The 264311-nt window shown below is 46.3% G+C and overlaps 1 protein-coding gene across 1 annotated transcript; it reads left to right on the forward strand.

The window, feature by feature from the left end:
• The first annotated feature begins 32559 nt into the window (after positions 1–32559).
• Positions 32560–191497, forward strand: SORL1 (sortilin related receptor 1). Its single transcript, XM_055305675.1, has 48 exons — positions 32560–32837; positions 48401–48517; positions 55885–56010; positions 61664–61825; positions 63206–63273; positions 68625–68805; positions 80098–80199; positions 81359–81528; positions 86707–86899; positions 89205–89322; positions 89537–89610; positions 102054–102142; positions 111740–111918; positions 113340–113526; positions 117313–117441; positions 117937–118022; positions 121832–122004; positions 123073–123204; positions 125171–125262; positions 126464–126710; positions 127332–127470; positions 132910–133083; positions 134601–134714; positions 138647–138769; positions 141304–141423; positions 147350–147475; positions 150585–150692; positions 152560–152691; positions 153576–153707; positions 154312–154446; positions 155314–155469; positions 159755–159904; positions 162209–162340; positions 163314–163440; positions 163612–163781; positions 166033–166145; positions 166384–166488; positions 167266–167338; positions 170199–170281; positions 171444–171540; positions 174165–174349; positions 177560–177679; positions 178506–178670; positions 179911–180085; positions 181347–181453; positions 183968–184160; positions 185679–185891; positions 187257–191497. Exons 1-48 carry the CDS (start codon positions 32583–32585, stop codon positions 187322–187324), a joined length of 6615 nt encoding a protein of 2204 aa, XP_055161650.1. The 5' UTR covers positions 32560–32582; the 3' UTR covers positions 187325–191497.
• Positions 191498–264311: the final 72814 nt, after the last annotated feature.

Genomic DNA, 264311 nt, shown 5'->3' on the forward strand with positions numbered 1-264311 from the left:
TCACCCAGGTGCCCTGTTGTTACTTCTTCTAAATACTTGTTAAAATATTACATAATAATAGCTACCACATATTAGTGCCAGGTGTGACTAACAAATTCCTAAAGGGGCAGCTCTTACCACTTCTCTAGCGGAAGACTCCTTCTGGCTCATAGGATCAATGACAAATTCCTTTGGTATCACAGGCCTTCTACTATTGGAGCTACAGGAAGCTCCAAGCTTCCTTTCTATATTCCTCCCTCCTATACTCCAGCCACACTGGATTCTCCAGCCAACTTAAGATTGTTTTTCATCTTCAGGTGATTTTATTCATGCCATGAAGGCAACAGTACCTATACAAGTGTACAGCAATGGTCTACGTTTCCACCTGACATAGCTTGCTTAAATTTATAGCCAGGCTGATGGTCTACCTGACGTGCAAAGTAAAACTGGTTATTACTCACCATCAGCTTCTCAGGATTCTAAGCTTTCAATGCTTTAATTTTTTTTACCAGCACTCTTGATTTTATAAACAATGAAGCCCATCAACTCCAGTTTTCTCCAAATCTCCCTGTAACTTGGGTTTAGTAGGGATTCACGGGGATCCAGACATTTTAAAATAAAGCTTTGAGGCATCTCCGCACAGGATCAACAGCTCTGGCCACTTCAAAGCCCCACCAACAACAACTTGCAAAGGTCACTGAGTGACCAGTTTAAGATTTTGGTTTTTTTAAATTTTTTTTTCTTTATTTATGATAGTCACAGAGAGAGAGAGAGAGAGAGAGAGAGAGAGAGAGGCAGAGGGAGAAGCAGGGTCCATGCACCGGGAGCCTGATGTGGGATTCGATCCCGGGTCTCCAGGATCACACCCTGGGCCAAAGGCAGGCGCCAAACCTCTGCGCCACCCAGGGATCCCAGTTTAAGATTTTGACCTTCAGGCATCTGGGTGGCTCAGTGCTTGAACATCTGCCTTTGGCTCAGGTGGGTCCTGGGATGGCGTCCGGCGTATGGCTCCCATAAGGAGCCTGCTTCTCCCTCTGCCACTGCCTATGTCTCTGCCTCTCTCTCTCTCTCTGTGTCTCATGAATAAATAAAATCTTTTAAAAAAATAATTAAAAAAGGATTTTGACCTTCATGTCTCGGCTCATGATATTCCCTTCCTTTATGTGACTGTTCACCCCACCTCACCAGCCATCCCTAGCTGTGGACTGGGTCCCAGTACTTAAAATACTTAGTACAATGTAGGGCCGTTTAAGTACTTAAGGTGTGATAAGTAGTTGCTGACTGAAGAATAAAAGACAAATAATTCATTGACACCAATCCCAGAAGAGAGGATAAATGGATGCATTTGATTCTGAATAAAGACAAATGGAGATAAAATATGTGTTTAAACAATGCAGGAAAATCGCCTTAGTTGGCAGGCCTCTTTGGAAGCAGATTTTCGTTATAAACCAAACCCACAATCATTCCAATTTTAGGGAATTCAGAGAAATTTGTTGGGCATTTATTTGTTTCTTCTATTGTTTACTTAGAGAATTATAGTTTTTTTAGTCTATAGATGATCAGTAGAGCTTCAAATTGATTTTTTGATAGAAGTATCCTCTATTATAGCCAAATGAGAGTTTTGAAATTAACTACACAAAAACCCTCAAATCTATTGTTTTGTATGTGTCCACGTGATACAGGGCGTTATATATTCAGGGCTGGCTTCATGGGCATAGGATCTATACAGTTACATAGGGTCCTACGCTTAAAAGGACTTGCACTTGGGGCCACTGGGTGGCTCAGCGGTTGAGCGTCTGCCTTCAGCTCAGGTCATGATACCAAGCTCCTGGGATCGAGTACCACATCGGGCTCCCTGCGTGGAGCCTGCTTCTCCCTATGCCTGTGTCTCTGCCTCTCTCTGTGTGTCTCTCATGAATAAAAAATTAAAAAAAAAAAAAAGAAAAGAAAAGAAAAAGGAAAAGGGCCTGCGCTTGATTTCATGCTCTACCTCTGCTGTCTTGAAATTCTTGTGAGTTTGAATAAGGAGCCCTGCATTTTCATTTTGCACAGGTCCACTCAAATCATGTTACCAGTCCTGCACATATCCCCCCATTCTCCACCATTCTTTTCCCTCTGTGCGTTTCTCCAGCTGTAAGGCAATCCCAATGGTTAGAGAAAACTAGAAAGCATGTGGAATACTGAGACGGTGAGGGTCTATGGGAACAAAAACCCAAGAGAAAAAAAACAGTGCACCTGGGGCACTTTCTGTTGGCTACTATTTTTAAACTGCTTCCCTTAACAGCAGAACCAAGACAGGTCTGCTCTACAACCAGATTTAAAACAGAAAACCCGGCTCCAAAGAGCCCGAATGAGTTGCTTGAGTTGCCAATATCAACCAATCAGGACAAGGCCCTACCAACCAACAACCAACCAGGATGAAACTTTTTTTTTTCTTTCCCTTATTAGCAAATTGGACCCGAGTGGGGACCAGAACAGGAACTTTATACAAGCAGGGCCCTCCCCATTGTTGAGGAGGCCAGCCTAAGTACTATGTGTTGTTGCTGTGTCTTCTTTCAGCTTCACCTGTAACCTCTGTGCCTTTGATTTTGAGGTCTGGCCTCATTTCAGGTTCAAGAACCTGACTCCCCTAACAATACTGGAGGTCGTACTTCCTCAGCTCTCCATCTTTTGGGATTTCCTCTCGGTCCTCCCCCTATGATCTCTAGTAGGAAGGTCTGGAGACTTCTAAGCTAGTCCAAGTTCCCCATTTTGTCCATTAGAAGACTAAGAGGGAAAGGATTCCCCAGCCACCACTTAGATAATTTTAACTAACGAAGTTAGGGAAGTTGACAACCGGTCACTCAGGTTGGCAGGATAGGCATAAGGATCGGTTCCTATCTCAGATGGAGACTGTATCTCATGACAGGCAGATGTGATGTCAACAGCCCCAAGCTTCTGACCTCTCCCTCCTACTATTCCATCTCCACTTCAACACCACAGACTCTGAAAAATGAAAGAGAATCTGAGGTAATCCCCATCACCCAGGAGTCCTTAAATGTTAACCTCTCAGCATCTGAGAATGTTATTCTTTAAGGGAGGCTTGCTTGTTTGAGGTACACTTTGGTTATTAGAATGTATTTTCTCTTTACAAAGAACAGAAATGGGACTCTGCTAATTCCACCCCTGGAAATTAATTCCTCTGCAAAATGACAGACAGCTTGACTTCTTTCTTCATATATCAGCTTTTCAAATAATTGCAAATAGCTTTACTTCCACCACGCCTTCCCCAGAGGCTGTTTGGATTTCTTTTCTAGTTGAACACTCAGTTGTCTGTGATGTTCCATAGTGATGTAGTTTCTAAGCACCTTCCTATCTTTTTCTCTTTCCTCTTGTTAACCTTAGAGCCATTTAAAAATCCTTAGTTTGGGACGCCTGGGTGGCTCAATGGTTGAGCGCCTGCCTTCGGCCCAGGGTGTGATCCTGGGGTCCTGGGATCCAGTCCCATATCGGGCTCCCTGCATGGAGCCTGCTTTTCCCTCTGCATATGTCTCTGCCTCTCTCTGTGTGTCTCTCATGAATAAATACATAAAATTTAAAAAAAATCCTTAGGTTATAAAAGGGAAATAGGACAAAGCAAAAGTATCATGGCACGTGTTTTGTTTTGTTTTAATTTGCTAATTAAACGTCAGTAATAAAGTTCTAGGACCGTGAGACCGGCCAAGATTGTAGGAAGAGTATGTATGTAAGTCAAGGGTTTTGGTTGTAAGTGACAATATCCAACTGGGAGTTGCTTAAGCAAATGTAAGATTGTGTTGATCAAAGAGCAACTTAGTCCTCTTCCCCTTCAGTTTCAGTTGGGAAAGTTTCAGGAAAGGGCTCTGATTGGCCAAAGTGGGTCATTGTCCATCCCTGGGTGAGAGTCAGACCAGGAAAGCTCCACTTGGATGACACGGCTGCAGGAGTGGGACAGAGCATAATTGGGAGGAAGGTGAAATATCCCTCCCAGAAGGAAAAGGCTCTGGGCCTAGTTGTGATCTGCAGTGGGTGAGCCAAAAATTCAAATAAATGAAAAGGAGAGACAATTACAGTATAAGAATAGAGTTGATAAGATCCATTTTTTTCCTTTTTATTTTTTAAAGGGAGATAAACAAGTATTGAGACAAAATGTTGAGTATATTGAATTTTTAATTGCTATCTACTAAAATGAAACTTAATATTTTGTTGTGGGAAAGAATTACAACTATTTAAATACATTTTCTGTTAAGTTCTAAAACCTGTGCTGAGTACCTAGGCGTATGAAGGTGCTTTGGAAATTAAAACAGAAACAATTGATGATCACATGAAAGGGGGAAAGAGCTGCCTGCTTAGGCGGGAGAACCTGTCCAAAAGACCCTGTCATTGTCTGGCCCTTGGCGGTGCTCCCGGGGGAGAGGCACACAGAACCCAAGCTGTGGGCAGACACTCAGACTGCATTTCTAATGTACTGTTTGCTTCAGCACTGGGAAAGCCCAGAGGGGGACCCTTCATTTGTCCAATTAAAGATGGGCTTTCACTAAGTGCCACCCCAGAGCCCGCAGACCGAAGACATATATGTATTAGTGGCTGCCCAGAGCCAGTAAGACAGCTAAAATGTCAGCAAGCAGGACCACGAAGTGGTTCTAGTTTCCTTGTGGTTGGAATCTGTTGAGTTTACAGCCCAAATCTGACCACACAGGCCTGGAACAGTGTGCAAGAGAGCCAGTGAGAGGAAGTTAGCCAATGTTGGATCCAGGCCAGTCAACCTTCTAAGAAAATGTGCCAGCAAGGGGCAGGGGAGACCCTTGCCAAGAGAAAGCTTGCCTCCTGTGACTGTTTCTCATGGAGACATAATGCATTGGCTACCAAATGCTCCCACTGGCCCCACAAAAATGCTTCCTGCTTCTCCAAGCCTACAGAGCAATTGCTCTTGCCCCTTGAGCTGAAGGAAGATCAATATGGCTGCCCAATAGATAATCGTGACCTGGTGCTCTCCAGATAGCTTGTCTTGTTCTCTCAGAGGGCCCTGGTTGTTTACACAAAATGGAAAACATTTTGTGTAAAATGGAAAAACACTGTTAAAAATAAAAGCTTTCGATATTTTACTTTCCAAGGGGAACTACGGAGGGCATTTTTAAATCAATCAGCAAATATTTATTAGGCAGCTACTATCTGCAAACTACTGTGCTAAACTGTTGTCAATTCACGGGAGTGGTATAATTAAGCCATTCACATAGATTATAAAATAGGTGAACTATTTAATAACCAATACACCTGAGTTTATATATCAAATGAATATGATCTCCTTCAGAACAATTACTCTTAGTCCAATTGTATTATCTATAAAAAGAATTTTAAAAAAATTATTTTCTTTGGACATCACCTTTGGATCTTGTGGTACAGTTTTTTGAATATTTTCATTGTTGCAAAGCTATGGAGAATAGAGGCAAGATAAAATTGAGAAACCTATTTTCTGATAAAAAGGAAATGAAGTCCTCACAAAGACTTAACATGCAGATGTTCAGATGGCTTTATTCATAGTGGCTAAAAACAGGAAACAATCTAAATATCCATCACTGATGAATGGATACACAGATGTGGAATATCCATACAGTGAAAAATTATTCCGCCTTAAGTGTGAACTACTGATACATGCCACAAGGAGGTTGGACCTCAAAAATATTCTAGAGGTGCCTGGGTGGCTCAGTTGGTTAAGCATCCAACTCTTGGTTTCGCCTCGGGTCATGATCTCAGGGTCATGAGATTGAGCCTTGCATCCAGCTCTGTGTGCTGGGTGCCTGCCTGGGTTTTCTCCCCTCTCCTTCCACCCCTTGCAAAGTTCCAAAATCAGTTGAGCAATTGCAGCACCTTGAGAATGAAGGAGTGCTCATCTCCTCCCGGAGGAAGGGCGGTGATGCCAATTCTTATTTGCATACAGTCTCATGGGCACTGTTCCCCTAGCTCTATAGAGCTGCTGCCTTTCCCTGAGCTTACACTTTACTATGGAGATAAGACACATATAAGCGTTCTGTAATCTATCAGTAAATAAAGTACAATAAGTGTGCTAATGTCAAACTAGTAAAAGCCCTTTTACTCTTTTTAAAGTGTGAGTTGATGGCTGAGTAAGAAATAAGCTTTTTTTTTTTTTAACATGGCTAACGCGCAAAATCCCTACATACAGAAATAAGAAAAATCAGATATAAGGGGGAGAAAAAGTCTCCAAATATGGGAACATATTGTTCTTCCTTCCAGCCTCCCTCCCTGAAATGTTACTGCAGTAACTGGCAATCTTCCACTCAAGTTCTTTTGCCCCAAGTCCAAGGGAAATAGCACCATGACTGATACTGCATTTTCAAAGTCACAAATACATAGAAATAAATTCAAGCTATAGCTCAAATGAATGACTACATGTTAGATTTCAGCTGACATGGGGTTGAAATCTGTCGTTGGCATTAGTCTCCATTTCCCTATAGAGCTGAAGTTGGCAGCTTGAAGTTTTTTCTTTAGTGGTTGCACCAATGACCTCTCTCTGCATACCTCTGTTTCTTGTCTTAAGATTTCCTTCTTGAAGTCCAGAGTGATTTTCCTATTGTGCTCTGAAGGATAAGCCTGCACAAAGTGGCTATGACACCAAGCTCTGTGCCAGAGTGTAGAAGTGGGATTAAGGATTTACAGGTCCAGTTTTGTATGATTTTGAGAGGTTTAGCACAGTGGGGAACTGGGCTTGTTAATTACTCAGATAAATGCTAATTGACCTATAAAAATGCAGGATTAAGTTGTTAAGATCTGCTCCAACTGGCATTATGGAAAGACGGAGGGGCTCAGACTATGGTTACAGCTCTCTAGAGGCAGGGAGAGATGCATGCAGCTATGTGCCACAAAACCAGATGGCCTTTCCATGTCATTGAGGGGGCTTTTACGGGATATCTGAAGAATAAGAAGCGGTTCAATTAAAGTACATTGTGGAGAAGGAAGTTACTTAACACATGCTAGCCAGTTGAAACCTCACATTGAAACAAAACACCAAGCTACCAGTCACTAAGGAGGGAAGTCCAGGGTAAAAACATTTGGAAGACCAAGCATAAGACTTGGGAAACTGGTGCTGAACTTGGGAAAGTCTCACCGTTATTGGCTGAGAATCAGGCAATTCTAGTGTATTTCAGCAGGTCTAGTAGGAGGTGGGGAGCTCAGAGCTTAGTTGCTAAGACTTTAGTGAGAAAGCAACTATGAATAAATTATAACACGTGAGCATATTCTCTGGTGTTATGATAAACTGTTTTATGTTTGTGTCAGCTTTGCAATCTAAATAGTCAAAGGACACCAACTGTATCTACTTGAACTCAATTGCTAGTATTTAGCATAGATTTTACAAGGATGCTTGAACGATATTATTGGATTTTGCTGACTTTATACAGGTCAGCAAGCTCAACTGAAGAGTTAGAAAAACACAACCTCTCATCCCAGTAAAATAAATTATGCTAGCCAAGAGTGCCTCCCAGATTTGTCATATAAATTAGCAGTAAAAAAAAATATATATCTCCCAGACAAACTAAGCCACGTCTCTAATCCCCATGTCGGTCACCTCTTTCCTAATTATCACTAAAGCATGACTTAGCTGGATGAACCATAGCTCAGGAGGGAGCATTAAAGTGCAGACATTAACCATGATGACTTCTCCGAGGCACTAAATAGAGTGGAAATGTATCTCTAAGACTGAGCAGCGGCCTGAGGATATTCTAGATTTTTGTTGAGGACTATCAAGAGGAAGGAGAATGGAAGCAGTGCCTAACAGCAAATAAAAGGAAGCCTGCAGTCTACAAGGGGTGGTGTCGAGACACGACCAAGAAAGGCAAATAGTTCTACCAAGAACCAATCCACATCCATTTCTGGGGGGGCTCAGAAGGCCTGAAAAACATGGATCAGCCTATAAGCAAATCTGAATTATGACGAAGAGAAGATTTGGTAAGGAACAAAGAGAAGGAGATTTTTGAGTCAGAGAAAGGAGAGGGATAGGGGAGGAAGTTGTTTTGGGTAGATGATTTGCAAATGGGTCTTAATTTATCAAGGTGACTGAATGGCAATATGGAGAGGTTTAATGCCACCAAAAGGTGTTTTATTACCTACAACTCCTGTGGGAAGGAGGTCATGCCAACCCACACAGGGCCATGTGGAGAAGCACCAGTTTTGGTCAGGAGACAGAAGCAGAAGTGGGGGGGGGGGGAGTATAGGCCATGGTGTTTATCAGGGCTTCTGGGGTAAAGATATAATAGGACGGGGTAAACAGCTGACTGATTAGTTTGAATAATTCCAGTCAGCTTTGGGGGCATAGAGACTGTCCTTGGTTGTCTGGCACCTGGCCTTGTGTTGATTAAAGGCAAAGGAAATATTGGCTTGATGTGTGAGTTAGATAAGGAGGTGGTTGGGAGTATGGCCTTAGGATTGGTTGGAGGGCTTGTAACATGGTTTTTATGTGTCTACTTAAGACAGATCACAGGGGAGATGTGAAAATTTGGGCCATTTGTTTAACTCTATAATTAATGGAGGCCAAACAGACAAATACAGAATTAAGAAAACACAGAACAGGGGAATCTTATCCATCTATGTATATTTGTATGGCTTGGTCCTGTGCTGTACATGTGGAAGGTCAATAAATACTGATTGGTTGGTTGGTTGGTTGGTTGGATAAGAATTTTGCAGTTGTGAAACCTTGAGAGAGAAAAATGGCTCTTTCCTTTTTCCCCTAAATCACGCCTTCCTGTAGCAGAATTTGCCAGCTACAGGATTATATCCCAAGTTGCTCAGTGATGAAATGGCTTGAGTAAGACATATGTTGTATCTTTTTGGTTTAGGCAATTTTTGCTAGTAGGCACATACACACTAATGTCTATATTCTTGATCTATTTTTTATCTTTTACCATAAACTCGCCAGGGATAAAATTTTTCCTCATTTATTATAAAAATAGGGTAATGGTAACATTTTAGAAACTACATCAGGCCCGAGAACTTGCACCTCTATCTCCCCTGGTACCCTTTCTTACCTCTACACCGAGCAATGAGTGTTCCTTTATTCTCTTCCTCAAATCAAATTCTGCTGTCCTGAAAGTAACCAGTGTCAATGACATATGTGTTAGCATGAGTGGACACGCCAATCAATTGCTAGTGTCTGTCTAGAGTCCTGTGTTGGGGACTCCGAGGTGTACCCCAGGCTCTGTGGGACATTCTGCTTTGACCAGTTCACGGTGTCAATCCCAGGTAAGGGAAGGAGCAGAGATAGGATGTGTAGCCATGTGTTTATCACATATTTAAGTTTATTGTTACTTGCTCCAAGATCATTTGCAATTTTATTTTTATTTCTAAATTGGCACAAGGAATTTTGTCTTCTGGAAAAGAATTTCAAAAATCAACAACAAACGAGAAAGTCATTTCACAGACTCAGTAGCTTTTTCAATCACATCACTAAGGAAACAAATACTTTTTAAAGGATCCACGAGCATCCTTAAATGTTTTCGAATACATAACTTATTTAATTATCACACAAACACTCAACACTTTATTATCACTTTTTCATGTAAAAAAAATTAAGCTTTTATATATATTGATCTTTTTCCCTGTACAGCTGGTAAATAAGAGAGGTGGAAAAAGAGAGAGAGAGAGAGAGAGAGAGAGAGAGAGAGAGAGATGGAACTTCACCTTGGCTCTGGCATTTTGCAGGGCCCAGGATTTTTCGCTATACCAGTAAATAAGTTCCTCCATTGTCTTTGCTTCAAGCAATCTTGTGGATGTAGGGATGGTTAGAGGAACACAGAAGAGAAGAGCCCCACCCATAAGTTGTCTATCTATACTCACAACCTAAGACTCTTGAAACTTCAAATTCATATATGAATAAGAGAAGGTGAACCTAATAGGAACTGTATCTCCAATTAATGTTTATACGATGAAAAAATATGTAATTAGATCTGGAAGTGATTGGTTAATCAAGGAAGACTTCCTAGAGGGAATAACTTTATGTGAGGTATTGAAAGAATATTGATACAAGGAGGGCAGGGATTCTGGGAAGAGGAAAATGAGAATCTCATGTATAAAATCATTAGTTGTAGCTTTTCAGGTGGACCATGTACGCGAATGTGTTTGAATGTAAGACGTTGTATAAAGAAATCACCATTTATTTCTTTGGAAAATTCTTTTTTGTTTCCCCTTTGGAAAATTCTATTACGTTCTGTTTAAAGGGCTGAAATGTCAGGGGGCCTAGAAAAGTTATTTTTAAAAATTGATCGTTAAATTGAAACTGCCTAGTGAATGAATTATAAAAGCCAGATGTCAGGAAAACCCCCCTCACTGAAAAATAAGGAGACATCATGGAGTTGTCACAGAGAAATGAAAAATGTATGTTGGGGGTATCTTTTCATTCTGTCTTTTTGGCTCTACCTCAATGGAAAGAAAAAGCAGATTGGGGAACTGAGAGTATGAAAGAATAAATGTGGCTGTTGTTCATGACCTAATCTGTGCTAAGACACTTTCTTTTTTTGTCTCACAGGTGTGTCTCTAGTGACTATCTGGGGAGATAGGAGGGTAAATTGGGGATGTGGTGCAACGGAGTGACCCTTCCACTTTTTTTCACATTGAGATCATAATGGCCAGGTAGATTATCATCATCAACCAGTGGTCTACAAAGAGTTCTGAGAATGACCGGGGAGAGAGGGTGACTTCTGACCCATCCTCGATGTCATCAAACCCACAGCGCTCCTTTTCCAAAACTGAATGTACATCTAACTCTATAGGTATTAAAACAGTTTTGCATCGGAGAGTTTAGAGAAATGTTCCCGCCAAATGGAGTCAGGGCTTATGCTGCTCCTCAAGCCTTCCTTCTGAGAAAGGCCCTTTCCCCACACCATGTGACGATTGTGGGCACATGCCTCCAGCTGACAATCAGAACACCCACTGTCCTGGATATAGACAGATGGATGTGTAACCTCACCAGGGTCCTCTTCAGGAACTGATATGGACTGAATGATATGCTAGGGAGAGAAGGTTCTCTCTTTTCTCTTTACCCCGAAGGATGATATATATAATCCAGGAATAACCAGTGATCATCTTCCCCGTCACCTGGAGAAAATCTGTCTGAAGCCAACAGAACCAGCCACCTGCAGAGCTAAGAGGTGGTGAAAACCATAGTCCTTGTGTTATCATTTGAAACCCCTGGATCCAGCTAGGTTTGAACTGAGGTTACCTCTTGGCCTTCTTGGTTATAGAAATGTACTACTGTGATATATAATAAAAAACATATATTTGATCTTCGTCCTCATTTCAGGCATACAGAGCTCCCAAGAGAGGCCAAGGCATATTTTGTTATTCCTAACAAGCTCTTTTAAATCATACCTGAGTTTATGTTAATGAGGTGATTTTGGAAAGGCCCTAAGGATTTGGGCTGGTTGCCAGGAGAAGCAACCATGGTGATTAGAAGGTTGGTACTTTCAGCCTCAACCCCTGACCTCTGGGGAGGGGAGAAGAGTGGGAGACTGAATCCCCAATGGCTGATGATTTAATCCATCTTGCCTACGTAAGGAAGCTTCTATAAAAACCCTGAAGGATGGGTTTTGGAGAGCTTCTGGGTCGGTGCCCAAGAACTCATCAATGTTCTGGATAGCCGTGCATCCCAAACTCCACAGGGACAAGAAGCTCCTGCGCTCAGAACCCTTCCAGACCTTGCCCTATGTATCTCTTCATGTGGCCGTTCACTTGTATCCTTTAATATCCTTTGTAAGAAACCAATAATCTATAAGTAAACTGTTTTTCTGAGTTCTGTGAGCCACTGCAGCAAATTAAACAAACTCCAGTAAGGAGTCCTAGAAAATCTAACCGCCCCCTCCCCCCTGCCACGCCTCCAAGGTGAAAAGATAGCTAAGATCTCATTCAGGAGTGTGAGGAATTCAATATTCAAAAAAGCTTGCTTGAAATTATTTTTCACCCTAAGCTGACCCGAGGTTTAAAATTCAGAACTTCAAACAAGTATGTATGGGCTGGGGAAGGTTTTTGACTCCAAGAGACATTTCAGGATAAAGTAGAAGTTTCTTTTCAATTTAAGCCTGGAGGGAAATCCAAAAGTGGTTTGAGAGGAGACAGAGAATTATTAAAAGGCAGAGAGAAAGGAATCAAATTATACCTAGGTGTTTACACTTAAATATTATTTAAGTATTAATTAACATTCATATAGCTTTTAGATATGTGCCAGGAACTGTTCTAAGCACTTTAAAGATACTTGCTCATTTAACCTTCATAGAAACCTGATGAGATAACTTACTTTCAAGTACATCATTTTAAAAAAATATATTTTTTTATTTATTTGTTCTTGAGACACAGAGAGAGGCAGAGACACAGGCAGAGGGAGAAGCAGGATCCCTGTGGGGAGCGTGATGTGGAACTCCATCCCAGGACCCTGGGATCACGACCTGAGCTGAAGGCAGATGCTCAACCACGGAGCAACCCAGGTGCCCCTCAAGTACATCATCGTTTTAACACATTTTACTAATGGTAATAATACCTGCCATTTTAAGTGCTCACTATAGCTGTACTTTGTGTATATTATTTCACAACCATAAGGAGTAGATACAGTTATTATGACTATTTCATGAATGAAAGCAAACAAACAAGACTAAGAGAAATTAGGTAGCTTTTCAAAGGACACACAGCCAATAGGTGGTAGATTTGAATCTCTGTCTGCCTGCCTTTAAAATCTATACTCTGAATCACTGCACTACCTATTAATAGTCACTCCTAATATCTTACTATTTTTAAAAAAAGATTTTATTTATTTATTTGAGAAAGAGAGAGAAAGAGGAGAGCTGGAGCATGAGTGGTGGGAGGGTCAAAGAGAGAGGGAGAGGCAGGGTCCCCACTGAGTAAGAGTGGGGCTCCATCCCAGGACCCCAGGATCATGACGTTAGTGGAAGGCAGATGCTTAAATATCTTACTGTTTTAACACAGTTAGTTTTATATTTTCATATAGTCGAGTAAAAAAAGCCAGCATAACTAACACCTATACATATTTAACAAGATTATTACCCAGTACTACCATCCATCTGAAGGCAGCTTGTTCAAATTTGAAGCACCACACACAGGACAAAATTAAGAGCTTTTGAAAGTTGTCTTTGCAACAATCCAAACTGATAAAGTTAGAGGATAAAATCATAGGGAGCATACACTCTTACCTTAGGGACAGTTATTCTCATCTTAATTTCCATACTATGAGCTGATGGATGTTGATTGAATGTCAGATTGATTGAATATCACAAGTGTTCTGAGTCGGCACATGAGATGAGATGTTTTAAGGAGAGTTTGATAAAGCTGCAATTTACGAAGTGTGGAAAATCTGCCAGGAATAGGGCAGTGTTCTGCATTAATAATAGGGGGAAACTCTTAGGCCTCCTCTTGTCCTCCTAAAGGCACAAGAGGAAGCAGTTCCTAGAACACAGGTAGGGGGGCTGTATGGACTAGGGCACCCCATGCAAGCTGGGCCCTCAACAGAGCAATGTGGCTGACCCACAGCCACCCGGAAGATGGAAAGCAGGGGGAGGCACCTCCCTGACTGCCTTTCTTTGCTACAATGTGATCTCCTGCGAATGCCTTCAAACGGTCAACACCAACCGAAAGCCAGAGGGTCAAGGATTCTGTTGATGTGGTTCACACCGCCAGCCTGTGGGAGTGCAGCACAGGGTGAGATAGAGTGGAGACTGCCTGAAGAGCAAATAGCCAACATCCAGAAGATTGATAACGGCCCAACCCAGCACGTGTTCTTTGATAAAACTGAATTTCCAAGCCTGCCCAAGTCTACATCCCTGACCCAGCCTAAGTAATTGGTCAGTCTCACTATTATAATCCTCTCTATCCCTCTTCCAGTCCTTTAAATCCAAAAAGGTCTCTGACCAAGGTTGGACCAGCCTACAGCTTTGGCCTCCTTTGTGCTCTTCCTTAACCAGCTGGCACAGAGAGAAATGCAGAGTGCTAGGTCCTCCAGCCTACCCCCCTAGCAGCTCCATGCTAGCATGGCATTTATACCTTGAACCAACCTCTGGGGAGTTTGTTGTTCTAGCCAAAGGCTTCCTTGGGAAATTTCGCCATCCCATCTGCTCAGTAGATATCTGCCCTGGGGTAAGCTTGGAAAGGTGACAAGTTTAAGCAACGGCCAGAAACTCTGGCTTCTGTGCAAAGTACATGTGGTTGTTGCATGGACGACAAGAAGAGAGGCTGGAATGGGCGTATTTATTTAAGCTGTCAGGTGAGATAAAATGTCAACATGTGGGCCTGGTTCAGTTTCCTTTCTTTATCCTTCCTTAGAAACCACTTGGGGTGGGTGTTGCACACAAATGGCTCATCCTTTTCTCATTCACTTCTATGTGTTCTTATCTAGCTCACCTTGACTGCAGGATGTACCACTATATTTTGCTTAGTCTTGCACTCTTGGGTAACACTCTGTGCATTGGTTGTTTCTCTCTGCTCTCATCTCTATAAAAATGTACTTGCTCTGAGTCTCATTTCTTACCCCTAGTTGAAGAAAATGGGGGAGATTAAAAGAAAAAAACTGACAAACTGTGCTAAGTTAGCGGCGTAGTTTTCAACATGCGCTCTGCCTGTGACTAGTTCTTGGAGCGTAGCTTGAAAACCTCCCACTCACCCACTCAGTAGTCTGACTCATTTGGGGTTGCAACCCTCAGGATTGAGGTCATGCTCTTGAGCAAGGAGGACCTGCATTCTGGGCTCTCACAGCACTGCTTTTGAAAGCAAGGATTTCCCTGTAATACAGTCACATGTACTACAGAAAAGGAAGAGAAGATGGAGAAACGAGTTCCCAGCAGGTGCTGAATGTATTTGGCATGGTCTTAGTTTATTTAGACACAGTGACCAAGGGAAGAAGACTATTGCAAAACTTTAGCATAACATTGTTACAGTTCCCACGTCCAGTAGGTTAGTTCCTTGCATTTTCCTTGGAGACACCAGAGTTTCACGTAACAATCTACCCTGTGGTCTACTGCATTTATACCTTAATGGAAATGAACCCATTTCCCAAATCTTCTTAATGCACGTTTTCTTTTTTGACCCATCCTGTCCCTTCATCAGCCTCTTTTGTATGGTTCTAGACCACACTGCTATGGAAACTTGACAAAATTCAGATGCTCCAGTATATTTAAAGATTTTATTTATTTATTTTGAGAGAGAGAGCACATGTGTGTGAGCGCAGGAGAGGGGTGGAGGGGCAGAGCAGGAAAGAGAAGGAGAAGGAGCGGGGGAAGAATCTCAAGTGGACTCTGCACGATCCCAGGACCCTGAGATCATGACCTGAGCTGAAACCAAGAGTCAGACACTTAACCGACCAAGCCACCCAGGCGCCCTTAGATACCCCAGAATATTTAAACTGTAGCAGTTTCTGCATTCTCCTCCTTCCATTGAAATTATAAGTATGAATGGAACCTTAAGCTCATCTACTAATGATAAAACAAGAGAAGGGAGGACTCAAGAATAAATACAGAGAAGAAGAAAAAAAAATACAGAGAAGAGTGCCCTGGCTAAAGACATTAGAGACACTGGACCAGGTTGCCTAGTCCAATGCTATCAACGCTTCTTCTCAGATGATCTAAAAAATTATAGAAATGGTGGTTATCAGATTGGGCTGGTTGAGGTTCCTGGAACCAAGAGACAGGGTAAAATGATTTGAGCAATTCCTTTCTGGGCACAGAACAGTGGTCAAGAGTATGGATTCCAGGGTAAAATAGATCCGGGAAGGAGACCTGGTTCTATCACATAGTAGCAGCAAAATCTTGGGCACACCACTTAACATCTCCTCAGAGAGTTCAAATGAGGATTAAGTAAGATTACTGGATACAAGGTGTTTAGTACAGAATCTGGCACCAGAGAAAGTACTCCATAAATATTAGCTTCTGTATTTAGCTTAGAGGTTTTGTTTTTTTTTAATTAATTCTTTCCTTCCAAACCCCCATGCCCAGCGCACGCACACAGATCCATTCTCACACAGCCACGGAGCTTAGGCCCTTCCCATGCAGCCCCAAAGCTGCCAGTCTCCAGCTCAACCCAAGTCTCACTGTCTCAGCTCCCTCTTATTAATCAGCTGACTTTGTAGCTTCTGACCTAATTTGAAACAATGTACATTTGACTCTTGAACAACATGGGTTTGAATAGCCCATGTCCTCTTACAGGTGGGTTTCTCTTCCCGTAACACAATACAGTACTGTACATGCATTTTCCTTATGACTATCTTAATAACATTTTCTTTCCTCTATCTTGCTTTCCTGTGAGGATATCGTATAAAACGCAAATAAGCTACGTGCTAATTGACTATTCATGTTGTTATTGGTAACGCTTCCAGTCAACAATAGGGATTTATTTATTTATTTATTTATTTATTTATTTATTTATTTATTTTTAACAATAGGGCTTTAGTAGGTAAGTTTTGGGGGAGTTAAAAGTAATACATGGGTTTTTGAGTGCATGGGGTGTCGGCACTCCAACCCTCCATGTTGTTCGAGGATCAACTGTAGTTCCCCTAGGTCTCATTCCTTCATTCAATCCCCTTCATGTAGAATCTGATGAAGACCCTATGCTGATAGCTTGACTATTTCTCTTCATCCTTCAAGTCTGGAATCACATGTTCCAGGAGCTAGAATCTCTGAGCTGGAAGGAACCTTGGCATCATCTAGCCTAGGGTAAATGCTACGCTGCAGGCAAGCCTAAGACACCCATCGAACTCAAACGGCAGGTAGTAGTGTTTGTAGAGAAGTCTTAATGGTGCAGTTGACTTCTGTGTAGACTCTTCAAAGACGGAGCAGAAGTTGATGAGGTGGAGGAGGGGAGGTTGTTTAACAAAGGAAATGTGCAAGCACTGCATGTTCTAAGATACAGGAACATAGAATGGCTAAGGGCTTGGGTGTCAGAAGGGAAGTAGAGATAAGGGCAGATATGGGAAGAATTTCAGAAAAAAAAATCACACAAACATTTAAAGATGTTTTCAAGTTTTTAGGAGCATGACTTTCCTTACCCTTAATCTAAAGTGGAAGATGAAGACAGATACTGCTGTCTTTTCTGAAATATCCGATTAGTTCAATGACATGTACATCAAGGTCTTAAAAATCTGAGTGTATGTTTTTATAATGACTTAATCTTAACTCTCAAATCCAAACCCTCCACAATATTTCCAACAAGCTCTTAATGTAGCTTGAATACTTCCAATGCCAAGGAGCACCGTACTGGGAGAGGCCATTAATTTGATCTTCTTATTTAAATTTATCTTTTAACGGAGGTATAACTATGTATAATAAAATACACAGACCTTAAGTGTACAGTTTGATGCGTTTTGAAAAATACACCTGTGTATCCAATGGCTTAATCAAAATGCAGAAAATTGCCATCACACAGAAAATATTCCCATAATCCTTTTCAGTTAACCATCCTGCTTCCCTCTTCCACAGGAAGACACAATTCTTATTTCTAGTCCCATAGATTCATTTTGCCTGTCCCTGGACTTCACATAAGTAGAATTTTTCAGTGGGTGTACTCTGGGGTGGCTTTTTCACATAACATAGTATTTTTTAGATTCATCTATGTTGCTGTATGCATTAATAGTCTGTTCCTTTTCATTGCTGGGCAATATCCCACTGTATGAATTCACCTGTTTGTGTATCCATTCTCCTATGGAGGAACATTGGCATCATTTCCAAATACTGGCTGTTAGAAATAAAGTTACAGTGAACATTCCTCTACTATTTTTTGTTGACATAAGATTTCATTTCTTTTGGAATTTCTGGATCACAGAATAGGTGAATCTTTATAAGGAAATGCCAGTTTTTCAAAGTGGCTGTACCATTTTACACTTTTCCTCACAATGTAGAAGAAATCCAGTTGCTCCATAAGCTCTCCAGCATTTGGTATTGTTAGAACTGAAAAACCTTAACGTTACTAATGGGTATGTAATGATATCCCATTGTGGTTTTAATTTGCATTTCCCTGTTGACCAGCAAGGCTGAGCATCCTTTTTATGTGCTTATTGGCCATACATACATTCTCTCTTATGAAGTTTCTCCAAGTCCTTTGCCCATTTAAAAATATTGTTTGTACAAGACAAAACCAGAGAGGGAGACAAACCATAAGACTCTTAATTTTAGGAAACAAACCAAGGGTTGCTGGGGGGGAGTACCTGGGGGGTGGGCATGAAAGAGGGCATGTGATGTAATGAGCACTGGGCGTTGTATGCAACTGATGAGTCACTGACCTCTACCTCTGAAACTACCTCTGAAACTAATAGTATGCTATATGTTAATTAAGTGAATTTATTTATTTATTTATTTATTTATTTATTTATTTATTTATTCATGAGAGACAGAGAGAGAGAGAAAGAGAGAGAGAGAGAGGCAGACACAGGGAGAAGGAGAAGCAGGCTCCATGCAGGGAGCCTGACTTGGGACTCGATCCTGGGTCTCCAGGATCAGGCGCTGGGCTGAAGGCAGCCCTAAACCGCTGAGCTACCCGGGCTGCCCAATTAATTGAATCTAAATAAAAAATATATTATTCATAAAAAATTTTAAAAATTAGAAAACTGTCTTTTTGTTATGGATTTGTAGTTCTTCATTCTTTCCTTAGTCCTTTGTCAGAGATGTATATTTCTCCCAGTTGATGGCTTGCCTACTCATTTTTACTAACAATGTATTTTGACAATCAGAAAATTTAATTTTCACAAAGTACATTAAATCATTTTTTCTTTTATTGTTACATATTTTTTGTATCTTACCTAAGAAACCTTTGTCCACACCAATTTTGCAGGTATATTCTCCTATGTTTTCTTCTAGAAAGTTTATAGTTCGGCCTTTACATTTAGGTTTATGATCCATTTCAAAATAATTGATTTATTTATTTTTCAATTTTTTAAAAGATTTTATTTATTTATTCATGAGAGACACACAGAGAGAGGCAGAGACATAGGCAGAGGGAGAAACAGGCTCCATGTAGAGAGCCTGACGCGGGACTTGATCCCAGGTCCCCAGGATCACACCCTGGGCTGAAGACGGCACTAAATCGCTGAACCACCCGAGCTGCCCTCAAATTTATTTTTGAATATATTGCGAAATAGGGGGCTGAGGTTCATTGATGCCATACAAATATCAACTATACAAGCACTTAAAAGATGACTTAATTTTCTTCACTGAACTTCAGTGGTGCCTTTGTCAAAAATCATTTGACTTTTTATGCATGATTCTATTTTGTGATTCTGTTTTTTTCTCACCTATTTACTTATGCCAATACCACACTGGCTTAATGACCATAGCTGTACCGTGAGTGTTGAAACCATGTGGTATAAGTCCTTCAAATTTGTTCTTTTTCAAGTTTGCTTTGACTGTTCTAAGTCATTTACATTTCTTTATAAAATTTACTATCAGCTCAACAGTACATTTTTTAAATAGCTCAATGGTTAGAAGTCCTTTTAAAATTTGAACTAACTTTCCCGGCTCTCTAGTAATTTCTTAGTTTTGCTCTATAAAGGCATGTGAATATGTCTACTTCCTGTTTCACAGAGTAGGCATTATGGCACTGAAGACAAAGCTTCCCACTTTGGAGCCAGACATCCAGGGGTTTGAATGTAGATTTTGGTTTTATGTCTACAAGTAACTCAGTGTCTCTGATCTTCAGTGCCTTTGTCAGTGAATTGAAAATAATTTCCACCAAACAGTATTACTTTGAAAATCTGAGAATTTATGCATAAAGCAATGGAGCCCAGTTCAGGTCTTGGCACATAATTGACAATTTAAAGACCATTTAAAGGTAGTGATTACTATTATAATAAATGTTTAAAGATGATAGTTGTTACTCCTGCCAAATCTCCATTTTAGGTTAAATATCCCTAATTCTTTAACTTTTTCATAAAAATATGATTTCTAGACATTGTTCCCACTAGTTATTTCCAAAATATTTAAAAATCAGTAAGACAAGGGCAGTGACCTATGAGAAGGGACGCAGGCCACTGGGCAGGATCAGGGTATGGAGAGCCCCTGGTAGACCAGGCATTAATTAATTTTTTATTTACTGGATCCTAGAGGAAGTCCATGGTGTCTTGGGGAAGAGGCAGGGTGACTGGGACAGTAGAGGTTGAGAATGGTGCTTGGGGCTAGAGTAGTGACTCTTCACCAATGCATATGCAAGTGTATCTGTGTTTTTAGAACCAGAGCACCAGTACTGGAGATCAGCTGTGGATTCTCAGCCCTGTTCTCTCCATTACTACTCGAGTATCCCTAATTTTGTAAGGGACTCTTGGTTGTTTCCCAGTATGGTTTTCCCAATAAGAAGAGAACCTCTGATTTGTAGCTGGGCACATGAATGCTCAGAATTAATGCCTACCTCCTGGCACCCCTTGCAGATAGGTGTGGCCATATGACTAAGTTCTGACCAAGGGGATATGAGCAGAAGTGATATGTGCGTGTTTTGGCTTTGCGTCCTTTCTCCTTCCCACTGTCTGGAATGAGCATGGGCCCATGAACCATCATGAACTGTGCAAAGGAGGCACCCTAGGACAGCAGAGCAACCAGATAGAATGAACTTGATCTTCTGATAGCTTTGCAGAGCAAACCTGACACACCATCTAATGTGAGAAATCAACTGTCTGTATAAGGCAATCATGTTGGGTCTCTGTGGCATGCAGCTGAAATTTTATCAGGACTCACGCACGGATCCTGAGAACCTCGTGTAACCTGCTGCTCCCAACCTCAGCCTAGTTTTCTTTCTTTTCTTTCTTTTCTTTCTTTCTTTCTTTCTTTCTTTCTTTCTTTCTTTCTTTCTTTCTTTCTTTCTTTCTTTCTTTCTTTCTTTCTTCCAAAAATTTTATTTATTTATGAGAGACACAGAAAGAGAGACAGAGACACAAGCAGAGGGAGGAGAAGCAGGCTCCATACCAGGAGCCTGATGCGGGACTCAATCCTGGGAATCTGGGATCAGACCCTGAGCCAAAGACACGCTCAATCACTGAGCCACCCAGGCGTCCCTCACCCTGGTTTTCTGACCACTCTACAACCGCATGTTAAAATTGACCTCAATCAATCTGGTTATGCCTCATCATCAGTTTCTTTGAATAGATAAGGGTGGCCGCCCAGTTAGAGCAAGTATACAGGTTAGTTATTCCTGGTTATGGGCTGAATTGTGCCCATCTGCATATTTATATATTAAAGTCCCAACCTCCAGTACCTTGGGAATGTAACCATGTTTGGAGATAAGGTCTTTAAAGAGATAATTAAATGAAAATGAGGCCGTTAGGGTGAGCCCTAATCCAATATGAGTGGGATCCTTATAAGAGGAAGAAACTCACAGGATGGCCACACGCAGAAGGATGACCCTACGGGGACCGGGACACAGTATGAAAACAGCCACCTGCAAGGCCAGGAAAGAGGCCTCAGAAGAACCTGACCCTGCTGACGATCTTGGACCTCAGTCTTCAGGTCTGTGAGAAAACAAATTTCTGTTGTTTCAGCCCCAAAGTCTGTGGTATTTGGTTAAGGTGGCCCAAGCAACCTTAAAACACTGCCAGTCACGTGCATTGCTAGATTTTAGTTTAATGACAGCCCATCTCACGGCAGATTCTGTTACAACCGCAAGCTTTCGTTAGTCATTTATTAGGAACAGGGCAGGTTAAGTCTTACCTCTTTTTTAGGAGATCTCATCAAACCTTTCTTGAATGTGCTTTACCAGGGTGCAGAGACAACCACTCAGGGGCGGCATGAAGCTCAAGGCATGGTTGGTAACAGGCAACAAGAATCCTCAGACCCAAGCACACAGAATAACGTGGAGAACAAGATTCCGTGGCCATCTCTGCAGCTGGAGGGTTTGGTACATTCCTACACCTAGTCACCTGTTCATGTGTGTGTGTGTGTGGGGGGGGGGATGGGTGTGTCTATAAAATATTTGTGACAAGCCATATGTCTTGAATACTTCTGAATTCACTAATGAGAGCCTATTTTTAATACTCATTAAGCTAATTAACAAGGCACTAATGAAAATCCATTTTTTAAAAAACATTTGTTATGCTAATTAGTAGAAAAATCATTTGTATTGATTGAGCTTAGAATAGCCAAAACATTTGTAATAGCTACCTCCTGAGGGTGGGCTGATTAGCAAGCTAGCTAACCCTCCCCCTTAGGCATGAATTCCTGATTAGGGCAAATGACCACCCTAGGGTGCTAGGTAGTATTTCCCTGTCTAGGCTGAAGCATCTTTTAATAAGTTACGGGCATGAGCAAATCCAACTGAAGAAGGATCTATAGTTCTGAAGGAGAAACATACTCCTGAGGTGTTTTACTTCACGCCACGTGCTCCACTACGACACTACTTCTGACATCAGGTATGTGGGTTTTCCACACATGGAGCAATTCTGTAATGCCAGCTGATTAAATAGTTAGGTTCTGACACTCTCTACCTAGAGATAGCATCTGATCCCACAGGTTAAGAGTTCAGACTGCCCCCCCACCCGCCCCCACAACTTCAGATGCAAACTGCAGGTCTAGTGTCACCACCTATGCTTCTGACCAACTGGCTATAGGTGGGAGGTTCCTACAACCCCCTCCTCAGGTTTGATTAATTGGCTGTGCAAATTAATCAAACTGATTAATGGGCTCACAGAATTCAGGGTTTTACTTACTAGGTTTCTGGTTTATTACAAAAGGATATGATTCAGGAAGAGCCAGATGGAAGAGATGCAGAGGGTAAAGTATGGGAAATGGAGCTTCCAGGTCTTTTCCAGGGGCTTCCACATCCCTACATGTTCACCAGCTTGGAAGCTGCTTCAACCTCATCCTCTTGGGTTTTTATGGAGGCTTCATTACATAGACACGATTGATGAAATCATTAGCCATTGGTGATTGATTTAACCTCCAGCCTCACACACTGGTGGGACTGAAGTTCCAACCCTCTGACTTTGGTTGGTTCCCCTGGCAACCAGCCCCGTCCTTAGGTTACTTAGGGGCTTTCCAAAAGTCATCTCATTAACATAAACTCTGGGGTGTTTGAATAGGGTTTGTTATGAATAATAAAAGACTCCTTTACCTCTCCTATCACTTAGGAAATTCCAAGGGTTTTAGGAGCTCTCTGCCAGACATGGGATGAAGACCAAATAGGTAAAAAAAAAAAAAAAAAAAAAGACCAAATAGGTATTTCTTATTATAAAATCACAACTGTTGGGACGCCTGGGTGGGTCAGTGGTTGAGCGTCTGTCTGCTTTTGGCTCAGGCTGTGATCCTGGAGTCCCAGGGAGCTTGCTTCTCCCTCTGCCTATGTCTCTGTCTCTCTGTTGTGTCTCCCCTGAATAAATGAATAAAATCTTTAAAAAAATCATAATTGTTTACATTAGGTCTCCTGTTCCCTTGATGCTGGAAGCTTTTCCTTATTCATAGCTGCTATATTGTCTGTAATTGACTTTTAAAGACTTTCGTATAAACGGTGCAATGTACACGTGTGTACATTCACTTTAATCCACGGTGAGAGCATATAGTTTACATTGGAAAGGTCTCCATCAGGAATCCATGCTCTACGTGTGATCAGCAATTTGAAGCACCTGGTCAGGAATCCACGGCTGCAGAGGTGGCCCTGGCCCCTACCAACCGGCAACATCTGCATTTAAATCTGAATCACATGATGCGCGAATTAGCATAAGGGCTATTAGAAATAGTTTTCCACTGCTGAAATCAGTGGTTTTGGAAAGGTGGTTGGCTGGAATGGGCTTGCATGGACAAGCTGTAAGAACCCAGCATAAAACGGCATGCTAACTCCACCCCCAGAGTTCTGCTCAAGGGGTTGTGTTCATCTGGTCTTTTGTCCGTCTCCTGAATGGGAAACTCTGTTGCCTGATGTGCCCAAGAGTTGAGTAGACTTCACCAGCCTCAACACTCTGCTGCATGTTCCTGGGGTCCTGGTTTTTCTGCAAGGGCCTTGGGGGCTGAGAGAGAGGCCAGAGAGCAGAGCCTGTCCTCACTGTCTCTGTGTATGTTTGCTAAGAAACATGTGTGCATGTGACAGAGCCAGATCTGAGACTTGCTTTTATAGCAACATGTCACCTGGGAGTGAGGTCGAAGGGACACATAAACCTGAATAATAAAAAAACTGACAATTGCCAAGTGGCCCAAATTCATCTGGCAACAACATCTGCCCTGAACTCCTCACCATAACAATAGGTCTCATTTAGTGATCAAGTCTGGAGGGTATAATGCTGAGCGAAGGGAGTCAATCAGAGGACACTCATTATATGGTTTCACTCATACAGGGAATATAAAAGGGATTATAGGGGAAAGGAGAGAAAATGAGTGGGAAAAATTAGAGAGGGTGACAAAACATGAGAGACTCCTAACTCTGGGAAACAAACAAGGGGTTGTGGAAGGGGAGTGGGTGGGGGGATGGGGTGACTGGGTGGCAGGCACTGAGGGGGGCACTTGACGGGATGAGCACTGACTGTTATACTATATGTTGGCAAATCGAACTTCAATAAAAAATATATATATAATAAAAAAGAGTCTTAGGTTTAGGGTTGATTGATGCCCAACGCTCGACGTGTATAGTCTCCTTCAATCCTTAGAACTAAAAAAACAAACAAACAAACAAACAAAAACCTAAAACAATCCTTTGAACTTGCAGAGGTCGGCAATTCATTTACAAGCCAAGAAAAGTAGGTGCTGGTGATGATCCAGCTGGGGTACAAGCCCAGGTGAGCTGGCTCCTGAATGTCGAAACTAATGCCTGAGGTCCTCCCCCAGGGTTCCCCTAACGCAGGTTAAGCACACATCAACCTCTTATCCCTTTTATGTGATGAAATGATCCCGGCAAGATTAAATCACGAGGTGGAATGGACGTGGAGGGTCAGCTCTGACTTTAGTGGGCAGGCCAAAGGGGACACAGTGGGTGCCCCCCTGCAGGCAGGCAACTAAAGCAGGTGGGGTGGGGGGGTGCAGAAACCACACACCGTGCTTGGCAGACTGCGAAGTATTCCATGGCGTCATGATCACAGAATAGCAGGCCTTTTAGAATTAAGAATAGTCTTAATTTGCACTTCGTTGGGTTTTTCATTTACATAATGTTAGAATGCAAAGAAAATTCATATGAAAAATCCACTGCTAATTTAGCACTGAAGTTCTTGTTTAAATAATCACGGAAAGAGAAAGGATTTTTTCACTTAGTTCTCAGCTTAGGTGGTTGGGCCATTTTCTAGCGCTGGCATTGTGTCAAACCCCAAATGAGAACGCGTTTGCCCCTGAGTAGATCTGTTGGTACGATCCAAACGCTAATCACCATTTCAATAATTTATTTGGTGTGGAGGATTTAATATAAGTTGTTTAAGGGTTCTGAGAAAATGTATTCCTTTAGACAGGGCCTCATTGGAAGCACTTGCAGTTCTGAGTCTGGTGGGAATGATCGTTGTAATAGGTGTTAATTCAGCTGATGACACCACGTAGAATTTCCAGTGGGATGGATGTAAGGACAGCTGGCAGTGAGGAGGAGGATCCGTAGTCCCCTGGGAAAGATCCCATGGGTGGTAAACAGGTGTCTCATGAGGTAGGTGGATGAAGTGACAGTTTGGAGCTTGTGCTGTGGTCCTGGTGAGATGGGTGATCGAAGGGCCCTCTCCAGGCCTCCCGGGCTGCAGGGCATCCGCAAATCACCCTGCACGGTGGTCCTGACAGGAGTCAGATGAGGCGCTCCATTCAAGTCCTGCTCTCCCCACACCTTGCTTCCTGCCTTCCCAGCCTCCTCTTCTGGTACCACCCTACTTGCTGCCACCTTCTTCCCTTGAAGACTTTCCTCATCTTCCTGAGATGTGTAAAACAACTTCCTGCCCCTCCTGGACACAGCAATTTCAGCCTCCTCCCTCCTCCATGTCCTCACTCTGCACCACACTTGATACCACTGCTTAAAAGGGCTTGTTCTCCAGAAAGTCTTCTCCACTTCACCTCCCCTAAACCCACTGATCAGCTTTTGTCCGCCCCCCCCACCCCAAGCACAGCTTTTTCTGTTAAGATAAACTGGAACACATGACAAATTTTAAGGTTATCTGAGCAAAAATTAATTCAAATGGGGCAGTACCAACCCATAAGTCATTAGGAGTGCTCCTCTGACAGGAGCTGGGGAAAATACTTACGCAGAGAAGGTGCAGAAGCAAAAAAAAAAAAAAAAAAAAAAAAAAAAAGCAATTATTTGATTGGCTACAGCCTAAAGGCTAGTTGGCTATTGGTGTTTGGGTTTTGAGTTCTTAAACTTGAAGCATCTATGGGCTTAGGTTTTAGTTTGCTCACATAGGCCACTAAAGCTTTAGAGCCACTTTAGTCTAATAGCTTTCTTGCTTGATTAAATTTAATACCGTATTCACGTATTTCTGCTATTTTTGTTTATCTGTCTTCACTTTCTTCAATTTCCTTCCAGGTTGTGGCTGGATCCTTTCCAGACACTTGCATCCTATTATCCCTATCATCGGGTGGTTGGCAATGGCTGGGTCATACATAAAAGTATGTTACAACGGAAGGACTCACTTTTCTTGGCTAGGCTCACTCACCTGGTGCTGACAGGACCCTCAGTTATCTTTCCAGCATCCTTTGTTGTGGCCACTAGGATGGGAAATTCAGTATCCCTAGATCAGGAATTCAAAATCATTTCATCCCCTACCCCCAGTCGTTCATTTCAACTCAACTCAGTAGCCTATAATTTATTATAGATTATAATTATATTATAGACAGGGGCAGAGGACCAAAGGCCTAGTTACAATTTAGAAAAGGAGGTAAGTACTGTTAAAAACAGACAACAGGCCCTAAATGAAGTCATTTGTGCTAAGCCCCATGCTACCAAACTTAGACTTAATATTAATTATAATTTCAGTCTCTCCCCGGAATGGACTCTTAAACCGGTCAATTTGGAATTACCTGGTCAGCACTAGTAAGGTAACCTGCCTGAGCAAGCCCTGCTGTCCCCTAAAGAAAGATGACCTTGCCGCAAGTGCTCCATTCTTTGCTTTTATAAATAACTTCCTTCTCCTGCCCCTTTCTGCCTGTATGTTCTTTATTTTGTACAGCTCTTTAGAGCTTCTTTCTGCTAGATGGGATGCTGCTTAATTCGTGAATCATTGAATAAAGCCCAAAAGATCTTTAAAATTTATTCAGTTGAACTTTGTTTTTTAACTGTGCCAAGACTGTTGTTCTAATGGAAGGAAGAAAAGGATCAGCATCTTGAGAGAGGCGTATAGCAAGCTTACAGGGCTTTGGGGTGGTTGGGGGTTATCTGGGCAAAATCAAGAAATGGCCTTCCTTTGAAAAGGAAGCAATGTCAGGTGTGTGTGTGTGTGTGTGTGTGTGTGTGTGTGTGTGTGCGCGTGCTTGTTGGAGGGGAAGAGGGGCATTTTTATCTGTTTCTGATTGGTGCAGGAAAATGGAAGGAGGGTTTTTGGGGATTCTAGGTCTATGGAATGTATTAGAGAGAAGGGGGGCTAAAGAGCCAGCATGGGCATCTACTTTTCTTGTCTTGACGGCCCCTAGAGCACTTCAGGTCATCTACTGAACTAAAGCATCCACACATTTAAACTGAGTTGTGTCCAAGGGGCTTTTGGTGCCTCCCCACACTTGAGTGCCTAGAGCTCTGACCTCACGGTTTTTGGATTGTAAAGGCTCTGAGGGAAGGATATAGAAGCCATTGATGTGTCATTTTCCAGGGTTTTTCAAAGAATCTCTAGCCTTAGCTCCTCCTGTTCAGTCCAGACCCTGCAAGGGGAGTCTGGTTCTATATTCATAGGGAAGGAGATCACCTCCTAGGGACCCTCAGCAAACTGTCTCATCAGGAGATTTTTAAAAGGTTTTATTTTTTCATTCATGAGAGACACAGAGAGAGAGGCAGAGACACGGGCAGAGGGAGAAGCAGGCTGGCTCCATGCAGGGAGCCCAATGTGGGACTCGATCCCAGGACCCCAGGATCACGACCTGAGCCAAAGGCAGATGCTTAACCACTGAGCCAACCAGGCACCCCAAGGCAAACCTGTGCTCTTTCAGAGATTTTGAAGCAAAATCCCCCATTTGAAAATCTGAAACCAAATCCCTCATTAGGTTTTTCTACAAAAGGATAGGAAACAGGATTCGATTTGTGAACTCTGTCTTCTGTCTGCACTGGTTCTCACTGCCTCACCCAGGCCTTGAAACTGGACTAGAAATACGTGGACTTGAAACACCAGCTCTTCTCTCGGCCTTAGGGAAATCAGATGTGGCCCAAACAGTCAAGAGCCTGGGTCTAACTCTTACAAACTGTCTGACTTTGGGCTGGTGACATAATCTTCCTTTCTGAGACTTTATTGTCAAAATCTGTGAAATGGGGGTGTCCATAATGCATGCTTTGGCCCACTTCAACTGGTTGCTGAGAGATGACATTTGATAATGTTGTTATAATACTATGCAAATAAATGTAAAGTGCTGCTATGTAAAAGTAACTTATTCCTATTTCCAGAACCTCCTCTTTGAATTTAATTTATTCTAGAATGAGAATCTAAGTTCCTTGGTCTATGTTCTCGATGCATCGGATTTTCAACCCTATCAATTATACCAGACTTTGCCTTAACTAAGGGAATTTTTGGCAACAATAGGAGAAAGTGTTATTTCTTTGGGGCAAGAAGGCATTTCTATCTTACCCTGGTTGGGGAGGGGAATGATAGTTATCTGGCTAGAGTGACACATAGGGGAATAAAGTTCACCACTCCTAAGTGTTGGGGGGGGGTCCCTTTTCTGTTTCAGTGACTCTGAGGTCTGGTTGTGACTCAGAGAAGCCAACTCTGGGAGAAAGAAGTGGTGGGGGGAGAGATGGTGGTAAGAAAAGGTCTAAAGGTTCACCGACATTGGCGCCTTAAGTGCCCCAAACCCTCACCACAAGGCAAAGGGGAGTCATCCCTCCCCTTCATTCATATACATACATTCTATAAGTGTTCCTGAGCACTAACCACGTGCCAGGATTATGCTAGGCACTGGGAAAACAGACAAGAGCAAGACAAGAGCAAGACAAGACCAAGACAAGACCATTGTTGGCCTCCTGCTGTTTCTAGTTTGAGAGGAAAATGAGGTTAAATTAGTAATATGACCAGAGAGGAAGTATCAAAGACTGCAGGGAACTTAGAACCTTAATGTGAGTGGCTGTGACTTAGGTTGGGCGCAGAGGGAGGCCTTGGGAGCTGGAGGAGGAATAGGATTTGGGTAGGCCAAGTGGGGAGGCTAAGCAGATAGATCCTGACATTTGGGGAGGAAATGAGGGCGGAAAGAGAACAGAAAGAAGTTGGGTTAGGCTTTGGGGATTTTTCCCCTCCTTTCTCTTCATGGTTGTTGTCCTTGTTACTACTTTAAAGGTGACTCCATCTGGTTAAAAATGTGGGACGCCGAGACCTCTGGGTGGTTTTTGCCTAGCTCTATCTTCAGTCCAAGCTCAGGATGGCCTAGGATGAATAGAAGGACAGAGGAGGGCGGTTTAAAGTCCAACCCAGAGGCTCGAGTCTTTTTTATACAGCTGTGAGTCTAGTGTTAAATTCCCGTGCATGTTGATTTTCCTCGTGATATTGCACAGCATGGAGAGCAAGGCCATACATGTTGGGGCAGAAGAGGATGAGGGTACTACCTCTGTCTACATTCCCACCCCAATGTTGATACTATTTTGGAGGCACAGAGGAAGTGGTGGCTTGTTTACAGCCCAGATCTGGTTTTGAAGCTAGAAGGAAATCCTGCTGAATTGCGCAATTCAGCTCCGACCCCTATCCTGGGTGGCCTCACCTGTGGCTGCTTCTATCTCATGCTCAGGTGGGTGTCCTGAAGGGGGCAGGGAATGATCAAGGCTGCAAGATCTACTTTCACATATGGAGACACCCAATGCCCAGGGAGGCGAGGTGGCCAGGGCAAAAATCACATGACCACTTGGCTGCAAAGCCAGGACTAGAATGCACATCTTCAATGCACCTGCCCGTGATACTTCTATCTGGGGCCTTGACAACTGTACTTATGTTTTTCTATCTATAGAATTCTATCTGACACTCTGAACAGTCCTGTGTGATAGACAGGGATGAAGATCCTTTCTTTGTAGATAAGAAAATCGAAGCTTGGAGTCCTCAAAGTTAGAAAGTCAGTTCTCCTAACTCGACATTCAGTGGGCTTTCCATTGTGCCCTGTAGTTAGGAGGCACACATGGTCTCAGGCTTTGCCGATCATCCACCTGAGAATGGCCTGGAATGTAGATAATGACTACAGAGGAGGGCTTTCAGGGAGTAAATTAACCATGTTTGAGCATTCCTGCCAGGCGTCCAGCTTCTAAGCTGCATATCAAAAATCAAAATGAGGAAGGAGCCGGCCCTGCAAATTGCCATCTGAACCTCAAACCAGCAGTTTGCGCGGAGAAAATGGGCTGCTTCTCTTCAAATCCACACGTAGGGGACATGTTGTCTCTGTTTTCTGCTGGGGTTCTGACACTTGCTCTTGTAGAGAAAGTTCTCATTAAATATACGTTGACAGAAACAATAATTGAATCATCTGCAGGCTGTTGTGACTCTAGCCACATTTTCCCTTGGGGGTTAAATGGGGGTGTGTGGCGCAGTGTCTATGCTCTTGGTCCCGGGAGGCCGCAGGGTGGTCCACTCCTGGTAAGGTGGTCCCAGAGGGGGCAATGCTGGTCTAGATGGAGAGTGGGAGCTGGCAGTGAGGCTTTCCCAGGGGATGAGTGATTTGCTTGGTGGGAGAGCTGGGTGGTTCTATGATTACATTGAGGTGGACAGAAAGTGGGGGGCAGGGGAACCTGACTGGGGAGAAAACTGGAGCTGGGAAGAGATGGGGAACTGCAGAATCTGAGGCCAGACCTCAGCAATTCTGGGGTGAGGGAGGGTGGCAAAGCTTGGGGCTGGAGGAGGTGAGGAGGGGCTGTCTCTCCTTTGGCAGGATGGTGCTGGGCAGGGGAAGGGGCTCTGCTAAGCTAACCAGAGAGGACTCCAGAGCAGGGGGGCGATATCAAACGACTGGTTTGTGAGAATGAGGAGCATTTTGGGGGAGCTGAACGGATCACCCCTTCCTCCCTTGAAACCGAGCTCTCCTGTACAACCACAGAAGCAGTCTCGCCTTAATCCCTGCTCCTTCTTCTGTCTTCAGTCTTAACAAAACCCAGGATCTGAGTGCAAAGCACAGTGAAATATAAAATGGAATAGACGGGATCCCTGGGTGGCTCAGTGGTTTAGCGCCAAAGGCAGGCCCAGGGTGTGATCCTGGAGTCCCAGGATCGAGTCCCACATCGGGCTCCCTGCATGGAGCCTGCTTCTCCCTCTGCCTCCTCTCTCTCTCTCCTCTCTCTCTCTCTCTCTGTGTGTGTCTCTCATGAATAAATAAAATCTTAAAAAAAAAGAAAAATAAATAAAATGGAATAGACGACGGGCCACAGTGGATAGGCCTTGGCTGTTCCTACAAACCTGCAGAAACATCCTTAAGCTCGGGTGTGCCTCAGCAGTTCCATCTGTAGGAAGAGAGGGTCTGGATCTTCAAGCTGAGGTTAGGGATAAACGTGGGTCCTGCTCACTCTTTTGAGCATCGCCCCCCCCCCGCCCCCACTCCCCTTAGCGGCAAGGCTTACAGGCTTGCAGAGGACTTGCAGAAGGTATGGACTGTTGGCTGACCCGACTGGAATATATCTGTTTTGCAGCCGAGGTAGCGTGGCTCAGGCTTGGTCACCCTGGAGGGTCACAGACCGGCCACTGCGCTGGGTCGCTAGGCGCAGGGATTCAGGCGCGCAAGGATGTAGAAGTGTGTGTGCACTTGTCCAGGCACGCGAAGCCCCTGGTCAGGGAGCCCTTGCGGCCGCTTGCTGCCTCCGTGCGGGGCGCACGTCGACCGTGCTCGCGGCCGGGCAGCTCGGCCCGATGGAGGATAGTTTTCGGCCGCGGCCGCTGCAAATAGGTTTCGATGCCCGGGGAGAGTAGTGGGGACCCTGCGAGCCTCACAATGGGGGCGGGCTCGTCTGGACTCTAGTTTGCCCGCTGCCGTGTTCCGCGTGCTCGGAGCTAATTTTCTTTGGCTCCGGGCTCTCGGTCGGAGGTGGGGGTGCGGCGGGGGCCGCGGGGTGGTGGGGTGGGGTGGGGTGGGGGTGCGGCCGCGCTCCGGGGCCGCTGCAGTCGGGGAAGGAGCCCCGCCGCGGTGGAGGACGCCCCCCGCGCCCCGGCGGAGGAGGCAACCGCCGCAGCACCCCGGCCGGCGCCTGCCCGCGCGCGCCCCGCGCCCCTGCACCCCTGCACCCCTGCACCCCTGCACCCGCGCGGGCGCGCGCTGCCTTGACTTCCCCAGCCCCGCGCGGGGGAGGGGCCCGGGCGCGCCGAGGCCGCCGAGCGCGGAAAGTGCGCGCAGGGGCCGCGGCTGCGGGCCGCACACGTGACGGCGCCGAGCGGAGCGGGCCGCGGCGGGGCGGGGGCGGGGCGGGGCGGGGGCTCGGGGAGCCCCGGGAGCCCCGGGAGCGGCGCGCGCGGCCCCGGCCCAGCCGCCCGCCCGGCCTCGCGCTGCACATTCTCTCCTGGCGGCGGCGCCACCCGCGGCCGCGTCCGCCCGAACATGGCGACGCGGAGCAGCAGGAGGGAGTCGCGACTCCCCTTCCTCCTCGCCCTGGTCGCGCTGCTGCCGCCCGGGGCCGTGTGCGCGGCGGGGGCGCAGACGCTGCTCGGCGGCCGCGCGCCCCTGCCCCAGGAGCGGGGCGTCCGCGTGCTGCGGGGCGAGGCGCGCGGGGGGCCGCGGGGGGCGGCCGAGGCGCCGCCGCGGAGGAGACGGAGCGCAGCCCTGCAGCCCGAGCCCCTCCAGGTGTACGGACAGGTGAGCGCCCGCCCCCGCCCTTCCCTCGCCGCGCCGCCCCGGGCCCGCATCCGTCCTCCGCGGCCGCCTCCCAGGCGCAGCCTCCGCTGGGGACTTCGGCGCGCGTTTGTGTTGTTGCTGTTGTTTGTTTGTTTGTTTGTTTGTTTGTTTCGCTCCCCCCCGCCCCCATCCCAGGAGCACGACCGTCCGCACTTGCATCGGCTGCATCGATCTTTCCTCCTCCCTGTGGCCTTCAGCCCGCGTCTTGCGGGGACCTCGCGGGGTGCGAGTGCCGGCTCCCCCAGGGTGTGTGCACGCCCGGGTAGCTTCCAGCAGGTAGAGGAGGAGTGCGGCTTCCTCTTCACATGTGGATGAGAAACCGGGTTGCTTTGGTGTAGCGTCGGTTGGCGGTGGAGGCGAGCACCCTGCAGTCGCAGGACTTGCACAGAGCAGTAAGGGGCGGGGGTGCCCCTGCTTATTACCATTTTGAAGCTCAGTGAAGGTGGGCAGACCTGAAGGCAGGGCTGTCTTGGTCTGGCCAGAGCAAGGGGCGTGTGTGTGTGTGTGTGTGTGTGTGTGTGTGTGTGTGTGTTGGGGGGGGGAGAGGATGTCTCTCCATTTCACCATCCCCCTTTGAGCTACTGACTTTATTCTCGGACAAGAATATTAACTCTTGGCACTTAGGGATTTGAAAGACTGCAAGAATTTGGTGGGCATTGTTATTCAGAAAGTGATTTATTTCCGGCCAGGCAGCGGGTCTAATAGATCATCAGTAACACGAATTTCACTTTTACGGCCAGGCTTAACTGCTGCGGAGGGCACACCGGGTCTGTGGGCTGGTATCAGCGTTGGCAAAATTAATTTGACCGTGTTCCTGCCTCGTGAGACTCCTAGCCCTGTGGTTAAGATGGACCTCAGCAAAACTAGGAGGTCAGGTGAGGTAGGAAAAGCGGGACCAGAGGAGATGATGGTAAATCGAACGATTTCTAGAGTCGGAATGTTCCGATTTGAAGCAGAAGTTAAAAAGCTTAGTCTGAATTCTGCTCTCTTCACTGATTTTCTTTAGCCATTTCTTCAGGAAACACACAGTTAAATATTCAGCCCTTGGAGCCAGGAAGGACCTCATAAAGCATCTCACCGGTTGTGCCGTTTTGCTGATGAAAAAAAAAAAAAAACGCAGGCTGGGAAAGGTGAAGTGACTAGCCCAAGGTCACGTGGGGCAAGCTTGTGCGCTGTTTAGTTTTGTTGGCATTGTCTCAGTGACCTTTGGGTGATCACATAGTTGCCCTCCCTTTATACAATGTTCCCTAAATAACTCCTTTCTAGAATAAAACGTATATGGCTGTAAAAGGGGGTAGGGATGACGGCAAGTGGGTGGGAGCATTTGACTTGCATCTACTGTCAGGCCCCGGGATAAGAGCGTGTGCCAAAGGGGCATGCAACTGCTGTGGGCAAGGGCTGCTGGAGCCTGTCTGCTCCGTGTGTTTGTGGGTCCCGACCTTCTTCCCCCTCCACCCTCTTCTGAGACTTCTTTTTTTATGTGGAAAAGAAGACAGTAAGGTCCTTGCTCTCAACCGGCACAGCACCATCCCGACGTTGGCTAGGGGAGGGAAGAAGAGAGACTGCCTTCTTCATGGAGTCTTTCCTGCCACCCAGCTCTGCTGTGGGCTTGAATCAGCTCTTGGGGGGCAGAGGGGGGGACTGGGAGTAGGGAGGGCTGGGAGTCCCTTCTCCCTGGAGCTCAGGTCCCCAGCAGCTATAGTTTTGGCTGAGGGAAGAACATCCTAGTCTGAAAAAGATGAATTCAGGTACCATTTCTTCCGTGGGTTTGGTTTGGGAGGGCTCCTGGGGCCTTGGGGCAAGAAAAAGACGAACTGTGTTCTCATTGAGAAGGACTCCCAAGCCCTTGGCTTTTCTATTTCTGAGGCAGCCGGATTGAGTTTGGTTCAGCTGAAGGATGGATAGCTATAGCAGTCGAACTCATAAAGAGGAATTGCTACCAAGGGTGAAGGCCCAGGGCAGTGTTTTCTCTGAGGCCCTGAGATGAATAAAAGTGGGATTAACTTGGATCTTTAAGGATCTCAGCTAGATAGAAGGAAGAACTTCCTGGTACTGGGCTCCCTGCCACAAGCATCTCTGACACAGCCCCTTTAGGCTGCGAGCGCAGGAATTGGAGGCTGAAGGTGTTTGGCGCGCCCTTCTTGGAGCTCTGGAGTAACTCATCTATCTGGAATGACCTTTCTAGCCAGGGTGACCATTTGCCTCTGTTTTCCCCCGGGACAGACCTAGTTTGTAAGTTGTCCCTGCTGGTTATGAAAGTGCTTGCCTTGCTCTCAAGGGTCAGGATGCGGACTATGAATTATATGGCCATTCTGCTTCTAGCTCTAAGCCAAGTTCCATTTCATCCCCCGCACCCCCCCCCCCTATAACTTTTCAACCTAAGGAATTGCGTGTTCTCCCATAGTATCACTGGAATCGAGTGTGGTTCTAAGTACAGACGGGCATGCAAATGAGGGAGAGTGGGGAATACTTCATCCCTGCTTTCGGAAAGTTTAACAAGTTAAGGAGTAGATAAAGTCGATGCAGATACAGATACGTACGTGACCTGGACAGGAGCAAATACACATGGACACAGTAAAGCAGCTGCAGCGCTACAGTCGGGCGTTAGTGGGTTGTGGGATATGGGAAGGGACGGGAGATGGAGGCAGAAGATCATTGGGCTCAGACGCTCTGCAGCTTCTTGCCCTCTGACCTTTGAGTGAGGTTAAGAGGATGCCTGGCAACACAGATTAGGGCTGGAAGCCAAAGCGTCTGCCTGACCTGAGAAGCTGCAGGGGCGACATTAAGGCCACTAACTTCGGGAAAAGGAGCCAGGAGGGCTTTTGCAGGGAGATACCTACCTGCAGCTGAGAAGGAGCCCCGTGGTGGCATATTGGTTCTTTTTCTTTGGCTCCACTAACCTACAGAGTAAACTAGGCCTGCTTCTTGTGATCCTATTCATCCTCATGTTCTCTCTCTCTCTCTTTTTTTTTTTTTTAAAGATTTTATTTATTTATTCATGAAAGACACAGAGAGAGAGGCAGAGACACAGACAGAGGGAGATGCAGGCTCCATGCAGGGAGCCTGACACGGGACTCGATCCCAAGATCCTTGGATCATGACCTGAGCCAAAGGCAGATGCTCACCCACTGAGCCACCCAGGAGTCCCCAGCCTCATGTTCTCTAACGTGGGAGACTGGTTTCTGCCACGATTCCTTCCGGGCATGTTTGTAATGATAAAGTCTGGTGATAGCCCGGAAAACAAGCTGCTCTCAGATACTAGGACTTTTCCATCCAAGGTCAGAGTTTAGAAGTTGAGCCCCTTCTCAAAGACGCCAGGCCACAAAGGGGGATTCCCTAATTCTTGCCACACTTGAGTTTCTTCCTGACTTGCTGTCTGCTCCGTGCGTCTGTATCATCACACTTGCTTTTCCTCTGCCTGAGATGGTCTTCCCCCACTCCCGTCTTTGCTTGCAGAACCCCAGTTCCCGTCTTCAGCATCCAGAGAACACCTCGTGGTATTCCCAGGCTCCAGGGGGAAGAGTTCTGTTGAGCTTGGTTACAGCACTAACAGCCTTGTGTTATAATTGCTTGTTTGTCTCATCTCCCTGTTTGCTCCTTGAGGGCATGGATCAAGCTTTCTCTTCTCTGTGACTGGCACTTGGGAGGCCCTTAATGAATATTTGTGGACCGACTGCCCACGTGGAAGAAGAGAAGCCTGGAGGGTGGGAAGCACATCCAAGTTACAGAAAAAGTATTTATAAGGAGGACCATGGCGAGCCCACAGACCGAGAGTGAAAATGAGTTGGCTCTCTCGGTGGTGAAGGGGAGTTGAATCCTGATGTTGCTGTGCTGTCTTGGGGGTTATTTTGAAGGGATTCTTTTTTTTTTTATTTTTTTTTTAATTCATTTATGATAGTCACAGAGAGAGAGAGAGAGAGAGGCAGAGACACAGGCAGAGGGAGAAGCAGGCTCCATGCACCGGGAGCCCGACGTGGGATTCGATCCCGGGTCTCCAGGATCGCGCCCTGGGCCAAAGGCAGGCGCCAAACCGCTGCGCCACCCAGGGAACCCTTGGGGGTTATTTTGAATAAAGAACCGGGATTCTCTGGTACAGAATCCTCCCTTTAAGGGCTATCATGGTATTGCTAATGGTATTGTTTTGGGGAGAAATCCTTTGGAATGAAGCGCAGAGCCTAACAGGATTTACAGGTTTATTTTCCTTCCAATGAGCTCTCTCTTCATAATTCCTGCTTTTTAGAGGCCAGGGCGTATTCAGTGTCCTGATTTGAGACAGAAAATAAAGTGTCTGTTACAGCACAAGGGCCTGGGACAAAGAGCCTCCTTTGGGGGTGGAATACTGTGTAGCTTTAGATCTCTTTCGAGTAGATTCTTGCATGATACACTTGCTTGGGAAAGAATTGGCTGGTTGATTCTGAAGTTGGGATGCTTGACCTGTCTGCTTCCAGAAGATGAGAAGGCAAAGCATTTGCTGTTTCACATCGGCTCCTGTGTTGGTGAAGAGTTGCCTGGTGTGTTGGGTTGGCCGGTGAAGGACGTGACCTTGAAAAACTTCCTGGTTCCACTTGGCATTTCTTCTTACCCTGTGCTGCTCCTTGCTCAGTCTCTGGCTACCGTTTAGTTCATTGAGAGCTTGTTGAGAGCTTGTATGTCTTGGGACAGGGTGGCCAGAGGCTACCAGAGGTGGAAGGAATGGGAGGGGAAGGGGACGGAGGAGGGGTGAGGAGATGGGAGACGTAAACAGACGAAATGAAGAGCCGTCCCATGTGTTTATTTAGCCTTCAGTGGGCAATACATGTTTATAAGATAAAATTTGTACAAGAGTATCAGGAGAAGCAAATTTCCCTCCCCCTCTACTCCCCTGTTTATGTGCTCTTTTTGGTTGGCAACCACTCTCCTCCGTGTTTCTGTATGTTTTTCCAGAACGTTCTCTGCATTTACGGCGTAGATGTATAGAAAATTTGGGATTTGTGATATCAGGGGCTTTCTGTTATCTCCATAGCCCATATACCATGAATAATGACCTTAACAAAATGTATTTATGGCATATGACTGTCAAAAGGTAGGGAGTTACCTGAAGCATGTCTGAACGTAAGATAGACTGTTACGTTTCCTCTAGGCCACGTGAAAAGAAGACTCACTCCTTTGCACTCTGAGGTCACCTGCAGGCCAGGAGAGTGACACTGAAGCCCTGGTTTCTAGGCAGGCTGCTGGAGAGAGCGCAGCTCCCTAGAGATGGAGAGCCCAGGTTTGTGAGAATGGTAGAACATAGAGACCACGGATCTTGGTTTTAATTCATGTTCTTTTCGAGAATGTTTTCTTTATGCTCTGTAAGATGAAGTTAATGGTATGTTTAATAAATTGCTTTGAGACCTGGGATCCAGGAGACAGATCCAGATGGCAGCTAACATCCCAAAGCAAAAGACGGATGTCATCGGGGCATTGCATTGTCATATTTTGGTCTGTTCCTCCTTAGAGAGGACAACTTTCTTTGTGTTGTCATTGTTTAATCCCAGAGCCGGAGATAGATGGAGCCTGCCGTGTCCTGTCCACTGTAATGGACAGACTGGAACATTCCACTAATCTGGAGAAGAGGTTAATCCCAAAAGTAATAACCTATTTACCTTTGCTGTGTATTTATTTAGGCTTTTTATTAATGTGCCCATTTACCTGTTTACCTTCCTGATTAAATCTTGCTTAGGTGAATATTAAAAATGAGTTTGCGTTCTTCGAGGAGCTGATCTGTGAAATGGCTGGCATAAATGTGTTCGGGGAAAGCCAGTTTGGCGTTTAGAATTTTCGACGGTGATTCAAATGCGGATAACCGAGAGTTCACTGCACAGAGGTAGATTCAAGTTGAGGTACTATGCCAACTTTTCCCTCCACTTTTAAAGATTTTGTTGTGATGGAAGGTGTAAGGGGAGCTCGCTTCATTTTTGTTTAAATATTTGAGGATTAGTATTTCTTCAGAAGTGGTCTGGGCTGCTAAGGGTAAGGCATTCTCCTTGTTGAGCACAGAACCTTCCATGTATTCTCTAGCTACACCCAAATCCATTGGCACAGGGCATAATCAGTCTATCCACGTAGATGCAAAAATCAATTTCCCTCAGTTTAAAATGAGCCACAGTTAATTTCGACCTAATTTATTGGTTTATCGACCTGTGGACCTAGGGCCTTCGAAGAAGTGGCATGGGCAGCCTTCTAGCATTGAAGTGGCTGATAATGCTATAAATCAGAGAAGGCAGGGTCGGTGGTTGCTCAGCATCAAGATTTGGGTCGTCTCCTACCTTATTGTGAGACCTTCACCTTTTTATTATCACATGCGGAATGCTTTGTGCATTTTGGGATGGGTCTCATAAAAATAGGGCTTCATAATCATCAGGATCGCAGTGGGGAGTTAAAAATAAGCACAATGTTCTGTTAACTACTGAGTCATTGTCAATAAGAACAGTGACATCCACGACCATATCACATTTGCCAGTCTAGAGCCAGAAGACCCTGTCTTCCTGGGCTCGTGGTAGATCTTCTGACACAGCTCCTTGATAGCTCTTTCTACGATGCCAGAGATGTTCTGTATCTGTGTGGTCCCATGTGCGTGTTGACCAACATATACAGTGATGGAAGACTTGAAATGTGGCTGGTATGATCAAAGAATTGAATTTATTTTCTTTCACTTAATTTTAATCAACTTAAATTTAAGTTGAGATGGCCACATGTGGCCCTTGGCTATGGTGTGGAAGGCCTAACTTCAACGGGTGGCGGGAAGCCTGCTTTTCCCCATGCTGGGCAACCTCCCCGTCACCCAGGAGAGATGCTGTATTTACAGCAAAGGCCTGCGTTTGATCCCACTACAGACGGCCAGGGGCAAAGCAGGAGTTGAGGACTGTAGTCTAAAGCCAGGTGTCGGTGGCTGTGGACTGTCAGGTTGGGTGTTGGGAGACAGTGGCCCCTCCTTCCTAGGTTGGAAGGCATCAGTGACCCTGGAGGGTACAGTAGGTGCTGTGGTTGGGGGGGCAGTGGGCTTCACGGTTGCCTCCTTCCATCAATCACTTGGGTGATGAAGGCTGACCTCCGTGCCTTCACTTTTTTTTTTTTTTTTTTTAAGATTTTATTTATTTAGCAGAGAGAGAAAGAGTGAGAGAGCCCAAGCAGGGGGGATGGTAGGGAGTCTAATGCAGGGCTCGATCCCAGGACCCTGAAATCATGACCTGAGTGTTAGGCAGATGCCTAACCTGCTGAGCCACCCAGGTGCCCGGGTGCCTTCTCTTTGCAGATGGCCTTGCACGCACAGCTCCCTTGCCCCAACCAGGCTTTGCTGGGGTGCTGAGCAGATCCCTCCACATCTGTTGAGCAGTGAAAGATGTAAACGATGTCTCAGCAGTGGAGCCATCTCCTCCCTGGCCCTGCCCTCCGCTTCCTGTGCGCTTACTGACTTACCTCGACGGAGCTGGGTCTGTCTTTCATCCTTTCGACCCTGCAGGCTGGCATGAAGACAGACAGCACGGGGCGTGTGGTCTTCATCACTGCACGGAGCCCCCTTTCCCGGCCGGCCCCCTAACTTAGCATGCCGCTGCTGTTGCTGCTGCTGCAAGCTCTTGGCTCGGAAAATCGGGACCCTTCATGATGATTTATCTCCAGTCCCCTGAATTAGATTAAAAACACAGCTACGAATTCTCAGAAAGGCAGGCTGATGTGATTATGTCCCAAATCGGAGTGGCAGACAAGGGCAGTAAGAAGATGTACTTATATCGTAGGCGTTTTGTGTTTTGTGCCGCGTGGGGGCCAACATGCTGTGTGTTATTCAACCCACCCGCTTTGTTGGGGCTCCAAATGAAGAAAGTGAGTAATGTTGCTTCTGTTACTTCGAAAAGAGGCCAGCCTGCTCAGTAGGAACATTCGTTCCCAAATGACTATGGATCTAAGAGGGGAAGAGGGCTAGGGTCATTCTTAAGTAACATAGATGTGGGTTTGAGCCAGTGAGTGGGTCCTGAGTTGGGAGTTTAGTTGGTACTGGGCTGGGATCCCTTTTACTCCAGTGGGCTGGGGAGCTGAGTGGTGTCATGATGCACTTGAACTCCTAGAAGACCTCTGTCCGGAAGAAATTGGGAAAAGCTAGGATGGTCTCACCTGGACAATGACCTTGGAGGGCTGGGGTTCAAAGTGGCCTTGGGTAAAAGGCTCTTTAGAGGACATCATTGTGGATGCTCGAATGCGTGCCTATGAGATGGGCTGCGGATGGGGTCCAGGTCCAGATAGTAGAGGATCCTGTTGCTTGTTAGCCCGGGGGATGCAGGCATAGATGACAGTTCCCTGTGGGTCTGCCTGTGGGACCTGGGAAAGAAGGCCAGTGCTGACCTGCCCAGGGATCCCTGCAGAGGAACCCAGTGAAGACAGGGAGTGGGGACAGAGTAGTGGTGGGCGAGAGGCCTGGGGACTGCGGGAGTGTTTGGAGAGCCTCAGAGTGTTTGAAACCTGTGCTCTGTTGTTTGTGTCACAGGAGACCAGGCCCCTATGCCTTACCTCTTCTGTCATACTTAGGCCTCTAAAGTTCTCTCACTGAGAGAAGTTTTAGAAAAAAATCTTGCAGTTAACTGTGCACATGGCTGGCTGGTCGGGCATAGTGTAGGGCTGCTGCTAGTGATGGGAGGGCTGTCGCAGAAACAAGGCCTTGAATCTTCAGAGACAGATGGAGGCCTGTGGACTCGGACAGGGTGAAAGGCCTGTCTGCTCTGAGCTGGGGGCGTTGAGCTAGCAGGGAGGTACCTGGTGGTGGTGGGGGGGACGTGCTTCCAGCGGGCACCTTCCCTCCTGCAGCTCAGAAGGCATCTCACATCACTGGGGAGTCAGCGTGCTGTTGGGTGGGGTGTGTTCTGCTCTCCATAGCTTCTCTCAGTGTGGTACAGAAGCCACTGGTAAGGTGAGGGCTTGATGCAGGATTTAAATGTGTTTCTTTGGTACAAGGAAAGTGCTAGAAATCAGTGCCACCTGTGCACGGGAGCCTCGGGGACCCCAGGTTTCTGAGCTCGGCTCTGCAGTGGGAAGACTGCCTGGATGCCACTCTTGGCCGTGGGTTCTGAGCTAGACTCAGGCGGGCCGTGTTTTTGTCATTTTAAGTATTCGGGGTCCAGATAGTAGAGACCAAGACTCCAACCCAGGCCTCTGACTTATCTCTGTTCTCCTTTGATATATTTGCCTCTTGTAAGTATTGCCGTGAAAGTTTCGCTGTCAGCCAGGGATCCATAGCCTGTTTGCTGTGAACTCTCTTTTCTCCCTTTAAAACCTAGAGATCTCCTGTAGTTCTACCCTCCGCTTGGCTCTCCTGGCTACACTGATTTTCTTATAGCTTTTCATATATGACAGTCCCAGTGTCTCCCCTTTCCCTGGCTTTTGCTCTGCTCTGCCCTGGGTCCAGACCTTTCCCCCTAACTCCTCCCCCTTTATCCTGTGTGGTACCTGCTGTAGGTCATGTCTTCAGTTTTTGGGGCAGTCACACCCTCTCCCCCACATGAGGTTATGCCCCTGCCCCCAGAAATCCTGTTTCCTAACACCTAGCGTGATGTCTGCTATAGAGTAAGTGCTCAATAAAGATTTATGAATGAACGAGGCGGGGGTGGGGGTGCGGGTGCTATTTATGGCGATGCTGCAGACCCAAAGAAGAAGAGCAAGGAAAGTGCATATTGTGGAGTTATCCTAAAAAGCTCTTGGAAATGGCTTGGGTTTATAGGTGGGTCTTCATTTGAGGCTTAGCCTAGCTCAGGTGCTCAGCAGCCAGGTAACAAAAGCCCAGTTTGAGGCTTGCCATAGCCTCCGCCTGTATGCCCAGCTCTGGGGTCCCGTGGAATAGCACCTCTGACTCGTTCTGTGCCCTTACCCTAGTTTGCAAAATGTAGAAGTTGGTTTAGATGTTCTTCTGGCCTGGTATTTTCTTTTTTTAGTTACTTACCAGGTAGTAAATTAGGGGGTGATTATTTTCATGACAGATTGTTCACAGGTTCTTTTTCATAGGGAGCCCTCCCAGAATAACAAAGCGGCTGTTTGCTAAATGACAAAGTGGGGTTCACCAGGAGGCGGTGCCACACCTAGAGGTCAGGGGTGGCTAGATGCTGCTTGCCGAGGATTGATCAGAAATAAAGGTAAATCTCTGAACTGGTACTGTAAGTCAGTGAAAATATGATGATCACCCTTTTGGTGGAGAGAAAGCAAAAGACATCTACCTACCTATCTATCACCTACCTGCCTTCTTTTTTTTAAATTTTTTTATTCATTTATGATAGAGAGAGAGAGAGAGAGAGAGAGGCGCAGAGACACAGGCAGAGGGAGAAGCAGGCTCCATGCACCGGGAGCCCGATGTGGGATTTGATCCCGGGTCTCCAGGATCAGCAAAGGCAGGCGCCAAACCGCTGCGCCACCCAGGGATCCCCCTACCTGCCTTCTAAAGAGAGCTCATGACTACAGTTAAGGCGATGATGGGGAAATGCTGTTTTTTCATCCATGATCATTCTCTCTTTGTTTGCTCATCTGTGAAATGGGCAGCCTGAATTTCTCAGCAGGGTAGTTCCTGAGTTCTGTGGGTGAAGCATCTTGAGCAAACTTGCGTCAAATGCATGAGCGGACACATTCCCTGAGCAGGGGCTGTCTGCAGGGAGTCCGTAAACTAGATTCCAGCTCTCCTTCAGAGGTGGAGCACCCAGGGAGGATAATGAGCTTGCTATATATAGTGAGGACACTGTCCTGAACGGGGACACGGAGGGGGCCGTCTGCATACCTAGCATTTAGGTCATGCAAATGGATGGTCTGAGAAAACCTTGTTATTCTTGGACCTCAGGAGTCTGTCTTTGGTTTCCTGAGGCCAGTCCTGAAGTTCAGGGGATTCAGCAGCCACCTCTGTCCTCGAAATTGAAGGACAGGTTATTTGTTTTATACTTCACTGCAGAATTTTAAAAATGCTGTTTCGCATTTCACTGCTAGCGAGGCAGAGGAAAGAACCAGACTGCCTTGTTTGTCCTCCTCGTCCTGCGTTCTGGGGAGAAGCTGTGCAGGAGTGGTGAGGACCACAGGCTGTGGGTGTCTAGGACATCCTGGTCTTTGGGGTTTGACCGATTTGCAGGGGGTAACAGCAGAAGAAATGAATGGGGATGAGGTGAGCCTGTTCCATTAAGGCCCCCATCCTCCTGCATAAGCCTCAATGGGTATATAGATTTTGACGGTTCTGTTGTATTTATCTTATCACCGGTCAGACTTGCAACACTGATTTCCCCCAGAAGTGCTCTGTGTACCCTTGACGGTGGGGGTGGGTGGAGAGAAATTATTTAAGAGCCTCAGAATGCCTGGCACCTAGTAGTCCTCAGTGCCTTCATCAGTAAGTGAATGCATGAGCAATCAGTACCTCCATACAACAAGCAATTTATTTGTCCTCCCTTCTATTTATAACGACCCAGAGCTTGGGGCTTGGGTGGCAGCAGATTCTTTTTCTCACTCTGAATAATAAGGCAAATCATTTAACCTCTTTGGAACGCCGGGGCGTGCTGAGGGTGGGGGGTGGACCGTGTGGGGGTGGTGACGACTGTCGTGAGCTGGAAGTGGATGCCCGCCCGGAGCCTGTGGCCGTTCCTCCAGCCAGAGGGACCAGGGACCAGCGAGCAGGGACCCGGAGGCCTGTGGGGATGCCGTGGCTCTGCAGATGCCGTTGACAGTGCTTTGAAGGATTGCTTTGGCCGGAGACCTACTCCTCAGCCTGCCTCCTCTATGACTCATTCTGGCTGCATATTTTGGTAGCTGGAAAGATCGAGATGAGATGAACGAAGCATTTCTTAAGAGTGGGAGCTCTTAGGTATTAGATCAGCACTGCAGATGTATGATGTTCTTTACAGGTCACAGATACAGGCTTTTTTTTTTTTTAATTATTGAGATGAAATTCACGTGGCATTAACCCTGTTCGAGTGAACGATGGCGTGGCATGTGGTGCTTTCACAGTGTTCTGCAATCATGACCCCTGCCTAGATCCATCACTCTAAAATAAAACCCCAGACCTGTGAGATGATTACTCCCGATGTCCCTTGCCCCCCAGCCCCTGGCACCCACCAATCTGCTTTCTATCTGTATGGATTTACTTATTCTGGGTCTTCCATGTAAATGGGATCATGCAACACGGTGACCTTTTGTGTCTGGCTTCTCTCAGTAGCAGAGTGGTTTTGAGGTTTGTTCACGTGGTGGCATAGATCAGATTGTAGGGTTTTAACAACTCTCCCAAATACCCGAAGACAGCCCCTCCCCAAACTACCACCAGTCTGATCCCAGGGACTGCCAGTAGGAAAAGGAATGGACTAGATCCATCGCTCCCAGATAAACTGCATTATGGACACCTGGAGCGTTTCTCTTAAAAATATGAGTTCCTGGGCTCCAGGCAGAGAAGGATCTGCGTCAATAGGTCTGGGGTGATTCTGTTATCTGGGTTGGGGAGCCCCAGACTGGGTGACCCCCCCCCCCAGGGCATTAATGACCTGCCTGTAAGCCTAGCTGAGGCCTCAGGTACCTCCCAGACACTATTGGTTGTTTATGGTGCAGTTTCTGTGCACGGGGATTTCTGTGGCATGCGATTTTTCTCTGCCTTCTGAGGGGAGGCCTTGGGCCCCTGCCTGCTTGCTTTTATGGCTCCGATTAACTGGGTTCCATTTATCAAGCCTCTTTTTTTTTTTTTTTTTTTTAAGGTGTTTCACCAAGCCTGCCTTCGGTTTCCTTTGTAAGAAAGCCCTTGGACGTTCTGATGCTTGTCCTTTGCGCTGCCCTCACCCCTTCACCTCTGTTAGGATTGCTTGAGGGGCTTCATAAATCTCACGTCCTTTGAGGAGAAAGACTTCAGCAAGTAGCATTGAGACCTCTTTCCCACTCTCATCACCGGAGGCTTTGTAACCTGTTCAGAGTGTGATTTGATTGTCACCTGTCAGGGGGACCGATCTGAGGTTGCCCTAGTAGAATACTCGGGGGGCTCTTTTATCCTAGGCCCTAAGAACTCGGGCAGTTCTTCAGGTGATGAATCCTTTATCGTATCGATGTTTGCATATGTTCACTATTTATCCCCCTCTGGTCCTAAGGGTGAGAATGTTTTTGGAGGGGAAAGACTTTTAGCCTGACTTCCCGGGGCACTTGTGCTTATGGGGTTTCTGATTTGTAGATGCCTCTAGATTCTTCCCAGAAACGTGAGCTGGAGGGGGAGAGGTGGGAGGACAGGAAGGCTGGAGTAAGGCATCGTCAGCGGCTGGTGGAGATTCCCTTCGCTGCTTCTCCCCGGTAGCATCCTAGCTTACATGATTTCCTTATTTCTATTTTTCGTTTGTACTTCTCTCTTGATGGATGCGCGCCTGGACTCCTCTCTGGGAACAAGAAGGAAATTTTTCTGAAAAACACCGGAGGCCTTTTTCTTTACAGAGGTCTCCTTTCAGATAGTTTTCCAAATGCATTTGGATCCTGATCAAAATAAATGCAGGCACGTAAGAGCCGAAGCAGAGTAGTTAAGGATTAGCTCCTTTGTCGTCTTGTCTGCCAAGTTGGTGGCACAGGTGTTTCCCTTCTCCCTTATGACATCTGAGAGCACCCCAGGGAGGGGGTGGGGAACGTTAGGGCAGTGGGTGGCAGGGTGAGGAACAGAAAGGAGGTGTGGGGAGGGTTTTCTACTGCAAAGCCTCCATAGGCAGGCGGCTCAGAGGGCACGTCAGCTCAGGAGGTGAGGCCGGTAGGAGGATACGCAGGTGGGATTGTGCAGAGGCTCCCTGGAGCCCAGAAGCTTGACGTCCTTCTGCATGTGCCCTGGACAGCTGAGGTTGGAGAGGCTTCTCCCAGACACCACTCAGCAAGAGGGAGAGTGCACACTCCTGGCTTCTGGGGGGACTTTGTCCTGCTGCTGATGGCTAATAGCAGCGCTCAGAATTGTTAGTCTGGTCATCAGTTTGCTCTTCACACAGAGAGGGTGAAATGTTAGCTCAGGGCCTCTGAGATGCCAGCCCTAGAACTGTCCATCGACGTCGGGCGAAAGAGGAAAAAATAAAAGGAATGGAGTCGGCTTTTCATAAAGCAAAACTGTCTAAAAGAACCATCGTCTTTTATTCCGACATAGATCCTCATTCAGCTTTTGGTGTTAAATGATCCTTTCTCACAATAATAATGGTGGTTGTGGTGGTCCTATTGCTTAGGAGGACTAGCTGCGTAACGGACAGGTTCCAGAACTGGGCTCAGTGGTGTAAAGGTCTTCCTCTCAATTGTGAGGAGCTCAAAGCAAGTGTTACTGGTTAGGGGATGGCTTTCTTTCTTTCTTTCTTTCTTTCTTTCTTTCTTTCTTTCTTTCTTTTCTTTCTTTCTTTTGATTTTATTTATTTATTCATTAGAGACACACACACACACAGAGATAGAGGCAGAGAGACACAGGCAGAGGGAAAAGCAAGCTCCATGCAGGGAGCCTGATGTGGGACTCGATCCCGGGTCTCCAGGATTAGGCCCTGGGCCGAAGGCAGCACTAAATTGCTGAGCCACCTGGGCTGCCCAGGGATGGCTTTCTCACTGGGGACGGGGGGACCTTCCTTCTTGTGCGTTCTACTCTCTCCTGGGACCCTGGAGCCCTGAGTAGAGCCTGCATTGGAGAAGAACTGGCAGGGGCTGGGGCTGGTTCCCACCTTCCCTCAGGTTCGTGGACAGAACTCAGTCCCAGGCTGCACTCACCACAAGGCAGCCTGGGCACGAGTCTACTGGGTCCTCAGGGAGCAGAGGAAACCGGTCCAGAGAACAGCAGGTCAGGCTGTGACACAGTGGCTCTTTTGGTTATTGTCTTTACCTGGTGAAATGGACTTGGCCAACCAATCCTCTGTTGGCCTTTCTAATTTATTTTCATCTTGCCAGTTTGCAAAATCCAGAAGTCTGGGAACGACTGTGAGCAATAATCCAAAGGTCATTTTCTGTGGCGTCCTGGAAGGTATTTCCTTACTTGGGGCACTTCAAAACTAATGAAATAAAACTCTGCCCGTGATTTTTTTTTTTTCCTTTTGTTCCTCCTTGTTAGGGGCTCGGGATGAGCCATGTCACCTGTCGGCCAGACAGAGCACCAGTTTGAACGGGGGTTTGAAAGCGTGTGGTCTTTCTGGCCTGTGCGCTTTTTCTGAATGAGGAAGATGTGTCACTGTTTTGGTTTTAAGCCTTGGGAGGTGCGTGTCCCATATACACATTACAGGGATGAAAATAACCAGCGATTGGTGATGCAAAAGACAAGAATAAAGTCATTGGTTATGCAGAGAGAGCCTGAGAAGATTTTTTGCAATCCGTTTATATCCAAAATAGCGGGGAATTCGTGTTTCTTCTTGGGGAAGTTGTGTCTTGTGGAATCTGTGCTGGAGGAAAAATAGACCACCCTGGCCCAATGCTCCAGATCTCAGAATCTTGGCTATTTCTGAGTGATGAGGAGAGAGAGAGTCTTGCTTTGGAATATCATGGTCCTCACCCATCATGGGTCCTAACTCCTGTGTCGGTTTCATCTGTTTCAGGTGAGTCTGAATGACTCCCACAATCAGATGGTGGTACACTGGGCCGGAGAGAAAAGCAACGTGATCGTGGCCTTGGCGCGGGACAGCCTGGCACTGGCAAGACCCAGGAGCAGCGATGTAAGTACCGGGGTTGGTCTAGGCCTCCTGTGTGACGCCAGGATGCCCTCCTGGAATCTGGCAGGGTTATCATGCCAGCAAAAAAATAGCGGCTAATTGGAGAATGAATGGATACATCCAATGGGATACATTCTACAAGGAAGAGGATCTGGAACATAATAAATACAACTTGTTTGCTGAACAGAGGGTGGTGCAGTTTTGTGAGGAGATCCACGTGATGCATGATGACTTTTGTGAAGTGATAGGGTTTGATCTGGATCGTTGTGTTTGCTCTGCAAGATGCCTGAAGCGCGTTCTGGGTAGATCTGCCCGGCTGCCGCAGAGACCCATGGGACCCCTTACAGTTGGGTGGTTTCTTGAATCTGATGCGGTCTTATTCTCACTTTTTTTTCTTTTAAGATTTTATTTATTCACGAGAAACACAAGGAGAGGGAGAAGCAGGCTCCCTCCGGGGAGCCCGATGTGGGACTCAATCCCAGGGCCCTGGGATCACAATCTGAGCCAAAGGCAGACGCTCAGCCACTGAGCCAACCAGGGGCCCCTATCCTCAATTTTCATGGTTGACCTTCTGTAGTGTTTAATAGTTCAGGTACTTTGAAGATGTGAGACCAAGGGTCACAGACTCCAAGACCTGTGGGAAACCAGGTGGGTAGCGGCAGGGGAAGCTGCCTCCACATTCAAAGCAGTCTTTCTTCCACATAGGAAAGTGGTCTCTCCCATTCTTCTTGAGCTCTATGGCCTTCTGGGACAATGTGTCATTTTCCTGCTTTGGTGGAGATACAGGTTCAAGAAGCATTCACCTGTATGTAATTTGAGTGTGGTGATTGAGCCTGGTCTCTGTGTCCAGCAGACACTGGGAAGGAGAAAGGACTTTGATGCTTGCGAGGGGCTGCTGTTCATCCTGACTCTGGTTGCCACATAGGGCCCAGTGGTGTTAGATCTGATTTCCGAGAGAAGCTCAGAGGTCTGGGATTTTAGGTGAAAACTGCTGAGTCTTACCAGTTGGCAGCTAATATGTAGTCTTTACAAATATCTGGTGAGCCAAGTACAATACGTACGAGGGCCAGAGCCGGTCCTTGGGTCCCAAGTGCGCAGCCCCTGCTCCAGACTTCCCCTTATGGGAAGAGGAACAGCCCCGGCCTTGGGTCAGGGACTGCTGTGGTGGCAGGGTGAAGCTGCGAGCAAGGAAACACACTATAGAGCTTTGTTCATTCACTCTGCGCTCTGGCCAGAGGAAACCCCCTGGTGGATTTGCTAGCGTGGTCACATTGGCCTGAAGGACACACTTGCGGCTCTTGGGTATGGATTTGGTCTCTGCGAGGTCCCTCTCTGCGTATCCGCTGTCTGAGTTGCCTGTGCTCTGAGATGTGGGTGTTGGGAGGGAGCATGGGGGGCTGTTGACTAGTGGGTTCAGTGGGGCAGCCACAGGCAGAAGACAGTAGAAGGGCTACTATAGTGCCCAGCTTTGTCCAGTGTGGCCGCGGAGCAGGGGCTGGTGGGAAACCACTGTCACTGACAGCCAGTTTGGATATAGTGCTCGGGAGCAGGGCTGGACTTATTTGAGGCAGTGGCTTTGGCCTGTTTATTTATTTTAAAGATTTTGTTTATTCATGAGAGACACAGAGAGAGAGAGACAGAGAGAGAGGCAGAGACACAGGAAGAGGGAGAAGCAGGCTCCCTGCAAGGAGCCTGATGTGGAACTTGATCCCAGGACCCTGGGGTTACAAACTGAGCCAAAGCAGACACTCAGCCACTGAGCCACCTAGGTGTCCGTTGGCTCATTTATAAATGCGATTAGTGCAAGCACAGGTGGCAGCATATAGATGCTGTTGGTCCCATGAGGTCCATAGGCACCTGTGTCTATACTCATCAGCAGTCACAGCCTGTACACCTGTACATAGCTACCCTTTTTGAGCACAGGAAATTGCTATGTGCCCTACTGTGTTGAGAAATCCACCTTAGGTTTTCTTTTACGCCTAAAAAATTCTTTGTCTAGATAGTTTTTTTTTTTTTTTTTTTATGAGACAGGTAAAAGGCTTTAACCACTGTTTTATGGCTTTGCTGGACAAACAGGAGCCTCGAGACATTCAGTGTCCTGCCTGAGGTCACACAGCGTGGCTCATGAGAGTCGATCACGTGCCCGCTGTGTGAGGGTGTCGTGTTGCTGGCATGACCCATGTGTCTGAGCCCTGCATCCTGGGAGCTTTCTCAGGCCGGGGTGAACCAAGATGGTTGGTCTCCCCAGGTATTGCCAGTCTGCCCAAACCCCTTTCTCACTCTAACTATTTGGATGTACCTAACTGAGGAGTCATTGAACATTTGTTGTGATACAGCATTCTGTAATGAAATACACGATAAGATTACACGGAAAGGAAACGCCATGCTTGGAGATAATAGATGGGAGTGGCAGAGATTTCCCCCGTCCGTACACAAGCTGCATTAAAGACTTGGCAGCTAAAACGGAGATGTTCTGATGTGAAAAAGTTAACGCAAAAATAAATTATGACTCAGAGGCCGGAGTTGGTGGTGCCGGCATAGTAGCAATCCCGCTTTTCTTGAAGGAAGACTCAGAGCATGGTTCGTAAGGCCCCATCAGCAGTCCAGAAGGGAAGGGACCTGTGTAAGTGAGGAACTCTCTGTGAGTTGGAGAATGGCCAAGTCATGCATATTCAGTGTATAAGAAAGGGGATGGATCTGGAAACTGGAATCCCGAAAGGTTTGCTTTTCAAAAGAAAAAAAAATGAATAATGTCCTGATGAACTCGTTGCAAGTCTGATTCCATGAGGAATGGCAACTGCATTCCGAAAAGAATGCCATCTTTTCCTTCTGCTAAGTCTGGTAGATGAAAGGAGACATCTACTGAAAGGAGACAGTAGGTATTGTTTATCTCGATCCTACCCATGTCTTTGTTTCTGCCCTCTCCTGACATAGTTTGCAAGGTACTCAGGTGCAACATAATTGGCCAAGGAGCTCTCCAGAGATGGTGTCCACGGGAAGACCAGACCCAAACCAGGGAAGGCTTCAGGAATGGTAGGACTCGCTGCCTTTGCACCCAGAGTGGCGTGACATTATGATTGATGCCCCCCTGCCTGCCCCCCAGGATCGACTGGGGAGCAGGGCCAGTACTTGCTAGCTTGCTAACAGGGCGGAACTGGGTAGCCCGTGGAGCTGGTGTCTGGCTGAGCTCTGGCTCTGAAATCACAATGCCTGGGGTTGAATCCTGGCTCTGCTGTTCATTAGCAGTCTGACCTTGAGCCAAGTCATTAACCTTCTGTTGGTCTTCTCATCTATCAGTGAGATGGTGCTTATAAAACCTTGCTCCCCAAAGTATGGTCTGTGGATTAGTAGCCAGGGGCGTTTCTGGGAGCTGGTTAGAAAGGCCGAATCTCAGGCTCTTCTCCAGATGCCCTGAGTCAGAGTCTGCATTTTGACCTACGTTGTGCTGGATGACTTGTAGGCATATTACTGATTTTTTTTTTTTTAAGATTTTATTTATTCGTGAGACACACACACAGAGAGAGAGGCAGAGACACAGGCAGAGGGAGAAACAGGCTCCCTGTGGGGAACCTGATGTGGGACTCGATCCCAGGACTCCAGGATCACAACCTGAGCAGAAGGCAGATGCTCAACCACTGAGCCACCCAGGTGCCCTGGGTATTGCTGTTTGAGAACCACTGGTGTGAAGGACTCAGAACGGGGCCAGATAAGGACAGGTTTCCGTACATTTCAACCCTTCTTTCCTTCCTCCCCGTATCTGCTGTCCCTTCTGCCATTTCCCCTCCTTGCTTCTCTTCCTTCTTGTTATTATTACACTGTATTAAAATACAGGATAAAGAATTTAAAACCACTCACCTGGGGGTACCTGGGTGGCTCAGAGGTTGAGCACCTCCTTCAGTCCAGGACATGACCCCAGGGTCCCGGGATCGAGTCCCACTTCAGGCCCCTGCAGGAAGCCTACTTCTCCCTCTGCCTGTGTCTCTGCCCCTCAATCTCTGTGTCTCTCATGAATAAATAAAATCTTTAAAGAAAAACTCACTCACATGGAAGGGCCAACTTTATAGGTGAGTCCGTGATGTAAGTAGCTACTCTAAACTAGCTAGTGACTAGTTAGTGACTCCTCCTATTCTTTAGGGAGTAAGTAGTGTCTTAGAGAAGTCGGAGAGGACTGCTCAGTGCAAAAACCTGTGCCCAGACAAGGAAAAACACTAATGGAATCAGAAAATGAGCAAGTATAGGATGTTTGCCTAGATTCCCCTAGAGATCATAGTGGGCAGTGAGCCAGCAACCTAGTGCTCCCTGGGGACTGAAGCACCACACCTGGGGTGCGGTGTGGAGGCCATGAGGCCGTCAGCCCACCTGGCATTGTCTGAGCAGGGTGGATAGCTCTGCACAGCCCTGAGCTTGGTGTTTGCCGTATGGAGCTTAGGATCTAGGTTAATCCAATAAAAATAAGAATTATGAGGACAGGATAAAAATATGCATTGGGATTGTTTGGCCTGGGAAGAGAAGGGAGGTTGATGGGTCATTTACAAGAGTCTTGAGGCATAGGATGGACCCCTGCATGCTTGCTCTTTAGGACTTTTTACGTGTAAGTCCTAAAGGGATGGGGATCATTTATGGGTGCGTATTAAGGGACAGCTTTTTGAGACTGAGGACTGTTGTATCTCTGAGTGTGAGTGTGGCTGAGAATCTCAGGAAGAATCTGTGTTTTGTTAAAGTTTGTGTTGTGCCCCTTCTTTCCTGCACTCCTTCCACTGCCTGGCCTGGAGACCCAGTATATATGATCTTCCCTTTTACCAGAGCAGCATACGTCTGTACAAGAGAGCGTTCTCCCAGAAGGGTGACTTGGCAAGAGTGGGAAGACAAAGGGGCCAGGGACTTGAACCCATTATCTTTTGTCACTTCCTAGCCGTATGACCTTGGGATGCTCATTAACTTCTCTGAGTCTTGGTTTTACCATCTCTTACCTGGAAATAATTCATTCACTCACTCACTCACTGATTTCATTCATGTCACTCTCTTTTTGTTCGTCTATGGGACACATTCATTTACGTTGCTCTGTGGTTTATAAGTGACGTTTAATTCTGGAAATCTTTACTGAGTAGGTGCGATGTTCTGGGTACCTCGAGGGAGGCAAAGACAAGTCTAGCTCAAAGAATTTTTAAAGATGAAGAGCAATGATATATACTGAAAAATCCTATGGTAATACGATTTATTACCACATTTGTGCTTCTGAGGAGGTAACTCATAGTGGATTATCCATTTGGGGATGTTGGAGCGGGAGGGGGCTGAGTTTCCCTTTTGAGAAGCCATTAGTTCACTACGTGTGATCTCTGAACCTAGCAGGGACTCTCAGTGTCCATCCCGGGCCAGGAGAATGGACGCCAGAAGGTACCACTTTGTCTTTTTACCCACTCAAATCATCTGTAACTTCTTAACTGGCTGCATTTCTGAAGCTGGATGGCAGCCCCTTCCTGCGTGCTTGGCCGTTGGGAACACACGCAGCGTGTAAGCGCGAGCGTTCGTAATGGGGTCCCTTCCACTCTGGCCCCGACATTGGCAGAGGCACTAGTAAAGACTAACGCCCTGCATATGTTCTCCGTTCCCTCTGGACCTGCCCTGTGTGGTTCATTGTTTGCAAGGATTCTTGTTCACAAACATTTGTACATTTACGGCATGTGTGAAGGCCACGTCTTTGTATATCTGGTGTTTAGCCTGGCCCCCGGCTTGTGACAAACCCTTAAAATGTGCTTGCTGTTGGGCAGCCCGGGTGGCTCAGCGGTTTAGTGCCGCCTTCAGCCCAGGGCCTGATCCTGGAGACTTGGGATCGAGTCCCACGTTGGGCTCCCTGCATGGAGCCTGCTTCTCCCTCTGCCTATGTCTCTGCCTCTCTCTGTCTGTGTCTCTCATGAATAAATAAGTAAAATCTTTAAAAAAAAAATGTGCTTGCTGTTGCATCAATGGGCATTGGCAGTGCTACCTTTTCTGGGTTTCGTCCAGCTGTTGCTATTCTTATTGGAATTCACCTGTCCTTTCTTTAGAACCTACCTCCATCCTAAGTATCATTAATATTCTCTTCATCCATCAGGCTTGTTTTTAATCCGCTGATTATGTTAATTGCACGTTGACTTAGGTGGTAAGTCCAGGTGCAGAATACCTGATGGCTTCTATCCCGCCATCTATTACCTGAGGTCTAAGTGATGGCTTTGGGATTTCTGGCTTTGGAGGCAGGCAGCGTGGATCACAGCTCCATGCCGTTCCTCCCCTTCTCTGTTACTCTGGCATGAAATGAATCCCACAAGCCCCCCCCCCCCCCCTGCTGCCTTACCTGTAAAGTGATTTTAATAACTTCATTTGCCGCCATGCAGGGCTGTGGGGAGAGCTACCTGAGATCGCTTCCACGGAGGGAGCGGCACGGTATCTGGCACCTGGGAAGCACTCAGGGAGCGACAGTTACTCGTATGCACCGTGGTTACCAGGTAGCCAGAGGCCCAGAAGCAGGAGAGCAGCAGTGCTTGTCGGCAGGTGCCCGGCTGTGGCTGTCCTCCCGTGTTGTAGTGTCCGTGCTGGGGCAGGGGCTCTTGTACCTATGCATTTAACCTCCGTGCTTTTTTTTTTTTTTTTTAAGATTTTATTTATTCAAGAGAGAGAGAGAGAGAGAGAGGCAGGCAGAGAGGCAGAGACACAGGCAGAGGGAGAAGCAGGCTCCATGCAGGGAGCCCGACACGGGACTCGATCCCGGGTCTTCAGGATCAGGCCTTGGGCCGAAGGCGGTGCTGAACCACTGAGCCACCCGGGCTGCCCAACCTCCGTGCTTATTTGATCTCTCCACGCTTTCTTTCTCATCCCTCGGGCTTCTCCGGGGAGGCCAGGGAGGGTTTTCTTGCTCATCTTCTGCTGTGCTGTAGGAACAGAACGTCCCAGCAGAGGGGTGAAGAATTAGATTACCTTTTGGGGATATTTCAACAGGTGGCAAAACAAGTTCCCGGTCCCTGCCCCGTCCTGTCTGCCCCTGGATGTAGTGTGTTAGGTACTGAACTCAGCCGTGGGGAGGAGGTCATGGTCGCTGCCATCCGTGGGTGCTCCCCCCCTGCCCCTGCCAGCCAGGGGGGCATCTTGGCCTCAGAAGGGAGCCTGTGGATTGCAGGCTCCTTGCCCCCACAAGCTTGGGGCGGGGGCGGCTGGAGAGGTGCCCTGCCTCCCCTTGGCGCATCCTCTCTCCTCACTGGTCGCATCTTGACACCAGGGACTTAGCGGGAGCCACGTGCGGGACCCAGGGCGGGACGGGCACAGGTCGGGGCAGAGCTGCAGCTCTTCAGCCTCATTCCTCACCAGCCCTTCTTCGCCCTCTCCTCCTCCCAATCCAGGTGTACGTGTCTTACGACTACGGAAAATCATTCAAGAGAATTTCCGAGAAGTTGAACTTCGGCGAGGGAAACAGCAGCGAAGCGGTGATCGCCCAGTTCTACCACAGCCCCGCGGACAACAAGCGCGTAAGGAGGCGGGCCCTCCCGCCGTGACGTCATGGGGCTGCACCCCAGGGTGATCGCCCTGCCCAGGCGGCGCCGGGACAGGCAGCGCGCCCCGTAGCGGGGGGGCTGTTTTTCTGCTGTCCTGAGAGTTTGGCAGGACACGGTTCTCAGGGTGGAGCTGGGTACCGGCCGGGCAGGATTTCTGGGCAGACAGTGTCAGGCTGAAGCATAGGAAACCCCCAACTGGTGGACTGCCCGACTCATAGGTGGGAGAAATGGGACCCAGGTCTACTGGGCCCCTCACTGCCGCCATCCAGTGCAGGTCTTCCAGGGTGCCTGCCCAATGCCCGGTTTTGTTGGCATCACCAGGTTTTGTACGTCACGTGTGTATGTACGCGTGTGTGCACCCCTCCCTCCAGCCCCTAACGGTATAGGAAAGAACACCAAGGCCAGGGGGCACGTACTGCTGTGCCTCTTGACTTGTTTTCCCAGCTGGCTGGCCTGGCTTTGTCTCTGCAGTAGAACCCGGGCAGTTTGATTTGGAGGAAGCATTGATTCGAGATTGCCCTGGGCCTCCAGAGAGGTGGAGGGAGAGGTGGAGGGGGAGGCTGACGCAGATGCCGGGAGGGCAGGAACCAGGCAGCCTGCAAGGCTGGGTAGCTTTAGCTTGCAGAGTTGTATTTGATTGCTTTCTTCGCCACTCTGGTGGGCCGTAGCACGCTCAGGAAGCCCTGAGATGAGGGTAGCTGCTGCTTGTGGCTCATCTCATCCGGCAAGGAATAAGATCCACAGGGTCCTCTGGCCAGGTGCCCCCCGCCACCCCCCCAAGCACTGGCTTCTCAGGTTGCCTGTATTCAAAATATTTAGCCACTGGAATGGCACCGACCAATCAGAGCAGACCCCGTCTGGAGGGAGCTGGGTCCTGAAGGCCACCCTGCCTGGCCAGGCATTAACCTTTTAGTTGCTGGATTGTGAACAGGCCTTGGGGAAGGGGCCGGGCCACTTGGTCCTTGGAGAGGCCCCTTCTGGGTTTCAAGGAAACAGCTATTTACTAATGGGTATAGAGGCAATTGTTTTCTGGTATTTGTTTGTTTTTAACTAGAGCAGCAGTTAGGTACAGCTCCCCTCTTACCTAACTCACTCCACGATGAAAAGCAAGAAAGAGGTGTGGGAGGGAATTGACTCTGTAGACAAGACTGCCAGCCCTCTGTACCGCCCCTCGCCCTGTACTTGGTCAGGCAGGCCTGGCACTTGGGGCTCCCAGAGTTGGGTGAGGCCCTGCTGCCTGCTTTGCTCTTGGCTTCTGAGAAGTGAGGATCCCTGCCTCAGGGTCCAGCCTGCTGGCTGGCTTTGCCACCTCTCCCAGGGCTCAGATCTGTACACCCCCTGCCTCCAGGAAGCAAATCACATTCCGATTACTCACCTTGTCAGGATGGTACCTGTTGATTATTATTACCATTGTCTTTACACATTGTCTCAGAGCTAACTCTTACTGCATCTGTGGCTTTGGAACCATCCCATGGTCCGTCTGGAATCTTCCTTTTCAGCTCCATCTGCCCCGTCCTCACCTCCTACCACAAGGGCACAGATGTCTGCAAGCAGGTCCCGACTTCCTTCCTGCTTGTCATGGGTTGTGGTGAGCAGCTGCTAGGCCCACACACATGTCTGAATAGTCAAAGACAGGAAAGATGATGTTCTGGGCTTGCAGAGCAGGTGGGGTGCAGGGGGAGTGGGGCTTTTGGAGTATGAGGTCTGGAGAAGGAGCAGGCCAGGGGCCAGGGTGCTGGGACAAGCAAGACGAGAACGCCAGGGATGGTTGTCGAGGAGTTGGGGGTACTAGAAGGGCCAGGTATGCCTGCAGCCTGGGTCCCCCTACGTGGGAGGTGGTGCATCTTGGGCTTCACATGGGAGAGACGGACATGCTTTGGCATCGGTGGGGAGATGGAAGCGGAGCCGCCTTCTTGGAGAACCTAGTGACAGGTGGAGCGCAGGCCTGGAGCAGGCTGAGCGGGGTTGGAGACACAGCGTTCTCTGCTGAGTTTCTAGTTCCCCAAAGAAGGGCGTTACCCCTCCCTAACTTCTCAGGAAGGAAACCGTGACTCTTACTATGCCAGTTACTTCTGTTACATTTGCCTTTGTCCTTTGGAAGGCACATTGCCTCACCAGACCTACCACTTCCTGAGAAACTTCACACAGGCCGGGTGCCTTGCCATCAACACCGCCAGGGTGCTGGGCTCAGGCACATCCCCCCATGTGAAGATGTTGGGGGTGCTGTCAAGGAGAGTGGTTTGAGATGGTTGAAATGACCGTTAGCAGCTGCTTAGAAAGGTGAGGATGTCACGCAAGGGCCACGTGGAAGTCTGAGGCGATGTGTGCCTGTGGAAGGAGAAGGGAAGTGCTGGTTAGGCAAGCAGCTCTGGTCCAGTGGTTTTCTTTGCAATGGAGATGGAGTGGCTCTGGGGTCATGTGAGTGTTTGGGTCTATTTTCGCACCTGCTGGCAGCCCCACTTCCTTCTTCTCAGCCTTGTGTGCTGCCTCCCTGAAGCAGTACGCGGCCCTGGCCACCTGGCAGTGCTGCCGGCCCCACAGCGCACCCGAGGTCAGCCATGCAGTACGTCTGGGCTCCTTACAAAAGGTCCCAGAGTGTGTGCAGCCAGGCTTCCCAGCCTTGAGAGGTGGTCCCCCCCCCCGCCCCCACCAGCCTTCGTTTTCACCTTCTGGAGGTATATTCCTTCATTGCCTTCTCTGTCCTTCCTCTTGTCTTCGTGCCCACTCAGACCTGGAGAGAATCGCTTAGGCTAACGTGGAGGTGCGTTCTGTAGCTTATTTTAGGTTTCTGGAGGTATCAGTATTTTAAGAGGAAACATTGTGTGAAGCCAAAAGCTGGAATATTCAGTGATTGCAAACAGGGTGGGAGAGATGGGGGTGTCTGAGGACACTTCTGAAATCACACAGTCTAGGAAGTCACCTGAGGGGTCAGCTCTGCTGGCAAATCTGTGGGGCTGGCCTGGAGTAGCCTGGACAGGCAGGCAATCTAGGGACCTAAGGGCAGAGTGGGACCTGCTGGATCTCCTGTTACGTGCACTTCATGTTATGTAACAGCCGGGCCTGACCGAGGACTGGGGAATAAGAGGTTGATCAGAGAAGTAAAGACTTCACGGGGTACTTGGGGTTGGAAATGGAGCTTCGAGGATGGGCATGGTTCCTGTAGCTGAGCAGAGCTGGTGGTGTCCTCGACGGGGAGAAGGCCGTGGGCGAGAGACTTCAGGGTGCCAGCGTGGGGTTTCTGTGCAGGCAGCGCGGAGTCTCCCTTCTTGGGTGGAGGGTTTGCGCTGAGGCGTTCCGAGTTACCAGGCAGGCCCCCAGCTGAAGATGGAGGAGTTTGCTTTCTCAAAACCTCCAGGACTGTAGGGAGCTGTGGAAGGATCTTTGAGTAGGGGACTTGCTGTAAATAGAGTCTCCTAGGGGGAATCCCTGGGTGGCTCAGCAGTTGAGCTTTGCCTTTGGCTCAGGGTGTGATCCTGGAGTCCCAGGATCGAGTCCCGCGTCGGGCTCCCTGCATAGAGTCTGCTTCTCCCTCTGCCTGTGTCTCTGCCTCTCTCTCTGGGTCTCTCCTGAATAAACAAAATCTTAAAAAAAAAAAATAGAGTCTCTTAGGGAAGCATGTGTCCTGGCAAGATGCAGGGTGGATTAGAGAGGGCTCAGCAAGTAATGAGGGGGGTGGGTCATAGAATATAGATAATAAAGTTGCCCAGTGACTCAGCCAGACCTTGTGTCACCCTTTGAATGTTCCACACCCTGCCAAGCCCTGGAAGGCACAAGATGGACTGGAAGCCCAGCGCCTGGCTCCAGTTTGCTCGTGGGCCCCAGCAGGGAGTGGGCCGTACTGGTGGCACTGGGGATAAACAGGAGAGCAGAGATCATGAAAAGGAAAACATAACTGGGTGTGTGGCTGGGGGGAGTGGGGCCGAGGCAAGGCAGTGGCCTGAAAACCCAGCTCGCATTGTGAGAACTCAGGCCGGGAGCAGGTGGGTGGCATGGGGAGAACTAGGGACCTGGTGGGAGGGCCTCGGAGGACTCAGTTCTGGCCATGCTGAAGCTTCTTGGTGCATCAGAGGGGGCATGCCGAGGAGGGCAGAAGTCAGGGTTCGACTGGGCGGCGGGGAGCGGATGAAGGCAGGGAAGGAGCCAGAGGAGAGGTCCAGGGCAGGGTGGTCAGGTGTGGGGCAGGGAGGCCTGGCAGGAGGCGGTGTGGCAGGAGGGCCAGAGGAGGGAGCTGCCACCCAGGCTTGGGGGGGGAGGGTAGAAGAGGCACCTGACTGAGTCCAGGGGCGTGGTGTGATCCCTAAGCATTACATTCAGGAAATCCTGCCTCTTTGTTGGAGGAAGAGAAGAGAGGATTGGTGAAGCATTAAGGGGTGGGCTCTGACCCAGCCAACATCGCCCTAGATGCTGCCTCCTGGGTCACCGTGGGCACTTGACCTCTGGATGCTTCAGTGTCCTCATTAGTAAAGGAGGATAACACTCTACCTAACGCGCTGACTGGCTGCGCGTACCAGAGGGCGAAATGAGCTAAGCCATGCACAGGTCATCCACTCACATGCTACGTGTCCTAAGAAGTGTTCCTGATGCATCTGTTTTCTTTGAATAAACTCTATACCCAACATGGGGCTCGAACTCATGACCCCGAGATCAGGAGTCCCAGGCTCCACCTTCTGAGTCAGCCGGGCTCCCCTGTTCTGGACGCATTTGGCCATGATCACGAACGATGTGACGATACATTTCTATACCTGGCTTACGTGATTTTTAGATCTTCAAATGTGAGACCCTTAGAAGCCATGGAATAGATTTCTGGAGAAATCTTTTCACACTGAGAGCACTCCCTTCCCTAGGCATATTTGTTAAGTTGAATGGCCTTGGCCCTGGTTCCCCTGGAGAACTCCTGAGGTTGGCAGTCACTCTGCAGTCACACTGGTCCAGAGCCTAAGTAAGGTGAAGCCCCTGCTCGCCAGGGCTCTCCCTGCTGGGCCCACAGCGAGTCGGCCGGCCCCGCTGGCAGCTTGGTCCTCAGAGCTGCCCTGTCACCTGGCTGGCTCATCTTCCTAGATGGGAGTGGTTGTAGGGATTTCCCTGGAAAGACATGCCCCGTAGGTGCCCAGGGGATGGAGAGAGAGAAGCAGTCTGGTCTGTGTGCAATTTGTTTTTAATATTTATTCATGAAAGACACAGAGAGAGAGGCAGAGACATAGGCAGAGGGAGAAACGGGCTCCCTGCGGGGACCCTGATGCGGACTCGATCCAGGGTCCCCGGGATCACAACTTGAGCCAAAGGCAGATGCTCAACTACTGAGTCACCCAGGTGTGGGCAGCCAGTCTGAAGAGGGGGACTTCTCTGTCCCAGCTACCAATAGCCAGCCACCCTCTGGTTGTACCTGAATGACTTGCTGGAGCGTGAGAATGGCCAGGTCAGTTGAAAGGAAAAAAATAGAGAGGCTTGTCTCGCTCTGTTACCTGGTTAAAGGGGAGCCTGTCCTGCACCCCCTCTTTCCCTGAGCCTTGCTTGGTGTGCACAAGAAGATGGAGAGGAAGCTGTGTTGAGTCCCCGCGGCGGGGGCCAGAGCGTTGGGCGGCCCTGGCCAGGTCCCGCTCTGAGCTCACCTGTTTTTCTCTTGCAGTACATCTTTGCAGACGCTTATGCCCAGTACCTCTGGATCACCTTTGACTTCTGCAACACCCTCCAAGGCTTTTCCATCCCGTTCCGGGCAGCTGATCTCCTTCTGCATAGCAAGGCCTCCGACCTCCTCCTGGGCTTTGACAGGTCTCACCCCAACAAGCAGGTAAGAGAGCTCCTGGAACACAGGTGCGGCTTCTCGAGTTTTCTGTTCTGGCTCTGTGGATTAGGTGTCCTTTGAGTGACCTCCCCAGCCCCTCCCTCCTCCTCTCCCCAGCTTTGCCTTTGTACTATTTCACTTCCCAGGGCTGGGGACAACTGTATCTCCCTGGCGTGCTCAGTCTGCATCCCGGCCAGGGGTGCCATGCCAAACGCTCGGTAGGCCCTGTTAGTTAAACATCATACTCTTCTCAGCGTAGATGTGCCTTTGTGGGTTTTTGGGTGAGTTGGCGGGGGTGGGGTACACCGAAGCTCTGGAAATTAATCCGAGAGAGCCAGCTAAAGAAATCTGGAGTCTGAGCTCTGCTGGGACCTCTTACTGAATTTCTGTTCTACGTTTCCCGTCTTCCACCTTAAACACGCTGCTTTTGTACCATTTATTTGAACTTGCCATTAACTTTAATTTTTTTCCTCTGTGTGTGTGTGCATATAATATAAATGTGTGTATTTTTCTCCTTAAATTTGAATTTAGAGGAATGCGAGATGGGGAGAGAGCCCAAGTAGGATTTATATCTCAAGGTTGAAACTTGGCAAATGGAGACTGTTGGTCTGATATAATCCCGTGAAACCCGTAGACCCTGTAGGATCGGGTTAACTGAGTTTTGAGCGGCTTGGCTCAGAGGAACCCTGGAACATTTCTTTTTCTTTGCAGGTTGTTTAACCAAAACATGATCTGTTTCCCTTTACATGCCTGAGGGAGGTACCCAAGTATGGAGTGGGTCGGTTTACCAGTGTAGGTGGATTCATGTTGTTTTTGGTCTTCTGGCGCTTAGTACCTGGTCACCAGGGCCAGAGGAACTCTCAGGTGATGTGTCTGGAAGCTCAGGGGCTGTGGCGGAGATCGGCAAGTCAGTCACTCGTGGCCTTATGCTTCGTATTCAGGCAATGCCCCCTGGTGCTCTTTGCCTCTGCGCTTAGCCAGCGTCCTCTCTGTTCACCTTTGATCACCGTGGCCCATTAACGGGTTTTTCAGGACACCGTTTCCCACGCAAGAAAGTAGAGTGTCATCGTTTTGTTTTTACTATCCGTGAGGGCTAATCTTGAGTGAACTGTAATTTCTGATGATCCGTAAATGGAAGACAAGACCCATTTTTCCTTGCCATCATTCCTGAGGCCTTTGTAACCGCGGAGAGGGACATGAGGGTGGGAATCTGGCCTTCCCTCCCTGCCATTGTTGGCATTTGGAGGGACTGAGCCGGCTTTGGCAACCTCCGGGCATGTCTTCACGGATAGTGTGTTATCTACGGCGGGGGTTTGATGGCCAGGCCGTCTGGGCTGTGCCTGCCTCTTGCATCCTCATCCCGTCATGTCCTTTTGGTCTTTGCAGCTGTGGAAGTCTGACGACTTTGGCCAGACCTGGATCCTGATTCAGGAACACGTGAAGTCCTTTTCTTGGTAAGTCATCTACTTCCTGAAGATGTTTGAATTACATCATCACCTTTCTTTGGTTGTGGCTCCTTCGTGGAGGACAGACCTGCCCCCACCTGAAATGTGGAGTGTGTGGTTCAGGAAAGGCATGTTCCAGGGCTTCATGAAGTAGGGCTTCATGAAATGCATTGGGAAGTAGGGCTTCAGGTACGACACACTCACTGTGCAGGGTGGTGAGGGATGAGACAGGAAGGTTATTTGTGAGAGAAGTGACAGAGCTTTTGCATTTTTCAATCCATCAGGGAACCCAGGGGAATCTCGAAGCACTTGCATGGATTTGAATTTCTAAAGACCTTCACTCTTCGAGCATGATAACAAAAGTGGGGATTTTTCTCTGTATAAAATTTATTCACTTGTTCATTCATAACGTTATTTTTTGGGAGGATGTCTGCTGAATATAAAACATGCTAGATGCTTTAGGGTAGAAGTTGAATAATTTATGGATCTAGTTATTAAGGAGACTGCAGCTTAGGTGGTAAGAAATGACATTTTGTGCATGTAACACTCATCATGAAAGCAGCACAGATTGCACGGACATAGCGGGAGAAGCGAGAGGAGGGACATAGTCTTTCCAGATGGGAGGACCGCACACAGCTCCACAGAGGTGGCTGCCGTTGAGCCAGGACGTATCCGAGGGGCGTGGAGGTGTGCAGGGCGGGGATTGCAGACAGGAACAGAATGGCCAAAGGCAGAGACCAGGCACCGTGGCACTTGGGTGGAGAACACACAGTCTTACTTCTGGACAGTGTGTTGGGTGAAGTTTGGGAAGGGATGTCGGGATCTGAATCTGCAGTGCTCAGTAAAGGAATCTGGACCGAATTGTGAAAGCAGTGAGGAGCCACTGAAGGGTTTTGAGAAGGAGAGCTAAATCCACAGGGCTGTACTTGAGGACGCACAGTGGTCTCTAGTCTACTTGCTTCTCATCTTTCGTGGTTACAGGTTGCAGTATGGGATCTGAGAAGGTGCATTCGTACCTGTGTGGACGGATGTGCAGAACAGGTGCCTGGGAGCAGACGTGCTGGGTCGGCAGGTCACTTAGCCCAGTCACACTCAGCCCGGTCACACTTCCAAATTGATTCTTGACCTTCCCTGCCCCCAGTCAGCTGCCCCTGGAATCTTCCCCATTTCCTTTCTAGTTGCTCAGGCCAAGAGCTGGGAGTCATCGCTGATTTCACGTTTGTTTCATGCTTCAGTTTCCACCTGTCAGGAAATCCTGTTGTCTCTATATTCGATTTATATCCAGGATCTGCGACTCAGCTACAGCTTTACTCCAAGCCATCATTGTCACTCATTAGTTCGTGGCGGTCTTTCTGCTACTACTTCTGTCTTTCTACAATTAATTCTCATACGTGGCCAGGTTGATCTTCCTAAAAACAGGTCAGAACATGCTGTTCCTCTCTTTGCCTTGAACACTCTAATATGCGCCATCACTACTCTCAGATTAATGCCGAGCACATTCCTACTACAGGGCCTTTGCACTTGCTTTTCCCCCTACCGAGACTGCTCTTCTTCAAGATATACTTATTGTGTACTCCCTTACCTTATTCAAATAACACTTTCTAACTGAGGCCTATCTTTAGGATCCTATTAAAATTGTAACTACTCCCTGTGCCCTGATCTGTTCTTTTTTTGTATAACACTTACCACATTCTAATATGGGATTATTATGCTTACTGTTTGTCTTTCTCTCCCTCTCTCTTTTGAAAAGATTTTCTTTACTTATTTGACAGAGAGAGAGAGAGCACAAGCAGGGGGAGTGACAGAAGGACAGGGAGAAGCAGGCTCCCCGCTGAGCAGGGAGCCTGATGTGGGGCTTGATTCTAGGACCCTGGGGTCATGACCTGAGCTGAAGGCAGATATTTAACCGAAGGAGCCACCCAGGTGCCTCTGTCTGCCTCTTTTATAGAAAGAAAGCTCCACAAGGGCAGGGGCTTAGGCCAGTTTTGTATTCTGATATAACCCCAGTGAATAAAGCATTAAAATTGTGACTTTGGTAGAGATCATCAAATCTGTACAGAGTGTCAAATTTTGCTCTCACCTCAGTAACACAGGAGGTTAGCCAATGTGTTAGGCAAGACATAGTATCTCAGTGTAGTCTTAGTTTGAATTTTTCTTATTACAAGTGAGTTTGAACATCTTTTTAACTGCTTAAGGGTCATCATTATTATTTTTTTTTAATGACATGTCTGTTCATGCCCTTTGCCCTTTTTCTATTGAATGGTTAGTCTTTTCATTGACTTCTAGTAGCTCTTTGTATATTTGAGGATGGTCCTTTGTGACATGAGGTATCACATGTGTATGTTCACTTATAATTCTCAGCATATCTTTTGTATTTTCAGTTTTCCATGTGGTTTTTAAACCTCATGAAATGCATTGGTACATGTTGTCTGTGCTGCTTCTAGCTCTGTTGGAAGGGGAATGTCTTTGAGTTGGTATTGCTTCCTTGGTGAATGAGGACAGTGAAGATGGAGGGAGCACCGGGAGGGGCCTTACAGCCGAGTGTCTTCAAGCTCCATTGGAGTTCCTTATCAAAGAGGGCGCCTGTTTCTGATCCTTCTGTTTGTTTTTTTCTCTGGGCAGAAGAAATTCACTAGTGTCGTAGTGAAATTGTAACCACACTCTTAGCCAAGTATAACCTCCACCCAAGGAGTACCATTAGAACTTCCTTTTGTTTTATTTGAATTTTAAGGGGACAGATTGTCCTTTTATCTGTTTAGGTAACCATATATTAGGGGGGCACACTGGAAGGATGGCTGAGTAAAGGAACACCACGTTTGGGGATTTGTAGGTTGTACTTGTGCCTCTGTGCATGGATGCAGATATCTTAGGGGAAAGGACTGGCCTATCTTATTTTAGATAATGACATGTCTGGTGTCAGGGAATTTCAGGCCGTTTGGAGGATTTTTCCCCTAGGATTTCCCATAGTGAGTGAGAGTGTAATCTAACTTCTCTGAGAAGAATGGCATACATTTATTCAATAATGCGTGGCAGCCTGGGAGCAGCAGGAGGCCGGAAAACCAGTGATCTGTGTAATCCAGAGCTGGAGATTGGCAAGACAGGACAGTGGAAGGGCGGTCGGGGAGGGACTCCGGGATGCCCCATGGAGCATCGCTCATGGGCTGTGGGTGAGGCCAGGTGAGGACTGGTGCCTGTGCCCAGAGATGGAGCAAGGTTTGGGATTTTCAAACGAGGGCAAAGGCAACAGTAGTGGAAGGCTAGCGATTGCAAAGTAGCAGCATTTGTAGGTGGAGTGGCTCTCAGAAACGGGAGGTCCATGTAGGGATCCTGGAAGAGAATTGGGAGGGAAGCCACAGCTCTTTCTAGCTCTAGATACCGCTTTTGTTTAGGAAAAGAATAACAGAGGTGAGCTCAGTTTCAAAAATTATCTGAGTGAAGGTCCCTTCCTCTCTGCCTTTTTAAAAATACCCAGCAGCTTTGTTTTAATTTGCATATCCTCTAGGGTAGAGGAAGTACTTTAATCAGTACTTCTAATTGTGGAAGAGAGAGAACATGCCACCACCCCCACACAGACGCACACAGAGAATCTGATGATGAGCAGTTGTCTCCTGCACTGGGACGGAGGCCGCTAGCTTCTCCAGTGCCCTGCTGAGACTCCAGATTGTGGGGAGAAAGTCGCATCTTTTGGTTTTCTATTTCCTATCTCCCCTCCTTCCTTCCTTCTCATGCTTTTGACAGTGTATGTTTGAAGGAATGTTATTTCAGAGCCTTCGTCACCCTGAGAGCCATCGTGCATATGGCGCTGTGCCAAGACAGGTACAGAAGTGAGTCCTGCTTTTGCTTGGGTCATCCCTGCGTCCCCCCCTCTGAGGCTCTCTTAATTTGCCCCATGCACTGAATGGTCTGCCTGGCCTGGTATCTTGTTGAGTGCTAGGAAATCTAAGGCAGATTAGTCCTCCTCCCAGCTACCATTGGGGGCCTCATTTGGAGGGGACCTCAATTCTGAGATTGTTCTCGAGAGAGTTCGACTTAGTCACCCTTACAGCATTCAGTTTGGAAATGCACTGAATTTGTGGACCACCTTTGTACTGTGGTGCAGGAATTCAGTGCAGCAAGATTCAGCTCAGCTGGGAGCCCTGTAGGACAAAAAGAAATAGAAGACGTGGCCTTTAAAGGCATCTGTACTCTCTCTAGGAAGCTCAGACACGTTATGATGAACAATAGGACGTGATGAATAAGATGCACCACTGAATTAAGCACCGCTGTATAAAGTCACAGGAGTGATTCCCACATCCACCCACCTAAGGCAGTTTTCTACCTTTGTTTGAAACTCACGTAAAATTAATATGTAAGCTTTGAAATTGAGCACTGCACGGCTACACTGCGGGTATTGGGAGAAGGAAGGAGAGCTTTGGGGGAGGGCTTCCTGTAAGAGGGGGCTTGAACAGGACCTCAGAGGATGAGTAGGGTTTGGACATGCAAATCGGAGTGCCTGCAGGGGTGGGGGTATCCCTACAGAGGGTGCTCTGTTGGCAGAGCACAGGGAGCAGGAGAGCGATGAGCTCTGAGCTTCTGAAGGACACTGGGGAGATAAGTACACGTGAGAAAGAGTTTGTGTAGGGCAGCCCCAATGGCTCAGCGGTTTAGTGCCGCCTTCGGCCCAGGGCGTGATCCTGGGGACCCAGGATCGAGTCCCATGTTGGGCTCCCTGCATGCAGCCTGCTTCTCCTTCTGCCTGTGTCTGCCTCTCTCTTTCTCTGTGTCTCTCATGAATAAATAAATTAAAAAAAAAAAAGTTTGTGAAGGAGCCTCGCAGAGCGTGACTTTTTACTGGCAGGATGAGTCCTGATTGCACGATGGGTGACAGCGCCACAGGATGGACCAACAGCGGGGGCAGGGTCCCTTAGCAAGGCTGGGCTCGCTGGTTCCTCCTGTGGTTTCTTCTAGAGCTGTTGTGAGAGCCTCCCGCCCCGGGAAAACACACTCCTTGGTTCTCTGAGGTTTGTAACTTGAGGCCAGAAACTCAGCTGACAGCCCCAAGCAGTCCCTTGCCTATTGATTCCAAAATATCCCGCCTTGTACTGTTTCCTCTCTTTGCTCTTCTCAAGCTTGGCCAAGGCCAGCCTTGAGGGAGACCCAGGGCGCTTTGAAGCACAGTAGCAACCTAAACCCTGGGCAATGGCAGTCCCTTCCCGTCTTTGAGCCGAGGAGCACACAAAAGGCTCCGTTTGTGGCAGAGTGGATCATTTGTCCCACCGACCATCGTGTCCTTAAATTCCAGTTGGCTGTCTGCATGGCCGAGCCTCCGTGCCTCTTGTGGTGACACACGGAGATGACAGCAACCGTTCTCTCTCCCCCAGGGGTATCGATCCCTATGACAAGCCCAACACCATCTATGTGGAGCGGCACGAACCCTCCGGCTACTCCACGGTTTTCAGAAGTACGGACTTCTTCCAGTCCCTGGAGAACCAGGAGGTGATCCTTGAGGAAGTGAGAGACTTCCAGCTCCGGGACAAATACATGTTTGCTACAAAGGCGGTGGTAAGTGGACGGCGCTCAGGAACACGTACACTCCTTCCAAGTTTCCCTTCTCAGGGTCTGAATCCTGGGACCGAGCAGGTGAGTTTACATCTTGCGGGGAGAGGGTCAGTGCGGCCAGGAGCTTGACTGAGGGACATTGGACGTAGACAGACATTCCTGTGGGGCTTGGGTGGTCTCGGAAGGTCGGAGGAGTGGAGAAGCGTGGACAGCCCTTCTGGATGTCTCTGGGCTCTTGGGATTTGGTGGTTTCCTGGTAGCCAGGCATCCTTGTCAAACACAAGTGTCTTTGAAATCCCAATTGAAAGAACCCTGAGAGGAGAGGTGGGGATCATTGGCAATTTTCTTTAATCTCGCTGCCTGATTTCCTTTCAGATTAGGCGGATTTCGTTGAGAATTTTGGACACATGTTAATTTCCATGGCTAATAGAATGTGTAGTCATTGGCTAGTGGGAGTTAATGCTCTAAGAAAAGCAGTGATTAAGCTTCCAGCTGTCAGTAAGTAGCTTAATTCTCAGCCTTTGGGAAAATCTTCCCCTTGATTTCACGTGTTGGATGGAGCCAGATGCTGGAACGGGTGGGGGCTTGCTCATTTAAAACTAGAGTTGATTATTTAACAGGGCTTGCCTTGCGACTGTATCAAGTTGCAAGTGGCAACTGTCCTGCCCTGTGTGAAGGGAAAAGCCCCCCTGAGGAGAGCAGATTGGGCTCCTCTTCCTGGAGTGCTTATTTTCTCAATGGTGGCCATTCCCTCCTTGACTTCGGGCTCTGAAGACGGTCTCTGGTCACTGGCAGGTGCTTTGCCTTCCATCACAGATAACCTTGTGGAACTAAAATCAGGTGTAATGTTTTCCCCTAGGTTCTTGCTTAAAATACATGAATTGGTAGCAGGCCAGGCAGAGGCAGGCCGCTCCCTTTGGAAGGATTCCAGGGTAGAGACAGGACCTCCCCAGCAAGGAAAGCAGAGAATCAGGTTGAGATGAGAGGAAGAGAAGATGTGGGGGGCTAAGGCAAGAGTGGTTCTCCATTATATACTTTGCAAAAAGTTTTTAGAGTCACTATTAATTATAGTGGTTTGTCTTCTGTTAGGCTGTTTGCATTGGGTCACTTGCCAGATAGTTCCTTTCCTGCCCTGCTTATCACTTTATCTCCTTCTCTTATGTACACACACACACACACACACACACACACAGGCCATGGCCCAGAAGACAGGCATCCTTGGATTGCCTTGGGCCGGGGTGCAGAGAGGAGAGGGGTTGGGGAATGTGGGGTGAGAAGCCAGGCCTGAGCACTGATACCTTGTGACATCCTCTTGGCAGTCCTGAGGTCCTGGAGTGTTCCTGGGTCTTCTCTGTTTTAGTTCTTTGGGCCTGAATTTATTTATATGATTTTAATTTCTTGAATTTAAGATGCAGTAACTGATGCCTAGATTTGCCTACTGACTGATTGGGGCTGAGGCGGAGAGCCCTCATTGCATTGCTCTTGCCCCTATTTTTTCTGGATCTTACACCTAAGAGCTGAGGCGGGAGCTTTCTAAGCCCTCCATTCCTACCTAATAGCTATGTCTGTTCTCATGCCGTAGCTTATTTGCAGGGTGCTGGCAGCAAGTTGATTGTTATTCCTGGCCAGTGGTGAGCTCAGAGGCGGTGTCTGATGTAGTACCCAGATCTTGCACAATGCTTGATGTGTAGCAGATGTACAGTAGTTGAGTGAATGCCATCTTTGCCTGCCTGATTTAGAAAGCAGAGGCCAGTAGATTTTGGGAGGGAAAATTGGTGGTCTTAAATGATTGGTACTTTCAGAGTCAGCTTTCACCTCTCTGTGGTTTATTTACATGATGTTGGTGGCAAAACTGTATTTATGTGTTTGGCTTCATCCTTTAGCACGTGGACGGGCCACCAGATTCCAAGGTCAGTGGTGTTAATTAGAGACTCTAGGTCAGATGAGGTAGGCCACCACATGGAAAGATTTCTCAAATTGTGGTCTTAGGAGCACTCACGGTACCATCATGCAAGAGCACTTGTTCCAAAAGCAGATTTCAAGGCCCAAATGCATTTTGTTCTCAGCATTCCCTAGGCTGCCTAAGAAACTCTAAAATTTGAGAAGTTCTTCCCTGAGGCCTTCTGTAGGCAGAAGCTTGTGATAATAGTCAATTCTGTTATCAAAGGATCATTGTAGATTGGATGGGTTGATGAGGGAAGAGACCCAACTGGCAGTGGATGATAAAATGAGTGTTTTCTCCCTTTAATTTCTTCCTTTTTATTACATTAGACTGCTGAGCCATAAGGATAAACAACATTGGCCTTGGTTGGGTAACCATATCAGTGGGAGTGTTGAGGTCTGCAAGTATAACTTCTTATCTGGGGTGTGCTTAGCACTCAGGCTGCCTGGGTTTGGGGAATTCTGAGTGACCTTAATATTAAATGGATTCAAATCAAATTAGGAAAGTCAAGGAACTAATTGCAAAACCACAGAAAATTGGTTTTGGGTGATTAACTCTTTTGCTTTTTTCCAGTACCGTGAATGATTACAATTCTTTGCAAGTTAGCTTTTTAGAACATGTGGGGACAGCCATCTGGATTCTGGACTGGAAGTGGTATCTGAGTCTTCAGAATCCACCGGTGCCCTTTAGCCTGGCTCTTATTTCATATGTGGTTTGTGTCTGATGCCTTTTGATTTTTTTTTTTTTATAAAGATTTTATTTTTTTTTTTTTTGAGAGAGAGAAGAGGCATGTGCGAGAGCGTGTGGAAGGAGAGGGGCAGTAGTGGGAGAGGGAAAGTATCTCAAGCATAATCCACAAGGAGTGGGGAGCCCAGTGTGGGGCACTCGACCCCACGACCCTGAGATAATGACCCAAGCTGAAATCAGGGGTCAGTCACTCAACTGGCTGAGCCACTCGAGTGCTCCCCCTTGATTTTTTTTAACCCAAGCCTATACCTTTTATACCTTGTTTTTTGACATGAAGTTCACTTACTTGTCTCAATAGTCTACACTAAAATGATAGGCCAGTAAAGCAGCAATGAAGTGTTTCTGCAAACTGGGCCAACATCGAGTCGCTAACTTGGCAATATACAGCTGTTAGGTTCTTTCTGGTAGATAGCAATAGTTGCCAAAATGTTGGAAATAAGCGAGGACTAGCTGCTCCTCAGTAGCTTCGCCACCAGTAAATCATGAAAGCCAGGCATACACCTTTCTTGCACAATTGATGCATCAGTAAGCAAAGACCTAATGTATGGGCTTAATGGCATTTCCTCTCTTCTTCTGGGTGGTATAAACACAATGTTCTAGAGCAGGGATTGGCAAGCTATGGCCCTTCACTTGTTTTTGTCAATAAAGTTTTATTGAAACAGCTATGCTTATTTGCTTACAAGTTGTCTATCACTGCTTTTATGCTACAGTGACAGAATTGAATAGTTGTGTGGAGGCAGGATGGCCCACAACCCTAAAATATCTCTATATGGATCTTCACAGTAAACCAGTCCTGTTGTAGAGGCAAGATTCTGTTACCCTTTGCACTGGCATCAGGCAACCAGAATCCTCTTGTGTAAAAGCTTTTAAGGGACACCTGGGTGGCTCAGCGGTTGAGTGTGTGCCTTCAGCCCAGGGTGTGATCCTGGTTCAGGGATCAAGTCCCATGCCGGGCTCCTTGCAGGGAGCCTGCTTCTCCCTCTGCCTATGTCTCTGCCTCTCTCTGTGTCTCTCATGAATAAATACATAAAATCTTAAAAAAAAAAAAGCTTGATAAGTCATAGCCATTACCCCTAAAAATTCAGGTTACAGGCCTCCTTAAATTGTTATGCCCTGTTCATGCCAGAGTACTATCTTTAGGATATTCAAGCCAGTTCAGATATCTTGCATGCCACCGATCTCCCTTGAGAACTCATTTCTACTTTTGCCATTATGACTGACCAACCACTATTGAAAACCAATTTCTAATCTTCATTATGTTAATTTAAAGCCTCTAATGTTGATGGAGATAAAAAGACAACTTAGTTATTGTCTCAAGATGGTGGACTTTTTTTTTTTTTAAAGATTTTATTTATTTATTCACGAGAGACACAGAGAAAGGTAGAGACATAGACAGAAGGAGGAGAAGCAGGCTCCATGTGGAGAGCCCGATGCGGGACTCAATCCGGGGACTCCAGGATCATATCCTGAGCCAAAGGCAGATGCTCAACCACTGGGTCACCCAGGTGTCCCAAGATGGTGGGCTTCTCTATGAACAGTTAGCTGACCTCACTTGGGGTATGAATTTTAGGGTAACTGACCCAAACCAAGCTATTGACGAATCATTTTAATTATAACATTACTTAAATGTACGTAAACATAAAGCTAGGTATAAGCATGTAATGCATGTAATTTATACGCAACAATAAAACCCAAAAACCTTTACAGATTATAAATAAAACTGTAATACCAGTAAATTTAAAATTAACTTTTATAACACCTGTATTGAGATATAATTCATATGCCATAAAATTTGCCCTTTTAAGGTGTGTAGCTCAGTGGTTGTTAAGTATATTCACAAAGTTGTGTAATACTTATCACTCTCTAATTCCAGCACATTTTCATTGCCCCACACTCCCATTCCCTCCCATTCCCTCCCCTCCTAGCCTCTGGCAACCACGAATCTATTTTCTGCCTCGTAGAATTGCCTGTTCTGGACATTTTATGTAAAGAGAATCCTATACTATGTGACCTTACTTGTAACTGTTTTCTTTCCTAGTGTAATGTTTTCAGATTTCATCTGTGTTTATTGTGGATCATCAGAATTAATGTCTTTAGGTCCACTGCCTCTCTCTTTTGCCAGTTAAAATTTTTTGTTGAACCCCTTTGTGATTTTTTTCTTGTGAGTTCTTGTATTTTCCCACTCAAGAATTTGTATCTTGGGCGCCTGGGTGGCTGTCAGTTAAACAGCTGCCTTCATCTTGGGTTGTGATCCTGAGGTCCTGGGATCGAGGCCTGCATCGGGCTCCCTGTTCGATGGGGAGTCTGTTTCTCCCTCTGCCTCTTTCTCTTTTCCTCAAGAATGAATAAATTTTAAAAATATTTAAAAAGAAAATAATTTGCATCTCTATAATTTCTGTTTCTTTATAGATTCTCTTTGGTGAGACAGTTGTTCTCATACTTTAATTCTTGTGACATGGTTTCCCTTTAATTTTTTGAACCTATTTATGATAGGGAATTTAAATTTTTTGTCTGTAATTCCAGTATTTGGCCTTCCTCAGGAGCAGTTTCTCTTGACTCTGTGTGTGTGTGTGTTGTGTCTGAGTATGGGCCATACTTTGCTGTTTGTCCTGTCATCCTTTTATTAAAATCAGACATTTCAGATGGTATCACGAGGCATCTGCTCATATCCAAGTGGCCCCTTCCCAGAATGTTTTTTGTTGCCTTTTCCTACTGTTGCCTATTTTGATTTTGTTTGTGAGTTTCCTTCATTAATTTGGTAGAGTTTGTAGTCTTCATTGTGTTTGACTGTGAAATATTTAATAATTAGGCTTAGAGGTTGGCCATGATTGAATAGTGATTTTTCTCAAATGCTTTGCACAGATAAATCTGGTGGCCTTCGCTGAAGGCCTCTGAGCGTGGGCTAGGGGTTTGCGGTCTGGCCATACACAACTCTACCTTAGCCTTCGGTTCCTGCTTCTGTAGAGCTTCCAGGTGATTACCCGGCCATGAGAGATGAGGCCCTTGTTGCTTCTCTCCCAAGCAGACTCACAGCTCTTGCGTGGAGACCTAGTAGGTTCCCTGGGATATTTCAGAGCTTATCGAAGCCTCTTCTGGGCATCTACTGCCCCAGCTTTTCCTTTCAGGCTTCTTAGTCTTCTGTGAGCTCCACGTGGTCATGTCTTGCCAGCAGCTGTGATGTTAAACGTCTGCCATTTGTCACTGTTTCCCACAAACGGCGTGGCTGTCGGTCTGTTGGTACAGTGAGCTGAGTCAGGTTATACGGAGAGAAGACCCGAGAATGCAGTTTTCAAGCTAGCTGTGGCAGTCATCTGTCCCCTTCAGTGGCTCCGGGGCTGCTGGTCTTCCCAGTTCTTGGAGCTGCCAGGCTGTGGGTTTCCAAGGCTGCTGCAGAGCTAGGGAGAAGGGGATGGGATTGAGCCATGGAGTTGCCTCTTCTTGCTGAGCTTTGCCACCGATTTCCAATAAGTGCTCCTTGGGTTTTGGCAAGCCTTTATTTAACTTTTAGAATTGTGAAAAAGTTGACTTTGAGAACTTTGGTCGGGGTTCTTGTTGCTTTTCGGAGGAGTGGATTTTGAGTTCCTTCCTCTGCCATTCTGGATGCATTCCCAATTAATACTAACTTTGTAGAACTTTTTCTTTTTTTTTTTTTAAAGATTTTATTTATTTGAGAGAGAGGGAGAGAGAGAGAGCATGAACAGGAGGAGGGGCAGAGGGAGAGGGAGAAGCAGACTCCCTGCTGAGTGCAGAGCTCAATCCAGGGCTCTACCCCAGGATGCCAAGATCATGACCTGAGCTGAAGGCAGATGCTCAACCTGCTGAGCCACCTAGGTGCCCCTCAAACTTTTTATTATGGATGTTTTCAAATCTATGTAAAAGAACAGTATTATATACTTATAGGACCTCCGTAGGTGCCCTCATTCAGCCTCAATACTATTTACATTTGTTATCTCTTTTCAGCTGTGTAACCTACTACTTATTTTTTTCTTGGAATGGTTTATTTTAGTATTAGTATTATTTTTTTAAGTAGGCTCCCCACTCAGCATAGACCCCAATGCAGGGATCTATCTCACAACCCCAAGAGCAAGACCTGAGCTTAGATGAAGAGTCAGACATTTACCTGGCTGAGCCACCCAGGCATCCCTTTTCTTGGGATATATTAAAGCAAGTCATAAATACATATATATTAAATATCTGTAAAACATTATCTATAAATATTTTAGCATAAACGACGTTAACGTGGATGATGATGTTTTGCTGATCCTTGGTCACTGCTTCAGAGGGGAAGGTGGCAGTGGATGCTAGAGCCCCAGTGCTTCTGAACTGGGGTCCTTGTCCCCACGTGCTTTGGAGTCCCTCATTCTCCGGCCACTTTTCTCCGTGAAATGTTTGCTTAAAGAGCTCACTGTGACATCCTGTGGCCTTCACTTGGCAAGAATGTGTCATTTATTTAGTTCTCTCTGCTCTTTTCTCCTTGACCTCTCATTTCCTTTGATATAATCTCAAACGTAAGCATAAATGCACATTCTGAAATTCAGATTATTCAGATTCTTATGTTAATTTATGTTTCCTTATCAGGATGAAAACACCAAATAAAAAAAATCTTATCACAGATTCTCAGACCCTGTAATATTGGCATAACTTGAAACGTTTAAATAACTCTTGGATGCTGGTGAAAGTATTTGTGCTGGGAGCTGTATTAACTGGTATCGCCTTTCAGGAAGGCTGTTTATTCTGTCAAAACTGAAAATTTTGATCTAGTCGTTTTGAGAATGGCATCCTACAGATATTCTTGTGTACTTCTAAAAAAGGTAACATATACAAGCATGTCCACTGAAGAATGTTTCTGGAAAATATGTCAGTGCCCATGAGCTGTTAAACAGAAGATGTCCAAGAGACTCTATGAGTGAAGGAATTGAATGGCACAACAACATTTCTATCACGATCTGCGTTGTATGTGGAAAATAAAATTGCAAATGTTATCAAATTAGCATTGTGTTTGATTACTGGTAACAGACTAGAAATAGAAGTGCCTTAGTGAATACAGAAACTTACTTTTCTCTCCTCAGGGCAGCCTATTGGTAGCCAAACTACGGCTGGTATGTGGGTGCCCTGGTGTTATTGGGGACCTAGGCCTCTCTCTGTTCCACAAACCTAATGATTTCCATTCTCAGGGTTCCTTCTTGGTCCAGAATATCTATACTAGCCTTTGAGTCTTTATGGGAGTTAGAGTAAGGAGAGAGAGGCCGAATAGGACCCCTTCCCACTGATGAAGTCTCTCAGCAGCCTTCTTAGAAACCAGCACACCACTTAGGTTTATAATTATTGCTTAGAACTCAGTCATGTGGCTGCACTTAGGTAGAAAACCCCAGTGGCTTATTGGGGGTGGCGGTCAAGGTGTTGTTGCTAAGGAGGAAGGAATAATGGATGTTGGGTAGGTGTAGCATTGTCTGTCACCATATAAATATGCTCAGGTGTGATGACACAGAACACTTCTGAAAGACCCCATGAAAGCCTGTTACCAGCAGAGTGTTGGTAAGCTGTTACTTTCGGAGCTGAGCTTCTGCATTCTACCTCACCCCTGTCTGTACTGTTGGATGTTTCTTTCTTATGAGCACGTTTTACTTTTATAATTGTGGTCAAGAGAAACTCAACAGCCACAAAACCCCATGGTTTGTTAAGGAAAAATATTAGGGGCTAATGATACATCTATTTGACAGTCCATAGTGTGCCACAGTTTAATTGTTAATTTTTTTTAAGATTTTATTTATTAGAGAGAAAGAGATAGTGAGAGAGAGCAGGAATGGGGAGGAGGAGAGGGAGAAGCAGGCTCTCCATGAGCAGGGAGCCTGACATGGGGCTTGATCCCGGGACCCTGGGATCATGACCTGAGCTGAAGGCAAATGCTTAACTGACTGAGCCACCCAGGTGCTCGTAATTTTTAATGTTTCTTGGTGGCGAGAAAGTATCACTCCTTAGGAGTGAGCCCGAATTGTCCAGGCTTAGGAATGATTGTCCTGGAAGGAAGTGGGATGGATGTGTTTTGAGGTTTCTTTTTCTTTTCTTTTCTTTTCTTTTCTTTTCTTTTCTTTTCTTTTCTTTTCTTTTCTTTTCTTTTCTTTTCTTTTCTTTTCTTTTCTTTTCTTCTTTTCTTTTCTTCTTTCCTTTCCTTCCTTTCCTTTTCTTTCCTTTCCTTTCCTTTCCTTTCCTTTCCTTTCCTTTCCTTTCCTTTCCTTTCCTTCCTTCCTTTCCTCTTTCCCCTTCCTCCCTCCCTCCTCCTCCCTCCCTCCCTCCCTCCCTCCCTCCCTCCCTTCCTTCCTTCCTTCCTTCCTTCCTTCCTTCCTTCCTTCCTTCCTTCCTTCCTTCCTTCCTTTCCTATGTTATTGTTGTTGCTTTTTGGTTTGTTTTGAGATTTCTTATGACCTTTGTACTCTGTGACTTTTGCATTTGTGGAGGAAGACTGGCCTTGGTATGAATTCTCCATTCTCATGCCACCCAAGAGCACTCATTAAGAATGCTTAACTAGGGGCACCTGGGTGGCTCAGTGGTTGAGCATCTGCCTTCGGCTCAGGGCATGATCCCAGGGTCCTGGGATTGAGTCCCACATTGGGCTCCCCGCAGGGAGCCTGCTTCTCCCTCTGCCTATGTCTCTCTCATGAATAAATAAATAAAATATTTAAAAACCCCACAAAACTTAACTAATCATGGCCCCACTGTCACTGAGAAAAGTGACTCCTTTCTAAGGTATAACCACAGTGGGATAGTAGTGAAAAAATATAAAGCATGAAAGTATATGTTTTAACTGACATCTGTGTATTCACATATATTTATAGGGATTTATATAGGGTAACTTAAACGGATCCTCTGACCTTTATAAATAGCTATAAAATTTTATTGACTTGAGGGCTTTTGGAATCTATGCCTAACAGTCTTGCTGGGCAATGTTTTCTCATTTAGGTAATATGTTTTATATTTTTAATAGATCCATCGTTTCCTATGGCCCCATACTTAGTACAGGCTATTAACATGGTTTTCAGTTGTGCCATTTTGGAAAGGCAGTCTTTTGTACCTCTCTACCTGGCCTCTTTCAAACAAACTAATTTTAACCATTTGTTATATATATATATATATATATATATATATATATATATATATGTATGTATACACACACACACACACACACACACAGTACTCAGATGAGTCAAGAGTAACTTCATGTTCCTCCCCTTGCTCTTCACATAGTATTTATTGGGCATATATTAGCACATGGGTTTCATTTGTGTTATAGTTAAGAGAAATTGATATGTTTCTTACTTTATAGGAATTTAAAATGTGTAGTAAACAGTAGCAACATGGTCAAGGATAAATGAAGCAAAATGAACCCATTCTGGCTGGGGATCTCAACATTCTGATAAGCTTAGTAGTCGCGTGTGTGATTATGTACATGTGAAGGCTTGTATCCCTTTCTGTCCAGCTAGTTGTGCAAAATTTGCCTTCAGTTCTCAATCCCATACTTTATTTATTTAAAAGATTTTATTATTTATTTGTGAGAGACTCAGAGAGAGAGAGAGGCAGAGACACATGCAGAGGGGAGAAGCTGGCTCCCTGTGGAAAGCCTGATGTGGCTTTTGATCCCAGGACCCCAGGATCACAACCTGAGCTGAAGATAGATGCTCAGCCACCGAGCCACCCAGGCATCCCAGTCCCATACTTTTAGAGCTGGAAAAACCCACACTGAGCCTTTATGGTGGCTCTTACCCTTTTTTTGAATCATCAACCCTTTTGAGAATCTGGTAAAGATTGTGTGCCCTTCCCGGCAGGATGAATGAGTGCATCTATACACATGGTTTGCATATGTATTTATAGGGTTCCTGGACCATTGAAACCCATATATAGAGAAGCCCTGATCCTAATCAGCTTCTCATTTTTGTAGATGAGTAAATTGAGACCTAGAGACGTTTAGTGATTTCCTGAGGTGGTACAGCCAGCTCTTAATCTAATGCTTTTATACACATTTTCGAGACTCCAGCTGCGCTTTAGTATTTCTAAAATGCAGTGTGATGTGGCCAGCATTGTGTGGCATACCCTATGCCCTAGCAAAGAAAACACACTCTAGGAAAAATGTTCATCAATGAGAAGTATTAGAAGGTTGCAAAAGAGAACCGGTAAAAATTCCCTCAGCTCTTTGTGCAGGTTAAAGCCCTTTAATTCGAGTATCCTCGTCCCCTGAAAACGGGAGGGGAAAGAACATGGGAATGGGTTTTATATGCTCGGTGTGTGGCTGACCTCAGTCTGTGTGGGTGCGGGGGCTGCCGGGTTCAGCCCCCTACCTCCTCCCATGCCCAGTTGGGCCGTGGTACCGTCTGTCCTTCCTCGGGAGTGTCTAATACCTGTTGCAGACTGGATGTCGGGGATCAAACGAGTGCAGCCCAAGCTGTGGAGGGAACACGAACCTTGCAAAAAAATTTGCACTTGCAGTCACCCTGTGTTTTGTGTTTCTGATAGAATCAGGGGGGTCTGACTTTCTGTTTCCATCTTCTCTTACTTTGAGTGGCTGTAGTGTGGCACCATTAACTTTTTTTTTTTTCCCTCCTCTTCCTTGGCAGCATCTTCTGGGCGGTCTACAGCCAGCTTCTGTCCAGCTCTGGGTGTCCTTTGACAGGAAGCCGATGCGAGCAGCCCAGTTTGTTACAAGACATCCTATTAATGTGAGTGGGGTCTGCTTGGGGGTGGACAGAAGAGTTAGTTTCCACATGCAGGGGTCAGGGGAAGGGTGTTGCTGGGATATCCTTCTGGGTAGAGCCTTTTTAAAAAAATTTTTTTATTTGAATCTTCTTTATTTATTTTAATAAAAAAAATTTTTTTTAAAGTTCAATTTGCCAACATGCAGTGTAACACTCAGTGCTCATCATGTTGGGTAGGTCATTGATGGAGGCTCCCTGTGATCACTTTCTAGACAGTTCCATAGAGGGAACCATTAGGCTTTGGGCACCTTGGTCTGTTTTTTCCCTCTTCACTATTTGAAGTGCAGCTGAATGGGAGTCTTAATTTGCTTTATGTGGAGACAGACTGGCAGACAGGTTTGGGGCCAGAGTCAGTGGGCCCTCAGTGTGCTGTCACAAAGAAATGGAGAGCTGGTGACCATGAGTTATTCATGCAATACCTGCTCTGTTGCTTACAGGTGGCTAGATTCCAAAAGGGGATAAAAGCTGGGTCCCATCCTTTTAGAAACACATACGTTGGAGACACAGAGAAACAAGCAGAGGAGAAACCATATATATACATTCATGTCAAATGCTTAGCTACAGTATTGTGTGTTTGAGCGTAGAGATCAATGGGCAAGACAGTGTGGGCTGGGGTCATCAGAGAAGCCACCACAGGCAGGAGGTGGCATTTGAAGGCCTTGCCACTGGCAGTCGGTGTGCTGGAAGGTTGGTAGCTCATGGGGAGAACATTCTTGTCAGTTCTTTGCTTTTTATGGCTTCCACCTTTCTTTAGTACCTTAGAATGAAAGGAAAGGAAATGCACATTAATGGATATTATAATATATACTATTGATGGACCTCATGGGAAAAAGGAGATGTCATGAACCAAAACAAAGTTTTTAGGTCATTTGTGGGGTTTGGTGGTCCCCTCCTTGGGGCCCCATTTGCCAGTAAGCAGCTTGTTCCAGTTACAGGGCAGCCTCACCTCCTCCAAAAAGAAAATTGGCTAGGCTTTACCGAGATTTGGGAAGGTGTCTGCGGGCTCTGGGCCTGTCCCTGTCACTGGGACATTTGGAAGTCATTACTTCAGTGTGCATAGGGAAAAGTCCACTGTGCATGTGTGGTTTTTGACTTGTGTATATTTTGACTTTCGATTCCAAAGGAATATTACATCGCAGATGCCTCCGAGGACCAGGTGTTTGTATGCGTCAGTCATAGTAACAACCGCACCAACTTATACATCTCAGAGGCAGAGGGGCTGAAATTCTCCTTGTCCCTGGAGAACGTGCTCTATTACAGCCCAGGAGGGGCAGGCGGTGACACGTTGGTGAGGTAAGGAAACCATAAGTCCCTCCCTCGCTTTTACATCAGAGCAACCAGCACCCTCAGGATGGGTGTTTTTCAACATTAGCTGCACTTTTGGGTTCAACTGGCGAGTTTCCAGAATGCCCGCGGCTGGCTTGTGGCACAGCTTCAGCAATTGGGGGTGTGGTTGGGCTGTGAAGATTTTAAAAAGCCCTCCAGGTGATTTGGATGGGATGCCAAGGCTGAGCATGGCTGCTCTGGGTGACATTTGGAGTTACAGGCCCTGTGTCAGCCATTCCCTGGGTTCCTTTCCTTCAGTTATCTGGCTTGGGGTCTCTGAGCCGGTGGGAAAAGGCACTTGGACAGGGGTCAGCTCGGGGCAAGCTGGCATGGGGAGAGTGATGGCAGACTTGCCTCTAAGTAAGGCAGGTTAATTGACATTTTTTTTTTTCTTACTGTAATTGCAAATATTGCTCCGTGGGTGACCCTGTGACCCTTGGGAGCTGGAGTCCATTCATTCTCGCTTGTCATGCGACAAGCCAGTCTTCTGTGAGACGTCTGACTGTGATGAGGATCACTCTGCTCTTGCCAAGAGCCGTCTGGTGGAGCTGGCTGGTGCGCAGCGAGGCCTGGCTCTGAGGCCGTGACCACCAGGTCACAGAGCGTGACACTGCCGTCCAAGGTCTTTCGTCATGCTGGTGATTTATTCAGTCCCCATTTCTTTTGACAAGGACGCTGCTGCTCTGTGCCAGCCCTTGTTCCAGGCACAGCAATGAGATAATATGTCCAGCAATGAAAAGTCAAAACAGGGTCCTTATTCCATGGGGCTTTTGTTCTCATTGGGGGAAGACAGGACGGAAACAAATACGTAGTTTGCCTATTGGTGGCAAGGGCTGGGAGGCAGAGTGAACCAAGTTAAGAGGACAGGGGATTAAGAGCATGTCATTTATACAGGCTGGCCATGGAAGACTGTTCTACGACACTTGACATTTCAGTAGGTCCTGAGTCACGTGAGCAGGAAGAGGGAACAGCATGCTCATGCTCGGAGGGCCTGGGGAAGGGCACTGTGGCAGAGGGAACAGCATGCTCAGAGATTCTGAGGTTGGATATATTTTAGGAGTGGTGTAGAAGCCAGGGTGGCTCCAACAGCTGGAAGAGGAGAGAGAGAGAGAGAGAAAACATCCTCTAGGAGATAGGATCCAGGAGAGCAGGGCTCAGATTATATAAGGCCTTCAAGGGCATGGAAGAAATTTCCTTTTTTCCTTCTAAGCAGAATATGGAGGGTTTTGACCAGAAGATGGACATCATCTGATTTAACCTGTTACATTTTTTTTAACCATTTAAAAAAATTGTGACCCCACGTTACGTAAAGAACTTGAAACATAAATGGACAATATTACGAGTAGTTTCAGACGAATACTCAGGTGACCTGTCTTCTAAAGAAGCCAGGCTCAGTGCTGTGTGCAGAGTAGACTGCCGTGGGGCGTGAGAATGGAAGAAGCAGGGCGCCTGGCTGTGACAGTGCTGGAGACCCAGGCTGGCCTTGCTGTCGGCAGGGCCCAGGGCAGCAGCAGCAGAGATGACGGAAATGGGCAAATTCTGATCGTTTGCTGGTAGATTTGCTGCTTGGCTGTGGCGAGTCTGGGGTCCATGGCTGCTTGGGCTGAGCAGTGGGCAGAATGACGGCCGTGGGCTGAGTCTGGGCGTCAGGAGGTCAGGGGGAGCTGCGCGAGGAGCAGGTGTCCGGGGAAAGGGCAGGGCCTCGGGTTCGGACTCGCCAGCTTGGAGATGCCTGTGGGATCCCCAAGGGGAGAACTTTCTGGTCCCTGACAGTGCCTTTGCATGCCCTGTTTCGGCTCTTTCAGAGGTACGTCCTATTTTATGCCTCCCCACACCCCTGCCAGTATAGACTCATGAGTTATTTATTATTCAGTGTGAGTTAATGTGTTGTAAACCATTCCTACCATGATTCAGCCTCAGGTTTTTCTGGTTTGGTCAGTGGCAGCGTCTTTGGGCTGGCTCCTGTGTCTTTGCTTTTTGTTTGTTTGTTATTTTAAGTAATTTATTGGGGTGAAATTCACATGACATTAGCTGAGCCATTTTAAAGTGAACAGCCCGGTGGCATTTAGGGCATTCGTGGCGTTGTGCAAGCAACCACCAGCTTTAATCTATTTCCAAAACATTTTCACTTCCCCAAAAGAGAACCCCTTACCCACTAAGTAGTTTCTGGTCCCAGTCTGTCCTCCCTGCAGCCCCTGGCAGCCACTAATGTCCTTTCTGTCTCTGAGGATTTACCTTCTCCAGGTATACTGTGTAAACAGAATCATAGCATAATAAGTGACCTTTGGGTCGGTCTTGGAGCTTGCATAATGTGTTCAGGGTTCGTCCGTGTGTGTGTGTGTGAGTGCTTCATTCCTTTGTACTGGTGAATAATATTCTGCTTACTTTTTTTATAATTAGAATTATGAGCCATGATTCCTCAAGCCTTTCCCCGCCTCTGATTTTTCCCCCACCTTTGAGAGCCGTGGAGTGGATAAATCACAGCTTGCCAAAGGTTTCTGTATCCTCTGCGTTTGTCGGGTGTTCAGGATGGCTGTCTTGTGACAGGGCAGCCAGAAGTCTTGGAGAGAAGCTCCCCAGGAAGCAGGAAGCTCACTTATGTGACCATATGGCCCTCTCATGTATGCACACGGCCCTTTACGTGGTGATGAAGGTCGCTCGTGCTCGGCCCGAGCGCCCAATCCAGTTAGGAAACTGGAAAGAGATTTATGTCTACATTCACAGACCAGCATGGGCTCAGCCTTCTTCTTGTTTACTTCAGGCTTAATCTCAGGACTAGACATGCTCAGTTGTGCTCATTTGAGTGAACTTTTGTCACCTGCTTCTGCATCTCAGCAAGATGAGATAGGCTAAGGGTGAATTAGATTGCGTGGGCAGGCTGATTAAAAAAAAAAAAAAACCAAAAACCAAAAAAAACCACATAACACTTCTGTGTTATTTGAAATGAGTTGTTCTTTGAACTCAATAGGAAAGTGTGGTGCCAAGGAAGCAGTCCTAATTTACTTAGAGACCTGGAGTAGAATTCTTAACTGGGGGTGCCCCTGGCGTCGGTGAGATGTGCCGAGCAGAAATCTGGAAAGCAGTGTCTGGATGGAGGACCAGATGTGGGGATGAGGTGTTGGGCCCGGCGGGGCCGCTGCAAGGGGCGAGGCGGACGTGGGCTCTGCAGGAGGGTGGCCCAGGGGCCTGGGTGCACGGGCTAGTGGAAATGTAAGAAAATGGATGAAGAGAGGGTACCTAGGGTGAGATGAATCATCGCAGGGCCACCGGGGCACTGACCGGCATAGAAGACAGGTTTCTGCTTGGACCCAAAAGGCAGAAATCCAGGAGAGTGACAGTCAACCTGATGGTGGTGGCTTCATGATGATGGCATCTAACGCAGGGTTGCTGAGGTCAATAGAGAGAGCGGGTGGCTGACAGAGCTGCAACTGATTTCTAAAGAAGCAAAGAAAAATAACTCCAGGAGACCCGAGGAAACCGCATGTCAGAATGTTTGGTCTCATTGCCAGCATCTTATTTAGGATTTTTTTTTTTTTTTTTTTAGATTTTATTTATCTATTCATGAGAGACCCAGAGAGAGAGAGAGAGAGAGAGAGAGAGAGAGAGAGAGAGAGGTGGAGAGACACAGGCAGAGGGAGAAGTAGGCTCCCTTGGGGACCCTGATATGGAACTCGATCCCCAGACCCTGGGATCATGCCCTGAGCTGAAGGCAGGTGCTCAACCACGGAGCCACCCAGGCGTCCCTCAGTGCCAGCATTTGATTTGGGATTTTGCTCAGTCTCTCCATCTGAAGTAGCTTTGTCAGTGCTTTTTAAAAATTTTCTTTTTCTTCCTCAGAGCTTGTAGTGAGTGTGCTTCTGTCTGAACTCATCCAGCTCGAGATTTGTAGAGTAGATAATGGAAAAAAGCAGTTCTATGCTTTAATAAATTTTTTTAACCAAGTCTGGTGGCTCAGAACCCTTCTAAATAAAGGACACACTTCCAGTTTTGAAAACCACGTGGGAACTCTGGTTAGCACTTCTCAGAGAACCTGTTCCATCTGTGACGTGTGTACCATTTCGGGGCAAAGCTGCTTCCCAGTGAAATAGGTACCCTGGCATAGTAGTTAAGGCCCTGGGAAGGCCTCATTCTCTGCTTCATTGGTAACGAGTATAACCTCAAGCTTCTAGAACCTTCCTTGCTCTATGTATGGCTTCCTGGGGTCGGGGTTCTGCTGTGCATTCTGACAGGAACCCTATGGGCTTCTCCCTGAACAGGGTGTTGGATAATTAATTGTCAGCGTGTGGCCAGTGTCTGTGTATCCCTTAGCGCTGGATTTCTGCGGGTTGTAAGCCCTGGCGCTTTGATTGGTGTCTGGCAAGTCTGGCTTACTGTTTCCTGTTTGTCGAGGCTCACTGGAAGATTTGGGGTGAATCAGGGAAGAGATAGACGTGCCTCTCATCACGTCTGTGTGTTGTAGTCAGCATTCTGAACTCCCCATGAAGAGTTATTGATCTGATAAGCATCTTGACCTTCAAAGTTAAAACACAATCATGTTTAAAAATAAAAAGAGGGACGGGATGCCTGGGTGGCTTAGTGGTTGAGCTTCTGCCTTCGGCTCAGGGCGTGATCCTGGAGTCTTGGGATCAAGTCCCACGTCAGGCTCCCTGCATGGAGCCTGCTTCTCCCTCTGCCTGTATCTCTGCCTCTCTCTCTCTGTGTCTCTCATGAATAAATAAAATCTTAAAAAAAAAAAAAGGTTACTTATCTGTAAATAAGAATGAACTATTGATTTGTGCTACAGTATGGGTGAACCTTGGACACATTACGCTGTGCAAAAGTGACCATAAAAAGGCACACTTCCATGTATATGAAATACACAGACTAGGCCAATTCGTAGCCACAGAAAACTGAGTAGTGGTGGCCAGGGCCTGGGGTGGGCAGGGAAGAGGGGGGATGACTGCCAGTGGGTACTGGGTTTCTTCTTGAGATGATGAAAATGTTCTGGAACTAGATCGTGACGCCGGTACAACACAGCATTGTGAATGTACGTAATGCCACTGAATTCTGTACTTTAACACAGTTAAATTTTACGTTATTTATAATAAAAACATACCAAGGAAATATCAGTTCAGGTTCACAGCTGCTTATTTTCTCTTACTGTAGGTATTTTGCAAATGAGCCATTTGCTGACTTCCACCGTGTGGAGGGGTTACAAGGAGTCTATATCGCTACTCTGATTAACGGTTCGATGAATGAGGAGAACATGCGATCAGTCATCACCTTTGACAAAGGGGGTACCTGGGAGTTCCTTCAGGCTCCAGCCTTCACGGGATATGGAGAAAAAATCAACTGTGAGGTACAGATGCTTTCATCTCGTTTGGGCTTTTCATATGAATTTTTAATCCGTGGTGCACCCTTCACGGTTCCCAAACTCAGCACCAGGGCAGCTAGGGGTGCCGTAGTTCACTCCCAGTGAACTCTGGGATGTTTTAAACTTTTGAGAGAAACATAAGATACTTGATATTTGTCAGTCATCATGTGAAGTACCATCTTGAGTTTCGTTCCTAGTTTCCACATTAGTTCGTGCTTTGGAAGGCATCAAACTGTTGGGAAGCTGAATTTTCTAGCAGTTGACGTGATAAAAAGCAAGTGAGAAAATCCCAGTGGGATGGGAAGTGACAGTGGTGGGATCTGAGATGATTCTAAACTTTGAGAAAGTGTGTAGTACTCAGCAGGTGCAGACATCCGGTATTAAGTAACTGTGGTTATTTAAGAGTGAAATAAAAATTTTGTTTTCTCTGTGTGTGTATATGTGTGTATGCGTGTGTATATGCACACATACTGTTATTTTGAACTGACATTAAGTTATTAGGACATGTACACTTATTAAATTGTTTGGTCTTAACTGTAAAAAAAACAAAACAAATGTGGGTACGTCTTCTGGTCTGAGGCTGCTATAAAAAATTTACAGGGACGCTAATTGTGTTGCAAACCAAGACAGCTTGGGAAACTCTGTTGTAGATTTTTAATTTCTGCAGAACTTTCAAAAAAGTGCCTTCCTGAATATAATTTAGGATTCTACAATTTTCCCAATCTGTGGCTCCATCTGAAATGCTAAGAATACAAAAATGTATTATTTGGCCTCAGTAAGTGTTCCTACTCTCCTGAGCAGCCCTGTTCTTGTCCCTCGGAAGAACATCCTGTGGATTGAGTTCCTTGGCTTTATGTGACACCCCACACCTCCGTTTTTGTCTCACCTAAGGGGTCTGGGGTATATAAAGTAGGTAGGCAGAAGGAACTCAGAAAAAAAAATCAAGTAGTAGTAACTTGGGGAAAACTAACATTTAGTTAGTTACCTGGTCTGGGATTTTTGAATTTTGTTTGTCCATGATTAAGTATGTTGACTCTATGCTGTATCTGTGATCACTAAGAAAATTTTTTTGGAAACTCTTGTTCTCCACTGACTTCTTGATTCCTCCTCTCTATTTGGCAGCAGGTCTTGCCTTCGTACATGAAGTCTAACTTTGGAGAGGCAAGATATAAGTAGATAGAGACAGATATATAGGTGTTTCTTTATTCAGGACTGACTTCTAGATTTTGGGAGCTCTACACCAACCTGTGTAGATGGGGGTGGCCTGCTTTTGAGTGTGCTGTAGGGTCTGAGCCTACCACATTAATGGTATTGTTAAAACTCTGCTTATTCCCCTGACTGACCCATTTATCTACGAACCATACAAGTTGGTGGGCTTTTAGTTTCTACCTGTGATTTTAGGTGGTGAAAGAACAGGTTAGTTGGCAAATATTTGAGACCCAACCTAATCTGCTCCAGTTTTCATTTGCTAAGCAGTGTTACTAGCAAGATGGACATTTCCTAGAGAGATCCTTTTGTTATAAAAGTAAGTAGACGTAGCCGACCAGGTTCCCAGGTAAAAACCTGTTAACATAAGCACACAGACCTACCCTGCCTAGAACACCAGACGAGGCTGAGTAACATTTGACAATCACATTCTGGCCAAGAGATGTTGGTGTGACCATACAGCGAATAACTCTGCAGAACTGTTAAAATCGGAACGCCAGTGGCGGAGGCCGGTTCGAATAACTTGTTTTGCAGCGGACACTGTAGAGTTGGTTCTTTGTACAAATGCTGACTACTTAAAAACTGTTGTAATGTGGATCCCTTGGTGTTTATAGCTCATATGTTGTACGTCTGGGAGCTTATCAGTGAGACTTCATGACCTCTGATTCTTGATTTTTCCCTCTGATGGAATTGCTTAAATCACATTTGAAATATATCTCTACGGACTTAAAAAAAAAAAAAAGTCCCATCAAATAATTTCATTTCTCTTTAAACAGAGGGAGGGGTAGCTTTCGATCTACTCGAGTTGACACTGATGCCTAAGTGCTATCCTCTGCGAGCCTTAGGAAGAAGTTTTTTATTCACATTTTTCTCTTTTCTTCAGTGAGAGGCATTTATGTGGTTCAGGTAATCCCATCCACCTGGGGATGCGTGGGAGACCCCTGGGCTGTGAGTCTCGTTTCCTTTGGGCCAGATTTCCTTTCTCGGTGTGTGGCTGCACTGTCTGCACACAGGCCCCAGTGTTTTGAGGGAGCTGGAGGCATCGTGTCACGTGCTGACAGGGTCTGGAACTTGTGTCCTGTAGCTCTCCCAGGGCTGTTCCCTCCACCTGGCCCAGCGGCTCAGTCAGCTGCTCAACCTCCAGCTTCGGAGGATGCCCATCCTGTCCAAGGAGTCCGCTCCTGGTCTCATCATTGCCACTGGTAAGTCTGCTTTGCTCGTCCCCGTTCAGGGGTTAAGCATTTCTGTTATGCGAAAGCCAACTAGGCGGTGACCACTGACATCTGCTGTAGCAGCTGCTCTTTGTGGTTTTGAGACATTTTTGGTGGCTAAATACTACTCAGAATTTCTGGTTGGGCAAGGTGAGCGTCTGACATATTCTTGAAATTAAAAGTAATTATGCCTCTTGCATTTTAGGTTCAGTGGGAAAGAACTTGGCAAGCAAGACGAACGTGTACATCTCTAGCAGTGCCGGAGCCCGGTGGCGAGAGGTCAGCTCCCCACCCCCACCCCTCACCCCCACCCCTAGCTCCCGGGCCTCAGCCCCCAACCCAGGTTCTGCTTTATTGGAGAACACAGTTGTGCCTGCACATTTCAGGAACACGTGTGGCTGGTGGTGGAGGCCAGTGGTGCCAAGTATGACTATAAAATAGAAAGAGGTACCCAGAGCCACACATGAGCATCAGCTGCACTGATTTGTGTTCGCACCTTGTAATGTGGGCTCGTGAGTTTGCCAAAAATATTACTTTGAATCAAAAACAGACCTTTTCTTCCCCCTACGTCTGTAACTTTAACTAAATGTTCCAAGAGGACAAAGCAATGTCTCTTTTGCTTACCTCTTTACCCCTAGGACCTAGCAGTGCCTGGTTATGGAGTGGGTGCCCCTTAAATCAGCAAATGACAGTGTGGCCGTAGTGGTGTCTGGTGTGAAGTTGGCTGTGTATTGTCGTATCGTTTTGAAATAGAAGTCAAGCCCTCTCCTCAGTGGGGCTGTGGTGGGCAGGCACTTTGTTTCCCTCTCCGCTATGGAAAGAAGATGTTTTTGCCTTGAGTCTGTAGAACTACTTTGGATCCTTGGCACTGCTGATACCAGTCCTGAAAGTTGAGCTAGTTTCGTAGTCCCCAAATGCTAAATCAGCCTCAGACATTAGAGGATTGCCAAACTTGTAAAAAAGAAAAAAAAAACGCTTTCACCAGCCTCCCGTGAATTACGAAGGCCAAGGAAAGAAGTACATCTGGTCTCCTTCTGTAGGGGTTGCTTACAGGGGTGCTCTGCTGTGTGTGCGGGGAGCCCACAGGAGCACTCAGTAGATCACGGGACAGGAATTTAATTGAGCGCTTCCTGTAGGCGGAGCATGATGTCAGGAGGGATTTGGAGTTCTCAGAAGAGCCAGCCAACCTCCCATCCTCATGATGCTGCTTACTGGGGACGCGATATGTACACGTTTGTATTTAAATACATACTATGCAAAGCATTAATGACACCCAGTGTTTGTTTGGCTCTGTGCAGTTTATAGAAACCTATCACATATCTCACCTCCTAGGAGGAGGGCTTACCATCATCCCTCAGGTGAGGGATCTGGGCCCCAGACATTATGTGTGCGCATTCATTAAGAACAGTCCAGCATGGTAGAGGACACAGGTATTTGGATGAAAGATGTCAAGGCCCAATTGTCAAAAAGGGTGAACAGTTTGGAGTTTGGGGGGCATCCTTGCTGTGCTCCCCTGGGAAGGATTAAGCAGCTGCTTTCCTCTTCATAGGAGCCAGACATTCCTTTTGAAATTGGGTGTTCTCTCCTAGGCAGATAGGCTTGTGGTTTGTTTGGACCTTCTGATGTTGGTGTAATCTGGGATTTGAGCACTTGCAAGTGATTTCCTTCTGGGTAGAAAGCAGTGTCTTGTTCCTCCACTGGTGAAGTGGTGTGGTCTGGCTAATGCTGGGGCAGCTGTCATTGCCTCCCGCCAGGCACGCTTCACACCTGCCAAGACACAGCCGTCATACAAGGGACCCTATTTTTGGGAAGAGCAGAGAGCTAAGTAGGGGAGGGGAAGGTTGAGACCGTGTCTGTGGGAGTGGGCACCTGAGTCCCTGTGGGTGGCAGTCACATGAGAGGGACAGCCTACGGGATATCAGGACAGCCTGATGTGAGGGGCATTAGGGGTGGCAGGAGATAGGATAGGATACAGTGGACAAGGCTGTCTAGAAAATTGGTGAGTAGAATTCTTGTTCCCTTTCCACGACTGATCAGTGGTGCAAATTCTCTGATCCTGAGTTCCTTTTCTGCACTTTCTTCCTTAACTTTACTGAGGCATGTGGAAGCAGAGTGAACTCTGCATATCTAAAAGGTACAGTTGGATCAGAAGTGGTCACCATTGCTACACTGTTGCCAACACCACAATGAAGATGGCAACCATTTCCATCACTCCCCAAAGTATCTTCCTTCCCCCTTGTAATCCATCCTTCTCTTTACCTGGTCCCTGCCAGATATTAGTTGGCATTTTCTAGCATTTTATATAAATGGACTTCATACACAGTCTTTTTGCCTGGCCTCTGTCCCTCATCATGGTGATTTTGAGGTTCATCCATGCTGGTTTTGTGTATCAGTGGTTCTTTTCCAATTTATTATTGATTGGTATCCCATTGTAGGGATATCTCACAATTTGTTTATCCACTCATCTGTCGATGGACATTACAGTTTTTGCTGATTGTAAGTAGAGCTGTTATAAACACTTAATCACATGATTTTTTTTAGATGGACACATATTTTTACTTCTTTTCGGTGGATACCTTAGAACAGAATGACTGGACAGCTTGGTGGGTCTGTGTTTAACTTTTTAAGGAATTACCGAATTGTTTTCCAAAATGAATGTACCGTTTTACATTTCTACCAGCAGTGTGTGAAAGTTCTAATCGCTTCCGGTCCACACCAACACTTGGTATGGTCAGTCTTCTTTTAATTTTAGACATTTTAATGAGTACACAGTGAGATCTTATTATGGCTTTAATTGGCACTTTCTTGGTGTCTAATGAAGTAGAGCTTCTTTTCATGTGCTCATTGGCCGTTTAAAAATCATTTTTTGAAGTGTTTAAGTCTTGTGCTTATTTTTTGTAAAAAAAAGTTGAGTGTTTGCCTTCTCATTGAGCTGTAAGAGATTTTTTTGAAAAATGTATTCTGAATTCTTTTGTTAACATATGTGTCATGAGTATTTTCCATGGCCTGGCTTGTTTTCTTAATGGTGTCTTTCAAGAGTAAATATTCTAAATTTTGCTGAAATCTGATTATCAGTTTTTTTCTTCTATGTTTTATGCCCTTTATTGTTCTAAAAAATATTTGCCCCTCCCAACGCTGCAAAGATTTACCCCTGAGCTTCACAGTGTCAGGCTGTAGTGTAGGTTTATGATCCATTTTTTTTTTTTTTGGTTTATGATCCATTTTGAGTTGATTTTTATATCTGATGTGATCGAAAGACTGATACTCATTTTTCCATATGGAGATTCAATGATCCAGCCCCACTTACTGAAAAAGACTTCCCCCATTGAGTGCCTATTTGAAAATCAATTGGCCAGATATGTGTGGGTCTAGTTTAGGACTTTCTATTCTGCTCTGTTCATCTATTTGTCTTTTCACCTGTACCAAACTGTCTTGATTATGGGAGACTTAGATTAAGTGCTGGAATCAAGTAGGTAAGTCCTCCAACTTTTTTCGTCTTAAAAATTTCTTTCACTATCCTAGATTCTTTGTATTTCCACAACATTTTTAGAATCAGCTTGTCAGTTTCTACAAAACCTGCTAGGATTTTTTGACTGGGATTACATTGAACTTATAGGTCGATTTTGGGAAAATTGACATTTTAGCACTATGGAGTCTTCTGGTCCATGGATGTAGTGTGTTTCTCCATTTCTTTTTAAGTCTCACTGAGTGATATTTTATAGATTTTGATGTGGAGGTCTGTATATCTTTTGTTAGTTTCATTTCTAAGTATTTTTAAATTTTTTGGTATTCCTGTAAATAGAATTTTCTTTCAAGTTTCCTTTCCAATTTTTGCTATCGTATGTAAGAATACAGTTGATTTTTACATATTAACCTTGGATTCTGCAACCTTGCTAAAATAATAAATAATAAAATGTTAGTAGTTTTGTAGACTCAAAGAGATTCATATCATCTGCAAATAGGGACCGTTGTATTTCTTCCTTTCTGATCTTTATGTCTCCTATTTCCCTTCTTCTCTTCCTTCTCTTCTCTAATAGGTAATAATATGGCAATATGTAATATGGTGTATTATTGTTTTTAAAAAACAGCCCTCTTTTCCTTTATTCTCAGAACATTTTTGATTCCAAATGTTGAGGGAGGTTCCCCTCACAGTGAGCAATTCTCCAATTCTCTGGACACTAATTGGATGTCCTTTATTTTGGTTGTGACTGACTAGCTGACGTTAGCATAGACCTCACAGTTTAGGGGCTGGGTCTCATAAGACTACCCCACCCCTTAGGATACTTCGGTGGCTCAGTGATTGAGCATCTGCCTTCAGCTCAAGATGTGATCCCTGGGTCCTGGGATCGAGTCCCACATCAGGCTCCCCTCTGCCTATGTTTCTGCCTCTCTCTCTGTGTCTCTCATGAATAAATAAATAAAATCTTAAAAAAAAAAAAAGACTGCCCACCCCACCCCACTTCACATGGTCATTGTAAGTCCCAGGTTGTCACCTATACTTCTCACTGACCAGCTTATAAGTAGGGGGTTCACATGACCCCCTTCTTGGGTTCAGCAGTTTGCTAGAATGGCTGATAGAACTCATCGAAATATTTACTTACCTCCGCCAGTTTATTATAGAGAATATTATAAAGGCTGCAGCTGGATGTGGTACATAGGGCAAGGTCTGGAAGGATCCTAAGTACAGGAACTTTTGTCCTCATGGAGTTGAGATGTGCCAACCTCCCAGCATGTGGGTGTGTTCACTAACCTGGGAGCTCTTCTAATCTTAGCTTAGGGATTTTTTTTTTTTCAGTGGAGGCTCCATCACTTAAACACTCCCTCTCCAGCCCCTGTCCTTTCCCCAGACGATGAGGCAAGGCTGGAAGTTTCTAATCATGCTTAGTCTTTTTGGTTACCAGCCTCTGTGCTGGCCAGGAGTCCACCAACATTTGCCTCATTACAACAAAAGACTCTCCTGTCATCCTGGAAGTTCTGAGGGATATAGGAGCTCTGTGTAAGATACACATCACCCCCACCAGTCAGGATATTACAAGGGATTTAGGAGTTCTGACCAGGAGCTGGGAACAAAAACCAAAATACCACTTACTCTCTTATCACACTGTCACGTATATAGTCTGATACATTACATTGATTGATTTTTGACTGTTTTACTAACCTTGAATTCCGGGGTAAACCCTATTTAACATGGATTTATTATCCTTTTTATACCAGATTAGGTTTGAGATGCTAATAGTTTGTTAAAGATTTTTACCTCTTTTTTTTTTTTTTTTTTTTTTTTGGTAATGTCTTTTTCAGGTTTTGGTGCTAGGGTTGGGCTGGTGTCATAGAAGAAGTTGAGCAGTGATTCCTCTTTTGTGTGAAAGTGGTATTACTCTTTTTTTTTTTTGAATACTTCACCAGTGAAGTTATCTGGACCTGGGGTTTTCTTTTTGGCTGTGTTTTGGTTAGAAATTCAGTTTCTTTGGCAGATAGGGAACTGTTGAGATTTTTTTCTACTGCTTATGTCAGTTTTGGTGAGTTTCATCTGGATTATTGAATTTGTTGGCTTAAAATGACTCAAGGTATTTTCTTTTTTTTTTTTTTAAATGTCTGTAGGGTCTGTGGTGATCACATGTTTTCATTCCTGATATTGAGGATTTGTAGTTTATTTTATTTTTTCATAGATTTTATTTATTTATTTGACAGAGAGAGAGTTTGAGCAAGTGCACGAGCAGGGGGAATGGCAAGCAGAGGGAGAGAGGAGGAAGCAGGCTCTCCCCTGAGCAGGGAGCCCAGCATGGGGCTGGATCCCAGGACCCTGGGATCATGACCTGGGCTGAAGGCAGACACTTACCCTGACTGAGCCACCCAGGAACCCCTGTGGTGTTTTTTTTTTTTTTTTCTGTTTTGCTTAATAGTTTAGTTAGTGGTTTGTCAATATTATTGATCTTTTCAAAGAACGTGCTTTTGGCTTTGTCTCTTTGGCTTGTATTTTATTTTGTTGATCTCTGCTCTTTAGTATTATCTTTTCCCTTATTTACTTTGTATTTAATTTGCTTTTCTTTTTGTAGCCTTTTTTGGGTATAACACTAGGTCATTGATTTTAGATGTTTTTTCCTAATAGAAGCATTTAAAGCTCTAAGTTTTTGTCTAAATACTGCTCTAAGTAATGTCACAAATGTAAAGATGCATTTTTGTTGTCATTCAGTTTAGAATATTTCTTAATATCTCTCTTTAAAGTTGAGATGTAATTCACATATCATAAAGTCCATCATTTCAAAGTATATAGTTCAGTGGGTTTTTGCTGTATTCACAAGTGATGTGATATTTAATCTTTACCGCTAATTCCAGAACATTTCTATTACTTCGGCATGTCCCTTTTGCTTTTTGTCTTTGGTAAGTTATTTAGAAAAGGGTTGTTTAGTTTTCAGATATTTGAAATTTCCCTAGATATCTTATCATGATTGATGTCTAATTTAATTTCCTTGTAGTCAGAGAAATAACACTTTATATGATTTTGATCCCTTTAAATTTACTGGGACTTGCTTTGGGATCCAAGATGTGCCCTACTTTGTTGAATACATCGTATGCACTAGGAAGGAGTATGTATTCTGCTGTTGTTGGGTGTAGTATTCCAGAGATGTTATTTATAGGAAGGTGGTTGATACTTTGCTGTTAAGATCTTCTGTGTTGGATGGAGGGGGCAAGATGGCGGAAGAGCAGGGTCCCCAAATCACCTGTCCCCACCAAATTACCTAGATAACCTTCAAACCATCCTGAAAATTTACGAATTCGGCCTGAGATGTAAAGAGAGACCAGCTGGAATGCTACAGTGAGAAGAGTTCACGCTTCTATCAAGGTAGGAAGACGGGGGAAAAAGAAATAAAGGAACAAAAGGCCTCCGAGGGGGAGGGGCCCCGCGAGGAGCCGGGCTGAGGCCGGGGCGAGTGTCCCCAGGACCGGAGAGCCCCGTCCCGGAGGAGCAGGAGCTGCACCAACCTTCCCGGGCGGGCGGCAAGGGGCTCGCAGGGAGTTGGAGCAGGACCCAGGAGAGCGGGGATGCCCTCAGGCTCCCGGGGACACTAACAGACACCTGCGAGCGCAGGAGAGTGCTCCGAGCTCCCTAAGGGCTGCAGCGCGCACGGCGGGGACCGACCGGAGCAGCTCGGAGGGGCTCGGGAGCGGCTCCAGGGAGGGAGCTGCAGGGCGGGAGCGCGAATCCACCAGCGCAGGCCCCGGGGCACAGGGCGCCGGGACACAGCCCAGGATCCGGCCTCCCCCGGGACAGGCAGAGGCCGGGAGGGCCCGAGACAGCGAGGACGCTCCTGCCCCGAGCTGAGCAGATCAGCGGCCCCGCCCCGGAGCCTCCAGGCCCTGCGGACGGAGAGCCGAGCCCCGAGCCCCGTAGTTCCTGCGGAGGCTGAATCCAGGCTTCCAGAGTTGCCATAGCAACTGCTGCTGTTCCTCCCTGGGGTAAACAACCCCCGCTGAGCCCTGCAGCAGGCAGGGGCAGAGCAGCTCCCCCAAGTGCTAACACCTGAAAATCAGCACAGCAGGCCCCTCCCCCAGAAGACCAGCTAGAGGGGCCAGTGATACTCCCCCGTGTTCCAATACAACTTGTTTCTGGCCACTCTGCACTGAGCAAAATGACTAGAAGGAAAACCTCAACTCAAAAGAAAGAATCAGAAACAGCCCTCTTTCCCACAGAGTTACAAAATCTGGATTACACTTCAATGTCAGAAAGCCAATTCAGAAGCACTATTCTACAGCTACTGGTGGCTCTAGAAAAAAGCATTAAGGCCTCACGAGACTTCATGACTGCAGAATTTAGATCCAATCAGGCAGAAATTAAAAATCAATTGAATGAGATGCAATCCAAACTAGAAGTCCTAACGACGAGGGTTAACAAGGTGGAAGAACGAGTGAGTGACATAGAAGACAAGTTAATGGCAAAGAGGGAAACTGAGGAAAAAAGAGATAAACAATTGAAGGACCATGAAGACAGATTAAGGCAAATAAACGACAGCCTGAGGAAGAAAAACCTACGTTTAATTGGGGTTCCCGAGGGCGCCGAAAGGGACAGAGGGCCAGAATATGTATTTGAACAAATCCTAGCTGAAAACTTTCCCAATCTGGGAAGGGAAACAGGCATTCAGATCCAGGAAATAGAGAGATCCCCCCCTAAAATCAATAAAAACCGTTCAACACCTCGACATCTAATAGTGAAGCTTGCAAATTCCAAAGATAAAGAGAAGATCCTTAAAGCAGCAAGAGACAAGAAGTCCCTGACTTTCATGGGGAGGAATATTAGGGTAACAGCAGACCTCTCCACAGAGACGTGGCAGGCCAGAAAGGGCTGGCAGGATATATTCAGGGTCCTAAATGAGAAGAACATGCAACCAAGAATACTTTATCCAGCAAGGCTCTCATTCAAAATGGAAGGAGAGATAAAGAGCTTCCAAGACAGGCAGGAACTGAAAGAATATGTGACCTCCAAACCAGCTCTGCAAGAAATTTTAAGGGGGACTCTTAAAACTCCCCTTTAAGAAGAAGTTCAAGTAACTCTGAACGTGAATGGGCTTAATGACCCCATCAAAAGGCGCAGAGTTTCAGACTGGATAAAAAAACAGGACCCATCTATTTGCTGTCTACAAGAGACTCATTTTAGACAGAAGGACACCTACAACCTGAAAATAAAAGGTTGGAGAACCATTTACCATTCAAATGGTTCTCAAAATATACCCTAAAAACTACAGAACACTTCTGAAAGAAATTGAGGAAGACACAAAGAGATGGAAAAATATTCCATGCTCATGGATTGGCAGAATTAATATTGTGAAAATGTCAATGTTACCCAGGGCAATTTACACGTATAATGCAATCCCTATCAAAATACCATGGACTTTCTTCAGAGACTTAGAACAAATTATTTTAAGATTTGTGTGGAATCAGAAAAGACCCCAAACAGCCAGGGGAATTTTAAAAAAAGAAAACCATATCTGGGGGCATCGCAATGCCAGATTTCAGGTTGTACTACAAAGCTGTGTTCATCAAGGCAGTGTGGTCCTGGCACAAAAACAGACATATAGATCAATGGAACAGAACAGAGAACCCAGAAGTGGACCCTGAACTTTATGCTCAACTAATATGCGATAAAGGAGGAAAGACGATCCACTAGAAGAAAGACAGTCTCTTCAATAAATGGTGCTGGGAAAATTGGACATCCACATGCAGAAGAATGAAACTGGACCACTCTCTTGCACCATACACAAAGATAAACTCAAAATAGATGAAAGATCTAAATGTGAGACAAGATTCCATCAAAATCCCAGAGGAGAACTCAGGCAACACCCTTTTTGAACTTGGCCACAGTAACCGGAGAAGGACAAACGGTGTATGTTCTCATTCATTTGGGGAATATGAATAATAGCGAAAGGGAATATAAGGGAAGGGAGAAGAAATGTGTGAGAAATATCAGAAAGGGAGACAGAACATAAAGACTTCTAACTCTGGGAAATGAACTAGGGGTGGTGGAGGGGGAGGAGGGTGGGGGGTGGGGGTGAATGGGTGACGGGCACTGGGGGGTACACTTGACGGGATGAGCACTGGGTGTTATTCTGTATGTTGGTAAATTGAACACCAATAAAAATTAATTTATAAAAAAAAAAATAAAATAAAATGATTAACTTTAAAAAAAAAAAAAAAAAAAAAGATCTTCTGTGTTCTTACTATTTTTTTTTTGACTAGTTCTAGTAATTTCTAAGAGAGCAGTGGTAAAATCTCCAACTATGATTGTGGGAGATTTTTTCCTTTAAATCCTGTTAATTTTAGCTTTATGTATTTTGAGGCTCTGTTATTAAGTACATGCACATTTATAATTATCTTTTCTGTTTGTGTCCCTTCTACTGTTAGGAAATATCCCTCTTGTCTATGGTGATAACCTTCACCTTGAAGTCTGTTTTACCTTCCAGCCTTTTTTATGTTTACTGTTTCAGTAGTATATCTTCTACCATCCATTTACTTTCTACCTACCGGTGTCTTTGTATTTGAAGGGTTTCTTATAGGCAGCATCTAGTAGGGTCTTGCTTTTTTATTCATTCTGCTAGGCACTGCTTTAACTAAAATGCTTAAACCATTAACAGTTAACATAATTGTTGATATGGTTGGATTTAGGTTCAAGATTTTGTGTGTGTGTGTGTGTGTATCTTTATTTTTTATTACTCTGTTTTTCCTTTACTGACTTTTCTTTATTATTTAGATGGTTTTGGTATTCTGCTTTTATTTAGGTATTACTTTTTTATTATTTTTTTTTCAGTGGTTGCTCTAAGGATTACATCATGCGTACTCTGTCATAGTCTTTTTTGAATTAATATGACTTTTAATATAATGTTAAACTTCACATAAAATTTAGAAACCTTGCAACCATGTAAGTCCCTGACTTTTTTTATTATTGTTGTCCTATGTATCCCATTGAAATATATTAAAAAAACCTACAAGACAATGATTTTACTTTTGCTTTACATCATTATACCAGTTTTAAAGAATTTAAGGGGAAAGAAGCAGTCTTACATTTACGCAGATACTTCTTTTGCTCATCCTTCATTCCTGAGAATCCCTGTATCCCCCTGGTTAAGTTTCCTTACAGCCTGAAGAAATTCTATTAGCATTTTTTTGTCAAGCAGATCTATCTGTTACGCATTTTCTTGGTTTTCCTTCATTTGAGAATCAATTTATTTCATTCACCTTCATTCCTGGAAGACGTGTTTGTTGATATATAATTCTGGTTTGATAGTACTTTAAAGATATGCCATAGTTATCTTTCCTCTCTGATTTCTGATGAGAAATCTACAGTCATTTCATGTCCTGCATGCAGTCCGTCATTTTGTGTAAAGATTTCAAGATCTTTTTTCTTATCTGGTTTTTAGTGGTTATGTTGTGATGTATGTAAGGGTATGGTTTTGTGTTTATCCTGTTTGGGTATGCTGATCTGGAGTCTATAAATGTATGTCTTTCACCAAATTTGGGAAATATTCAGGTGTTATTTCTTCAAATACTTTATTTTTCCTGCTCTGGTCCCTTTTTCCTATTCTAAGACTCAAATCACACATGCTTTTATTATTATCTTCCTGGTCTTTGGGGCTTTTTTCTTTTCAATCTTTTTTTTTTGGTGTTCTTTATAATGGATAATTTCTACTGTTCTGTACTTATAACCAGGTTCACCAATTCGTGTGTCATTTCTATTCTGTTGTTGAGCCCATTAGTGAATTTCTTACTTCACATGTTATATTTTTCTGTTCTAAAATTCTTTTCTTAAGAAATTGACATCAAATATCATGTCTAATTTTTATTTTTTTTATTTTTATTTTTTTTACGATAGTCATACAGAGAGAGAGAGAGAGAGAGAGAGAGAGAGAGAGAGGCAGAGGGAGAAGCAAGCTCCATGCACCAGGAGCCTGACGTGGGATTCGATCCCGGGTCTCCAGGATTGCGCCCTGGGCCAAAGGCATGCGCCAAACCGCTGCGCCACCCAGGGATCCCTCATGTCTAATTTTTAAAAAAATTTCTTATTCCACTTCTCTGGGAAGAATCTTTGTCTTTTGTTCATTTCAAGTGTGTGTTCCTTTACCCTGTGAGACACAATTATGTGATCATAATTACATTATGATAAATAATGTATGAAATATAAAATAATTACATTATTTTAAAATGCTTGGTAATTCCAGCATTTGAACCATCTTGGGGTTGGCACCTGGTGATTGTCTTTTCTCTTGAGAACTGGACAGGTTTTATTGGTATGTGTGTACATTGAATAATTTTGGGTTGTATCCTGGACATGTGAATGACATACATGAAATAGAATCTACTGGAGGATGTGGATATTTTTGTTTTAGCGGAAAGTGTATCTGTTTAGATTTAGACTGTGGGTTCCTTCTCACATACAAATCTCCATTTCATTCACTAAACCTTTGCCATGTTGGTTTAAGTCTGCTCCACATGCGTGTAGTTTAGGGATTAGGGTGAGGCTTGTGTGAGTTCATACACAGAATTAGAGGACTTACTTGATTGATACTCTCTCCTCTGGGATTTCATCCACATTCTCCCTGGCCTGCCAGGGCTTCGTTTCCTGAATCAATAGGGAGAAGTCATTTCTGTTGATGGTGTAGCCATCCATCTGAGATGTTCCAGGCCTGGGATTTTCTCTTGGGGCAAAGCCATTTCCTTCTAAACAGGAAATCCCAGCTTGTGATTGCTGCTCAGGTTTTAAGTCCCCTGCACAAGCCATCTGATTTTGTTTACTCTTCAATATCCTTGGGTAGCTCTTTTTTTTTTTTTTAATATTTTGTTCAAAGTTTTTGCTTGTAATCACCAGGAAGGATGATGGGCTGTTGTGGATAGAACTCAAACTCCAATTGATTGAGTTGTCCTCTCTGGTTGGTGAGAGTTGGAGATTTGGGTTTGACGCCTATTCCTGCTGTTTACCATCAGCCAACCCTTGGTTACTTCATTTGGGGAAAAAAATGGGGATCAGAGAACTCACTGCCCCATCCCCAAGGTTGTGTGGAACAAATAAGGTAATGGATGTGAATGTGCTCTGGAAACTGAAAAAGTGTCTTCAAGTGCTTGTCATCACTGCCACATGCTTATGTGTGTGCCTGTGCGTGTGTGTGCATGTATGGTGTGCATGGTTACTGCTCAGTTACTCCAGAACAGTGGCATCAGTGCTGGCTTTTCCTCTTCAGGCACTTCCTGGACCTCACTACTATACCTGGGGAGACCATGGCGGCATCATCATGGCCATCGCCCAGGGCATGGAAACCAATGAGCTGAAGTAAGTGTCTCTGAGGAAGCTTTTTCTCTTAACATCATGCTGCTCTTCCAGAAAGTAAGTCTGTGAGTATAAGTGGATTGTCTCTCTTCAGTACTAGGTTGTTGACACCAAATCACTGTTGACCTTAGCAAATGATTTACACATTCTTTATCACAAAGAACAAATGATATATTTTTACTGATCCAGCCAAGTACGACTCTATATAAATTTAAATTCATAATGACTAAAAAATTAACCAGAGACTTCACCTGGTCCATCTTTGCTTTGTGTGGGATATAGAATGAGCGATAATAACAACAGTAAATAATAATACATAATAATAATACCCGAGTAATAATTTCAGAATGTGTACTACTTGGTAGCCAATCGACTTTTGCTGTTGACACATCTGGTTTGGGGATTCATAATTAACAGACCTGGAAGGGACATTTGGGGTTAACAGCTTCGTCTTACAAATGAGAAAACCGATACTCAGCAAGGTAAAGTAATTTGCCAAGGATCCCCCCATTTGTTAGTGACGTTAAATTACGTTCTGTACTCTTTGCAAATGTATTGCTCTGAGAAGCAAAAATGTCTAGAGTCTATAACCTCTGCTTGCTCAAGTCTGATTTTATCAGAACCAGTTTGTTGATTATTTTTATCTGAAGTAGTACAAAAGTTAATTTGGCTAACGGTGGGTCAGGGCCAACTGGCCCTCCTTTCTCCCTGTATTTGCACTGAACCCACCGAGATGTGTTCCTAAAGGAAGTGGGGAGGCCTCAGTAATCGTCTTGTTTAATGCAAAGAAAAAAGTCTTCTTTTCCTTTGCTCCTTTTAGAAACAGGACCAGCAGCAAGATAGAGGTGGGTGGTTTGAAAAACGATCTTAGCATCTGGTTTCCCCCACGCTGAATTTGACCTATGTCGAGTAGGCTGGCCCCAAAGAAGCAGAGAGAAGCAACAAAGGGCTGGCATCTGGCTGTTCTTGGGTCTGTGTGACACTAGTCAGCTGCTGCTTTAGAGCCAAGAGCCAGAAGAAGTCCTGTTTGTACCCAACACTGGATCCACATTCCGATTGGTGTTTGCTCAGATGAGGACGGTCACGAAGCACCGTGCTTCCCATATTTGTACCACCACTTATTTCTTTACCCATTAATTTATCAATTCCCATCTCCCATATTTAGCAAGCACTAATTGTGCTGGGTCCTGCACATCTAAAGATGAATAGGATGTTTCCCCTCCCTCATAAGGAGTCGATCCTCCTGGGGTGAGATACACAAGCAAACTGTGATGTTTAGGACTTGGCCGTGTGAGGAATACCGCAGGGGACGTGGGTTGGCTTCCTGGGCAGCATGCATGTCATGCTTCGTGTGGCAGTCTGATCGCGGAGTCACTTTCTGATTTTCCTTGTTTAACTTCTCTGCGGTTGACATTTGCATTCCGAGCTGGCTTCTCTGGAGTAGTTAGCATGATTCTAGTCCTCTTACACCATCTGTTGGTGCATATGTGCTCAGGGAACGCAGCGTCATTGCTGCATGAGCTGGAGCAAAACATGACCAGGAAAATAAACCTGCTGCCAAAAAATCACCATGCCTTCCCCGGATGCTTAAAAATGACAGGGGGCTGAAGTGTGTGTGGGGGTGTGGACTTGAGGGGATTATGGACACTGTAGTACCTTTCTATTTCTCCAGGTTATTTGGAGGTATCTGTGTGCATGGTTCGAATAAAGCATTTGCAAATATGAGAATAATTCCTGCCTCCTGTTGACAAGTGCATGTGTCCTACATAGCAGTCAGAGCTTGGCCTAAATCTGTGTAGCCACCTGGCATTTACTCAGTAGGTTGCCCTCAGAGGTTCTTTTTTTTTTTTTTTTTTTTTTTCCTGCTTCTCTTGATACTCTGCTTTTGACTTGTCCCTGTACTCTACTATCAGCTTCATCAGAAGACAAGCAGGAAATAATACTCTACTTAGTTCATATCCTCAGACCACAGTGGTGACTTACGGTGATAGCCGAGCACGAGTGGGGGATTTCTGCTGCTGGGCCAGGACTTTGGGCCCCTTAAAGTCAGGCCTCCCCGACCACAGTGATGTCTCTCCTTGAGTCTCACAGCCTTTATTGGCGGTCTCATTAATTGGGCATCGATCATATATGGACTTCGTTCATTAGTTAGCTTTTCATTATATGCCTGAATTCTTCAACTCATTAGCAAGGTCTTTTGACCAGTATTTCTATGCCATACAGGCCAGCAGGCACTTAGTAAATGTCTGATCATTCAATAAATAGGTCAAGCACACTTAGTCTTCCAAGATTGCTTATGTCTTTACTGACGGATGAAGCCAGAGGGGCACGGTAGTATGGCAGGTGCACGGTTCTGAGGGGGCCATTCCCGCCGTGCTCTACGTAAATGATGTGCTCCGGAGCTCAAGTAGGAGTGGATGTGTGCCACCCAGAAGCACCAGGGCTGGCCCAGTCCACCTTCCTCCATTTTCACTTGGAGGAACTAATGTGACTTGTCAGTAGTTGGGGCCCAAACTGGACCTTGAGCATATTTCCTGACCCTCTCAGGTCAATTACACGGATGTGTGTTGAACACGTAGTGAGCCAGACGTTGTTCTAGGTACCCAGCATGCAAAGGCGAGTGAGGCGTCAATCAGGAGCTGCCCATGTGCCCTGTGGCTCTGTTGTGTTTCTGAGTCAGCTGGAGAGAGAGGCCACGGGAAGGGCTTGTTCTGAAAGTGAGCTTTCTGACCCAAAGCCTTAAGGGAAGAAAGCCACGCAGCATAACACCAGGAACTCTCGAAAGAGTTTTAGTGGGAACAGAGGTTGGAATGATGTTTCACGAAAGAGTTAGGTTTTTGTTTTGTTTCAGTGGTTGTTCTTTTAAATTATTCATGTCTTTCTTTCCCTGATTAGCCCAGATAACTAAGATTTGACTGTTATTTGTCTCCGCTCCTGCCTTGACTCTCTGCTGAGGCTGTTACCTTTGTTATTGCTAATTGAAATTGAGAGCAAGAAGTGGAACACTTTGTTTTGCTCTTGTGTCTACATGTCTGAAATGAGTAAATAAGAACCCGTTCTTGGGATTCATGTATTCATTCGATCAGCACGCTGTCACTCTGAACCATGCTCTGGGGATTCGGGTTTTTCTTGCATATAATCCCTGAGTCCTTCAGGGAAGGGGCTACTGGGTTCTTGAAGTCTGACCAAAAAAAAAGACGACCCCAACATAAGTTTGTTGGCTTGACCATGAAAAATAAGATCGACTGATCAACTGCCATTTCTTCTTGCTGGTTTACCTGCCAGCAAAATGCTGTCCTTAGTAGTTTCTGATAACATTTTGGGTTTGCCCAATAGCATCATCTGTAGGGGAGATTTCTGATTTCAAGAGGCTTTCCTCCAGGAGTCCCTAAAGGATCACACAAAGTACACCCAGCAGAGCAGCTAGTTTTTTGTGTTTGTTTTTTGTTGTTGTTGTTGTTGTTTTTGCAGGGGGAGACCTGAGTTCTGGAAGCATCCAGAATGGGGGAGGTGGCAGTTAACCTGCATGCTTGGTGGCTGCCCCTTATGTCAGTGGTAACACTGGGACAGTTGTAGAGAGAGCCACCCTCACCTGCATTTTAACCCTCACATGGTGCCTTTGGCCTTCGAGTTAGAGTGGAGCAGGTGTTCTTATCACCTTTTAACTGTTAAGAAGCTGAGGGATGGGGTTAAAAGAATACAGTGCACCTTATTTCATTTCCTTGAGAGAATGTTAATGAGTGCCCCTTCTGTGTGCCGAGAGAGGTGCCACCATGTGCCAGGGGCAGAAAAGTGTAAGATAGAGGGAGCACAGAATGGCAGCCAGCTAGTGCTTGCTACTGGGAAGCCAGGGGAAGGAAGGAGGGGGAAGAGGGAGCTCAAGCAAGGCTGGCGTGTTGTTTCAGGGTTAGTAGGACCTTGGGCAAAGAGGATCAACACATCCATGGGAGGCCTCAGGCTTTAGTACTGATGGAATGCAGATTGCAGGGAGGGGTGGGGAGAAAGGGGGATTGAGGCACCTATAGGTGGGGTCTCGGAGCTGGAGGGGGCCTTGCATGCTGCTTGGGAGAGATCAGGCTTGGTTTTTGCAGGGTTAGTATCTCCTTAGGGTTTTCAGTGGGCGAATGACACAGCTAGATTTGAATTATGGAAGGATGGCCCTGGCAAGTTGAGGAGGATAAATTTAAAAGAAGCAAGACTGGAGGTAAGAGAGGAAGCTGGGAGCTGGTGGGGGTGGACAAAGCATTTTGGGGGGCAAAGTCTGCAGGACTGACTGCTGTTGACTAGCCTGGAGTGATGGGGTGCACTGATCAGACTCCTCCTGGAGGAGCAGGGGAAAAGGGCAGGGAAATCTGGACAGATTGGACTGGATTGCCCTGGGCTGTGCACGGGGAGACATCCAGCAGGAGTCCACACCCGGTTCGGCCTTCCACCAGCCCTTGTGTGAATTCTCTCTTGACGCCGGTGATGGAACATCCTCCTGTCTTTGCTTGAACAGGTTGAGTGACGGGGATTTGCTAGAGCAGAAGGGGCTTTCATTTCACTTTGGGACGGTTTGTTGTTCGTTTCTTCATTCCCTCACTTTTTAAAGGTCCATTTATTTCTTTATGAAATGAGAGTCCTCAAGTCAGAGAGAGCCCAGATTCTCTCTCCAGTTTCTGGTTAGTGGGCGTGTTCTGCTCCCAGGACACACACACACACACACACACACACAGACACACACACGCTGTTTCCTCCTTCACCTGAACACCATGCAGGTGTCTGAGGTGCCCTCCCTGTCCATCCCTCATGTCTCCCACTCCACGACAAATGGTTCCACTTCCTTTCCTCTGAGGCCATGGGATCCCAACGCCATGGATCTCCACCCTCTGGGTATCCTTTAGATCTGTCTCACCGTGTCAGTGCTTTAAAACCTGGGGCCCAGATCTGACCCCGGCAGCTGACCCCGACGTACAGGGATTAACACTGACAGGGCTCGAGATGCTCAGTTCCTGTTAGAGGACATCCAACACTGTGCTCACACTTTTGACAGCCTCCCCAACTTTTTAGCTTCTGCCAAATTGTTTTTTTTTTCATCTTTTTTTTATTTTCAAATTATTTTTTAAAAATGGAGATCCCCATTTACACACCATGAGATGCTTAGATTGTAAATACACGGCTGAATCAGTTCTGGAGGGCACTTGTCAGGATGCCGAGAATGTCCATCCCCCCAGAAAATACCTACCTGCCCCTTCCCTGCCAATACCACTGCCCCTGCTCCACCCCCGTTAGAGGCAGCTGATGGTCTGGTTATATTTTTACCACTGTGGGTTAATTCAGCTTATTCTAGAACTTCCTGTGTTTGTATCTGGCTTCTTTTACTCACCATTTTTTTTTTTTTTTGAGATTCTATCTCTGCTGTGACTTCTATCAGTAGATAAAGTTCAGTTAAACTACAAAACATAAGAGAGCCTTTTCTTCTTATGAGTGTTTTCTTATGAATTTCTCAAGATTTTCTTCATCCTGTAACTGAGCAGGTAGGTTTTTGAAACAACAGGTAGGACTTTATTCTCATTTTTGCTTCTCCTTTTGATACAATAAAAGTGTTTTGAATCCTGTTTTGGCATTAATTGCATTATCAGTACAATTAGCCTTGTATGCTTTGCAAATCTGATAGACTGACCTTCCATATTGTCATGCATATCCTTGACTAATGTGTTGAGCTGTGTGGGAACCAGAGGTCTCATTTTGGATTGAGGTCATATCATATGTCAGTTCAGCACGCTTGGGATTTGATTCACCAGCAGTAAATTTTTATCTAGCTGTGTGGCCTGCAGAGATGCTTAGGAAGAAAGAATGTTGTGTATCATTACCTCCTCCTTCCAATCAAGGATTACCGTGAGGAAAGGAAAATAGGATTAGTTTGTTGTGACTTGCGTGTGAAATCACGTGAGTCCCAGCCCTCACAGACTTCCTTCTGTTCTAAGATCCATCAGATGAGCTGTTTCCATTCTCGAAACCAGTGTTTTCTTCTTCATCTTCCTAAAGGGCTTCAAGATCTCTCTCTGTTCTCCGTGATTCTTTGAGAGATTCATGTCTTTCCATTCCCTAGAATGTGCCCTCTTTTATACTCACTTTCTTTTAATGTCCCTGTTTTTTTTTTTCCCTGCCTTGTCTAATTTGAACATCATTCTACTTGATGAAGATACAACCAAAATAGAAATTGATTCTGCCTTTTTTTTTTACGCCCTGTTGTTACTATTTATACATTGACCATCAGAAGGATGATCCTTTCTAGTTGTTGATAGAATTTTTTTGCTAATTCTTTGTAGAATTTACCAGGCAACCAACGCACCATCCCACTGACCTACTTATCTACCACTTACTTTTATAATTTGAGTCACTTTTTATTTTTATAATTTGGCTGTTTGAGTTTAAGTTGTTTGGCCACTGTTCCTACGGATCACCTGCTGTAGGAATTACAGCTAGAATTAACCAGCAGATTATTGCTGCTCCTCACTTCTTTGCATTTGCACTTTTCTCATCCTGGACATGCTGCTTAACAATCTGAGTTCCTCAAGGAGCTCTCTGGATAGCCACACAGCACTGTCTTCAGTTGAGTATCTTATCAGCACTTCCTTTACTTAATGCATCTGTGATTATATTTATGTTATGTTATATTTAGTATATTCTATTCAGTGGCCTTCCCATCCTCTTGAGAGTTTTTGACCATGGGGTTTATGTCTGTATTTTTACCTGAACATTTTGAACCCTCCAATCCTAAAGACTGGGGCTCTGTATGGTCTTTCACGCCTGGAGGAGCACAGAGATGACTTAGGTTTGTTTCCTTGCAAGGTTCAAGTCATTTTCATGTCATCAAAACCAGTCCTCCTCTAGGGATCAGAGCTTGGTCCACAGCAGGTGTTTCCCAAACTGTTTGTTGCGGTGGTGATGTGACTTGCCCCTTCCCCGAAGTTCTGAAAAAACATTGTTTTCTAAATGCACAGTTTATTCTCAAATACATGGCTGTGCTTGGCCATGCACCTGCTGCTTAGTCTCATTCAGGCGTCATCCCAGAGTCCTCTGGGAACCTCTCAAGAAATGGGAGGCTTCATTTCCTAAGGTTATCTGGGGTTCGATGAGCTCTTAAATAGAATTAACAAAAAGCAGTATGCGAATAGATGGACTTCAGCATCATCACAGAGCAAACAGATAGTTCCCGTCCTGTCTGGATAATGGACCAGTGCTGCTGGTTCATTTTGCTTTAAAAGTGGTACTTGGCCCTTAGCATGTCACACTGGTACGATGCAGGTGAACGGGTTAACTTCTCTCCAGATCTGCTTCAAAATTAGCTTCCTCCAAAAATGTTTCAACCAGAGTATTCCTTCTCTTTGGGAGATTTGTGGAGGAGTCATTTAGTCTTCACCGCCATTCATTATTGATGTTGCCTTGTAGCTCCCCCAACTACCCAGCCCCACCCCTCCACCACTGGTTGAACCTGCAGCCTCTTGCAGAAGTATCCATTTTAGTAACCTCAATTTGGGACGAAGTGTTTAGATTGCATGATGTTGTGAAAAGATTTATGTCAATTATGAGAATGCTGAGGGAGTAAAACTAAAATCTCAAAAAAAGGGGAAAGGTGAAAGAAGTTTTTAAAGATTTTTTTAACTTTATTTTTTCATGAAAGATGCAGAGAGAGAGAGAGAGGCAGAGACATAGGCAGACATAGGCAGGGAGCCTGCTGCAGGACTCGATCCTAGGACCCTGGGATCACGACCTGAGCTAAGGCAGACGCTCAACCACTGAACTGCCCAGGCGTCTTAAAAAAAAGAAGTTCTGTGTGTCATTGGGGTTTGAGACAGAACCTAGAGTTATCTGGTACTAAAGGAAACACTTAGTGGTTTCTCACGCATGTCACCAGCATACTGGGCGATGAAGCAAGTGTTAGGCAGATTTTCCCCTTCTCCTCTTCCTCCCCTTTAATACAAAAAGATCATTTAAAATCAGCACAGTTACTTCAGTGCTGCTGATTTTTTTTTTTTTCCAAGAGCTTGTTTTCTGGTTCTGAGGTAGTCCTCTGTAGAGACTTTTCTCTGCACAGGTTTTTTTTTTTTCCTCCAACTTAAAAATCTGTCAGACCACAGGAAAAAGAGGAATTGTGTAAAGAACACTCTAATAAGTTCACTCAGAATCATCAGTCGCTAACACTTTGCCAGTTTGCTTTACATCCGTCAGTTGTGTGTTCATCCTGTCTGCCTCTCTGTCCATCTGTCTGTCCTTTGCTGAGTTATTTGAAAGAAAGTTTTTTTTTTTAAATTTTTATTTATTTATGATAGTCACACAGAGAGAGAGAGAGGCAGAGACACAGACAGAGGGAGAAGCAGGCTCCATGCAGGGAGCCCGACGTGGGACTCGATCCAGGGTCTCCAGGATCACGCCCTGGGCTGAAGGCAGGTGCCAAACCGCTGCGCCACCCAGGGATCCCCTGAAAGAAAGTTATAACCATCATGCCCTTTCCCAGCTAAATATTGAAAACCTGTATCTCCAATAAATAAGGGTATTTTCCTATGCAATCAGAATGCCATTATCACACTTAAGAGAATTAGCAGGAGTTCAGTGTGCCTTATACACGGTATTTATATTTATATTTGTATTTATATATTTAACACCTGCCTCCCCACCCCACTCCCTCTCAACCCAGGATTCAGTCAAGGTTTCCACATTGCCTGTGGTCGTTAACACCTCTTAATCTCTATGTAACAAGCCTTCTGCCTTCTTTTGTTGGTTTGTTAAGTTTTTCATGCCCCCCCCCCCTCCGTTTTGCTTTGGAAGAATCTGGAACCAGTTGCCATGTAGAATGTCGCCCCTGCTGGATTTGTCTGGTTGTACAGAGTATAACACAAGTGATGTGATATTTGCAAATTTGCAACAGTGCTTCATCCAGGAAGGAGGCGTGTAGTGTCAGATTGTTCCATTGTTCCTGGTGCTGAGTCTGGCGACGGCTGTGATTCTGGTCTGCTGTAGAACTGCATTTCCCCATTCAGAGTGAATGATTCATCTGTGAGTTGATAGTTTTAGACCATGTGGACACCCTGGTCCGCAGCCCTGTTTCACCTGGTGGTTTTAGCGTCCAGTGATGGTGTTGCCTGGCTCGGTTATTACTGTATGGGTGATGGGAGGGTCATTTTTCTCTTGCTATCATTGTTTTCAGCATGTAATAGGTAGCATTGTGATAGAAGAAAAAGTTTCCCCTCCTTCCCTTCTCTCTTCATCATCTGGCCTGACCCTACCTCCCTGGGAGATCCTTTTAGGATCATTCAGAGACCTCTACCCTATTTTTATTTAGCGTATAACCTGTTACCATCATTTTTCTTCTTATGTTCAAATTTTCCCAAACTGACCAGCTAGAGTTCCGTAGTCAAGCTGGCCGCTGTGTCCTTTTGCCCTGATTGCATTGGTCTCTGAGCGCTTTCTTGCTTTCTGGCATGACCTTGAATGTTCCCTGCTTCAGCCATTTCTCTAAGGACTCCTGGCTTCTCTCACTAGTGAATGTTATCTGGAAACCAAGCTTTTGCCCTAGAGACTTTAACCATAAGGATCCTCTTCCTCGTCTTTGGACAGGTACAGTACCAATGAAGGGGAGACCTGGAAAACGTTCATCTTCTCTGAGAGGCCAGTCTTTGTCTACGGTCTCCTCACAGAACCTGGGGAGAAGAGCACTGTCTTCACCATCTTTGGCTCCAACAAAGAGAATGTCCACAACTGGCTGATCCTCCAGGTCAATGCCACGGACGCCTTGGGTAAGCCGCTGCCTCCTTGGCCCTTTTCATGGAAACATTTACTGCCCAAAGCATCAGCTTAGAGCCAACATGCCCACAGAGTCTGTAGCTGTCGAAGAAGATGCACACATAAGCAGTGACCGGGATATTCAGAGACAGTTACTCAGGCAGTTCCCAGTAGGGCCGTGTGTCATTTTGTGTCCTCATTTTTCCAAGTCAGCAGTTCTGGTTTGGCAGACTGAGCGAGTGATTCCTGTGTCAGGGGCCGTGTTCCAGATGATACAGGATCCTCTCAGCTGTCTAGGGTCCTGTCAGCATCCGCTAGCAGGGAGAGGGGTGACTCAGCATCTTCCTTCCTCCCTCATCCCTGTACAGCCCCGCTCTCTCCCCCTCCTTCTGCCTTGGCTAATGACATTCCAACTGAACCAAAAGGTCCTCTCTGCTACCTATTCAGTTTCTACTGCTTAAAATCGTTTTCCTGTTTCAGGATCCATGTACTTGGCTGCTAAATCTCCACCAGAAGACCTCTCTCTCCTCTCTTCTCTGTGTCCAGAGCATAAGCATCCTACTCTTCACGCCCTGAATCACACATTTGTGTCTGTCACCCTGCTTATATCATTCCCCATCAACTAGATTATCAGGTCCTTGGAAATAAGAACCTGTCCTGTCATGTGTATTTTCCACCCACTGAATAGCCTGAGAGCCTTACAGTCAGAGTTTAATGAGTACTTGCTGATTGGAATGGCAAGGAGTTGACGGCCGTTCATCAGTTTTAGGCAGCATGGAATCTGGTTGAAGACACACATATAAGAAAGACCTAGGGTCCCAGAGTAGACATAGGTATACTTTGGAATTTCTGGAGAAACCACTCTACTTAAATTCCAAGGGAATGTGGGTGACGGAGCGATCATCCAGGCTGTTTTACCATTTCTCAGCCTCCTTCCATGAAGCTTCTGTGCCTTCCAAGTAATGACAGTGAATTCTCTATTGCTCTCGGGCCATTACTTCCAGGCGTGCCCACACGTGCTCCCCTTGTCCCCCTGGAAGCAGGCAGGAAACCATATTCCTGAACGACACCATCTATCAAGGATCCGGCCTGATCCTGCCTCCCTGGGAGATAAACACCTCTGATACCCATTTCTGGAGGGAACTGCAGAATCTACTAGAATATTTCAGGAGTTTAGTTGGTGCCAGAGGTGGCTTGCTTCTTCCCAGCTTTCTCAGAAGCACAGCTGTGTTTCAGGAGGTGTCATTTCCATTGGCATGGGTGCTTCCTGGCATCAGAGCAGGCCAATGGGAGGCTTGGCGTAGCTCCAGAGAGTCTGTGTGCCTGCCAAGCAGCAGCGGGACGAGCCAGACGTGGGTGCTCGGGCCGAAGGGGACAGGAAACCCCTATGTGGGGCTCCTTCACATGCTTCCTGCTGCATTTCCCTTTTCCCCAGGGGTTCCCTGCACAGAGAATGACTACAAGCTGTGGTCGCCGTCTGATGAGCGGGGCAACGAGTGTTTGCTAGGACACAAGACTGTTTTCAAACGGAGGACACCGCACGCAACATGCTTTAATGGAGAAGACTTTGACAGGCCGGTGGTGGTGTCCAACTGCTCCTGCACCCGGCAGGACTATGAATGGTTGGTTCTTCTTCGATGCCTGGGGACTGGGTCGGGTCTTGCTCAGCCAGCAGTGTGGCACACAGACTAGAGCCTTCCCCCTGAGGAAAAGAAGGGCAATCATAGGAGGTCGGTATTTATTAATAAGTGTCCTTTTTTTAATGTGCTAAGCACTTTTTATATAGATCACTCTATTTAGTCCTCACAGCTCCACAATGAGGGAGAGGCATCACACCCTAGGGAAGCTGCAGCAGTTGATTTAGGAATAGATCATTCTGGCAATTATTTCAATGAGGACAACTTCAAAAGGGAACACACTGAAGGTTCCACTGTAGGTAACTCCTTTTTCTTAGGAGCCCTGTTCTGCAGAAACGAGGGGACATACATACATATGGGGTCAGTACATACATATTTGAGTGTATATATACAGGCTTGAAGCAGAGTACCCAAGATGTGGCTGAGAAAGGTGGAGGCATGAGAAACCATGGGTGCACAAATCACACGGCCAGAGAGGGAAAGCTGCGTGGGCTTTCCGTGCTTTTATTGTGATTGTTGGCAAGAAGGAGGAGACTGATTTGCTGCTGGCAAACCCGGAAGTTTCTGGAGGTCATGCTGTTTGAGATGGGCCTCAGGGAAGCTCCTGGGTCTGTGGACTGGAGCACTCTGAGATGTGGCAGCAATGGGGAGGGGCAGAGGCAGGGAAGTCCCTGGCGGTTTGGCTTGGATGCCTTGTAGGTATAAAGTAAGGTCAGGGAGTGGAGCTGAGCTGATACTTAAGGGTGGAGGCAGAAGGGGTACAGACCTTATTCTGTGAGCAGGATGAGGGGCTTTGAAGGCTTTTTTTTAAAAAAAAAATTAAAGATTTATTTATTAGCACGAGAGAGCATGAGTGAGGTAGAGGGTCAGGGGGAGAGGGAGACGCAGACTCCCCACCAAGCAGGGAGCCCGACACGGGGCTTGATCCCAGGACCCAGGATCATGACTTGAGCTGAAGGCAGACGCTTAACCGACTGAGTCACCCAGATGTCCCCTTTGAAGGCTTTTGATGAGAGTCAATGATCAGAGCAGAGCCTGGCTTTAGATAATTCTAGAAGTAAAGCATGTAGGGTCTCGGAGCCCCTAGGCAGTCCTTTGAGCCTTGAGCATGGAATCACTCCAGGCCAGGCAGGGCAATCCGCAGAGCATGAGTATCAATCTAGATAGAGCATGTAGCTCCTTTCTCAGTAGTTGCTGAGGCACATAAAACCTAAAGTTGCTTTGGGAAGCCACACTTATCTTGACAAAAGCCAGTGGCCTCTGATATGTCCTAGTCTAGAGGTTGGAACAGGGCCACGGAGTAAATGTTTTAGGCTCTGCAGGCCATATGGTCTCTGCTGGCAGCTCCACAACTGCTCGTGGTGGCACGGAAGCAGCGACAGGTGGATAGGTGCGGCTCTGGTCCCATAAAGCTTGATTTACAAGAACAGCTCTCTAGGTCGGGCCAAGTCCTGCCCTAGACCAGTGCTTCTGAAATGTGAGTGTGCACGTGAATCACCTTGGATCTTGTTAACATGCTGGTTCTGACTCTAGTTCTGGGGGGGTAGCTAGCTCTGCTAGGCTCCCTGTGATCCCGGTGCTGCTTATCTGTAAACCTATCCTTTGAACAGCAGGGTTTTAGACAGTACAAGACGCGCACTCTCTTTGAAAGCTCGGTGGTTCTAAAATAACAGCGTTGACCCTTCTGTTGCAAAACCACAGAGGTTCAATGCCCCTTTGCTGCTTTCTGTTCTCCCTTAGATACCCCCAAATTGTAATTCTATTCTGAGAGCTTTTGCTGGCCCAAGGTCCCCCTGACTGTAGGGGTCCTCTGTGGAAGAGGTTATAGTGCTCTTCTCTCTTCCTTAATCCCCATTATTACTTCAAAATGAAATAAGAAACATGCAAGGAAAATCTAACAACTCTTTGGGATTTTTCCTTAATGACCACTACTATGCTTTTTCTCTAAAATCTGCCTGTCTTCTACCAAACCAACAACCCCCACCACCAGAAACCAGAGGCTGGTGTGCCTTCTTTGAACAAAGGCCTGGCTCCCACTGGTCTACCATGCTCTCCTCAGCTTACTCATGGAGATCACTAGGTGCTGAGTCTTAAAGATTGAGAAATCCACCTGCCCTGTCCCTCACAGAGTTGGGCGTTAGGCCATATGAGGTCATGAGGGTGATGCCTCAAGCCATCTGTGTGTGTAGCTGCTAGAAAGGAGGTGGCTGGACTGTGTGGCTCTTGGAAATGTTCGGTGGCCTTGGACTGGGGCCTTGTGGAGGGAGATGGTCTGAAGGTGGACAGCAGGAGAGGAAATGAGAATGCATGAGCTTATAGTATCTGTGCGTTAGTTCGGTTCCTGAGTGACAACTACATCGGAAAGTCTGGTTGCTTTTGACAGTCCTTTCTGATCTCTCTGGGACGCCCCGCCACTGGCCCGTATGTTCCCTGATTTCAGAGCTAGTCTCTTTCAGAAGCTGGGTTTAGCACTCCAGCGTGTATTCACAGCCTATTAGGCTAGAGATTGAAGAAATCTTACTAAGGACAGGTGCTTTGCCATCGGAGGCAAATAAGTAATTAGCTAATGCTCCACCTACCTCTCCAAAAAGATTTTAGGCAGCCATTTGGTAAAAATGACCTAATTTAATGAATGAGATCTATTTGGTAGAGTAATAAAACTCTCCCTTCTGAAAAATTTCTACAAATTGCTAAATGTGGATTATGACATAATAAACACACAAACTGCTTAGCCCTGTACCTGTTAATACTTCTCGTGGAGAAGGTGTTAAGTAAGTATTGGCTGGACTGAATAGAGTAAATGAAGCCTTTTGAGTAGAGCACATCAATGTGGAAAATCCCTTTGAGTTACAATTTAAGTTTTGGGCAGGGCTTTGGGAATTACTTAGTGCAGTTGCCTCTTCTTGAGGTTGTTGAGAAGTCATGCTGTGAAGGGTGGAGTGGGGATAGACCCAGATCTCTGCTTCTTACTCCAGGACTCTGCCCCTGGAGCTGGGTGTTTTGGCAGAGATGTGGCCCCCAAATGGTGGAAGGTCTTGTGGCCCAAAGCATTATGTCCCTATGTGCAGGATGAGACACCCCAGGTGACTTTAGGTAGTATGTGGACATGGTCTTAAATAACATTGAATCTTTAATGAAAAAGATTATTCTTTGAAATTTCCTCTTTTAGTTCTTCTAATCACATTGAGGAGAAAGTATCACTGGGTGCTAGTAACTATTGAACATTTGCTAATGCCTCTTAATAAAGACCTGGCAGACCCAGAGCCTTGGGGAGGGAACTGGATCCAGCTAAAAAAATTAATATTGTTTTGTTTTGGAGGTGATGATTTGTATTGTTTTTGGCATATGATGGTGGTTTTCCAATCATGGTTCAGGTATAAAGTTTCTTTTGAAAATGTGTTAATGTAAAAAGGTGGGTATTTATTTTTTTTAAAGATTTACTTATTTATTTACTCATGAGAGACAGAGAGAGAGAGAGAGAGAGAGAGAGAGAGAGAGAGAGAAGAGAGAGAAGAGAGAGGCAGAGACACAGGCAGAGGGAGAAGCAGGCCCCATGCAGGAAGCCTGACGTGGGTCTCTAGGATCAGGCCCTGGGCTGAAAGTGGCGCTAAATCACTGAGCCACCCGGGCTGCCCAGGTGGGTATTCTTTAAAGGGACAAAGGAAATAGCTTACAATAAAGTGATAGGCAGTCTGGGAGATGTCACAAGGGTTGGTATTGACATGCCTGAAGTATTTAACGGCCCTCATGGACCCCAATTGCCTTTTTTAGTGACTTTGGCTTCAAGATGAGTGAAGATTTCTTCTTAGAGGTTTGTGTTCCGGATCCTGAGTTTTCTGGGAAGTCCTACGCTCCTCCTATGCCTTGTCCTGTGGGTTCTACTTATAGGAGAACAAGAGGGTATGTCTCACAATGGTCGCCATGTGCGGGACACGAGGGGTCTACCCTGGGTTTGAGAACAGAGGGGGCCACTTGGGTTCCTTTCATACTCCAGGTGCTTGGATCCAAGCTAGCATCTCTTAGGAAACTTGGGCAGTATTTAGCATTAGTATGCAAACTCTACTACTCCAGAAAAAAACCCCATGCAAATCTGTGAAATTCGCTGCAGCTCTCACTATGGGCTAAGTCATAGAATTTGGCAAGGATACATCTTTATAGGAGTTCGTTGAAGAGATATATATGTAAACTCTTGGCCAGGGCAGCCTTCCCAATGGTGTGGGCTGCCCAACGTAACCATAAGCAGGACCAATTCAGAATGAATACACATCCTTTTTGTTCTGTAGGGAAATGAATGGATGGATGCTACTGTCTATGGATAGGAAGAGGTTTCCAGTTATGGAGACTTATATTCTTGGTTGTGTCTGACCTCTTGCTCTTGGGGTTGGGGGATGACAGGTATCGGAAGATTTCTGGGGACACTTGCAGTGGAGGAGACGTTGAAACACGACTGGAAGGAGAACTGGTCCCATGTCCCTTGGCAGGTAAGAGGTGGTTTCTTGCCTTTGAAATCTTGAGATACTCACTCTAGCATCCTGATGATTTCACCCAGGTCTAGTCTTGCAGCCCTTCTAACAATGGAGGAGAAACATGGAAATTACAAGCAGCACTGAACTTCCCTTTTTCCCTAAACTTGGGGAAATTAAAGCCAAATTTATTTATAGCCTTGGGCTTTTATAGGAATGGGAAGTATTTTTTGAGGAAAATCCCCTTTATTCGTTGAAAACTGTTTATTCTGCATGTCTTATATGTTAGGCATGGTGGGGGTGGGGGGCTTTTGCATGTTCCTTGATCTGTTTGTCTGAGTTGAATATAAAGAGACTCGTGGCTTTTGGGGAATTCACTAAGTGGTCTATCTTAATTTTTATAGTAATAATAATAGCAAGTACTTCAATGGAACTTCACACATTTTAATGTATTTTTCCACGTGTTCTCATTGTAATCCTTATCACGACCCAGTGGAGCAGATCCTGTAATAAGCTCCTTTTTCTTTTTTTTTTTTTTTTTTTTAAATAAAGAAGCATGTTCAAAGGAAAGGGTTAGTCAGCCTATTGCAGGTCATACATCTGTTAAGAGACAGCTCAAATTCAGACTCTTCAGACCCATGCTCTTCCCTGGACATCACCCAAGTGGCAGAGGAGAGTCATTCCCATCATTTTAGGTGATCATTAGTTATGTTCATTAGGAAAAACTTTGGAGTACACAGGCTGTAAAGGGATAGTGTGGTCCACACATGCTTTAAATTGATGGGTGATGGCACAGGTGGTGTGGTATTTGCAGTCTAGCCTCAAAATGAGGAGACCCTCGCAAATAGTTAATCTCTTAGCCACCTTTCCTTTCCTGCTCTGTTTCTACTGCTTATTCGTGCAGAGCTCCCTTATTTCCTGGGAGCCCTTCCTGCTGCTCTTCCCTCTCTCGTGGAAGTGGATGGCTGGAGCTGACCTGGCGGGGGTGTCTGATGGAACAGCCATCAGCGCCCGCTGGATCATGAGAAGTGCGTGGTCCTCTGCAGAGCACCCCCCCTCGTTCTCTCCTGCTTGCCAGCTCGCCTCTGTGTTTTTCATGCTAAGCTCATTAGTTCCTTAATTTAATCTTCCATCATTACCAGAGTAATTAACATCCCTCACTGTGGAGACTTCAAAAGAACACGGCTTCAGCAGATTCTCGCAAATGAGCAGATAATATTCAAATACGCTCCTCACAAGAGCTGTTATTGATGAGGGTTTGGGTGAGTAGGGTTTGAGTGATTGCTCTTAAGGGCTGGAGTACATACTTTTGCAATAAACATTTCTGAAGATAATCCAGTGAGGGACAAAACAGTTTGTTTAAAGCCATCTAAACTGGGAGGAGAGCTATTTTCTTTTCTGAGGAGAAAAAGAGAACAGGGAACAAAGTGGAAAAATCACATTTGTAGTGTAGGCCCAACCTCCTAAATGTAAAAAAGAAAAAGAAAATGCCTGGCACAAAAGGCAGGGGCATACCACGAAAGGAAAGGATGGTTTCCCAGGGCTGATGGGAACCGTAGCATCTTTGCAAAGAGGAGGTCATCTGGAAGAATTTTTTTAAAGATTTTATTTATTTAAGAGAGAGAGAAAGCACGAGCAGGGGAGGGGCAGAGGCAGAGGGAGAAGCAGACTCCCCACTAAGCAGGGAGCCCCATATGGGGACTCAATCCCAGGACCTCAGGATTATGATTTTAGCCAAAGGCAGAGACACTTAACCTGACTGAGCTACCCAAGCGCCCCACCTGGAAGGATTTTTAAAGATGAAGTCATTCTTCCTTTATGATTACTATAAAATAACACAGATGTTCAGGCTGTTCTCAGGTATGACTGGAATTGGCTAAGAATTCTGTTCCTTTCCTTTAAAAAAAAAAAATTATTCCTGAGAGACACACAGAGACAGAGACACGGGCAGAGGGAGAAGTAAGCTCCCTGCAGGGAGCCCGATGATGCGGGACCTGATCCCAGGACCCCAAAGGCAGATGCTCAACCACTGAGCACCCAGGTGCCTCTCTTTTCCTTTCCTAAGTTAATCATTGAGCACAGAAAAGCAGAAGTTTCCTCTGGACCTAATCCTAAGGCAAGTATTTCTAGACTCAGGCTTTGCTATTAGGGCATCGGGTGGTGAGAAGAAAACCTGAAGCTGCAGATTGGGGTTTGCAGATGTTAGAAACGAGGGGTGGGAGTCTTGCTGCGTGAGTGTATCCTCCGTGGCTCTCCACGGCAGCTTCGACGAGAGTCCTTGGTTTCTGTGTCACTTGCAGGCTTGGCAGCTTTCATGGTAAGGATCCTCTTCACTGGGAAGCACAGTGGGAAACTTCTTTTGAAAACCAGAAGAGATCAGTTACCATGTGGTGGTGGCTTAGATACTTTTGAAATGAAGTGAAACCAAAGAAAAAGAGCACAAATTTACCTTTATTAAACATTGTAGGTAGGGGCGCCTGGGTGGCTCAGTCGGTTAAGTGTCTGCCTTTGGCTTGGGTCGTGATCCTAAAGTTCTGGAACCAAGCCCTCCATTGGGCTCTCTGCTCAGCAGGGAGCCTGTTTCTCCCTCTTCCCCTTTCCCCAGCTTGTTCTCTCTCTCTCTCTTTCTCAAATAAGTAAAATCTTTTTTAAAAAAATTGCATATAGATTTATTTTTTCGTGCATTGTCTCTGTTGAAGCCTATGCAGAGTGGGTAGCTAGTCCCTGGGATCTCACTGAATAAGGGAATGAGGGAGAAAGAAACAGTCACTGTGCAGGTGTGCAGCAGAGGGATTCAGGTCCCATCTGCAACACATTGGCAAGTGGACCCTTGGACATGGATTCAGGTGTATGGCCCGTCTCCTCCACTGTGGAAGAATTTGGATGCTTTCCATCCTGCTCCCTAAGTGGAAGAGAGGGCGCACCAGCTCTCCCAGTTACTCGTTGACATTAAGTCTCCTTAAGCCCCCGGGGCCTCTATTTCTGCATCTTGAAAAACGACAATGTTTAACAAATGCATCGTGACAGGCAGCATCATGTAGTGGGTGAAACGCAGATTCTGGATTCAGACTGCCGAGTTCAAGCCTTGATTCCACCTCTTACCAGTTGTGTGACCTTGAGCGCGTTAACCTCTGTGCTCTCATTTGTAAAATTGACTTAATAGTGGTTCTTCCAGTATGCAGTCATTACACCAGCGAAACGATGCCTGGCACGTAGTATGCACGTTTATAGTATTTAAGATGAAATAGAGTCTTTGTGATGATGATGTTGGGAAACACTTTGTAAGTATCCGAGAACAAAGGTTATTGTTGCTGTTTTGAAAATATAATAGGTTGATAGAATTGCTGTGTGTCATTGCGAATAATATCGGATGGGTGAACATCCAGATTAGCTGCAAGTCTTCAGGGACCAGGGGTCTCTGGTCAACATGATTACGGTGCCTTGTGATACAGTCATGGGACGAGTGAGAACATGCTGAGTGGGGTAATTATTTCGTCACGTGTGACTCTAAAGACTCCTGGGCCGAGCTCAGGAGCATGGATGTTGGAGCATGACTGGGGCATCTAAGTGAACAAAACAAATGTAACAGGACAGCTTGCAGATGAGAAAACAGATTTACGGGAGTTGGAGTGACCTTGCTCCTTAAGGCGGAAACGGGATTTCATTTTACGCACCTTCGAAATCTTGATGCCTGCGCTGTGCCACTCGATCTACGATGTGTGCCAATGGCGCTGAGGTGTATGCGTGAGGGGAAAATAGGTGAGACGTGCTAGCAACCTCCTCGGCATCCCCCAGGCCCACCCTCTCTGTCGTCTGTGTCTCTGCAGAGGAGAATGAATTCATCCTGTACGCCATGCGGAGGTCCATCCACCGCTATGACCTGGCCTCAGGAGCCACGGAGCAGTTGCCTCTCACCGGCTTGCGGGCAGCTGTGGCTCTGGATTTTGACTATGAGCACAACTGCTTATATTGGTCGGACCTGGCCTTGGACATCATCCAGGTGCGTTCACCCTTGGTCTGCTCGTGGGGGACCCATGCCTTGTGACCTCCCGATCCCGATAAGCTTCCTTCAGGATGGTCTTGGGAAATGGGTTATTAGAGGTTTGAAGTCATGACTGTTTTCAGGGCTGACAGGTAACACTTTTCATTCTTCTGTTTTAGTATTTTCTTGCCCTGCCTCCCTCTGTCCCTGTAGGAAGGACAGAAGGAGCCCCAGATCTTCAGTCTGGCTTATAAAGGAGGCCTCACTTTTCCTGCTGGGAAGATTTGAGGTCTCAGAGTGTAGGATTCTGAGTCACTATCACAGCAGCTGCCTCTGAAGTGTCCTTCTTCCCAAGCCATGATACAGTAACACTTGACTTACCCGCAGTTCACGTAATTATCCACTTCAGCTATTCTGAACACAGTCAAGAACCAGGAAGTGAGCTGTAAAGATCCCCACACAGGCCAGATGGATAGCTATAGACTCCAGCCCATGCATTTTAAAGGAGAGCTATTTGATCTTTATTCATTGCCTATTTAATCCTTTTTAGAAAAGCAATTCTAACAAGTTTTATCTGGACTTCCTACCCAAGAGAAATTATACAGTGCCTGGGTTTTCCAGGGCCTGGCAGCGACTGTGCTGTGCAGCTGTCCCAGACAGCACCTGATGGCCAGGAGCCTCCCGAGGGAGAGGAGCCTATAAAAGCTGCCACGAGAACTTAAAAATAACAGCAGTCTGGTTCCATTTATTTTCAAAGCAAACAGACTCGTGCTTGTCAGTAATCTCCGACCTCATTACTGGGACACAGCATCATTCGGTAACCAGTGTTTGTAATGAAAATGCAGAGTAATATCAATGATTAGGTTCTGTTTAGGTATTCTGCTTGAAACAGGAAGCCATAATATATTTTAGAAAAGCTTTTATTAGAAGCCGGCTTCGCTCACGTGGAAAGTTTACTGATAAAAGACATCTCATTCCTTGGCTGTCAAAGCCAGTGGAGTAAAGGGTGGCCATCCATGGGACCGAGTTGGCACGAGGTCATTTGAGCACTCACAACCTTTTCTCTCCCGTCCCCTGTCTCCACAGCGCCTCTGTTTGAATGGGAGTACAGGGCAAGAAGTGATCATCAATTCTGGCCTGGAGACCGTAGAAGCCTTGGCTTTTGAATCCCTCAGCCAGTTACTGTATTGGGTAGATTCTGGCTTTAAAAAGATTGAGGTACGTGTATTCCATCCTGTCCTTAATTGAGTAGGGGGCAGCATCTGGGCCTTGAGCCAGGTTTGACACAGTGAGAGGAGCCAGCGTGCCAGGCTTCTCTAGAAATCCTTTGAGAATTCCGGAGAATGGACCAGGTGAGCCCCTGGGAAAGGAAGAAAAGGCAGATAGTTTCAGAACTATCTTGGGCATTGCCCCGAAAGTCCCACGTGAAAACAGGATGCCTGCACCCATCAAACTGAGATTCCATTAAGATGCCCTGAATGGTGCTATTTTGGCTAGCCAGAGCATGTGCTAGTAACAATAATGATAATTATATAACACCATAGCATTATTAGAGTGCTGTATTATCCACGCTGTAGTATTATTGTAGTCGATTAGAGTAATTAAGACCATATCATGGTCATAATCATGATGATTGATGACAGCGAGCACTTCCTTTGTGCCAAGCCCAGTTGGAACCACTTTGGTTGAATTTACTTGATTTGGTTCTCACAACAACCCTGTTAATTTATTTGCACCTTAGCTATCCAGGGCGATGTGAGGGTAAGAAAGGGCCTCTCCAATACCAAAGTCGTGGTCTTATAGGCACCCTCAACTCCTGGAAGTCACTACTGAGGCCCTGGGGCATTGTCTCCGGCCCTCTCTGTACTGACTACGTGGAGGCCCGGGGTGTGGGTCATGTGGAAATTTCAGTAGAAGCAAGGAGGCACAGAGAGTCTGGAGGAGTTGTAAGCCAAAAGCCACAAAGTCAAGAGCCAGACCTGGGTTCAGTCTTCATTCTGGTAGCTAAGGAAGCCAGGCAAGTTTCTGCATCTGTGAGACAGAGGTTCATTTATCCACCCTGTAATCTGACGGGTGCTTTTTCTGGCATGGTACGTGCCAGGTATGGTTGGAGGCTGTGAGGATACAGCGGTAGGCAAGACACCCAGGCTCCTGTTCTGCTAAAGACGAGATGTTAGTGGAGGAAGGAAACTAATGAAGACATAAGTCCATCAGTTCTAACAGTGATGAGTCCTGCAGAGAACGTCCAACAGGATGGTGTGATCGTGTGGCTTTGGGGTGGGGCAGCGTTACCCAGCTGGGCCTTCCCAAGGCCCTGAGGATGTGGCATCTGAGCTGAGCCCGAGGAGAGTATCACTAGTGTCCATCTCACAGTGTGGTTGGGAGAAATGAGTGAAAAGACAGTGCCTGGCACATACTGAGTAGTACGTCGGTGGTCTTGTTATTTTGGTTCTCTCCTTTCTTTAATTGTGTGTGGTCAGCACTTTGCCAGGTGCTAGAAGGATGCAGTAAAGCATAAGATGTCCATACTCTCCCAGCACACAGCTCGGGTACTGTTAGTATAGGATGGTAAGATAAGTCGCTGATGCTCGTTGATGAAGGTGGGTCAGAGGAGTGAGCTGAGGAGCTGGGCCTGGAGGGGAGTTTCGAGGGAGAGACATGATTTGATTGTGGAGCAGTGGGCAGGTTCGAGAACCACGAGATGGCCAGCCTCACTGAAGTTGTTGGGGCTAAAGTGGAGGAGAGAGAATATGGAGGAGAGAGAAGTAAAAGCCTCTGGAGACTCTTAATTGTAAAGCTGAGACACTGTGTATTTGTTTTGTGGACAGTGTAGAACCATTGGTGGCTTTGGAGCATGGAGCAACGTAGGTGGGTTAAATAAATAATACATACTGAGTACTTTGTGCAGATCTATCGTCTTGCCTCCAGAACTGGGTGCAGGTGGCAGTGCTGGCTCCTCTGTCAGACCCTGTGAGCATTGTCCCATGAGCCAGAGGAGAGAATAGCTCATTCTGACCGCACGTCAGGGCAGGTTTCCCAGATGAGTCTGCAGGGTAATGGGGCAGCCACAGAGGCCGGTGTCTATAGGGGGCAGCCCAGTAGGAAGCTGTGATGCGGGCCTTCCCGGGAGCTCAGATCCATCTCGGCTTCCCCTCCTGCCCCTCCCCACTCCTCTTTTTGTCAGGTAGCTAATCCAGATGGTGACTTCCGACTCACGATCGTCAACTCCTCTGTGCTCGATCGGCCCAGGGCTCTGGTCCTCCTGCCCCAGGATGGGTGAGTATGGCCCCGGAGGTAATCAGCATGTGGCAGATGCTGCAGCAGACAGGTTCTCGTGGAAGTGCAACCTGCTGGACACAAACTTGTTTCTGGTGATGGCTGTTGAAATAATCTGTTGATTTCGAGTCTTGAAACCAGAGCTCAGTCATCTTGTTGGGTAACTCCATTCCCTTTCGTTAGCAAGCATCAGACTCTCCACATCCAGATGTCTTACATCTGTGGGGTGTTTCTCCAATGAAAGGTATTATTAAAAGTCTTTCCATAGAGAGAGTGGAGTCAGGCCTGGTTGGAGATGGCAAGGATTTTTATCCTGAGTTTGATGCATGATGCAAACTTATAATCCCTTCCATCCCTTCCCTACCCTCCCGCCCCAGCTTGGGGCGGAGTTTCTTGCAAGCAATTCATATGCCCCTGGGAAATGCAAAGGTGCTTTTTATTAATTTCTTAACTTAAGGAAACATAACTGAAAGAAAATTCTGGATTAGGCGTTCTATCCTTCTAGTATTTATGATTGAGAATTAGATCTGTTTTTTAAGAGAAAAATTATATGTACTTGATTTAAAATATTAAGAGAAAAGAAGTTTATGGTATGAAAAATATTTGTTCCCTCCTTTCCTTTCTCACTCTTAACCCTTCTCCCCCACACTTCCTAGGGTTAGTCAGGGTTAGTTCGTCGTGTATCATTCAGAGTTCTTTTTTACCCACGTGCAAGCACATAGCCTTAAAACACACAGGCACACTCCTGTGTCAGATAGAATCGTAGGATATTTACTGTTTTGCACGTTTTCAAAACGTTTTGCGTGGCTTGAAGATGCTGTTTTCACGTGAGCACTTAGAGATTTTCAGGCATCATAATATTCTTTTGTATGTACCAGAATCTATCACTTTCTCTGTCCACCTAAAAGTGTGTGTTGTGTCTCTACACGTAATACATACATGTTTTTTTGCTGGTATGAGCAAGGCTGTGATGAATGTCTCTGTATATTGTCTTCACATAACTTGATTATATCTGTAGAAAAATTCCAGGAAAGGAATTTTGGGGCAAGAAATTTGGTGGCTTTAAGTATTATAATTACAGCTTATAATAATAATCCTGCTGAACTAACTGCTAGAGAGGCTTCTTACCTCTTTGGGGTAGTATCTGGCTCCCGTTACCCGAGGTCTGATGTGATGTGCGTTCTTTCCCGGCTTTGACCAGGGTGATGTTCTGGACCGACTGGGGGGACCTGAAGCCTGGAATTTATCGGAGCAACATGGATGGTTCTGCCGTCCATCGTCTCGTGTCAGAGGATGTGAAGTGGCCCAATGGCATCTCTGTGGATGACCAGTGGATCTACTGGACAGACGCCTACCTGGACTGCATTGAGCGGATCACTTTTGATGGCCAGCGGCGCTCGATCGTCCTGGACAACCTCCCCCACCCCTACGCCATTGCTGTCTTTAAGGTGGGGCATTCTTTGCTCCCTGCTTTGCATTAGAGCAGGTGCAGAGCTGCTGTCTTGGGTTGTTGCAGGGATGCTTGTCCGACTTCTAGAAAATCAGCTCATTCACAGATGGATGTCAGACAGAGTTGCCAGGAGTCCGGGCTGCTCACTGCTCACAGTTCAGAAGGCTAAGGGTTGAGGTGGTTTCACAGGAAAATCCCTGTTTGCCCCTGAGTGCCGGTCATTGTGGCTTGGGGTCTCCATCTCATGCTCACCTCGTGCCCTGATGACCTCAGATGAGCTCCGTACCATCTGTGTTACTTGGCACTACTGCTTTGACTCCAGAGAACAGAACAGTTGGTTTTTCTTGACGTTGGGAAGCAGATTTCAAACCAAAGGGTCGGGTTGTGGTCAAACTCGAATGCTTATCACATAGTTTCCGTTGGGCAGTTCCTTCAGTGGGACTCTTTGGTGAGGTCTGGATAAAACCACTGCTTTGCATTTCAGTGAAATCTTGATGATGGGGTGATCATTCCCCCATGAATGTTAGGTGTCCTTCATATGGGTGCCTCCTCGTTCTTACTGAGGGTCTAGAATCGGAGACCCTGGAGCTGGACCGATGAGCAAAGGTTTTCTTTCTAGAATGAAATCTACTGGGATGACTGGTCACAGCTCAGCATCTTCCGAGCTTCCAAATTCAGCGGGTCCCAGATGGCGGTTCTCAAGAGCGAGCTCACGGGGCTGATGGACATGAAGATTTTCTACAAGGGCAAGACAACTGGTAAGCATCCCCTGCTTCCTCTCTCTCGAGCTGGTCTCTAGGAAGGGGCTGGGTGTGGGCAATCGCTGCTCAGGCGGGGCTGGCAGCTTGCATCTTTATTCTCACGACAACATGCACATTATTTAATTTCTGCCTAATGACATCTTAATTTCTTTTCTAATGGTACACAAACAGCTGGAAGACAGCATGTTTTCGCCTGCCTAGAGTGTGATACTTGGTGGGTAATTATACCCTCCTCCTGCCTTTGGCCCCTGACTGATTGGTGGTGTGGCTTCTGCTGCAGCTGGAGAGTTCCAGCATGTGCTTCATCCCCATTTGGCAACCTTACAGGGAGCAGCGCTGTGCTGGGTGCTGTGCTGGGTGCGCTGGCAGTTGCTGCCTCCCGGCGGGAGTCCCATCTTGTCCTCTGGTTGCCCGGGTGACCTGTTGCTCATCGAGCACCTAACTCCCTTGTAATGCGAGGTGTAGTTATGTGATGCATTACTTAATGTGTCTCCACCTGAGTCTCCTAAGCCCCATGAAGAAGGATATTGGGTCTTTTTTTCCCCCCTCTCAACGGTTTTGCTGCTGCCTAGCACTTAGTAGGGCTCGGTGTTTGTTGAAAGAGGTCATGAAAAGGGACCAGGTGCCAGTTGGTATAGACAGTAGCTGTCTTGAAGATTGTTGAGGGAGGCTTCAAGAGGTGCTCCAAGCCTTGTGACCCGCCGGTGCTGGAGGCCTAGACTATTCATTCAGCTGAAAGCCTCCTTGCTCACTTCCTGCCCTTTCCCTCTGTGTGTCACCCACACTGTTGGTTCTACAGGAGAGACAGCAGGATGCTCCCGGAAGAATAGCCCCTTTAAGAAGCACCCTGTTTATCTCAGCAGGATTAAATAGCATCCTGGGTCTGCTGACTCGCCTTTATTGACAAACTGCTAGGTTTCCTGTTTTGAACTAGAATGTTGACGCTGTTTTGTGGGTTTTGGCTGACGCTGGGCTGGGAGATTGAGGGAAATAATACGGTTATAGATACCATCGTTATTTTGGGGGGAACCAATGAAGATAGCATTGGCAGCACCCTTACAAAATGGTAAAGAATGTTCGAAATGTAACATTTGATCTGTGGTTCATAGATTAAGGAACGGCATCTCAGAGGTGAATTAGCTCTCTCAAAGTTCCCTCGCTAGTTTAGGAGCTGGGCTTTTCTTCCAGCTCTGCCACTAAACCGAGGAGTCACATTCTTCTTAGAGGAGATGCCTGTTTTAAAATAGGGAGGGCGCCCCTGGGTGGCTCAAAGGGTTGAGCATTTACCTTCAGCTCAGGGTATGATCCCAGGGTCCTGGGATCGAGTCCTGCATCAGGCTCCCCACAGAGTGTCTGCTTCTCTCTCTGCCTATGTCTCTGCCTCTCTCTCTGTGTCTCTCATGAATAAATAAATAAAATCTTAAAAAAAAATAAAATAGGGAGATGAAGGACTCCTGCTTCACATGTCCAGGGGCTGAGAGTCAGGGCCTTTGTTTGATGGAGGACCCCCAGCCCTGCTGATGGGTGTCCCTAGCAAGCCGAGTTGAATCATCAGCATTTCTTTGAGTTAGCGCTCAGTCCAGAAAGTAGGTCTTCCTTTTGACAAGTGCTTATAAGCATGTGTGTGGTGAGCACATGACAATTCCTGAAACACCAAGTTCAGGTGGCCCAGTGATCCTTGGTCTCCCCCTCCCCAGTCTTGGCTGGTCACCTGCTCCATTCTAGCTGATGTCCAGTCACAGCTGGGTCCTGGGGAGCAGTAGGAGGGATAGTCTGTGGTCTAAGCAACACGTGCACATGTAGTCTCCTTCATGCATCAAAAGAGTCACCTTCACTTAAACCATCCGAAGTAATTCTGGGAGTCTGGCTGGGGTCTGGATGGAGGAGACGTGTGCCGGTGGGTTAGAACACAGATCCAGGACTGTGTAGCATCACCTCCAGCCACAGCTCTCTCTTTGCTCCTTCCTCCGTTCCTCCATTGGCCTTTGGGATTCTCTTTTTCTCCTTTGTGTGAGCAGGATCCTTGCAGCTGAGCTCCCACCCACAGACGCAGGGCCAGAGAAGCAAGTCTGTGACCTCTCAGATGAGCAAGGTTGGGTTAACTGAACACTGTTGAAATGGCATCTGGTTGCTAGCACCACCTGTATGCTGCAGGTACTTCTTGGCCTTGAACTTGTTTGCTCTAACCTGCTTGCTCTTTTGGGACTCTGTTTTACAAATGCATGATGCCTATCGGCCAAGCCTGATGCCAGTCAATTATTATTTTTGGCATCTGCTCCTAACACATATAGGACTGCCCGTTCACCAAGTGTAAGGTAATAACACAAATAAAACCTGTATTTATTAAGGGATTACTGTGTCACAAGCACCACACCAATGTGCTTTGTGGGCTTGGATAACCTCAGTTAACCTTTGCAAAATCCATGTGTACTGTTCATATTTCCATTTTCTAGATGAGGACGTGAAAGTCAGGTTTGTGTTTCTACAGCGGATGTTTAGAAAGTGGTAAGAACTTGAACCATGGCCATATTGACTTCCACGAAACAGGCTCTGCTCCCTTTGTCATCTGTTGTTGGCATAGCACTGCTCTGGTGTGTGACAGTGATACAGAAGTACTAGATGTTGATCGATTCTTTTGTTTGTGATAACAGTTTTGTTCATTTGGAACATATGTCCGTTGCAGTTATTTGGTTATAAGAACAGACGCCTGTCTTAATCTATATGTCTGGTTGATTTTTATGTAGTGTTACTGGGATTTATTCTTCATCAAGAGTGCTTTTTCTTTGAAGAGCTTATTTTGCATGGCTGATGATTTATCCACTTGGGGTTGCAATGGATTAAAATATTTTGGAGCTCTGGGGATTGTCCTTCAGAGTCTGCAGTAAGCTAAAGCTTTTAAATATCTACAACGAAGGCAAATACTTATCCTGTGGGGTGGATTTGATTTTGAAAATTGTCAAGCATGTAGATAATTAAGCAAGATAATAGCATTTCTGGCTCTTCAACTGGTTCTGGAGGAATCTTCCAAAGAGGAAATCTGAACGTGTTTCTGAATCTGCCCAATGAAGACACCATGCAGCTGTTTGATCTTTAAATGGGACATCTTTGGAGGTGATGACTGTCATTTGTCCACTCTTCACGTCTGCCTGCCTTACCCACACGAGACTGCAGCATCCTTTATAAAGAGTCTGTGGCTATGTTCTGGTGAAATTCTGCTAAATGCTCCTTCCAAGCTCTCTCAGGTTCTCTGTGATGTGCTGTGGCTTTGTAGCACCCCACATGCACCTGCCCTGCCTACCTCTTGGGGTCAGTGACTCAATCTGCCTGGTTTGGGGTTTGCCTCTGGATACTGCCTCTCCGACTATATACATCTCGGTCTAGACCAGCTTCCTGAAATACTGTGCCTCATTTTGGGTTCCAGACCCCTGGCTCTCGCTTCTTTGGGTAGGAACATTTGCTCCATATGTGAAAATGTTCGTCATGTTATTTTCCCAGGCCTAGCCCACGTGGAATTATCATCCCGTCTTTGAGTATTGTTCAAATATTCTGTTATTGTTCAATTTCTTGGAACATTAAGTGATATGTTGTCCTTTGAATACAAAGAACATGTTCCAGATCCTCTTGGCGTTGTTTTTCATTAGCGGCAGCTCTGTGTTCCTCCCTGTAGCCTAGGGCATATGTCTCTCAAAAAAAGGACCAATCTCTACCCATGGAACAGATAGGGGTGAATTGATTTCTGGCATTTCTGCTTCCGTCAGCTGGTTATTCTACCATGGTAATGCTACCTTCAGAGTTGGATTGAATTATTTGTAGAATCCTTTGGAATGTTTCATCGTATGGATTCTCCTCTGTGGGTGTGTGTACTTCCTCTGTTCCTAATGCTTCATGCTCTCAGGTCCTTAGCATCAAAGGAACACTTGCCGCTATGTCATTGCAATTTTTATTTTTATTTTTTTAAATATTTTATTTATTTTAAAGAGAGAGAGTGCACGAGCATGCACACGAGCGAGCTGGAAGAGGGGCAGAGGGAGAGAGAATCCCAAGCAGACTTCACGCTGAGAATGGAACCCGACACGGGGCTCCATCTTATGATCCTTATATCACAACCTGGGCTTGAAATCAAGAGTTAGATGCTTCACCAACTGAGCCACCCAGATGCCCCTGCCAAGGGGCATATATGTATGCCAGTTAAATACTGATGAAGTACCAATGCATCCAAAGCTACTGAGGGTATTATCAATACTGATGGTTGCTAATGAACCCTGTTTTCTCATCAGCAGGCCGGTATAGGCATGACATAGCAAAAATCTTGGCTGGATGGAAACAGATTGCTTGGATGGGATTCTGGGCAGTGGAGATGCCGTGAGATGGCACCACTGAAGAACCACCATCGACTGAGTTTTTATCAAAGCATTTGTATTTATTTTCCTCAATTTTGATGATGAGTAGTCACAGCCAAAAGAACGAGCACACATTTCGTAATTTCTGTGGCTTTTATGTTGCTTGATAGTTGTATTTCTAGCTGTTACGAAGTGCTTTATGCATCCTCTCCCCTCCTCCTTGGAAAGATGTGGGGCATAAGAAAATACCTTTTCCATCACCGTTCACCTTCTCCCTCCAGAGTACAGTGAAGGATTTTATGGACTTTTATCTGGCCCTCTCTTTGGAAAGCCGAACCCACGACAAGATTGGAGAAAGGGACAGGCCCACATTTACTAGTCCTTGTGTGGGTTTATCACAGGACAGGTAGTGCCGAAGCCAGGGAGGGCCCTGTGGTTGGGTCCTTGTTCAGCTCGGCATCTGACCGTGGCTCACAGAGCCCGGGATGTTCATCCGGGCCCCGGCATTATTCAGGTGTGTGGTTTTAATGAAGGGCTTTTGGGTCATAGGAGCAGAAACCCACTCACGCTAACTCAAAAAGAGCTAATAAAAGCATAAAGGGAGACTGTGAGGAACTCAGAGATGGAAAACACAGGCGAGCCTGATGGAGACTGGTGCCAGGAATGGCCAGGCCGCCCCTTCTCTGGCTCTCTCTGTCCCTTTCCCTCCGGGACCTTGGTCTTGTCCTTTCCTCTGCTCCAGATGTCTGCTGTATCCTCCGGACTCACCCTCTGGAGTTTGTTTCTGCCCAGCTCTGACCTGCACAGGTTTTGGAGCCCAGTTCTGAGTCCCCAAGGAGGAAGGGCCGATACCTGGCCTGGTTCCAGGGCCATCTGATGAAGCACCCCCCCCCCCCCCCGCATCGTGGCCTCACTCAGGGCTCTGAGCAGAGAGAGGTGGCGCACGTGCTGCAGTGCCCGCCACCCCGCGTTTCTCTCTCCGAGCTTCACGCTGTCGTATCTGAAGATTAGGAGGTGGTCTTGAATCTCAGGCCCCGGTTCAGGGTCTCCCTGGTGTGGACTCACCCAGACGTGGCCGTGTTTGTCTCCTCCCCAGGAAGCAATGCCTGCGTGCCCAGGCCCTGCAGCCTGCTGTGCTTGCCCAAGGCCAACAACAGTAAGAGCTGCCGGTGTCCAGATGGCGTGGCCAGCAGCATCCTGCCATCTGGTGACCTGATGTGTGAGTGCCCCCGGGGCTACCAGCAGGAAAACCACACCTGCATCAAAGAAGGTGCGTCCCATCCCCATCGTCTTTTCCACCACAGGCCCCCTTCCCTTCTTCCATCCCCTCTCCCCATGCTCTCTGTTCCCCATGTGTTTGGGTGACATAGAATGCTCTAGATCAAAATAAAACCCACCAGGTACTTGGTGACATCCTGGCCCAGGCTCTGAGGCCTGTGCTCCTGTAGTCCTCGTCAGGAACAGGCCTGTGCAGTTTATTTAAACAGGAGAGCTGGGCTTTTGGTTTAATGTCAGACAACACAGGCCTTCCTGATCTCCCCTTTTCATCTTTCTGTGTCTGCCTCTCCTTACCCATCCCCCACATCTGGGTTCTCAGCTTCACCTGCTTCCTATAAGTTTGGACCAAACCTGACTTGGAGAAGGGACTGAATTCCTTCATTGCTCACCGCCCAGGCTCACCAGCAGTTCTCCCCTGATGCTCCCACCCCCCGCCAGTCCAGAAATGTCCAGAACGTTCAAAACGATATTGCAGGCTCTGAAGCTCTCCTCTTCACTGTGACCAAGTGACTGAAGCAGTGTCATCCTCTCTTTCTTTGAATTTAAAGACATAGATTCTGAAATTTTTCCTCTTAAAACCTGTCTTGATCTTTCTTTCCTCTCTGATTTGTGCCCCAACCATGTCCCCAGTCCCAGCCTCACCTGTCAGTGAGGTGAAGGGGGGGCCCCTCCAGGAAGCACCCACATTCCTGCTTTTTTTTTTTTTAATTCTTGAGATTGTATTGGCTTCATAATCACAGCCTCCCTCCTTGCAGAAGCCTCTCCGTCCTGAGCAGGGGAGCACACAGAGGACCCCCATGGTTTCTTTTCCATAAGAAATACAAATGGAGAAAGGATAACCCTTCCCTTAGACACTGGAGATTCTCTCTCAGGCTCCAGACATCTTACAGCTGCTTAGAGACAAAGAGAGTGAACACTTAAGTTAGACAAAGACTTTTTAATATTTTCCTTTGGAATGCTTTTGGTGATCAAAACAAAGAGGCCAGGCATCATGTGTTCTTGACTCGGTTTACTGAACAAACAATTTTTTTTCCTTTGCATTGTGGGTAGGAAAAGTCCTAGAAGTATTATGTATCCTTTGGAACTTACTTAGCTGAAAAAGTGGATATATATGGCTATATGTATAAAACACACACAGGTACAAATATATTGAACACATATGTTTTCGTATTGTGTAGACACGGCCCCTCAAACAGTTCCTTGTATAATTAGTATCTTATAACGTCGGTGTTTGGTGTCTACCCATTGGACCCAGCTGGCACCATCTCCGTCCTTTTTCATCGTTATAACCACCCCCAACCCCTCATTAATTGTAATTAAAAGAGGAAAGAAGGAGGCCTGTGTTGTATGCTCCTGCATGCAGGTGAGCTTGGCACCACTCTTCCTCTTTACCATTTAAGGCATGTTATTTGAGGAAGAGAAATGGAAACTCAAAAGTGAGAGTCTTGCGGTCCAGCAGTAAGAATAATATTCATCTCGTTTCCCCCTCTGCCCACCCACGCTGGCCAGAGAACACCTGTCTCCGCAACCAGTATCGCTGCAGCAACGGGAACTGTATCAACAGCATCTGGTGGTGTGATTTTGACAATGACTGTGGTGACATGAGCGACGAGAGAAACTGCCGTGAGTCTTCCCTGCTCGGCTGGGCTTTTGGGATGTTGCACACTTACCGTTACTCGGAGGGCTGGTCAGCTGCGCCCGGGGGGCCGGGAGGAAGGGGGCTCCTGCTGCCAAGGTGTTGGCCGGTGGCCCGCCATGGTGGGTGACCCCCATGTGAGCTGATGGGGCTTGGAGAACAGAGAAGGCACTTAGATAGAGGTGGTTATTTAATTTAAAACCAAGCCCCACAGGTCAGGGAACTGCTCGTTAACAAAGGGTTTACCAGTTGGGGCCTGCCTGGCTGAAACTGAGCTGCCTGGGGAGTCGGGCCGTCTGGGCTCTCGTTGTGGCCCTACCACTGTGATAAAGCTGGTGACCAGGTGACATCCCTTGATCTGCTAATTCAGTGTTCAGCCTTTTCAGAGATGGGAAACAGGTTTTGCTTTGTATGCCATCCAGTCAGTGGATATTGGCTGCCGGCCAGGCTCCAGAGAGATCGTTCTAACTGATTGATGATGCCTGGTTGGCTTGAAATGTGGGGATGTTGCTATGTGTGCATGGAAACATCATCTTTGGACTGTAAACTTTCTAAGGGTAACTCCTAAAGCATGATTCTGTTCAGCAGGGTTTAAGGACAAGTAAGTACTTATAATGAGTAATTTATTTATGGCAAGATTTTAATTTTTAATAGTCTCGACATTAACTTCTTTTTTCTTTTCAAGATTTGTTTTTTATTTATTTATAAGAGACACACACACAGAGAGAGAGGCAGAGACACAGGCAGAGGGAGAAGCAGCGTCCATGCAGGGAGCCTGACGTGGGACTCGATCCCGGGTCTCCAGGATCACACCCTGGGCTGAAGGCGGCGCTAAACCGCTGCGCCACCCGGGCTGCCCTAGACGTTAACTTCTAACGAGATGCTTTGCCCTCTGACACTGAGTAATACATTCATACATTCATTCAGCAAGTATTTGTTGAGAACTCCTTTGTTCTAGGCTGTGTGTTTGGCTTGGGAATGACATGGAGTCTGTAGTCCAGAGAGGAGTTGGAAGAGTAGAGAGGCGGTTACAGTAGAGCCAGTGAGCGTGAGAATGGGGGAGCACCATATGCATATAGGAAGAGCACACAAATCAAACTTGGGTAGGTATTTATGGAGAGCCCTGAAGGGTGAGTAGAGGTGAAGCAAGCAGAGGTGGAGGGAGCATGATTGTCAGCAAGAGAACAGGTATGAAAGCCCAGAGGTGAAGGTATACGTGGCACGGTTAAGAAACTGGTGTGAGTCATCAATAATATGAACGGGAGCAGTGGGGCAAGGGGACGTTGGGCTAGTTATGGTGCCCCCAGCAGCAGGTGCCTGGGGACTTTCTTCAGACGAGCAGTTGAGAACCACTGAAATAACATGATAAGAATTTTGCCTTTGGAAAGAGAAGCAGTGGGCAGAAGGCACTGGCTGGGAGGAAGACCAGAAGCAGGGAAGCCAGAAGCCAGTGTGAAGACTTCTCTTGCAAATATTTTCCCACTGGAAATCCAGAGGCTCACTTGCCATTTTGTGCTATAAGAACAGGTTAGTGGGTGATTCCTGGCTCCATGGTGGACATGTTTTGCCAGCCATCTGTGGAGCCTGTCGCAGGTTCCCACGCCACCCCAGCCAGAAAGCAACCTTAGAGGCACTCAACTCACTGAAATCATCTGGGCCCAGCAAAACTATGCATTGTCCTTGCTGGCTCTTAGGAAGTTATTTAACAAACCTTTTCTTAGTCATTTTTCCTTGGTTTCAGTGGATGCCATTCACACCCAGGGAGAAGAGCTCACTGAATGGCCGATCTGGGGAAAGCATTAGGCTGTCTGTGCGTTTTTTGCTTTTGTTTTTTTCTTTTCTGTGAAAAGGACAGTGATAACACCTTCTCTGCCTACCAGAGTCTCAGGAAGGGGTGGTATTTGTGGGTGAAGAGCCAAAGCTCCTTAAAAAAAATATTAACAGCATTGGAACCGAGCCTGGGAATGACTTTATTACATATGGGGGGGGGGGCGCAGGGAGGAGATGCTTCTTAGAATTAACACATTGCATGAAGATTGCCCAGACATGATTAGGCTCAGTGGAAGCAGAGATCTAAACTAGATGACCTTGGGTTCAGTAGATGGGGATTCCACCCAGGGCTTTGGTTTCCATTAGATGACAGGCTGGGATCTTGTATTGGTTGAGTGTCCTGAGAGAGGGACCTCCCTCCATCCCTCCCACCCCCACTGCTTCAGCCCCCGAGCTCCACGCCAGCCTCACAGGGTCAAGTTTGCTGCTGGCTCTGACCGCCTCGTGGTTTGGTGTCAGCTTCGGCTGGGCTTGACCTTCCCAGGACCGTGAGACTTGCTCGCTGCCCTGCTCTGCTCTGTCTCCATTCATTCCACTTGGCCCAGGAGAGGCGATGAGGAGGGGCGCGGGGGTGTTAAAATGTGGAGCCTGGGAACCTGGAGGGTGGTGCTTGTCTGTGCCTGTGCCAGCGGTTCCCTTATCGAGGAGGAGGAGGAGAAGGAGGAGGAGAGCCGTGTTTATCCTGATGGTGGAGGCTCCTCGTCCATGGGCAGAGCTGCAGGAGAGGCTCAGGCTGTGGCTGGCCACTGCTGTCTGGGAAGTTCACAGCTTCTCATCAGCTGCTGGGGAAGATGGGGGGTGGGGTGGGCAGTGGTGACCAGGGAGCCAGGGAGGGCTGTTGTCAGCACATCTCCCTCCCTTGCACAGACTCCTGTGCTGGGTAGTTGTCAGGCTCTCTGGGTTTTGACGTGAATGCCCTGCAGCCTTGTCATTTTTGCCTTCTTCCTCTGCCTCCCACCATGAGCTCGATTACAGTGAAGAAACGGAGCCTCAAATAAATGCCACTGGGATGTCTAACTGTAGTGTTGTCCTTGGCTTTTCATTTCCCAGCACGCCTCCCCCCCACCCCCACCCCAGGATCCTCTTGTGTCACATCATAACGCTGTGTCAGCGGCTCCTGAGCACAGCCTTCCTTCCCAAAGCCTTGCCTGGAGGGTCTCTTGCTGGGCTCTAGGGACTGTGCCACTCCCAGATAATTTTAGTTAGAAGAGGGAGAAGAATCTACTTCTGTACCCATCCTGGTGCAGGAGGGCAGAGGAAGGACAAGGAAGAGATGTGACATTTGTTTGAAGACTGTTCTGCTTTGCAGCCTACCCAACGGGCTCTGGTCCCAAACCAGTTTGCTTATTTCCTTTCATAATACTGCCTCAGGGTAGGTGCTATATTATCTCTGTTTTACGGTAGAGCAAACGGAGGCACGGATCAGTTAGGTTATGTAACTTAGAGACTTGAGATCTGTATCTAGTCTGTGTCATCACAGCACTTGGCCACGTTACCTTATCCTCCTCCTGCCATGTAGGAAATGGGCCCAAGGAGGTTAAAGTTAATTGCTTGAGGCAGAGGCAGAGCCAGGATCTGGAACCCAGTCCTACCTGATGACAAGACCCACGTGCCTGCTATAAAATTCTTCCCTGACGCTCCTTGTGTCATCGATACGGGGAGGTGCCTGCTTCTCCTGTAAGATTGGGCTTCTTAATCATCGTCTAAATGAAGGTGTCTCTGCCGAGTACTTAGAAAGACACCTTCAAAAAAAAAAAAAAAAAAAACGAAAGAAAGACACCTTCAGGCCTGGGGGGTTGGGGGTTGTCGTAGGAGGTGATCCAGCCCATTTCTCCCAGCTGGACGGCAGTATGTCACCCTCCCAGCCCAGTGCCCATCTGGAAGCCGTCCACGGAAAGATAGGCTCTTCTTGCCCTTGGTTGTAAATGTCAGGTTCTCATGTGATTTATATATATATTTTTGTCTCTGTTGCTGCAATTGAAATCTGCTGTGACTCTGTTTTAGTTCTTTCTCCATGGGGATGTTTGTATTTAGGGTAAGGCGGGGGGATTAATTGTTCCTCATGAGTATATGGTCTCTCCCGTTTTAGCTACTACCATTTGTGATCTGGACACTCAGTTCCGCTGCCAGGAGTCTGGGACCTGCATCCCTCTCTCCTACAAGTGTGACCTGGAGGATGACTGTGGAGACAACAGCGATGAAAGTCACTGTGGTAAGGGGCCGTGATGTCCAGGGACCCCATTTCTGAGCGGGGCAGCGCCTTTACTCACTGAGCTGCCGTGGGTTGCAGATGGAGGATTTCTGAAAGCATCTCAGGGTTTTCTTTCTTTTTTCTTTTTCTTTTCTTTTTCTTTTTTTTTTTTTTTTTGAGAGACAGAACGCACATGTGGGGTGCAGGGGAGGGAGGATGGAGTAGAGAGGGAAGGTCAGAGGGAGAGAGCACTCAAGAATCCCAGGAAGGCTCCTCACTGAGCACAGAGCCCAAAGCTGGGCTCCATCCCAGGACCGAGATCATGCATGACCTGAGCTGAAACCAAGAATCAGACACTTAACTGACTGAGCCCCCCGGGCGCCCCCATTGGGGTTTCTGATATCCAGCCATATGACCATCTCTGCCCCCTTGGTAGGAATGATTTATTCGAAAGATCACGGACCCTGCTTTCCCACGCAGGGATGCCGTAAGCATGAGTGTGATAGTAAGGAAGATTTGTAACTGAATTTAGGTGGTTATTAAAAGCTATATATGGAACAGAATTGGCCCACACATCTGGGCGACTAGGAGACTAGATCTCTACCTTTGTGAACGGCTTTTTTTTTTTTTTAAACCAATCTAATTCAGTAAACTCTGTTGGAAGCCAGCAGATGGTACAAATGTTGTTTGAACATCTGTTTTCTGAATGGAAATTTTTACATTTAGGAAAATAGTGCATTGGAATTGCCAAGAGTGATAGGGGCTCTCTGGTTCAGTCCTTTTTAATTTCTGACTAAATGACTGAGAGGACTTCTTCAAGGTGACACTGTTAGTTTGTGTCAGGATAGGGACCCGGAGCCGTGTTTCCCAGCCTCGCTGCACAGCCCAGCCCTGCCTGGTTCGGGCGGCCTGTCTCCGTGAATGGCTCTGGTACCAAACTCAGCGTTGCTGACCTTCCAAGGAGGAAATGTTATGTGGTACATGGAGTGCACCAGACTGGAGGGTTCCTGACCAAAGGGGAAGTGAGAACAGAGGCCAGACGCTGGCCCAGACAGCGTGAAGAGTTGGTGGCTCTCCCTACCCACCCACGGGGCAGGTCCAGTCTAGCCTCGCATGTGCTTACAGACGGGGCCTGCTTTTTCACCAGCAGCTGACCCCAGGGGCTTACACAAGGGGAGCCAGGGAAGTGCTCCTAGCCTGGCTCTTGGAGGAATCTGGTGTGTGTGTGGGGGGGAGGGGGTCACATCATTTACCCTCAAAAGCAGTCTTTTGGGTTCAGTACTGTCCATCCTTTCCTTAGCGTCTGCACAGGGTTGAAGGGCACAGCTTAGTAGGAAGAAGACTCCAGTGATGTCATCTTGCTCACCTGTTGGGCACATGTTGGGTTCCCCACTTATGGCCTGTTAGTGTCTCCTGAATCCTTGCCACGGTCCCAGTCCCTGATAGCTGCAGGGCCGGGTCCTCTTCATAAGTCTCCAGACTGTTTCCTCATAAATATCTGAATCTCCAGCTTCACCATCAACTTGTCTCCTGAATGACACACCTCAGGCAGCCACCCTGGGCCCCAGGCTTGGCTCCCCTTGTTTCCCTAGATTCTTTAAAATTCCCATTGAAAGCTCTGTTTTAAATGACATTCCCAGGGTCTGTAAAAGAGGTCGCCGGGGTAGCCTGCTTGCAAGTCTTGGTCAGGCTGCACGGGTTCCCTTGCCTCAGGACCCCACCCTTCTAGAGACAGCCCATCAGCCGATGTCCCTGGAGCTCTGCCCATGGAAGGTCCCCGGTTTTCTCTGTGTTGGGAGCTCAGCACTAATCTCATCATCTCCGATCTGAGCATCTCGTACTAGTTAGCTTGCTCAGAGTTCTCATTATCCCCTTTTCTGAACCACGGATTCCATCTCTAGAAGGCTTCTGTTTCTTGAGAATTCTTAGGATTCTACTTTCTGGGTAATTAGCGCATTGCCTCCTAACCTTCTCATTGTAACAAGCATAGATAATATTTGTCAAGTGCCCCAAGGTAAATGGATAAAGCTCTTCTGGGCCTAGGGGTGACCAGGGGCAAGGATGTCAGGGTGTCAGGGTTGCCTGGATGGCTCAGTTGGTTAAGTGTCTGACTGTTGATTTCAGCTCAGGTCATGATCTCGGGGTCCTGGGATCAAGCCTTGCATCAGGCTCAACGTTCAATGTAGAGTTGGCTTGAGATTTTTCTTTTCCCTGCTTATGCATGTGTGCACTGTTTCTCCCTCTCTCTCTCTCTCTCTCTCTCTCTCTCTCTCTCAAATAAATAAATAAATAAATAAATAAATAAATAAATAAAAATAAAATAAAATCTTTAAAAATAGAATGTGAAAGTGTCAGTATCCCAGCACACCTAGAGTCCATCCTTGGTTAGCTGGCATTCCCCAGCTAAGTCCATACTGTACCTGGATAATCAGTGATAATTTGGGTAATGGGTGCTACTCTAGCCCTCAGGAGTGCTGATGCCTGAGCTCCATCCGAGATGGATCTCTGAGTCAGCGTTTGTCCCCACTGCTCTGTGTTTGTGATCTCCCCTGCAGAAATGCACCAGTGTCGGAGTGACGAATACAGCTGCAGCTCTGGCATGTGCATCCGCTCCTCCTGGGTGTGTGATGGAGACAATGACTGCAGGGACTGGTCTGATGAAGCCAACTGTACTGGTCAGTGTTCCGTGCTCTCCGTTGACAGCACCTGTCTGTGTGTGTGCTGGTTAGCTCTGCAACCCTCCACAATCGTAGGCTCTAGACTCTAAGAAATGGACCTTAGGCATCAGCTAGTTGCATGCTTCTCAGAGAGCTGGACTCTGCTGAGCTTGCGCTAAAAGGGAAATGGACACCCTGCTTTCTTCATTGAGAAGGTTTTGCTGTGCAAAAAAGCATTACCTAAACAAGTGTCCCTGAGCGATATGGTCGATTTCGCAATCTGGCTCAAGCTTATTTCTTCAGGACCAGTCACACCAGTTTATAGACTGGCCCCTGGTCTGGGGACCACACATTGAGCAGCGCTGAACTAACTCATGCTTTTGAAGGGAGCATCAGAGAGTTCCCCAAACAGTGAAAACCTGAACGGTGCTTATACCCATTTGGGGTCACATCGCATGAAAAAGAATGTTGGAAACAGCGTGAGAATAGGAGAGGAAGACGTGGTGGTATGAGGTGGAGGTATTGTCATTATTCTCATGGGTGATGAGAATAATGTTCACTGGTGTTCATCACGTTACTTCTATGAAGGAATAAATGAAGGAGTGAATGAATGAGACTCATTTTACAGTATGCTGGAATGGGGAGAGCAAGGATTTGGGGAAACCGTGGAGGAATAAAAACTGATCCCACTACCTGAGAAGTACATTTTCTCTGCACCCTCTCCAAATGATCACTCAGTTCTATCTTAAATCCAGTGATGGGGCGAAGGTTATTTCATGTAAACGTTTTGTGGTAGGGGCAGATCTGCTTCTGGGCTTTGTGTTGCAATTCATTGGTACTGCATGAACTTGTCATTCACATGGTGCAGATCATTAATCTTGGGGCGGGCCTTCCAAGTCCCCTGTCTTAATCCTCCTCACCCCATCCATATACCCACCCGTTCCTACAGTGCCCAGCACTGGGAGCTCAGAGCAATGCCTACTGATTTGTGGAAGCAAATAAAAAGAAGGCTACACTCTCCTATCCCGAACCTAAATCTAAGTAACTGTTAGGTTTTTAGTTTAGATCTAGTTCCTGCAGGGCAGAAATGACCTTTGTATTTTCCCATTGCCCAGCGCCTGGTAGGAGAGGATGTGTTCAGGGAGCTTCTGTCGATTGGGCAATTTACACAACGGCTTCTCTGCGTTCATTTTAGTTTCAAAGTGACCTCAGGTGACCCTGAGGAGTAGATGGCTCTCCTCAAATGCCATATCATCACACAGGATAATCCACGATGTTACCAGATTCTCTGCCCTTATAAACTTACCCGAAACTTGCCCCTTGTCCTTTCTGGTGGAACCTCAGTGCCTTGGAAGGACACAGGAGAAGGCTTCTCTCCAAAGACAAGCATGGCCTGTAGAGGGAGGAAAAAAAAAAAAAAACCAGTGTCCACGGAGGAACTGCTATCAGCCCAGGAGCCACGATGCTGTTTGGAAACCGTGGGCTTGGGTGGATAATTGGTTAATAAATTAAAGGGGCGCACTTGGGTATTTCAGTTTGTAAATTGCAAAATGATTGAACATCTTGTTAGCACAACCACATGAGTCAATTTTGTGTTTCAGCAGCATGTGCTGCTCCTCTGGGATGAATTAACAACTCATTTCTATGGGTGGGTTCATCTGAGACTCCTGGTTTTTTTTTTTTTTTTTTTTTTGTTTTGTTTTGTTTTGTTTTGTTTTTTGGCAAGGCTGTCTGGGGAACATGTAAAGTGCTTACACCTCACCTGCTCCCTTGTTCCAGGGACTGTTCTTCCAAACCTATTAAAGATGATTCTCTTTCCTTGTCATCTCAAGATAGTTGGCAGTCAGCCGTGAGCTCATTAGGATGCATGGCGTGTCCCTCCGTTTCCTGACCTAATACACGAAGTTGTCTGCCAAGCCACAATCAGTCGGGGTCGGTGGACTTCCTCTTGGCCTCAGCTTGTGGGCACAGTCTTTGGGCTTCTCCTCCCTGCTTTTTGTCTTTCATGGGACTTAATTTTCTTTATTCCCTTCTCCCCACCTCCCTGTGTCAATTTGACCGTAAACATTTGATTTCTGCTCTTTCTGGGGTTACGCTTAGACACCCCATGTGTCTTCGCACAGTGGCTCTCCGCCCTCCTAGACTCGCAGGGATTTCAGAACAGACTCCACACGTGCTTAGTATTTTCATGGTACATTTAAAAAATTCCTAATATTAATCATTGTTATATTTCAGGAACCACTCACCTTTGCTTCTTGTGCCCGATGTCTCCTTTCCATGTATATCTTTCTCTGTTTCTTGCAGCAGGAGTCCATGAGTGGTCAACTCTTTGAAGGTTTTATTTACACAAACATGTCTTTATGTCAGTCTCAATCCTGAATTCAGATGGATCTGGATTTCTCGGTTTGTAATAATATTCCGTTAAGTATTTCAATGGGATTATTCTATTTCCTTCTGGCCTCTTCTGTGTTGATTTGAATTCTCCTGTCAGGTGAGCTGTTCAAAGTATCATCAGACATCCTTTCTCTCTGGGTATCTGTAGGTTTTTGTTTGTTGTTATATAGTTACACCTCCCTAGGTGAAATTATTTTTATTCATCCCACTCTTGAGTCTTGTTTTCCTTCCAGAGGCTGAGGATTTATTTTTCATCAATTCTGGGGAATTACAGCCATGATGTTTTCAGTTCTCTTTGCTAGTATTTCTGGTCTTGTCTTCAATAGTTACTGTCAGCGATCTATTGGGCTGTGTCCTTCTGTTGTTCATGCTTCTGTTTTAGGATTTGCGGTCTCTTTATGACTCCATACTAGGATCTGAGTTACTTCCTCAGTCTTTTCTTCTGGTTCAACAGTTCTCTTTTCAGCTGAATCTAACTGGCTGTTTCTCACATCCACTGAGCTATGTTTATTTCCACGGCTGTATTTTTTTATATCTAGAATTTCTATCTTGTTCTTGTTCCAAGTCTGGCTTTTGCTTTTCAGTGCCTTTTCTTTTTTAAAAAAAAAACTTTTATTTAATTTTAGTTAATTAACATATACTGTATTATTGGTTTCAGAGGTAGAGCTCAGTGATTCATCAGTGCTATATAACACCCAGTGCTCATTATATCATGTGCCCTCCTTAATGCCCATCACCCAGTTACCCCATCCCCCAATCCCCTTCCCTCCAGCGACCCTCAATGTGTTTCCTATGATTAAGAGTCTCTTATGGTTTGCCTCCCTCTCTGATTTCATCTTGTTTTATTTTTTCCTCTCTTCCCTTATGATCCTCTGTTTTGTTTCTTAAATTCCACAGATGAGTGAGATCATATGATAATTGTCTTTCTCTAATTGACTTGTTTCACTTAGCATAACGTCCTCTAGTTCCATCCATGTTACTGCAAATGGCAAGAGTTCATTATTTTGATGTCTGAGTATATATGTATATAAGACATCTTTATCCATTCACTGATAGAAAGAGCCCAGATGTCCATCAATGCTCTTTCTTTACGCTTTATGTTATTATTTCTGTGTCATTAATCATTCAAGTTGTATTGATAGTCGCATTTTTCCCTCTCATTCACTTCCTAATAGTCCAGTGCTCTGTAATTCCTACCATTAGAATTCATCCATCCCTTCTGCCCCAGTTGTATTTGGTTAATGCTTTTGATCAGGTATTCCAGAGGGTCTTGCTGAGTCAAGGAAGATCTGTCCAAGTCAGAGAGTGGGGTATAGGATAAGTAGGATAGGTTTCCATTAGAAACTCCGATCCTCTAATTTCATGGTCATTTACCCCATTTGCCCATCCTGCTGTGCAAAGGATTCTTATCCCCCCCCCATTCTTTAGTCTGTATTAAAATCAGTCTCTTCCATCCTTATAATTAAGTGTAAAAGGTAAAATAATTGAACATGTATTACTTAACCAGAACTCAGTATCAGAGAGCTAATAAGTTACTCAGAAGATTGGAAAATTCAGAAAAAGAAAATGTGTTAAAAATTCCATTCATACCTGGCCACTTAAATGAAATTGTGCAAACTGATTAGTCTTTCTGAGCTCAGCTTCTGTGATTTTGGAGATCTCAGACATGCCTCCCAGAATGGTCATTTGGAAACTCCATTAGCACTCTGAAAATTGTTTTCAATTAAAAGTGAACCGCATAAGCTGAATAATAAGTAGATCAGCATGGCAGTGAGCTTAGGGAACAGTGTATCTCATGAAAGGGAGCAAAGCTTTGCGGAGGAGTATTTGCAAGGGCTGTCAGACTTGTAAAACCATCAGATCAAAAGTATTCCAGGCGATGGCTGTTACTGCTGCAAAAGCTCATGTAACGTGCAGCCTATATGTATTCCTCTTCTCGGAGATGAATGTATTTTAATCTCTTTTTAAGATTTTATTTATTCATGGAAGACAGAGAGAGGCAGAGACACAGGCAGAGGGAGAAGCAGGCTCCTGCGGGGAGCCCGATGCGGGACTCGATCCTAGGACCCTAGGATCACGCCCTGAACTGAGGGCAGATGCTCAATCGCTGAGCCACCCAGGCATCTTATATTTTAAAAAGCTGTTCAATGGATTCTGAGAGCCAGAGGTTATATAATATTAAAACTTCGTTTAGACCTGTTTCTATGCTATGCACATAGCCTTGGTAGTCAGTGAGATAAGACAACAGATAATGGACCACCACTTGTTTCAAAGTGGTTTGAAAAATCAGATTCTTTGTACTTCAGACTGCTGCACAAAATAGCCCCAAATTCAGTAGAAATTCTAGAGGGCATTGGAAGCCAATTTTCCCAATCCTTGAGTAGCAGTTGCCAACCGTCTTGATTGAATAAGTAACTATAGTATGCCCTCAATAACCCACTTTTGTTTGTTTTGCTTCATGTGTTGCAAAGACATCCTTGTCGACACAGTTTAACAGAGAGCCCATCTAGCTCTCTTGTTTTATGTCAGTGGTAAACAAGGCCAGCCCTGGCTTTCACTCAGCAGTGTACAGACACAAACAGCTTTCTGTTTTAGCAGAGGAAAGGGAAAGCTAATGGAGAGATGGTTAGTAGTGCTGGTTGGGTTTGAGGCAGATACTCTGCATTCAAACTAGTCTTTGACCAGTGTTTCGAGACGTTTCTAAAGGACTTCCAACTGGCCTCAGCCCACGTATGCAAACAAGGCTGCTGGTTTATAACAACAGCTCTGTTTCACTTGCATCTTTTTCTTTTAATGGTTGTAGCGGACACCACACGTCGTTGGCTGATAGATGTCACTCCTGACTATTGGGAAAGTTAGACAAGTCTAGGAGGTGCTGGCACGTTTCTGTTTTGAGTTTGAGTAAATCTTCTGTGCTCTCTGGATCTGAGGCTTTGCACATTTGAAATGGGGTAGTTTGTTGAGAATTATAAAATCACAGCCTTTCAGAGCTTACAAGGGTCCTTACATATCAATATAGATGATGAAGTGGAGGCCCCCCAAAGAGTGGCTACATCGGGTCGAGAGCTGGTCTGCAGAGCACACACCACCTCTCCTTGTCCCACAGAATCTGGATGAGTGAGTGGGTTCATGTGAGAAGATAAAGTAGCAAGACAGGGCAGAAGCCATACAGGCTTTGGACTTGGAGAACGCTGGTGCTATTACTTACCTTTGTGAATATGAGCGAGTTATCTTAATTCCCCTAAGGCTGTTTGTTACTTAGGAGATGTGGGGAATAACCCTCACGTCATAGGTGGTTGTGAAAAGTAAATGATTTCTTTTTAACATGTACATCTATACTTGTGTAGCTTTACAGACTCACAGAGTCAAGTGATTGCTCCATTAGGAGCGCAAGCCCAGGTGCCTGGCTCCTGGCCAGGGAGGAGCTCAGGCTCTCTGGTCCACACCTTATTACCCAGCACAGTCTCCCTTTGGTCAGCTCCTTGGTGGTTGGTGGGGGAGCGGAGGTGAAGGTGGCACTGACATTGTCTCTCTTCTCTCTTGCTGGCAGCCATCTATCACACCTGCGAGGTCTCCAACTTCCAGTGTCACAACGGGCACTGTATTCCCCAGCGGTGGGCGTGTGATGGTGACATGGATTGCCAGGATGGTTCTGACGAGGACCCAGTGAACTGCGGTAAATGCTCTGCTTTGGTCTCCACGTGGAGCGGCCCCAGTGTCTGCTGGTCAGGAGAAGAGGGGACAGATTGGGCCGGGCGTTGGAATACTGCTCTGCTGTGCCCGGGCGCCCAGGCCGACCACCAGACAGGCCTTCCCGGTTTTTAGATGGCATGGCCATAGGATGTATAGGGGTGTGTTGTGTCATCCTCGTTGGCAGGCAAGCTGTTTTGCCTCATTGGTTTTCCATAACAACTTTGCAGCAAAGAAATGGAAACCAGTTCACCCACCCAGAGTGCAAAATACAGTCACCAAATACAGAAATGAGCAGTTGTTTCACCAGAAATTAGCCAGCAGTTTCGGTATAAATAGCGTACTTTATGACTAAGAGTTCTGTGTTATGGTCCTTTGGGAAAGTGGTTACTACCTTGATTTCAGAAAGAACTCTGAGGTCATCAGCTACCTTCACAAAATAGCTGTCCCACGAACACAATGTATAAAATTCGTTTTTATACCAAATATCTTTTTTTTTTAAGATTTTATTTATTCCTGAGAGACACAGAGAGTGAGGCAGAAACATAGGCAAAGGGAGAAGCAGGCTCCCTGTGGGGAGCCTGGTGCAGGACTCGGTCCCTGGACCCTGGGCTCACCACCTGAGCCAAAGGCCCAACCACTGAGCCACCCAGGTACCCCTATACCAAATATCTTTAAGGTTCTCTATCCATATCCTTTTTCTATAGCTGGGTAGGAAAAAAAAACCCTGTGTTTCTCCTCTGCTCTCAGCATTCTGCGCACAGTGTACTTCCACACTTCTTGGCCACCCCATGTGTGTTTTCCACACCAAGCAGTCTTCAGTACCCGCTGGGTGTCCTGCAGTTAACTCGTTCCTTACACTGTCTTCCTTGGAATAGCATCAGATTTCACAGGTTAAGGGCATGGTCCCCAACACTGCCCCCCACTTCAGATGCCACAAGCCTCAAGTTGTCACCTGTACTTCTCACTGACAACCTATAAATCCGTCTCCCCTTCCTTGGCTTCAGTGATTTACTAGACTATCTCACAGAACTCAGGGAATCACATTTCCTAGCTTGTTAGAAAAGGATGTGTGATAAAGGAGAGAGAGAATGAACATCCAGATGGAAAAGAAAGCATAGGGCAAGGTAGAGGGAAGGGTTGTGGGGCTTCCAAGCCTTGTCCAGACCTCCCGCTCTTCCAGCATCTCTTTGTTCAGCCACCTGGAAGCTCTCTGAGCCCCATACTTTTTGGGATTTCTAGAGAGGCTTAATCACATAGTATGAATCGTTAAGCTAGCTCCCCCTCACCCCTCCCTAGAGGATCAGGGGTGGAGTTCAAACCAAGCCTCTAATCATTCTGGTGACCAGCCCCCATCCTAAAGCTATGCAGGAGCCCACACAGAGTTGCCCATTAGAACACAAGACATTCCTGTTACCTAGGGAATTACAAGGGCTTAAGAGCTCTGTGCCTATAACCAGGGCCAGATATATATATATATATATTTCCTGTTACTTTGCACCATACCTTCCAGATCTTCATGGGACCGTAGTCATCATCTGCATGTTGTAAACTCCATTCTTCTCACGTCACAGTATTAAGCAGAGGTCTTTGCCTATATCTGTATTTTTCTGTAGCCCACATTTTCATGGCAGATACATATTCACTTGATATTTCTCATAGTTTACTTAGTTGCTTCCCAGTCAGGCATTTGAGTGTTTTCAGTTTTACACTATTATGTGCAGTGAAATTATCCTTTTTTTTTTTTTGTGGAAATGAAGGCTTATTTTTTCTTGGAGATACTTCCTAGGATATGTCCCTCAGTATGGAATTGCTGGGTCAGAGGTTCTGATGGATTTTAATGATTCTCCTTAAGTGTTTGCATGTTGCGTTTCTGAGTGATGATACCCGAAGCATTTCTATCAGTAACATAGTGTCTGTTTCCCCACATCTCCCTTGAACTTACATTTTACCTTTTTAGCTGTTTTCACTAATTTATTGGATAGGAGTCTGTCTTGTATAATTTTAATTTTATACTTTTTAAAAATGCCTCTTACACTTAGCGATATTAAGTATTTCCCGACTCATGGTACTCACTTAGTGGTTCTGTTTGATTCCTTAGAATAATTTCCTAGGCATGATGATTTATTAGAGGATTAAAACACACTTTCTTGCCTTGCTCCTGAACCCCCTGGAACCGATCTCCTAAGCATTGGGTTTGCAGTGGCCCTGACTTACTTGCTAGAACTTACTTTTAAGCCCTAACGTCGGGCAGTAGCTCTGTGTTCAGGAGAAAGGGTTACCTTGTGCTAAGAATTCTCTACTAAGCACAAAATCTAAGATTCTTAACATTGCTAGAATGGACTTTCTCTGAAAGGGCTTTAGTTTAGAATTCCTGAAGAATTAAGATGGTGATTTAGGAGAGCTTTAAAAGACCAGGATTATAATCAGGATTCATGTCCTCCTTTTTTCCACTCACTGAAGCTTTTCTTAAAAATAGGTACTCAGTTTTTTGAGTAGGTAACACGTTTTCATGGTTCAAGATGGAAAAAAGCATCAAGAGGTGTATGGTAAACATTTTTCTCCCCATCTGCCAAATCCCTACCGTGTCCACATGGGAAATTATGATTGTATGCCCTTTTAGGATATTTTTGTGCATATCTGCAAATTTAAATGTACTGTGTATTCTTGTTCTCTTTTACACAAGTAGAATGCCATGCGTGTTGTTTTGTACCTTGTTTTTTCCACACAACTGTGTATCTGGGACACATTTTTGCAGAGTGCCTCTTCAGTGCCTTTGTAGCAGTCTCGTGTTTTAGGGTATGACGAGGTATTACAGAGTCCCCTACGACGGACAGGTAGGTGGTTGTCCGTGCATTACAAAGAGCATTGCAATGAACAACCTGGTACTAACGTCATTTCTCACTTGTGTGGGTAGATCACGTGTTTGCCATGGCATCGCTGGGTCAAGGTGTGCATGCATTCGTTACTGTGACCTTGGTTACCAATCACCCAGTCTCCGTAGGGGTTTGCCCATTTAAACCCGCACAACAACGCGTGTGAGCACCTGCCTCTTTCCTCTTATCACTCTCTTCCGTTATCAAATTGCATTTCAGAGAAGAAGTGCAATGGATTCCGCTGCCCGAATGGCACCTGCATCCCATCCAGCAAGCACTGTGACGGTCTGCGGGATTGCTCCGATGGCGCGGATGAACAGCACTGCGGTGAGTCCTCTCCCTGCCCCGGGGAAGTGCAAATATTGGACTGAACCCTTGCACCTCCTCAGGATCTGCTGGGGGTTAGTTTTTAACCGAGTTCATGCCGGACTCTGGGAGCAACTCTCGTTGCTTGGTGAACGCTGCTGTTGGTTGCTCTCGCTCTAGGAGTAGACCCAGTGTTTTGAACTGAATACTTATTTCTCCTACTTGATGGGTTTTATTCATGTTGCTGGTGATTACTCAAGTCACATTTTCGTTCGGCCAGGTGACTCTCTTATCCCAGTTTCCTTTAGACTCCTAGAGGTTGTCTTGGGCCAGTGGTGCTCATCTGTGAATGTACTTTGCTTGGCTCCCCGACTCCCTCCCACCCCCAGATTCTGATGTAATTTGTATGGAGTGTGGCCTGGGCATTGGGATTTTTAAAAAATTGCTCCAGGTGATTCTGATGCACAGTCCAGGTTGAGAACAGATGTAGTTGTGCAGGGATTGGCAGGCTGGGCTGTGGGGAAAAGCCAGCCCCCACACATAACGTGTTCTGTTGAATGAAGTTTTCTTTATTTCTTTTTTTAAAGATTTTATTTATTTGAGAGAAAGAGAGTGCATGCATGCGCACAAGCTGTGGGGAGGGGCAGCAGGAAAAGGCGAAGCAGACTCCCCGCTGAGCAGGGAGCCCTATGTGGGACTTGATCCCAGGACCCTGAGATCACAACCTAAGCCAAAGGCAGGAGCTTCACTGACTGAGCCACTCAGGCACTTCTGAAGTTTTCTTTAAACACAGTCACTACGACTTGTTTATGTGTTGTCTCGGGCTGCTCTCACCCAACAGTGGCAGAGAGGAGTAGTCATAATAGAGACTATACAGCTGATAAAACCTTGAGAATTTGCTCTCTGGTTGTATCAGCCACTGTCCTCCAGAGAGCAGAACTGATAGGATGTGTGTATCCACAGAGAGAGCTTTATATTCAGGAATCAGCTCATGCACTTATGAAGGCTGCAAGTCCAAAATCTGCAGGGTAGGCCGGCAGGCTGGAAACCCAGGGGCAGGCTGATGTTACAGCTCGAGTCCACAGGCCGTCTTCTTGCTTTTGTCTGTGTCCTGCATCCCTGGTGTCCCTTCTTTTTTTTTTTTTTAAAAAATTTTATTTATTTATTTATGATAGTCACACACACACAGAGAGAGAGAGAGAGAGAGAGAGAGAGAGAGGCAGAGACACAGGCAGAGGGAGAAGCAGGCTCCATGCACCGGGAGCCCGATGTGGGATTCGATCCCGGGTCTCCAGGATCGCGCCCTGGGCCAAAGGCAGGCGCCAAACCGCTGCGCCACCCAGGGATCCCCCTTGGTGTCCCTTCTTATAAGGACTCCGCACCTGTGGGATCAGGGCCCCACCTCCATGACCTCGTTTTACCTTCATCACCTCTTTAAAGAACCTGTCTCCAAACGCAGTCACACTGGGGGTTAGGGCTTTAACATACGAATTTTTAGGGGTACAATTAGTCCCTAACACTGGTCCTTTTGTGGAAGAAGTAGCAGAGAGTCAGTGTTCTGTGACTCGTGATGAAGATCATGAGCATGGATGTCAGACAGGTCTGGCTCTACCCTCAATAGCTGTGTACTCTTGGCAAAATACTTAATGTTGCCACTCCCTCTGTTCTCATTTTGAGAACAGGACAATAAAATCTCTCCTGGCGTTGTCTAGAGAGTTCAGTGATGCGCCTCTGTGTCAAGTGCTTTAGCTCAGGGCTCGGCACACAGCAAGTGCTCAAGAAATGGGGGCTCTTACTACGGTTTCCTGAGCGCACAGGGAGCCTCTGCTCAGGGCTGGTGCCGGTCCTGAGCGTTCATGGCCCTCTCCCTGCCCCGGACCCCTCTCAGAGCCCCTCTGCACGCGCTTCATGGACTTCGTGTGCAAGAACCGCCAGCAATGCCTGTTCCACTCCATGGTGTGTGACGGGATCGTCCAGTGCCGTGACGGCTCCGATGAGGATGCGACGTTCGCAGGCTGCTGTGAGTGGGGCGGACGGGGAGGGGACCGAATCCCTGGAGATGCTTCGAGGGTTGGGCCACTGTGGTTCACGGGTCTCACTCGAGTGTCCAATCTGGCCCTTTCTGAGAAAGGCTTACCCTCTGTTGCTTCCAAAGGTCTGCTTTTTGGTGGTTGGTGTGTGTATGAGGGGAAGGCATGGAGGGACCCTTCTCCCGCGGGCCTTCCCTGTGTACCTGTCACCCTGTAGCACCCTTGCCTGGCCCCGGTGGTCTTCGTTGCACTAGTCACCACTTGGCACGCCATATATTTATTTGATTATTTGACTGCGTGTCTCTCCTTGCTGGAATTTGGGCCTCATGAGAGCAGGGCTTCTGTTTTGTTCACTGCGTAGATCTCCTCCTAAAACAGGCCCTGCCAGCGGTGGCTACTCATTCTAGTCTGCTTGGGCCACCATCACCAAAGACCACAGCCTGGGTGGCCGAAACAGCAGACGTGTATTCCTCATAGTTCCGGGGGCTCCAGTTTGAGGTTGAGATGTTGGTCGGATTGGTTCTTCTGCAGCCCCCCTCCTGAGCTTGCTGAAGGCTGCCGTCTGCCTCAGCCCTCACGTGGTCTCCCCTCTATGCCTGTCTGTGTCCTGCTTTCCTTTTCTCAGAAGGACCCTACTCCTATCAGATAGGGTCCCTTGTGACCTCACTATAACTTAATCACCTCTTTAAAGACCCTGTTTCCAAATGCAGTCACCTTCTGAGCTACTGGGGGTTAGGCCTTCAAGTGGCTTTTGCCATCCTGGAGCCCTGTAGCTGGCCTGTCTCTTGGTGGAGGTTCTTTCCCCTTGCGTCTTACCTTGAGCCCTGCAGGATGGCAGCAGCCTGGAACTTAGGGATGCTTGTTCCTTATCTAGCGGAAGACCCCGAGTTCCACAAGGTTTGTGACGAGTTCAGTTTCCAGTGCCAGAACGGAGTGTGCATCAGCCTGATTTGGAAGTGCGACGGCATGGATGACTGTGGTGACTACTCCGATGAAGCCAACTGTGGTAAGATGCTGGACCTTCAGCCTCTCGTCCCTAATCTCCGGGTCCCAGTGATGCCTGTGGTTAAGGAGGCCGTTCTCAGCTCACTGCCATGCAGGCTGTGCCTTCTCCTGCCTCACCACTGGTTCCCCTGTAAGGAATTGAGTCTTCAAGTGGCAGCCTGCCCCCAGGAGGTGTTGGGGGATGTTTATTCCTGTTCCTTTTCTTTCCCCAGTTGGGAAGTTCACATTATGTCTAAGGAATATGGTAGATGAATGATGGTGAATATTTTGGAGGGTGTTCCCCAAATTTGCTTATTATAGATGCCACAACTTTATAGAGTCCTGTCATCATTGGGCTGTCACCGATAGTTATATCATTCCTTTGGTAAAGTGTCAAAAAGTTGGGTACTATTTGTAAGGTCTAGAAATGTGGCACAGAGAAGCATGAGTTGGGATCCAGGAAGAAGGGCTTGAGTCCAAGAAGCGGCCCCACCTGTACCGGGTAGGGTTGTGCAAGCTGCCCCCGGGGACATGGGCGTTGAGAAGGTCGTGTCTATCTTTTTAGCATTTGTGTTCACACAGGTACTGGGCAACTAATTGATGGTATGTGTGCTTAACCTCCCCAGAAAACCCCACAGAAGCCCCGAACTGCTCCCGCTACTTCCAGTTCCGCTGTGAGAATGGCCACTGCATCCCCAACAGGTGGAAATGTGACGGGGAGAACGACTGCGGGGACTGGTCTGATGAGAAGGACTGCGGAGGTGAGGGTCCTGGGTCAGCCATCAGCCCGTAGGCAGGACACAGCAGACACACTGCCGCCTTTCTGCACAGAATAGAATCTTATCTCCTCAGTGCTGGGCTCGTTAGGCGATTTTGGGGGGTGTAACTGTCTGAGTGCCTCTCTATCTCCTCCCACTCCGAAAACCAGTGTGGTTGGTTTCTCCTGTTTCTAGGGTCACGCTTGCCATATTTGCAGGCCACAGCAAGCGCTGTGCAGCCTGGCAAGTGCAGGCATGGCCTGCGGACCAGCAGCGTCCACGTCTGCTTGGAGCTGGTTAGAAACACAGAGTCTCTAACCCCCACCCTAGGCCTCCCTTCTGAGTCAGAATCCACACTTTAACAAGATCTCTAGGCGATAGGAGTACCACGCTGCATCTGGGGAGCACTGGTGTGGAATGCATGCTCCTGACTTTCCTTTTTGGCATCCTCCTCTCTGAACTAGGTCTTGGGGGAGCTGCAATGGAGCTGTAACTGGAACGGTGTGTGGCCTCTGTGGGAGCTCCCCCATCCACCCTGTGCATTCTGAGTCCTGTGCCTTGCATCAGCCTGCAAAGGCATCAAGCCCCTGTTGAGCTCCTGCAAGAGCAAACTCCCTCAGCCCCAGTCCCATCAAATAGCTTATAGGTGATTCTGCTCCAAAAAAGGGAAGAGGTTGCAGCCTATTCTGATGCCCTAATTATGAATGATTTTTAGATGAGCGGCTGTTCAGAACTGTGCCTGACCCTGGCCCTCCCAGGGCTGGGGCAGCTAAAACGGGGATGTCTGCACTGAGTTTGGGGCACATTTTGCTCTGAGATGAAGCGTCTTGTAACACTTTGGGTGTTCTTGTTTGCTTGTGTCTTGCACAGATTTACATATCCTTCCCTCCCCTACTCCCGGGCCCTCCACGTGTCTGCCCAATTACTACCGCTGCAGCAGCGGGGCGTGCGTGATGGACAGCTGGGTGTGCGACGGGTACCGGGATTGTGCCGACGGCTCGGATGAAGAAGCCTGCCCCTCGCCCGGTGAGTGCGGCACTGCCTGCGGAGAGCGGACCTTTGGGGGGTACGCCCTGGATACTGGGTGCCCCCTGCCTTCTGGGCCCCCGTGCTCTGTTGGCCGGGCTGCTGCTCACCTCCAGAGCGGGGACACCGTGGCTCTGGGAGCTGAGGGTCTCATCTCCTAGAACCGCCTTGTGATCCTCCTGCACGGAAAGGCCAGCCGCCCTGCTTCCCGCCCTGGCTGCGGTGGGCCACCCTGCTTCCTCCCCAGGGGAATCACAGTGGGGGCCACCAGGGGCGTGTTTGCGCGGGTATCAGACTCAACCTCCGGGTATCAGACTCAACCTCCGTGCTGGCCTTTGGTGGCCGTCCTTCGAAAGGAGGGTGAGCACTGCCATCTAGTGGTCAAACACAGAGGCACCCGGAGCGCGGCCTGTCGCCCTGTTGGGGGGAGGCGAGGTGGGCCCTGCGCCCCGGGCTCCTGCGTGGCCCTCGCTGCGGCCCACACAGGTGAGGGTGCTGCGTCCTTTCCTGGGCCGGATTCTATTTCAAACTCGGTTAGCGTAAGAGAGTGGACAGTTGTCCTCTACGCTTTGCAGATCCTGTTCCTAGCAAACTTCTAGGTCGGCAGTCAGTTTCCTCCTTTAAAACGAATTGGTCCCCTTGCTTCGCTGTTTAGAAATCGTCAGTGGTGTCCCCTTGTCCGGAAGACAGATCCCAACCCTGGAGTCCTGTTTCAAGGCCCTTCCGTACCCGCTGTTCCTTGGTGCTTCGGCCAGGCTGGCTCCTCAGCCTCTCTAGGCAGGCCTGCCGCTTCCACGTTCTCCCTGTTAATACTCCTTCGGCAGCGTTTCTGCCTCATGAGACCTGTGTCCTCCCTGACCTTGCCTTCCCAGCAGACAGGAACACGGATTTTGTAGCTAAGAGAGACCTTGATATATCACTGGTGATCATCAAAGGACGTTCCCATACTAGACCACCTGTAATGGGATCACGTGGGGTGTTTGTAAAAAAATGCAGAATTAGGATTTCTGGGTGGAGCTCAGGAGCTCCCCATGTGATGGGTAGGGTCACCAAAGTTTGAGATTCCCGCTTGGAGCAAGTGCACCATTACTTTCTCCCGTAAGCCCCCCCCCCCCCCGTGGAGCTATCACTGGGTCCTGTCAGGGTCCTGATCTCTGTGCCAGTCTCATACCCACCTGTTGTCCTTTTGATTCTTCCCTATGATCCGCCATATGCTGCTTTCTGGTTGTTGCCAGCACAGGAATCTTTCTTTTCCAAACAATTATACAGACCTCATGTCTTGAGATCGTGCTGCCTACTACGTTGAATCCCCCACTGGGTTTATTACAGTAATAGGCAAATAGTCACCATCCTGTAAATGCTTCTCAAATGAAAACAAATTGTGTAAAAAAATAAATTTTTCTTATCTCTGTTCTTGGCCCCCGAGACCCACCTATCTATCTGTTGAGTGACTTGATTCTTCTCTCAAAATCTTTTTTTGCTTTATTGAAACTCTGTAAAAGGTATTAACAGGCTCTAGCAAACCCCGCCTCATCCAGGGAGCAGATCCTATTTCGATCTTTCATTCGACTCCTGTGATTTCTTTTGTATGTACGTCATCAGTACAAATTTAATCTGAGTTGTCTCTCGCTTGTAGGTCTGGTTTCTGCACTGCAAGTCTCCCAGCTGGTCTCTGGGCCTTGTGCTCTCCCCTGTACAGTTAGCCTTCCGACAGGCTGCATCTGGATGCATGATCATGTCTTCCCCAGTCTGGAACCTTCTGCAGCCCCCTGACCGTCCAAGCGTTAGTGCCATGATGGGCCTCGGCCTGGCTTTCTGGCCTCATTTTTTACTGCTTTTCCCCAGGCACCCTGTTTTAGCAGAGTGGTTCTAGGGGTCGGAGGGTCCCCTTTGAAAATCCAGTTAAAACCATGGGATATACACAGGATCCCAAAGTTAGTAATTGGTTTTTGTACTTTTATTTGTTAGCACAGGTTACCATGTGCCGTTTGGTAATGCTTTCCCCGTCCCGGTAGCCTCTGAGGGCTGCCTTCCACAAGGTCACCGTATCACTCATTTCTCAGCCCCACAGTTTCTCTTGGGGGCGTCCCTTCTAATAGCCCGGGCCCTCATCTCTGTGCTGAGTTCTCTCTGCCTGCTGTGTGCCCCTCCCCTGGGTCTTCACTGCCCTCCTTGGGAGTCCCTTTGCCTTTCTCCTGGTGTAGATTCGTGGTTTCCTGGGTCTCGAGTCTTTTCTTGCTTTACTCCTTGTGTTGTTGGAGCACACCCTTTAGCAGTTCTATCAGGTGTTGAATATGGTGGCAGGATGGCCAGGGACCCAGAGAGGACAGCCTTCAGTTTGTCTCCTGAGCTGCTGCTTGGGCTTGTGCTGGTTGCTCTCTATGCCTGGGCCCCACGTGGCTCGCCGGATGCGGCTTCTCCATCCCAAGGACTTGTTTTATTTCTGTCCTGTTGGAGCTACTGCTTTCTATATCCCAGATTTCTTTCCCTCTCTCGCTTTCCCTTCCCTCCCTCCTTCTGTCTCTGTGTCTCTCTTATCTCTCTCTTTTTTTTCAAGTTTAATCTCACTTTTTGGTAGAGCACATTTTCCAGAAGGTTCCCTGGGAAAGGGAATGTGGGAGGCACCAATGAGGTCTTGCTTATCTGAAAGTGTTTTTCTTCTGTCTTCAGATGTGAGTGATCGTTGTTGGTGTGGGTTTGGAAATCTAGGTTGCCAGTAATGCTCCTTCATAATTTTGAAGGTATTGCTCCACTGTGATCGAGCAGGTCTTGGGAAATCCAAAGCATTTGATTCAGAACTTTTGCATGTCACATGTTTTTACTTGCTGGAAGCTTATAGGGTTATTCCCTTTGGCCCCGGTGTTTTGAAATTCCACAACGAGGTGCTTTGATGTGGGTCCCTCTCCATCATTGTGGTGGATGTACACACTGACTGGCTCTTTCATTCCAGAAACTTCCGTGTTTGAGTTTGGGGAATTTTTCTTGAAATATTCTTTTTTTAATATATATTTTATAAATTTGATTTGCCAACATATAGTGTAACACCATTGAAATATTCTATGAATGATCTTTTCTGTTTTTTCTTTCTTCCTGGAACTCTTGTCATTCATACTTTAGATCTACTGATGTGGTCCTGTCCCTTTTCTATTTTTTAATTTATCTCTTTCTTCCTCCACCCCTCCGCTCCCCCGGCTCTGTTTCTGGGAGATTCAGCTCCATCTTCCAGCTCTGCTTCTGAGTTTTCCATTACAATTACCATGGTTTTATTTTTAGAAGCTTTGGCATTTCTAGTACTATTCCTTTTTCATGACGTCTTGTCCTTTTTTCATGCAGAAATCTCTATTCTTTCGTTCTGAGTGTAGTAAGGATATTTACATTTGAGAATTTCTTCTTATTAACTCACTATTTCCTCCAAATTTTATTTTTTGCAGGGAAGGGGTGTGTGCCCATTTCTGTCTTTCATGTCAAAGGTTTTCCCAAAATAATCCTGGCTTGCTTGTGTCTGAGGGTGGTGATAAAAACACAAGAGATTCTGCACACGGGTCGGCCTGCTGGCTCTGAGTTTCATGGTTGGGCTATTTGTTGGGGAACTCGATCTGCTTTGCTTGAGGATTTGCTCCAAGGCTGCTCAGTTTCCTCAGAGAAGATTTGTACGTCCTCCTGTCTAGAGAATAAGGATGTCCCTGCCAGGGCTTATGAGGATGGGGACCAGGGCCCCACATTCAGCAATCTGCGGGTTTACCCCCTCTCTTCCGTATGACAGTCTTGTTCTTCATTAGGCCTGTCTAACCAGCCTTTTTACCCATAACGTAACAATCCTCCAGGCTTTTGTGGGTGTGACATCCAGGGTGATTGCCTCATGGGGCTGGTAGGGCCAGGGGATGCAAGGGATCTTGCTGCTACTCAAACACTCTTCAGTTTGTTCCCTTCCTGTCTTTCTCCCTCTTCTCTGCCAGTTCAGAGATGCCACTTTCCAGCTTTTTGAAGATTCTGCAATGTCTATCTTGTGGGTTCTTTGCTTTGTGCTGTGACTACTTAGGATGGGGTACAGCCTCCTCTGGTCTCTTGAGTCACTTACCACTGTCTGCATCCTGGCTTCCAAATTCAATGGCTGTGTCTGGTAGATCTGCCTTCCTTGTCCAGAGCTCACACGTTGTGTCTCCATGTCCCCATTGAAATTCGAAAGCACTGGAGGTCCCTGAACTTCCTAATGTGTTGAGTGGTTGCTCTTGTTGGCCAGCTCCCTGGCTACCAAAAAGTGAATTTTCAAAATCTTTTCTTCCAGCAAATGTCACTACTGCCTCTGTTCCCACTCACCGTGGGCTCTGTGACCGATTTGAATTTGAATGCCGCCAACCAAAGAAATGTATCCCCAACTGGAAGCGCTGTGACGGCCACCAGGATTGCCAGGATGGCCAGGACGAGGCCAACTGCCGTGAGTAGTCTCAGAGGAATTCACCACTCGGGGAGGATTTCTAGAGAGCAGGAGACCCTATTACTTATGCTTTGTTTCTCATAATAACCTTGTGATTTTGCTATTATCTCCATTTTAGAGATAGGAAAATCAGCTTCAGAGAAGAACACCTCATCAGTACCAGACTGGGATATCTATTTAGTAACTTTTTTCTCCCCCCAAAGCTTGTGACCTTTGCATCATGCCACGTTCAAAGTTCTTATAGTGAAATACTCTGAAATAACAGGGGGAGTCCAGGAAGTAGGGTAAAATTAGATGGCCTTTGGGATGTCAAAATCACAGGGCAGATTGACCCCACGTTTCCCAAAATCAGAGTAGGAACATTTCAGCCAAACAAGTAACCGCACAGTAAGATGAGCTTTGAAAATAATTAACAGGGGCACCTGGGTGGCTCAGTGGTTGAGCGTCTGCCTTCAGCTCAGGGCGTGATCCGGAGGTCCTGGGATCCAGACCTACACTGGGCTCCCTGCCAGGAGCCTGCTTCTCCCTCTGCCTGTGTCTCTGCCTTTCTCTCTGTGTCTCTCATGAATAAATAAATAAAATCTTAAAAAAAAAGAAAAAAGAATTAACCGAGGCAATAAAATAGGATCTTCCTCCTGAGTGAGATTAAATCATTAGTTGGTATTCTTTAAATAAGTTTCTTTAACCTGCTCCAAATTGGCCTCATTCATAAGGATGTTGCTAGGTTAGGGGTCTTAAAATCAAGATGTGCTCTATTTCCAGTCTTCTTCCATCCGTTAGTCTGAGAGCCCTGTCAAAAAAGGAAGTGAGATTAGCATGATGGGATCATTCTTAGAGAAGCTGGCCCCTAAAGGCCACCATGTTCTCTTCCAGCGCCTGTGAATCATCCGTTTAATTATCAGCTTAAGAATTTTCAGAGATTAATAGCAACCGTATTCTCCATTTCTAAAACCTATGTTTTCCCACTTTAAAACAAACATCGAGACGTGTTTTGTAAAGAAACCTCAAACGTCCACCAGCTTTACTACTCACCTGTTGTTTGGATATATTTTATCATGTGGAATAATTCTGGCATGGGGATCTTAGTATTTTTCTAAAACAACGCCCTTTATGGAGTTTCTTCCTGACTATTCTATATGAAATGACCTCTGCCCATCATTCTGTTACTATTTCTTTCTTTAGGTTTTTTTTGTAGTCTTTAATCACTATCTAAAATAACAGAGTTGTTTCTGTATTTGCTGTTTCTCTCAATAGAAAGTAAGCTCTGTGAGGTACTTTGTTTTACACATCACCGTATTCTTAGCATCTTGTACAGTACCTGATTCATGGTAGGCCCTCCATGTGAATATTCACTGGATGGGTGGATGGTTGGGTAGATGAGTGGATAGGTAGATGGATGGATGGGTGGATGGATAAATGGAGGGGTAGGTGGATGGGTGGATAAAGGATGACTAGTTGAATGCATGGATAAATGGGTGAGCGAATGGGTAGGTGGATAGATGGAAGGATGAATTCCATCTTGGGTTTCTTATATTAGTGGGTCTCAAACGTTTTCTAAATGCTCTAATGCAGTTTTATTTGTAACCAAGCCTCCTTTCCAACCTCCCCAAAACACACCAATTTCAGCTCCGCATCTAACAGGGCTTTATAATAAAATGATTTTCCGGAAGATGGAGGGTTATAGTTTGTAAAAAGCCTAGCATTTCCTTTCTTTCACTGACAATAGCAGAGAGCCCTTTTAAAAGTATATTTAATTGAAGTCTGTACCTCCACACGAGAGACATGCAAAGTTTAATTCTTCCTTCACATGAGCACTTGCCAGTTGAGAATAGCTGTAACATTCCGTCCCACCTGACCCCCTGAATCTTTTTGTCTCTAGGAACATATCTCTGGATCCATTATCCATTTCTTTTGACCATGCTGGTTCTCTCATGAGAACATTATCCAATTTTCTACCTGCATCTCAAAGTGTGGTTTTTAGAAGTGGGTGCCATGCTTCAGACAGAAAACAGGATTCTTTGTTCTGAGAGTTCTAGAAGTTTGGAACCCTGGCCAATTCTAGTGCACCACTGTGAAGCTTATAAATTATTGCATCCACTCTAGGTCATTTGACCCCAAAGCTCTTCCTCTTCCTGAAGGTAGATTCTAGTTGTTAATGTCAAATAAGGAGGCATCACAGAGGCACTGTGGGGGTTATTACTCCTCATCCCAGAGGCATACTTTGAGTCAGAAGCTGGCGAGTGGACACCACTTTTCCTAAACATGATCAACCATCACCACAACGTGCCCTCCCCTGTGTTGCAGCCACACACAGCACCTTGACCTGCATGAGCAGGGAGTTCAAGTGTGAGGATGGCGAGGCCTGCATCGTGCTCTCTGAGCGCTGCGATGGCTTCCTGGACTGCTCGGACGAGAGTGACGAGAGGGACTGCAGCGGTGAGTGCCACCTGTCCTCGGGCCCTGGGCTCAGCCTGGACCCCAGTGCACTCTGCCGGGAACCTTGTGAGCCTCTCCTCGGTCTGAAGAGGAAATCCCTTTTTTGCCCAGTATTGGAGCACTTGGTGAATGAGGCTTGTCCTGCTCTGGTGTAGCTTGACCTCATTCATCCCTGTGAGGGAAGCACTGGTCTTGCATTTGTTTTCTGTGGACGTGTCCAACGTCGTGTGGATGCACCATGCTCCCAGGGCCTCAGGCTTTGTGGTGGGATGAACGCAGTCCTTCTGTCTGGAAGGCATTTGGTCATTGTCCTGGTCCTTTTGGGCTGCCATGATAGAACCCCACAGACTGAATGGCTTATAAACAACAGAAACTTTGAGAAGTACTCTCAGTTCTGGAGGCTGGAAGCCCAAGATCAGAGCACCAGCAGATTCCACGTCTGGTGAGGGCCCGTTTCCTGGTTCATAGACAGCCATCTTCCCTCTGTCCTCACGTGGTGGCAGGGGTGAGGGAGCTCTCTGGGGCCGCATTTATGAGGACACTGATCTCATTCATGAAGACTCCCAAAGGCCCCACCTCCTAATCCCATCACGTTGGGGATTGGGTTTCAGCATATGAATTTTGTGGGACACGCACATTCGATCTGTAGCAGTGACATCCTGCTCTCACGTCATCTCTGGACCCGTAGAACTCCCTGTTGAGAAACAGGCTTATCTCAGTACAGACGAGGAGGCGAAATGCCGAAATGCAAGGAAAATATTGTGATTGGAAATTTAGGAGACCCTGGGAGAAGTTATATAGGGAGGTTTTCAAATCTTTACTCTTTTTTTCTGATCTCTTAAGATGCTGACCATAGCCTGACAATCTAGATCATGGTAGGTCTCCCTAAAAATCAAGGGACCTCTGAGATCTTTTGAAACCCAAGGATTTGTGAGATACAACTTTCTTTCCCTTTCCCCCTTCATCTGTCTAGATGAACTAACTGTATACAAGGTACAGAATCTTCAGTGGACGGCTGACTTCTCTGGGGATGTCACTTTGACCTGGATACGGCCCAAGAAGATGCCCTCTGCTTCTTGTGTCTATAACGTCTACTACAGGTGAGTCCTGTCTTTGCCATGAGAGAAGAAAACAATGTTCTTATCACCACAGGGTGTTCTGTAACTCTTGTGGTGTGTGCAGAGTGGCTCTCCATTAACTGAAGCTGGCGTCCCTGTGACCCGCCCCCCCCTGCCACTTTGATGCCACGGTATCTTTCTTCTTTTGACCAGGGTGGTTGGAGAGGGCATTTGGAAGACTGTGGAGACCCACAGCAATAAAACAAACATGATATTGAAAGTCTTGAAGCCAGACACCACGTATCAGGTTAAAGTCCAGGTCCAGTGTCTGAGCAAAGTGCACAACACCAACGACTTCGTGACTCTGAGAACCCCAGAAGGATGTAAGTATTCTAGTTTATTTTTATGGCATGTCCAGGACCTTCTGTGGGATTTGCAGAGTTTCCCAAGGATGGTCAGGAGTGTATGTGCCTCACATACACAGAAGAGGTGTAGTGGAGTTTAATGGTCCTGCCTGAGTTGTTGAGCATGCATTCCCCTTATTAAGTCACGGGGTGTTTTGCCTCCGTCCAAAGTTTAATTTCAGATCGTGCCCAACGTTGCCACCTGCTTCTCCAGTTCCCGTCTCTACTTTCCCTTCCACGTATTTCCCAGCACTTGGTATTTGTGTAGATCATCACTGTTAAAATATGAGGCATGTCAGGAGTATTAAGGCTCAGTTTTCAAGAATTTCACCAAAAGTCATATGCCCTAGAGAGTTCCTTGCTTCCCAAGGTCTTGGGAACTTTACATCTGCGATTGCCTGTGCTTATATTTTGGTGACGGTTGGAGGTACCCACATGAACTCATGCAGATTTTAGCATTCCTGCAGATGCTCACATGTAAAATAGTTACAGATGCATGTATGGAGGCAGGTTGGTATCACGTATATAGTTCCTTGCTTTGTCAGCTGAGAAGGCCCAGACAGGTGACGCTTTAGTAGCAGTAAGCACATCTATCACTAAGATCTAGGCTTCCATGCCATTCTTTAAAAAAAAAAAGGGGGGGGAACCCCAGGGCTCCTTGAAGAAGGGGGTGATTCCAGCCTGAGGGCAGGATAGCTACTAGGGGCACCTAGAGAAAGCAAGGAGGTTCTAGGCAGGACAAAACTCGCCAATACCTGTGCGTTCTGATTTTGCTAAATTAACGTTTGCTTGGTAGAACCCTGGGGTGTCAGATGGTCCACAAAAGACCGCAAGGGAAAATTGAAATAGAGAAGTGTGTCATTCATAGGTCCCAGAGGAAGTCACAGCATACCCAGTGTGACCCCTTGGGCACAGGTAAAGGCAGGATGCAGGCAGAGTGCAGGATCTGGGCACATGCTTTTTTTTAGGATTGATGGGCATAGTATATTGGGGTTCCTGTGCTAAGGCTGCATTGGTCAATTCAAGCCAAAAAAGAGGGGGGTTTGGATAAAGCTTTGTGGGGCTCACAGGGGAAGGTCCTGGGAGGCCGGGGAGACTTTATCGATAAACATGGGCAGATGCTTGTGAGTCCGCAGGCTGCCGTCTGGAGCACACACTTGCAAAAGGGACCAGTGTCCGTTTAGGATCCCTGCGGGCTGCTTGGCTGGACAAAATGGAAGCTGAGGAGCAACACCATGGAGAAGCTTAGCTACATCCTTGACACTATGGAGCTGTCTTTGAAATAGGCCATTCATTGGTTTTCTCTCCACAGCTTTTTAGCTGAGCACCTCACGTTGCTCAGGTGTTACGTTAGATACTGGAGGTGCAGAGATGAATGAGACGCCGTCCTGCCAGGGCTCAAGTCTCCGATTGTTGATGAATATTCATTGTGTTAGTTTGCTGGGGCTGCCGTAACCAAGTACTGTAGACCGGGGGGCTGATGCAACAGAAATTTATTTTCTCACAGTTCTAGAAGCTAGGAGTCTGAGATCAAGGTGCCAGCAGGGACGTTTCTTCTGAGGCCTCCCTCCTGTAGATCCTGTGTGCAGGAGGGTGGTGGGCAGTGTTTAACCCATAACGTTCATCCTCTGTGCATTATCGATGTGGATACGTCCTCTGCCGTCAGAATCAAGTTTGACTAGAAAGTATTGTGAGTGGTTTTCGTGTGTGGCTTCCAACCCGGCCCTGAGCAATCACAAAAGAGAAGATCAGAAATACCTTGACAATGCCAGCACTAAAGTCACAGAGGAGCCCGCTTGGAAGGTGACCCCTTTTGCTTGGGTGTAGGTGTTCTGTGCTGTTAGAAAGTAAGTCTCATTCCTTTGTGGCCATGCCCACGATACTCGGGTTGGATGAGACGTCGAGGCAGTGGGCATTGACCTTGGCAATTAAGATCTGGGCACTGAAGGCCTAGCGCTGGTAGGTGATTGGAGCCCGCAGCCACATCATGGTGAGCCATCCACCCACATCACACTCGACTACGCCACGACCTGATGGGCACTCGGCACACCTCACATTCTGGAAGAGAGGACAGATTTGTCGATGGGAAGACCAAGTGTACAGCCTTTACTAGTGGACAGGTTCCAGTGCTAGCTCTAGATTCTTCTTAGTCTTTGTTCCCACCTCAGGAAATTTCCTCCCATTTACCAGTACACAGATGGGTTTTAACCCCAAGTTGACTCTTTCCTAGTGCCAGACGCCCCTCAGAATCTCCAGCTGTCACTCCACAGGGAAGAGGAAGGTGTGATCGTGGCCCACTGGATCCCTCCCACCCACACCCATGGCCTCATTCGAGAGTACATTGTAAGTAACTTCTAGGAGCGGGCCGCGTGTGTCTATGTGAACAGACGTCTGGGTCCCGCCACAGCAGGAATGTGCTGTGTGTGACTAGGACTTGATTTGGAGAAGCCTGGTGAACAGCGATCCCACCCTCTAGAACATTTTGCATCTCACCCCTGCCCTCCTCCTGCCTCCTTGTAAAGGTATCAGGATGTCTCGGACCATCGGTTGCCTTACTAATGATTTCTTCCTTTCACTGTAGGTGGAATACAGCAGGAGTGGTTCCAAGATGTGGGCCTCCCAGAGGGCTGTTAGCAACTTTACCGAAATAAAGAATTTGTTGGTCAACGCTCCGTATACGGTCAGAGTGAGTGTTAGCACCCACTTCAGCCTGTTGGGCAGTCCTGGGGCACGAGAACTCCGTGCTCACCTTTATGAGATTCTTACCACTCATCTGCTAGATCCCCAGCCCCTTGCTCTGGGACGTCATCATCTTGTCAGTCCCTTAAACCAGTGCCACGGAGAACTTGAAATCAGACTTCCCTTGGGTAGCCGAGAATTGATGGTAATGCAGCTTTGCCGGCTTCTAACCCAGATTTTCTGCTAGCGTGCCAGCTCCTACGCTTTTGCACCTACCACATTTCTGCTTCTCCTTAGCTGCAGGGTGATGCAGAGCTATGGTAAGTGGCGCTTACAAGCCACTGTCGTAGGGATCTGATGCCATATATCAATACCTTTAGCAGAAAAGAGGGAGATTTTGTGCAGAAAAAGTTTGTTGGGACAGACTCTATGGCAGTGATGATTTATCAGTTCCCTTTCTCATATGTGTGTGTTTACATATATCTGTATGGACCCGCTACGGCACACGCACTACCTCCCCTCCCCGCATAGAAGAACCTCAAGGTCTGTCAGTCAACAGAAATGCCATCACGTCCACACCGTCGCGGCTCCCTCTGCCCAGATTCCTCTTGTCTCCTTGCCCCTGTTGTTGCAGTTGCCGGGACCTCTGAGGGTCCGGGATCCCCCTGCCTTGAATGCTTGCCCACCCTCATTGCCAGAGTCTCAGCCCCGTAGCTCATTCGGAACCCTTGCCGTAAGGTGTATTGCCTTTACCTTATACTAATCCACATTCTGATTTGCACAGGTGGCTGCGGTGACAAGCCGTGGAGTGGGAAACTGGAGCGACTCTAAATCCATTACCACCGTCAAAGGAAAAGGTATGTGATTTCAGCATTTGCAGATTTAGAGAAGATAGAAGCTTTTGGGAAAGGACATTCCGTGGGACTGGCAAATGGAGAAGCACAGATGAGAGAACTTCAGGCCACCTCCTTCCCCCCAACATGCACACGTTTCCAGGGGTTAGTGCTCTAGATAGAGTTTCTTTGGGGGCTGTCGAATGTACTCCTGCTCCTAGAGCCGAGCATTTCTTATGGTGCAAACGTACAGAGGGATTTCCAGAGGCCAGCAAGCCCAGCTCTTGTGCTCATGCACAAAATCCAAATCCAAAGTTCTCCTCCTCTCTTGTGATGGATACAGGTGATTTCGTACGTGTCTGTTCATGGTGTTTGTGAGAGCTCCATGTTGGCCCTTGTTAATTCCCCAGTGACACTGACAAACCATGTGTAGGCCGTAGTTTCCAGCACTGGAGCCGATCTCAGTGATAGCCGACAGCTTGCCAAGGGCCCGGCCCTAGTGAGTGCTCGCTGCTTTGTGTACATCAGCCCATCTCATTGAACCCTTAGCACCCTCAGAATAACCATTAGAACACATAAAGAGCCAGAGACAAGTTAAGGTACTTCCCACACAGTAAATGGCAGAGAGCGGGGATGGGAGCCCGATCCTCCCGACTCCAAAGCCTGTGCATTTAACCACTGAGCTGCCCTCCTTCCCCTGGGCGGAGACACATGCCCCTCTCAGCACTGTCCTGCTTGTGCGCATGCCTGGCAAGGGCGGGGGGGGGGGTCTGGTCTGGTTTCCTCCACTCTCACTGGTGTCGAGGAGAACGAAATAGTTGAGGGGTGAGTTAAAGCCATGAAAAGGAAGGAGTCTGGCACGCTTGGGAGGACAGTACTACTGCTTGCGTTCCTGAGCGGTTTCCTGTACTTGGCCTTGGCACTTGTCGCTTTTGTTTCTAGGTACATGTGTTACCTGGAATGGCATGTGGTTGGAGGGTTTTATTTTAACCTGAGCCTATGAGAAATAGGCGGTGGGTTATGGAGAGTCACGATCTGGTTGCTTTTAAAATTTGGGCTCCTTGAGATCAGGGCAGGAGGCAGTCAAGCTTAGTGAGGCCAGCCAGTCTTCGTGACAGGGTGCCTGGGGCTCGTTAGAAAGAGTGTACTGAGTGCACACTCCCTTCGAGTTTTCATTGTCTTGTCATTCCCCCTCTACAAAATCGATCAAAACATCCTGGTCATATGTACTGAGAACAAGTGATACTAGAAGGGCAGCAGTAAGACACATACCCTGAATTCCCTGAACACAAATCACAGGTGCCGTGGAAAGTCTCTTGAACTTCTTTTGTATGATTTTGATGGCGAACCTTGCTCTTCCTGCGGGTTTTGGCTAGAGTGTGTACAGGAGGCCACGGGTGCTGGGTCAGACAATGTGTGTCGTGTTCCGTCTGTGACCCTGTGACCCTGTGTCGTCATGACGTAACCCAGAGGACAAACACAGCAGTGGCATCAGCCACGTTCGTTAGTGGATGTGGTGAATTAATAACAGCAACGAGAGAAGCAACCATTAGTTGAGCACTTACGTACTAAGCTCCGTGCTCGTTGTTTTACATGACATGATCTCCTTTAATCCTGATCGATCCTGTAAGTATTCTTCTGCTCATTTTGTAGCTAAGGAAGCTGGGCTTTGGGAAGGATTGTGACCTCTCCCCAGTCACCACGGTTATGATTCAGGTTGGCATGACAGCAGCACCTGCACTGTTTTGCTCTGAGTTGGCGCCTGAAACTCCTAATGTCGTCTCTTCTTCCTCACGCCCACTCTTATTATGTGGTTGATCATCCAGAGGGACTCCTCTAGATTTTGGTACATCTCTTTTGCCACCAAATCTCACCCACTCCTTTGAGTGTCTCTTGCCTGTATAAGATGCTTATGTGCTGTTCAATCAAGTGTACAAGTTGTCGTTTAAATACTGTCTTCCGGGGCGCCTGGGTGTCTCAGTCGGTTAAGTGTCTGCCTTCGACTCAGGTTATGATCTCCAGGTCCTGGGATTGAACCCCATGTCTGGCTCCCTAGCAGGGATCCTGCTTCTCCCTCTCCCTCTCCTTCTATTGGGTGAGCGCTTGCGCTCTCTCTCTCAAATAAATAAGTAAAATCTTTAAAAATAAATAAATACTGTCTTCTGATAGCAGTTGTCCCATGGAGCCCTGACACAGCACGGTCCGCCACCTTGTGGGCAGACCTTCCAAGTGATGAGCACCCCGCTCTCGTTACTTGACCCAAAAGAGGTCTTCTTCTCTCTGCCACTTTTATCTCGGCCCTACCACTGACTTATCAGTTCCTTAATCTGTCATAGATGGGACTTTATTGGAAACGGAAAGAAAGGGAATGCTGAGGTAACAGTATAAAGATAAGTAGCGTATGCAGTTGCTTAGTGTCTAAAAGGGAATTTGAACTCAAGTTTACTGGACTTCAGAACCCCATGCTTTCCATCTTACCACATGGGTGTTGACGATTTATACCTTCCGATGTATCGTGCCCTCAACCTTCGAGGAGGGCCAGGGGCCACAGGACTTGCTGAGTGCCAGGAGAGGTGGCACGTTTCAGAACCAGGCCGCAGCCTGGCTGCCTGGGGGCATTGACATAATGGAACTTTTCTGCTTGACCTAATTGCCGGGATAGCTGACGGAGCCAAGGTAGTCGTGTGTTCGCCAGGCAACTGCGGACCCACCCCCCCGCAGGTGTCAGGACAACAGTGGTAAAAGCGACGACGAGTGGAAGCAGCCAGAGAAATGCCCTTTCTTCCCCCGCTCCAGGACCGCTGTGTCTGTTGACTTGAAAACTGTTAGGTCCTGCCTTCCTCACTTTTCATCATGTGGTTTCTCTTCACCTTTTCGCTTCTAGTGATCCCACCCCCAGACATCCACATCGACAGCTTTGGCGAGAATTCCCTAAGCTTTACCCTGACCATGGAGAGCGACGTCAAGGTAATGTTGGGCTTCCAAACTGGCGGGTGGGTGGGCTCTCCTAGCTGGGGAATCGCTCGCTGCAGCCTGGAATGGTACGATTAAGAAAAACGGATGGCTTGGTCCAGTAAGACCAAAATCCCACGGCGAGGTTGGTTCCTTCCCCCGTAAAGAACAACGTGAGTCTTTTCGTGTAATTACTCTGCCTCAGCCTGGTGCCTTTTTTTTTTCTTCTTTTCTTAAACCGTATAATTAAATGGTTCACAGCTACAGTGCAAATAAAGAGTTGGTGTTAACAGAATATGTATGCCCTGTAATTTTCAGCTTTATTGGATTTCCTGGTGCTAAGCACTAATGCAGAGGTTCCCACAGTGAAAGAGAGAGTCAGATACCTGAGAAACATGCCCACTTACAGCCACTCCGCGTCGTCCCCTTCACGCGCCACGGTCCCCTCCGCGCGGCCTGTCTGCGAGCCAGCACCGCCGTGACCCCCTTTGCGCCTGTGGTTTTCCAAGTGGAGATGCACCTCCCGTAATGTTCTGTCTTAACCATTTTTCCTCCCATCCCTCCCTGTCTGTGAAGCTGTGGTGGGACAGAGCTTCCAAGTGATGAGCACTCGTGCCGTTTACTGAACCACAGTTCGGTGGCCTGCCCTTGGCTTCGGAGACCATTGCTGCAAGCCATGGCTTTCGTATACACGTCTCTATATCGTCTTTGCTCTTAAAAGCGTTTTTATTTTTTTGTCACTGCCCCATATTTAAAGATCTTTAGATCACATCATTTTATGAGCCGAGGACAGTGGGAGCTAAGGAAGCTCCTTTTGCACTGACCTCTTGGCCTTGACTGCAAGGATCACCCGAGGTATCTGTAATTGCCATAATGGAATTATCTTTAAGGTTTTTCCTTTTTCTGCCATTATGAATTGGCTGTTGTTCCTTTTATGCTGCATCAGTTTTTTTGGTTTCATCACATCTATATTGTGTATTATAAATAGTCCCATGTTTGTTTTTAGAGGTAGGCGCAGTATAACGATCCAGCGATAGCACACATGGAACCAAGAAACAACCTGTCCATCCTAAGAAAGGCGAGGCCTAGAGCAGCAATAGCAAAGGGGTGCCTTTTGTGTTTGCTGGGCTCCCTGGCTGTGTTCTGTTCCCATAACATGTTTCGTGGTTGCTGGCAGGTGAATGGCTACGTGGTGAACCTCTGCTGGGCATTTGACACCCATAAACAAGAGAAGAAAACTTTGAACTTCCGGGGGAGCATCTTGTCACACAAAGGTAACACCTTGAGGCCAGTTGGTGTGCGAGTGGTTGGGGGGAGTAGGGACTCCAGTACTTCCCGCAGCAGCAGAGCTTGTGTGGGGGCTGCCGTTCTGGGTGGGCAGAGTGGAGGCACTGCCTCTGGGGGAGGGTCCCCTCAGTGGCTCCTCAGCCCGCTTCCCTAGCTCCTGGAAAGAGGCCTGTACTGATGATTTTGGAGTTCCTAAAGAAAGTTCTGAGAGTGGGCTGCCTGCCCCTCCTTTCTGGTGGGGTTCGCTCCTCCTTTACGTATATGAGGCGTGCAGGGCGTGGTGCATAGTCGGTACTTGGCGCATGGTGTTTTTATTTTATTTTATTTTTTTTTTAAGTTGAGATTTTTTTTTTTAAGATTTTATTTATTTATTCATGAGAGACAGAGAGAGAGAGAGAGAGAGAGAGAGGCAGAGACACAGGCAGAGGGAGAAGCAGGCTCCATGCAGGGAGCCCGACGCGGGACTCGATCCCGGGTCTCCAGGATCAGGCCCTGGGCTGAAGGCGGCACTAAACCGCTGAGCCACCCGGGCTGCCCTTGGCGCACGTTTTTGTTGAATGAATGCACAAACTAAACTGAGGGAGGAGGGAAGGTGGTGTCCCACTCCCTCTTGTATCTGTGCACCTGCTGCAGTAGGCCTTTCCCCAGGTGTTCTGTGTGTACCGTTTTATATAACCCCAATAATAATCCCGTGGGATATGCTCATGTCACCGATGAGAACCCACGGTTGAGAAAGTTAATTCCCACAGAAGGTGACAGCACTGGAACCCACGTCTTTTTAATTCCCAAGGCTCTGATCTCACTGTCTCAACGTTGCACTGATAGAAATTGGGAGAATCAGCAACAATAGTCTTCTTAGCTAGTGCCTGAATTATATTAAAGGCTAGCTTGATGCCAGGCATCATGCCAAACACTTTACAGGTGTTTTCTTTTTTAATCTGTGCAGTAGCAGCTGCTCAGTGTTGTTGTTGTTGTTGTTGTTGTTGTTGTTTTCCAGTTTTACAAACAAGGAAATGGACTTAGTTTGAGTATAGATGACCCTGAACAGTCGGGGGTCAGACGCCTCTGACCCTATAACTTTTAACTCCCCCCCCCCAAACTTAACTACTCACAGGCTGCTGTTGACCAGAAGTCTTACCGATCGCATAAACAGTTGATTAACACATATTTTGTATGCTCTGTGTATTCTGTACTGTTCTTACAATAAAGTAAGCTACAGAAAAGAAAGTATTTATTTGTTTCTGAAGGGAAGGGGTGAGGGAGAGATAGTCTTAAGCAAACTCTGTGCCTGACGTGGGGCTTGATCCCACGACCCTGAGATTATGCTCAGAGCCGAAACCCAAGAGTTGGAGGTTAAATCAACTCCACCACTGAGGCACCCTGAAAAGAAAATACTCCTTTTATGTTTTAAAGATTTTATGTATTTATTCATGAGAGACAGAGACAGAGAGAGAGAGAGAGAGGCAGAGACACAGGCAGAGGAAGAAGCAGGTTCCCTGCGGGGAGCCTGATGTGGGACTTGATCCCAGGGCCCCGGGAACATGACATGAGCTGAAGGCAGATACTTAACCACTGAGCTACCCAGGTGCCCCAAGAAAAGGTTCTTAAGAAAATTATAAGGAAGAGAAAATACATTTACAGCACTAGGCCATTAAAAAACAAACAAACAAAAAAACCTCGAATATGAGTAAACCCGCATAGGCTCAAACCCATGTTATTCAAGAGTCAACTTAGTTTTGTATCCTGCCATTCTCACTTTATGTGAAGTTGTAAGAATTTTCTACTCTCGTTAAATATTCCTGGAGACAACTTTGAGTGGCTGCACAGTAGTTCATGGAATGCACGCTATTTAACCATTGCTTTGTCTCTGGGCAATTGGATTGTGTATACGTGATGTGTGACATCATGTCCCAAAGATGTTTGCTCGCTCTGATTCCACGGGAAATCTGGATGAAGACCTTGCAGGATTTTAAGATGTTTACCCAAGGCCAAATGGCTCGCTAGGAGTGTTGTCCCGGTTTATACCCCCAGATGGTCAGCTTTAAATCTACGAGCGCCCATGTGAGTGTATTATGTGTAGTAGTCATCAGTAAGTAATGCTGGGATGAATGTGTAAAATGATGAAAATTCCTACGTGAGCATTTGAGACTCATTTAAATTGAGAGATTACATTAAGAAATAGGGTATCAGGGCACCTGGCTGGTTCGGTCAGAAGAGCCTACAACTTGAGATCTCAGGGGTCATGAGTTCAAGCCCCCACATTGGGTGCAGAGATTTTTTTTTTTTTAAATAAAAAAAAAAAGACTTGAAAAGTAGGACTTTATATACCAAAACAATTCTTTTTTCACTAAATTTTTAATTTTAATTCCAGCGTAGTTAACATTAGTTTCAGATGTGCCATATAGTGATTCAGCAATTCCCTGTATTACTCAGAGCCCATCAAGATGAGTGTGCTCTTAATCCCCGTCGCCCATCCCCCCCCCCACCTCCCCTGTGGTTATGTCAGTTTGTTCTCTGTAGTTAAGAGACTGTTTCTTGGTTTGTCAAGATACACACTCTTGACTGACGCCTCCAGCTCCCTCCCGGCATCTCCTTGTCCCTGTTTTCACAGTTGCCAATCTGACTGCTCATACGTCCTATGAGATTTCTGCTTGGGCCAAGACTGATCTGGGGGACAGTCCTCTGGCATTTGAGCATGTCACGACCAAGGGAGTCCGCCCTCCCGCTCCTAGCCTCAAAGCCAAGGCCATCAATCAGACTGCAGTGGAATGCACCTGGACGGGCCCCAGGAACGTGGTGAGTCAGCCAGGAGGCCGCCTCCCCTGATGCCGGGCCAGGGGGTAGCCCCAGAGCTTTCTCCTCTCTCTCTGTTCCTGTTTCCTCCTTTCTCACCCCAGCACCAACTCTCCTCTCCCTCAGCTCTGTATTATGTTCTAGAGGCACCTGCTACCTCTTTCCACACCTTGGCCTGGCGTCTGAGAGAATGTACTCGAGCTCTTTGCTATTGAATAGATTGTGAGTGTGAAGGGGGGTGGGGGAGGGCGTGTTCTGTGCCTGGGGACTCACCTTGGCTCGTGGGTGTGGTGACACATTAGCAGCAGTGACAGCTGCTCCAGTTTCTCCCCACCTACGTGATGCCCCCCACCCCCAGGTTGCCTTCTTGGGCTGCTTCTCCAGCTCTGCCCACCCCTGCTCCATCCCAGTGTCCCCGCTCCACTGGTCCTTCCTTCCTTTCTTTCTTTCTTTCTTTCTTTCTTTCTTTCTTTCTTTCTTTCTTTCTTTCTTTTCTTTCTTTCTTTTTTTGTCATTATGTTTGTATATTTTTTTAAAGATTCCATTTATTTTTTTGAGAGAGACAAATAGTAAGAGAGAACATGAACAGGGAAGAGAGGGCTGAGCAGGGATCCCGACGTGGGACTCGATCCCAGGACCCCAGGATCATGACCTGAGCTGAAGGCAGATGCTCAACCACTCAGCTACCCAGGTGCCCCATTATGGATGCATTTTGAGGCACTGTGATCAGATGTGTGCTTTTCTGAGTCTGGTCTTTATTTCCCATACATCCCCACTGTATACCTTCCTTGGCTCTTAGGTGGGTCTTCCCAAACTTCTTGGCACATTTTCACCTGCTCTTGTGTCTGCCCCTTGGCTTATGCTCTTTCTACCACTAGAGTCCTTCTGCCCCCCCCCCCCCCCGAATTTATAGTTGGCGCCATGCAGAACACTGCATTAGATACTGCTTTATCTGTTTGATATCTTCTATGTGTTTATCTCCCTAACTAGTTTGCAAGCTCCTGGAGAGGAAGGGTTATTTTCCAAGTCTCCTAACTAGAAGGGCCCATAGAACTAATAAATCTACGGTTTGTGAGTGAATGAATAAATGAATAAATCTATGGTGAGCAAGGTTTAGTGAGTTCTGGCAGTGAGGGGTGAGGAAGGAGGCCTGGTCTTGTCTTCTGAGTGCATCTCCAGCGTGCCCTTGGGGTGGGCCTGCACCATGGGAAATGAACCAAGGTTTGCACATCGTGGTAAGGTCGGCCTTGAAGAAAGATGGAGAAGGAGGCACCGCAAGAGCCCTCATGCCTGTCGCTCTCGGCCCGCCTCAGCTGGGCAGGGTGGACGTTCGCCCTTTACCATGAGGGAGCGAAGGCCTGGAGCGGCAGACTGGCTCCGCAGAGGTGAAGCTGCCAGAAACCACAAACTGGTGTGAGCTCAGGTGTGGCTAGTGTGGCCCTGAGGCGGGGACAGAGACGAGCTGCGTGGACTTGCCTGGCCCTCAGAGCAGTCTCTGCTCACAGAGTCCTTTTTTGCCCGTGCCCCCAGCCGAGGGCATCCGGAGGCTGGTGCCTGGGGTCGCACCCTGGAACACTACTTGACCTTGGGGTCTCTTGTTATGTGAGAACTGGCAGAGGTAGCCTTGCTCTGCGTCCTCTGTGCTGGACATGCTCGTCGTGCTCTCAGGGTGACCGTGCAGGCCCCTGCAGGAGGCTCTCAGCTGCTGCCCACTTCAGGCCACCGAGGACAGGGGTTGCTCACCCCCCATCGTCCTCTCTGCCCTGACAACGGCCACGGCCCCCGTCCTTCCCTGGTGACCTGCCTGTCCCCTGGCCTCCTTGGTGCGCGGAGCCCTCTTGCGGCCCTGCCCAGGCCTGCCCACCCCAGCCCCACGGCGGGGCCTGTCCTGCGGGCACCAGTCACCCCCGGGGGCTTCTGTCCCCCCTCCCCATATGCTTCCCCTCTCTGGCCCCAGCTGAGAGAAAATGCACAGCTGTCTGGGGCTCGGAAATCCTGGTGCCTGTCCCTGATCCGTGGCCCCCGTTCCCATGACCTCTCCAGCCTTGCTCAGCTTTCTTCTGGTCCCCAGCTTACCTGCCTGTATGTGCTTCCATGCCACCCGACCAAGTGCTTACCCGGGCGCTCCAAGCCCATCAAAACCCCACGCCCTGCTTTAAACTCTCACATGTACCATTGGGGTTGGGAGTGGCTGCATAGAACAGGGCCGAAAGTGACAATGGCTTCAGCACTTTATTTCCCTCCTCTTTAGCAGAAGGTGGAGCCCTTCAGCATCCCTGGGTTTCTACAACAGCAGGTTTGATTGAGGATGATCCCAAGCTGCCTGTGGCATCTGTCCTCAAAGTCACCTTGTGGTCCAGGAGGTCTGGAGCCACACCAGCCTCTTGTGTTCCGGGCAGCAGGAGGGCGGGAGGAAGGGCTCCCCGCTCCACGTCCATGAGCTCATTGAGGTCCCACGGGACACCTCTGCTTGTGTCACGTGGCCTCTCCTGGCTTCCAGGGAGGTGGGAAATGGAGATTTTCTTGCAGGTGGCAATTCGTGCTAGCGACCAGGATTCTACTAAGGAGGAGAGGAGCAGTGGGTGTCTTCTGGGCAGCTCCCCACATCCACCTGCTGCCCTCCCTCCTCAGCCTCCTTCCATGAACACACTGGCTCCCCCACCCCCATCAGCACTTCCATCCGTGCTTTGCAAGTAGCAGGCCACCTGCTCTGAGAACCCCACTCTTCTCCTACAGGATGTCTTGTTCCGTATTTACAACTCATCCTTTATAATTGTGTCCGTTTTTCTTCTCTGCCCCTCATTCCCCAGAAACGAGCATTTTGAGGGGCACCTGGGTGGTTCAGTCGGCTGAACGTCTGCCTTCGGCTCAGGTCATGATCCTGGGGTCCTGGGATGGAGCCCCGAGTCAGGCTCCCTGCTCAGTTGCAAGTCTGCCTCCCCCTCTCTCGTTGCCTCTCCTTGCTCTCTCTCTTTCTGAAATAAATAATATCTTTATTAAAAAACAAAACAAGCACTTTGAGGACAGAGAGCACACCATGTTTATCTTGGTGGTGGCGGGATTCGCACCTGCCCAGTGCACCTTCTCTGTAAATAAACACAGAAGGAAGACTTCTCTCTTTTGCGCTCTCCTGAAGCCGTTCCCAGGGCCACCAGTTAGGAATGTCAAGAGAATGGCCTTTGAGCTGATGTCCTTTTTCATCCCATTTGCCAGGTTTATGGTATTTTCTATGCTACATCCTTCCTTGACCTGTACCGCAATCCGAAGAGCTTGACTACTTCCCTCCACAACAAAACAGTCATTGTCAGTAGGGATGAGCAGTATTTGTTTCTGGTAAGTTTCCCGTACCGGGGAGTCCCGAGGAGTTGCTGTGTTTTAGGGATGGTTTAAATCCTGGGCTCCAAGCTCAGGCCCAGGACCTGGGGAGCTGGAAGCAGAACTCCAGGATCCGTGTGTGTGCAGGAGGGTGGCTCCTCCCCTGTAGAAGCGTCAGGTTCCTGCTTGAAGAACAGAATGACCCCGTCACCGACTGCAGCTCCGTTGTGGGGGATTGAGAACTCGGCAGGTGGATAAACATTGGCAGGAATGGAGAAACCGCTGTCATCAGATTCCACTTCCAGGACTAGGAATTTAGCTCACGTACTTTTACATGTGTGCCAAGATATATTATGGAAAAAGGCGTTTGGTAAACTATTACTTGTGATAGCAGAGGATTTGAAACCAGCGAGTCTCAAGAGAAGCCCGGTTAAGAACACAGGGCAACCCTTCAAAAGAAATAGAACCGAGGTGGAAAAGGAATCTCTGTTTTTTTTTTTTTTTTTTTTTTTTTAAGTAAAACAAGTGAAGAGCCTAAAGATATGTGTGATATTTTCATATTTGTGTAAAAAAATTAAGAAAAACAGGCCATATATACACGCATATGCACATCTATATGCACACACATGTATCCGTGTTTACCTAAGCGTAGGGCATTTCTGGAAAGAAGCACATAAAACTTGCCATATCTGGGAAAATGGATTAGACATCTGGGGTAGGTAGAGAATGCTATTTTCTATCTAGTTATATATTGATTGAATTTTAATCATGTACGTGTGTCATTTCGCTGGGGGAAAAAAAGGCTTAGTGCCGACTACATGCATCCCCCTGGTATTGGTTTCAGGTCCGGGTGGTGGTGCCCTACCAGGGCCCGTCCTCTGACTACGTTGTGGTGAGGATGATCCCAGACAGCAGGCTCCCACCTCGGCACCTCCACGTGGTTCATACCGGCAAAACCTCTGCTGTCATCAAGTGGGAGTCCCCGTATGATGCTCCTGACCAGGACCTGGTGAGTGAGCGGGCCAAGCATCCAGCCAGCCCTTCCTGTTCTTGGCGTGGTTGGCGGGGGAAGGGGATACATCATGGGGCAGGAAAGCTGGGCGGTAGGAGCTCAGCAGGACGATGTCGCTTCCCCGTATCTGTGTGCCCAAAGATGGGGCCCTTACAGGCGCCTCTTCTGAGTTGTCCCGGCTCCGTAATTTCCAGCCGTTACATTTGTTTGTCTGCCGTCTCACCTGCCCTTCCCTGACCCTCTAAAGCGGGTTGGCACACAGAGGCCTGGCAGCCCAGCGCAGCTCATTGCCTGTTTTTGTCAGTACAGTTTATGAGAACCAAGCTATGAGCAGTCAAGTCACGTGACTGCTTTCACGCCACAAACGGCAGAATTGGATAGTTGTGGGACAGACCATTTGGCCTTCACAGCCTAAAGGTATTTCTACCTGAACCTTTACAAAAAAGTTTACTGGCTGGTCCCTGCTCTGAAAGAAGAGGCAAAGGGCGCCTGGGTGGCTCAGTTGGTTAAGCGTCCCGAGTCTTGATTTTGGCTCAGGGTCGTGAGATCGAGCCCTGGGCTGGGCGTGGAGCCTGTTTGAGTCTCCCTCTGCCCCTCTCCCCCTCCAGAAAAACTAAAGTTAAAAAATAAATAAAAGAAGAGGCACTAATTCTGGAAAACAGCTCCCATCTTCCTTTGCCCCAGGCTCCTTTTCCCTGCCTCTCCCTTGTGTGGGTGGTTTTCTGTGCTCGGTTGCTGGCAGTTGGGCTTCTGGTAGCTGCCCCATGGCCTTGCCCTTGCCCTTGCCTCTGTGTAGGTAAACGGCAACCGGGGAGACAGTACGTAGAATTTGTTGTCCTCTTGTGTGTCTTCTGACCACACTTGGAACGATGACTGCTGGGGAGTCACCCTAAACACTGAATGAGAACTCTTCTTGTGCCTGTTCTCACCTATGTGTGGACGCCACGAGAAAAGTGACTTCCCAAGGTCATTTTTTTGGGTCGAATTAACAATACTGTGCACATTTCTGGGAGCGAGTGCTTGTTCCAGGTGCAGACCCAGCTTCCCCAAAGGCTTTCCAGAGAACAGAGCCAGGCTGCGGGCCTCAGAAGGTTGTTGCTGTGGGTCACAGCCCCTGACATGCTTTGGTTATATCGTCCGCCCCTGAATGGCAAAGAGTAAAAATAATAATAATAATAAAAAATAAAAAGAAAATCCAAGTTTCTGGTTACCATGAAGGTCTCTTTTCTTGTTGCAGTTATATGCAATTGCTGTTAAAGATCTAATAAGAAAGAGCGATAGGAGCTACAAAATAAAATCCCGCAACAGTACCGTGGAGTACACCCTGAACAAGTTGGAGCCCGGAGGGAAATACCACATCATCGTCCAGCTGGGGAACATGAGCAAAGATTCCAGCGTAAAAATCACCACAGGTAAACGGGAGAGCAGTTAGGGTCCCTCCACATGGCAAGGGACCTGCAGGGCTGCTAGGACACCTGCCGACACAGAACCTCTGTCCAGGACCGCTTGGGAGGTGCAGACTCCCCCACAGTGGGCAGCAGGGTGGGGGGCCCAGTGCCTGCACTGCAGGGTGGTGGATGGGGGTGGCTGTTCTCCATCCACTGTGTCTCTTTGCCCTCTCCTTTGCCCAGCTGGTTTGGACCCTTCTAGGGGAGAAGAGCAGGAGGCCCAAAAAGGGTTAGGAATGAAAACTGGGTATTTGCCGCAAAAGCCACGGATGGGAACCTGGGGCCAAAGTCACATGGTTCCTCATGGCAATGATGCATGGCTGAGGAGGGAGACCAGTACCTGTGCAGTAGCTTGACGGGGACTTGCTGGCGCCCGGGGGGCTCAGCATTCAGGCTCTGGTTCCGGAGGAAGGTAATAAGCTCAGGTCCTGGGGCCGCAGCAGAGACAGAGACAGCGGCGGAGTGTCCGGGATGGAGGCTCAGCCCCACCGTGCCGGCAGGGTGAGCAGCGGGCCTGGGTGGGACTCACGGAGTCACTCCAGGGCTCCATGTTCACGCACAGCCCCCGGCCCCTCACCGAGCTGAGCTCTGAGGCTCCTCAGGCCCTGGGATGGGACTCGGGAGAGCAGGAATGCAGGCTGGAACCAGAGCAGTGCTCTAGCAGGGGTTTGAAACCGTGGCCCATCCCATCCCGTCCCTTCCCTTTCTTGCCCACCCAGTTTGGTTTTGGCCATCTGTGCTTCTGAGGGCCATGAAATTAGGAACTGTCCAAATCTTTGAATAAAGGTATTAATAAATCAACAACAAATGAGATGCCGGTTGGGATGTGTCTACCAGGTGCTAGGCTCTCTGCTAAGCAACACGTGTGTTTTATTTCTTCCTTAGTCTAGCCTTCCAAGTTAGTATTTTTTTTTCTTTTTTAAATGTTTTATTATTTTAGGGAGAGCGAGCATGAGCAGGCTGGGAAGGGGGAAGAACAGAGGGAGATGGGGAGGGAGAGAGAATCCTGAGCAGGGTCCACGCTCAGCACAGAGCTCGACGTGGGGCTCGAGCTCACGACCCCCAGGATCCCGACCTGAGCCGAAACCAAGAGTCAGACGCATAAGTGACTGAGCCCCCCAGGTGCCCCTCAAGTTAGCATTATCTAATCTCTCTTGGATAGACAGGAAAACGGCGATTCCAGTATACAGCCACCGACTGCGTGCTGTTTATCTTTAATTTTCAGTTTCATTATCCGCACCTGATGCCTTAAAAATCATCACAGAAAATGACCACGTTCTTCTGTTTTGGAAAAGTCTGGCTCTGAAGGAGAAGCATTTTAATGAAAGCAGGGTGAGTTCCTCCCTCCTTCTCAATGACTTTGGGAATCTAATTGAAATGCAGTTTTAGAGATGAGCTCGTTAACAGCACGCTGGCAGAGATGGGGAAAAAGAACGGGGCAAGGGAGTAAACTTGAGGATTAAAGGACCATTTTCTGTGGGCTTGCTCATTAGCAAAATGTTTATACTGCCCATTAAAGACGAGAATCTCTGCACTAAGCACTTTGCATTCCTGAACTTGTCTTCCCCTAAAGACCGGGAAACGGGCTGGAACCCCCCCTTCCCCCGGGCCTTACGATGCTGGGTGCATGCTGGGTGCATGCTGGGTGCAGCTCAACGTTGGAACCAGGGCCCCATCCTTCGCAGCCAGTCTGAGAGCTGGGCTGTGGCTTCAGTGCTAGGAATGACCTACAGCCTCAACCTGGCCTCGCCAATTCTTTCCAGTGATGTTCGAGGGAGTGGGATGTGCTTGTAGAGAGTCTGTTGACATATGGAGTTCCCCGCTCTGTTTTGTCTTGTCATGGGCAGACCCATTACTGGATTCACAGTAGGAAGCGGGAGAAAGAGAGCGACACGGGGAATAGATCTGCCACCCAGAGGTGGACAGGTTCTTGAGTGGGCCTGGCTCATCCCCGTGGTGGGCAAAGCATGAGCTAAATAGAGCTGATAAATCAGCTGTGGCTCTTTCCGGGGGAACGGTGAGGGCACAGAGCGCGCGGGGGTTATAAACAGTCACTGTGCATAAAGCCAGAAGCACAACTAGTTTAAACTTTGAAGATTCTCACAACTCTCCCAACCGAGACATCTGAGTGGGTAATCTACTCAAATTTAAAGCAAGCGTTCGAAGCAGTTCAAATCAGAAATACTCTGATTTAGAAAAAACTATAGGTATCAAGAACCCCAGTAGCGGTGAGCAAAAGAAAGAAAGGACCCAACCTCACCGATAATGTGAACAACAAGGATAGGACGCCGTCCCATTAAACAGGCTACATTTTGGGGGACGAAGTATCACCAGCATGAGTCGTGGTTGGGGAGGTTAGCACCCTTGGAAAAATGAAGTGGTTCCGCCTTCCATAAGGCACTATCATGTAACGTATTAGGAACATAAAAAGCGTTCACACCCTGTGACCCAGCAATTCTTTCAGGATCTTTTTTTTTTTTTTTTAAAGATTTTATTTATTCATGAGAGACACACACAGAGAGGCAGAGACACAGGCAGAGGGAGAAGCAGGCTCCATGCAGGGAGCCCGATGCAGGACTCAATCCAGGACCCCGGGAACACGTCCTGGGTGGAAGGCAGATGCTCAACCACTGAGCCACCCAGACATCTCTCAGGATCTTATTCTAGAGAAATAACGTACATTGAGAATTTGTGTACGAGGCTGTTCAGGGCAGTTCTATTTCTGATAGCAAGAAAGAGGGAATGACCTTAATGTTCAATAGAAGAGGACTAGTTAAATAAATGTCAGTGGATGTTTGTGTCATTTAAATGTTTTTCCTTATACCTTTATGTATTTTGCAAGAGTTCTACAGCAAATATACATTAGATAGAAAATAATTCATGCTGGCTTATAAAGGAGACTGCAGGAGTGGGGTTCCAGGTGGATGGGGTTGGGAGGCCCGGTTTGGAAGCTGGTGGTCATCAGGGGATCCCTTCTGGGTGGCAGCAGCCTGGCTTTCAGGTTGAGGTGGCGGGTCAGTACTTCAGTCCCAATGGAGGGAGGGTTCTGGCATGAGCATGTAGCACGGCCTCCTTTCCCCCAGGTTTACAGTTAAGGGAATAGACAGGCCAATGGAATGGGGACCAAGAGACCGTGAGTGTGCAGTGGGGCCCAACATGGGAGTAGAGATCAGAGAGGAGGTCTTTGGGAGGGGGCTGGCGGGGTGGGAGTTGGTAGCTTTGACACCAGAATGCTCGGAGATTAGCAGGGCAGCCCAGTAGTCCGTTCTGATCCCAGCCTGATCTCGAAGCACCTTCTATTCAAGGCCAGGTTGGTCCGGGGCCACCATCAGCCTCAAGGAGCTGGGGAGCGAGCCTGGGCTGCCAGTGGAGTTCCCACGCGCTATTCTACCGAGAAATGTCCTGACTCTTCTTCCCCCACTGCTGGCGTCCCCTGCCACCTGGATTTATTATGAGTCAAATCCCCTTACGGCGAGCTATTGCTGAATTGTCCGGATTCTTTGTGGCATTTGATATTGTGTGAGATGAGTGGACTGTTGACCAGCACTTTGAATGTGTGCTGGAATATTTGTTAAAATGGCTTTTATGAAGGCTACACTTTTCACTTCCACTTTGCAGCTCATAAGTGGGCGTGGTAGTTATTTGAGACGTTTGAGATGGGAAAATTGCCATTTTCTGAATCCACTATCTCAGCGGTAATGTGAAAAGATCTAGTAAGAAACCCGGAGTGCTTTAGCATCTAGAAAAGCCTGCAATAAGGAGCTCACATAAAGTTGGAACCAGTAATAGAAGCTGTCAGATTCCTTATTTAACTTCTTGAACAATCTTTCGTGTCTTTGTTTTCAGGGCTACGAGATACACATGTTTGATAGTGCCATGAATATCTCAGCATACCTTGGGAATACTACTGACAACTTCTTTAAAATTTCCAACCTGAAATTGGGTCATAATTACACTTTCACTGTGCAAGCAAGATGCCTTTTTGGCAGCCAGATTTGTGGGGAGCCTGCTGTCCTGCTGTATGATGAGCTGGGGTCTGGTAAGTCACTCATGTGGTCACTTTCCATCTTCAGTTCTGGGGAACTAGATGAAGGATGTAGCAGGGTTTGGTGAATGTGTATCTTCTTTTAAGATTTTATTTGTTTGAGAGAGAGAGCACGTACATACTTGTGTGTGCACAAGAGCAGGGGAGGGGCAGAGGGAGAGGCAGAGAATCCCGAGCAGACTCTGTGCTCAGCACAGAGCCCGACACAGGACTCTAGATCATGATCTGGGCTGAAATGAAGAATCAGGTGCTACCCAGGCACCCCAATATGTGTCTTTCTAAAGTGCATTTAAAATATTCTTTCTGGGGCAGTTGGGTGCCTCAGACAGAGGTTGAGCATCTGCCTTCAGCTCAGGTCATGGTCCTAGGGTCCTGGGATCGAGTCCCATACCAGGAGCCTTGCTTCTCCCTCTGCCTGTGTCTCTGCCTCTGTGTGTCCCTCGTGAATGAAGAAATAAAATCTTTTAAAAAAATAATAAGAGAAATTAAAGGCATGCATATTGAGATGTTAGACCAGACTTGCAAGAAATGGCTGCTCTCTGGCCCCTGTTGATGAACATCTGGTCAGGATGAGTCCCTGGGTAGCCACCGAGCCTTCCCTGTGAGGCACAGGCCTCGCCTGTACCCCTTTGCCCTATACCAGGGAATAACCTCAAGCCTGAGGAGACTCCTTATGGGACCTGAAAAGTCCACTGTGCTTCCGTAGCTACAACTGACTCCCAAGTTCCGTATCCTGCCCTCTGGCTCAGACCTTCCCTAGGATGTTCTAAGACTGGCCCAAACCCAACAGGGGGATGGATGGCTTTGCCCTAGAGCCCTCTTGGGGCGGATCTACCAGTACATCAGCATCGAGCCGGCATTTGTTTAAGATACGAGGAAGTGAGCATCATCCTTAGGTCACAGACACCTCAGTGGCTCTACAAAGAGCATGTTAGAAATGTGAAACGTGTACAGAAAGGTTCTCTCTTTCATCTAAGTAAAAAACAAAACAAAAAAAAAAACCCTCATAAAACTTCATGAGCTGTTAAGTCAGTGTTGCAGTAAAGGAATCTCGTTTGTATCACTTAATGGAGCTTCAGGTAATTGCAGTTCAGAGTGACTTTGGTGCCAAGTAGGGGGAAGTAATTGCAATCTCGTTAATTAGTGGTCTGATTTCACATCCTCTTATGTAAGGCAAGCAAGTGGTCTTAAGTAATAATGCTAATGAAATCAATGTTGATACCCCAACAAAGGTCTCCCTTCCAAGAGATTATCTAAATAAACAACAAGGCCGTGATTAGGAGGCTAATGTAATTACCGTATTTGCATGCACAAGGCCCGTGGTCTCGCAGCTCGTGGCACGGCGTCGGGAAAACAGGCAGGCATCGCAGGCAGGCACATGTCACGCCAGGCAGGCGGCTCGGGTACTGTTGGCAAACCCGTAGCTGTTTTTGGTGGGTGGGTGTTGAGCGGCCCGGTGGGTCCTTCCGCCCTCACGTTGGAGGCTTACGTGTTGGCCTCTGGCCTTGGCAGGTGGGGGCGCCTCAGCGTTTCAGGCCGCCAGGTCTACTGACGTCGCTGCCGTGGTGGTACCCATCCTGTTCCTGATTCTGCTGAGCCTGGGGGTCGGGTTCGCCATCCTGTACACAAAGCATCGGAGGCTGCAGAGCAGCTTCACCGCCTTCGCCAACAGCCATTACAGCTCCCGGCTGGGCTCGGCCATCTTCTCCTCGGGGGATGACCTGGGTGAGTGGGGCAGGGCACGTGGGGCAGGGCGCGTGGGGCAGGGCGCGTGGGGCATCCTCCCAGCTCAGACCCCGCAAAGCCAGCTCCTTGGTTAGGAAATACCTCTTCTGACGCTAGAGGGGTGACTCATGAGCCAGGGATCTCACTGCTTTAGGTCAAATCAGGTGGAGCCCTTTGCTTTGCACTTGCACTTGCTTCTAAATTAAAATACCTGTAGTCCCTTCCGTGGTGTGGTCCTGGCCCAAGATCGGGAGCAGGTTTTGTGGAAGAACTGGTACAGGAAGGGGAGATAGGCCCTGGGCTGTGGATGCTCCCGAAGTATCAGCAGATCGTCAAGAATTTCTGAGCCCTCTCACCCTTCATGGATCTGGAGGTCTTGATATCTTTGAAGAGCCTTGTCAGGAGAGGAAGTCATGCTTTCCCGGATGACTTCTGTCCGAAGAAAGCCTTTCCGTCGGGCTGTCTTTCTGATAGCTAGTGAAACCCTCTAGGCCATTCTTTTTTTACCCATCACATGGTATGGAAAAAAGAAAGAAATATCCCATTTAAAGTGTCTACGTGCTCTAATTACTAAAAGCCAATAGAGCCAATAGACCACTTGATCTAATAAATCAGGTGTGTTTGGGGATCTTCCCCAAACTCATGCTAAATGTGATTTTTACATAGCCATTTTTTTTTTGTTTGTGAAATACTTGTGTATTCCCTGTTCATTGATCATTTGTATCAGCTCTGCACCCTCCTCTTCTCAGTTTCCTGTCTCGCTTCGTACAAGTATTTGGTCTGCCTTCATGAATGGGGTGGGTTCTTTGCATCTGTTAGTGGGGACAAAAGGAGTTGGACCCATTGGGATACCACACAATGATCACTGAATGTGGATCACAGGATGGTACCGGGGGCTGCAAGGAGACATCCATTAGTCTGGGAAGCTGTCCTTAAAGAGTTTAAACCCCTCTAAGATCTCTTCTCTTAGAGTGGTGTGGGTTCAGGAGGAGAAAAACAGATTATGAAATTTCACTGGGTGAACATAGGGTGTGGATCATTCAAATTAGGGGAGCCAGATCATCCACTGGGCTTTTGGGTAGGTAATAAGCTTCTCCTTCCTAAGGGATTTACTTTCTTCATCTGGCTAAGTTCAAGCTACCATCAAAATAAGCCCGGCCACCCGCTGATGGGGAGAAGATGACTCAAGAATGTCAGTGGGGAGCTGAGCTGTGTTTTAGCTTTGGCTACCGTGCCTGGCGGGATGCGTACTGATTTTCTGGGCTGGGGCTCTTGATGGTGTTGGAGGTGGCTGGGGAGCAGTGGGAGCTGGGCTTGGGTGCCAGTCCACTGGAACTCACCAAAGACCGACTCTTTTGCCTTTAGGAGAGGATGATGAAGATGCTCCTATGATAACTGGATTTTCAGATGACGTCCCCATGGTGATAGCCTGAAAGCTTTCCTCACTAGAAACCAAATGGTGTAAATATTTTATTTGATAAAGATAGTGGATGGTTTATTTTAAAAGATGCACTTTGAGTTGCAATATGTTATTTTTATATGGGCCAAAAACAAAACAAAACAAAAAAAAAAAAAAGGAAAGAAAGGAATGAATACACTTTGTAGTAATCAACTGTGAACTTCAAACCAGGTTGATTTTAGTAACCAAATTGCTTTGATTTCATATTAATGTAGTCTTACAGGGCTGTGCTTGCTGGGCATGCTTTTAAGTCTGTGAGATAATTTTGGTTCAATAAATTGGCCGTTCTTTTTATTTTTCTAAGACACAGAAATGTATTTAAATAAAAAACTTCAAGAGAGGGTGATGGGTGAAATCCCTCCCACCCCCGCTCATTGAAAGTGTGCTCAAATTTTAAATTTTGTTCGGATTTAGTTTCTATGAAAGTGTATGCGTGTATTCTGGGAGAGGGCGGGGGTGGGGAAGGGAAGGTTCTTTTCTGTAATTTTGTTAATTTATTGGGACTCCGTAAGAGGCAAGGCTTTAGTGGTCATCTGACTCTGCACGTCACGAGGGGTCGCAGGGCTGAGAGGTGGGGACCAGAAGCAGTTTCGTTGCCGTTCGCGGAACAGGCCGTTTTTGTTCGCTTGTGTGTCACTTAATGGTGTTTGGCAGGAGAGCACATTGACTCATTGCTCAGTTTCAGTTAAACAGAGCTGCAGCTCGGGAGGCCCTGCAAGCCACAGCATCTTCTCTTACGTTACTGGACAGAATCTCACTGTATACGCCTCTGCACAAGATGTAGCCTTCGGCGCTACACGATGACAGCACTGCTTCATTATACACTGGTGTCATGGTCATTGCCACGAACGACTCTGCTTGTGGGAGAGTTCCAGATCTGTGCCATGATAGATACACTGGCAGATCGAGTACCTACTTTGTCCTTTGCGGATATTTGGTTTTTACTTAACCACCGAAGAATCTCGAAACCTCGAATGTAAAGTTTTATATTTATGTTGAGGGTGGCCACTTACTGTCTTGAAAGCTCTACACCTGATATATGCAGTCATTTTGAATTGGGTCAGTGCCTTCTCTCTCTCTCTCTCTCTCTCTCTCTCTCTCTCTCTCTTCTTTCCTTCCACCTCCTTCCCCTCCCCTGTACCCCCACCCAGTGCAAAGAGTGCCATTCACACATGGATACAGGAGATGGATGGATTTGAGACCATTCTATCCAATTGACAGTTGCAGCAACACTACAGTTTCTTCAGTCTGTAGAACAAACTGAGCTTTTTAAAAATTTTTCCTTCTGCCTTTCAGTGCCACCCCGGTATTCAGATCATGGCCACTTGATAGGTTTGTGGAATCCACCGTGGATTGATGCTCGTAGGCACCAATGTCCAGCGCTGCCGTGACTCCTACTGTATGAGCCTCACTGCAGAACTTCTCAGCGGAGAAGCCTTGAGCTCTGGGGATATTCCAAAGTCATATTTCTGAATATACATCCTTTATATGCAAGCTTTGTAAAGGCCCCTTCTCCTCTGAGGTGCACTGTATCACCTTCTCACAAGTATTTGCTTTCTTTAAACCAAAAGTATCATTCTTGTGTGAGGATATAGTTTTGTTCTATCTAGTGATTGCCTGGAAAACAAAGAGCCAATTAAATTCTTTAAGTTTTAAAAATTTTAATTTATATATATATATAACAAAGAGTATTTTAAACTGTAGACACGTAGTATGTCACGTGCTAAGGCCCCATGTTATTTTAACAAGTGGTGATCATGATGAGCCTCCTTCCAGCATTTTTTCCCCTTCCTCTATGACTTTTTTAAAGAATGGCATTTCTTTGACTTTATCCTGTCTTATCTTGGAGTTTTGTTCAAAACTCCTAAGCGCTGCCCCCCCTCCCTTTAGTGAAGCTCTTTAAGTAGCTGAAAGATGAATAGTCAGGTGGGAGGCAAAGTCATTTAATTGAAGCACTAGAAAGTATATTTTCTTCTTTTCTTTTTCTGCCGACTTTTTGTTGGCATTCGTAAAAGCTGATATAAAAGGCTCTGAGACTTCATTTTCCATTATTCTGTAGGCAAGCCTTTTTCCAGAGCCTGTGACTCCAGTGGACAACGTGAGATATTTCTGAGCATCCGGTCATTGTTAGCAGTGCCTCCCAGGGCCAGCCCACAGTACTGTATAGACCGGCCATTCCTCTCCCCCCCCCCTCCCCCCAGAATATGCCACTGTGCTGTTTGAGAAAAAGCAGCCTTTTAGGGCTAGAGTATTTTCTATAAACAGAAGAGCTACGTTTCTGAAGACTAAGCTAGGTAGATGCAGCTATGTGTAAATTGTATATTTTTATGAACTTTTCACGCACGCACTCTTCCTTCTCCATAGTTTGGTGGGCTTTGGGTGTACACCTGCCATCTGCAAGAGTCCAGAGGTTGGAGTGGCCATAGGAAATGAGAACACAGAGTATGTGCAGCCTTTGAAGGGACCCGATAATTGTCTTCACTGTGACCGATTGGAGCCCCTGGTGGTTTGTGAAGAAGGGGCTTTTTATTTTTATTTTTATTTTTTTTTTGTACCTTTGTTGGAGATGCCACCTCAGAAGTTCACACTGTACCAGGAAAAGATTTCATTCTCTCCCAGCCCACGTTAGAGTGTCCGAAGCCCACATCCACGTGGACTATATGGGCCACCAACGGACCACTCCAGTTTGGCAGGCAGGGCGATTGTGTACAGATTTTCTCTGGAAGCTGATTTTTGCCCCTTTATATCTTGAATGCCCCTTGAGCCTTATGAGATACGGGTCCAGGCGGATGAAATGACAGAGAGTAGAATTCTGCAGAAGAGTCCGGGGAGGAGCCGTGTCTCTGCAGATGTTTCCAGACAGGTGAGAAGCTCCACTAAGTACTGGCTGCCCTGACATACTGGGTACAAGGTTATATGATGCTGGGTAACTGGATGAAACTTTGGACTTTGGGAAGAGAGGTGGCTGGGATTCCATCTCTGCCCATATCACTAGGGACATTTAGGTGGGAGAGATGTGGGACACAGCTCTGTGTTCTCTCCTGCCCATCATCCTGGCCTACTAGATTTAGGCTGTGCTTCAGCCATCTAAGGAATGTAACCCGTCTCAAACAGTGGCCATTTGGGGGAGACCTGGGGAGAGTGATGGTGTGGTTAGGCTCTTACAGATAATCACCCACTCCCCCTTGGAGAATCCTGCCGTCAAATATTCACCCAGTGGTCACTCCATCCTGTAAGATTACAGTCCCAGTACATCCTTAAGGGCAGATACCTCATCTTGTTAGCTTTGGTTGGTCACTCTCCTACTCATGGGGTGATGGTGAATCCCCAAGAAGATTTTTCTCTTCCTCCGGCAGACCTGGGAAACCCCTCAGAGAAGGGGTCTGGAAGAGAAGTCAACTGAATACCATCTCCATATTGATTTTCAGAATTGACTCTAAAACTCTGTGCAGAATCTTCACTTTGTTGGGATTGTATCTTGACATTCCTAGTATGTTATTTTTATTAAACTGGAGTGTGTGCTGCCTTTCAGGTACAACTTTTGTGTAATAAGAGCCAGTGCATTAAGTTTATATAGACTACTTTCTATGCAAGACTGAGATATGGAATAGATAGCGAGAGGTACGGATAGTTGGGTACGTAGACAATGAGCATGTTCTCAGAATGGAAGCCACCATCGGATGTGGGTTGAGGGAGGATAGGTTGTGTATATGTTTCCGCCCACTAATTTCGAGCAGCCATATTATGAAGTAAATCCTCAGAGCCAAGTAACCCAAGAATGGTATTCGTTTCATGTTACAATGATGCAAATGGGATAAGTGTGAGTGCTGAAGTGGAACATCATTCTCAGATATTCCATGTCATTTCTCATTTAAAGACTCTTGTTATGAATTATTAGAAACTTTAGGCAAAATTGAAGTATCGGCAGCAAAATAAAGGCCTACTCTGTTCTTATTTAAAGTGAAACACTGTATTCTTGTTTCCCTCCAAAGTGAAATTAGGCATTTATGATTTCAATCACCTTGATACGTTTCCAAATCACCGATTTATGCTGAAGATTTTACTATATTGTTGCACAATTTTACGATAATTTTTGTCTCAATGTCAACTTTTTTCACTGAATAAAAATTTAACTGGGTCAAGGAAACACCTCTACGAAAATCTACTCTCTACGTGTCTCGAGTTGTTCTTTTGAGTGCAATAAAGATGGTTAATACAGTCTCCGAACGCCATTCGATTTGCCTGTTTTAGAAGGATGTTTATTTCATAGAAGAGAGAACACAGAGACCTGGAACATTTTTGTTATTAACAAGGTGGTCTCAGGTGGTGGCTCCTTGAAGAACACGATGCCTTTGTGTTGGCTGAGGAGTGGGGAGATGTCAAGGCGGCTGTTTTGAAGTAAATAGAATTATTCCACGGGAGCAGCGGCTCTCTTAAAGCTGTCACTACATTTGCTAAGACACCATTTGCTAAGAAGGCAATTTTCAAGCCTAAGAGAAGAAAGCCCAGCAGTGTGATGCGCTCTGTGCCAAAGAGCAGTCCGAGGAGGTTTCCCTGGGAGGTGGAGTCAGAAGAATTCTGCGTGCTCCTCTGATGGGTAGATGAATGGACCCATCAGTCAGGACTGGAGAATATGGAAGGGGGGGCACAGGTGTTTTTAATTCAACAGATCTGCTAGTTTGCTGCTTTTGTTTAAACACTGAGCCAAAATAGAACTGAAGGACTACCAACCCTTTTTGTAGGAGATGAAAAAGAGGCTCAGAGAGGTTAAGTAACTGGCATAGGGGAAACCAGAGTGTGAAGGGCAAAACCAGCTCCCAGAGCCAGGGACTTGTAACCCCAGATGCTGCTCCCCTGCCACAGTTCAGTCAGAACACGGTCCGGCACCTCACACCCTGAGGAATCCCAAGCATGAGTTTACCTGGTCATGGCCTTGCCCATAGTTTTCTGGGCTTGGATAATTTGTCGACACGTTAGTGAGTTCATCTCTTGTGGGCAAATGCAGTTTAACCAAGCTCATGAGACTGATCAGCAATGAAATAGTGCCCATCTATTAGCTCATCGCAGCCAACAGTCCTGTCACTTAGGATGTTAGCACGGCCAATGCGTTCTCCCCCTGTTGGGCCATCTACCCAGGCTAGCCACACACAACTAGAAGGTTGCTTAGTGACATAGACTCAGAAGAAAGGAAATGAGAGGGATCCAGGTGAGAATAGTGGTTGCCCAATAAATATTGAATGAACGAACAAATGACACTCCACTATGAGAATAATCTACTCCATACGAAGTTAGTATTGGAAACTTTCCGGTTGCGACTCTCTGTATCGTTTCTATTTAAGAAAGTCTTGCCAGTGGGGACTTGATCCTTGAAGTTCCTTCAGTAAAGGTTCCCCTTGACAGGGCCTGGGCACTGCCCGTATCTGCCACTCTTTTTTTGGGGGGGGGGGGTGGTGAGGTTGTGGTTGAGCACACTCCTCCCCTTCCACTAAAATATTGTATAGCTAATGTGAATCAAGTCAGACTGGGTTACCATAAAATCTGGCTTGAGAGCCACTGTATCTGTAAGATTACCTATTATGTGTTGGGTTCAAAGTTCAACTCTGGGAGGACATGGTTTCTGAGTCCTAGGGGGACACAGTGTCCCCCCCAATTCTGACTTCCATTCCCCAGTTCACAGCATATTAAAAATGGAAAGATTGTTAGAAACAGATTGCCTGATGTTAAAAGAAAAACTAAGAATAATTAAGCTGTCATAAATAGGACTACCTATATATATGATATGAGATATATATGATCTTATAAGTCCGTCTATATAGGACTTCTCAACAACTTGAGGCCCTTTACCCTAAACCCTATAGAGACCATATAGATGGTCCTACACAATTAGTAGCTCACTTGGTTAGAATAATAATAGTTCCCTGCAGCCCCTGGGCTTTGCCAGTCATTGTGCTAAACTCTAGAAACATCTTTCAATTTTAAAAGCGATCCTATGATTTAGGTTATTAATCTTTGTTTTAAAAGATGAGTTACATTAGTCTCCAGAGGAGGGGAGAGGGAGAGTAACCATGAGATCTCACATGTAAGTGGCAGCAGAGTCCAGATTTGAACCTAGATTTATTCCGCTCTTAAGTTTGTATTATTCACCATGCTGCTTTGCCCTTTTGGTTTCAGTATTAGAGGTCTGTAATAGTAATACTATCTGGTTAGGGAACTTAAGGGCACAGGTAATACAATTTCCCCCAGAAAGATTACAGATGACATTTGGAGACATAAAGAGAGATACTTAAATTTCTTTGCAAAACCATTTAAGTGGAACACAATATTCCCCAAGATGACAGATCAATGAAACCTTTTTTTAAAAAAAGGAAAATGTTTTTGTAAAGAATTGAGTACTTAGAACACAGAGAATTCTTTTCCTTTGCGACAACCCAGTTAGATTTTATCAAAACCCCTTGCATCTTGAGAAAAGAATGTTGAACGCACTTCTTATTCACCGTTATTTATGCACACGATGGGGCCCACCATTGCAGCATGTTCCAGTAGGGCGATAATTGGGCTAGCATGAGGCCATCCTGGTCCCAGCAAAAGCAGCCCTACCTGGCTTTGATGCCAGTGCCCTGTTATTTTTTTTTTTTTTTTTTTTTTTTACTCTAAAGATTCTGTGTAGGGTAATTTGAGCCTGCATTAATTTACAGAAGAACAATGATGTTAAGGCTTTTAAAAATGCTAATGTTATCATTGTTAATGCTGCAACCTTATTTAATGCCAAAATGACAACTGGTAATGTTTGGGAATATTTGTATGAAAACAATGACATTTCATACTTAAAGCTTGGCATCAGCAAACTTTGAGGAAGAAAAAAAAAAGGCTTGGATTTAAATGTAAATCAGCCTTTTATGAAATTTGCCCGTTGGTTGTGGGCCAGTCACTAAAGCCCTCAGGATCGATTGAAAGAAGAGGTCTCATAATTAAAATTTATTTTTCAGTCTCTTGGTAAGCAGGAGCCGAACCCATTAGTCACCCAGGGATTGATCAAGCCCTAAATGGTGCTGAACTGTCTGGATGTGGGTCCGTGGGTGTTTTATGGAATATTTCATAGGCAGTAGATGAACGATGCAGGAGTTACTAAGTTCTTGACTTCATAGGCATGGGTTATTTTGAACCCCAAATAGCTTGATTGCTCCCAAGAATTAGCACTTCCTCAAAGGAGGAAATGGCATCCCCATTGCATCCACATGAAGTGATTCAGGGGGAATGTGCTTAAGACCCTGAATACAATGTGGTTCCAAGACCATTTTGAGCAATAGTGCGACTTACTGTGGGCAGTAGCAAATAGGCAATATCTCCAGGCTAGGCGTTATTCTGAGGGTTTCTTATTTACTAACTCCTGTACACTTCACACCAATCCTTTAAGGAGGGTATTATTGTTCTTACAGATAAGGAAACGGAAGCACAGAAGGGTAAAGAAATTTGCCCAAGTTCACAACAGCTGGGAAAGGGCAGAACTGGGATTGGAACCCACGTGGCCTGGCCCCAGGGTCTGTGCTTTTAATTATTTCACCCAGCCTGTGTGACCCTTCTGAGAGCCTAATTTAGATGTATACATTTGGCATTTATTTTAACCAGCTAGTTTGTTTTCTTAAAGATCTCTTTTTGGGGGGTGGGGGGGGATTATAAAAGGAATCTGTATCCACTACAGAAATTTTGGGAAAATAAAAGCCCCAAGAAGAAAATGAGATTTTTCTGATTATCCCAGTGAAAACCGCTGTTCACATTTGGTGTGTGTCCTTTTACCACTTTATTCTATATGAGCAATTCCATCTGGTTATAATTCTGTTGTCGTGAATATGACTGAATGCATGTAGGGGAGTTTGCCAAACCTCTGCTACCTTTTTTTTTTTTAAAAGATTTTATTTATTTGTTTACAGAGAGGGTGCATATGCGAGCAGGGATGGGGAGGGGCAGGAGGCGAGGGAGAGAGAAATTTCAAGCTGAACTGGGCTGAGCTCTGAGCCCAGTGCAGAGCTTGATCCCATGACCTCAAGACCAAGACCTGAATTGAAATCTAGCTGGACACTTAACCGACTGAGCCACCCAGGCACCCCCAAACCTCTGCTACTTCTGTTAGGTCCTGGTTTCAACCACAAAGGTTAACTGTGAGTTCAGATCTCAGAAGTGGAGTGATATTCTTTTTCCCTTAGTCCCTAGAACCAGTTTTGTTTTTGTTTTTGTTTTTTTTTAAGATTTTATTTACTCACGAGAGACACAGAGAGGCAGAGACATAGGCAGAGGGAGAAGCAGGCTCCCTACAGGGAGCCTGATGTGGGACTCGATTCTAGGACCCCAGGATCATGCCCTGAACCGAAGGCAGATGCTCAACCACTGAGCCACCCAGGTGCCCCCCCACCCCAGACTCACTCTGAAGAACTGTGGAACAAGAGCATTGTCACTTCATTCTCTCTGGCTCACAAGGTTTCCCAATTCAGTGTTGAGCTATTCAGAACATGGGAGAAACAGCTATCAATACCTCCCACTGAAGAAAATAGCATGAACAGATTAAGAGAGCATAAGACAGGTGCACAAACAGAAGATGGGTGCAAACATGCCACACTAAGCATGTTTGGTAGAGAATAATCTGCCTAGCTGGAAGGGATGTGTCTGGATTCTAAAAGAAGGGAATGGTCTAAAGAGACCTAGAGGCTAGGTGGTTTGCCCCTGTCTGTGTCCCCGGTGTAGGGAATAGAAAGAAGAAATTGGGAAGAGCTCTGGAAGTAGTATTCAGTGTTGGATAGTGAACTTTTTCTCCACTTCAACTGGGAAGAGAATGTGTTAAATGGCAAAACAGTTTCCCTAAGTGTTAAACTGCAGAGTACAGATATGCCAGAGCCAGAGAGTAAACAGTGTGGATTGTACGTGAATAGATGTGGAGCCCCCTCTTGGAATCTCTTCTAAATATCTGCAGTCTCTAAGATAGAGAGGTCTCAAGTAGGAGGAAGAGAGAGTTCCCAGGATAGGGCCAGCTCCTGAAGAAAATAAAGATTAATGATAAGGGGGATCCCTGGGTGGTGCAGCGGTTTGGTGCCTGTCTTTGGCCCGGGGCGCGATCCTGGAGACCCGGGATCGAATCCCACATCGGGGTCCCGGTGCATGGAGCCTGCTTCTCCCTCTGCCTGTGTCTCTGCCTCTCTCTCTCTCTCTCTCTCTCTCTCTCTGTGACTATCATAAGTAAATTAAAAAAAAAAAAAGATTAACGATAGGTCTCAAGCTCCAGGCTGGCAAGAGTCGAACCTTCCTGGCCAGGAACACCCCTACTTGATCCATGGATCCGAGAGCAATGCTCATTCAAGAAGTACTTACTGAGCACTTCCTCTGTTCCACGTCCTGTATTAGGGATGGGAAGAGCAGGGTAGAGAAGGACAGGTAGGATTCTTGCCCTCCAGCACAACAGGACAGAACCTCCACGTGGTGAGGCCATTGTGACTCTTGTGTCGATGGTATCGATGATTCTATGAAACAGGAAGCTGAGGTTGAGAACGTTATGTGACTTGCCCAGGAGTTGGGTTCACCAGTTAGCTAATCATTCGTGTGTCGAAAAGCCTGAAGTCAAGTCTGCTGGTGCATCTCCTGATTCCACTGGGGGAGGCAGGAGGCTCCAGGTTGATACTGAGCCTAAACCAGAAGCTCCGATCCAGCTTCTAAGAGGAACTCTACTGGAGATAGAAGACTATGTCATCGGATGCTTACCTAGATTGTATTAATAAATGTGATACATTGTTTCCTTTTGGTGATCGCTTTTTTTTTACAAGGAGACTTCCTCAACTGGAAGAGGGGACGAGTGAAGGATGCTGGTACCCAAATACTGTTCTGTAACCCAACACTGTTCTTTTATACTCAAGAAAAATGAAGGCCGACTGTGATAACTTCAGCAAAACGCATGAAATGTGGGCAATCTTTTATTTTTACAAAACACACAGAGAATAAAATTTTGAAGAGCCCACCTTTTAAAATTTTCCCAGGGCTCCTCAGTTCCCCTCCTTTAGCTCAGATGACAGAGCGCAGGAGATACATCGCTCTTAACCACTTCATCCAGGATTCTACAATTCATGCTAATTGATACTGAAAATTAGCCTCTACAACGTAAATGAGCAAGCCTCCCCTTCCTCCTGGCTCTGAATCCCATGGTGGGATTTCTTCCCCTTGCCTCATCTTTCAGACAGCCCTGGAAACATTGGTGCAAACAGCCGCATCCTCACCCCCAGATGGCCAGTTGTGAATGTCACGTCCTTCATTCCTTACAGGACCACAGGAGGGTCACAGTGGAGTCCTTCCCTGAATGTTTGTGTTTGTCTACTTCGGTAACAGGGGCCCCAGCAGGACAGAGAGTGTGAAATAGATCCTTGGGTCCAGGCTGGCCCCTTGCCATGTGCCATTCTTTATTTACAGGGCAGATCTTTTCTGTTAGTCTCCAGGTAGAGCTCTGTGCGGAGCTGACGCACATGTGCTCTAAGGCATGATATGGCTTATTGCTAAGATAAATCACATGGGAGGATTCGTTAGAGAATTAATTTTCTGTTTGCAGAGATCCATGGCTATGGGAACACTTTGACAGGAAATCCATCTTACCTTCTAACTTGGTAAAAATTCCCGTAACTTCTATTTTGGATGGCAAAATTAAGTTTCTCTTAAATTAAAGGCCATATTGTCATCTTCTTTTCTGTTACCCACACTTACTCCACTGCTCTGAGCTTCAGATTATTTTGGAAAAGCTTGTTCCATGGACAGATGGATGAGTGGATATCTCCCACTTACTGAGGACCACTGATGTGCTAGGCACTACCATTTCACTTAATATTAAAACTCCTTGAAGTAAATATAATCTAGTCTCATTTTATATAGAAGAAAATAAAGCCCATTTTTGAACAGAGGTCTGTTTGACCCTGAGATTATTAAACCCCTACTACACTGGTTGATGGATGGTCTGATGATGTGGAATCAACACTTGCTTTTTGAGTGCTTCCTGTGTTCAGAGCCCTGGAGGTTCCAGGGGGAGGTAGACAGGAAGGAAAAACAGAACCATTGTGTCTTAGAGGAGATCACAAGACGCGGATGGAAGAGTGGGTCCAGAGATTTATGTGCTTCCCTGTATCCTCACTGAAAATGAGAGAGAGATTGATTTGTTGTATGTTGCTGTATGACCTTTCATATTCCTTACAGCTACACAAGTTGATGAAATGTTGAAGAGATTAGAGTGGAGGAGGGACACATTTCCAAGATGTAGCAAACTTTCTGAATAAGGGCCAGAGTGAGGCAGTCCTTTGGGGGGCTCACTCTTCCTTAAAAGACATTCCGCATTCAAGAGGGCTTGCTTTTTACACAGAGGTATCTAGGCCGGAATTGGCCGTAGAGTCCCCTGGTGGGAAAGGCTGCACACACGGATCAGGAGCTCTCTGTTCCAGAAGCATAAGTCAACCTTCTCCTGGAGGCAGAAGGCCTGGCAGGGGAGAGAAGGGGAGAGGAGCCCAAAAGTGAAGCCCCGTGATCTCTCCAAAAACCAGGTGGACTGTTGTGTAGTAAAACCCCATCATTCATCATCCTGGATCTTGGAGGACCCTTGGGGCAGGGTGGGAGTGAAGAAGCAGAAATTACAGAATCTTTGAGATTGTAGCTCCTATATTCTATTTCCGCAGCAGAGCCTTGGACATTCCTTGACACTTAGTAAATTTGTTGGTTGAGTGAAGGAATGCGTTAACCTGTTCTTGAAGAGTGAATCAGCGAGTCTGAGGTTCAGCGGTGAATAGCCTAAAACTCACGTGGCCGTGGTTTGGAAAGTTTGTTTGGTTTCATATAAAAGGAGTGGCTGCTGTAGAAGCTTCTGCTTCAGGCTTTAGAGCTTCAGGATTGTCCCATCTTTCCACTCTGCCATCTTTTGCGTGGTTTCATCGCTTGGGTCCCCCAGGGTCCACAGTCTGCACTGGGCTCCCATTCTAGTCATTGCACCCAAGGTCCAGGCATTAAGAAGGAGGAAGAGGGAAGGGCAGAAAGAACCTTACAGCTGCACTGGCTCCTTCGAAAGAATTTTCTCAGAATTTCCACCTAACAAGTCATGTTCCCTTTCTGCAAGGAGTCTGGGAAGGGTAGCTCATTTAGCCTGGCTCATCGCCACTTCCAATGACAGAGGAAGAAAGAAGATGAGAATAGATACCAGCCAGGGACTAGTGATCTTTGACGCCCAGAGTCTTTGGTAGGTAAAAGTAAAACAAACAAATGGTTAGAAAACAACACAAGTCAGCTCAGGTAGAGGGCCAGGTGACATAGGTCCACCTGTGAGGGAGGCACAGGGGAGAGCCCGCGGCCTCAGGCAGCAGCCTGCTTCTGCAGTTCTGGCTCTGAGACCACAGAGACAAAAATCTCTCCAAGGCCTTAGTTTTCTTGTCCATAAAATGGACTAATGCTAAAGGTGACATCACGTGGTGTTGGGAGGCCTGAAAGAAAGGTACCAGTGATTGTCGTCTTTTTCTTTCTTTCTTTCTTTCTTTCTTTCTTTCTTTCTTTCTTTCTTTCTTTCTTCTTTTTCTTCTTTTTTTTTTCTTAGATTTTATTTATTTATTGAGAGAGAGCACAAGTCATAGGAGAAGCAGAGGGAGAGTGACAAGCAGACTCTGTACTCAGTGCAGAGCCCGAGGTTGGACTCGATCTCAATACCCTGAGATCATGACCTGAGCTGAGAATCGACACCGAGCCCACTGAGCCACCCAGGCACCGCCCCTGCCAGTACTTTTCAGTTGGAAGGTCTGTATGAATGCAGCCTCCACAGGTGTTCAGAGAATGGTGATTGTGCCCAGACGTGATTCCCTGTGACCGATTTCACCGCCTTCGACGCTATTTGTGCCACACATTTCATTATTCAGTCTTCCCTATTTCTTCCAAAGTCTCATCAAGGGAAGTTGTTCTCGATGAGGTTGTCAGGGATCTCCTTGAGCACGGAGATCACCGGGATGCACCATTCCCAGAGACGTCTGTGCGGCCAAGAGTGCTCCTGTAAGAGAAGGGGCCCGAGGACAGTGAGGCCCTGGATGGTGTTGCCAGCCCTCACCTGGGAGACCTTGTGGCTGCCTGGTGCTGTCGACCAGGATAGGAAAGGCAGGGTGCAAAATAGGAGCTGGGAGGACCTGTGAGTTCTCCCTGGGACATGTTGAGTTTGAAGGGTTAGTGGTACATGTAAGCAGAGGAGGAAAAAATAAATAACGAATACAAGAGCTGACTCAATGACACAGTATGTCTGGAGGTGACAGTGCAATGGGGGAGGGGGAGCTTGGAAAGAAGCACTGGACCTTTGGGAGGGTGGTCTGGGCATTTTCTGGAACTCAGGGACAGCTGGGCTGGGGATGTTTGCTGGAGGTTTATGTCTAGGCTGGTGGTGGGTAGAGGGATGCATGGAGGTAAAGGCTGCAGAGAGTTATGTCAGGCGAGAAGAGGTCTCAAAGTGACACCGGTGTTTCGGGAATCTCCCAAAGTTGAAGAGCCTGGGGACAATCCAGAGGGCTGGGTGGAGACCGGGAGCACTCAGGTTCCAAGGAGCTATGAGATCTGAGAAGGAAGCATTCAGTCCAGTCAAATAGAACCAGGGAGAACCCATGACCAGCGTCAGCCGAGCACTGCGTGGGCACCAGGAGGCCTTCATGCAGAATCTCGGTGCTTTCTCTGTGCGGAATCGCACACAGTCAAGGGTCTGGGCTCTGGGATCAGAGCCTGAGGTCAGATCCCAGCTGGGGGGCTGGTGATGTGGGGTGTCCTAACCTTTTTTGCACTGAAGCTTCCTCTCCTGTAAGGATCCTCTCGCACCTACCCCACAGGGCTGTTGTGAGGACGAAATCAGGTAATTGGGCACATGAGGTAATGCATGTCAAACACCATGACTAAGAACATTACCTAGGAGAGCATCCCCTCCTGCCCTTCCCACACCTGCCATGGAAGAGCCCCCCATTCTCCTCCTCCCAGTAAGCACCTGGCTGTTGCATGCTGTGGTCCTGGGTCAGGCAGGCCTGGGGAGGAGGTTGCTGGTCCTATCACCAGGGAATGGAGGGGACGAGATCTGCTCCCAGGAGCAGCCCCTCTCAGTCCACCTTTACTCAGCAGGCTCCACACTAGGCCCTGGGGGCTTGAGCCAAGGGAGACACCAGGCCACCTACAATTTGTAGGCCAGAGGGCACCAGCATTGCCAGGACCTGGGACACTGGGGGATGCACACAGAACCTCAAGGGGAGGAAGCAAGCCTTATATTTGGGGAAGTCGGGTAAGGCACCAGGGTGCCATTGGCATCAGACCTGGGCCGTGGAAGGAGTAGGAATTCACCTCGTGGGGAAAGGAGTGAGGGTGGCCATGCAGACCGTGGTCTGTGTCAGGACGTAAGTCTGACGTGGCTGCTGTTACGTGGACGTAAGTCATAGGCTGGGGTGCTGGGAGAGGGTCAGAGGGATGGAAGGGACTTTGTGGGAGAAAATCGCCCTTCCCTCTTCCTTCTGCTCCCTCCCTAGTGCTTCTGGGGAACAAAGGTCATCACAATGGCTGGGAAACCGAGGTCTTAGAGCTGTGCATCTGGTTGATGGAATCACCCCTTCACTTCACACCAGAAGAAACTGAGGCATGTGGCTGGGACCTGACATGCTAACACGTGGCAGAGCATCTCCGGAAAACCTTCTTGTGGAATCTTCTAGAACGCCAGCAGGGTCCTCCAAGTCCAGAGGGAAGCATACTGGAGCACCCTCTGTTATTCTCACAGTGCTCCAGAGAGGCCACAGGCCTCAGAGGATCTTGACCTTGCACGGAGCCTTCCCATCTCACCACCACGTGTTCTGACCCCCGTCCACCTTCTCTGTGTCTCACGGTCAAAGTGCTCATGAGCTTTTCAGAGACGGAAATGTGGGAGGGGTGGGTCGAGGAGGAGCGCAGATTGGAGTACAAATATACCATGTTTTGTGCACAGATGCATTCTGGAAATTTGTGTGTCAATCTGTTTTTTTTTTTTCTTTTTTTTTTTTTTTCCGAATTCAATAGAATCTTAAAGAGATGAGAGGGAGTTGTCATTTAATGGAGTTCAAACCTGCCTCTTTTTATCAAGTGAAGGGTCCTTTTGTAATGCAAATAACGTCTCCCTTCGGTGAGCAGCGTTTCTGTCTTGGCTTTCTTTAAACGAGACACACCCCAGTGGGGCAAAATGTGGGGCTTACACGCAGCATTTTCGATGTAGGCGAGCGTCCACCCCTGCCTTTGTTGTCACCACTTGCTTTGGTGGTCTTTGTTTATATCAGGAATTATTCTGGCCACTGGAGGGCCCTCCAGATATAGAATGACTGGAGAATCCCAAATGTACTCCGGAGCCCAGACTTCAGCTCACACCCAGAATTTTGAGCATGCAGCATTTCTTGCAAATCGGATTTAACTGGGGGGAGTAGCAATAGCATTGATGTTTCTTTTATTTAGGAATTTAAGCATAAAAGAAACCTCTATTTAAAAGAGCAGCTTTTGGATTATAGTCTATTTGGAGCTGGAAAGGAGGTGCTAATCTTGTATGTGGAGAGTGATCTTGCAGAATTCAGCACAGCTTAGGAGAGCAGAGCTTTGAACAAAGGTTACTTCTCTGTGTGAAGAGAATCACACCGCGATAGAGTGAAGTGGGGCGACAGAATTTATTTTTATAATGACGAAAAGGGAGTTTACATAGGACTCGAAGAATAGTTTGGAAGGCTGGCATCTTACACCCAGTACAGCACAAAGTCACTACTGTTTATTTTCCTGCCACCTCTTTTGTCCTGCAGTTCTCCTGCCCTCCTGTGTGAGTCTAGTTCTGTGATTTTTTATTTTGCTGAATGTGGACAACACACCCTAACTTCTGAGTTCAAAGACGTCAGTGCAGGACGAAAAGCCCCACGTCCGGCCCCCACTGGCTCAAAACACCGACCTGTTGCAAGGCCAGGTCGAAATGAGAGAAGCGGTGTTGGAGAAAGAGTCCTGGGGAGACATATGGGCCAGGGACCAGATTTCCTCAGTTGGTCAAACAAAGAAAATTCATCAGAACTCTCCAGGGCAGATCCATGTCAAGGCAGAGGAAGATGAAGTCTCCTGTTCTAATCTTTCAAGGCCCGAAACAAAAACTGAAGTTGACTGTATTGATTTGCATGGTTCCCCTGAACTAGGGATTCTCCAGCACCAGAGCAGGGCAGCTGCAGGTGACCCGCCAACTTGCAGGCAGCTTTGAGGATTACATGCTAACAATGGAAGAACAGATGTGGGCACTGGGGGGGGGGGGGGGGACACATAGCTAGTGCGTGGCCAAATCCCTAAGGACTGAGCTGGTTCTCGTACTATTTGTCCAGTTGTAGGATGGGAATAGATCTTTGCTTTCTGACGCATCCTTTCGATGGTAGGATGGTAGTCTGCTCCTCGGACCCACCCAGAGGGCAGTTCTTGCTCTCCTTTGCAGGTCAAACAGAAGAACAGGAAGGATTGGGCTCCAACAGAGAATCTCAGTTTCCCTTTGAACTTGGGAGTTTATAGGTAAGGGGCGGGGGGCAAAAATAAGCAGACGGACTGACTTCAGCTCAAATTAGTAGACTTCTCTGAGAACCTCCCAAGTGGGCAGCAGAGAGTTGAGGTTGTGTTCAGCAGAGGAGGATCGCCAAGGGGAGGTATAGGGGCTTCATGAGGTCAGCCAGCCTGGACCTCTCCCTCCCTGGGATCAAAGTTCTTTCTCCTTTACATTAAACCCTCGTGGCCCATGAGTTTTTGGGAAACACTGTTCCTGAGGGTCTATCTCAAAATCGTGCTTCTGACCCAGAGATGACCACACCTGGGAGTGGAGAGTAGGACCCACCCAATTCTGGTCTTGGGTAATGGGATGCAGTTGGGACTGTCCCCTAGTGGTGATTTCCTCCTGGCAGAGAAGGACCTGAACTTTCAGGCCGGGGGGGGGGGGGGGGGGGGGGGGGGGGGGACGGAAGGGAAGTCTGAAGCAGGTTGAGTAAAAGCACTTATTTAGGGGATTCGATTATACAGGGGGCGACAGGGAAAAGAGACTTCTCAGCATGGCCCACCCCCCGGCCCCCAAAACACCGAGAAAGGGCTGGGATCAGGGTCTGGAACCCTCTCTCTCTGTGCCTCTGAACTCCCAGCCGTCATTGTCTCCAACACTCACTTGACATTCAACATACATTTTCCTCTGACATATTTGTATTGTTTTTTAAACTGTATGACAAATAGTTGTGCTGAGTGAGTGCCGGGCACCTAGCAGGCAGGCAGTAAATATTTGCTGAACATTGAAAGAATGCGGTGGCTTGGCTGTCAGTATGGCTCCTATTCAGAATCCATCCCCAGCGCCCCATTCATACGGGGCTGGGTGGATCTCCTGTGAAAGGGTTGGCCAAGCCCCTGCCTGACCAGAATGGTCTCTTTGAATACTGGAACGTTCTCAGCCATGCTGGGTAAAAGCCACCAGTGCAGGAAAGAGGGATGGCTGCAGGGGGGTGGGGGGTGGGTGGGGGGGAGGAAGCGCAGCTGGGAGTTTTCGTTAGGGACGCGGTGCGGCTTCTTTGTTCTGCTAGATTTCAGCCAGAAGGAACAGCAAATTTTGCTGTCTGCAAACCACCGACGAGCTGCTCCCTCCGCCTTTACCTCCGTGCTTCCCAACCTGGGAATTCATTTGCTGCTTCTCCCTCCTCCTCCTCCTCCTCCTCCTCGGCCCCAGAGCAGTCCCCAGGGACAAAGCTCTTTGTTGCAAACACCCGAGCCAATGCGGAACTGCACAGTCCCCAGGGCAAAACCGGGGCCGTGGTGCAGGGAGAGCGCGCCGGCCCGGGCAGGGCCCCCCCACCTGTTGCGCGCTCCGTCCCGGTCCCCGGGGTGAGCGGCAGCCCGCATTGTGCTGGGGACGCTCGCCGCTCCCCCGCGGGCTCGGCAGGTGGCGCTGCTGAGCAGAGCCCCCCCCATCCCTCCCTCCATCCCTCCCTCCATCCCTCCCTCCATCCCCCCGCCCGCCCCTCCCGCGGCCAGAGCCTCGCTGGGTCTAAAGCGAAAACAGATGTTTTCATCATTTCTGGAGCTGGCATGTGACTCGCAGTGCGGCGGTGCGCCGCCGCGGCCCAGAGTCGCGAGCTCTCTTCGTCGCCCGCAAAATAGAGATTCTCACTCCAACGAGCCTTCCTCCTCCTCCTCCTCCTCCTCCTCCTCCTCCTCCTCCGCCGACACCTGACCTGTTCAATCCGAGGGGGCACGTGTTTTAGAGGAGCTGCGGCTGCAGCCGCCTTTGTAGGTAGCCAGGCCTGGCTCTGCAATGGGGAGGTTGTCCTTTTTAAAAAAAAAAAAAAAAAAAAAAATCCCAGAGAAAAGCCAGGGCAGCCAGACTAAGCTATCTTTACACCGAGGGCTGGGGAGAGGCGCTAGCTTTCTAAAATAGCCCAGGTCTGGCTGGCTGGCTGGCTGGCTGGCTGGCTGGCTGGCGAACGCGTCTGCGTGGGAGCCCGAGCGTCCCTAACAAAACAGGAAGGCCGGGCGGGCGGCGCGCCCTGTTCCCCGCGCCCTCGGCAGGTGGCAGCATCGGCCCGCCCTGGCCTCTGCCGCCGGCCAGCCCCGGAGCGGGGGCCCTTTTACTTTCGGTGGCCTCAAAATTATTAGTTCCAGATGAGTTCTTGCAATTGTAATATTTGGTTTAACCCAATCTGCCGATTGCGTCAGCACACGTTCAAATACGGCCGTCTGAAGCAGACATCAGAGGCATGTTTCAGGGGGGTGTCAACATTCCTTACCCTTTGAAAGAATTAAGGGGGAAAAAAGGGGGGGGGAGTTTGATTCAGCCTTAAAAAAAAAAAAAAAAAAAAAAAAAAGAAGGGTGAGCCTGCATGGGGCTGCCGTGCCCAAGAGGGAGCGGAGCAGAGGGGAAATTCAGGGAAGGCGTAACAATAGAACTTTGTGGGCCGAAGCCTGCTAGAGTGGAACTGGATTTATTTGTTGAACTAGGAAGGGACCTCTGGGCTCTTTGAAAGTTAGAGCAAATAAGCAAGACTGGTGGGCATTTGGTTTTCTAAGCGAAGAGCCCCTCAAGTCACGCAGCTGCTATTGTCACATGCAGGACACACACACACACACACACACACACACACACACACACACACGGTCTGTCCCGGCTGGGCCTCTGCGTGCACTTGGGCTGGCGGCTCCTGGAGGGCACCGGTCGGGAGAGGCTACTCTATTTTAACCCACGGCTTGAGGGGCACCCCGAGTTTCCATGCTGAGGATGCAGGCCAGGTTTCCTAAGGACACCAGCTCAAGGCCCTCCCGGGGGACCCAGTTGGAAGACCGAGGCCCTCCTTAGGGCTCCCGGCCAGTGGGCCTGCTGGAACCCGCAAGTGTCCTATCAGTCACCCTGCTACTTGCCACTGGGGGAGCTGGGGACCTGCTCGGAGGGTCTCGGGGTTTTACAGCTGTGTCCACTGAGGCTAAAAGACCCTCTGACCCTGGGACGCAGTAGCAAGACACGCAGACAGACAGTCCAGGAATCTGCTCTAATGGCCAGATGAGAGAAGGCATCTGGCTCCCTCCCTGAGGTGCAGGGATGGGGTTTTGAGGGGGCACTCTCCGTCAGGCAGCCTCTGCCTGCACCCCACTCATAAGCCTGAGCTCAGTGCTCCCAGCACCTCTCTCGAGGTTGCAGACGGCCGCCTGCCAGCCCAGCCCGGGAACGACGGGGAGCCCAGCCGTCTCCCTGCAGGCCTCTGACTTGACATGGTGCTGATCAAAAGCCGGCATCCGGCTGGCAGATGCTTCCAGTCCTGCGAGTGGGGAGCCGGTGGCTGGCGCTGGCGGCAGGAGGCAGGCTGAGTGGCCATCTTGTGGGCCGTGTTGGGCCTTGGCCACCCCCCCAGGCCACCCCACTGCCTGCTGGCTGTGCTCAGGGATCCAAGCCTCCTGCTGTTCTCCTCTCAGCTGGGAAGCTGCACGTGTCCTCACAGGTTGCTGGGCAGGCGCTGGCTGGCGGCGGTGGGACACAGGGGTGCTCAGTGTGGGGAGATCAGCAAAGCGACAAGCGAGCACAGTACTCCCCTTACACGGGGAATCGTTAGGCAACTTCAATATTCCTTCTTGAGGCCACACTGACTTTTAGTCCCTTTTGAGAAACAGCTTTGCAGATCCTGTAATCCAGAGGATCTTAACCCTGCCTACTTAGGAATCACCTGGGTCCCACCCCAGAGCTGTTGAAATCAGAAGGGAAATGAAGGGAGGCATAGGCATCATAGTTTCAGATCGCCGTTCCCCCAACCAGATGACTATAATGTACATTCAGAAGAAAAAGAAAAGAAAAAAAAAATCACTACGATTCTATTTCAACTTTTCTCATTTTACGGATGAGAGTCCTAAGAGTCAAGGGGTTAAGGGTTCAGCCAAGGCCACACAAGTTCAAGTCTGAGCCTAGAATTTCTGTATGAGGCCTCTGGCTCCTCTGTGATGATTGAGCTTTTCCTCTGTCTGCATTAGTGCCTGAGCCAGCTGCCTCTTCCACGAAGTCGCTTCTCCCGCACTGTGTGAACTCTCCAACAACCACACACCTGTTTTTCTGTTGCTACAAGAAATCTGGAAAAAAACAAATGCTTCCTGAGGAATTTTCAGGTTTTCTGGTTTAAATGAATGCTTATACCCAGGCGGTTAGAAATGAGGACCACCCCTCACCGATTTGCCTCATTTATCACTTCGGTTTCCAAAAGGGATTCACACCTGCAAATGCCCCTCCTGGTGAGAACTGGCCCGAAATGATCTGTTTTTATGGGTGAAGCAAGTGGGTCCTATTAGGGCTCACTGACACGTTTAGGGTAAAATAGGTGGCAGAGGCAAAGTGAGCGTGGGGCGTCTTTCCTCTAAGCCCCTAAGCCCTGAGCTCAATGGCTTACTCTTGCCGAGTTCAAGTACTGCTCAAGGGACTGTTTGCTTCGTGGTCTCTTCTCACCGGGGGCAACCAGCACCCTCCGAAATAACTCCATCCCGTGCAGGCCAGGGACCGTCACTGGCTCATCCATATGACATAAGTTTTCTGAGAAGCGGTTTGCCTTAAATACTGTGAGATGTTTGATGCTTGAAAGGTGAGTGAACTACCAGACATCATTGGAAACGAGGGAGACCAAGAGCCCAGGTATTGTCATGGTGACCAGGTAACCTTGAAAGGTAGCTGAACAGGGAGTGAGGGGCAGAGGTTCCCCATGGGACCATGAAGGAGCTACTGCACTTTTCTAGGAGCTCCCTCCCCCTGAAAAGCCAGGCGGGGAGTGGGTGGGGGATAGATGTGATCTCTGAGGTCTCTTCCCGCTTTGACTTTCCATTAGGCAATGAGTCCGTGCTGTCTGGGACCTTCCCATCTTCAGCTGGATATGAGGGACCAGATTCTTTTCTCTACCTAAGTTAATTACCCCTGAACCATTTCCCTGGTGACCTAAGGATTGGCTCATGGATTAAAGTGGAAATCTGGAGATGGACAGTTACAGAAAGATAGCGACTCAGTCCCCTACTCATGGCCTGGTAATTTCACCAAGGATACTTGCTCTATGTCTCTCCGGTAGAATTCTGTTCCTTCTTGAAGGAGCTTCCTAGGGCTCTTGCATCACTGGGGTTTGTTTGTCCACTTACCCATTTCTTCCATCATTCAACATTTATTAAGTACCTACTATGTTTTTTTTTTTTTTATAAGATGCGAAAGAAAGGCTCATACTCAGGAGCAAGTCTTCCAGATGAAGAGAGACCAAAGAAGCATTGTAATTAAATACAATGTGTGAACCTTGAATGGATTCTAGTTCCAAGGACAAAAAAAAGCCATAAAAGACACACTTGAGACAACTAGAGAAATCTACATGTGGACTTTATAATGGGATTACTGGTAATTTGTAGACGTGATCATGATATTGTGGTTTAATGGGAGAAAGTCCTTTCATTAGAGGCATACTGAAGTATTTAAGGATGAATGTCATGTTTACAACTTACCTTCAAATGATTCAGGAACAAACAAACAAACAGACACAAATGTGCCAGCATGTTAGTGATGAATGAATCTAGGATGGAGTATTTTGGTGTTCATTGGCTAGTTATTCGACTATTCTGTAGATAAAACATTTTCAAAAGAGAAAGCAAGACAATGGGACACCTGGGTGGCTCAAATGGTTGAGCGACTGCCTTTGGCTCAAGTCATGATCCTGGGGTCCTGGGATCGAGTCTCACATGGAGTTCCCTGCAGGGAGCCTACTTCTCTCTTGTCTATGTCTCTGCCTCTCTCTCTCTGTGTCTCTCATGAATAAAAATCTAAAATAAATAAAAATCTAAAAAAATAAAATAGAAAGCAAGACAAAAAAAAGAAGAATCTCTATCCTCAAGGAGCTTACCACTTATTCTTTACCAAAAAGGGCAAAAAGACATGTGAATCACTGTGTTTAATCAGAGGCAGAGCAGAAAGGATGGCCAGTGGAGGTATAAGCAACAAATCTTGGGAGCTCAGAATACGGAATGGCTCATCTTCCCTGGGTGTTATTGATGGTGAGGGATGTCTTCCTAGGGCATTTGAGTTAGGCATAGAAATATGTGTACTATTTAAATAGGAAAAAGGCAAGGCAAAAAGGCTGACTGAGGGGGAAAATAGAAGCAAAGCATAAGCCTGAGGTTGTTTGGGGGAACAAGGACTAGGCCAGAGGAACTGGAAGAGAGTAGGTGGGTGAAGGGATGCACTAGGATTTAAAGACTGGTTGATGTCTGATGATTGGTGGCCTTGAATGCCGTAGGAAACAAATTCAAACTCTGGCCTTCTCAAAATGAGGTCAACCAGATGTATACTTTATTCTGTATTCACAGCTGTCTGCTGTATAACCACCGTCACTCAGTTATCTAATTATGAATTTTCTATGGCCAACTCCTGCGAATTCTTCAAAACCAGTATACGTGACCCTTCTCTCAAGTTTTCCTCAACCTCTGCAGAGAGATCTAGGTGTCCTGGCCATTTCCATCTTGTTCCTGAAAAACTCACACTCATTGCCCCCGCTGTGGGGAGAACGTATGGCCAGTCTCGACAACTGCCAGTTCTGACTATTTTCTTTAGAATTAACACACTACTCCTTATTCTTATCCTCATCCTCATCCTTATTCTTATCCTCATACTCAGTTCCCTGTACTTGTCTCAGTTCTCTGTACTTGTCTGCTTGCCAGGGTACCAACCAGTGTTCTTGGGGTTCTTTGGTTTATTCATGTTGACTTGGTTTGCTGGCTCCGGGGGTCAGGACTACAGGAAAGTGGCCTGGCTTCTGGCTCGGTCATGCCAGGGACCTACCTCAGCTCACCAGTGCAGAAGACAAGAGCATTCCTCCCTCCACATTGTCAGAGCAAATCTGCATGCCTCTGCCGTGTACTTAGCATACGGTGGTCAGAGCATTGTCTTTGTCCATTTCCCCTACTGGATGACGAGTTCCTAGAGGGCAAGCACCTTGTCTGAGTCAGCTTTGAGTCTCCAGGACTTAGCACACTCCTTGCTGCTTAGTAGGTGCTCAGTAAATGCTTGTTGAACTGAGTGGATAAATGAATGGGCAGAAGGAGAGGTGTCTTTCGTTAGCATCCATTTAGCTTTCTGCACCATTAGTTCCTTATTTGAGTGCATAATTGAGAATTGACTACTTGTGTAGAAACCAAGAGCCATAAATAGGTCACAGAGAGTCTATCTTATTGAAGTTTCATCTCTGTGTTTATTTGTATTAGTGTGAATTTTAAATATGGCTCCCTAAGATAGTGAGAGTCTCTAGTGGGAAGCTGTTTATCCGATGCATGTAAAAGAGATCAACTCTGCCTTTGAAATCGCAGTGGGATTTCAAAATGTATCAACACAGAGCTTGGGAAAGGAGTTGAGTCATAAACCATAATAATCAGACTTCGCTCCTACATGTGGCCCTTTTCACTAGCAGATCCGGCAAATACGCAGCAAATACTGATTTGATCAAAAGATTGCTAGAATAGTCTTCCTGTCCGGTCTGTACGGCGAACACATTCTCATCACATCTGCAGGGGCATGGCCGTATGACCTCAGTTTCACACACCAGTAAACTGTGTGCAGAGAGTCAAAGGCACCAACTTCAGAACACAAAGCAGTTTCCACGAAGAGCCCAGGCCAGGAACCATAGGGTCTGTTCTGATCACTAAATAACTCTCCTTAGTCCATATAACAGATGGCGGGTAATTGTGTTGGCTTGTGTGTTTTGTCCTGGCAGTGTTTCCTTGATTACTGTTTTCAAAATATTCTCTCTGTCCCTGCCCCCCCCAGACCCCACCCCCTCTCGCTGAAGGATGGGAGATGAGTCTCTAGTTACCTTCATAATTCAGGACCCAGCTGACCAAGTTTGAGAGGTTCTTGTAGAAAATAAAAATTTCGGGATCCCTGGGTGGCGCAGCGGTTTGGCGCCTGCCTTTGGCCAGGGCGCGATCCTGGAGACCCAGGATCGAGTCCCACGTCGGGCTCCTGGTGCATGGAGCCTGCTTCTCCCTCTGCCTATGTCTCTGCCTCTCTCTCTCTATGTCTCTGCCTCTCTCTCTCTGTGACTATCATAAATAAATAAAAAAGAAAAGAAAAGAAAAATTTCATGCTAAACCAAATAGCAGCTTAAATCCCACGTAGGGAAGCTTGAAGTGGCTTTGGCGATGGGATTCCACTGACAAAGAATGGGTACCTAGTGACCTGACTGGCCACAGGGACTCAGCCCTATGATAGAGAGGGCTTCTTATCTTTTTATTCCACCTCCTTAAACCAGAAGCAGAAGAATCCTCCCCCTACCAATGACTAAGTCTGTGACCAAAGAATCACATGTCACACCCTCCTCTGAGCACTATTCATAGAACGTTTTTGGCTCATTTCAATTCAGTGAGACTCAGTGATTATTTATTGAGCAACTCTCATGAATAAGACACTGCACCAGGTGCTCTAAAGGCATGATCTTATACGTTACACATGGATCCTTCTCCTCAAAGCTTTGTGGATCTATATCCCATCTCTATCCTAATTCTTTTTTTTTTAAATTTATTTATTTATTTATTTATTTATTTATTTATTTATTTATTTATGATAGTCACAGAGAGAGGGAGAGAGAGAGGCAGAAACACAGGCAGAGGGAGAAGCAGGCTTCATGCACCAGGAGCCAGATGTGGGATTCGATCCCGGGTCTCCAGGATCACGCCCTGGGCCAAAGGCAGGCGCCAAACCGCTGCGCCACCCAGGGATCCCTCTATCCTAATTCTTGTAGGACCACAGAACTGATATCATCCACAGATTCTATTAGATACATTGGCATAGAGGGAGATCCCAGGAGACAGCAGCATGGGTAGGGTGAGGGAGATTATATTCAGTTGAGTGTCTTCAATGAAAATCATTATGCAAAAAATAGTCCAGGGGTGCCTGAGTGGCTCAATCAGTTAAGCACCCAACTCTTGATTTCAGCTCAAATCATGGTCTCAGGGTCATGAGATTGAGCCCTGTGTTGGGCTCCGCACTGGGTGTGCAGTCTGCTTAAGATCCTCTCTCACCCCTGCTTATGTGCACACTCTCTCTCTTAAGAAGAAAAAGAATAGTAGTCTGGTTGTAAATTCAATTTCCCAAGATCCATTCCCTTAGAAATATCATCTCTAAATTATCTGGCTTCAAAAACAGCCATCCTTCTGCCTACCATTCAGAGGGCTGATAATAGGAAGGCTATAAATGGTCCATTTTCATTATTTTGGGACATTCCTCTTCTCACGACTCTGGTGCCAACACTCCACAGCCATCCAAATGGAGAGTTGGAACCATGGGCACTGGGTGAAGACCCACTACAAGAGAGAGGGACAAGCAGGATTTTTAAAGTGGCTGAAAGAAAATGCTAGTAAGCTTTTCCCTATGAGAACTCAGGCACTCTTGACAAAAGGGAGTGATAAAAGTTGATTTTTCTCAAGTTTTCCAGAGTTCTTTCCTGCAGGGGCTCTTTCTTGAGTAATGGTGACACTAGAAATTTCTGTGTTTTGTGTTGTAATGAAGAGGCTTCCCCAAAGCCACTTCTTTCCACTATGAATTAGTACTGGTTGCATCACTTGCTTGTTGTTCGAAGAAGGAATAACAGCTCTTTCAGTGGGAGGATTAAAGATTTAAGGATTAAGTAAAACAATGACTGTTAAAGCGTTCTCTAAGCTCTTAACCACTGCAGCAATGATACCCGTCATGGTTATAGTCACCCTCACCCTCAAAGAGCTTACAGTCATGTGAGAAGCCCAGGACACGCACCTGTGAAACACACATAGTATGTGACTAAAAATTCAATGTCCCAGTGCCATCTGTCAGGACCCCAAGGTGCCAGTGTCCTCTGTGAGTACACCAATGCTCCGATGACTCACATAAGTTCCCCAGTGCCCGGTACACTCTATAAATACCCTAATGCCTAGTGTCCCTACAAGTGCCCTAATATCCAGTGCCCTCTGTGAGTACCCCAATGCCCTGGTGTCTTCTGCACTACTCCATTGCCCAATGCTCTCTTAGTGGTTTGACCTAACCCATAGTCCTTCTTCCAACATAAAAATGGGGCAATAAACGAAGCTGCCTAGCACCTTTCAATGATTTAATGGTTTTTGAAGAGTGCCAAAATATCCTTCCTGCCAACTCAGCCACATAAAGGTATTCCCTGAGCATTGTTCCCACCACTTTTCACCTCCTGCTGCTCCACTAAGCCCCTGGACAATCCCTTTGCTCTGGCCAGGTTGGGTTGCCTTAGTTTTCAGCAAACCTAGCCTGCCCTGTTTCACCTCTACATCTTTGCTGATGCTGGGCCCTTCCTTTCTGTCCTTACCCTTCACTGTGTTATTGACTCACTTTTCTCTGTATGTTTAATCTAAATCTTTGTATTCCCATGACAACCAGCACAGGGACACTGCACATGGTATGTGTTCGATAAATATTTATTGGATGAAGGGTTAATTTTGTTCTCTATATTATATTCGAAAAGATTTCATAAAGGGATTAGCTATATGAGGCACTGTGCCAGGTGTCCTACCGAGATAATCACATGAAGGATTCCTGTCCCTAAGTAGCTTAACATCTAAAACTGTTAAACAGATATAAACACTCACTTATAGCAGCCAATGACCTGGGTTCTTACCCCGAAATCTATTGACAATCGCCTCTCCCTGTGAAACTCCTGGAATCCTGTGGGAAACGGTTGTGCATGTGCATATTCTGGGGGTAGGGGTCACGACCCCTGCAGAGAGTTAGAAGGGAAGAGGTGGTGAGGAAGCCCACAAATTCTGAATTTGATTCTGGATTTATTGATGGACTGGATGAAGAGCATTAGAGTAGGAACAGAAGAAAAAAGTTTTTGGGTTTTCTGTTTTCTATTTGAGCAATTGGGTGGATGTCCTGCCCAGTACTGAGGAAGTGATGGTTTGGTGAGGGATGTAGAGGCAGCCTTGGGGAGAGGGAAATTAATGGGTGAATAGGGAATGAGTGGGCTTGGGGTATCTATCAGGTATCCATGCACAGATGCCGGTGAGCAGTTGTATGTACGAAAGGGAGCTCAAGGGAAGGGTCTGGGCTGGAGATAGAAATTTGGGAACTGTCTGTGTAGATGGTGCCAAAGCTACAGGGCTCAGATATCACCCAAGGGAGTAGAGGACCACAGAAGGATCCTGGGACTTCTTGAAATGTAGAGAAATGGAGGAGGAGGATCTGGCCCTGGAAACTCAGATGGAGAAGCCACTGACTTTGGAGGAAACCCAGGTGAGCGTAGTATCCTCGAAGCTTAGGGAGGACGGTGTTCAGAGAAAATCAGTGGTCAGCCACGTGAAGTTCCTCTCTCAGAACTCCATCACCTTTCACGTACCGGTTTACGTGTCTGTCCCTCTGACTAGACTGAACTTCTCCAGTGCAGCGATCACGTCTTAATTATTTTAGAATCAGTGGGGTATAGCACCAAGCTGGGCACAGAACTGGTACTTGCTCATTATGTAATGAATGGGAAAAAAAAATCTCAAAGGCCATGCAGGAGAGTAAAATGCCCTGAAAACAGAGACCTCTAAGACTGAGATTGGGATTGTTTCTAACACGTGTAGGGGACGGGTAGGAGCGGGTATGGCATGACATATCTCCATACAGCAGGAGGCAGGACACTTGCATTGCCATGTCAGAGAGCTGGAGCTTTGGTGGGACACTTAACCAGCAATGTCATTTGTGCACAAGGGCACTTGGCTGGGAATGCGCCTGCCCTTCTACCTCCACCATCTGCTTCGCTAATTCCCAGCCCACAGGCTCCAGTGTCACTTACCTCTTAATTACCAGCCTTGGCTCCCACCTGGCTTGAGAGACCAGCTTCGCTTCCCTGTTGCATTTTAAGCAGTGACCCGATGAACCCAGCTCTCCTGGCTGCGATCTGCCTTTGGCCAGTCCATCCCCTCTGAGATGTCCCGCACTTGACCTTCTAGGGGTTCAGAGCAGCCTGACATCTTGGTGGCCCTGGAGACTCTCAGCTAGTTCCATCCACCCAGGGGCAATGCCCCACGAGACCAACTGGCAGATAGAGGCCCTGAGAGTAACTGGCACAAGGTAAAACCAATCAAGAGGGCAGCTGAGAGATGCCCGGGACCAGTGGCATAATGTACCATACGTGGACCTTCCAAGTTGGGATGAGGGTGATTGCCCAGATCCTGGATATTCTGTCCAACATTCTCACATCCTGGAAAGGATCCCAGTTTAGGTAGTTTATTGCACTCCAATGATGTCTATTCTTGAGCCAGCAAGAAAATAACATTTCCCCATTGCATCCCTTAGTAAGGGGGAAGGAAAGAGCGGGGAGTCTTTTTCTTCCGCCCTCTTTGCAGATGGCAACGGAGACATAGAAATGATGAGTCTGGGACTTGAACCTGGCTCTTCAGATACCCACCACAGGTTCTTTGAGAATGGGGGGAGTCACATGTGATTCCTGGTTCGTCCTTCTGGGATGGAGGTGGCAGTAGATGGCACTGTGATGGGGACCCAGCCAGGTCTCTACCCATCTGGTGCACATCAGAATCTTTAGAGTGGGCAAAAAAGGGGCAGAGGGGCGCTTTACAGAAACATAGTCATTATACTTTCATGTTTAGAAACTGAATGCTTATATTATAAACCACTTAGCAAAAGCCCTAACGAAAGCTTGGCTAATGAGGCATGGGTTAAAAAACATTGAAAACCAGCGTCCACTCATCTCTTTTGTCCTCTATTTCCACTGGAGAACGATGGTCTCTGGAGCTGGGGCAGCCACCGCACAGCTCAGCCATCCTCTTTCTGTGCCCCGGCCAGTCACAGCATCAGAAGCACCACTGGAGGAATCAGCCATCCTTGGGGCTCTTACTGCCAACCTGTGGTCTCAGATGGAGTGCATTCTGGCAAACTGGTAAACCGAGGCTGGCCCTTCATTTAATCGCCAGGCCTTACTAAGCACACGCCTAGTGCTGTGCTGGGTTCTTTGGCTGGCAGAGAAAGCCCACAAAGAGCACGCGTTCAAGGTGAGGAGTCAAAATACCAGGCTTGAAGTTGGATTGAGCAGCATTAAACAATGAGACACGCTTACAAAAAAGAAGAATTCTGTACATTATTCAATCAGCATTTGAATATTAAATATCTCCTATGTGCTAAATCCCCTGTATCAGGGTTGAAAAGGTGGTGGCGGTTTACAGTCAGGATAAGCTAGGCTATACTCAAGGAAAGGCAGTCCTCAAATCCAGAGCTTTTTTTTTTTTTTCTATTTATCCATGAGAGACACACAGAGAGAGGCAGAGACACAGGCAGAGGAAGAAGCAGGCTCCCTGCAGGGAGCCCGATGCGGAACTCGATCCCAGAACCCTGGGATCACACTCAACCACCAAGCCACCCAGGCGTCCCTCCAAATTCCAGAGCTTTCACACAACACTGGTTTATTTCTTGCTCAGCGACATATCCAACGAGGGTGGCGAGGAGTTGTCCATCCCACACATTCACACATTCAATGCACATATTGATGATGGAAGCTTTCCATATTGGAGTTGTACCTTCTGGGGACATGTGACCAGTGAAGTTTCCAAAGAAGGGAAGAGAAGGATGGATGGCCACACTGGCTTTTGTCCCTCAGCCCAGAAGTGACATCCGTCACTCCTGCTGATAATATGTTGACCTGAACTAGTCATATAACCCTAAAGTCATGCAAGGGAAGCTGGGAAATAGAGGACCTGTGAAATATTTGATGAACACTAGCAGTTTCTGCCATAAGTGGGGAGCAGATGTAAAAGATAGAGCCCCTACCCCCTAATTACTGAGCAGAACCGTGATGGAAAGCAGACGGTGCTACCCAGCATCGGAAAGATGCAGACCAAGCGCTGACAAAGTTTAGGGACCGGACAGCTTTTGGATGCTGAATCCAGAATAGGACCTTGGAGAACATGGCATCTGTGTGGGGTCCGGGGACTCGTGGGTTTCCTAGACTTCACAAACAATGGCTGTTGGTGGAAAAACGAAGTAGAATAGTGAGTAGTTAGCTGGAGGGCAGGATCCGGGACAAGGCAAAATAATATTACTGACAATTGTTAACGAGAAACACTTCCTGAGCACCGAGGGAGGGCAGGCACAGTTCTAAGTGCTTCGCATACATTAACTCTTTCAATCACCTCGACAACCCTTTGCTGCAATCGAGGCTGGAAGAAGTGAGGTCATTGGCCAACCCCTCAGCAGGGTCACGGAGCTGGGGTTCCCAGCTGGGCTGTCCAGCTCCAGACCCGGTGCCGTTGACCCCCGGTGGGAGAAATAGGCCAGGGCCAGACTCCAGAGGGCTATGAACACCAGGCTAAGGAATCCGGACGTTTACCTTGAAGGTGGGGGTTGTGGTTGAAGGGTTTCAAGCAGGGGAATGACGTCATTAGGTTTGCAATGAGATCACAAACGTCCCGGGGCCCACGAGTGGGGATCAGAGAGAAGGAGGTGGAAGGCTTGGCAGAGAAAGGATCCCAAGCTGAGTTCCGAGAGGTGAGGGGACCGGGCCTGTGGGAGAGGAATAAAGGCCATTCCAGGCCGGGCACGGTGACGGTGACGGTGACGGGAGATGCAGAAGAGGCAAATGTGTGGGTTTGCCTGAATGATTCGGAGTAGGTTCCCTGGGGTGCCCACCAAAGGGGAGCGATTTTAAAGTCAGGCCAAGGAGTTCCATTTAGTAGGAAGGAAAAAGACACCGACTGCTTTGAAGACACAGCCGCAGAATGTGTTAAGAGGAGCCTCTTTGCCCTTCGATGTCCTCAGTCTAACTCTAGTCACAGGCCCCAACACACCTGGCATTTCAAAGCCTGGGGGCATTTTCAAAGTCAACCCGAAAGGCCCCTTGTCATTCTTCCAAAAGATCTCTGCACTACGAGCAATAAAATAATTGAAGTCAGGTTGTTGTTGGTTTTTTTTCTTCCTTTCTTCTTTCTTTCTTTCTTTCTTTCTTTCTTTCTTCTTTCTTTCTTTCTTTCTTTCTTTCTTTCTTTTTTTTATTTTTACAAGAGCCATTACAAAGGTGTGAAATATTAGACACTTACGCATCTGTGAATAAGATTGGAGGCTAAAACGTGTGAGTTCCCGTCTCAGCTAATGAACCGGAATATGGTTTTAATTTTTGAACTGCAAAAATGTTCTGCCTTTTTTGATCGTCCCTGCAGAAGACTCCGTATTTTAATAATTCAGTGCAGCCTAATTACTTTAATTAATCACCTTTTTTTCAGAGATGTCAGTGGGCTTCCTTATTTTCTTGCTACTGTAGGTACTGTTGGGAGTTTTAAGAAATTCAAAAAATAATACGTGTAAGAACACAGGTTAACCCTTTCGTGAGGTCTGAGATGCGTGTCCCCGCCCTTAGAGCGCTCCGTCATTCTCAAATGGTGGTTGAGGGTACACCCCAAACTCCTGTCTCTTTTGTCTCGTCTCATTCCTCGCCTGTGACCGGTTAACAAAACTATCTCTGGTCATTCTGTGCCTTAAAAACTGCTGTCTGGAGACAAAAGTAAAATGCTATTTAGAGCGAGTCAATATTTTTGCATCTTTCCGAGTCATGATGAATATACTGGGAATGACAATAGCTTTTATTGTACAATCAATATAATTTGCTTCCCTTGCAGGAAAACATAATTAGCTATAGTTCACGCAGTGGCAATGAAAATGCGCTCATTTCTGAAGTTTGTTTGTGGGTGGAGAATCCTTTCTGGATCAGAGTGGGGGATGCCCCCTCCTGGCTCCTGACCCAGGCGGATTGGGTGTCACTAAGCAGATCATTTAACTTTGAGGGCCTTTGTGAGATCTTTGCACCAAGGAGTGACCATGCTTTTGTACAGAGTTAATAATACATAAGTTGCATGTTTAGAGGTTTAAATTTAGAGCCTGGCCTTGAATACAATCCATATTGCTTCAATGACAGTAATATTGATGGTTCAACTGGATCCATCATTCTCTCTCTCGTTCTTTTTCTCCATGAAAAGCACAGATTATGATTTTTATCCATTTCCACAGTTAACGTAAAGGGACCTCTAGTTGGTTAATATACTAAGATAGAAGGAGAGGAGGCACCCTGTAGCTCCCTTCGTCTTTCCTGGGACCGGTTGGTCCCCCTTGGTGGCTGTTCGGCCCCCCACTCCTCAGTGTGGGCTGGCTGCCTGCAACATCATTACCATACATTTGACCCTCCCTGGCACTGATCTCTGGAGCCTCTGCTTAGTTCAGGCGGGGCAGCTTCGTAAGCAGTCTGAGGTTTTATGAGAACTCAGAACAAAGTGAGGTTTGAGTGGAAACCTTGTCTGAAGTACATCTCTCAGGATTCCTGGTAAAAGGCTGCAAGGAGGCCTCTCGTTTGGGGCTCAAGGTTGAATGCTTTTATTTTGAAACGCTGACTGTCTGAAATCAGATTTACTCGACCCCGACTTTGGCTTTGAACTGAAGCATACACACACTACCTGTCACCTGAAGGGTGCAATTAGGGTCTGCCCTTGGAGTTGTGTTTTCTATCAGTGCTGGGGGGTGGACGTGAGCGGAGCCTGGCATTTGGCTGAAAGAAAAAGAAAGAGCGATTAAAAAAAAAAAATCTCCCTTTTTGTCTCCTCCCATTTTCTGTGTACGCCCCACCCTCCATTCCCCCCAATCTTCAACAACCTCAGAAGTCACAGAAATCTGTAAGAAAGAAACTGATAATCAGATCAATTCTTGCCATGAACCCAGTAAAGTGTTGTGGTGGAAAACCCTCTTGGTCCTTCTGAGGCTCCTAAAATCTTCTACTGCAATCAGAGATGTTAATTGGTTGAAACTGCCTGTGGTCTTAGGAAGTGCTCCGATTACAAGGAGAAATCCTTTTATGTTGCTGGATTCCAGCCACAGAATCTCTGAAGTAGGAATCTGGCAGAGGTTGAACCCCCTCCAGGGTGTAAATAAACTGGCCAGGTCTATAACCCAATAAGAAGTCAATTTATTGCATGTGTGTTTCAACTCACCCAGCCCAAACCCTGCACATCTATTAAAGAAAAGGTGTGGGTTACAGCCAGAGCCCAGACAATGGAGCATGGCAAGGGAGGTGGATGATTGTCAAGTCTACACAGCCAGTGGAGGGAAAGAGGGGGCCCTGCAGGGATCAAAGCTTCTCTTCCTGCCTAAGTTTGCAAGGAACTTTCCAGAATCAAGGAGCTGAGCATGACTGGCACACAAAAAGACCTGCTTACTTTCCTAGCCTGGAGGCTGAGGCTCAAACGGCTTAAGTGGGTGAACGTTTTATAGCCCCGCTCTGGAGACCCGGGGGTGACATTCTTTGCCGCACTGTGCGCGCACACGTGGTTGCTATCAGAACCGGAGGTTTTGCTGGGCCAGATCTCGCTGTGACCCGCTGAGATGCCAGGGCAGCGTGTTGGGAGGCGGCTCCCAAGCCTTGGGCTGGGAACACGCTGAGCCCCCGGTTTACGCACACACAGCCGTTTCACTTACACTGCAAAAGGTTGTTTGGGGTCCACCTAATTGTGATCAGGGCTGGAGGAAGCTGCAAAGCACAGCACCCCCACCCCACCCCACCCCGCAGCTCTAGCATAATTATGTTCCCGGAACGGTGTGTGGCAGCAGGGTGAGGGTGTGAAATGTGCCCAGCCTCGTTTGCATACTGCTCCAGACAGCCGGTGACAGTGAGCTATTAGTGAAACCCAGGACAGTGTGAACAAAGCTGCCTCTTAATTGCTCATTCTTCAGCATTGGTCCATCGGACAACCACTACCCACCTACGACTTAAAAAAAAAAAAGGCCAAAAAAACTCCCATAAATTTACAGTACCCCACTTTACTTTAACATAGCAAACACAATAATAGTCCAGCCAGTCTTTTTTTTTTTTTTTTTTTTTGGATGGCTTCCCCCACCCCCTCCATCCCCTCCATCCCCATTGGCTCCTGCCAAGTCCGAGAGAGCCAATGGGATTCCTCCTCTCCATTCATGTCCTAGCAACAAGCCCTGTTCCAATCTTTCTCTGCCAAACTAACACCTGAAAAATTACATCATGAATAATGGCAAAAGCAGCAAGGTCCAGAGAAGGGCCTTTCCCCCCCCTTCTTTTTCTTTTTCTTTTTCTTTTTCTTTTTTTCTTTTTCTTTTTTTCTTTTTCTTTTTTTCTTTTTTTTTTCATCTGTCTGCTACAGAGTTCATTTAAGGTGTTTGAGTCTAGTTTCTTAAAGTGACAATGTCCTAGATTTTTGCTTATGTTTTTCTTTTCCCAGCACATAGGTTCACGTATAAAACAGAAAAGGAACAGTCATTAAACATAGTGAAAGGCCTTTAGGTGAAGCGAGGGGAAAATATTTCATTAGATGTGTTCCGTGAACATTCCTTGCAACGGTCCCCTTGCAGGGAAGCCTTCGGAGCAGAGGAATCGATTGTTCGTAGAGTATATTCTTTGGGAAATGACTAAAATATCCCAAACCGCAGAAGCTGCCCACCCACTCTCCCCTACGAAAATACAGCCCTTCCTGGTGGCTTCTCTTGCTGCAGTTAACTACACCCAAGGCTCTTTCTATTCCCACTTTGGAATAAAGGGCTCATTCTGCGACGGGGGTCTTGGAGCCCGGGAAGGAACTGCCTTAGGAATCTGGGGAAGGTGTGGGGTTGTCGCGGTAAGGGGCTCCGGGGTGGGAGTGCCGCGAGCACGTGTGTGTCTGTGCACGTGCAGGGCTGCAAATGCAGACAGGCAGCTGGGAAAATGCAAGAACAACGAGATCCAGATGACCAGGGAGGAAGGAGGTTGGTAGAGGAATCAGGAGGGGGAGGCGAGGCGATAGGCAGTGGGGCGTGGGGGGTTGGGAGGGTGCAGAGGAAGGGGGGGCGGGGAGGGGAAGGCCGCTGCACATGCAGGCTTGCTCTCTCCAAATGTGCAAGGGTTTCTAATGAAAATGTCCACCCTTCTAGGCATTTTTCAAGCCCCAGACGTTGATTTGCCGCTTCCGGCTTCCCCCACCCCACCCAGTCTAGCGCAGACAGCGAGCAGGAGAGACGCAGACACAAAGAACTGCAGCCTTGCGGGAGCTGGAGCGAGGCGGAGGGCGGTGGTTAGCACCTGCTCGCGTCCACGTGCAAGTGCACAGCCCGCCTGGGAGCCCCCCCAACCCCCAAGTCCTAGGCACCGAGGCCCAGGCCCTCTGGCAGCCTGGGTTCCTTGTGTGCATCTGCAGGGTGCCCGTGGCACGGGTGGGGAGGCACCCAGGGCTCCGGAGGCCGTCTTGGGTGCCTTGCTCGAGAAGCAGAAAATAGATCTATTTGGTGTCTGGCTCAGACGCGGAGTTTGCAGCTTGCCTCAGCCATCGCCTTGGCAGCAGAGTGGTTAGAGGTGCTGGCAGACAGTCTGCCTTGGTACTTGTGAAACCGCATGACTATATAAGGCCCCGGGAAGGAGAGAGCACGGTGCCAACCTGAGGGATGGGGTGGCAAGGGAGGGAATTGCAGGGGGGCTGAGCTAGATGTGTGCCCCTGATCCCCCCACCCCCTTCACCACGATGCGCCCATGATAACTCCTGCAGGAGTTCTGTGACCAACTGTGGAGTAACCAGGAAATCATACTGGGTGGGGGTGGGAGGGGCAGCTGCAGGAATAGATGCTCTTTCCCTGGAGGCCAGCTTGGCAGCTGAGAGCCAGCTGGCTTCGGGGTGGGCCAGGAAGGAGACCCAGAAGTCCCAAGTCTGCAACATGTTGGAGTATACGCCACCTTCCATGGTGGAGAGAATTTGGGCCCCCTAGCCATGAGGGGCAGTTTTGGAGAGCTAGATGGCCCCGGACGCTAGGCGAGTAAATGGCAGTAGGGGAAGGAGCACTGGAGCTGGAGTCAGGTGTCTTGAATTAGTTCTGGCTTTGGTAGGATGATCTAGAGCGGAGGTTCCCCTCTTCTACCTGTGGTTGCTGTCGGAGCAACAGATCAGATGATTCACGGGTAAAGTGCTTAGAAGGGCGCCTCGAATGTTCAGTGAGTACTCAGTCCTGTTAGACATTATGGTCTCTCCACCCTCCCACTGGCCTTCTTCGTGGGCCTAGAGGCTTGAGTTAGAAGGGATGCGCTCCCTAACTCCTTGAAGTGCCTCTACCCTTCCTTGGCTTTTGAGGTAGAACATCTTTCTGCTTTGTTTCCCACCTGTCAGGCCCTCCTTGTCATTGTTCTTTGTGGCACTTGTGTCCTCTGGCTGGGCCTTGATTGTTGATACTCCTCTGGGCTCTGTCCTGGGCTCCTGCGCTTCTGCTCTTGTGCGATCTCATGTGATCTCCTCATGTGATCTCATCCTCCCCAAGGTTTTGACCATGTGTCCTATCCTGACAAATGTGAGTTCCAGCCCAGATCTTTTAAGTGTCAGGGCTTTTGGAGATTAGTGTCCTTCGGGGACTTTAGATTGGGGGTGCCTCTCCTCTCCTCTCACCCCCGTTTGGCTTCTTTACCTGTGTTTTGTTACCTCAATGAAGAATTTTTCTACCCATAGAGGTATCCCAAGGCAGAAGCCTGGTCGTCATCCTGGATCCCTCCTTCTCCTTCACCCCCATCTCTAATCCTTCACCAAGAACTGTCAGTTTACCCTGTTACCACTTCTCCACCTCCCTACTGCCATCACCCAAGTATAAGTATCCAGACCTGTGTTGTGGGCTGCTGCATCAATGCTGGCCCCTCACCGTGTAGGTCTGACCTCATCACTCCTGCTCAGGATGCCTTGCGTGGCTCCCAGAACATGGCTTTGACCTGGTTCCTTGCCTTTCATGCTTCATCCCATGCTTCCTTCCGTCCCTTGTTCTTAGGGCTTCCTGCCACACTGATCTTCCCTTAGTTGCTTCAAAACTACTTTCCTCTCCTACCCTGGAACTTTGTAATGCAAAATGCACCCCTCACCTACATTAAGTCCTGCCTGCTTGTCCCTAAGCTCTCAACTGGGTGGGAGCCTCAAGGAGACTGACCCTGCGCCCTTTAGCCTTGACCACCTTCCTCTTTCTGGGGTCTCATAGAGCTGTACAGCTTCTTTGGCTTTAAAATTGCACATTCCACTTATTTGATTAGTGTCTGTCTCACCCGAGCACTGTAATGCTGTAAGAACAGGGACCTCCTCTCTTTCTTCACCACTATAGCCCTAACTCTAGCATATAGTGGGTGCTTAAAGAATATTTGTTGGGTGAATAAATAAAAGAAACCCTCCCAACTACGTGCCACTTGTAAACTTGATAAATACAGTTTCTTGTTATGTAGGAATGTAGAATCCAGTGAGGTTGAGAACAAAGCCCTGTACTTTTAGTTTATATCATCTTTTTTTGATGATTTAAGATCAACATTATTGAAGCATACAGGCATACCTTGTTTTATTTCGTTTCGCTTTGTTTCACTTTACAGGTACTGCATTTTTTTTTTTTTTAATAAATTGAAGGTTTGTAGCAACCCTGCTTGGAACAAGTCTATTGGTGCCATTTTTCCAATGGCATTTGCTCACTTTGTGATTCTGTGTCACATTTTGGTAATTCTTGAAATATCTCTAACCTTTTCATTATTATTATATTTGTTATGGTGATCTGTGATCCATGATTACAATTCGCTGAAAGCTCAGAGAATGGTTCGTTTTTTAGCGATACACTATTTTTAAATTGAGGCGTGTACATTGTTTTAGATATAATGCTATGTCACACTTAATAGACTGCAGTACAGGGTAAACATAACTTTTATATGCACTGGGAAACCAAAATACTCATTTGACTCACTTTATTGCTATATCCACTTTATTGCAGTGGTCTGGAACCCAACGGCAGTATCTTTGAGGCATGCCTGTGATTTACATGTAAATTACATATATTAAAACGAACCCATTTTAAGTGTCCACTTTGATGAATTTTGACAAACATATGCCCCCCCCCCGTAAGTACCACCCCATCAAGATACAGAACATTTCCACTGCTCATCATGCTTCTTTGCAGGCAATCTTCCACCCGCCTTGGACCCAGGCAACCATAAATCTGTTTAATGTCACTAATGATTAGTACAAGGCATTGCCTGTTCTAGGATTTCATATAAAGAAATCCTACAGAATGTAGTATATTGTGTCTGGCTATGTTTACTGAGTATGTTTTTGCGATTCACTCATGGTAGCCCACATTGGCTTGGTCTTTTTATTGCTAAGAAGTATTCCGTTGTAAGGATTTATCACAATTTCTATATTCATTCATCTGTTGGTGGACATTTGGGTTATCTCCAGTTTGGTCTATTATGGTTAAACCAAACTCAAACCAGTCTACAAGTGTTTGTGTGGGCGTATCTTTCCCTTCTCTTGGGTAAATGCCTAACAGTAGAATTATTAAGTCGTAAGGTCAATGTATGCTTAACTTGGTCCCGTTTTTTTTCTCTCCCAGCAACGTATGAGAGTTCCAGTGGTTCTACATACTTGCTAACACCTGTTACTGTGTGCAGTAGGATCTCATTGTGGAATTAATTTTAATTTCCATGATGATTAATGACAGCGAACTGCTTTTCATGCTTGGCTATTCATATATCTTTATTTGTTAAGTGTCTATTCAAATCTTTTATGTTCATTTTTATTATATTTTAGGTTTATTTATTTTAGTAATCTCTACACCCAATGTGGGGCTTGAACTCACCACCCCCAGATCAAGTCGCATGTTTTTCAAATGAGCCAACCAGGAGCCCCCTTTTGTGTCCATTTTTAAAAAAGATTTTATTTATTTATTCATGAGAGACACACACACACAGAGGCAGAGGCACAGGCAGAGGGGAAACAGGCTCCATGCTGGGAGCCCGATGTGGAACTCGATCCTGGGACTCTAGGATCACATTCTGGGCTGAAGGCAGGCGCTAAACCGTTGAGTCACCCAGGCCTCCCCATGTCCATTTTTAAATTGGTTGTTTGTCTTACCAAGTTCTGAAAGTTCTTATATAAATGTTTGTGTATTATAGACATATATAAATAAACAAATACTATATATATATATATATATATATATATATATATATATATATATAGTCTGATTGATTCAGGAAACATGTCTATTTCTACCCCCCACCCCCCTGGTTTGTGGCTTTTCTTTTACTTCCTTAGCAGTGTCTTCCAAAGAATAGAACAGAAATATTAAATTTTTGTGGAGTTTACCTAATCATTTTTTTCTTTGAATGCTTTATTCACCCTAAGAAATTATTGCTATCTTAAAATCATAAGATTTTCTCTTATTGCCTCTAAAAGTTTTGCAGTTGTAAATTTTTTTTACAGTTGTAAATTTTAGATTTAGTTCAATGATCCGTTTTGAGTTACTTTTTGTGTGTGAACTAGAGTCAAGATTTATAGCTTCCCCCCAATGTTCCAGTTATTCTAACACCATTTTTGAAAAGACTGTTTTTCCCTTCATTGAATTACTTTGGTAATTCAACTGTGTGAATTACCTGACCAAAATGTCAAAACTCGCCAAAAATCAACTGACCGTAAAGATTTGGGTCTGTTTCTGGAGCCTCTATGTTCTCCACTGACTTGTATGCCTGCCCTTATGCCAATAACACACTGTGGTGTTTAGTGTAGCTTATAGTGAGCTGAAATCAGATAAGATGAATCCTCCAACTGTGTTCTTGATCTAAAATTATGTTACATATATGTATATGTATATATATGCTATATATATACATATATATATTTTAAGATTTTATTTATTTATTCATGAAAGACAGAGAGAGAGGCAGAGACATAGGCAGAGGGAGAAGCAAGCTTCTCGCAGGGAGCCCAATGTGGGACTCGATCCCAGGACCCGGGGATCACGCCCTGAGCCAGAGGCAGATGCTCAACCACTGAGCCACCGAGGCATCCCTATGTTATGTATATTATAGATTCTTTTCATTTCCATACAAATTTTGGAAGCAACTTGTCAAATTCTACAAAGTATGTAGATGATTATATCATTTTCTTCTTTATTTTGTCGTTAGGGTGAAAGTCCATGGTTGAGTTTCTTTTTTTTTTTTAAGATTTATTTATTCATGAGAAACACACACACACACACACACACACACAGGCAGAGGGAGAAGCAGGCTCCATGCAGGGAGCCTGATGCGGGACTCGATCCCGGGACCTCAGGATCATGCCCTGAGCTGAAGCCAGATGCTCAACCGCTGAGCCACCCAGGTGTCCCAGTGGTTGAGTTTCAAATGTTAAATTAACACTGAATTCTTGGTATGCACCCCATTTAGTCATGATGCATTATCCTTTTTTTTTTTTGCATTCCTTTTTATACGTGGATGACTTTAATTTGCTAATATTTTGTTAGGATTTTTGCGTTAGGACATTTGTTTGAAATTTCCTTATCTTGTAATTTCATCATTTGGCTTTGATATAGTATTATTGTCCTATAAAATAAGTTAGCAAATAGTCCCTCTTTTTCTGTTTTCTAAACATTTTTGTGAGATAGTTATTATTCTTCCTTGTAAGTCTGATAGAACTCACCCACGAAACCATCTGAGGTTGGCGTTTATTTGGGAGAAAGATTTAATTTATTAATTCAATGTATTGAAATATATTTTATAGTTACTCATACATTTACTATTTCCGTGCTCTTCATTTCTTTATGTAGATCTGAGTTTCCATCTGGTGTCATTTTTCTTCAGCTCGAAGTTCATTAACTTTTTTTTTTTTTTGGAGTGCAGATCTACTGGTGACAAGTTCTTTTAGCTTTGTTTTTTAAAAATGTCTTTATTTTGCCTCTATTTTTGAGGAATATTCTCAATGAATATAGAATTCTGGGTTGACTGTTTTCCTTTCAAGACTTTAAAGGTGTCATTCTGGCTTGCATTACTTCTGAGGGAAGAATGTGAGCACATTCCCTTATTTCTTTGTATATAACGTGTCTTATTTCCTCTGCATACTTTTACAGTTATCCCTTTACCTTGGATTTATAGCAATTTCATTATGATGTGTCTAGTTCTTTTTCCTTTTTTCTTGCTCTTTGTTGGTTGTCTTGGATCTGTGAACTTATAATTTTCGTCAAATCTGATAATTTTTCAACTCTTGTTTCATATTCTTTGAAATGTCTTCTCTAGGACTCCAATTGCATATATGTTAGACTGCATTATGTTGTCTTAAAAGTTATTGATGTTACCGATGAGCATTTTTTTCTCAATCCTTTTCTTTTTCAACTTCAGCTTGGATCATTTCTATTGCTCATCCAAAAGTTCACTGGTCTCTTCCTCTACAGTGTTTAATATGCTATTGAGGAAGTCCACTTAGTGAATTTTTCATTTCAGATACAAGTTTTCTACTCTGGAAGTTTCATTTTGCTTCTTTTCCCTATCTTTAATTTATCTCATTAGTTTTATGTTTTCCTTTAAGTCCTCAAACATTTGTAGATTAGCCATTTGAAAACGTCTGTCCACTACCTCCATTCTTTGTATATGCTGTCATTGTTTTTACTGTTTGTTTTTTTTTGTTTGTTTTGCTTTGTTTTACTGGTTAGGGATTATAACCCAGCAGTTTGTGGTGTTGGGTGTCCAGGCCATGTTGGAGATTATGATTGTAACATTGTAACATTGTTTAGTGTCTAGGTTTTGTTGTCTTCCTTTAAAGAGTGGTGAATTTTGTTTTGGCACCCACTAAGTCTCTTGTGCATTAGTCTGATCCTCCTGAGCCTTTAAATAATTTTAAAAGGTAAGTCTAGAATAGCCTTGGCCCTTGGAATAGTTTTACCATATTTCTAAAGTATGACCCTTCTGGAGTCTCTATGAAATGCTCCAAGATTCAACAAATTCTCTCCATGCTGGCTGATTGGAATTTGGCTATCTCTCAGCAACATGTGAGCACTAGAAATGTTTAGTCTACAGATTCTTAGTATTTGTTATTTGCCTGGCCTCATAGAATTTCTTCCTGAGCATGGGAAGCTTAGTATTTAATGAAAGACTCAAGGGGATCATTTTGCAAATTTCTGGATCTCTTTTCCTGTGTAGATTCCTTCTCTATAGTATTCTAGTCCACAAATTCCAGCTGCCTCTACCTACTCAAATACTGACCTCTGCCTCCCCAATTCAGAAAGACTACTATGCTTTGTTTGGGCTGCTTCTCCCTGTACTGTAGCTTTGGAAATACTTTCAGATGAAATGCCTAGTCTGTCATAAGACTCATCTAGTTTGCATCTTTTTTTCAGGGATCACACTCAAGCACTGTGTGTTTTCAAATGTCTAAAAATGATCATTTCATTGCTTGTGTCTTGTTTTCGTGTTATTTACCACAGGAAGGCAGGCCTGATATCAGTTACTCTGTAATAGCCATTGATATATTTTTAACTAGCTTACCTAACAATTCTCATTTTGCCTATATTTCTCCTAAGGAAATCACCAAAGAGAGTACAAAACATTACGAAAAAATGAAGATATACTACCTCTGGATAATCACATTAATTCAGCTGACAATCCTTTCCAAACAGGAAATGAGACTAGTGGATTTTACTTAGTCATAATGAACCCATGCTAACCTAAAGATATCCCCTCTTTCTCTTTGTAAGTCCATGATATTTTCTAAGATTCTGCTAGAGTATATTATGCTCACTATTAAGCTGTTTCCAGAAATTTTTTTACGCATGAAAGCATGTTTCTATTTCTGGTCTTTTGACACAATATGTTTGTCAATAATATCTACTTACTTATAGAGTGCTTGGTCCGTACCCGACAGCAATGTTAAGTATTTTATATACATCATCTTGTTGAATCATCACAATACTGTTAGTTTTTTCTATCATCTTCATTGAGTAGATGAAGAAACTGAGAAAAAGAGATACAAAACAACATGCCCAAAGGCACACAACTAGAAAGAGGTGGAGCTGAAATTTGAATCAGGGTGGTTTGCTTAGAAAATGCCAGTTTATCCACAGGATGATCTTTACTATCACCTCTCTCTTCATGCTTTTTCAGAATTTGTATTATGATAAAACTTCGTAATTCTTCTTTGCTTCCTAATATCATTTGTGATACCCATGGAATGGCAAATATGAACAATAATACGGAGACCCTCGGTGTGTATCGAATATGCTTTATTGATTAATTCACTTAATCTCTTTCTACTCTTAGGGGATTGCAGGCAAATGGAACAGTATGTAGAACAAGAGAAGCATGAAACTGCAGAACTCATTAATTCAGATGCAGTATGGGGATGTGCCATAGAAACTTCTCATGGATGTTGTGAGGGTAAAAAAAAAGGAGGAAACACATTTTAGATACATCAGGTACTAATAATGAGAATATGCATTTGGAGTTCATGGATATATTTGCCACAACAATAACTATAGTACCTGCATGGATTTAATTAGTGCTTTTCCTGTGAAGAATGTAAAGTACTTCAATATATAATAAAATATTATTGCCAGTAGTTTTAGGAGGGGAAATCAGTCACCAAACAAAGCGGAGGGGAAAACCATTAGAGCCTGGTAAGTGCGATGGGTTGGATATAAGGGTATTCAAAGGAGGGCAAGATCAGCCTCACTCATCTTTTTAAAGAAGGGTGAGAATTTGCCTGACAGGAATCATGATAGCTGGAGAAGAGAGGGTATTCTAGGCAAATGGAACAATATGTATAATAATACAGAGGCATGAGACAGGCCACCTTCTCTTTGATCAATAATTATACAAATACCTATAAAAATTGCATAGAACCTTCAGATAAGTGTGAGATCTTGGTTTTCTTTTTCAAAGAGTTTATAACGTAACTGAATAGGTCAGGTGCAAATATGGAAAGAAAGTATTGATAATATATGATGGAAGATAAATATTTGCTGAATGAATGAAAGACGAATATCAGGATGTGCTAAATACCAATGACTGATGTCAACTGTAAGAACTTCAAGGGGACAGGGCACAGGATGTTCATTTTTGGGTGAGTGCTATGATATGCTGTACTTTACAACTGTCATTCTGCTGCTGTGTGGGAAATGAGGTACACAGAGAGACAGGGATCTTGTTGGAAATTATTACATCGATGTGCAGAGAGGATGGTGGCTTGGATTAGAGTGACAATGGCAGAAGTGGTGAAAAGTAGATTCTGGATATTTTCTGATGGTAGAACCAGTGATCTGCTTTTGAAGTATGACTTCAAGTATGATGGAGAGACTGACAGGGTTGTCTCTAAGATTTCTGGCCTGAGAAACCAGAAGAATAAGGCATTTACTAACATGGAGATAGCTCAGGGAAAAGCAGGCTCTGTGTGTGTGTGTGTGGGGGGGGGTTGGTGGTTGTATCTAAAATGGACATATTACATCTGAGACTTGTAAGAAAAGATATCAAGTAGGCAGTTGTATATATGAATCTGAAGTTTAGAAAAGCATTCTGGCCTGGAGATGTAATTTTTGGAGTTGTCAGTGTATAGATATTCTTTAAAACCATGAGACTGGAGGAGGTCACCATGGGAGTGAGAAGAGAAAAAGCAAGAGGAATAGATGTTCCAAGATTTGGTGATTGGGGAGATGGTAAAGAACTGGCAAAGGAGATTGAATAGGAGTAAGCAGTGAGCTAGGAAAAGATCCAAGGGACAGTAACATTGTGGAGGCCAGGTGAAAAAAGTGTTTCAAGAAGGAGTCATTGTCTATGTCAAATGCTGATCATCAGTTGAGTAATACGATGATTGGAAGTAGCTATTCGATTTGTCAACACTGAGGTAACTGGTGACAAGAAGAGCTGGATGATAAGAGCTTGGATGATAGTGCCCAGAAAGCCTAACAGAAGTTGATTCTGGAGAAAATAGGAGAAGAGTAGAGACACCAAGTATCAATACTTATTTTGAGGACTCCCGTTGTAAAAGGAAGCAGAGGAATCTGGTGATGGGGACGGGGGGGAGGGGTGCTCAAGAGTTTTTTAATGGGGGGGAGGAGATGTTACAGTTTGTAAGTTTATAGGTTTATGGAAATGGCCCGTGGAGAAGGGACTTCTAAGGAGAGGAAGGGCAGGGTTGGTTGAGTGAGGATGAGAAGGGGAGGGGTCAGCCTTGGAGGCAGGAGCAGGGACAGCTCATTTTGAGGATAAGAACAAAGGCATGATGTGATTCCAGACACAGCGAGCTTAGTAGGTTGTGGCGGTGGGCCTTGTAGAAGTTCTCTTGATTGCTGCCACTGCAGCGAAATGAGAAGTGAGGTCACTGGTGGCCAGGGGAGGTGGGGAGGGGTTGGTGGGGATCTTGGAAGGAGGACGGTCGGTTTGGTTTTGCTCATGTTGAATTGAGTGAGCTGACTGATCTTCCAAATGCAAATTCTAGCAGGTAGTCAGAGCAGAGCAAGGTGGCTACAACTTGGGTGTGAGGGGGTGTCCCCTTCGAGAGAAAGCTGGGTGCTGTCTGCAAAGACATGGGACCTGTAGCCCGATAGTGGCTGAATTCTCCAATAGACAAATGTGAAGTGATAAGCCTCGCACCTGTCCGTAGCTGGGGGCAGGATAGGAATTGAGAATTCAGGAAAGGAGGCCACATCAGGGGAATCCGTGCGATGCTCAGGCCCCTCTCCCTTTGCTGCTTCCCCCACCCCTGTCTTGGCAAGTGGGAAGATGGCTCACAATCACCGCAGGCCACCCTCATGCCCACCACTGTGCCACCTAGCCTGACTTTAACCCTTACAAGCCTCCTGTTATTATGATTCCTGTTGACAAAGGAGAAACTGAGGCCACAGACACAAATGAAAGGAGTGAAGGAGGACGTAAACCCGGTCTGTCCTCTCCTCTCCATTTCCTCAGGGAAGGAGAGAAAGTTCCATGAGGACAGAAAACACTTCATTAGCTCCTAAATCGCAGCATCCTGAAAGAGTCCCTTCTGACCAAGTATGCTCTGCACTGTCTCTCACAGAGAGTCTTCTCGACAAGAACAAGACTCCCCACCCGGGTGGCCTTGCAGGCACTGGCTTGGGGGGCAGAGAGCACTTCTGAGTAGTTTCAAGAATGGTGACCCTCTTGGGGCTGACCCTGCCTGAACCGTATGTGGCCTGGGGCTAAGAGTACAAGCTACGTTTCAGCCACTTTACCTCCTCGGCCCTAGGGGTCAACTCTGACCATTATCCTCATCCTCATTTTTAAAATGGGGCAACAGCCCTCAGAAAGGTGACGCAGCTTGCCCCAGGTCACACATGCACCAAGGGGCTGAATCAGAACCTCGACTCAAGTTTCCTCTCTAGCTTTAGAACCCATACATTTAGCATTGGGCCTCTCTTCACCTCTGCTGAGCCAGGAAGCCTCCCTGGATTTATATTAGCAAGCAGGTGCTGACTTCACTCTACCCACCCGTCTAAGCTGACCTTCACTCGGCATGTCCTTTGTGTAAGGGGTTATCTGTATTGTGCCGTGGGAGGCCGAGAGCTGAGCAAACGATCAGAGCTTCCAAGCAGAGTCTGGAACGTGGCGTGCATCTCAGTGGGCCTGGGGGAAGTAGCCAATTTATGCGGAGAAGACATACATCTTGCCATTGGTTTCCTGCTGTCTGGAGGTAGTGCCTTAACAGCTTGGGAGCCAAGCAGCTGGCTCCCAAACGCCTGCTGGAGCCTGGAAAGGGGATGGGCATGCAGCTGGATCAGCACCCACATATGCAAGCATCTAGAAGGCCTCTGTCTCAAGTGCAGAGGCTGCAGCAATATTCTTGCATACCAATGGTTGATGTATTCCCGTGTTTGGGCATCGGTAGGAAACCTGGAAATCCATCTGGACTCCTTTTTTGAGCAGTTTTGCTGCATGCAGAGGCCTCTGGGTTTGCCAGTGAGAGTGATGGGGACAAGCGTATGACCGAGGCAGTCTCTGGCCAAGGAAGGATGGGCAACTGAAGCTGAGAAAGCGGCTGAAGCCTTATCTGCCCCTCACGAGCAATGGGGTTAACTAGCCTCGGTATCCTGCTCTGTAAAATGGGGTAATTATCCTCATTCTATCTCACTATGGAGACCCAGGGGCTTACGGAATATGTGGGAAAATGCTTTGCAAAGTGTAAGGTACAAACAACACCATTTCGGATGATCCTAAACAGCAGCCAAAGAAAATCATTTGGAGTGTTTTAATTTTTAGTTTAAGGAAATAGTAGCTTAGGCTAATACACACACACACACACACACACACACACACAAAGTCCATGGGGGTGCCTGGGTACCTCAGTCAGTTGAGGGTCTGCCTCTTGATTTCGGCTCAGGTCCTGATCTCAGAGTCGTGGGATTGAGCCCCATATGGGGCTCCATGCTCAGCAGGAAGTCTGCTTGAGATTCTCACCCTCTGCCCCTCCCCCACTCGCTCTCACTCCCTGTCTCTCAGATAAATAAATAAATCTTAAAAAAAAAAAAAGTCTTGTGGCATATATTTGACTGAGGCCCAGGGTTCTGAAACTCTGCATCAGCACTGTCCACTGAAATATAATCAAAACCACATTTGTAATTTAGAATTTTCTAGTAGCCACATTAAAAATGTAGAAAGAGCTGAGTATTTTTTATTGCTATATCTTATTTTATCTGAATGGATCTAACATATCAGCATTTTAACATTTAATCAATATTAAAACTATTAATGAATTATTTTGCATTCCTTTTTCACGCTAAGTGTTTAGAATTCGATGTGTATTTCACGCTTACAACACGTCTCAATTTGGGGGCTAAATTTTCATTGGTTAGGAGTAAAATGTAATCCTACCAGACAGGAAGGTTGTGTTGAACAGAGAAATCTTCCACTCCATTTCAGTTCCTTAGTCACATGGAATGACTCTCAGAGATGAGGAGGTGTATCAGCTCGTGGCCGCCATATTGAATGGCACAGCTTTCTATCAGCTGGCCCCTCTTTAGTCTAATTTATGTTTCATTATGGCATCATTGATGGCATCAATCCTCCTGTCCTCCATTAGCCTCTGAACATTGCACAGTTAACGGGGGCTCAGTTTCCTCATCTCTGCAATGGGGATACTAAGAATGGCTGCCTCACATAGTGGTTGTAAGGCATCAACAAGACAACTTAAGTGATGTACCTAGTCAAGGAGTAGGTGCCAGCAAATAGAAGTTCCTGGTCTTGTTTTTCTAACATTGTCATGAATTTCTTCAGGGCAGGACCAGAGCCCTTCAGATCTCCCAAGCATTTCCCACCATGCCTAATTCACTGTTGAAAATACACATGGATGGGGGGCTGGAGTGGCTTAGTTGGTTGAGTGTTAGATTCGTGATTTTGGCTCAGGTCATGATCCTGGGGTTGTGGGATCAAGCCCCGTGTTGGCCTCCATGCTTATCACGGAGTTTGCTTGAGATTGAGATTCTCTCTCCCTCTCCCTCTGCCCTGCTCCTGGCTCCCGTGCTCTCTCTCTCTCTCTCTCTTTCTGTCTCTCCCTCAGATAAATAAATAAATCTTCAAAATAAGCACATACATTTACATTTTTTGATTGACTGATTGAGGTTGTCTCAGAGGTGTTCATAGTGACCAGAAGGGGTTCCACTCGGATTTAAAAAACTGAGTATAGACAAAACAGTCTGTGAATTCAGTGACATGAAGATAATTAGGAGAAATTGCCCGATTTGCCCTCATATGGAGTTCATCAATTTCAAGTTACTTTAGGTTACATTTTACAATAAGTTAAATATCTTTCCTTTAAATACTGCAATCAAATTTCCAAATTGTCAGAAAAGAAGCACAAGAAAAAATTCATCCACAATCCTATCCCAGTCCTTCTTACCAGTTTCACATGTTTACTCCCAGCTGGAATTATTCCCATGTTCTTGAATCTAAGTAGAAAATAAGCTGCTTTCTCCATTTGATGGGTAGTGATACTGAGGCTCAGAAATTGGAGAAAACTGCTCAATTTTACATCAGAAATCAGGGTGAAGATGCAAGAGAAAGGTTAGGTGCGCTGAGCGCCTCTCCCAGCGTGGCACCAGCAGGTTGTGGAAGAGCAACTCCATCCGGGAACCACTGCTTTGAGCTTCCACGGTGGGTATGAATTCGAGCGCAAGGCATCACTAAGAAATTGCATTGCCTTTATTTTCATTGCGTGTTTACTTGCCTTCTAGGATTATGTCAAGGTTTCTTAACATCAATAGAAAAGAGGGAATTTGCAAAAACCAAATGACTATGGCGTTCAGTTGCCTCTTTGAAAGGAACCTGGATTCAGTTAGATCATTGAGGCTTTGTTTGACCTTAAACAGCTTTGACAGTTTAAATTTGAGATTTTAACCCCTCCATAAGGCTGTTAAACCAGCCAGAAAATGTGGAGCATTTGAGAAATTTCGCAGATCGTGGGATTGAAACCAATGGATTGAAAGGTGCCCAAATGCTGGTGCTGGGGATGCAGGTGCCCGTGGCAGCGGGAGGACTCGTGCCTGGGGCGGCACCTCTCTGGAACTCCCTAAATGATGAGGCTCCTTGGTCTTCAGCCGTGCCCTTCCTCAGCGTGCACCTGCTGCCCTGGCACTTGCCATAGAGCGGATCTCCAGCACCTTGGCGTTTTGAACAAGAGTCAAGGAGAAAATCGTAATGGAGCCACCTCACTGTCCTGCATGGATGCACTGACTTGTCCGTGTTGTGTGTAAGAGCCTGCGGCGGGTGCAGAAAATGCAGAAGGTTCTCAAGTAGACGACATCACAGGTAGAATGTGGCTCGACTTGTGATGGGGGTCGGAGAGGTGCGATGACTGCTCCTAACTAACCCCTCTGGTGAGATGTGAATAATCCCAGGGGTCTTAGGTCAACAGACTGATTTGACACCACCTTTGTCTGAGTTGAGTTTGCTGATGGTAACTGTCAAGTTGGGGGGTTGCCTGGTGGGGGGGGCTCAGTTGGTTGAGCGTCAGCCTCGATTTTGGCTCAGGTCGTGATCTTGGGGTAGTGGGATGGAACCCTGCGTTGGGCTTTGTGCCCACTGGGGAGTCTGCTTGAGAATCTCCCTCTCCCTCTGCCCCTTCCCCCACGGCCCCCTCGGAAAAAAAAAGAGTAAAAAAAAATTGTCAAGTAGTAGCACAGGCTTCCTATCTATTAAGGGGACAGAGAAATGGAGTAAACCCCAAACCCACAGGCCGTTTCTTACCCCCTGGGGCTGGACTGATGGCTCCCAAACCTATTTTCACACAAGATCCCTTCCTTGGGCTTCAGAATTTTATGCTCCAACTGTTGTTTCCTTCCCAGTGGCTTCTGCATCCCTCTGGCCTCCTTGCCAGGAGCCAGGTCCCAAGGATCCCAGTGTGACCACCACAGGCCACTTTATGCAAATGTAGCTTAAATATTAGGGCCACCAATGGCCTTTCACTACCCCAGGAACTCAGCATGTGAGCGGATGGGGTCCCCGGTGGGCAGGTATGAATAGGGCCATGTTCTGCTGGGGCGGCGGAGAGGTCACAGAGGGGAGCCTCCCAGCTCAAACACCCCGCATGCCCCGCAGGACTGACCCCAAGGGCCACGCATGCTCCCCCCCGCCCGGCCTTGCTCTGGCTCGGGTGGGATGGTGACCCGGCGCTCCAGGGCTTGCGGCCAGGGCTGTCAGAACACTCAGGCCTCTCTGGGGCCTGCTCTTACCCTCCAGAAAGCAGAGCAGGAGCTTGCAAAGAGCTCGAGTTTCAGCGGGGGATGGAGTGGGAGGCAGGCAGGCCTGGCTGCAGCGGTAATTTGTCTGGTTTACTAGGTCAGTTTCCTGTCACGGCTCACTGTGGTTTAAAATTATTGCGGAGCCGGTTTCTTATTGACAGAGGCCTCCTGAGCCCCCGGAACGTCTGCTCCCGCTTCCATCCTGCAGGGAGCCACTTCCCTCCAAACTCTGCAGCCCCTGCTTCGGTCATCCAGGGCTCCAGACGGTTTTGCTGGGTCCCCCGTGATGCGCTGCAGCATCAGAGCCCCAAGTCCCACGTTTGGGGGCCGATGCTGGTTGTCTCAGCTCCTTTCCGAGTGAAATGTTGGGGCACCACAGCTATCTTTTGGAAGACAATGTCACTTGGTTTGTAAACGCAATCCATTGTCTGGGAGTTGCCCCCTTCCCTCTGCCTGTGAGCTGTCCTGTACCCCATGTGGTTACTGCTTCCTCGAAACAGGTGGGATGAATCCGAATTTCCACATCTTCCATGAGCAAAATGCACATTAGATTTCCAAGACTTAGGACAAAAAAAAAAAAAGTGAACTAGCTCATTAAATCTTTTAGACAGTCATTATGATGAAATGATAATTTTTTAAAAAGATTCTATTTATTCAGGAGAGACACAGAGAGGCAGAGACACAGGCAGAGGGAGAAGCAGGTTCCCTGCAGGGAGCCCGATGGGGGACTCGATCCCAGGACTTGAGCCAAAGGCAGATGCTCCACCACTGAGCCACATAGGTGTCCCAAATGATAACATTTTAACCATATTGGGTCACATAAAAAAATTATCATTCATTTCAATCATTTCTTTTTCCTTTGTTAATTTCTTTTTACTTCGTTAATGAAAAACATTCACGGCGCGTGGGGTCAGCGTTCTTTTTCTGTGGTGTAGTGCTGACCCACGCCAATTTATTTTTTCTAAAAATGCGGGGCGCTCCTGTGCTCCTGTTCTTATTTGAAAGACCTGGATTCAACTTCTAGTTCCCGCCGGACTAGTTTCTCGTCTCCAGCAAGTCGCCTGCCTGTACCTAGTGTCAGAGCCTTGGCTTCATGCTAATAATACCGCCTGTGCTTCCTGTATCCCATGAAATTTTATATGGGGTAGGGAACGCTTTGAAATGTGCGGCGCTGGCTGTAAGGAATTATAATTTTTATCAGGTGGTAGCGGCTGCCACCTATTATAGAGAAGCCAGTGTGTCTGAGATGATGTGTCATCCTCCACTCGGTGCAAGGAGAACACGGAGAGCCTTGTCCCTCCTAAGAGTTAAGAACAGCAGTTTGAGAGAATCAGACTCTCTTTGGGTTAACAGTTCCCAGAACAGAACTGGGGAAGTAAAAACAAAAAGGTCATCGAACCGGGTAAGGAGACTGAGGGCTGCTGGCATTTCACTTCTTTTGTTCCCGTTCTTGGCCGTCGGAACAGAAACTGATGGGCAGTTGGTGGAGTGTGGCCTCTGCAAAGTGGCCTGATCAGATTCCTGAGCTTCTAGGTCATTGCGCAGGATCGCGACTGGCCGGAGCCATGCGACTCCCTCCTGACCTTGGAAGGTGTGACAAGTGGACTTGCATTCATTGCTGTGCCAGCCTCTATTGACTCTCTATGATGTACTGGGCATCGATCTTCTCTTTGTGAGAGTTTGGTGAGCCAGCAAAGGAATAAGCAGAGGAAGTGAGAAAAAAAATCCATGTTTGATATTAATTAACAACAAGAAAGAAACAAGCCAGAGACAGAGAAGAATATAAAATACTCCTCCCTTCCTGTCCTTTGGCTCCTTTTTATCCTCAGAGTGCAGCAGAGTCCCGGGCACTTAGGGTTCCCTGCAAATAAATGAATGGATGAGTTGTTTGTGTCAAAATAGACATATTCATTTGTAAAATAAAACCATTTTGGGTGTTGTGATTTATCTTTGCAATTCCCCAGAAAGCTGCCAGAAGATGTCAGGCATCAGTTTGGAGCAAAGCAGAACTCAAAAGATGCTCGATGTATTGACAATAAACTAGAGAAGGTGAACTCAGCCTACATTCATCCGATAACATAGATTTTTCTGGGGGGCTGGAGCGAGTTACTCCTCTTGTAACCATGCAAACATAATTTTATGTACACACGAAAATGCAATCATTGTATATACGCTCTGTTTTCGTTGTTAGTGTGATCTTTCTTTTTCTGTTTTCGCTTGGCTCCTTCCTCCTCCAACCACTCTCTCCATTAATGTTACCTTCTCCCACGTAACACATATTAACACCCTAATACAGGTCTTTCCTTGCTTTTCTCCATGCTCATATAATCACAGACACTCCCCATATGCACACAGCGTTCCTTTTGTCAAGGTGTTTTTTAGTTAAATGGAATAAAACCCTACTGCTTTCCTTATTCAATGATACTTCATGGAAATCCCACCAGGATGGAGAGCTCTAAATCATTCTTTTTAATGACTGTATCATACTCCACCGTGTGGCTCTATCATTAGTTCCCAACCTTCCCCTTAGCAGTAGGCTTTCACTTTGCTTCCAAGTTTGTTTGTTTGTTATCGACCGTTTGAAAAATGTCCACATGCCTTCTTTCTTTTGTGTGGGTATTTTTATTTATATTAGCTACGTTCCCAGGAGTGAGATTACAGAGTATATATGTATTTTTAAATTTTCATAAATATTTTCACATTACTTTCTAGAAAGATGGTAGCAATTCTCATTTTTATCAGCTATGTAAGAAAGTATTATTTTGCTACATCTTCCCCCCCCCCCCGAAGGTCGTTTCTTTTAAAGAAATACTTTGCCAGTGTGGTAGATATAAACAAATAAATTACTGCTTTACACCAGAAGTTGTAACCATTTTGAGGGGGAGAATGGACTCCTTCTCAGAATACCATTTTTTAATAGGCAAAATAAATTACATCGTATTACAAAGAAAATGAATTATATTGAAATATAGTTATCAAATATCCAAAAATCCAATTTATGATATAGGCATGTATGGGTCTCTATTAACATATTAAATAACAAAATCTAGTTGCAGAGCTAATAGGTATCATAAATTCAAAGAAGTGATGAATATAGATGATATTTCAACATATATGCCACAACTGTAACATGATATGAAAATATCTGTGATTTGTAATTCAGACAAAGTCATAGGTAACTGCAGATATGACTGTGGCTTGTTGCCGGCGCTTGCGATTGAAATAAAGATTGCATTTCAATTGGAAATTAATGAAACTAGAAACGTAATGTTTGTTTCTCCATCTAAGTTCACAGACTGCTCAATATTATCCTTAGATTCCTTGGGGCATCTCTGTACCCCCTGGTTAGGTACCCCTGCTCTAGACTGTCAGGGAAGAGGCTCTAGAGACCCTCTGATTCTACTCCTTCATTTTACAAGAGCGAGACAGTATCCTAGACTTTGGACTCCAACCAAGACCTGAGTTCACATCTCCTGGCTCCCTAACTGGTATTTTTTTTTTTTTTTGGTCACAAATATTCTTTCTCTCTCTCTCTCTAGGCAGGCCCGCCCCACCTGACGAAGTTGCTTTAGCCTCTTCTCCTTGGCTCCAAGTCCCAGTTAGACCAGAGGTTGAAAAACCATGGCTTAAGGCCCAAATCCAGCCTACTGCTGTTTCTTGTAAATAAAGTATTATCAAAACACAGCTGCGCCCATCTGTTTACATATTGTCATGGCTAGTTCCTGTGACAATGGCAGAGTCGAATGGTTGCAACAGACCAGAGGGGCCACGGAGCCTACAATATTTACTCTCTGGCCCTTTTTGCAGGAAGAGTTAGCCAGCCCCCAGCTTAGATCCACCTGTGAGGTGTGCTCTCACCACCACTGTGCCTTGATGCTGTCCCCTTCCAGCTGTGGAGCTGGTGGGGAGCACAATGGCCCTCGTGTCTTAGGAACATCACATATACTGTTGCCTCTGTCAAGAATACTGAACCCCCACCCCGGCTCCTGTGATGTCATTCCTTCCAGGAAGCTTTCCCTGATCATCATCCCTTTCCCCAAGCCTGCTTTGTGTGTCCATACTACGTGGCCCTCAAGTGCCCTGTGCCACCTGGACTAGCACTGGCCATGTTTAACTCTAGTCATCTAGATGCCTATGTGTCTCCCAGGCCAGATAGAAGCCCCTGAGGACAGGGCTTGTGTCTGCCTTGTTCACAGATACAACCCCAGTCTGGCTCAACACAGATGCTTGAAACGTATTCACAGAATGAATGAATGAATGAATGAATGAATGAATGAATGAAGTTTATCCTCAGTGCTCCTTACTTTACCACTTCTTCATTCTTTTTTTTTCTGTTCAGGGACAACCTATCACTACCCTGCTCTCCTTTAGATGGACTCCCTATCTCCCTTCTACTATTGAAATGTGCTTTCAGGAAATAATCTGATAAATTCATTCTTAAATGCCTGATACAGATTAATATAAGTGCCATGAGAGCAAAAATCTCATTAATTAAATGCCCAGCACAATACATGGCACAGAGTAGGTGTTTGATAGGTATTTTCCAAATCAATCAATGATTATGGTAGCTCGGATTTGGTTTGTACCCAAGGAACGCACCTCTAATTGTGGAATTTATGGTGTGAGAGGTCAAGATGGGAAATATTTTTGGAAGTAGAATGTCTTCTTTCATGTTCCTGAACTATCACCAATTCAAAGACTTCCCCTTCCACTTAGCTCTAAGTGGTAGGCTGGCATCTCAGGTGTCAGGATAGGTGAAGGAAATGCCAGAGGAACGTGAATTAGGAGAGCTATGAAAGCCCAGGGAAGGTGTGGGTTTTTGTTTTTGTTTTTGTGAGAAAGTCTATCTTTGTAGCTCCCATATCTCAAAATTCTTGCAACCTCTAATTGATTTACAAAAGGTAACCTTTTAAATGTTTACGGGGAGTCTTGAAAGCCCAGCTTCTGATCCCCAGTTCTAGCTCTGCTCTGGGGCCACTCTTGTCAGCTCTGGATGAGAGAGAGTCGGCTCAGTGCCTCTGGAGATGTGTCACTAGAGGCCCCCCATTCCCCAGGGCCAAGGCCCCAGCAGGCCGGCCAACCCCACTTTCTTTCACCAGTGCCTTTGGTGGCTCTCCGTGCCAGGGCTTCGGGCTGCTCCTGGCCACCAAGGCTGTTGGGAGGTGCCACTTGTTACTGCTCAATATCCTGTTTTTCCCATACTGGGCTTCCGTCTTTCTCTAATGTCCTGAGTCTCTATGGGTAAAGAGACCTCACCTCACTCCCCCTGCAAAGTGCCAGAGAAGCTGGAAACCTCTCAGCAGAGCTTCCAAATCTTTTGCAGCCATCAGGAGGGCTGGAGAGCTGATCGGGTTCCTGTCACTTTTCCCATCTGTCGGCTCCGAGAGAGTGCATGAGGGCGAGGAGGGCAGATGAGGAAAGAGAAGAATGACAAACGTGGCCTTCCCCATCTCTGCCCTCTCTGGACTGCAGCTGGGAAGGTTAACGGTAGATTAGTGGATGCTGAGCCTCTTCCCACGATCACGGACTCTCAGGTGGCTTTTCTTGGGTGGAGAGGATACAGAGGATTCTATTTAGATTTAAGGCCTCTGTGGGCTCCTGCTACCAGGACACTTTCTTTCCCAGTCCCTTTCCCCCTAATCCAGCCTGCTGGAGAAAATAGTCTACTCTGGACTCCCTGCAGTGCTGGTCCTTTCCCCTGCTTGAGAATCCGTGCACATTATCTGAGGTCATTCGGCCTTGACCTTCTGATGCCTCTCCCTGGGCAGCCAGTCCACCTGGGCCTGGATCCATAAGGTCTTCACAATATGTCCAGGCGGCTGGCCTGCTGGGCTGCGTAAACGGCGTGTGCCAAAGATGGTCCCCCAGCCCCAGGAATGCCTGTAGCGAGTCAGAGCAGGAAAATCGTGTAAGAGCCACAGACGTCTTAGTCCACAGGGCAACTACAAATCCCTTCTTTTCTGGAACGTACCACCAGCCCAGGGATGGACTGTGTCGAATATTTGGCCTCAGGCAACGCTAGAGCCTAGGGAATGCTTTAGATGCATGTGTGTTTTCTCACAGAATTATAAAGCCCAGCAGCTCCCGGTGCCAGAGGCTGCAGAGAGTTTCTGTGTTTCTCGACTATTCATTAGTGATTACATACCCCCCCGAACACCTGCAGGACAGATTCATAAAGCGAGCATTCATGGACTTTGGCAAGGCCTTCATGGGAACTGCAGAGCATGGGCCACGGTCATTGTATCTCCAGATAAAAACATTCTCTTACCAAGGAGGCCTCTGAAAATAGAAGCAGGCTGCAATTTCAGTTCGGCACCACGGGGTATTAAAAAGAAAAGTGTTACTTCACCTCGTCTCTTTATAAAGTCAGCCCGCCGCGGGGCTGCGGCGTTCCTGGACAAACTCTCTTTCAGGAGCCTTTGGGGAGTGAGCAGAGGGGAGTGGTGCGCCCCGCATTGATGGGGACAGAGGACAGCCCGGCCATCGGTGCCTTGTGGCCTGCTCTCCTGCAAGTTACACTGATTTACAGCAGGATAACAGGAAATGCGGAGCCTGGGTGGCCCTCTGTGTAATCCTGGGTGACAGATTGCTCCTGCCACTTATAAGAACCGGACCATAATTAATCCAAAAAGGCCAATGATAATAAATAACCATCGCAAAAATAACATCTTGGTTCAAAATGCAGCGGTGACTTTCAGCAGGATTCTCTTCCACCTTGAGTTTTTCTTTATTATTTTTTTCTGTCTTTCCCTTTTTCTTTCAAATGCTCACTATTAAATGGCAGATGGCCATGGCTGGCAAGAGAAGGTTCTGGAAATCTGGGCTGGGGCACAGTGGCTAAGTCCGAGCCGGATGTATGGAGCCAGAAGCGCACTCGGAAGGACCGTGAGGACTGTTCGACGGAGTTGGGTAGCTGAGACTTAGCTGGGCATCTGAAGGCCCAGGCTCCTGAAAACATGAGAATATTTTGTCTGCAGAGGCAAAGAGAAGTTTATGTTGATTCACTGTCAGATGAGATGGGCGGACCTGGATAATACAGCAGGGTTTTTCCTGTGGGTGGGTGGGGGGACAGGGCTGGGGGAAGGTGTCTCCAGATGTCCCCTCTGCTCTGCCTGTGTAGACAGCCTCCAGTGGTCAGTTAAGCCTACTGAAGTGCCCTATTCCCCGATAACAGCTTATCCGCTGGGAGAAGCGATGCTCACAGTATGTTTTATCCTCACACATAGAAACACGCATCATCACAAACTCATTTAGGTTCAAAAAGGACTTTTAATGGGACATCTGGCTCACTTCCACTACTTCTTGTCAAGGCAAAGTAGGTTCCCTTGTTAGTATCCTGTAGCAACCACACGGACGGCTAGAATCTGCGGCTACGGGGAAATATTTTTTGTCTCTTGGTATCCACTCAACTAGTACAAGGGAGCAAAAATAAAATGGTTACACCTAAGAAATGACAAGTCCGAACTTCCATGTGTATCATCGTCCTGAAAGGCAGAGGAAGCTCAAGTGTTGGGCAGATAAGGGAAGCCAGGACTCCTAGGAGAGACAGGACAGTTGGTGATGGTGAAGGGATTGACTTACAGCCTTTGGTAAAAATCCTACTCTTCAGTGGAGGGACCCTACTGGCTAATGGTATGGACTCTGGAGCTGAACTCCTTGGTTTTGAATCCCGGCTTGGTTACCAACTACCTGTGTGACCTTGGACCTGATTTTTCACCTCTCCATTTTTTGGGGGATTGAAGTAACTTCCTCATCTGTAAATTGGCATCATAATAGTTGCAAATCTCAGCGGGTTATTACAAGTTTTGAACAAGTGAATGTATGCAGAGCACTTTAAACAGTGCCCAGCTATATTGATGTTGCCACTAAATTATCCAAATCAAAATAAGCAAATGAATAAACAATCCAGATCGCTGGTTATTGCTAAAGAATTGTTTGTGCCATTCATTACATTCCTAGGAATGATTGCTCTACCCATGTTTAATGGTAACAATTATGGAGCACTTACTGTGTGCCAGGTATTGTCACATTCTGCAACGCTTTTATATAACGACCCTCCGTTTTACAAAGGAGAACGCTGAAGTGAGAAAGAGTAATTAGTCTAAGACCACACAGCTAATAAGTAGTAGATCCAGAATTCAATCTAGGTGGACTTCAGCAACAGTGATTTTAACTAATAAAACTATCCCACCTATGAAGAGTCAAAAACTATAACAAATATTATTTTCCATTTTTATTTTTATTATTTTTTAAAGATTTTATTTATTTATTCATGAGAAAGAGAGAGAGAGAGAGGCAGAGACACAGGCAGAGGGAGAAGCAGGCTCCATGCATGGAGCCCGATGTGGGAATTGATCCTGGGTCTCCAGGATCACACCCTGGGCTGAAGGCGGTGCTAAACCGCTGAGCCACACAAGCTGTCCATGTTTTCCATTTTTAAATTTATTTTTATTTTTTTAAAGATTGTATTTATTTATTCATGAGAGACACAGAGAGAGGCAGAGACACAGGCAGAGGGAGAAACAGGCTCCCTGCAGGGAGCCTGATGTGGGACTCGATCCCAGGGCCCCAGGATCATGACCTGAGCCAAAGACAGACACTCAACTACTGAGCCCCCCAGATACCCCTTTCTAACCTTTTTACAGCTGTTCTTAGTGTCCTGATCCATACTTTTGAAAGTATAATTTAGACAATGGCTGAAAGTTAGCAAAGATGCATGTTCATATAGCAGTACTCTATCTGGGTAGACTGATGGCAGAGGCAGGGAGCACCCATTCTGCAGTTAATCCAACCTGAGTTCAGAACCTGCTACTGCCCATATAATGCCTGTCAGTATATCCCAAATCTCAGTGTTCTTATAGTAAAACGGGAATTAAAACAACAACAACAACAACAACAACAACACCCTACTTCAAAAGGCCTCTTCTATGTTTAAATGAGATACTAAGTGTTCTAAGACCTGGCACATGTTTGGCTGTCAGGAACTGTTTTGCTAGTGTTAGCAAAAACCAACCCATCAAAGATTTCAGTGGATTATACGGGGGACGTAGGAGCTGATTAATAAAATGAGATTTCATCAGCTGCAGTCACATCCGACGCATTGAAAATGCTGCCTGCACTTCTACCTCCTGGTATCAATACGTAATAGGAAGCAGGTCATTATTTAAATAATTCAATGTGTGTGAAAAGTCAATCAAGTCTGGTCTCTACCATGAGAGAGATTTTCCTTACGGCAGGATTTTTGTTTTGTTTTGTGATAGATAATTCCCTGGGCTTCCCAATGTATTTTGCACGGAGGTAGCCATGATCTGCAAGACTTGAAAAGAGCAACTGGATTTTATAAGAGGATTTCTTATTATCCTGTTCTTGTCACCTGTTAACTTGCAGGCTTGATTTGGCTCCGTCCACAGTGTAGACTCCATATTGCAGTAAATGGAGAAGGTTGTCAGTTACCCAATAATGATGAAGCTCTGGATAATTTAGGCAGCATAAAAAGCTTGCTCTTTTCTGGATGATCTGGTTAATTATCTGGTTAAATTAGGTTAAAACCTCTTTGTCAGGGGGGGTCTCTAATTATCTGGAAAACCAGGTAACTGTATCCTTTTAAGAGCCTTTAGGCTTGAATTATTCATAGACAAAACCCAGCATCCCGGGAAGACACCCAATTCTTCACCTGCCTTTTTGTGCATAGATTTGGACTGAGACTCTTGAGCTGTTCTATTTACAGCTTCTTATAGATGCAAAATATTCAAGCCATCTCCATTTTTTTTCTTATACAAAAGAGAGATCCAACTTTGAGCTGTGAGGATGCTGGTGCTCAACTTGGAAGATCGGTAGCAAATTTTCCCAAGAGACACAAACAAACACATACATAACCGGAATATCAATGAGGTCTTTTTAGAGACGACACATTAAAATGCAAGGCAGCAGATAATGAGATAAGCAGCAAGTTACAGGTTTCTTAATTCCAGTGTGAAAGGAGAGAGGGGAAAAAAAGAACAGAAAACCCCCCGTAAAGTAGCTTAGCACAAGGATCTCCTGGGCTCGATATTCAGCTTGCTTGGGGAGGGGGTCGGGGGGGGGGTGCTTTCACCAGTCATCTCAGTGACATAAATGGAAGTGGAAAGAATTGTCTTAGAGGTGACAGGGGAGATATTAAAACCATGCTTTTTTTTTTTTTTTAAGGTCCTAGTTCATGTCTCTGTCCCAACCTCTACTAGCATATTTCTGAGTCAAATTAGGGACATTTCTTTGGGTTATAGCTTGACTCTTTCCTGGCTATTCCTGGGAAAAATTGGTACCATTTCTTGAGAATAGAGGATGTAGCAGGCATCATACTGGAAGCTTTGATCTCATTTCCAGCACCCTTCCAACAACCCTGCAGGATGATGTTATTGCCCTCTTGTGAGAGATGAGGAGAGAGCCTTGAGAGTTATTGCTTAAGGCTGGGAATCAGATTCAGCTTACTTGGACTCCAAAGCCAGGCTCTTAGCCATAGCTGTGTTTAGAGCCACCAAAGTTATGTCTTGGCACATGGTCTGTCAGTCTTCAGTCTGGCCTAGAGAAGAAACAGAACAAGAATTAGTCTGGGGCCACTTCATGGAGGTGCAATAGAAAGAGCACTTGACTTAGAGTCAGAAAATCTGACTACCAGGCTAGCTGCTGCCTTTAGCTGTGTGGCTTTAGGCAAGTTATTTGACTTCTCTGAGCTAGTTTCCTCACTAGTAGAACTGAGATATGAATATGTATTTTTCAGGTGGTGTTTTGAGTCTTAATGTGAGAGCACAGGAATACTTAATTCATATGTAAAAAATAAAAACCAAACCAAACCAACCAAACAACAAGATTTAAGTCCAGGAGGAAATCAGGCTAAGTAAGTATCCACAATGGTTAAAGTTACTTTCCCTTGGGATGCCTGAGTAGCTCAGCGGTTGAGCGTCTGCCTTTGGCTCAGAGCATGATCCTGGGGTTCGGGGATCAAGTCCCACATCAGGATTCTTGCATGGAGCCTGCTTCTCCCTCTGCCTGTGTCTCTGCCTCTCTCTCTGTGTCTCTCATGAATGAATGAATGAATAAATAAATAAATAAATATCTTTAAAAAAATTTACTTCCTCTTTTCAGTAAATGGTGCTGGGAAAACTGGACAGCCACATGTAAAGGAATGAACCTGGATCACTATCTTACACCAGACACAAAAAAATTTAACTCAGAATGGATTAAAGAGTTCAATGTAAGACTTGAAACCACAAAACACCTAAAGAAAACATAGGTGGGTAAGCTCCTTGACATGCATCTTGGTGATGTTTTTTTTGGAACTTGACCCTAAAAGCAAGGGCAACAAAAGCATAAATAAACAAGTGGGACTATATCAAACTAAAGATCTTCTCCCAGGGAATGAGAACATCAACAAAATGAAAAGGCAATCTACTGAATTCGAGAGATTATTTGCAAGTCATACATCTGATAAGGGGTTAGTAGCCAAAATACATAAAGAACTCATATAACTCAAAAGCGAAACACCAAAAAATATGATTTAAAAATAGGCAAAGGACCTAAATAGATAGTTTTCCAAAGTAGACATGCAGCTGGCCAGGAGACACACGAAAAGGTGTTCAGCATCACTCATCCTCAGGGAAATGCAAATCAAAACCACAATGAGATATCACCTCACACCCGTCAGCATGATTATGAAAAGCAGAAGAGATAATCAGTGTTGGTGAGGATGTGGAGAAAAAGGAACCCTTGTGCACTGTTGGTGGGAATGCAAATTGGTGCAGCCACTCTGGAAAACAGTATGGAGGTTCCTCAAAAAATGAAAATTACAACTACTGTACAATCCAGCAATTCAACTTCTGGATATTTATTCGAAGAAAACAAAAACACTAATTGGAAAAGATGTCTGCACCCACAGTCACTGCAACATTATCTCCAATAGCCAAGGTATAGAAACAACCTCAGTGTTCATGAATGGACTAATGGATAACGAAAATATGATATATGTGACATGCATAATATATACAATAGTACTCAGCCATGAGAGAGAAGATTTTGCCACTTGAGACAATGGAGAGAAGATTTTGCCACTTGAGACAATGGGGACCTCGATGGTATCATGCTAATGAAGTAAGTCAGACAGAGACAAATACCATGTGAGTTCACATGTGGAATCTAAAAAAGGAAAACCACCCCCCCACCTCCTCAAAAAAAAAAAAAACAAAACAAAACAAACCAAAACAAAAATCCACATGAAACCCAAGATCATAGATACAGGGAACAGACTGGTGGCTGCCAAGAGGTGGAGGGTAGAGGGTGGATGAACTAAGTGAAGGGGGTCAAAAGGTATAAACTTCTATTTATAAAAAAAATAAATCCTGGGGACATAATGTACAGCATGACGACTATAGTTAAAAATGCTGTGTTGTATAGTTGAAAGCTTCTTAGACAATATATGTTAAAATTTTTCATCACAAGAGAAAATTTGTAGCTCTGTATGGCGACAGATGTCAACTAGACTTATTATGGTGATCATTTTGCAACATATACAAATATCGGATCATTATGTTGCACACCTGAAGTGAATACCATGTCATATGTCAGTTATATGTTAATGTAAAGAAAGGTTTACTTCCTCTCCAGGCCCACTGTTACGCCTCAGCTTAGGCGTCCTATTCTCACCTGGGCTTTTGCAACATTCGCCATCAACCTCACCGGTCTGCAAGCATTGTCGCTTTTAAGGCAGCCTCCAGCCTGCTATCAAAGAGGGCATTCCAAAACTAAAGTATGGTATTGGGACTCCCCTGCTTAAATCCTCCAACGACACCTCAAAGTCTATGGGATAAGACCCAAATTTGTCCCTGTGGAGCGGATCTATCTGCAGGTCTCCATGATTTGCCCCTGCCCCCTCCTCAGCCCCTTTTCCTGACATGCTTTTATCTGCATGCGCATCGTATTGAGCTACTTGTGAGTCAATAATGAATCATGATCTTCCCTAGCTTCAGGTCTTTGCACATGTCATGCTCTCTTTTGGGAATGTCTTCTAGCTCAGATTCGCTTTTGTTCCAAACCTTCATTTTTCCAGCCCGAAGTTGCTACATTTTCCTCTCTGATGCAATAGCCTCAAGTTTCCCCAAATTGTGACAATGATTTTCTTTAAAGATTTATTTATTTTGGGGGAGGATGGACAGAGGAACAGAATCCTCCAGCAGAATCCTTGGGGAGCAGAGAGCCCCACACAGGGCTCCATCTCATGACCCATGAGATCATGACCTGAGCCTAAACAAGGAGTCCAATGCTTAACTGACTGAGCTGCCCAGGTGCCCCAGTGTGGTAACGATTTCCTTACATGTATCTCATCTGCTAGATTGAGAGCTCCTTGAAAGCAGGGCGAGGTCTGTTCTATCTCTGTTGTCCTAGCTAGCACCAAGCATGGTGCTTCCTACATAATATTTTTTCAAGAAGGACTGCATGGGAGCAGACAAGGGACCATTTAGGAGGTAGCTGCAATAGGGAAGAAATGACAAAGATCTGGACTGTGAGGTAGAGGAGATCCAGGTTGTACCTCTCTCAAAACCCATTTCCAGGGTGCCTGGGTGGCTCAGCCAGTTAAGTGTCTGCCTTCGGCTCAGGTCATGATATCAGGGTCCTGGGATCAAGCCCCATATTTGGCTTCTTGCTCAGCAGAGAGTCTGCTTCTCCCCCAACTCCTGCTCTCTCTCTCTCTCTCTCAAATAAATAAATAAATAAATTTTTTTTTTTTTAAAACCATTTCCTCTGCACTGATTGATTGGTTAAATGGTACCCCCTTTCTTATTTGCTGGTCCACAGACATCTCTTGAAGCACAACTTCCCCACGAGTGAAGGACCTGAACCGGGTCAGTGGCAAGGGCATGGAAAGGGAGGAGTGGGTTTAAAAGATTTAAGGGATCATTAAAACGTAGAATTAAGCAAGAGAAACAGTTGTATGTGAAGATCAAGTTATGGAGAGGAATCCAGCATGAATTATCTCAGTAAGTCAGACGGGAGAGCATGATATTCACCCCCCTTCTTTCTTTCCCTAGAGATTATATTTATTTGAGAGAGAGAGAGAGAGCACTCATAAGCAGGGAGGAGGGATAAAAGCAGAGGGAAAAGCAGACTCCCCACAGAGCAGGGAGCCCAACTCTGTCCCAAGACCCCCAGATCATGACTTGAGCTGAAGGCAGATACTCAACTGACTGAGCCATCCAGGTGTCCTGTGATATTTCCTTCTTTATTATAATCTATTTATTATTCAGAAAAAGGGAAAAGCAACTGCTTAAGAGTGGGTCATGTCCAAGCCAATCCAAAGGATTCAGACTCATAGTGGTTGACAGGTGGTCAGGTAGCAACCAGTAAACTCATGGGTGAGCTCAGTCCTTCACAGAGGAGGAAGAGCCTTGAGAGGATTTGGGTTTCCCACCAGGGCAGAAAGACTTCTGATCTTGTAATGGCTCAATTGACAGTGTTGGTTCTGTTATTCTATTGTCCAATGTTGAGGTGAAGATCCTGCACCTCCAAATCCCCTCCAGTTTTCTCTCCAAATATTTGGCAGTTCTGGAAAGGGCAGAATTTATTTCTTTATCATCATTCTTTTTATTACTTAGGGTGGTGGGCGGTGCTTAACAAATATATAGCACTCTATATATTTTTGATCAATTTGATGGCTTTTGGGGAATGGTGGAGGAAACCATTTAAAATCTGTATTTCACCCACCTCCAAATCTCATTTGCAAATGAAGAAATGAAGGCCCTGACTTTGAGTGGACTATTTCCCCAGGAACAGTAGTGTCGGGAACATACTTCCCCATCCCCAGCCTTCCTGCAACTCAGCTCTTGTACATTTTTCATTATCCTCTGCTAGCCTCCAGCTGTCACAACCAACGCTTCAAGGATCAGAAAGCTGACACTCTAGGGTCCCTTGGGTGGCTCAGTAGGTTAAGCACCTCCCTTTGGCTCAGGTTGTGATCTAAGTCCTGGAATCGAGCCCCACTTTGGGTTTCCAGCTCAGCAAAGAATCTACTTCTCCCTCTGCCTCTACTTCTTCCCCACTCATGCTCTCTCTCTCTTTATGTATCTCTCTGTCTCAATTGAATAAATAAAGTCTTTAAAAAGAAAGAAAGAAAGAAAGAAAAGAAAGAAAGAAAAAGGAAGAAAGAAAAAAAGAAAAAAGAAAGAAAGTTGACATTACAGAAGAAATGGTAGTTGAGTTAATTTTTTGAAGTTTTGGCTACACCCCTTGGTTTAGAGGACAAGTCTTGGTTTTAGGATCTGAAGATAAATTTCAGCTTTAAGAACGAAGTCTTCATACCCAGATTTCCTACACATTGTTAGAGGATCAAGAGAAAGGCTGTCTCTCTCTCAGACAGAACCAGCTTTAAAGCAGTGGTTTCCATGTTGACTACATATTGGAATCCCTTCAGGGATGATGCCTTGGTATCACTCCCAGAGGTTGTAATTCAGTTGGCCTGGGGTGCGGTGTGGGTCTTAGAACTTTGGAAACATCCTCGTGTGTTCTCAGTGTACAACCAAGGCCGAGAAGTGCTCCTTTGGATGTCTAGGCCTCAGGTAGCTCTGGTTAGTTCAGGAGAGCCTTTCACCACACCTTGCACCGGGAGGGGAGTGGTGGGGGCTCTCGGAGGCCTTGCTGAGGAAATCAGAAGAACAAAGAGAGAGGAAGTTAAGACATAAGAAAGTATTCAGAATAAAGGTTCATTATTAACCAAACCCAGCAAAGGAGGGAAAAGATATTTTCATTTCTGCCAAAGGCCATATGTGAGCGCCTGTGGGGGAAAGCATATCCATAGCTTTGTGACTGAACCAATAATTCAGATCTGATTCAGAAGCTGACGTTGTTGGATTACAGCTCTACAGCTGTTCCCCGTCTAAGCCCGGCCTCTCCCGATGGGACTTACTGTAGCAACACGTCTCATTTATAGAACTCATATGCAGGGGCCCGGAGACCCAGAACTGTAAATTAAAACCTTGTGTATATTACTGTGGTGAATTCAATTCCGAAGCATTTTGGCTTCTCCAAACAGGCCATTTTCTCACTGGAAAGGGGAGGGGAGAAACACAATGGAAAGGAAGTAGGTCTTTTATAGTCACCCTTCCTATTTCTGGTAGGAGGTCTTGACACCAAGGTAATGATGGAAATAAATTCTAGTAAAACGTTGAGGCTCAGGTCAGGATTGGTACCAGAGTGTTGGAGGGGTGAGAGGAGTGGGAAAGCAAGCGAGCAGGAAAGAGATGATGGCTCTCTAGAGTCTGAGTGTTAGAGCTCCAAGTTCCAGAGAGAGCACCCTTGGTAGAAGACCAGCTCGAAATTGCTTTACTCTTGGAGGTTTCTCTGGAGGCTTCCCCCCCCTCCCCTGGCTCAAGTTGACCAGAGAAAAGGAAACGGAGACCCAGAGAGAGAAGTTATCTTGATGAATGTCATACAGTGAATTAGCAGATTGGAATGAAAAGCTGAATGCACAATCCCTGTTGCCTTGAAGGCACGATGACGACATTAACGGAGATCTAAGGAGAGGGGGTTCTAGGTAGTGTGGCTAAAGCCAAGTAAGACCATGATTCAGAAAAAAATTGCCAGGAGTTGCAGGCCAAGAGAATTTTCCAGGTTTATCCCGGAGAAAATATATATGCCGAGGGCTCAAGGGTGATCCAAAAGTGAGGATAGATGAGGGGAACATTTTAGAGGGAGAACTAACCAGACCCGTGACTTACTGGATTGTGGAGGAGAGAAAGAAGGATAGGGTCAGGGGATGATGATTCGCCCATTTTGATGCCTCCAAGATCTCTACGTGTCCCTGTCCAGGGACTCACATCTCTTAGGTAATGGCTTCCATTATGTAGTTAGTTCTTCTCTATTTAGAGCCAGATGTTTTCCCTCCGTCTAATGTTATTCAGAAATCCAGGGCTAACACCATTACTGTCCTGCCTCCTGGGGTTACCACTTTCATTACTCTCTATGATGCCGTTGCTGATGTGCTGTTTGGGAAGACAAGGCATTTATTCCTCAAACAGGTACATCCAAAGCATTTTTATCCTGCTCTCTCTATCCAGCCCCTACTCTCTCCTATGTCACTGAAACTTCTGTCGTAAGCATGTAAGGAAGGGCTTACTGTGCACAATGCACTGCCCCAAGATCAAGGGTCAAGATGAAAAGCAGCGTGAGTATGCCAGGAGGTCAGACCATGAAAATTGGGATGCCAGGAAGGGCCCCGTAGAGGAAGCAGGTTGGAATGCATGGTGCGCAGGAGAGAAAGGGAGGGACCGTGGATTGGGAAGTGTCTCTAACATACTGGATGCCAGGATGGACGGTGGTGAAAGCATCCGGGAGGGGGGAGGTAGGGACTGGATCGTGTCTCGGGCTTTGGCTTGCTGTCTGGGTGTCTACCCACGGTGAATGCTTTGGATGGAGCCATTTGCACCTGTTCTGAGCTATGTCACAGCCCGCACTGGCACCAGGGGGACAGCTGGACGAAATTCCCTGTACCCGACGTCCTGCAAAGTGTGACTGCAGCTTTGTGGGCAGCGAAGCCGATGGGCGGGGGATTAAACCTCTGACCCTGGTTGCATCAGCACCTTGCTCTAAGAAACTCAGATACACTTTGCAGCCTCCCCCGCTTCGCCCGAGGCCTAGTGCATCCTCATACATAGAAAGACAGTTGTAGCTATGCGGATGGTTTTGAAATGAGGCACATCTTTTGTTTTCTCTCTTTCTTTTGCTTACGTGTTGCCCACCTGGAATTTATTTGCCAATGACCGTGCACCACATTGCAATTGCCTCAGGTTGGAAGCACAATGTGGGGGTGACTATATTCTCTTCCTGCAAGACTTGCCCCCCACCTCCCCCACGGGTGAACAGGTGAGACAAATATGAATGGGAAGGGTGTGGTGAAGAAGAGTATGAGGGTCTGAGTGGTTTTTGGTTCTGGGACAGCCAAACAATCCCAAGTTCAATTTCTATGGTAATGTTCAGGGACTTCCTTTCCTTCCTTCCTTCCTTCCTTCCTTCCTTCCTTCCTTCCTTCCTTCCTTCCTTCCCTCCCTCCCTCCTTTTTTCAGGGTCTTCTTTTGAAGCTCACTCTGTGTCTTGACAATAGCGGAGTCAGTCTTACCTCACTTGACTTCAGACAGTAGGCTGCCGGCAGGAGTGGTTTGCGAGTTCTATCTCAGCATGTCTTTACCTGCATTGGGGCAAGGAGCTCGGGGGTGCTGCAGGGATGACATCGTATGCTTCCTGCCCAACCTACTCACCCTCCAAGGCCAGACCCAGAGTTGCTTCCACCACAGAGCCTGTCCACATCATTCCAGCTCACTGAGATTGTTACCTATTTTAAATTCATAAACCTCATTGTCTGTACCTCTCACTTGCAAATAATTGCATATTATCTTGCCAAACCACTTGTCATGTTGTCTTTTCTATAATGTAATCCTTATGCTGGTACTTACATTTGATATGTTGATGCTTTGTTCCTCCAGATAGGTTGCAAGCTCCATCTGAGCAAGGGTCAGACCTAGTGGTTCATTGTATAATAATGGTACCTTGCATTTCTCTGGCACTTTAGAGCTTATAAATCCCTTCCAAATCTATTGCCTTATTTGAGCTTTATAATAATCCTGTCAGTTTGGAAGACTCGGTGGTTTTTTTTGTTTGTTTGTTTTTAAAGAGTTTACTTATTTATTCATGAGAGACACACAGAGAGGGAGAAAGGCAGAGACACAGGCAGAGGGAGAAGGCTCCATGCAGGGAGCCAGATGTGGGACTCGATCCCGGGACTCCAGGATTACGTCCTGGGCCAAAGACAGGTGCTAAACCACTGAACTACCCAGGATCCCCAAGGAAGACCCGGTGTTATTAGTACCCCAATTTCTCAGACAGAGGATCCTGGAATAGGAAGTAGTAAATATTTTGTGCAACATTACACCGTACCATGTTTTCTACAGAACAGGGACATCGCAGATGCTCAGTAAATATCATTGATTTCTCTGTTCATTAAATCCAAGTTCAATTCCACAGGCAGCCTGATGTTTTTAAGCAACGGGTTTTGTATTTTGGGGAGACAATTGGCTGTAAAAGCATCCTGAACTCACCAGCTTACTATGCAACCTTCTGCTTCACCCTAAGTGTTTGGAATGCATTTGGTGAATTAGGACAACACAGACATGATAAATCCGATTTTCAACATGTACTCTTCCTCCAAAGGAAGTTTCCAAGAATCACTTTGTTGCTTCGCTTCTCCTTTTCACTGCCGCCTGGAAAGACACAGGTGGGGGTAATGAAACAGTGGGTTTTTAAAATTCTCCTTTCCAGATGTCATGTATTTGGTTCTTGCAATATTAGTTGGCAACCATATTCGATTTTAGAAGTGTGAGTATTACTTGCAACCATATGACAGAACAGTGTTTCTTAGGGAACCAAACGCTGCAAGAGGCTTTGGTAGTAAAAGTACCGCAACAAAAATGGAATTTGTAAAGAGGGATTTTATACCTCATACATTCCCAGGAGTCTGTCAGCCTGGGAAAGACCAAAGTGCGAGCACTTTCTAGAACTTTGGGCACCTTCTGCCTGAGTCACAGAGTGAATCTGAGCAAGTGTTGAGTAAATTAGCTGCTCCCTCCTGCCCCGCTTCCCATCCCCCCCAACCCTCCCTTTCTGTCCTCAGTGTATTTAGACGAAAGTAAAGTTTTCAATTTGTCGGAATTACCTGAAAAGTTGTAAGGATAAATGAGGTGTGAAGGCACTTTGAAAGTGGAGAATTGCTTTGAAGAATCCAGACCCAGTCTAAACAGGACCCTCTGTACTTTATAATCCAAGAAGAAAGAAGACAATGACAATGATTAAAATGAAATTCGGAAGGAGATACAAGAGAAGTGGGCTTCTAGGGCATGGCCCCGGGTCAAAGGCAGCTGCGGTGCAGAAGGAAAGGCAAGGGAGTTAGAAGATTTGAACCCAAGTGTCACTTCTACCCAGTGTGATGGGGATGATTCATCAGATGTCTGTGAGTGTGTTTTCTTATCTGTGAAGTGGTGATAAAAATGCTTGTCTTATAGGGTGGCTGTGAAGAGCAAATGAGATAAACCACAGGGAAAAGCTTTGCAAATGCAAAAGTGCTATACAAGGTAAGGGATTACAGTTGTTCTTTAGAACAGTATCTTAACGCCTTTGGCATGTGCATTTATGAAGAGTGTTGCGGCTTCTAAGGTCCTCATGGATGGTCCAGGCACCAAAATCTCTATGGTGATTAAGTGAAGGCTCAGTTATGCCCATTAGTTACTCTTTTAGGAAGTGAATTGATGCCCTTTGAGAAAACATGCCCTTGGCTCTCCCCTCAACCCCCCCTGCTCTTTCTAGGAAGATCTCTTCTTGATCTCTTGAGCCCAGACATGCCCTGACTGACTTTCCTCCTGCCTCTATGCTCTTTCCAGACTGGTGGTGGGGTAGGGAGGGTCTCCTTTTGTGGTCTGTTACAATCCTGTCCATTCTGGAAGGCTCCCTTTTGACTTCTGTAAAGACTTTTCCTGAGTTCTCCAGGAGAAATTACTTCTTTCACAGTTGTTCTGAAGAGCCTCATTTCCTTCTTAGTATAACATTTGCACCTATATTTCAGTGTAAATTTGCATAGATCTCCTCTGCTAGGATTGTGAGTCCTGCCAGGGGAGGGTACACGGTGTTATTTCACTTGGTGTCCCCACTGCCTGGCACAGGGAGACTGCCCAATACATATTTGCATTCCTCAAATGGTAGTGATTTGGAATCTCTGCAAGGTGCCTCATTTGGGCCAGACAATAGCCTTCAGTGTCCTGAATCAAGGATGTGGTAGGTATTCAGAAAATAATTGTTGGCTGATGATTTGGTTCCCATCAAAGAGATTCAGAAAGGGATTCTTAATTTGTAGTTTGTCATAATATTAAATCTGCCAAAACATTTGATTCCTCTGAGCTTTCTGGCTACTCCAGGTCTCTCAATACAAACACATCTTTAATTTTAGTTTTTTATATCTCTGGGTATTTTGTTTCTGATTTTAAAAGAGGCAGATGCCCAACTTGGCAAATTTGAAGCCCACAAAAAGCTTAAGATGATGATAATAATAATAATAATAATAATACAAAACTGAGATACTCTTCTGTTTTTATTGAGTATGGATTTTTTGAGATTAAATTTTAACGTATTATTTTTATGACATTTTTCACTTACCAGAACATCAGAGGCATTTTCTGTGCCATTAAAAAGTCTACCAAAAAAAAAAGTCTAACAAAATATATTTTTAGTGACTACATAATGTTCCATCCTATGGATAGACCATAATTTACTAAACCATTACCTTGTATTGCTCATTTAGATTAGATATAATTTTCAATTATAAATACTTCATACATAAATCTCTCTATTTAAAAAAATCTTTGCAGCTTCACATTTTTCCTTAGAATATATTAACAGAGGAAAAATCATTTAAGACACAAACTTTTAAGCCTCTGGGTACATTTTCCAAATTTATTTCCAAAAAGACTGAAACAATTACATATATTTTCATTAATGAGTATTAGAGTGCTCAGTTCATTGTATTCATTGTATATTTTATTACTTCAACTGTTTCACTGGCTTTGATTTTTTCGAGGGTGTTTTGGATCAACCTTGTTTTAACACATGATACTTATTTAATGTTAATCATTTGTTTCTAGAAGGTTGTTCCAGTGAAATTATAGATGTCATCTTCTGAATTGATGATCTAGTGCCACTAATATAATCCTGATGAGTATGACATTAATTCTAAATAATATGAACCATAAAGTGTATGCACGTATGAGCTATTGTTGCAGTGGTTATTAGTAGTATTTCCCAAGAAACAATAGAATTTAGGCAACTGACACATCTAAGATGTCTACTGTAGCAATTTAGAAGGAAACAGTCTTCAGTAGACACAGTAATGTAAGGAAGTATATTAAAATTGAAGAATAAATCAAGCATTCATTAAAAATGAAAGAGAAGATTCAGGCCCATTGTGTAACTGTATTGGCAATGTTTTTGCCTGCAGTGAATTGGAGACTTAAGCTAAAGGTATGTGTGTGGGGGTATATACACATATATACTATTATGTGTATCTGTATCCATTTATTATTATTATTACTTGAATTTCTTCTAAAACTTTTTTATCATCATTGTCTTTTCTTTTTCCAGGATATAAGAGGACAAATGCTTTCAGAATTAATATGGACATCTTCATGGGAAAAAAATCTTGAAACTAAAAAAGAAAATCACTGAATTTATATAATAAAACCCTTTGGAAGGGATCAGAACAGCAAAGTAGACTCATGGTAAAAATGCAAAGTGATTAGGAATAGTATACTCTAACCCTTCTTTTTATAGATGAAACTGAGGCCTGTTGGAGTTAAAATAATTCATCTAAAGAGAGATAGCAGGGCAGTGCCAGAAATGGGTCTCCTTGTTTCATGGGTAGTGCATATTCTACTAAACCACTCTGCCCGTCAACAAGTAGCTTTATTAGCAGAGGGTATTGCACAGAACTTTTCTTTGTATTTGTCAGCTCAAAAACTTTTGCTGGGTGTGTGAAATGGGGTGCCCTTTATTCTATTATTTATGGAAATGTCACAGAGGATCCACGAAGGAAGTTCGCAAAGGAAGCACCAAGACAATATACAAGGCAAGAATCTCCTCCATTGGTCCCCAAGATCCTGATGGTGTACCCTAAGAGACATTTTGTCACCTATGACTCTGTGTCATCATTTGAGACTAATCAGAGTGAAATCACTCTGAATCATTGAGTTTTGTTATATTTAATACAACTAATACCTTACTGACTCTAAATGCATCCAGTTTGAATGTGATGAGTCAGGACTAGGATTTTGGATAAAAGGGTTATGGATTCACAAGAACATTAGGCACTAGTGGGCTTGTCTCCAGGAAAATATCTGGACTGAATGGCCAAAAGGCTGAAACTTGGTTTCCTGGAGCAAAATAAGAAGAGAGTGAAAACAACAGTTCTTATGCTTTAGCATTGAAGGCGGAGGGTACTTAACAAAAACAACATGAAGGCTTTTTGAGATGGTTTTTTGTTTGTTTTTATTTTTGTTTTGGCCTCAATAATCAACACTGATCAATTTCAACAGATTCTTGTTCAGTTTCGGTTACAAATATCTATGTCAAAATTTTCCTTGGTAAAGTTAAGTAGATAAAAGCAGACATGCCATATTTCTAGCCCCATTTCTGTTCCCTGGCTCTCTGATCCACTCCCCTGGTTTATCTGGATAAGTATATATCTCAAGTCTTCCTGGTGGAGACCTGGCCTTCGTTGATTTTCCATCCTAAAGGAAGAAGAGCAAAGAGGCCACAGAAAACCTAATATTTTCCTTTTTAATCTAATTCCTGAGTGCCATTTCCACTTCCATCTTCATTTTTAGGCTGACCAGTCAGAAGGCCATGTCCTCCTCCGCTGCCTCTGTGTCCAGACACTGGAAGAATTACTCAAGACCTAACTTTCTTTTTATTACACTTCTTAGGAGTACCAGGTAATACATCAACTGAGGAAGGACAGATACAGAAAAGCAATATTTACAATGAATTATGATGTAAAAGAGATGACTTTCTATTGTGTTTTATCAAAGGCAGCCACTAACAAGCATAATGTAATTCACAATGCTTAAGCAGGGCGGCTTTAATTGCAGCAGTCATTAAGTTCACAGGATCATTGAATGCATTAAGGGAGGGAGCCAGGGAGCTATCATGAATGAAATAAGGCCCCCCACTCACCCCACTTCACCTGTGTAACTGGTTTGAACTTAGTCCGGGTCTCTGATGTGTCACAACCCTTGACTTCCTCTTCTCCTTCCTGTAGAAAGTCACCATGACTATTTCAGAGCAGCTCAAACACAGAAGCATTTAAGAGGAAAGACAGAGGTGTTGTCAAACTATACTTAAATTTACCAGTGGATTACATTTTTCCTATTACCTCTTACAGCATTTTAAAGTTTGAAGTCTACTCACATCTATTTTTGATAAGTTTATCATCTTCAGAAGTCTATATAAGAAAAGAAGTACTAGCATCAAAAAGTTCCATCTCCCCAGTAATGACAGAAATGTAAATGGAGACCTATCAGATTAATAAAAACTAGAAATGAATGGTTTTTCTTATTGGTGGAACATACATAGGGAAATAGGCACTTTCTTACATTGCTGTGGGACATTAAACATTAATACAAATTTCTGGAAAATGATTTGGTACTGTGTATCAAAACCCCCAATAAAGGATTCATATATGTTGAACCAGAATTTCTGCATGTAGGAAATTATCATTAAAATAATTAAGATTTGACTATAAGGAGAAATGTAAACAGAAATTGGAAATACCCTAAATATCTACACGAAGAGATTGGTTAAATAAAATAACATAGGGATAACAAATGAATATTTTGTACTTATTTAAAGCAGTGTTTTAGAAGTCTATTTATTGTGAGGGAAAAGATGTTCGCAACATAAGGTAATGGAATGTATACCACAAAACCTTATGAATGGCAAGGACCCATTTTTGTAAAAACACATTTTTAATGCATATCTAGCTTTACATAGAAAAGAGTAGGGATTTATGTTCTGTTTTTTTTCTTTTATCTTCAATTTCATCTTTCAACATTCATATCTTTTCACTCTATTGATGGTCAGAGTGACATATGGGGGTTATTTCAGGGTTTTTTATACAAATGCCCTTTCTCTCTTTTTCTCCTGGGACTTCTAGAATATTGTTCTCAACTTCTAGAACACTCTCTCCTCTCTCCTGTCCTTCCTTCCCACAACCACCTCAAGCTCAGTTCAGATCTCATGTTAAATATTTTCCACTCCAGAAATTCTTTCTTGATCTCTCAAATCTGAGTTGGGTTCCTTCAATGTGTTCCTGTTCCATAGTATACCTTTTGCATCATTGTCAATACCTGTTTACTTGTTTGTATCATCCATTCTTCCTGTGAGAACAGAGAGTGATCTAGATTCTTATCTGGGTGTGGTAGCTTCTTTTGAGGATGGCCGCCATCAAGTCCTTCCTTCCCTGTAGCTGCATGCCACATCCCCATGTGAAGTGAAGTCGATTCCTTCCCTCACTTTGAATACGGGTGGGCTTTGATGACTCACTATGATTAAGGAAACATGGTGAAAATGATATTTGGAGACTTCTAAAGCTTCCACTTGGGTTTCTTGGAACACTTGCCATGGTTATGTTAGTCATTACATAAGGGATATGAGTACTGTGAGACAACCAATGTGTGAGAAATCCAAGGAAAGTGGAGGAGCCCCAGAGAATGAGACACCGGATGAAGGGGAAAGTGGGAGGGGGAGGGAGAGAGAAAGACAGAGAAACAGATGTAAAGACACTGAGAGAGAGAGAGACAGAGAGACAGAGAGACAGAGGGACAGAGAGCAGCCATGGGGCACTGAGGTTCTAGAGTTCTCCACTCTAGGGAATGAAGATACCATCTTGGAAGTAAACCCTCCTGCTCACCAGCCCAGCAAATGCCACATTCGTCCAGCTGATCCATTCCCAAATTCTTGACTCACAAAAATCATGAGCAAAAATCATATGGTTGTTTAAGGAACTAAGTTTTGAGATAGGTTGTTACATAGTAATAGATAACTAACATCAGCCTGGCGTGTATCGAGCTTTTAATAAATATCTATTAAAGGAATGCATAATGGGAGATTTTGCTTTCTTTTTTCCCCTTTTACCCCACCTTCTGATTTCTTTGTAATGCATATAAATAATAAACCACAAAATCTTTTCCTAATAAAACAATTTTCAGAAGACCTGAAAATGGCAAATGATGGCCAGTTGACCAGAAGATATCTCTGATTTGACCCAATTCTGTAGAAATGTCCTCAATTCTTTCTGGAAGAGTGG

Source organism: Nyctereutes procyonoides, unplaced genomic scaffold, assembly GCF_905146905.1.
Source record: "Nyctereutes procyonoides isolate TBG_1078 unplaced genomic scaffold, NYPRO_anot_genome, whole genome shotgun sequence".
Classification (NCBI taxonomy): Eukaryota; Metazoa; Chordata; class Mammalia; order Carnivora; family Canidae; genus Nyctereutes; species Nyctereutes procyonoides.

What these genes read in the sequence shown, in the direction of transcription:
- SORL1 (XM_055305675.1), top strand. Translation starts at nt 32,583, where the DNA reads ATGGCGACGCGGAGCAGCAGGAGGGAGTCGCGACTCCCCTTCCTCCTC. An exon ending in CGCGGATGAACAGCACTGCG is followed by an intron (nt 150,693 to 152,559) that starts GTGAGTCCTCTC and finishes GACCCCTCTCAG; the next exon opens with AGCCCCTCTGCACGCGCTTC. An exon ending in GTATGATGAGCTGGGGTCTG is followed by an intron (nt 184,161 to 185,678) that starts GTAAGTCACTCA and finishes TGGCCTTGGCAG; the next exon opens with GTGGGGGCGCCTCAGCGTTT.